This window comes from Carcharodon carcharias, chromosome 22 (assembly GCF_017639515.1).
Source record: "Carcharodon carcharias isolate sCarCar2 chromosome 22, sCarCar2.pri, whole genome shotgun sequence".
In the NCBI taxonomy this organism is placed as follows: domain Eukaryota; kingdom Metazoa; phylum Chordata; class Chondrichthyes; order Lamniformes; family Lamnidae; genus Carcharodon; species Carcharodon carcharias.
In genome coordinates, this window is record NC_054488.1 from 2355717 (window position 1) to 2599509 (window position 243793).

General features: G+C 50.7%; 2 protein-coding genes across 5 annotated transcripts in view; one reads left to right on the top strand and one right to left on the bottom strand.

Moving 5' to 3' along the window:
* The window catches only part of LOC121293846 (Na(+)/H(+) exchange regulatory cofactor NHE-RF1-like), a 112675-nt gene extending 48929 nt beyond the window's left edge, over positions 1–63746 (bottom strand). Inside the window, exon 1 of the mRNA XM_041217243.1 lies at positions 63300–63746. Within this exon, the coding sequence (XP_041073177.1) occupies positions 63300–63734 (435 nt within the window). The 5' untranslated portion in view covers positions 63735–63746. The remainder of the gene's footprint in view (positions 1–63299) is intronic.
* A 23686-nt stretch (positions 63747–87432) lies between these two features.
* Positions 87433–243089, top strand: gga3b (golgi associated, gamma adaptin ear containing, ARF binding protein 3b). Of its 4 annotated transcripts, XM_041217290.1 has the most exons (17): positions 87433–87495; positions 188858–188942; positions 189817–189892; positions 190424–190522; positions 191533–191656; positions 192348–192451; positions 192978–193058; positions 196378–196515; positions 200939–201020; positions 204755–204871; positions 206486–206704; positions 230182–230252; positions 230745–231109; positions 233895–234079; positions 239408–239577; positions 240666–240776; positions 241375–243089. In XM_041217290.1, exons 1-17 carry the CDS (start codon positions 87462–87464, stop codon positions 241483–241485), a joined length of 2172 nt encoding a protein of 723 aa, XP_041073224.1. In that variant the 5' UTR covers positions 87433–87461; the 3' UTR covers positions 241486–243089. The 4 variants fall into 4 exon arrangements, with proteins under 4 accessions (XP_041073224.1, XP_041073225.1, XP_041073226.1 ...); XM_041217291.1 differs by lacking the exon at positions 189817–189892 and having other exon boundaries at positions 87439–87495; XM_041217292.1 differs by lacking the exons at positions 87433–87495; positions 189817–189892; positions 190424–190522.
* The last annotated feature ends 704 nt before the right edge of the window (positions 243090–243793 follow it).

Below are 243793 nucleotides of genomic sequence, written 5' to 3' on the forward strand. Positions count from 1 at the left end.
GGTGGGGATGGAGGAGGGAGCTCAAGACCTAAAGTTGTTGAATTCAATATTCAGTCCGGAAGGCTGTAAAGTGCCTAGTCGGAAGATGAGGTGTTGTTCCTCCAGTTTGCGTTGAGCTTCACTGGAACAATGCAGCAGGCCAAGGACAGACATGTGGGCAAAAGAGCAGAGTGGAGTGTTGAAATGGCAAGCGACAGAGAGGTTTGGGTCATTCTTGCGGACAGACCGCAGGTGTTCTGCAAAGTGGTCGCCCAGTTTACGTTTGGTCTCTCCAACGTAGAGGAGACCGCATTGGGAGCAACGAATGCAGTAGACTAAGTTGGGGGAAATGCAAGTGAAATGTTGCTTCACTTGAAAGGAGTGTTTGGGCCCTTGGACGGTGAGGAGAGAGGAAGTGAAGGGGCTGGTGTTACATCTTTTGCGTGGGCATGGGGTGGTGCCATAGGAGGGGGTTGAGGAGTAGGGGGTGATGGAGGAGTGGACCAGGGTGTCCCGGAGGGAACGATCCCTACGGAATGCTGCAGGGGGTGAAGGGAAGATGTGTTTGGTAGTGGCATCATGCTGGAGTTGGCGGAAATGACGGAGAATGATCCTTTGAATGCGGAGGCTGGTGGGGTGATAAGTGAGGACAAGGAGGACCCTATCATGTTTCTGGGAGGGAGGAGAAGGCGTGAGGGCGGATGCACGGGAGATGGGCCGGACACGGTTGAGGGCTCTGTCAACGACCGTGGGTGGAAAACCTCGGTTAAGGAAGAAGGAGGACATGTCAGAGGAACTGTTTTTGAAGGTAGCATCATCGGAACAGATGCGACGGAGGCGAAGGAACTGAGAGAATGGGATGGAGTCCTTACAGGAAGTGGGGTGTGAGGAGCTGTAGTCGAGGTAGCTGTGGGAGTCGGTAGGTTTGTAATGGATATTGGTGGACAGTCTATCACCAGAGATTCTGTGACATCTTTTGGCTATCTCCAACCCCCCAAACCAGCTTATATTTTTCCTTAGTTCCGTTGAAGAGTCATTCGGACCCGAAACGTTAACTGTGTCCCTCTCCGCAGACGCTGTCAGACCTGAGATTTTCCAGGTATTTTTGTTTTTGTTTTGGATTTCCAGCATCCGCAGTTTTTTTGCTTTTATCTTAGGTTTTATAAATGTTTGTTATTTCCCCTCTCCTGCCTACGTTGATTAGTGCAATCCTTAGTCCATCCCAAGAGTGACAAATCAATGTGTCCCTCTGAGGCTAACTGAGCTGATCCCACTCCCAATGGGAATACTAGCCCGCGGATGGATTGGAAAGGCTGATTCAGATTCCCATTTCCCCATGACCTGCCAACACTCAGGGTCAACCAGCAAACATCAATCATAGGTGCATTTACACTGAGCTAGTAACAACCACATAAAAGAAAAGCTTGCAACGGAGTTTGCATCAGGTTTCCCAGACGTTACTCCTTCAAAGTATTTTGGTAATGAGAGAACTGGAACAAGGGAAACTGTCCTGCATCACATTCCAGCTAAACTTGGAATGATATCAAAGCCATGAAGAGCCATTTATTAAACACTTAACCTTCAGTCTAGTTAACAAGCTACAATTCCAACTAGCAAAATGCCCACTCTCATTAAACCACATGTGCAAGTGGGCTTGACTAAGACTGTCAGTTCAGTTGTTAAGGGTAAAGGGTAGTGGGCACAGAGACAGGAGACTCCAGCAGTGATTTCTGGTCAGCACTGAGGTCATGGATATTATCCAGTAACAGCCAATAGGTGAGAACAGTATCAGATATCAAACAGCTCAAAAAAAAACCTCACCATCATCTGGGTCCACACACCTTAGTGCAACAGTGGAAGGTGACTGATAATTGAACCAAGAAATGCTGCATTAGCATTGAGCTGCTTTAACTTCCTGTTTGACTGGCCTGCTCACATGCAAGAACATGCTATCTGTGTATTAAAAGTTTGATAGGTTCGGTATTCAAGAGGAATCTTTCCAGAATAGGAATCCAAATCTCCTGAGGGCCCAAGGGAAGGCTGACATAAAAATCCCTGTTTTCTAACTTCCATCTAGGAACAAAGAAACAAGAGGAGGCCATTCAGCCCCCAGCACCTATTCTGTCATTCAGTTAGATCATGGCCAGTCTGTGTCTCAATTGCATCCACCTATCTTGGTTCCATATCCCTTAATCCCCTTGCCTAAGGAACATCCATCAATCTCAGCCAGGAAACGTTCAACTGACTCGCAAAAATCCATCGTTTTTTGGGGGAGAGAGTTCCGGATTTCCACTCCCCTTTGCATGAAGAAGCACTTCCTGACGTCACCCCCAAATGGCCTCGCTCGAATAGGAAGGTTCTGCCCTTATGTTCTGGACTCACCCCAATGAGGAAATGGTTCCTCTCCACTGATCCTACTAAATCCTTTAAAATCTTAAACACCTCAATTAGATCAACATGGCCTTCAGTTTCCAGTCAGCCCAAACTGGTAGCAACAAGGAAGTCACTATCTACCTTGTAACCAGTGTATCACTTTGTCTCTTGGCAGGGATTCACAGATCCTAGCTTTGAAAGTAGTTTTAAGTTGAAGCCCAAAGGCTGTAACTCACCAATCAAGTGCCCTCGAAAACACAGGAAACCCCTTGAATTCTGAACCTATCAAACCTTTAATATACAGATAGCTTGTTCTTGCATGTGAGCAGGCCAGTCAAACAGGAAGTTAAAGCAGATCAATGCTAATGCAGCATTTCTTGGTTCAATTATGAGAGTATGAGATGGTCACCAGCTGCATATGCTTACCAATTCCTGGCCGGAGGGTAACAATTTAATTCTGGAATTCAGTACAGGGAAGGGGGAATGAAGATAGGGAACGGCCAAAAATAGACACAGGATAGAAAAAGTACTGCTGGTTAGATCAAATGATACACACAGGTTAATTAGTCCAGAGATTGTATTCATGCTAATCCTCCAATACGCCACATAACACATCATAAACGTCATTCAATTATAGTCGGCAACTTGTACCTGGACTTAATGTCTCTGTTAAGTTTCTGGGAGAGAATTAGCTTTGTTATGTAAACCTCCAGCATCCTGACTTCAACTCAGAGATGCTCTGGCCCAGGTACAGGAACCCTCAGTATCCAACCTAATATCAAACTACATACTGATCTAAAACAGAGGGCCTTCCAAATGAACTCAGGAGGTTGCAACACTGAGCCAAGGAAACCAAGCCTTTAAGTTGCTCATCTTGCAGCTGTTAAGATTTGTGCCTTCAAAGGGCATTTCAACTGATAGAGCCCAAAGTCTTGGCTGAAATTTTGTTGGGCATCTCCCTGTAAAGCCCTCAGCAATTCCATGGATGCAGACACAAAGTGAAGAATGTGACCTATGACCCCCTGTTGGGCTAGGTTCAGGCTCTTTGATGGGATTGACTCCATCACTGACAGTAACTCAGGCTGTGTGCCCGGGTACAGGCTTCAGCATTGGCAGGGAGATGGGTGCTGATTCACTGCCAAAACACACCATATTCACAAGATAGGTTTGGGTGCAAAAGGGGATAATATCTATTCTCCCAGAATCCTACTGTTTTTCCCCATCAAGCTATCAGCATTATAATGATTTTTAAAAGGCCAATATGAAGCCCTCAACGTTCATTCCTGACAGCCCCATGCACCTGCTTCATTCAGAAACCTCTGCCCGAGCCCTTTGGCCTGGCCCCTCCAATAACATCCAAAGCTGATGCTCCATATTTACTTGCGTTATCTGGCTAAGGGCTTTGGATAGCTTGACATCTATCCTTATGTGGTGGATCCTTCAAAGCTCATCATCAACGCCAAAGGTCAGACATGTTGCTCTCTGCTGTACCATCTCCAGGGCTTAATGACCCCTTTCTGTCATTGCAACCAGAGATGTAAACAGATCCAACAGTCTGGTTTAACCCAGCTCTCAGCACTTTCCAGTGACTTCCTGTTATCTCATATTACCCGGATACAGTAACCAAGTCTCAGTGTAGGTCTGCCCTGCTTTATCCCCCTGAGGGAGTACATACAGCTGGTATTTGTACTTCCAATATACACAGCGCCTTATATCTGTGGATTCTGAACACTGAGCTAGCCAAATAATAACATTCACAAATCCCCCTTTTCAACTCGAGGTCAGAGAGACTACAATCCAGGTCACTTATTCACACAAGGATCAGGGAGGAATCTCAAAACAGAGCTGGAGAGTAATTCTGACACTGATCTCCATTTCAATCTAACCACTTTCTACTTCCTTCCGTTAGCCAGTCACTCAATCTACCCGAATGTCGATAACCCTCGATACTCAGCAATTCTTGTTTGGGAAGGAAGGAGGCTTTTATATTCTGCATTCCTCTCACCACAGCACTCTGTGTTCAAAGCAAGGTCAGACCACTTCTGCTAATTATATATTCACCACACAGTTACAAACTGCTGCCATGACAGCAATGAATATCAGTTACTAAACCTGTATTACACTGCTGCTCTTGCCTTTCTCAGTGATGGAGGTCTATGGGGCAGTGAGGGGAGAAGGGCTTTCCAATAATTTCAGTGAATTGTTACAGTGCATCAAGGTGATGACTTCATTACAAGAACCCAAATTCTCTACATTTTTAAAAATTTTTTCAAGGGATTGGAGTATCACTGGCTAGGCCAGCATTTATTGCCCATCCCTAATTGCCCTGGAGAAGGTGGTGGTGAGCTGCCTTCTTGAACCGCTGCAGTCTGTGTGGTGTAGGTACACCCACAGTGCTGTTAGGGAGGGATATGTAGCAGTGAAGGAACGGATATATTTCGAAGTCAGGATGGTGAGTGACTTTGAGGGGAACTTCCAGGTGGTGGTGTTCCCATCTATCTGAAGCCCTTGTCCTTCTAGATGGTAGCAGTCTTGGGTTTCAAAGGTGCTAACTAAGGAGCTTTGGTTAGTTGCTACAATACACCTTGTAAATGGTATATACAGCTGCCACATGCATCGGTGGTGGAGGGAGTGAAAGTAGTGAATGGGGTACCAATCAAGCGGGCTGCTTTGTCCCAGATGGTATCCAGTTTCTTGTATGTTGTTGGAGCTGCACTCATCCAGGTAAGCGGAAAGTATTCCATCGGACACAAAAATAAAAATACCTGGAAAAACTCAGCAGGTCTGGCAGCATCTGCGGAGAGGAACACAGTTAACGTCTCAGGTCCGAATGACCCTTCAACAGAACTAAGTAAAAATAGAAGAGAGATGAAATATAAGCTGGTTTGAGGGGGGTGGGACAAGTAGAGCTGGATAGAGGGCCAGTGATAGGTGGAGATAACCAAAAGGTGTCATAGACAAAAGGACAAAGAGGTGTTGAAGGTGGTGATATTATCCACGGAAGGTGCTAATTAAGGGTAGAAAGCAGGACAAGCAAGGTACAGATAGCCCTAGTGGGGGTGGGGTGAAGGAATCAAAAAAGGCTTCCTTAGTCACCACCTTCAACACCTCTTTGTCCTTTTGTCTGTGACACCTTTTGGTTATCTCCACCTATCACTGGCCCCTTATCCAGCTCTACTTGTCCCACCCCCCCCCTCAAACCAGCTTATATTTCACCTCTCTTCTGTTTTTATTTAGTTCTGTTGAAGGGTCATTCGGACCCGAAACGTTAACTGTGTTCCTCTCCGCAGATGCTGTCAGACCTGCTGAGTTTTTCCAGGTATTTTTGTTTTTGTTTTGGATTTCCAGCATCCACAGTTTTTTGCTTTTATCTTAGTATTCCATCAGACTCCTAACTTCTGGCTTGTAGATGGTGGACAGGCTTTGGGGAGTCAGGAAGTGAGTTACTGGCCGAAGGATTCCCAGCCTGTTCTTGTAGCCACAGTATTTATATGGCTAGTCCAGTTCAGTTTCTAGTCAATGGTAACCCCCAGGATGTTGATAGTGGGGGATTCAGTGATGGTAATGCCATTGAATGCCAAGGGGAGATGGTTGAATTTTCTCGTGTTGGAGACGGCTATTGCCTGACACTTGTGTGGTGTGAATGTTACTTGCCACTTGTCAGTCCAAGCCTGGATATTGTCCTGGTCTTGCTGCATTTGGACATGGACTGCTTCAGTGTCGGAGGAGTTGTGAATGGTGAACATTGCGCAATCAGTGAACATCCCCACTTTTAACTTATGATGAAAGGAAGGTCATTGATGAAGCAGCTGAAGATGGTTGGGCTGAGGGCACTACGCTGAGGAACTCCTGCAGTGATGTCCCAGGGCTGAGGTAGCTGACATCTAACAAGCACAGCTACCTTCCTTTCTGTTAGGTATGATTCCAACCAGTGGAGAGTTTTCCCCTCTGATACCCATTGACTTCAATTTTGCTAGATTTCCTTGATGCCACACTTGATCAAGTGCTCACGATGTCAAGGGCAGTCACTCTCCCATGTCCCACCAGTTAACAGGTCCCAGTGCATACTATGCTCACCCACACCAGCATCCCAAAAAGTGCGCTCAGTGTAAAGAGCGAGAGCAGTCTGTGAATCACTGCAGTAAACACCACACCCAGTCTGATCCGATCAGTGCTGAATCAATGACTGACAATGAAGTTATTGTTAGAGTGCTGAATAGTATTTTAGGAAACATTAGTACAAATAATGAATACTTGCTCCCAAGTACAAGAACAAACCAACTGGTCAGATATTAAAGCTGGCAACTAGGTCATCAAAGCATCAAGATCTTCAATTTCTACTGGCCACATGTCCCACTGGTTCTCACCAAATCACCACTACAATTCAGCATCTGGTTAGCAGCAGGGGGAGCAGTTTACCCCAAGCCCTATAACTGCTGCCTAATACAGCATTTCCAAACTTTCAAACCACCCCAATCATCCAAAGACACAACCCTTGTTGGGGTATAGAGCCCAAGGCTCCTGCACAGAGTTCCTCCAGCTTAGCCAAGGAGATACTCCTGACATCAACACTGCAACTGGTCATTAGTATCAGACCATCAAATGGTGTTGGCCTCATATCAAGGCAAATTCGATCCCCACCCAATGTTCACCCACAGAGGGTCCAGCTGAGTGGAATCCAGGTTATTCCTATTTTTAACCAAGGGCTATGGGGCCAATGATCAGCTCCCAACTGTCACCTCAGCTAAATTGCACAGTGTGTAACAGTTCCCAGGTTCCTTTACAACAGGCCTGGGGCTGTAAACCAGTGCCACTTTGTGAATTTAAGCCATTAACATCAATGCCTATCCCATTGCCACTTAATAGTTTTAAAATCAGGCAGAACAAAGATGCTCAGCATTTACATGCATCAGTGAATTGTGTTTTGTCTTACAGAAAATTAAAATTAAAATTGGTTGTGACAAGTTGGATTTTTGTCCATGTTGATTCTTTTTGAAGCCACTGGAAACAGCGTGAAAGGGTTAACAACCAACCTCATTAGAAGTTAGCAACTCAGACCAGAGTCTCAGAGAAGGAGCTACACAATTGCAAGTTTGCCCTCGCCTATTTGATGGTAGACTGACGAGTTCACTGGTTAATCAACCCAGGCGGTCTCAATTTCCAGCTCCAAACATTCTACGCTGCTCAGAGAGCTAGCACACATTGTTCCACACAAGTACCATCAGGACATCTTGCTGTTTAAAGAGCTGCTCCATTCGATCTGCCCACTGAGCTGCATCACCAGACTGACTACAAGGCCCTTCCCCTCAGTCACAGCTCAAAGGGTTGGATCAACCTGGCACTGTGACTGACCAATGAAAAAAGGGCAGACTGTCTGGAACCATGACTGATAACCAGCCAGGAGGAAATCTCAGCTCAGTCACAACCTTCCAAACTCAATGACCAGATTCAAGAAGTGTTTTAAAACCATGTGCCACTTTGCTTGTTAAAGGAAAGGAATTCAAGGGCAGTTTGATTGAGGCATTTAAGATAATGAAGGAATTGGAGACAGTGGATAGAAGCAGATTTTTCCACTGGCTGACAGGATGTACATCCAAGTTTTAGAGCAGGTCAAAGTTTATTTCAGCACAGGAATTTTGAGAGGTTGTGGAATGCAATACCAGAGATGGTGACTGAAACAGAGACTACATCAACATTTAAGAATTGGTTGGATAGATTCTGGAAAGAAATAAAAAAGAATATGGGAACTCAAAACATAATCATCATTCCTTTATCACCGCTGGGTCAAAAGCCTTGACCTCTCTGCCACCCAACACTGTGGGAACACCGTCACTGTTTTAAGGTTACAGTAAATAAACATATGGCTAGGGACTGCATCCAGGAAGAGATGCTTGTTGCTTTTATGAAGATCAAGGATCAAAAGGTAAATCTCTCAAGCCTGTTAAGCTGTGGACTGAGCATTAAACAAAACCACGTCTCATGAGTTCTAGTGAAAGGTCATCGACCTGAAGCTTTAACACTGTTTTCTCTCCACAGATGCTGTCAGAACTGCTAAGTATTTCCAGCACTTTCTGTTTTTATTAATTAAACACACATAATTGGCTCAAGCTGGTGTCTTGATTTAACAAGATCACGTGGAAAGGAAATTCACATGCAGCTCAGTAACCACCCTGAGTGCTCCAACCCCATCACTCAACAAGATACAGGATAGGAAAAGGTACACTCCAGATTGAAAGGGACACAGGGGCCTTGTGACCAGCATCACTGAGTCCCAGGAGCATCAAAGGTTAAAAACCACAAAACACAGTTTGTCTGCAAATTCTACTAATGCACCCTTTAATAAAAACCAAGTGAACTGGTTTGTCAAAGTAAAGACGTCCACCACAATGCCCGCAACAATCCATCAACTTGGGATCCATTTGTCTAAAAATAAGCATCAACCATGCTTTGAAATATTTCTTGTGCACGGATTCATGCAGACTGTAGGAGCTCATCAGTCAGCTGTAGATAAAGGAATCTGTACTGAGCGGTGCAGTGGTTTGGCCATGATCTTTTACCTCAAAGATCTGGATTTAAATCCAGCTGTATACATAGGATCAAAGTCTCAGAGGCCTGTTTTACAAGGCTGCAATATAAAAGGATCGTAGTGTCAGCTGAGTTCTTATACCAACAACAGAAAGCTGCTAATTGGCAATAAATTGTGTCAGTGACATAGTCATGGCACAAATGGGTGATACAAAATTGGTACTTTGGAGCTGTGCCTAAAACACATTATTGGGTCATGTACACACTTTACCCTGAATCTAACCATTGCTGTAACCCAAAACTGATATCAGCCTGGATATCTGAAAGTGAACAAGTGCCGAAATTCTTCACCTCAATGAGGGCAAAATCTAAATTAAAAAACAAAACATTCTTGAATTGAACACAGACATCCTTCCACTTGTCAAGTCAGGAGTGTGATGGAATACTCCCCACTTGCCTGGATGAGTGCAGCCCCAACAACACTCAAGAAGCTCGACACCATCCAGGACAGAGCAGCTCCCTTGATTGGCACCCCTTTCACAAACATTCACTCCCTCCACCACCGACGAACAATGGCAGCAGTGTGTGTACCATCTACAGGATGCATTGCAGCAACTCACCAAGGCTCCTTCCAAACCCACGACCTCCATCACCTAGAAGGAGCAAGGGCAGCAGATGCATGGGAACACCACCAACTGCAAGTTCCCTTCCAAACCACCCACTATCCTGACTTGGAACTATATGGCCATTCCCTCAATGCCACTGGGTCAAAATCCCTAAATTGGGAGGAGTAGGCCATTCAGCCCCTTGAGCCTTTCCACCCTTCAATAAGATCTCATTGTGGCCTCAACTCCACATTCTGCCTACCCTCTTGACTCCTTTGTTTGTCAAGAATCCATCTACATCTGCCTTAAAATATTCTATGACCCTGCCTCCAACACTATCTAGGGAAGAGAGTTCCAAAGACTCACAACTCAGAGAAAAAAAATATTTTTATCTCCATCTTAAACAGGAGACTCCTGATTTTTAAACTGTGGCCTCAAGTTTTAGTCTCTCGCACAAGGGGAAACATCCTTTCAGCATCCACCCTGTCAAATCCCCTCAGGATCTTGTATGTTTCAGTAAGATCACCTCTCAATCTTCTAAACTCCAATGAATACAGGCCCAACCTGTCCAGCCTTTCCTCATTAGATGAACCCCCCCCAATCCCAGGAATCAGTACAGTGAGCTTTCTCTGAACTGCTTCTAATACATTTATATCCTTTCTTGAATAAGGAGGCCAAACCTGTACACAGTACTCTGGAACAAAAACAGAATTACCTGGAAAAACTCAGCAGGTCTGGCAGCATCGGCGGAGAAGAAAAGAGTTGACGTTTCGAGTCCTCATGACCCTTCGACAGAACTCTGGATATGGTTTCATTAGTGCCCTGTTCAACTGTAGCAAAACATCCCTACTTTTATATTCCGTTGCCCTTGCACTGAACAACAACATTCCATTTGTCTTCCTAATCACTCACTATACACGCATCCTAACCTGTACTGTGGGTGTCCCTGTACCACATCGACTGCAGCAGCTCACAAAGGCAGCCAGAGTGACTAACCATCCCAGACCGTCCCATACTTTGGCATTTTGTCCCACACATCAGGCCAGAGGTCCCCCACCACCAACTCCCCCATCCTGCCCCAGATGTTCAGCAGCACCCCTGCATAGTGAAGTGGCCCCTATTTTCTCTGAGCAGAGTTGGTCACCCTGAGGCTCACCACCACTTTCTTAAGGGTAATAAATGCTGGCTCAACCGGTGACATCCACATCCCAGGAAATAACTTTTAAAATGTCACAGTGAAGAGTGCTGGACCTTCATTCAGATCCTTGTGCAATCAGAACTATTCTCTTCTCCAAAATCACTGGGTTCCCACCCTCTGTGCAATCATTACAAAGGAACAGTTACAAACTTCAAAGTATCTGGAGTCAGGTTGCCAGGAATTGAATAATAATCTCCAGGACACTGCTCTGAGCATTCAGTAGAAGCATCCAAGGCAAAGTAAAAGCATGAGTTTCAGTCTTAAACAAAAATGTTCAAAGACAATTTTTGTGACAAAATTATTGGAAAAAAATTGACACAAGAACCATCCAATCGGATAACAAAGAGATCGCTTACTTAGCGAGTGCTGTGAGGAGGTGGGGCATCATGAGGATTGACATGGCTGTGGTGTAGGGGTGGGGCATTGGGAAGTCATGTGATGAAACCTCCCAATGTTTCTCCATCTGGAGTTGGCAACCCAAATCCGCAGTTTGGAGGAAGGCACAATAATCCGCCCTCCCCCACAGGAAGCAAGACGTGGGGAAGAATACTGGCACCTTCTCTCACCTCAGGGTTTGGAAACTTATGACACAGCCCAGTCCAGCACCAAGGAAACATCCCTCAAAACAACAACAGAACCCCCACCACCAACAGGATCCCCTCCCCTCACCAATGGCACCACCGACAGGACACCCCCTCCCCCACTGCAGTAAATACACCACTGACATAGCCCCTCCCCCCACTAATGACAGCATGAACAGGACCCCTCCCAAACCCCACACCCACAGCGACTGCACCAACAGGACCTCCTTCCCCTCGGCAGTAATTGCATCGCAAATATGATCCCCCCCCCTCCCCCCGCAGTAACAGCAGTGCTGACAGCAGAACCCTTCAGTAATTGTGTCAACAGCAAGATTCATAGCAAATGACACACAACACAATGGAGTGTGTTGTTAATGGAAACTCCCAAATGATGAAACCACCCAGTTAACTCTTCTAGACCAGCCAGCTGGATCTGACCAATATGCATGGGCAAGACTTGGTACTTAATGGTTTAATTTATCACCAAGTTGTCCATAATCTGTAACACATTAACCAGGTCCCTTCACCAACAGCAGATCATACCCCACTCTCCCACACCCGTCCCCAGATAGATGAGAGACCCACAATGAAGCAGAACAATAAGGTTTATATTTTATATCTTGGGAATTTTGCACCGTCTGCAAACCGTGACTGGGGAACAGGAGGGCACCACCACTGTCCACATTTCTGAGTCTTCACTCACTTTTTCACATTTAGTGAATTTGCAAAGCATTAACCCTTTAATGGGAGTAGACACCCCAAACCTCCCAGGATATGCTCATCCAAAATTGATATCATATCAAATTCCCATTCACCCATCACCCCAGTGCTGAATAACACTGACCCCATAGCCAACAAAAACAGTAATTTTAAAATTCTCCTCCTTGTTTTCAAATCCCTCCAGGGACTCGTACCACACCCCCCACCCATCTCTGTAATCCCCCCCCTCAGATCCACAGCCCTCAGAGGTATCAGCACTCCTCCAATTCTGACCCACTGAGTATCCCTGATTTCCACCGCTCCAACATCGGCAGCCACGTCTTCTGTTCCCTCGGTCCCAAGCTCCAGAATTCCCTCCCTAAACCTCTCCGTCTCTCTATTTCACTTTCCTCATTGAAGATACCCCTTAAAAACTACCTCTTTGGCCAAGCCTTTGGTCGCCTGCCCGGGTATCTCCTCACCTGGAAACATTGCTGAAAAGCAGCCTGGGATCCTTATGCTGCCAATAGCTCTGAATAAACTTGAGTTGTTGTACACAGGTCATTGGTGCAGTTTCCTCCTAGCACCACTGACAGGAGCTGTCGGAGGCGGAACCAAGCAAGCCTAGACAACAACTTACTTGTCCAAGCAAGGTATCCCACCAGAGCACATGGCACACCCACACACGGGGCCCAACCTAGTCTCCCAAATGTGAGAGTTCGCTCTTTCACACATGCACACGATAGACAGCACGTCTCCCTGAGGCTAAGTGCTGCCTCAGGGAGATCGCTGACACTTTTAAAAAGGTTAAAAACGGACAAAAAAACATTCCCTAACATGTCCCCCTCATGTGACAATGTCATGGGACATGTTCATAAGTTACACTATAACTTTATTAAATTGTTTAGAACCCTGCATGAAACTCCATCCCGCCGCTGGATGAGTTTTCACGTTTTCTCTATTTGCCGCCAGAGCTCCTGGCCGACCCACCAGCCTTAGGGTCGGACAGGCAGGTCCTTTAATTGTTTAAACAATCCGGTCAATGGCCTCAATTGACCATTGACAGGTCAGCAGGCACACAGACCCCGCCTCCCTGAAAATTTAAATGGGGTGGGGTGACGTCGGGAGTTCTGCATCATTTTATGCGTCGGCGAGCAGGCCCTGTCCCTGCCCAGTGACGGCAAAATTCTGCCCACGGTGTGGTCAAATACGGCACACCACCTAGGACCTGACGCCATCAAATACGGCACACTCAGCACCTGGCACCATCAAATATGGCACACCCAGCACCTGGCGCCGTCAAATACAGCAGAACTACACACAGCTCTTGGAAAGGGTTCGAGAACCTGAAAGGTAGAAACATGTTCAGTAGCCAGAACAAGTTACAGCGCTGCACCCAAATCTACAAATTAAACAGGGTTTCAATGTTTGATGGATATCGCTTATCCCCTTCCATATATCTGTAATAGCTACAGATTAACACTGCAAGCAAAGCTGCGATTTAAATTCTCCATACGTGAGTCACTGCTCACAGTTTGCTCGGCTTTTCTATTCAATTCAGCAGCACTCATTAGCTGGTCAAATTCCTCCTGAAAAGTAGCAGAATGTCTCCACACAAACTTTCCCATCATCACTTCTCATGACCTGAGCCCTGCTGCCCTCTTCCCCAACCCCAAGTCTCTCCCCCCGACACCCCGTTCTCCCCAGCTGTGCACCACTCCGGCTGGACTAACCGAACAGTCATTAGAGGAAGAATTTCTCTCCTCAGCCCAGGGGCCCTGAGGCCAACATGCCCCAGAGGAGTACAGTGCAAAGAGAGAAAAGACATTCATTTCTACAGCACCTTTCAAAACCTTGGAACACCTGAAAGCACTGTGCAGCCAATTAAGTAATTCTGAAGCGTAGTCACTACTGTAACGTTGGAGACAATGCAACACTATGGACAAGATCTCAAAATTAGATAAATGACCAGAGAATCTGTTTTAATGAGAGTGTTCGAGGGATAAACATTGCCAGGACACCAGGCAGAGTTTGCCTCTCCGAATAGTGCTATGGAATCTTTTACATCCACCAGAATGGGAAGCCTCGGGCAAGAATTCAATGAGGGTATTCGAGGCAGTTTCTGAGAACAATATGTTGTGGATCCAACCAGGGATCAGGTTATTTTGGATCTGGTAATGTGTAATGAGGCAGGTTTAATAAATGACCTCAGAGTAAAAGATCCCCTAGGAAACAGTGACCATAACATGGTAGAACTTAGCATTCAGTTTGAGATTGAGAAACTCGGGTTGAAAACAACTGTGCTAAACTTAAATAAGGGTAATTATAAAGGAATGAGGGCAGATTTGCCTGGAGTGAACTGGGAAAGGAGTTTAGCAGAAAAACAGTTGATGAACAAAGGCAGATGTTTAAGAAAATAGTTCATGACTCACAACAAAGATATATCCCAGTGAGGAAGAGGGATTCAAGAAAGAGGATAAATCAACCATGGTTAACAAAGGAAGTTAAGGATATTATCAAATTAAAAGGAAAGAAAAACAATATGGCAAAGATTAGTGGTAAACCAAGGGATTGGGAAAGTTTTAAAAACCAACAAAAGATGATCAAAAAAAGTAGAGGGAGAAAATAAACTGACGGTAAAATAGCAAGTAATATAAAAAAAACCAAACAGTAAGAGCTTCTTTAAATATATAAAAAGGAAAAGAGAGACCAAATTCAACATAGGCCCCTTACAGAATGAGGCTGGGGAAATAATAATGGGGAACCAGGAAATGGCAGAGGAGTGGAATAAATACTTTGCATCAGTCTTCACGGTAGAAGACACTAATAGCATTCCAATACTAAATAATCAAGGGGCAAAAGACGGGGGTGAAATAAATACAATAACTATCACTAGAGAAAATTTACTAGGGAAACAAATGGGGTTAAAGGCCGATAAGTCCCCTGGACCTGATGGGTTGCATCCTAGGATATTAAAGGAAGTAGCTACAGAGATAGTGGATGCACTGGTAGTAATCTTCCAAGAATACTTATATTCTGGAAAAGTCCCAGAGGATTGGAAAACTGCCAATGTAACACCCTTATTCAAAAAGGGAGGGAGACAAAAAATGGCAACTATAAGCCAGTTAGCTTAACATCTGTCATTGGGAAAATGTTAGAGTCTGTTATAAAGGATGTAATAGCAAAGCATTTAGCATAATCTAGTCTAGCAGGGTCAGCATGGCTTCATGAAGGGAAAATCACACCTGACAAATTTATTAGAATTCTTCGATGTGGCGGCAAGCAGGATAGATAAAGGGGAACCAGTAGATGTAATATATTTGGATTTTCAAAAGGTGTTTGATAAGGTACCGCACGTAAGGCTACTTAATAAGATAAGAGCCCGTAGTGTTGGGAGTTGTATATTAGCACGGATAAAGGATTGGCTAACTAATAGAAGATAGACTTGGGATAAGCGGGGGATTTTCAGGATGGCAACCTGTAACTAGGAGTGCCACAGGGATAAGTGCCGGGGCCACAATTGTTTACAATATATTAATGACTTAGATGAGGAAAGTGAATGCAAATTTTCTGATGATACAAAAATAGGAGGGAAGGCAAGTGGTGAGGATGACACAAGGTGTCAACAGAGGGATATCGACAGGTTAAGTGAGTGGGAAAAAAAGTGGCAGATGGAATATAATGTGGGAAAATGTGAGGTTATGCACTTTGGCAGAAAGAATAGAGGAGCTGAATATTAGTTAAGTGGAGAAAAACTGCAGAAAGCTGCAGCACAGAGAGATTTGGGGTCCTCGTGCATGAATCCCAAAAAGCTAACATACAAGTTCAACAGGTAACAGGGAAGGCAAATGGAATGTTGGCCTTTATTTCAAAGGGAATGGAATATAAAAATAGGGAAGTCTTGTTAAAACTATCAAAGGCATTAGTTAGACTACACTTAGAATACTGTGAACAGTTTTGGTTCCCTTATCCAAGGAAAGATATACTGGCATTGCAGGTAGACCAGAGGAGGTTCACTAGGTTGATCCTGGGTATGGAGGGATTTTCTTATGAGGAAAGGTTGAGTAGGTTGGGCCTGTACTCACTGGAGTTTAGAAGAATGAGGGTGACCTTATGTAAGATTCTCAGGGGGCTTGACGGGGTAGATGCTGAGAGGTTGTTTCCCCTTGTGAGAGAGTCTAGGACCAGAGGGCAAGATCTCAGAGTAAGGGGTCACCCATTTAAAACAGAGAAGAGGAGAAATTTCTTCTCTCAGAGGGTAGTGAATCTGTGGAATTCTTTACTGCAGAGGGCTGTAGAGGCTGGGTCGTTAAGTATATTCAAGGCAGAGATGGACAGATTTTTAATCAGTAAGAGAATCAAGGGTTATGGGTAAAAGGCAAGAAAGTGAAGTTGAGGATTATCAGATCACCCAAAGTTTCATTGAATGGCGGAGCAGACTCGATGGGCCAAATGGCCTACTTCTGCTCCTACATCTTATGGTCTTATTTGCCATCTCAACCAAAAGATAGCATCTCCAACAGTGCAACACTCCCTCAGTACTGCACTAGAATTGCCAGCCTGGATTTTGTGCTAACATCCTGGAGTGGGATCCAGATGAGAGTGAGAATCAGAGTATGCAAGCGGGGACCACACTAGGTTACATCCTATACACTACTAAGGTAGAGAGGGCAATAGAAAATTGGTGCTTCACAAAGTTGTCAATTTTACTGCAGACTGAACAATTCTGCATTAACTTATTGACAAATTAAGTTCAACATGGATAAATGTGACGTAGTACATTTTGGCAGGAAGAATAGGGAGATGACTTATTACTTGGAAGGTGTGAGTCTGGGTTGGGTACAGGAACAAAGGGACCTCAGAGTACAAATACATCAAACACTAAAAGTGATGCCACAGGTTAGCAAGGCCATACAAAACAAACCAAGCACTGAGCTTTATTTCTAAAGGATAGAATTGAAAAGTAGGGAAGTTATGCTAAACCTGGATCGAACTTTAGTTGGACCACACTGCGTTCAGTTCTGGTCACCATATTATAAAAAAGGTATAGAGACACTGGAGATGGTGCGGTGTTATGACCTGACAAATAACGTGTAGCAGACCAAATCCACGAGGGAAGCTTGGTCACGCTATCACGACAGTTCTGCAATTTGTTTTTATTTTGCGATGCGTGCACTGAATTCAGAAGTAACAAGTCCACCAAGACTGTTAGAGATTTTTTAAAATTAAATTAAAATATTAAAATAAAAGATTTCAAGCATATACATAAGACTAAAATTACCACTATAATAATTCCTAAAATTCCTAATTAACCTGACTCCCGGTTCCTGCCCCTTTAAGGAAACAGTCTAAAAATAGATTTTAGATTTTAAACAGGTCCAGCAAATTAATACAATACCCTGGACAATGGAATTCCAAATGGCATTTATTTAGTTTTGGCAGACAGCAGACGTTTACACAAATACTGGATGCTTCATTGTGGCTGTTTCACACACTTTTGTTAGATCTCACACGGCCTTCTCCTGACACATAGCCCCATTCTCCTTTATATATGTTTCTCACTTTTAATATGTAAATTCTATTGTTTCCTATGTCTTTAAAACTCTATCTTCCTCACAATATAAAAAACTTTCACGTTGCTACTATTTATTGTCAGTAATCTTTGGGAAAAATAAGCACATTCCTTAGTCTTGCTTATTTGGCTAGTTGTAAACAGACTAAAATTCCTTTGAAATCCAAATCTCCCCTCACCATCTAAAAATGCAAATTCCCTTCACACCTCACATGCTAAGCCAGCATCTATGTTTTTTCATTAGCATGTCAAGGACCTAAGCTTCTTTTGATGAGTTAAAGCATGCAGTCTTACTTGCCTCCAAATGTAATTCAATCACACACAGACAGACCCAACTATAATCACCCCCATAAACTTACTTCACAATAAACCAGAGAAATATTATGAAAATTATTATACTTTCATCAAATGCAGAGAAAATTGATAAGGAAGATACCAGAAATGTGTGGATATACATATCAGGAAAGGATTGATAGGCTCGGTCTCTTTACTCTTGAAAAAAGGCAGCTGAGGAGTGATCCGATAGAGATCTTTGAAATGATGAAAGGTTTTGATAGGGTGAATTGGGAGAGAATATTTCCTCCTGTGGAGAAGAGCATGGCTAGAGGCCATTGATATAAAATAGTCACCAAGAAATCCAATAGAGAATTCAGAAGAAACTTCTTTACCCAAAAAGAGCGGTGAGAACGTGAATTCACTGCCACAGGGAGGATTTTTTTAGTATTCCTTTATGGAATATGAACATCACTGGCTGGGCCAGCATTTATCACCCATCCCTAATTGCCCTTGAGAAGGTGGTGGTGAGCTGCCTTCTTGAACCGCTGCAGTCCATGTGGTGTAGGTACACCCACAGTGCTGTTAGGGAGGGGGGTTCTAGGATTTTGACCCAGTGACAATGAAGGAATGGTGATATATTTCTAAGTGGTGGTGTTTCCATGCATTTGCTGCCCTTGTCCTTCTAGGTGGTAGAGGTCACAATTTTGGAAGGTGTTGTTGAAAGAGCCATGGTGAGTTCCTGCGGTGTATCTTGTGGATGGTACACACTGCTGCTACTGTGCATTGGTGGTGAAGGGAGTGAATGTTTATGGAAGGGGCGCCAATCAAGTTGGCTGCTCTGTCCTGGAAGGCGTTCAGCTTCTTCAGTGTTGTGGGAGCTGCAATCATCCAGGCAAGTTGGGAGTATTCCATCATGCTCCTGACTTGTGCCTTGTAGATGGTGGGCAGGCTTTTGGGAGTCAGGAGGTGAGTTACTTGCCGTAGGATTCCTCTGACGTGCTCTTGTAGCCACAGTATTTATATGGTTGAAGTGAATAGTATAGATGTATTCAAGGAGAAGCTAGAAAACCATATGAGGGAGAAGGGAATACAGGGGTAAGACGATCGATTTAGATGAGGAAAGATGGGAGGAGGCTTGAGTGAAACATAAATACCAGCATGGATTGACTGGGCCGAATAGCCTGTCTCCATGTCATATATCCTGTGTAATACAACATTATTGATTTTGTCATAGCTTCATGATGATCAGTGAGCTTCCAAGAGCAGGAAGGTCCCTCATCTATGACCAGTTAGCGAGAGCAATAAGCCTGGTCTAAGCAGAGAAAAAGGTAAAAGGCAGGATTCTCGCCAGAGACAGGGCCGGGGGTTCCCGCTGGAGGCGGGGTCAGGGTCAGGGGTCAGGGGTGCTTGAAAATCGTTCCAATGTAATGTCCCATTTCACTATAGACTGTTTGCCAACAGTCTCCATTAACATAAACTGAAGCCAGTACCTTAATCTCTGCTGTAGAATCATAAAAGCACATGTCGCAGTCGGACATCATTTGGTCCATCAATTCCTGTACCCGTTCTTTGAAAGAACTACTCAATTCCGAAAGGATTGAAAAGCAGAAGTTATGTCAAGTTATTTATAAAACCTGGTTTAGACCACATTTAGAGAAGTGAGAACATTTTTGGTCTCTATATTGTTAAAAGGATATAAAGACCCAGGAGAAGATGCAAAAACAATTTACTAGAATTATACTGGGGATGAGAGGTTACACCCATCAGGATAGCTTCAACAGGCTGGAGCACTCTGCAAAAATGAGAAAGCTGATGGACGACCTGATTGAGGTTTTAAGATTACAAAGGGGTTTTGATAAGGTCAAGATAGAGATGTTTCAACAGAATCCCCATCCTCCACCTCCCCACCCCCCTCACTGGAATACAGCTCCATAGGTAATGGCCACCTTCCAGTATCCCATTAGCCCTCATGCAAGCCTAAATGGTGAGCAGCAACAGGCTATTCAACCACAGGAAGCAGCATCATTCTGTCTTCCTCCCAATCCCATACACAACTTTTCCAGCAGAAGTCAATGAAAGTACTGCACTCGACACTGCCAGACATGTACAGTCAGGGATCTTCAAGGTGACATAGTTCAGCTTTACTTTGCAGTTACCAACTGATCCACTGAAGAAGGCAATGTTCATTGAATCTGGCCAGTAAGCAGAAAAACTGCCAATCACTCAGGGTCATAACACCGAATTCTTCACTAGATTGCAGTAACAGCAATGTTATCTGTAGAGATAAAGGTGAAATGACACCTCCTCCCAGGAATTTGGGGATCAGTAAGTTCACTGATTAGGGAAGTAGGAGAGGGAGAAAAACAAAGACAGAAACTGCACAAAGCTGAGAAGCTCTCTCACAACCCCCACTCCACAGGAATTCTCCCTTAGCACCAAACCAAACACAACTGTGCTCATTCTGCTGGTTATAATCTAAGGCATCAGGTGCAGCTACTTATCTTGTTCCTACTTCTCTTCCACTGTCAGCCACGGCTCATTTCTGCCTCTCAGTCTAATGGTCACAGGTTCAAATCCAACTCCAGAGACTGGAACCCATAAACCAGGCTGACAATCCAGTGCAGTACTGAGAGAGTGCTGCACTGTCTGAGCTGCTGTTTTTCAGATGAAATGTTAAACTGAGGTTCCGTTTGCCTTCTCTGGTGGATGTAGAAGATCCCAGAGCACTTCTGGAAGAGGAGGGTGGTTCTGCCTGGTGCCCTGGACATATTTACCCCTTAACTAAAATCAAGTTAAGCAGGTTGTCTGGTCATGAGGACATTATTGTTTGTGGGAGATTGCTGTGTGCAAATTGGCTGCCATGTTTCCAACAATACAACAGTGACCACACTTTAAAAATACTTGGTCGCCTGTAAGGTGTTCTGTGATTCCCTGAGGTGGTGTGAGTCGAGATATATGATGTTATATGATATTTGATGTTCATTCTCCCCGCTTAGTCTGGTGCCAACACTCCATTCCACAAGCACTGACCAGCAGCATGCAAAGGAAATGGCCTCAATCATGGCCCTGGAAAGAGGAACAGTCTTTAACCCTCCTCCAGTACCCAGTCACAGAGCTGAAGACTAGCTGGACGGTGGAACTGGTGGAACCATTAAAAGGCCCAGCTAATAAATGAAAGGGTATTATTCACAGCAGCCATTCCACAATCAAACCTGATCTCAGGATTAACCTTGCCTCTCAAAACAACACATTTTGACATTTCAGAATTTCATAATTGAAGCCATTTGATAAATTTTGATTTGATTAAACAGTTTATCATTTACGCTGCTATTGGAATTCTCAATCCGGTTTTCCAAGATTAATACCAATAAAATAGAAAGAAGTTAACACTTCAGCTATTATCATACTCCCAATCCGCTACGTCAAAATTCCACCCAGCATGTACCCCAGTGTTATACATTGAGACCTGCCCCACCAGTGCTGTACCCCAGTGTTATACAGTGACAGACCTGTCCCCACCAGTACTGTAGCCCAGTGTTATACAGTGACAGACCTGTCCCCTCCAGTACTGTACCCCAGTGTTATACAGTGACAGACCTGTCCCCACCAGTACTGTACCCCAGTGTTATACAGTGACAGACCTGTCCCCACCAGTACTGTACCCGTGTTATACAGTGACAGACCCGTCCCCACCAGTACTGTACCCCAGTGTTATACAGTGACAGACCCGTCCCCACCAATACTGTACCCCAGTGTTATAGTGACAGACCTGCCCCACCAGTACTGTACCCCAGTGTTATACAGTGACAGACCCGTCCCCACCAATACTGTACCCCAGCGTTATACAGTGACAGACCCGTCCCCACCAATACTGTACCCCAGTGTTATAGTGACAGACCTGTCCCCACCAGTACTGTACCCCAGTGTTATACAGTGACAGACCTGTCCCCACCAGTACCGTACCCCAGCGTTATACAGTGACAGACCCGTCCCCACCAGTACTGTACCCCAGTGTTATAGTGACAGACCTGTCCCCACCAGTACTGTACCCCAGTGTTATACAGTGACAGACCTGTCCCCACCAGTACTGTACCCCAGTGTTATAGTTAATAAAGGAACGAGTAAGTAGTCAACAGCAAATGTCACAAGCATATTCTCATTTTAAGTTGTAAAGCACCCTCAGACACCTCAAGAGGTTCCGAAACAGACACCTCATTCAATGCAATGTGAAGTATAATTACACTGCATCCTATACTGCACTAGAACACAGCAGTGGGGAAAAGAGAATCCCAGGTTATGTCACAGCTTCCAGTTATTTATTTTCCTTGTTGCGTTCCAGTGTTTGCAGCCTTCATCCACTGGGCTATTGTTCCGTATTTAATTTTAAATCTCTGGCGTTTTGAAGGGGATATTTATTGTTAGAGATGAATGGAGTCCAGCAGCCACAGGAAGCTCCACACCCTGAATAAGGCTCCCCATGAGGGATCAGAGTGAGTTCACTTTCTCCTGTACAATGGTTAATGACTGAGGGGCCATCAGCACAGCAAAACAGTAAACCAGGATTCTGTGCCATGGGTCAGTGTGAGCTGCTCCCAAAAGCCTTTTCCTGTCTTTCCTGTACTTATCCTGCATCAAAGAGCTTATTTTCCAAGAAATGGGAAAAGATTGGATTAACCCCAAATGCTGGAAAACAAGACAGAGGACATTCAACATGGCCAGGAGAAAGCTTCCCAAATGGACCCGGGAGCTCAGGTCCCCTTCTCCCCCACCCCGGATTTTAATTGCCCCACCACTGGCGGCCGGCCATGCCTTCAGTTCTCGAGATCCTAAGCTTTGGAATTTTCTTTCGAAACCTCTCCACCTTTCAAACTTTCTCACATCAAACAGCATCTCTTAAGATCTTATCTCTTTGACAAGGGTTTTAATCACTCATCCCAATATCTCCTCGTATGACTCAGTGCCAAAGGTCTTGTTTTATATTGCTCGTGACTCTCCACAGGATGTTTTATTAAGTTAAAGGCACTATCTAAATATAACTTGTTTAACCATCCCCCAACTGCGCGTAAATATTTAACTGTCCATTCAGCAGCTTATCATCTCTCTCAAAGCACTTCTTGTACAATGAATTACTTTCAGTAACTGCTCTGTAGGCAAATGTGATCAAAGAATGTGAAACTTTAACTATTAGAGTGTCTTCCAACACTGAACCATTCGCTCAGAGCTGCATGTGTCAGCCTAGCTCATGTACTAAAGTGTCAGAATGGGGATGTAACCCACTATCTTCAGACTCAGAGACAAGATGTACTTTTAAGCCAGGCTGCCCACCCTCTCTGATGTATGGTTACTTTTCAGCTGATGTGACCAAGTCAATAGTGAGCAACACTGTCCTTTCCCCAGCACAGAGCTTGTGTATCAACAGAAGAACAGATTGCTGCAATCTCAGGGCTTGAGTGAGAGAGAGAAGGGTCTGTGTGTTGTAAAGATCCTGCACCATCGATCAGATTGTAAACCACTTCAGGTTTGTGTGTAAAATTGTTAAAGTGTGTAAGAAAAGGGGGCTGACAGCCCTAGAGTTCCTGCTGCACACTTTTCCAGAAATCAGAATTACCTGGAAAAACTCAGCAGGTCTGGCAGCATCGGCGGAGAAGAAAAGAGTTGACGTTTCGAGTCCTCATGACCCTTCGACAGAACTTGAGTTCGAGTCCAGGAAAGAGCTGAAATATAAGCTGGTTTAAGGTGTGTGTGTGGGGGGCGGAGAGATAGAGAGACAGAGAGGTGGAGGGGGTTGGTGTGGTTGTAGGGACAAACAAGCAGTGATAGAAGCAGATCATCAAAAGATGTCAACAACAATAGTACAATAGAACACATAGGTGTTAAAGTTAAAGTTGGTGATATTATCTAAACGAATGTGCTAATTAAGAATGGATGGTAGGGCACTCAAGGTATAGCTCTAGTGGGTTTTTTTTTATTTTTTATATAATGGAAATAGGTGGGAAAAGGAAAATCTTTATAATTTATTGGGAAAAAAAAAAGAAGGGGGAAACAGAAAGGGGGTGGGGATGGGGGAGGGGACTCACGACCTAAAGTTGTTGAATTCAATATTCAGTCCGGAAGGCTGTAAAGTCCCTAGTCGGAAGATGAGGTGTTGTTCCTCCAGTTTGCGTTGGGCTTCACTGGAACAATGCAGCAAGCCAAGGACAGACATGTGGGCAAGAGAGCAGGGTGGAGTGTTAAAATGGCAAGCGACAGGGAGGTTTGGGTCATTCTTGCGGACAGACCGCAGGTGTTCTGCAAAGCGGTCGCCCAGTTTACGTTTGGTCTCTCCAATGTAGAGGAGACCACATTGGGAGCAACGAATGCAGTAGACTAAGTTGGGGGAAATGCAAGTGAAATGCTGCTTCACTTGAAAGGAGTGTTTGGGTCCTTGGACGGTGAGGAGAGAGGAAGTGAAGGGGCAGGTGTTGCATCTTTTGCGTGGGCAAGGGGTTGTGCCATAGGAGGGGGTTGAGGAGTAGGGGGTGATGGAGGAGTGGACCAGGGTGTCCCGGAGGGAGCGATCCCTACGGAATGCCGATAAGGGGGGTGAAGGGAAGATGTGTTTGGTAGTGGCATCATGCTGGAGTTGGCGGAAATGGCGGAGGATGATCCTTTGAATGCGGAGGCTGGTGGGGTGATAAGTGAGGACAAGGGGGACCCTATCATGCTTCTGGGAGGGAGGAGAAGGAGTGAGGGCGGATGCGCGGGAGATGGGCCGGACACGGTTGAGGGCCCTGTCAACGACCGTGGGTGGAAAACCTCGGTTAAGGAAGAAGGAGGACATGTCAGAGGAACTGTTTTTGAATGTAGCATCATCGGAACAGATGCGACGGAGGCGAAGGAACTGAGAGAATGGGATGGAGTCCTTACAGGAAGTGGGGTGTGAGGAGCTGTAGTCGAGATAGCTGTGGGTGTCGGTGGGTTTGTAATGGATATTGGTGGACAGTCTATCACCAGAGATTGAGACAGAGAGGTCAAGGAAGGGAAGGGAAGTGTCAGAGATGGACCACGTGAAAATGATGGAGGGGTGGAGATTGGAAGCAAAATTAATAAATTTTTCCAAGTCCTGACGAGAGCATGAAGCAGCACCGAAATAATCATCGATGTACCGGAGAAAGAGTTGTGGAAGGGGGCCGGAGTAGGACTGCAACAAGGAATGTTCCACATACCCCATAAAGAGACAGGCATAGCTGGGGCCCATGCGGGTACCCATAGCCACACCTTTTATTTGGAGGAAGTGAGAGGAGTTGAAGGAGAAATTGTTCAGCGTGAGAACAAGTTCAGCCAGACGGAGGAGAGTAGTGGTGGATGGGGATTGTTCGGGCCTCTGTTCGAGGAAGAAGCTAAGGGCCCTCAGACCATCCTGGTGGGGGATGGAGGTGTAGAGGGATTGGACGTCCATGGTGAAGAGGAAGCGGTAGGGGCCAGGGAACTGGAAATTGTTGATGTGACGTAAGGTGTCAGAGGAATCACGGATGTAGGTGGGAAGGGACTGGACAAGGGGAGAGAGAAGGGAGTCAAGATAACGAGAAATGAGTTCTGTGGGGCAGGAGCAAGCTGAGACGATCGGTCTACCGGGGCAGTTCTGTTTGTGGATTTTGGGTAGGAGATAGAAGCGGGCCGTCCGAGGTTGGGCAACTATCAGGTTGGAAGCTGTGGGAGGGAGATCCCCAGAGGAGATGAGGTCAGTGACAGTCCTGGAAACAATGGCTTGATGTTCAGTGGTGGGGTCATGGTCCAGGGAGAGGTAGGAGGAAGTGTCTGCGAGTTGACGCTCAGCCTCCGCGTGGTAGAGGTCAGTGCGCCAGACAACAACAGCACCACCCTTGTCAGCGGGTTTGATGACAATGTCAGGGTTGGACCTGAGAGAATGGAGTGCAGTAAGTTCAGAGAGAGACAGGTTAGAATGGGTGAGAGGAGCAGAGAAATTGAGACGACTAATGTCGCGCCGACAGTTCTCAATGAAAAGATCGAGAGAAGGTAAGAATCCAGAGGGAGGGGTCCAGGTGGAGGGAGAATATTGAAAATGGGTAAAAGGATCCGTTGAACTGGGAGAGGACTCCTGCCCAAAGAAGTGAGCCCGGAGACGAAGACGGCGGAAGAAGAGTTCAGTATCATGCCGAGCCCGAAATTCATTGAGGTGAGGGCGTAAGGGTATGAAACTAAGTCCTTTGCTGAGCACTGAACGTTCAGCATCGGAGAGGGGAAGGTCAGGGGGTATAGTGAATACACGGCTGGGGTTGGGATTGGAAGATGGGGTGGGGACGGAGGGACGGGCAGGGGTGGAGGGTCCTAGATGGGTGTTGGTGTCGATGAGTTGTTGGAGCTTGCGTTCCTTAGCACTTGAAAGAAAGAGAAAAAGTTTCTTCTACCTCTCCCTGGACCATGACCCCACCACTGAACATCAAGCCATTGTTTCCAGGACTGTCACTGACCTCATCTCCTCTGGGGATCTCCCTCCCACAGCTTCCAACCTGATAGTTGCCCAACCTCGGACGGCCCGCTTCTATCTCCTACCCAAAATCCACAAACAGAACTGCCCCGGTAGACCGATCGTCTCAGCTGGCTCCTGCCCCACAGAACTCATTTCTCGTTATCTTGACTCCCTTCTCTCTCCCCTTGTCCAGTCCCTTCCCACCTACATCCGTGATTCCTCTGACACCTTACGTCACATCAACAATTTCCAGTTCCCTGGCCCCTACCGCTTCCTCTTCACCATGGACGTCCAATCCCTCTACACCTCCATCCCCCACCAGGATGGTCTGAGGGCCCTTAGCTTCTTCCTCGAACAGAGGCCCGAACAATCCCCATCCACCACTACTCTCCTCCGTCTGGCTGAACTTGTTCTCACGCTGAACAATTTCTCCTTCAACTCCTCTCACTTCCTCCAAATAAAAGGTGTGGCTATGGGTACCCGCATGGGCCCCAGCTATGCCTGTCTCTTTATGGGGTATGTGGAACATTCCTTGTTGCAGTCCTACTCCGGCCCCCTTCCACAACTCTTTCTCCGGTACATCGATGATTATTTCGGTGCTGCTTCATGCTCTCGTCAGGACTTGGAAAAATTTATTAATTTTGCTTCCAATCTCCACCCCTCCATCATTTTCACGTGGTCCATCTCTGACACTTCCCTTCCCTTCCTTGACCTCTCTGTCTCAATCTCTGGTGATAGACTGTCCACCAATATCCATTACAAACCCACCGACACCCACAGCTATCTCGACTACAGCTCCTCACACCCCACTTCCTGTAAGGACTCCATCCCATTCTCTCAGTTCCTTCGCCTCCGTCGCATCTGTTCCGATGATGCTACATTCAAAAACAGTTCCTCTGACATGTCCTCCTTCTTCCTTAACCGAGGTTTTCCACCCACGGTCGTTGACAGGGCCCTCAACCGTGTCCGGCCCATCTCCCGCGCATCCGCCCTCACGCCTTCTCCTCCCTCCCAGAAACATGATAGGGTCCCCCTTGTCCTCACTTATCACCCCACCAGCCTCCGCATTCAAAGGATCATCCTCCGCCATTTCCGCCAACTCCAGCATGATGCCACTACCAAACACATCTTCCCTTCACCCCCCTTATCGGCATTCCGTAGGGATCGCTCCCTCCGGGACACCCTGGTCCACTCCTCCATCACCCCCTACTCCTCAACCCCCTCCTATGGCACAACCCCTTGCCCACGCAAAAGATGCAACACCTGCCCCTTCACTTCCTCTCTCCTCACCGTCCAAGGACCCAAACACTCCTTTCAAGTGAAGCAGCATTTCACTTGCATTTCCCCCAACTTAGTCTACTGCATTCGTTGCTCCCAATGTGGTCTCCTCTACATTGGAGAGACCAAACGTAAACTGGGCGACCGCTTTGCAGAACACCTGCGGTCTGTCCGCAAGAATGACCCAAACCTCCCTGTCGCTTGCCATTTTAACACTCCACCCTGCTCTCTTGCCCACATGTCTGTCCTTGGCTTGCTGCATTGTTCCAGTGAAGCCCAACGCAAACTGGAGGAACAACACCTCATCTTCCGACTAGGGACTTTACAGCCTTCCGGACTGAATATTGAATTCAACAACTTTAGGTCGTGAGTCCCCTCCCCCATCCCCACCCCCTTTCTGTTTCCCCCTTCTTTTTTTTTTCCCAATAAATTATAAAGATTTTCCTTTTCCCACCTATTTCCATTATATAAAAAATAAAAAAAAAACCCACTAGAGCTATACCTTGAGTGCCCTACCATCCATTCTTAATTAGCACATTCGTTTAGATAATATCACCAACTTTAACTTTAACACCTATGTGTTCTATTGTACTATTGTTGTTGACATCTTTTGATGATCTGCTTCTATCACTGCTTGTTTGTCGCTACAACCACACCAACCCCCTCCACCTCTCTGTCTCTCTATCTCTCCGCCCCCCACACACACACCTTAAACCAGCTTATATTTCAGCTCTTTCCTGGACTCGAACTCAAGTTCTGTCGAAGGGTCATGAGGACTCGAAACGTCAACTCTTTTCTTCTCCGCCGATGCTGCCAGACCTGCTGAGTTTTTCCAGGTAATTCTGTTTTTGTTTTGGATTTCCAGCATCCGCAGTTTTTTTGTTTTTATCTCTGTGTTTAATTGACTGCCACTGCTCTTCAAGAAATGCCTACCTCCTTGAAGAAGTTCTGTTCCTCTCTGCGACAAGATTTCCGGATTTCTCTGTTGCCTTGTTCACCTTCATTGCTTTCCATTTCCCTCCTGGTGTTTGACAAGGTGTTTACTAAAACCCGCTTTCACAGCCATATCTCCTTTCTCAGTGACTGTCTCCGTCTCCGACTTACCCCACATGGATTTCAACTGAAATTCCACCCCTCATGTTTCGAACCCACCCAGGATTACAGGTATCTCCGGGACATAAAACGTTTCTCGGACTGCTGTTCCCGTCACATTCTGAAATCCACTCTCAGTGCCATGCGCCGCCATATGAACACACTCGACCTCTCCCTCCAGCAGCACCGCCGTACCCTTTTTCAAAGCTGCGCGTGCCCCCAGTTTCATTTTATCCTTCGGCTCATCCGACGCCTCAACAAGAAACTTTTTCTCTTTCTTTCAAGTGCTAAGGAACGCAAGCTGCAACAACTCATCGACACCAACACCCATCTAGGACCCTCCACCCCTGCCCGTCCCTCCGTCCCCACCCCATCTTCCAATCCCAACCCCAGCCGTGTATTCACTATACCCCCTGACCTTCCCCTCTCCGATGCTGAACGTTCAGTGCTCAGCAAAGGACTTAGTTTCATACCCTTACGCCCTCACCTCAATGAATTTCGGGCTCGGCATGATACTGAACTCTTCTTCCGCCGTCTTCGTCTCCGGGCTCACTTCTTTGGGCAGGAGTCCTCTCCCAGTTCAACGGATCCTTTTACCCATCTTCAATATTCTCCCTCCACCTGGACCCCTCCCTCTGGATTCTTACCTTCTCTCGATCTTTTCATTGAGAACTGTCGGCGCGACATTAGTCGTCTCAATTTCTCTGCTCCTCTCACCCATTCTAACCTGTCTCTCTCTGAACTTACTGCACTCCATTCTCTCAGGTCCAACCCTGACATTGTCATCAAACCCGCTGACAAGGGTGGTGCTGTTGTTGTCTGGCGCACTGACCTCTACCACGCGGAGGCTGAGCGTCAACTCGCAGACACTTCCTCCTACCTCTCCCTGGACCATGACCCCACCACTGAACATCAAGCCATTGTTTCCAGGACTGTCACTGACCTCATCTCCTCTGGGGATCTCCCTCCCACAGCTTCCAACCTGATAGTTGCCCAACCTCGGACGGCCCGCTTCTATCTCCTACCCAAAATCCACAAACAGAACTGCCCCGGTAGACCGATCGTCTCAGCTTGCTCCTGCCCCACAGAACTCATTTCTCGTTATCTTGACTCCCTTCTCTCTCCCCTTGTCCAGTCCCTTCCCACCTACATCCGTGATTCCTCTGGCACCTTACGTCACATCAACAATTTCCAGTTCCCTGGCCCCTACCGCTTCCTCTTCACCATGGACGTCCAATCCCTCTACACCTCCATCCCCCACCAGGATGGTCTGAGGGCCCTTAGCTTCTTCCTCGAACAGAGGCCCGAACAATCCCCATCCACCACTACTCTCCTCCGTCTGGCTGAACTTGTTCTCACGCTGAACAATTTCTCCTTCAACTCCTCTCACTTCCTCCAAATAAAAGGTGTGGCTATGGGTACCCGCATGGGCCCCAGCTATGCCTGTCTCTTTATGGGGTATGTGGAACATTCCTTGTTGCAGTCCTACTCCGGCCCCCTTCCACAACTCTTTCTCCGGTACATCGATGATTATTTCGGTGCTGCTTCATGCTCTCGTCAGGACTTGGAAAAATTTATTAATTTTGCTTCCAATCTCCACCCCTCCATCATTTTCACGTGGTCCATCTCTGACACTTCCCTTCCCTTCCTTGACCTCGCTGTCTCAATCTCTGGTGATAGACTGTCCACCAATATCCATTACAAACCCACCGACACCCACAGCTATCTCGACTACAGCTCCTCACACCCCACTTCCTGTAAGGACTCCATCCCATTCTCTCAGTTCCTTCGCCTCCGTCGCATCTGTTCCGATGATGCTACATTCAAAAACAGTTCCTCTGACATGTCCTCCTTCTTCCTTAACCGAGGTTTCCAACCCACGGTCGTTGACAGGGCCCTCAACCGTGTCCGGCCCATCTCCCGCGCATCTGCCCTCACTCCTTCTCCTCCCTCCCAGAAACATGATAGGGTCCCCCTTGTCCTCACTTATCACCCCACCAGCCTCCGCATTCAAAGGATCATCCTCCGCCATTTCCGCCAACTCCAGCATGATGCCACTACCAAACACATCTTCCCTTCACCCCCCTTATCGGCATTCCGTAGGGATCGCTCCCTCCGGGACACCCTGGTCCACTCCTCCATCACCCCCTACTCCTCAACCCCCTCCTATGGCACAACCCCTTGCCCACGCAAAAGATGCAACACCTGCCCCTTCACTTCCTCTCTCCTCACCGTCCAAGGACCCAAACACTCCTTTCAAGTGAAGCAGCATTTCACTTGCATTTCCCCCAACTTAGTCTACTGCATTCGTTGCTCCCAATGTGGTCTCCTCTACATTGGAGAGACCAAACGTAAACTGGGCGACCGCTTTGCAGAACACCTGCGGTCTGTCCGCAAGAATGACCCAAACCTCCCTGTCGCTTGCCATTTTAACACTCCACCCTGCTCTCTTGCCCACATGTCTGTCCTTGGCTTGCTGCATTGTTCCAGTGAAGCCCAACGCAAACTGGAGGAACAACACCTCATCTTCCGACTAGGGACTTTACAGCCTTCCGGACTGAATATTGAATTCAACAACTTTAGGTCGTGAGTCCCCTCCCCCATCCCCACCCCCTTTCTGTTTCCCCCTTCTTTTTTTTTCCCAATAAATTATAAAGATTTTCCTTTTCCCACCTATTTCCATTATATAAAAAATAAAAAAAAAACCCACTAGAGCTATACCTTGAGTGCCCTACCATCCATTCTTAATTAGCACATTCGTTTAGATAATATCACCAACTTTTAACTTTAACACCTATGTGTTCTATTGTACTATTGTTGTTGACATCTTTTGATGATCTGCTTCTATCACTGCTTGTTTGTCGCTACAACCACACCAACCCCCTCCACCTCTCTCTCTCTCTATCTCTCCGCCCCCCACACACACACCTTAAACCAGCTTATATTTCAGCTCTTTCCTGGACTCGAACTCAAGTTCTGTCGAAGGGTCATGAGGACTCGAAACGTCAACTCTTTTCTTCTCCGCCGATGCTGCCAGACCTGCTGAGTTTTTCCAGGTAATTCTGTTTTTGTTTTGGATTTCCAGCATCCGCAGTTTTTTTGTTTTTATTTCCAGAAATCAGTCTGGCAACTTAACAACAATGAAACTGAGACTTCCAAACAGGGGCTGGGGTCTGTTTCTCTGTAGGCTCGGACTCACTGCGATCTCTGGCCCTAAATCAAGCTGCCTCTTCTCAAACCCTCCCCTGCAATGATCTGTATTCCTGAGAGGTGCAAGCTTTATAAAGGAGAAGGCCAGGGAAACAATCCCTTGCTTTCCCAAGCTGGAAAAGTATTGACCAGATCCCAGGGGATCTGCAAACTGAGTCTCAACCTTCCTTGCCCCATCCACACCACATTAACAAAGGCCCAGGAGGATTGTATTCTCCAATTACACTCACATCTCATACCACACTGCAAGCTGGAGAGTCACTTCATAGGGAAACAGGCTCCACAACCAACAGTTAAGATCCAGTAAGGAACCAAACAGCTGGTTCTATCATATTGGTTAGAAATAAAGAGCCCAGATGATACAGTGCCAGCAGCAGACTCTTACTCAGACTGTATCATACTCCAAACACATTCAGTGACAGATCTGTACTCACTAGTACTATATCCCAGTGTTATACAGTGACAAACTTGTATCCACCAGTACAAGAGTGGGGGGGGGGGGAGAGAAGCGCAGGAGGGAGGAGGCAAACTGCCTCTGAGCCCCACTTTGGTATAAATTCCGCCAAGGCTAGCTCAGAGTGTGTGATACCAGAGGTCAGTGTTAGTTAAACCCAACTCCTTAGCTCAGCTCCGATCCCCTCCCCCTTCCAAGGTGATCAGAACTTGGGACCTTGTCTGTCTGTCTTTACCTCTGCTTCTTAAGCGAAAAGGTTTTTAATAGTTAGCTCTGCCGCTTGGCGCTTTTTAATGATCAGCTTTAAAAATTATTTACTTATTGCTTTGACACTGATTTTTTTTGGCTCAGTAAGTTGTTTATGTTTTCTTCATACCTCAGCTATTTTCGAAATTCATGTTTAACACCGTACTAAACTTCATCTTGCTGAGTTTACTCATTGCCCCCCACCGAGTGAGAAAAAATTGAAATGTGGCTCTTCATGTGAAAAAGTTACACACCCCTGGCACACACACCCCTGGCGCACACACCCCTGGCGCACACACCCCTGGCGCACACACCCCTGGCGCACACACCCCTGGCGCACACACCCCTGGCGCACACACCCCTGGCGCGCGCACACCCCTGGCGTACACACCCCTAGTGTACACACCCCTAGTGTACACACTCCTGGGTGTCACTGAGGATATTAAAGTCTGAGATCGATAGATTTCTAGATATTAAAGGGGATAGTGTGGAAAAAGTGTTGAGGTAGTTCAGAGGTGTTCTCGCTGAATGGCGAGCAGGCTCGAGGGGCCGAATGTCTACTCCTGCTCCTATTTCTTACATTCCTATGTATCCTAGTGTTATACAGTGACAGACTTGTACTATGCAGCCACAGTATTTTATAGAAATAAATGTGCAAGAGTGGGTTATGGACTGAGTGTATTGTTCTGCACACTGTCTTGTAATTGCTCTCTTGTATGACACTGATATTAATCATAACAATATAACTAGCAATTGCTTATTACATAAAAACACTCGATATTTTGAAATTGACACTGGAACCAGAAACTGAGCAGTGGAACCTCTCAGATCTTCCCCACCCTTTTATGTCTCACTCCAAACACACAGTCTGTTATCTGAAACATTGAAACCAAAGTTTAAACTGCTCAGACTCAAACAAGTTTAGAAAGTGTAAAAGATCTCAGGTAATTCAGGAATAAGAATGGAAAATGCTGGAAAAACTTAGCAGGTCTGGCAGCATCTGTGGAGAGAGAAACAGAGTTAACGTTTGGAGTTGGCATGAGTTTTCTTCACAATTAAAGAGAAGTAGAAATGTGATGGAATTTATATGCAGTATTTTGCTTTTATATCAGGTAATTCAGGAAGTAGTTGGCATGAAGTTAGGATTTTAAAAGCCTGTCAATTGCATAAAAGGAAGCTTGAGGTTTCTGTTCTGGGAAGAATGAGTTTGAGGAGGAGATGAATAGGTCCCAGGAGAACAGTGCACAGGAGTGCTGTGCGTGGGAACGCGCTCCTGCCAGTTTGATGTTAAGTCAGCTTTCTGTAGACTGCCTTACAAAATCAAAACATGTGAGGCTGTCACAATAAATGAATGTAAAGCAGTCCAGCTTCTCAAACTGGTCCTGCATCTGTACCATGGCTGGACAAGCCCTTCACCTCAACCTTTGGTGTTGAGCACCAACTCATTCTGTCAGAAGCATGATGTCCTGTAGAAATATATCGCCATTACAACACCAGCAGGCCCTATGGCCCATCAGTTCATCACAATGTTTACCCACCAGATCGGTAAATGCTCCAATCGCATTTACCCATGCTGTCTCCATGCTTCTTCAAGGCCTTTCCATCATCCACCTACCCAATCTATTCTTCAAGGTTGACTTAATTTATGCTTCAACACCCAACCCTTGTAATAAATTGACAATTCCATTCTCCTGTTCTCTTTTCAAAATCTCTGGCATTCCTCTATCTTATCTGAGATCCTCAGAAATTGTAAAAACTTTGCTTCTATGTCTCCTGCCTTAACCCTCCAACATCTGAAAAAAGAACCTGTGATGTTCCAATGAAAACAGCCAGTTTTTCAATTCTTCCTATTTTGCTGGGATGCTGCAAATCCAAACTAAAAACAGAAACTAATGGATATACTCAGCAGGTCACCAGCAGCTGCGGAGAGGAGGAGCACAGTTAACACTTCAAGTCCATATGACTCTTCAACACAAGTAAGTAAAAATAGAAAAGAGGTGAAATATAAGCTGGTCTAAGGGGGGAAGTAGAGCTAGATAGAGGGTCAGTGATAGGTGGAGATAGCCAAAAGATGTCTTAGACAAAAGGACAAAGAGGTGTTGAAGGTGGTGATATTATGTAAGGAATGTGCTAATTAAGGGTAGAAAGCAGGACAAGCAAGGTCCTCTCCAGTAGGTGTATGTACACACGTACACACACACACACGTACACACACGTACACACACACACACACACACACCTTAAAGCAGCTTATATGTCACCCCTTTCTTGGACTCACTCAAGTTCTGTCGAAGGGTGATAAGGACTGGAAACGTCAACTCTTTTCTTCTCCATCGATGCTGCCAGACCTGCTGAGTTTTTCCAGGTAATTCTGTTTTTGTCAAGCAAGGTACAGATAGCCCTAGTGGGAGTGGGGTGAAGGGAAGGGATCGAAAAAGGCTACAAGGTAAAGATAAAACAGTGGATGGAAATACATTTAAAAATAATGGAAATAGGTGGGAAAAGAAAAATCTATATAAATTATTGGAAAAAGTGGGGGGGATCGGAAAGGGGGTGGGGATGGAGGAGAGAGTTCATGATCTAAAATTGTTGAATTCAATATTCAGTCCGGAAGGCTGTAAAGTGCCTAGTTGGAAGATGAGGTGCTGTTCCTCCAGTTTGATTCTGAAGGATGCTCAAACCCAGAAAATGGTGTAATTGCTGAGTGGGTCAGGCAGTATCTGTGGTGAGAAATCTTTCCAGTAATATTTCATGTTGCCTGACTGGAAAGATTTCTCGCCACAGATACTGCCTGACCCACTCAGCACTTACACCATTTGCTGGGTTTGAGCGTCCTCCAGAATCATCTCCCTCCAATATTTATCTCTCATTTAACAGAAAAACAATTCATCTGGTTATTTACCACTTTGATGTTTGTGGGATCTTGCTGTGTGAAAAATGGTTGCTGCGTCTCTGACACTGCAGCAATGATTTCCCTTCCAAAGTACTTCATTGGCTAGAAAGTTCTTCGGGAGATTCTAAGTTATAAAAGGTATTATATATATCCAAATTTCTCTTTCTTTCTCTCTCCAAAGCCACAAGACTTCTCTGCAATGAAATCCAAATCTCCTTAACACTAGGCAAATGAGACACAGGCAGAATAATTCCTACTCTGCTGGGAAGATGCCTATATATACAGGCTCCCTCCTGCATGCACAAAGCTACACCTTGCATTTATTTCTTACATCTCTCCAAAGGCCCTCCTCCCCCAACAGACTTTTCACTGTGAACAGAGCAACATGCAGAATCCAAGGAGCCCACATCCCTGGCTCCCCAGCACCCATCACTCATGTGGCTCTATAGTGATCTGTAATCTAACTCAATCCTTGTGACAGGAAAGTAATGAAAACAGGAACCGATTCAGATGCCATCTGTCCTGATGAGACAGGGATATCGGAATCAGGTTCAGGCTGGTGTCCCCCCCCCACCCTTTCATGCTAGCCTAGCATTTATTGCCCCTCCCTAATTGCCCTTAAGAAGGTGTTCTGTAGAAATATGTTATCATTACAACACTAACTGGCCATTTGGTCTGTCAGTGCAATATATTTCCAAGCCAGGATGGTGGGTGGCTTGGAGGGGAACTTGCAGGTGGTAATGTTCCCATCTATCTGCTGCCCTTGTCCTTCTAGATGGTAGAGTTTACAGGTTTGGAAGGTGCTGTCAAAGGAGCCTTGGCTCCTTTGTATATCAGTAATTCCTGCCAATGCAAGATGCCGGTCTGCTCATGTGCATTGGCCCACGTGTGCGTGGAACACCAATGACATCATTCTGCTGTGCCCTGCCTGTATACCCCTGAGCATGTGCAAATAGTTCTGAAGCTCCAGAGCTGTTTGTACAAGGCTGTTCATCAATAAGAGGGGAAATCTCAGAGGGCAATTCAACTCCCACATTGCTTTACAAAATGTACTCAAACATGTTGGGTTTAGGAGGACAGGAAGAGAAAACAGAAGTTTTATTGGCTACGTTTTCTCTATCTATAAGCTGTTGCCACTTTGAGCCTGTTTTCAATATTCAGACATTATTGGGGCTCAGTGGCTGAACGCAAACTACCTTCGAGCCTCTCAAACATTAGTGAGAAAGTGTCCATCAAAGCGAGTGTCTATACTCTATCAATACATAACTTAATACCTTCTTCACAACACAATGGATGCTAGAAACACACATTGGTCAACCCAACAGCTTAGAATACTCCTAAAAATACAATTCTTCAGTAAAAGCAAATTATTGCTCTTCTCCATCCACAGAAGGGGAACTTAATATCCAGATAAAGTACAGTGAAATCCGGTCAGACACAAAAGATTAGACAAAAGTTATTAAGAAACTGATTTCTCGATGACAGGACTGATATATCATCACTGATCTGTTAAGGAGGTAAAATTGTGACTTGTATTAATGAACCTAGACAGTATCAGGAATGATTATTGTGGATTTGATTACTGTACTTATTGAACAGGTTTATTTCTATCGTCCCGACTTTCCCATAAAGTACTGAGGGCTCGACAGCACATTTTATTCTCTTCATTTCCTCACTACACATTTTAAAGGTCTTCATGTAAATATATGTTTACAGCCTGAGGATCTATCACCCTTTCTGTAACTAACGGAGGGTTAAGCAGTTCAGCATCAACACGAAAAGCAAGTCGACATCACGTCTGCAGTCTTACAATAGCTTTGAAAGGGGCGTTTTAAAATTCATAGGATAGTTAGAAATATAAGAGAGCAGCAACAAGTGATTAACAGGAGAACCAAGCTCCATTCTCCGCTCACACCTCGCAAACCATACACTGTTCCTCCAACCTGAAGGCCAGTGCTCACTTCACAGAGCTGGTGTACAGGTTTGTGAAATTCTCAAGATGACAATGTTAAAGAAATCCTGCTAATGGAAAGATTGATGGGCTGAGAAAACAACCAGCTACTCTGCTTATAAATATAACCATCGAAATGCAGACTCACAGTGACTTTCCTGCAATTTTTGGAGACGGCATTTGGAGTTATTTTATCTTCCAATTGCAATAAACTGTAAAATCAACAAATGTGACAAATCCAACTAATATTTCAAATCTAGATTGCAAAAACAATATTTGGCTGGAAGCTGTGAATGGAATCTTCAGAGAAACGCAAAACAGTTTTCTATAAATAACAAGTATTTTAACAAACAATAATATTTTAATATGCCACAGGATGCAAGTTATTACAACAATTACGTAAGCTCGGTACCCTTTCTGTTCTGGTATTTTCTCTCACTATCTTTGAATTGATTACAAGTATCTGCTAATTCTACAAAGACTGACAGAAATGAGTCCCAAACTATTAACAAACCTTAAAACTCATTTACATTACATTTTTTTTTAAATGTTGACAAGTAACACAATGCCTCGGGTCATTCCTATTTTGCCTGAGAAGTGGGAAAAGGTGGACTTGGCTTAAACATGCAAATTAAATGTAAAACTTGTTCAAGAGCAAATATGTTTGACTAATAGATGTTTATTATTAATTTGCAAATGCTAAAACCGACTCGTATTATTAAAATATATGAATCGCTAAAGCACTACTGTTTACTTATGTGACTATAACAAATTAAATTGACATGGGCAAGAATGATGAATGGGAATGCTGTCTTTAAATACGAAGTGCAGAAGAAGGAGTGAAAGTAATAGATGTGCCTGATAAATCAAAGCTACTGGATCACGGGGAGAAAACACAGCTCTGATTGTTTGAGTGACGCCATTTTTGATCCTGGCCGCTACCGACTCCATCGCTCTTCTACAATGTAACAGAGCAACAGAATTGACTGGGCATGCTCAGCACTGGCAGCAAATGCAGCCTTTGTATATAATACACACTGCTGCCACTGTGCATCGGTGGTGGAGGGAGTGAATATTTAAGCTGGTGGAGGGGTCTCTGCAATCGAATCAGCTGCCCAGAATCATCACCTCATCTCAGGCATGAAGAACTGCTGCCCATGTAACCATGGCACAGAGTCAAGAGAACAGAAAGGAAAAATCGGCAACAAAGGGAGGATTCAATTAAAAACAAGAGAAGCAAACTGGCCCCATTGATTCAATTCAATTCAGCGGCTCTGCCAAGTAAGCCAAGCTCTTCCAGAGCAGCAGTCATCCAACATTCATTTATCATTAAGTATCAGCTGTGGGAAGCACTCGCAACCAAATCAGATGGTCACAGGGTTCAGAGACTTCAGCACTATCTCAACTGACATTCCAGTCCAGTATTAACAGAGAGCTGCACTGTCAGAGATACCATCTTTCAGGTGGGATATCAAACCAAAGTCCTGTCTGCCATCTCAGGTGGGCATAAAAGATTCCATGGCACTATTGAAGAAAAGCAGGGGAGTTCTCTCTTGTGCCCTGGGCAATACTTATCCCTCACCCAACACCTAAAACAAATCATATCAATTGGTGTTTAATATATTATATATAGGAACTGGCTGAAAGAGGGGTTGTTGGCTGGAAGTGCATGACGTGTAATACATAGGTTAAAGTTTTGAAAGGCTCAGTTTGAGTATTTGAACATTCACAGCCTGGCTATCTTGGGACTAACAATCCGGTAAAATGTATTTCATTGTTATTGGTGAAACTCTGTTACTCACTAATTGTTGTGGGAAATATGCCAGCCAATGACTGCACATCAAATTAAAATACTACCAGAAGTCCTGACATTGTGAAAGATGCTTATAGAAACGAAAGTAAGTTCTCTTTATTTTCTTTTGAACTTCAGTTCTGAGCTAAGGATTAAAAAGCAGCCTCACACAGAGTCCCAACTCTGACTGTACAACTATCAGGATCAAACTGAGCTACGATGGTCCTGTAGACATAAAGCACAACAATAACTATCAGTTTAGTTCATAGAGAGCAGTGAGCTGGCTGAGATACACCAGCAACTTGCATTTATATAGCATTTTTAATGTAGTAACATTCAGACAAAAATTTGACATTGAACCACACAAGGACATTAGAACAGGTGACCAAAGCTTGGTCAAAGAGTTTGGGTTTAAGGAACATCTTAAAGGGGGAGTGAGAGAGGCAGAGAGCTTAGGGAGGGTGTTACAGAGCTTAGGGCCCAGGTAGCTGAAAGCACAGCCACCAATGGAGGAGCGATTAAAATCAGGGATTCTCAAAAGGACAGATAAGTGGAGTGCAGATATCTCAGAGGGCTGTTAAGGGGAAGTTACAGAGATAGAGAAGACACCAACAAGGGGTTATTAATAAGCCACTTCATCGCCCACACCCCCACACCCCCACCGTCTCCCTAGATTGCCCGCCTCCGAATACAGGAACCATTGCGTCCTGTGATTTGAATGAAGTTTAAAATGCTTATCACAAAAGGATTTCCTAATCACTTTCTGCACAAGAACTCCGGCCAAACAAATCAACCAAGTAACATCAAACAAACTAAATAAAATCTTTTGAAAATTTCTAAGTACACGTTGAACCAAGTGCCTTGGTTTATTGGGGCTAAAGGATCCAGGTTGCTCGCTTGTTTCAGGGTGACCGAGTAGGTACCAAGGCAGAGATCAGTAGACTGGTCTTAGAAGAAACACATTTTGTTTCTTTACAAAAGAAACTCAGCTACATTTGTGTGCTTACAACTCAAAGCTCTGCCTTTACTCTTCAGACTCTAACTCAAGACTACTAACTACAGAGGTAGTCCGTGCTAATCTGCTATTGGGTATCAAGAGCATGTGATCTTACAATACAACATTTGTCTTAAGGATATATTACACATCAGATTACTACAGTGCAGCAATTGAAAAAAATACACAACCTGGATCTGAGTTTCCAACAGCTCACGTGAAAGTACTCCCCCATCCGAACCCTAGACACAGTCATCAAGTGCTGACCCAGAGCAGAATGCCTGAATCATACAGACCTCAGATAAAACCCTTCCTCCTCTGATAGCCGGGACACACATCAGTCCACAGCTAGCCTAAGCCACTGAACATTGGGACACAACCCCAACAGTCAGCTATGGGTAACTGACCAAATGACAAGGCCTGGTAGTTGTCTTAGTGAGTCTTAGTAGACTGAGGATTCCCATAAACCAACCCAGCTCTGGCTAAATCTTGGCCTTTATATCTCAAGGGCTAGGATACAAGGGAGTGGAATTGATGACTCACCTATACAGAGCCTGGTTGGACCTCACCTGGGAGAACCATAAGCAGTTCTGGACACTACACCTTAGACAGGGTAAACTGGCCTAGGAGGGAGTGCAGCTATGATTTACCAGAGTGATACCTGCACTGCAAAGATTAAATTACAAGGAGATCTCATACAAACTAGAATTGTATTCCAGGGAATTTAGAAGGTTAAGGGGTGTTCTGATCAAAACTTTCAAGACATCAAGGGGAACAGAAAGGATTGAGAGAAAGAAGCGATTTCAGTTGTTTGGGGATTTTGGGCCTACGAGACAAAGCCTCAAAATCAAACCCAGAAACTTCGGAGTGTAAAATTAGGAAACATTTCTTCACACAAATTGGTGGAAGACATTTGGAACTCTTTTCTGCAAACAGCAATTGGCGCTTGGTTAATTGTTAATTTTAAATCTGAGGTTGATTAATTTTTTGTTATCCAGAGGTATTAAGGGATATGGCACAAAGGCGGGTATATGATGTTACTGGTCAGCATGATCTCACCGAATGGTGAAACAGGGACTAAATGACCACCGGTTCCTATTATCCAGCAATGTGAATTCTGAAAATAAACCCATGGAGGGATTTGGATTTAAGGCACAATGGCAAGCAGACTTGGTACATGTCCACCTACAGCTTAATGAGATCAGAGCAGTGACCAGCTTCAGAATGAGCAGATGTCAGGCAAATGAGTCCACCCTGCTCTCTTGCCCACATGTCTGTCCTTGGCCTGCTGCATTGTTTCACTGAAGCTCAACGCAAACTGGAGGAACAGCACCTCATCTTCCGACTAGGCACTTTACAGCCTTCCGGACTGAATATTGAATTCAACAATTATAGATCTTGAACTGTCTCCTCCATCCCCACCCCCTTTCCGTTTCTTCCCCCTCCTTTCTGTTTTTTCCAATAATTTATATAGATTTTTCTTTTCCCAACGATTTCCGTTATTTTTAAATGTATTTCCATCCATTGTTTTATCTCTACCTTTTAGCCTATTGTGGTTCCTTCACCCCACCCCACCCCCACTAGGGCTATCTGTACCTCTTTCGAGTACAAACCCGTTTCCATCTGTTTCAGATGAAGTTATATTGTTTCATAGTTTGCCATTGTGAGATCTGAACTCTTGATCTTGGGGTTACAAACCCAGTACCATAACCACTTGGCCATTTAGGCCAAGCTTAGGGCTATCTGTACCTTGCTTGTCTTGCTTTCTAACCTTAATTAGCACCTTCCTTAGATAATATCACCACCTTCAACACCTCTTTGTCCTTTTGTCTGTGACATCTTTTGGTTATCTCCACCTGTCACTGGCTTCTTGTCCCAACAACCCCACCCCCTCCTCCGTCCTTAAACCAGCTTATATTTCACCCCTTTCCTATTTTTACTTAGTTCTGTTGAAGGGTCATGAGGACTCGAAACGTCAACTGTGCTCTTCTCCACTGATGCTGCCAGACCTGCTGAGTTTTTCCAGGTATTTCTGTTTCTGTTTTTGTTTTGGATTTCCAGCATCCACAGTTCTTTGCTTTTATCTCTGAGTATACTGGGGTTCACTCACTGCCATTAACTTTTGGAAGATTCTTTTCAAACCAGATAACTTGTGCTTACAAGGAAGTATGAAAACAAAGGCAAACTGGGGCTTCATTAGAATCATGGAGATTTAGCCACAATATAACTGTTTCAAGTTAAGAAAGAATGGGAACAGGGTAAATAGAAGCAGAAACAAAAACAGAAAATTCTGGAAAAACTCAGCAGGTTGAACAGCATCTGTGCAGGGAAGAAACAGAGTTAATGTTTCGAGTCCTTATGCCTCTTCTTCAGAGCTCTAAAGTCACAAGGACTCGAAACGTTACCTCTGTTTCTTCTCTCCACAGACGCTGTTCGAGCTGCTGAGTTTTTCCAGCATTTTCTGCTTTTGTTTCAGATTTCTAGCATCCGCAGTATTTTGCTTTTAAACAGAAGCAGAGACTGTTTTCAGTAGCCGAGGGTCTACGACAAGGGGACACAGGGACAAGATTAAAAACGCCAGATTTAGAAGTGAACAGGAGAATCGTTTTCACATAGTGAACTGAGAGGCTGTGGAACTCGCTACTAGGGTTCAAGTTGAGGCAGAAATTATGTCAAAATGCAAGGTTCAATTAGATAGGAGCATGAAGGAAAAAGGGTCGACTGGATGTGGGAACAACGTCGGTAATTGTGACTAGAATAATTTGCTCATAGAGAGGGTTAATGCCCCTTTCAGTGCTGTAACTGCAATGTCTTTCCTCTGACCCACAGCACATGAAGCTCATTGTAGCTTCACAAATGCTACAAATGAACTGAATTATCACAACATTCAATTATAGGAATACACACTTCCTCAATTCAACTGAGTCCTTGGGTAGCAACTTCACCACATCCAACACCAACATGGCCCACAGTCGCCAGATGAATCTTCACAATCCAGGCCGCTTATTAAAGCTCAGTACCGCAATAAATTTGGCACTCTACACCACATACACTCCCCAAGCATGTACTACTCCCACAAACTAATTTATTTCAAATAACCACACTCTCAAATTCTCTTCACACGCAGCCTACCTCCCACACACTCACCAGCTCTTGTATAAAGCAATGTGGTTTAAATAGAAGTAGACTCTGACAGACAGGCAGGCCCAAGTGGTACTATATTCAACCTATACTCACGCAAACGGCCCAAGTACAAAGTGCCAGCCTTGGAGAAGGACAAGGTATCAGAGCCTGACCTGGACCCGACCCAACAGGCACCAGCACGAGGCTGGCAGGGGCCAAATACTGAGGGAGTGCTGCACTGTTGGTGATGCTGTCTTTCAGATGAGATATTATACTGAGGCCCTGTCTGCGCTCTCAGATGGACGTAAAAGATCCCAAGGCATTGTTTCAAAAAGAAGCAAAGGGAGCTCTCTCCAGTATCCTGGCCAGTTATTTACCTCTCCACCAATGTCACAAAAAATTCTCTGATCATGATCACATTGCTGTTTGTGGGACATTAGTGTCCCACAAACTAGCTGCCCCATTTCCCACATTATAACAGTGAATACACTATAAAAGTATTTCATTGGTTGTAAAATGTTTTGAGAGAAGTCCTGAAGCTGTGAAAGGCACTAGGTAAATATAAGTCTTTCTTTATTGTTAAACCTCGAATGTTTAGATTAATTTTGACAGAAGCAGGATGAAAGGGTTTTCTTTAATCCACACTAAAGCTGATTTCCATCACGTGCAGTGATGTGTGAAGTAAACAGTGGGGGTAGATTGGAAGGCACAGATGTCGAGAGTAATTCTGCAGCTTACAGTGTTGAAATGAAAGCTGCAAGAGTGAGGTTTCCGAGCGTGTTCTCTTCACAGCTCTGCTAATGTCCTGTGCAGTCACTGAGGAAGTCTCTTGCGGTTTCACTCACATTCTTCATGATCCTCGGTTGGCCCAATTGCAATTCTGGGGTCAGCTGACTCGCTTCATTAAACTTTGTGCCTCAGCCGCTTTATCGGAAACCACAAAGGGTTGCATAAATTCTCGACAGAGAAGTTCAAGTGTTTGCCACCGAGTGCTGCAGGATGTTTATCAAAGAGATAGAATAGGAATAAACCACAGGTGAACATATAATGCAGTAAAAGCCCAGCAGGCTCACTGAGCATGTCTGGTAACAAAATATTCACTGATACAGGGATAAAATTATAGTGAATAGACACAGGATTGTTAGCGAGGGACAGGACCGGATCTACTGGATCCCTCACAAGTATGCTAGCACCCATTGCACTCGCTCTGGGTGGGGTGACAATCTGTAGCTGGTGACACCCCTCTCCCAAATCCACCCTCCAACACTAGGGTGGTGCCTTCAGGTAAAGAGATGACAACAGTGTCCTATAGAGTAGGCAGAATCTCACAATCAACAGGGTAAAACAGCAGGAAATTCAGCATTTCCATTAATCAAGATTCATCAAATACTCAGCCACCAATAGTTGGATTCAGACAGGAATGGACATCTTCCTGTACACAGCAAGATTGGATCTGGACTGGACAGGTTTCAAGTATACCAACAAGAAGCTTTCGTCAAACTCTCATCTGGGAATGCCACAAACACTTCAAGAAACAGATGGGTGCCCAATCAATGAGGACACAGCATCCACTGCCTCTCAACATGCCCCCTCAGCAAGGGCACAGTGTCCACTACCCTTCACCCTCCTCCCTCAGCCAGGGTACAGACCATGTCAGATATTATGCATTAGGAATACACAATCAAGGACTGCAGGAACTCTCATTTTAAATTTAAAGGACAAAGGGTCAGCTGTGGTTTTACTCAGTAACAGCCTCCACTGCAAATTAGGTAATCATGGGTTCAAGTATCACTAGACACTTGAACCCATAATCTGGGTTGTCACTCCAGTGCAGTACTGAGAGAGTGCTGCACTGTCAGAGGCACCTCCTTTTGAATGAGACTGAAAACGGATATCCAATCTGCCCTCTCAGGCGGATGTAAAAGGTCCACAAGTATTATGTGAAGACGAGCAGGGGAGTTCTCCCCGGTGTGATCGCACACATTTATCCCTCAGTCAACAGCGGCAACGTTCTCCAGTCAGAGTAGGACTAGGATCCATAACTTTGTGACTCGGAGGGAATGGGAGAATTACTAACAGAGCCAAGTTAACAATTTATGAAAAAGTTTCTAAAACTTTGCCCAACAGTTTAAAAAAAAACCACATGGAAATTCCACAACACAACCCACAGTCAACAAGGGCCATTTGCTTCAGAATGTCACATCCAAAAGAAGCCGCCTGTCCAGAAGCAGGTGTCATCAGGATCATTTCAGCTGTTTGAGTCCAGATCCACCCTGTCCACACACAGTAATTCCTCCAAAATCTTCAAAACAATTACTCTGTCAATGTGCCAAAGGGAAGGTTTTTCACAGGTTTTATAATCTAGCAGCAGATCAGTGTAAATCTGGGGCTTTTCAACAACATGATAACCACCACTTGATAAACACACAGCATTAACTCTTACTCATCAACATTCAACATCATCATAGATTTCCATTCTATTAGCTAACATAAGCTGGGAACTTCTAACCCCGTGCTGTACCTGTCCTGGGAGTGTTTGATGTGGACAGTGTAGAGGGAGCTTTACTCTGTATCTAACCCCGTGCTGTACCTGTCCTGGGAGTGTTTGATGGGGACAGTGTAGAGGGAGCTTTACTCTGTATCTAACCCCGTGCTGTACCTGTCCTGGGAGTGTTTGACGGGGACAGTGTAGAGAAAGCCTTTATTCTGTATCTAACCCTGTGAAGCATATTATTTAAATAGTGAGAGACTGCAGCGCTCTGAGATTCAGAGAGATTTGGGTGTCCTAAGGCATGAATTCAGGTAGAACAAGTAATTAGGAAAGCTAACAGAATGTTACAATTTATTACAATGGGAATCAAATACAAATGTAGGGAGGTTATGTTTCAGTTATGCAATAACCTGCTCACTGATGCTCAGTTTGGATTCTGCCAGGGCCAATCAGCCTTGGTTCAAACATGGACCAAAGAGCTGAACTCCCTAGGTGAGGTGAGAATGACTGCCCTTGACATCAAGGCCGCATTTGACCGAGTGTGGTATCAAGGAGCCCTAGCAAAACTGGAGTCAATGGAAATCAGGGGGAAAACTCTCCGCTGCTTGGAGTCATACCTAGCACAAAGGAAGATGGTTGTGGTTGTTGGAGGTCAATTACCTCAGCTCCAGGACATCACTGTAGGAGTTCCTCAGGAGAGTGTCCTCAGCTTGATCAATGATCTTCCTTCCATCATAAGGTCAGAAGTGGGGATGTTCGCTGATGATTACACAATGTTCAGCACCATTCGCAACTCCTCAGATACCGAAGCAGCAAGACATGGACAATATCCAGGCTTGGGCTGACAAGTGGCAAGTAACATTCACACCACACAATAGCTAGGCAATGACCATCTCCAACAAGAGAGAATCCAACCATCGCCCCTTGATGTTTAATGGCATTACCATCACTGAATCCCCCACTATCAACATCCTGGGGGTTACCATTGAATAGAAACTGAACTGGACTAGCCAAGGCACAAGTCAGGAGTGTGATGGAATACTCCCCACTTACCTGGATGAGTGCAGCTCCCACAACACTCAAGAAGCTCAACACCGTCCAGGACAAAGCAGCCCCGCTTGATTGACACCACATCCACAAACACCGCACCTGGGGTACTGTGTACAGTTTTGATCCCCATATTTAAGAAAGAATATACTGGTATTGGAGGCAGTTCAAAAGAGATTCACTAGATTGATTCCTGGGATGAAGGGGTTGACTTACCAAGAATGGCTAAACAGGTTAGGCCTTTATTCATTAGAGTTTGGAAAAATGAGGGGTGATCTTATTGAAATGTACAAGATTCTGACAGGGTCGATGTAGAGATGTTTCCATTAGTGGGGGAATCTTGAACTAAGGGACATAATTACAGAATAAGGGGACACTTCATTTAAAACTGAGAAGCGAAGGAAATTCTTCTCTCAGAGGGTAGTGAATGTCTGGAATTCTCTATCTCAGACAGTTGTGGAGGCTAGATCATAAAGTATTTAAAGAGGAGGTTGACAGATTTTTAAAATATCAGGGAGGTGAGGGCTGTGAGGAGCTGGCATGGAAGAGGAGTTGAGGCTTGGGGCAGACCAGCATGATCTTATTGAATGGTAGGGCAGGCTTGAGGGTCCGAATGGCCTCTTCCTGCTTCTATTTCTTTTGTTATGTTCTTATGTATTCACTCCCTTCACCACCAACACACAATAGCTGCAGTGTGTACCATCCACAAGATGCACTGCAGGAATTCACCAAGGCTCCTTCAACAGCACCTTCCAAACCCATGACCACTACCATCTGGAAGGACAAGGGCAGCAGATAGATGGGAACACCACCGCCTGGAAGTTCCTCTCCAAGTCACTCACCATCCTGACTTGGAAATATATTACCATTCCTTCAATGTCGCTGGGTCAAAATCCTGGAACTCCCCCACTAACAGCACTGTGGGTGTACCTGCCTTCTCAAGGCAACTAGGGATGGGCAATAAATGCTGGCCTAGCCAGTGAAGCCCACATCCCATAAATGAATAAAAAGAAGTTATACAGGGCATTGGTGAGAGCACATCTGGAGGGTTGTGTAAGGTATCGATCTTATTTAAAGAAAAATGTAAATGCATTGGAAGCAGTTCAGAGAAGGTTTACCAGACTAATACCTGGAATGGGTGGGTTGTCTTATGAGGAAAGGTTGGACAGGTTAGGCTTGTATCTGCTGAAATTTAGAAGAGTAAGAGGCAACTTGATTGAAACATATAAGATTCTGAGGAGTCCTGATAACATGGATGTGAAGAGGATGTTTCCTCTTGTGGAAAAATCTAGAACCAGGGGTCACTTTAAAAATAAGAGGTCGCCCATTTAAGTCTTTGGAACTGTCTTCCTTAAAAAGATGGTGGAAACAGAGCCTTTGAACATTTTGAAGCCAGAGTCAGATAGATTCTTGATAAGCAAGGGGTTGAAAGGATAGTTGGGTAGGTTGGAATGTGGAGTTGAGGTTACAATAAGATCTTCAATGATCTTATCAAATGGCGGAGCAGGCTGGAGGGACCAAGTGGCCTATTCCCGCTCCTAATTCGTACGTTCATGTGTGTCAAGGCTGTCCTGGGAGTGTTTGATGGGGACAGTGTAGAGGGAGCTTTACTCTGTATCTAACCCCGTGCTGTACCTGACCTGGGAGTGTTTGATGGGGACAGTGTAGAGAGAGTTTTACTCTGTATCTAACCCCGTGCTGTACCTGTCCTGGGAGTGTTTGATGGGGACAGTGTAGAGGGAGCTTTACTCTGTATCTAACCCCGTGCTGTACCTGTCCTGGGAGTGTTTGACTGGGACAGTGTAGAGGGAGTTTTACTCTGTATCTAACCCCGTGCTGTACCTGTCCTGGGAGCGTTTGATGGGGACAGTGTAGAGAGAGTTTTACTCTGTATCTAACCCTGTGCTGTACCTGTCCTGGGAGCGTTTGATGGGGACAGTGTAGAGGGAGCTTTACTCTGTATCTAACCCCGTGCTGTACCTGTCCTGGGAGTGTTTGATGGGGACAGTGTAGAGGGAGCTTTACTCTGTATCTAACCCAGTGCTGTACCTGTCCTGGGAGTGTTTGATGGGGACAGTGTAGAGGGAGCTTTACTCTGTATCTAACCCCGTGCTGTACCTGTCCTGGGAGTGTTTGATGGGGACAGTGTAGAGGGAGCTTTACTCTGTATCTAACCCCGTGCTGTACCTGTCCTGGGAGTGTTTGATGGGGACAGTGTAGAGGGAGCTTTACTCTGTATCTAACCCCGTGCTGTACCTGTCCTGGGAGTGTTTGATGGGGACGGTGTAGAGGGAGCTTTACTCTGTATCTAACCCCATGCTGTACGTGTCCTGGGAGTGTTTGATGGGGACAGTGTAGAGGGAGCTTTACTCTGTATCTAACCCCGTGCTGTACCTGTCCTGGGAGTGTTTGATGGGGACAGTGTAGAGGTAGTTTTACTCTGTATCTAACCCCGTGCTGTACCTGTCCTGGGAGTGTTTGATGGGGACAGTGTAGAGGGAGCTTTACTCTGTATCTAACCCCGTGCTGTACCTGTCCTGGGAGTGTTTGATGGGGACAGTGTAGAGGGAGCTTTACTCTGTATCTAACCCCGTGCTGTACCTGTCCTGGGAGTGTTTGATGGGGACAGTGTAGAGGGAGCTTTACTCTGTATCTAACCCTGTGCTGTACCTGTCCTGGGAGTGTTTGATGGGGACAGTGTAGAGGGAGCTTTACTCTGTAACTAACCCTGTGCTGTACCTGTCCTGGGAGTGTTTGATGGGGACAGTGTAGAGGGAGCTTTACTCTGTATCTAACCCCGTGCTGTACCTGTCCTGGGAGTGTTTGATGGGGACAGTGTAGAGGGAGCTTTACTCTGTATCTAACCCCGTGTTGTACCTGTCCTGGGAGTGTTTGATGGGGACAGTGTAGAGGTAGTTTTACTCTATATCTAACCCCGTGCTGTACCTGTCCTGGGAGTGTTTGATGGGGACAGTGTAGAGGGAGCTTTACTCTGTATCTAACCCCGTGCTGTACCTGACCTGGGAGTGTTTGATGGGGACAGTGTAGAGGGAGCTTTACTCTGTATCTAACACCGTGCTGTACGTGTCCTGGGAGTGTTTGATGGGGACGGTGTAGAGAGAGTTTTACTCTGTATCTAACCCAGTGCTGTACCTGTCCTGGGAGTGTTTGATGGGGACAGTGTAGAGGGAGCTTTACTCTGTATCTAACCCAGTGCTGTACCTGTCCTGGGAGTGTTTGATGGGGACAGTGTAGAGGTAGTTTTACTCTGTATCTAACCCCGTGCCGTACCTGACCTGGGAGTGTTTGATGGGGATGGTGTAGAGGGAGCTTTACTCTGTATCTAACCCCGTGCTGTACCTGTCCTGGGAGTGTTTGATGGGGACAGTGTAGAGGTAGTTTTACTCTGTATCTAACCCCGTGCCGTACCTGACCTGGGAGTGTTTGATGGGGACGGTGTAAAGGAAGCTTTACTCTGTATCTAACCCCATGCTGTACCTGTCCTGGGAGTGTTTGACTGGGACAGTGTAGAGGGAGCTTTACTCTGTATCTAACTCCGTGCTGTACCTGTCCTGGGAGTGTTTGATGGGGACAGTGTAGAGGGAGCTTTACTCTGTATCTAACCCCGTGCTGTACCTGTCCTGGGAGTGTTTGATGGGGACAGTGTAGAGGGAGCTTTACTCTGTATCTAACTCCGTGCTGTACCTGTCCTGGGAGTGTTTGATGGGGACGGTGTAGAGGGAACTTTACTCTGTATCTAACCCCGTGCTGTACCTGTCCTGGGAGTGTTTGATGGGGACAGTGTAGAGGGAGCTTTACTCTGTATCTAATACCATGCTGTACCTGTCCTGGGAGTGTTTGGTGAAACACAAGAAGCATGAGATGCTTAGGGGTTCACAGTATGAACAACTGTAAGCTTAAGATGAAAAATATGAAAAATAACAAGAACCCAGGTTTCCCACACCCATTACACATTACCCATTCCCACACCCATACACCTTTCAAAATAAGTGCTTCTCACATAAACAATGTCAAAGTACACTGGATGCTGTTAATATTAAACAGTCGCAGAGACGGTCATGGGAAAAGTCCAGCATATATGGACCAGTTAATCAAAATTCTGTCAAAAATATGTCAGGGCACAAAAACTTTAACATCTCTGAATGTTATTACCAAGGATATTGATTATTACAAAGCAGAAGATCAAAGCCTAACATTGTAATTCAGCATAAAGACAGACCAAATTGTGGATTGACAGAGTTCTGAGGTTTTTTTTAATGCATTCATGGGATGTAGGTGTTGCTGGCTGGGCCAGCATTTAATGCTCATCTCTAATTGCCTTGAGAAGGTGGTGATGAGCTGCCTTCTTGAACTGCTGCAGGTACACCCACAGTGCTGTTAGGGAGGGAGTTCCAGGATTTTGACCCAGTGACATTGAAGGAAAGGCGATATATTTCCAAGTCAGGATGGTGAGTGGCTTTGAGGGGAACTTCCAGGTGGTGGTGTTCCCATGTATCTGCTGCCCTTGTCCTTCTAGATGGTAGTGGTCGTGGGTTTGGAAGGTGCTGCCTAAGGAGCCTTGGTGAGTTCCTGCAGTGCATCTTGTAGATGGTATACACACTGCAGATACTGTGTATCAGCGGTGGAGGAAGTGAATGTTTGTGGAAGGGGTGCCTATCAAGCAGGCTGCTTTGTACTGGATGGTGTTAAGTTTCTTGAATGTTGTGGGAGCTGCACTCATCCAGGCAAGTGTACAGTATTCCATCACACTCCTGACTTGTGCCTTGTCGATGGTGGACAGGCTTTGGGGAGTCAGGAGGTGAGTTACTTGCCACAGGATTCCTAGCCTCTAACCTGCTCTTGTAGCCACAGTATTTGTATACTAGTCCAGTTCAGTTTCTGGTCAATGATAACCCCCAGGATGCTGATAGTGGGGGTTTCATTGATGGTAATGCCATTGAATGTCAAGGGGTGATGGCTGGAATCTCTCTTGCTGGAGATGGTCATTGCCTGGCACTTGTGTGGTGTGAATGTTACTTGTCACTTATCAACCCAAGCCTGGATATTGTCCAGGTCTTGCTGCATTTGGACATGGACTGCTTCAGTATCTGAGGAGTTGTGAATGGTGCTGAACATTGTGCAACCATCAGCGAACATCCCCACTTCTGACCTTATGATGGAAGGAAGGTCATTGATGAAGCAGCTGAAAATGGTTGGGCCTAGGACACTACCCTGAGGAACTCCTGCAGAACTGAGATGATTGCCCTCCAACAACTACAACCAGCTTCCTTTATGCTAGGTATGATTCCAACAAATGGAGAGTTTTCCCCGATACCCATTGACACCAACCTTGCTAGGGCTCCTTGATGCCACACTCAGTCAAATACGGCCTTGATGTCAACGGCAGTCACTCTCACCTCACCTCTGGGGTTCAGCTCTTTTGTCCATGTTTAAATCAAGGCTGTAATGATGTCAGGAGCTGATCTCCACTCTGTAGTATGGAAACAGCTCTGAACTATGCCCCTAAAGGGTGTAGACAGATGAACAAGGCCAGGATCCCCAGACCTGCCACAGATCCAGAGTGAAGACTGGACCAACATCTGGTTCCACTATGAGGAGCTTCATGATTGAATACCCTGCTGACACATGGTATATAGGTTAATACAAGTGGATACAGGAGCTAGTGACGCTCGGACAGTAAGTTCACCACGAGACCCCACCTTCAGAAGGGAACCAGAACTTCAATTTCACATTTTTGTCACTTCCACTGTACCAACACTCAACAATAACCTGCATTTACATAACACCTGGAACATCCCAAGGGGTTTCACAGGTGCGTTATCAAACAAAAATCAACATCAAGCCAAAGGAGGAGATATTGGAATGGTGGCTTAAAACTTAGTTAAAGAGGTAGATTTTGAGAACAATATGAAAGGAGAGGGAGGCAGGGAGGGAATTCCAGAATACAAAACATGGAATGTGTTAGTTGGGATAGGAGGATGAACAAGAGGCCACAATTGGATGTTGTGAGGTTGGAGGGGATTACAGAGAAAGGCAGGGCTGAGGCCATGGAGGGATTTGAAAACAAGGATGAAAATTTTAAAATTGTGACAGTGTCAGAGCGGAGTAATAGGTACGAATTAGAAGATGGCAGCAAAGGTTTGGAAGAGCTAAAGTTTGCAGAGGGTGAATGAGGAAGGCCAGTCAGGAGAGGGTTTGAATAGATGAGTCTGCAAGTAACAAACCACTTCACACATCAAACCACCAATAACATGTGGCAACTTTTCCTTAAGGGGCTGAAAATCAGAATGCGTTGTGCAGCAAGTTATATAAAACCATGACTGCTGATGGTTCCTATTTAACATTGCACCTTTAATGAAAAGAATGGGAGCTCCCTTACTGGTTAATTCAGTAACCACAGGACCCAGTATGAGCCTAAGACCCACAAACTAAGTTCCAGGTTCAGAGATGTCATAGACAAAAGGACAAAGAGGTGCTGACGGTGGTGATATTAGCTAAGAAATGTGCTAATAGGTGACATTAAGGGTAGAAAGCAGGACGAGCAAGGTACAGATAGCCCTAGTGGGGGTGAGGTGGGGGGAAGGGATCGAAATAGGCTAAAAGGTAGAGATAAAACAATGGATGGAAATACATTTAAAAATAATGGGAAAAGGTGGGAAAAGAAAAATATATATAAATTATTGGAAAAAGGAGGATCGGAAAGGGGGTGGGGACGGAGGAGAGAGTTCATGATCTAAAGTTGTTGAACTCAATATTCAGTCCTGAAGGTTATAAAGTGCCTAATTGGAAGATGAGGTGCTGTTCCTCCAGTTTGTGTTGAGCTTCACTGGAACATTGCAGCAGGCCAAGGATGGACATGTGGGTATGAAAGCAGGGTGGAGTGTTGAAGTGGCAAGTGACAGGAAGGTCTGGGTAATGCTTGCAGACAGACCGAAGGTGTTCTACAAAGGAGTCACCCAGTCTGCATTTGGTCTCTCCAATGTAGAGGAAACCGCATTGGGAGCAACAAATGCAGTAGACTAAATTGAGGGAAGTGTAAGTGAAATGCTGCTGTACTTGAAAGGAGTGTTTGGGCCCTTGGACGGTGAGGAGAGGGGAAGTAAAGGGGCAGATGTTGCATCTTCTGCAGTTGCATGGGAAGGTGCCGTGTCTCCACCCATCACTGACCCTCTATCCAGCTCTACTTGTCCCACCCACCCCTTAAACCAGCTTATATTTCACCTCTTTTCTATTTTTCCTCAGTTCTGCTGAAGAGTCATACGGACTCGAAACGTTAACTGTGTTCCACTCCGCAGATGCTGTCAGACCTGCTGAGTTTTTCCAGGCATTTTTGTTTTTGTTTTGGATTTCCAGCATCCGCAGTTTTTTGCTTTTATCCAGGTTCAGTGTCCTATCCTGTGAGCTCAACTTGGGCAGAACATTAAAAAGGGTGGAGATCACCCAAGATCATCATAGTTAACTAACAATAGTGACATCTGGTCAGAGGGGCAAGTATGTGATGACAGCCAGGAATAGGACAGGGAGTATCAGCAATGCCCCCACCCCCTCATGAAATAGTCAGACTCACCACCTGAGCAGCAAAGCACTTGCCACCCATGCCCCCTCACATGTACTTCCCCCCTCCATATGCACTGCCCCCACACATTCCCCCCCCAAACACAGGATTCTGTATAAATATTAACATAGCAAAGAAACAAAAGATATATTTAAAATCAATATTTTCTCTGTGTATTAATGCTGAGATAACAAGCTTTGAAATTTGCTTAGTTCGATCTTTTGAAACATAGCCTCATGCAAACTCTTGGACTTTGAGTTATGCGTCAATCTGGGTAAACAACCTCCCAGCTTCATTTAATAGTTCAGCATATTGCACCACCCCCAACAGGAGGTGAAGTGCTGAAACAGGACAAAACACTTTCATATACAAAGCCAACTCCTCTTCACATATACTTGGCAACACTTTCTTAAAACACAAACTGTACAATCTTACAGCGCAGGACACCATTCAGCCCATCGTACCCCTGCTAGTGCTTTGAAAGAGCTCTCCGATTAATCCCATACCCACTGTTCTTTCCCCATAGTGTAAATCCTTTCAAGTGGCTACTGACCCTTCTGCCACCTCAAATAGTTTCTTTATTTACTGTCAAAATCCCTCTTGATTTTGAATATCTCTATTAAATCATCCCTTAAATTTCTCTGCTCAAGGAGAATATCCCAGCTTCTCCAATCTTTCCATATAACTGAATTCCCTCATAGAATCGGAGGAAGTTTATGGCTCAGAAAGAAGTCACTTGGCCCATCTGTGTCGGCCAAAATCAAACCACCCAGCCTCACGATACCATCCCAGTCAATCTCCTCGATACCCTCTCAAAGGCCTTGACATTATTTCTAAAGTGTAGCATTCAGAATTGAACACAATATCTCAGGCTAAGGCCAAAACAGTAAATTATAAAGGGTTAGCATAACTTACTTATTTTTCTACTCTAAGCATCTATTAATAAAGTCAAAGATCCCAAATGCTTTTTTAAAAAACAGCTTCCCAACTTGTCCTTCAAAGCTTTTGTGTATGTGAACCCCCAAGAATCTCTATTCCTGTAGCTCTTTAAAATGCAATACAGGAAACACTGCTGTTGCTGGGTGTTAATTTTTGTTTAATCCATTCATAGGATGTGGACATTGCTGGCAAGTACAACATTTGTTGCCCATCCCCAACTGTCCTCGAAAAGGTATTGAGTTGCCTTTCTGCTGTACTGCTGCAGTCCCTGTGGTGTAGGTACACCCATAGTGCTGTTAGGGAGGGAGCTCCAGGATTTTGACCCAACGACAGTGAAGGAACGGCGATATATTTCCAAGTCAGGATGATGAGTGACTTGGAGGGGAACTTGTAAGTGGTGGTGTTCCCATGTACCTGCTGCCCTTGTCCTTCTAGGTGGTAGCAGTTGTGGGTTTGGAAGGTGCTGTTGAAGGAGCCTTGGTAAGTTGCTGTGGTGGGAGCGAATGTTGAAGGTGGTGAATGGGGTTCCAGTCAAGCAGGCCCTGGATGGTGTTAAGCTTCCTGAGTGTTGTTGGAACCACACTCATCCAGATAATGTCATAGGTACCAGGTGTTCTAGGTGTTGGTTGAGAGCTAATGTTCACCAGGCCAGTGGGGGGAACTCATCTAAACAGGGATCTTTCACTGTCTGCTGCTATGGTCCACAACTCAATAGCTTGGGTCCACAGATATAGGTCCTCAAAAGGAAACCCAAGGTGCTCTCCCCATTTTATTGAAGCACTGCTCTCTATTGGAAGGGATAACAAAATTAACAAACCGAGCATGCCTCCACATTCCTTTCAGTCAGGTTCCACTGCAGTCAGAATCATGCATCTGCCTCCCTTTCACAATCACACATTGGCAAAAAATACACACAGCCTGCAGTCTGTAAAATATGCACCAAATGCTCAGTGACAGAAGGAAAACCAAGTCATTTGCTGTGCTCTAAGGAATCCAGGCTATTCACAAGTTCACTATGCAGAATGGGGTAAATCTAAAATAACTGCCGGCTCTGACTTTACTGTCAGGATACATTTTCTTTTACTTGATGTAGAAGAAGCTGACACAGGAAATCCAGGGGTTGGGTTGATCATGTTGGCCATGTGAATGGTGCCTGGATGGTGCGGAGGGATCCACACCAGCATCTAGAACTTAGTTCAGACTTTCCTAGTCTCGAGCACAAAATCCAGACAGACACTCTCAGCCAGTACTGAGGGCCCACCACCGATAACGTTATCACGTTGCCATTATAACCTTAGGTGTCATTAGTGCAGGTGCCACACCAATAGCAGCCTGTGGAGCATCACTTAAAAACCACACTGACACGCCAGGAAGTGAACAGCATCATTACTTGTCTGTTCAGTTTGCAGGTCCTAGCTAACCTCCTTACCCTGCCCCAAGTGTGTCTATCAAGAAGCTCTCAGTAAGGCTGTCCATGAGACAAACAGCAAACCCTGTCTGATAATTACTTGCACTTGCTGGACTTACCCTAACTTTCCATCAAGCCTCTCTCCAGTCTTCAAAGGCACAACATTTTATGGTTAAAACAAATCAAATGAATTTATTCAACTATAAGTGAACAAGCCCGTGCAGGACAGGCATATAATCTAATTGGACAGTCACCACTGACATCATTCTAATCACGGAGTGGACAAAATAATAAAAAGATCACAACCCAAAGAAACACATTCGTTCTGTTTCTTTTCTGATCAAACTAAACATTGGTGTTCAGGAATTTCAAACTCTGTGCTCTGAATGTTACAGGAACTTCCTAGATTTCCAACATTCCAACACACACATCTAAAAGGGGCCAGTCATGTACGAACAGAACCATGCACAGCATTGTTTAATTTTGAATTATAGCCTATAATCAACACACTGTGAAACTTGTGTCAATATTGTTAATAGTAATAAGAACTCAGGCAATTTTTAAACAGCTCATGTACAGTAAATGGATTTTAAAGGGATAGCTACAAAAAGCCAATGGGTCTCAATTATTCCACACTACCAGACCCAGCTCTCTATCCAGCACAACCCCAACATTACCAAAACCCTCAATAATCTAACAGTTAATTCAGCAGAAAGGTTTGCTTCAGACTGGTTATAATTATGCTGCAGCTAAAGGAAGCAGTATCATTCCACTTACCAAAACATTATCTGGGCAACTACCACCCATGGAAGTCAAACCTGCATTCCGAGCCTTTATTTGATTTCACTTAAATGAATTTCTAGAGTTAAAACGGACAGTGTCTTTGCACACTAATGAATACACCAGGCAGTTTAAAGGAAAAACTAAGTTCTAGTTACTTTGGTGGCAGAAATGCTGGATGTTAATCCATGCAAATTGATAGAGTGATGACACTCTATAAAGGGGCTGGGATGAGGCAGGCATTAAGCAAATTGTCTATTTATTACATCTCCCCAATGAAGGGATATTGGTTTACTGAGGCCTGTTTCATCCCCACAGCCAAAGTACATCAGGCAGAGCAGAGCTCCATGTGAAGAGGTCTGAACCAGTCTGCATTTGTGGATCTGATTAGCAGGGCTCACACATTCCCCAATTCAGGAATGCCTCAAACATAGAACTGAAGAGTTCCTCACTGTTGGAGGCAGTAACGACCACCAATTGGAGGGCTTTCTTTCCATCTGTTATTTATTACATCACCCATATTTAAATTATGGAGCTGTTTTAGGGTCTTTCTGCTTCAGTATATTATTTCAGCTAGAGATAAATCGGATTCATTGGTTTAGCCTGCAACTAGCTCTGGTAGTTATTTTCAGCCTTTGAAGGAGATGGAGAAGATGGCTGGCATCGTATATATTCACCAGTTAATGGGTTAGTTGTGAAATCTGGACACACTAACCAGAGACTGTATCGAATAAAAATGCAAACTTCAATTCATTGGAAATGGATTGCCTTTTTGCTATGAACAAGAGACCAAGCATTTGTAAAAAGCTTACAATTGTATCAGACTGCTGGCCAGAATTCAATCTGACTGGCTTCACTCCAGAATGGCATTTACATAATGTGTCAAACTACTGTGTAACTGCAGAATCCATCACCACTAGTCTCCCATTAGCACCAACAATAATTGACACAAACGGTTGTGGGTTCCTGCCTAACCAGGCACCAAGAAGGGTCACAACGTTGGAAGCACAACCTCCCAGAGATATCTCAACCAAGGTCACACTGCAGCTGGTCTAGCGAACATTGAGGATCCCGACAGCAAAACACAGATCATAGTTCACTGATGCCATTTGGGAGTTAATGGTAAGCTGACACGCCATTAAACTTTCCTGATTGAGAGACAGTACTTCTAGGAACTCGCTGTGAAAAATAGTGCAACAATTCAACAAAAGGTTCCACAAAAGTAAAAGCTCCAAAAAAATAAGTCCATGAAAACCATAATATGGCCATTGTGCAGTCTGTCCACTGGGCACCTGACTCTTCCAAGTTTCCTCATAGTCAGAAAGATTCATTTCTAGACTTTCTCCTCCTAAAATTGGGCTATGGTTGGAGAGCATTTTGATCAACACAAGATATACAGGTCTGTCACTGTATAACACTGGGGTACAGTACTAGTCGGGACAGGTCTGTCACTGTATAACACTGGGGTTCAGTACTAGTCGGGACAGGTCTGTCACTGTATAACACTGGGGTACAGTACTAGTCGGGACAGGTCTGTCACTGTATAACACTGGGGTACAGTACTAGTCGGGACAGGTCTGTCACTGTATAACACTGGGGTACAGTACTAGTCGGGACAGGTCTGTCACTGTATAACACTGGGGTTCAGTACTGGTGGGGACAGGTCTGTCACTGTATAACACTGGGGTACAGTACTGGTGGGGACAGGTCTGTCACTGTATAACACTGGGGTACAGTACTGGTGTAGACAGGTCTGTCACTGTATAACACTGGGGTACAGTACTGGTGGGGACAGGTCTGTCACTGTATAACACTGGGGTACAGTACTGGTGGGGACAGGTCTGTCACTGTATAACACTGGGGTACAGTACTGGTGGGGACAGGTCTGTCACTGTATAACACTGGGGTACAGTACTGGTGGGAATGGGTCTGTCACTGTATAACACTGGGGTACAGTACTGGTGGGGACAGGTCTGTCACTGTATAACACTGGGGTACAGTACTGGTGGAGACAGGTCAGGCACTGTATAACACTGGGGTACAGTACTGGTGGGGACAGGTCTGTCACTGTATAACACTGGGGTACAGTACTGGTGGGAATGGGTCTGTCACTGTATAACACTGGGGTACAGTACTGGTGGAGACAGGTCTGTCACTGTATAACACTGGGGTACAGTACTGGTGGAGACAGGTCTGTCACTGTATAACACTGGGGTACAGTACTGGTGTGGACAGGTCTGTCACTGTATAACACTGGGGTACAGTACTGGTGGGGGCAGGTCTGTCACTGTATAACACTGGGGTTCAGTACTGGTGGAGACAGGTCTGTCACTGTATAACACTGAGGTACAGTACTGGTGGGGACAGGTCTGTCAGTGTATAACACTGCGGTACAGTACTGGTGGGGACAGGTCTGTCACTGTATAACACTGGGGTACAGTACTGGTGGGGACAGGTCTGTCACTGTATAACACTGGGGTACAGTACTGGTGGGGACAGGTCTGTCACTGTATAACACTGGGGTACAGTACTGGTGGGGACAGGTCTGTCACTGTATAACACTGGGCTACAGGGACAGGCCTGTCACTGTATAACACTGGGCTACAGGGATAGGCCTGTTACTGTATAACACTGGGCTACAGGGACCGGTCTGTCAGTCTGTCATTTGAGGTGAAAGTAATTTAGGTGGAATTAATAATAGTGGAGCAGTAACTCAAGTGTGGTGGCTTTTGGTTTCCATCTATAACGTATTGATATTAATGCTTGGAGGACATAATTGTGACAGTAATGAGTTACAAATTTCAGAAAAAGAATGGTCCGCCCTTCAAGCTCAGCATCAAAGTTGATACTTAACCTCAACGCAGGAGAAACGCTGAGGCCTCGTACAGGGGTATTCCATATTCAAGTCCGACAAGTGAATGAAGTGAGCCATTTACGAGAACACAAACTCATGAATTTTCTATGCAAGTTTGAATGTCAATCCAGCATTTCCCCAAGTGATTCATTTGAAACATTAACTGAGCTCCTTCTTTCAGAAGCAAAAGTGACCAGATTGAACTCATATCGCTCACCTGTCAGTCTGAGGAGCCTCAGCACCCGAGGTTGGGGGGTGCGGGGGAGAAACATAGAAAATTTACACCACAGGACGTCACTCAGACCACCATGTCTATACCAGTTGAAAGAAGTTACCCAGTCTAATCCCACTTTCCAGTTCTTGGGCCATCACCCTGTAGGTTACAGAACCTCAAGGGCATATTCAGCTACTTTTTAAATGTAATGGTAAGCAGTGAGTTCCAGGTTATCACCACCCTCTGGGTCAAAAATCACTCCTCAAATCCTTCCACCAATTACTTCAAATTGATGCCCCTGTTTACTGACCCCTCTGTTAAGGAAACCTGTACCCAGGCCCCTCATAATTTTATACATCCCCTCAGCCTATTCTATCCCAAAGAATACAACCCTAGCCTCTCCAATCTTTCCTCATTGCTAAATTTCTCCAGCCTTAGCAACATCCTCATAAATTTCCTCTGCACCCTCTCTAGTGAGGTCACATCCTTCCTGTCATGTGGTGACCAGAACTGTATTCGATGCTCTGTGGTCTAACGAGTGTTTTACACCATTCTAGCAGAACCTCCCACTCTGCACACCTGGGCCTCAGTTAATAAAGGAAAATATCCCCATATGTCTTCTGAAGGAAATTTTTAAAAATTGTTCACTGTCTTCATCAGTTCTAGCAGGAAATCTCCTGCTCCCCAGCCAGGCTTTGGATCTCCGCTGGGCGAGGGGTGAAGACATCTCCACTACTGCCAGTCACAGTCAATTTGACGAACTGCACTGGCTCTCCAGGTGGAGGCAGTAAAAGAAAGAAGTTTTCTCTGTTCTACCCGATAATGGGGTCTCACTCCTAACTCACTACATCAATGTGATACTTTCCCCATTTCCCAATAGGAATCAAACCTGTGAACAATGAGTGAAAAGTAAATACAGTTTATGCTGTGAATCCAACATGGTAACTGTGCTGGCAATGCCCAGATATCTCTTACTGTTGAAATGTAAGAGCCACTTAGCATCCAATTAGATCCACAAACCAGAACATGGTAACAAGCAGATAATCTGTTTTAGTGGTGCTGGTTGAGGGATAAATATTGGTCAGGACACCAGGGAGAATTCCCTTATTCTTTAAATAATGCTGTGGAATGTTCCACATCCACCCAAGAGGATAGGCGTAACCTCAGTTTTACATTGCATTCAGAAGACAGCAGTTCTGCCAGTGCAGCACTCCCTCTGTACTGCACTGGAGCAGCAGCTTGTTTATTGTGCTCATGGCTCCAGAGGTGGATCCGTAAACTTTAAGTAACCACTTTCAAGTGACTCGTGCCAAAAATGCAAAACTTTTCCCTCCAAACTTAGACAAGAAAATACTGCAAGACATGGAGCTTCACACAATCATCAACTAACAAAGTCCTGTGGAGATCACCGACTGATACTCTTTCAGTGTAACAGCAGCTTTAGTGGGGCTGATCAGATTTGGGATCCCATTACTGTAAGCCTGCACCACACTCCGATTCATCCAATCGATGGCTTTAGCACTTGCTGTACACATGCTATCCTCAATGACTGGAGAAATGCCTGAGCTGTGAGCATCCAATACATACTCTGTATAATAAATACATGGGCTACTGACCAATCGTGTGAGTGTCCGCAAGTACGAAAGAAAGATCATTGTGCCCACACACCCCCACACCCCTGGGCAGTGCCCACACCCTGGGGCAGTGCCTACACCACCCCACACCCCTGGGCAGTGCCCACATCACCCCCACACCCCTGGGCAGTGCCCACATCACCCCCACACCCCTGGGCAGTGCCCACATCACCCCCACACCCCTGGGCAGTGCCTACACCACCCCACACCCCTGGAGAGTGCCCACCATCCCCACACCCCCGGGCAGTGCCCACACCACCCCCAGACCCCCAGGCAGTGCCCACACCACCCCCAGACCCCCAGGCAGTGCCCACACCCCTGGAGAGTGCCCACCACCCCCACACCCCCGGGCAGTGCCCACACCACCCCCAGACCCCCAGGCAGTGCCCACACCCCCGGGCAGTGCCCACACCACCCCCACACCCCTGGGCAGTGCCCACACCACCCCTAGACCCCCAGGCAGTGCCCACACCCCCAGGCAGTGCCCACACCACCCCCAGACCCCCAGGCAGTACCCACACCCCCGGGCAGTGCCCACACCCCCGGGCAGTGCCCACACCACCCCCACACCCCGGGCAGTGCCCACACCCCCGGGCAGTGCCCACACCCCCAGGCAGTGCCCACACCCCCAGGCAGTGCCCACACCACCCCCAGACCCCCAGGCAGTACCCACACCCCCAGGCAGTGCCCACACCACCCCCACACCCCCGGGCAGTGCCCACACCCCCGGGCAGTGCCCACACCACCCCCACACCCCTGGGCAGTGCCCACACCCTGGGGCAGTGCCTACACCACCCCACACCCCCGGGCAGTGCCCACACCACCCCCACACCCCCAGTCGGTGCCCACAGCCCCCCACTCCTCAGCCCCAGGCAGTGCCCACACCTCCCTCACACCCCTGGGCAGTGCCCACATCACCCCCACACCCCTGGGCAGTGCCCAGACACCCATCACACCCCCGGGCAGTGCCCACACCCCCGGGCAGTGCCCACACCCCCGGGCAGTGCCCCCTCGGGCCAGCCCAGCCCAGCTCCCTCCTCCTCACCTTCTCGCTGCTGCTCTGAGACACAGTATCGGCCGCTTTGGTCTCGGCTGCAGGGGTTTTCTCCTCGGGTTCCTCCTGCTGCTCCTCGCCCTGCTCCGTGTCGGGGATGCCGGCGATGTATTCCTCCTTACACACCAGCCCCCGGGCACTCAGCAGCTCGTCCGTCTCCCTGTCCACCACCAGCAGCCGGGTCTGCTCGGCAACCGCCTTGATCTTCTGCACCACTTGCTGGTGACTGTCCTGCTCCACATTGTCCCCGTTCACCTGAACCACTTTATCCCCGGGCCGCAGCCCCGCTCTCTCAGCCGGAGAGGCCGCTTCCACCAGGCGGATGAACTGGCCGGTCTTCCCCTTCTCCCCGTGCAGGTGGAAGCCGTATCCAGTCGGGCCTTTCTCGATGACACAGAGCCGGGGCCGGAGCTGCTCCTTGGTCATGGTGTGTCCGCGCCCCCCCCACCCACCACCACCACCCCCCCGCGCACCCGGGATTGCCCCTCACTCACTCGGGGATACTCGGTATCGGAGCCGGGGGCCGGGGATACTCGGTATCGGAGCCGGGGGCCGGGGATACGCTGTATCGGTGCCCGGAGCCGGGGATACTCTGTATCGGTGCCCGGAGCCGGGGGCCGGGGATACTCTGTATCGGTGCCCGGAGCCGGGAGCCGGGGATACTCTGTATCGGAGCCGGGAGCCGGGGATACTCTGTATCGGTGCCCGGAGCCGGGAGCCGGGGATACTCTGTATCGGAGCCGGAGGCCGGGGATACTCTGTATCGAGTCTCCGGGATACTTTGTCTCGGGGCCGGGACTTGACAAACTGCAACAAAGTATCCGCGCAGCCCAGGCAGCCTCCGCCCCGCCCCCCTCCTTGACTGACAGCTCAACCCTCCAATCACCGACAGTACCGCTCAGCGCGCCCCCCCCCACCCCAGCCAATAGGCGCTGTCGCCCTGGCTGGCCCCGCCTCTTCATTAATATTTATTCCACGTTGCCCTCAGGATTTGCTTCTTCTCTGACATGTGGAAAGTCAGAGATTTTTTTATGTTCGTCAATTCATTCAGCGCAGACAAAACGATGCAGAGAGGGGATAAATTCCACGTTACATATACTTTGCAAAAAGCCGAGGTTTAAATTTGCAAAAAGAGATTGCATTGCAAACTTTAAGAATATTGTCCAAGCCCAGCCATGGTCGCTCGGCAACCTGTTGATTGACAGGTCTGAGTGAGGCTGCAGAGTGAACTCCGCAAGTTGGGGGAAAGTTTAGAAAAAGGTGATCATGGCTCAGTAGTGAACTCTCCAATTCATACTGTATACACAATTATAAAACAATGCTGCAAAAATACAGGCAAGAACAAAACTTAGTCAATATATATATTTATATATAGTCAGATATTTTATCTCCCCTTTCATGCTGCAGATGCTGCCTCCTGCTGGTTAGAAAATGTACTTTGCAGAATTTACAAGATTTATTTCCAAGACTTGAGATGGTTTCGGGAAAGTTATGATTTTTGACCTTTTACTTAAAATAATTTCAAACACCTTTGACGTATCCGGACCCATTTGTGGAAATGTACTTCCTCTAGAAAAACAGAGGGCAACGGAGAGGGAGGGACCTAAAACAGTCACTATCATTGGAGAAAAGTACTAGGAAAACTAATAGGACTAAAGGCTGACAAGCCCCCTGGACCTGATGGCCTTCATCCTAGGGTCTTAGAAGAAATGGCTGCAGAGATAGTGGATGCATTGGCTGTAATCTTCCAAAATTTCCCCTCTCTTCAGGTACCAGGCCCTAAGAGGGTGTTGGCAGGGTGACCAACTGTCACATAGTTTAAGGTTTTGTGCTTTACTTTGACTTTTTGTCCCGTATTTCTACGACAGTCTATGGGAGGCTGAGCCAGGGAATGAGTATCAGTTGAGTGATTTGAGCAGGAATGCAAGTCTGTGAGTCAGCCAGCAGACTCTACAAGATAAATCATAACATTTAGTTACTTTCAAACCCCTCCCCACCCACTCTTATAGTCACCAGCAACCTCCACCCAGTCCCACAATTGAAGCGTCCATTATTTTCACAGAATAGCAGAATTGTTACAGCACATTTGGTCCATCATGTCTGCACTGGCCCTCTGAATGACCAGTTCATCTAGTGTCATTCCCCTGCCTTCTCCCTGTAACTCTGCACATTCTTCCTTTTCAGTTAACAGTCTAATTCACTTTTGAATGCCTTGACTGAACCTGCCTCCACCACACTCTCAGGCAGCGAATTCCAGACCTTAACCACTTGCTGCCTGAAATGTTTTTTTCTCATATTGCTTTTGCTTCTTTTGCCAATTACCTTAAATCTGTGCCCTCTCCTCGATCCTTTAACAAGTGGGCACAATTTATCCGTCTACTCTGTCTAGACCCCTCATGATTTTGAATGCCTCTATCAAATCTCCTCTCAACCTTCTCTTCTCCAAGGAAAACAGTCCCAACTTCTCTGATCTACCTTCATAACTGAGGTTCCAAATCCCTGGAATCATTCTTGTGAATCTTTACTGCACTTTCTCCAATGCCTTCCTTCCTGCCTGAACTGGATGCAATACTCTGGCTGAGGCTGAACTAGTGCCCTATACAAGTTCAACATAACATCCTTGCTCTTGTAGTCTATGCCCCTATTAATAAAGCCTAGGCCACTGTATGCTTTATTAACCACGCTCTCAGCCTGTCCTGCCGTCTTCAATGACTTATGTCCGTATATACTCAGGTCCCTCTACTCCTGCATCCCTTTTAGAATAGTACCCTTTATTTTATATTGTCTATGTTCTTCCTCAGAATGAATTACCTCAAGTTTCTCTGCAATGAACTTCATCTGTTATCTGTCTGCCCATTCCACCAACTTGCCTAAGTCCCTTTCAAGTTCTACACTATCCTCCTCACAGTTCACAATGCCTCCAAGTTTTTTATCATCCACAAATTTTGAAATTGTGCCCTGTACACCAAAGTCTAGGTCATTAATATATATCAGGAAGAGCAAGGGGCCAAATACTGACCCCTGGGGAACTCCATTACAAACCTTCCTCCAGCCTGAAAAACATCCATTAACCACTATTCTCTGCTTCATGTCACTCAGCCAATTACATATCCATGTTGCTGCTGTCCCTTTTATTCCATGGGCTGTAACTTTGCTCACAAGTTTGTTGTGTGGCACTGCATCAAATGCCTTTTGGAAGTCCATGTGCACCACACCAACAGCAATTCTCCAGCCCTCTGACAGCTCCCCTGAGTCTAAGGAAGACTGAAAAATTATGGCCAGCGTCTCTGCAATTTCCACTCTCGCTTCCCTCCGTATCCTTGGATGCATTTCATCTGGTCATGGTGCTTTGTCAACTTTCCAGATAACCTATCCAATGCCCCCTCCTTATCAATTTTAAACCCTTCTAGTGCCTGAATTACCTCCTCTGTCACCATGGCCTGAATAGCATCTTCTTCCTTGATAAAAACAGATGCACAGTATTCATTTAATACCTCAGCTATGCCCCCTACCTCCATGTGTAAATCCCTGGTCCCTAATGTTAGGCCCTACACCTCCTTTTGCCATCCTTTTACTACTTATATGCCTATAGAAGACTTTGGAATCCCCTTTTATGTTGGCTACCAGTCTCTTTTCATTCTCCTTTTGCTTCTCTTATTTTTTTTTGTCACCTCCCCTCTGAACCTTCTGTTTTCAGCTTTGTTCTCAATTGTAGTTGATACCTGACACCTGTCATAAGCACACTTTCTCTTCTTTATCTTAATTTCTTTCCCTTTTATTATCCAGGGAGCTCTGGATTTATTCGCCCTATCTTTACCTTTCAAGGGAATATACTTTGAATGTACCTGAACTACTACTTCTTTGAATTATTTGTTCAGCTACTGTTTTTCCTGCCAACCTGTGGCTCCAATTTATTCGGCCCAGATCCATTCCTACCCCACTGAAGTCAGCTTTCCCCCAGTTAATTATTATTACTCGGGATTGTTCTTTGCATTTTCCCATAGTCAGCCTCAACCTTATGATACAGTAACAACTGTCCTCTAAATCTTCTCCTACTGCTACTTGGCCCACCTCACTTCCAAGAATGAGGTCCAGCAGTACCTCCTTTCTCATTGGACTGGAAACATACTGCTCTAGAAAATTCTCCTGAACACACTGTAGGAACTCTTGCCCCTCTCTGCCCTTTACACTACCACTATCCCAGTCTATATTTGGATAGTTAAAGTCCCGCACTATAACTACTCTATAATTTTTGCAGTTCTCTGTAATTTCCTTGAAGATTTGTTTCCATGCATCCTTCCCACTAGTTCGTGGCCTGTTGACAATACCGAGCAATGTAATTACACCCTTTTTTGTTCCTTCGCTCTAGCCAAATAGATTCTGTCCTTGACCCCCTGGGATATCCTCTTTCTCCAGCCTTGCACTGTTAGATTCTGTCCTTGACCCCCTGGGACATACTCTTTCTCCAGCACTGCACTGTTTTCCTTAATCAATACTGCCACCCCTCCCCCTTTCCTTCCTTTCCTGAACACCTTGTATCCAGGAATATTTAATACCTAGTCCTGCCCATCTTTGAGTCAGGTCTCTGTTATAGTCACATCATATTTCCACATGGCAATCTGCCCCTGTATCTCTTATTTCCCCCACTCTGTGCATTCACATATATGCACTGTAACCCGGATTTAGATTTTATTACTTTTTCACTTATTCTGATCCCACCTGCTAACTTACTATTCCCATTCTAGTGCTATCTCTCTCTCCCAGTATTGTGTACACCTTGGTGTTCCTTTCTGATATTATCTCCTGGTTCCAACACCCTGCAAAGTTAGTTAAATCCCTCCCCAATAGCACTTGCAAAATGTCCCATAAGGAACTCAGTCCCAGCTCTATTTAGGTGCAACCTGTCCAGCCTGTACAGGTCCTATTTCCCCATGAGCTGGTCCCAATATCCCAAGAACCTAAAGCCCTCTCTCCTGCACCATCTTTCCAGCCATGCATTCATCTGCTTTATCCTCCTATTTCTATACTCACTTGCTCATGGCACTGGGAGTAATCCAGAGATTACTACTTTTGAGCTCGTGCCTGCTAATTCCTACCTAGCTCCCTAATTTATGTCTGCAGGACCACATCCCTCTTTCTACCTATGTCATTGATACTGATGTGGACCATGACTGCTGGCTGTTTACCCTCCTCTCTCAAGGTACTCTGCAGCTGTTCAGTGACATTCTTGACCCTGACATCAGGGAACATACCATCCCGGGTTAACATCTATGGCCCCAGAAACGCCTGCCTATTCCCCTATCGAATCACCAATCGCTATTGCTCTTCCAGTCTTCCTTGTACCCACCTGTACAGCTGAACCACCTGTAGTGCCATGGACTTGGTTCTGGCTGCACTCCCCAAATGCACCATCACTCTCATCAGTATTCAGAGCTGAATACCGATTGGAGAGTGAGATGCACTCAGGCATTCCTGCACTACCTGCCTGTTTGTTTTTGGCTGAATGGTGGTCACATATCCCCTCTGTCTTTGCAACGCTTAAGCTGTGGGGTGACTGTATCCACAAACATATTATCCACTAAGCTCTCAATTTCACAGATGCGCCACAGTGACACCAGCTGCTGCTCAAGTTCGGAAACCCAGAGCTCAAGCTGCTGCAACTGATGACACTTCCTGCACAAATGGTTATCCGTGACATGGGGAGCATCCTGGAGCTCCCACATAGCACAGCATGTGCACTCTTGAGGTTGGAGCAATCCTGCCATTTCTCTAACAAAAACAAAAATAGCTGGAAAAACTCAGCAGGTCTGACAGCATCTGCAGAGAGGAATACAGTTAAGGTTTCGAGTCTGTATGACTCTTCATCAGAACCATTTCTCTGTTAGTTAATAAACTTGCTACATCTAATCAATCTTACTACTGTGAATAAATCTTTTTCGATACTTATAAAGCTTACTAGTAATAAACTTTACCAATACTAATAAAGCTTATTAATACTTATAACACCTATTAATACTTAATACACCTTACCAGTAGTCTTACTTTGAAAAAAGGATCAGACTCACCAGTTTATTCCCTAGTTTAGGTAGGAAATACTCACTAGCCAATCACCTACCTGCTTCCTTGTGATGTCATACCTCAATTTTTCTTTCAAAACCCAGGCTCTGACTGGAAACTGGTTACAGCCTCAGGCTCTCACCTTTTCTCTCTGCTTTGTCTGTATCCCTGCCACTCTCAGACGCCACTCTCGCCTCCTCGCTCTGCACTGTCTATATCCCAGCTGCTCTTACTGTTTCTTGCCACTTGCACTGGAGACTTCATAAGAGTTGGTCATGCTGGGTGTTGGTGACTATGAACCTCCATGTTAATCTTACTTTGGAGGTGTGCACCATCTTCATTGATGGTACATCCATCCAGTTTGTGAGACTCTTTAAGAAGATCATTCTTTGTCTCCCTCGATCGCTTTTACCATTAATCTTCCCCATCAGCATCAGACTTTCTAAATCATGATTTCCTATTATGCGCCCAAGAAATTCCCTAGATTCTGGAAAGAACAGAAGAAAATCTAGGAATGAGATATTTAATAAATAGTCAGCATGGATTTCAAAAGGGAAATTCTTGCTTAACCAACCTTATTGAATTTTTTGAGGAGGTAACAAAGAGAGTAGACAATGGAAATGCAGTAGATATTATTTATTTGGATTTTCAAAAGGTCTTTAATAAGTTGATCATAGACCAATAAGGTCAGAGAATGTGGGGTCAGGGGACAAGTGGCAGAATGGATTGCTAGCTGGTTTCAAGATAGAAAGCAGAGAGTGGGAGTAAAGGCTAGTTATTCAGAGGGGTAGAAGGTAGGAAGTGGCGTTCTACAAAGATCAGCGCTGGGACCACTGCTGTTCATAATTTACATTAACCGTTTGAACTTTGGAATCAAAAACACAATTTCCACATTTGCAGATGACACCAAATTGATGGGAGGAATATTCATTACTGAGAAAGATGCAACAAATTACAGAAGGACACTGAGCAAAAAACTAGTAAATGAAGTTCAAAGCAGGTAAATGGGAGGTAGTGTATTTTGGGAGGTCAGTTATTTTACTTGGAAGGTGCAAGTCTCAGTGAGGTGGAGGAACAAAGGGATCTCAGCGTATAAATACACCAATAACTAAAAATTACACTACAGGTTAGTGAGGCATTAAATAAATAGCAAAACAAAAGCAAGCTTTATTTCTAGTGGGATAAAATTGAAAATTGCGCAAGGTATGCTAAACCTGTATTGAACATTGGTTAGTTGACACGTGCAGTATTGCACATAGTTCTGGCTGTCACATTATTAAAAGGATATAGAGGCACTGGAGAGGGTGCAGGGAAGATTTACAAGGATGATGCCAGAAATGTGTGGATATACATATCTGGAAAGGATTGATTAACTGGATCTCTTCTTGTGAAAAAAGGCAGAGGGGCGACCTGATAGAGATCTTTAAAATGATGAAAGGTTTTGATAGAGTGGATTGGGAGAGAATGTTTCCTCTTGTGGGGAAGAGCAGAACTAGAGGCCATCAATATAAGATAGTCACCAAGAAATCCAATCGGAAATTCAGAATAAACTTCTTTACCCAGAGAGTGGTGAGAATGAGGAACTCGCTACCACAGGGAGTGGTTGGAGAGAATAGTATAGATACACTTAAGGAGAAACCAGGCACACCAATGAGGGAGAAGGGAATAGAGGGTTACAATGGTAGGTTCAGGTGAGAAAGAATGGGGAGGAGTGTAGACCAAACACGAGAACTGGTTAGGTTGAATGGCTTGAGTCCATCATTAAGGATATAACCAGACATTTAGAGAATTATAATTTAATCAAACTGAGTCAACACAGTTTTATGAAAGGGAAATCATGTTTGACAAATTTACTGGCGTTTTTTGAGTATGTAACAAGCAGAGTGGATAAAGGGGAACCAGTAGATGTAGTGTATTTGGATTTCCAAAAGACATTTGATCAGGTGCCACACAAAAGTTTACAACAGCAACAACAACAACATATATTGATATAGCACCTGTAATTTAATGAAACATCCCAAGATGCTTCACAGGAGCATGATAAAACAAAGTATGACGCTGAGCCACATAATAAAATATGCAAAAAAATTTACCAGCCACCCTTAGGAGGGAGACAAGGGACGACCTGATAGAGATCTTTAAAATGATGAAAGATTTTGATAGAGTGGATTGGGAGAGAATGTTTCCTCTTGTGGGGAAGAGCAGAACTAGTGGCCATCAATATAAGATAGTTACCAAGAAATCCAATCGGAAATTCAGAATAAACTTCTTTACCCAGAGAGTGGTGAGAATGAGGAACTCGCTACCACAGGGAGTGGTTGGACAGAATAGTATAGATACACTTAAGGAGAATTTTACTGATGGCGGGAGCAGAATCGGGCGGCCAACTTGCATATTTAGAGGTTTTATTAAAAGCCATTTTACTGCGTCATTGGCATTTTGCTGAGGTCAGGTTGATGTCCCTCCTGCCTTATGAGGAGACCACAACTTGAAAGGAGACCACCTGCCCGCAACAGCCCAGGGTAGGAGGCATATATTTTTTATGCACAGAGAGGGCTGCAGGGAGAGAACGCAGCGCCTGTGATCCCAGCAATTTCTGTGCAGGGATTTCCAACCAGAACTTGACCCTTAATTTTTTTAAAGGTAATTTTTTTGCCTATTACATATAGGCTGCAGGGTCCCTACCTGCTTCAGTAATGGCGCCCCCCCCCCCACTCCTGGTGGTGCTGTTGAACCTTCTGATTTGGCCGGCAGCTCTCAGAGACAGGCAGTGATCATAAATAGGACGGAAACTCCATCCATCGGCTCCCGCCCCTAAAATTCAGGGGGAGGTCCCACCAGCCACCAGTGCGTGTCAGTAATACACATTTCCTCCCTCTGCCCAATCAGTAATATTCTGGCCATTTGGTCAGGTGATCAAAAGCTTGGTGAAAGAGAGAGACCTCTTATTTTTAAACTGTGGCCCCTAGTTCTAGTCCCTCCCACATGGGAGGTTTTAAGAGGTGTTCTAGAGGAGGAAAGTGAGGCAGAGAGGCAGAGAGGTGTGGGGAGGGAATTCAAAAGATTGGGGCACAGCAGCTGAAGCAAGAGTAGAATGCCACAAAGGTCATCACTGGGGCCTCTATATTGATAATGTGGATGACGTGATTGAATGCATGGTTTCTAGGTTTGCAGATGACACAAAGATAGGTAGGAAAGTAAGTTGTGACTAGGACATAAGGAGTTTGCAGAGGGATGTAGAGAGGTTAAGTGAGTGGGTAAAAAATTTGGCAGATGGAGTATAATGTGGGAAATTGGGAACTTGTCAACTTTGGCAGGAAGAATAAAAACGCAGCATATTATTTAACTGGAGAGAGATTGCAGAACACAGTTACAGAGGGATCTGGGTGTCCTATGAATCACAGAATGCAGGCACAGCAAGTGATTAGGAAGGCAAATGGAAATGAATTGGGTATATGTGAGAATACTTCCAGAGTTTTGTGTACAGTTTTGGTCTCCTTATTTAAGAAAGGACATAACTGCGTTAGAAGCAGTTGAGAGAAGATTCACTCGACTGATTCCTGGAATGAGGGGTATATCCTAACAGGAAAGGTTGGACAGGTTGGGCCTCTATCCATTGCAGTTGAGAAGAATAAGGTGATCTTATTGAAAAATATAAGATCCTGAGGGCGACTTGACAGGGTGGACACTGAAAAGATGTTTCCCCGTGTGGGATGGACTAAAACTAGGGGGCCATAGTTTAAAAATAAGGGGTCGCTTATTTAAGATGGAGATGAGGAGAATTTTTTTTCTCATAGGGTTGTGTGTGTCTTTGGTAGAGTCAATGAATATTTTTAAGGCTGAATTAGATAGATTCTTGATTGACAAGGGAGTCAAAGGATGCAGATGGTAGGAAGGAAAGTGGATTTCAGGCCACAATCAGATCAGCCATGATCTTAATAAACGGCAGAGCAGGCTCAAGGGGCCAAGTGACCTACTCCTGCTCCTAATTTGTACATTTATACGTTTGTTTGTTAGCCAAGATATCAAAGGCATGAATAAGCATTTCAGCAACAGATGTACTTTAAAATGCACATCACAGCAAATTGACTGACATTAAGCCCAACATGGGTTCCCATTACGACTCAGTGACTGTCCAGTGAGTAATTGAGCTAAACAAACTGGGAAAACCCCAATTCTTGCACACGAACAGAGGAGAGACCACATCTTGAGTGAGACACAGCCAGAGTGAGTGTGGGTATTGCCAATTTGGTGCACAGTGGGAATTCGGTGCAGAGGGGAAGAGATGCTCTTTGCATATTTTCTTTGCTATTCAACTTTTTAAACCTTCAGATAGTGTTCTTGCCCTGCTGCAGCAGTAGAGGCTGCAAGGGAGAGAAATGACGGGTAAGTAGTGGGTAAGGTCGGGTAAGTATTTACTACTTTTATCGCTTATAGTTTAAAGTCTTTTTTGTGGTTTATAGTTTGTATTTTCTGTAGTAACAAGGATCAGGAAAGAAGGGCCCTAGAGTAATTGATTTAAAAAGTTTAATTTAAAGGGATAAGTCATGTCAGGAGAGCTCAAAGCCGTGGTGTGCTCCTCGTGCCCCACGTGAGAAGCTGGGAACATTTCCAGTGCCCGGGACCAGCATGTGTGCAGGAAGTGTGTCCAGCTGCAGCTCCTGGAAGCTTGGGTTTCAGAGCTGGAATGGCGGATGGGGACACTGTGGAGCATCCGTGAGTCTGAGAGCATCGTGGATAGCACGTTTAGAGAGGTGGTCACACCGCAGCTGAAGGGGCTTGAGGAAGGAAGGGAATGGGTGACCACTAGGTAGTCCAAGAGAAACAGGCAGGTAGTTCAGGAGTCCCCTGGGGTCCCGCTCGCAAATCAGTATTCCATTTTGGAGGCTGATGAGGGTGCTGGTTCCTCCAGGGAGTGCAGACAGAGCCAAGCTTCTGTCACCATAAGCAGCCTGTCTGTACAGGAGGGGAGGAAGGGAGGAAAAGCAGTAATAATAGGGGATTCTATAGTCAGGGGAAAAGATAGGCACTATTGTGGCTATGTGACTCCAGGATGGTGTGTTGCCTCCCTGGTGCCAGGGTCCTGGATGTCACTGAATGACTGCAGGGCATTCTGAAGGGGGAGGGTGATAAGGCAGAGGTCATGGTACATGTTGGTACCATGACACAGGTAGAAAGAGGGATGAGGTCTTGCATCAAGAATTCAGGGAGCTAGGCAGTAGACTAAAAAGCAGGACCTCTCAGGTTGTAATCTCTGGATTATTCCCAGTGCCATGTACTAGCAAGCTCAGAAATAGGAGAATAGCGCAGATGGATATGTGGCTTAAGAGTTGGTGCAGGAGGGATGGTTTTAGATTCCTGGATCACTGGGACGGTTTGTGGGGAAGGTGGGACCTGTACAAACAGGACGGTCTACATCTGAACCAGAGCAGGACTAATCCTTGCAGGCGGGTTTGCTGGTGCTGTTGGGAGGAGTTTAAATTAATTCAGCCGGGGGAGGCAGACTGTTAGCAGAATAGGGACACATTACAATACAGTAAAACAATCAAGTCAGAGGGAGTACAGCTGCATTAAGTTTCAAGGGAGTAAGGCAAGGCTGGATGGCCTCTACTTTAATGCCAGGAGTATTACAGCTAAAACGGATGAGTTAAGGGTGAGGATTGACACGTGGAATTGTGATATTGTAGCCATCACTGAGACGTGGTTGAGGGAGGGGCAGGATTGGCAGCTCAACATTCCAGGATACAGAATCTTCTGGCGAGACAGGGGAGGGAGTATAAGAGGAGGAGGTATTGCATTATTAGTTAAGGAGTCAGTTACTGCAGTAAATAGAGATGATATCTTGGAGGGGGCATCGAATGAAAGTTTGTGGGTAGGGTTTAGGAATAAACAAAGGACAGCCACATTGTTTGGTGTTTATTATAGACCCCCAGAGAGTCAGCGGGAAATTGAGGAGCAAATATGTGCACAATTTGCTGAGGTGTTAAAAACAATAACAATAGGATAATTATATTAGGTGATTTCAACTTTCCCAATATTAATTAGGATAGTTGTACTGTTAAGGGCTTGAATGGAGTGGATTTCTTGAAATGTGTACAGGAGAACTTTTTAGGTCAATACATAGGATGTCCAACAAGGGAGGGCGCAGTGCTGGACCTAATTCTGGGGAATGAAGCCGGACAGGTGGCTGAGGTGGTGGTGGGGGAGCATTTTAGTGATAGTGACCACAACATGGTACAGTTTAAGTTTGTTATGGACAAAGAAATAGACAAGTTGCAAAAAAAGTTTTGGATTGGGGGAGAGTGGATTTTAGTAAAATAAGGCAGGGTCTGGCCAAGGTAAAGTGGGAACAGCTACTTGTGGGGAAATCTACAGAAGAGCAGTGGGGGGGTAGGTGTTCAAAAAGGAAATGGGGAGGGTACAGGCTCAACATGTTCCCTCTAGGGTGATAGGAAGGAGTAACAAGCCCAGAGAACCACGGATGATCAGAGATATTCAGGATACGATGAGAAGGAAAAGAGAGGCTTTTAGCAGATACAAGGGGAGCAAATCAGCAGAGGCATTAGTGGAGTGCAGACAGTGTAGGGTGGAGCTTAAGAAAGCAATTAGGAGAGCAAAGAGGGGATATGTGAAAGCTTTGGCTGGTAAAAGTAGGGAAAATCCCAAGATATTCTGTAAGTATATCAACGGGAAGAGGCTAACCAGGGAAAGAGTAGGGCCCATTAGGGACCAAGGGGGCAATCTATGGGTGGAGCCAGAGGACATCGCTAGAGTGTTGAATGAATACTTCACATCCATCTTCACCCAACAGAATGAGGATGAAGGTATGGAACTTGGGGAGAGAGACTGAGGTTCTTGAGCAAATTGCTATAGGAAGTTACAAGGTATTGGAGGTGCTGGCAGGCTTAAAAGTGGACAAATCTCCAGGTCCAGATGATTTGTGTCCCAGACTGCTGAGGGAGGCAAGGGAGGAGATTGCAGGGGTTCGGATCCAAATTTTTAATTCCTCTCTGGCCCTGGGGAAGGTGTCAGAGGACTGGAGAACAGCTAATGCGGTTCCGTTGTTCAAGAAGGGTTGTAGAGAGAAGCCAGGGAACTACAGGCCAGTGAGTCTCACGTCAGTGATAGGGAAACTATTGGAGAAAATTCTGAAGGAGAGAATCTATCTCCACTTAGAGAAGCAAGATTTGATCAAGGATAGTCAGCATGGCTTTGTCAGAGGGAGGTCATGCCTAACAAATTTGATTGAATCTTTTGAGGAGGTGACCAGGTGTGTAGATGAGGGTAGTGCAGTTGATGTAGTTTATATGGATTTCAGCACATGGGAGACTTATAAAGAAGGCAAATGCACATGGGATACAGGGTAATTTGATAAGGTGGATTCAAAATTGGCTTAGGAGACAGAGGGTGATGACAGAAGGAGGCTTTAGTGACTGGAAGCCAGTGTCCAGTGGCGTACCTCAGGGATCTGTGCTGGTCCCCTATGATTTGTCATTTATATAAACATAGATGACTATGTGGGGGGTAGGATTAGTAAGTTTGCGGATGACATAAAGATTGCCAGGTGATTAACAGTGATATTAAGTGTCTTGGGCTAAAGGAAGATATAGACGGGATGGTCAAATGGGCAGATAAGTGGCAGATGAAATTTAACCCTGAAAAGCGTGAGGTGATACGCTTTGGAAGGAGTAATTTGACAAGGAAATATTCAATGAATGGCAAGACACTAGGAAGTTCTGAGGAACAAAGGGACCTTGGCCTGTGTGTCCATAGATCTCTGAAGGCGGAGGGGCATGTTAGCAGGGTGGTGACATATTGCCTTTATCAATCGAGGCATTGATTACAGAAGTAGGGAGGTCATGTTGGAGTTATATAGAACCTTGGTGAGGCCACAGCTGGAGTACTGTGTGCAGTTCTGGTCGCCACATTATAGGAAGGATGTGATTGCACTGGAGGGGTTGCAGAGGAGATTCACCAGGATGTTGCCAGGGATGAAACATTTAAGTTATGAAGAGAGATTGGATAGACTTGGGTTGTTTTTGTTAGAGCAGAGAAGACTGAGGAGCGACCTGATCGAGGTGTACAAGATTATGAGGGGCATGGACAGGGTGGATAGGGAGCAGCTGTTCCCCTTAGTTGAAGGGTCAGTCACGAGGGGACATAAGTTCAAGGTGAGGGGCAGGAGGTTTAGGGGGATGTGAGGAAAAACTTTTTACCCAGAGGGTGATGACAGTCTGGAATGCGCTGCCTGGGAGGGTGGTGGAGGCGGGTTGCCTCACATCCTTTAAAAAGTACCTGGATGAGCACTTGGCACGTCATAACATTCAAGGCTACGGGCCAAGTGCTGGTAAATGGGGTTAGGTAGGTAGGTCAGGTGTTTCTCATGTGTCGGTGCAGATTCGATGGGCCAAATGGTCTCTTCTGCACTGTGATTCTGTGACTGATTTCAGACAGAGGCTGTAAATTGGCCACAGCAGCCTTTACAGGTAGGGGGAAGAAAAGGAAGCCTGGGTTTTAATGTTCAGTTCTGATCTGGTGCTTCCCAATGCCTCATCTCCACCATTGAGAGTTGAAGTATGTCATGTGAACGATTTGCATCTCACTAAGACTTGCTCGCTCACTTCCTGTCTGATCTAATGCCAAACAGCATACCCCTACAGGGTTAGTTTATAGCATCTGCAGCCTGTATTCTGTGACTGACCTCTCCAATCTCATAAACAAGTTACATTTTTATAGCGCTTTTAACTCTGTAAGACACTGGTGACACTTCACAGAAACATACTTAACAAAAAAATGAACAAAGCTTGGGTGAAGTCAGAGGATAACCAAAAGCTTAGTTGAAGAAATGGTTTTAAGGAGGATCTTAAGGGATCTCTTGTGCATCTCCAACTATAATTGTTCCACCATTGGCAGCTGTGCCTTCAGCTGACTGGGCCCCAAGCTCTGGAATTCCCTCCCGAAACCTCTCCAACTCACTCTCCTCCTTTAAGACAATCCTTAAAACCTACCTCTTTGACCAAGGGTTATGTCATTTGGCCTAATATAGCGTTACATGACTTGGTATCAAACTTTGTTTTATAACCCTCCTGGGAAGTGCCTTGGGATGTTTCATTACGTTAAAGGTGCTATATAAATGTAAGCTGTTGTTGTTGAAGAAAGGGAGGGGTTTAAGAACATCATTCCAGAGACCTAGACAAGAGGACAATGTTGCCAATGTTGGGGTAAAGAGAGGGATAAGAGGGGGAATGTAAAAAAGGCTTGAGTGAATGAAATGGAGAGTTCAGGACAGTTTATAAGGCTGCAGGATCTTAAAGAGGGAGATGGTGGCATAATGGTTATGTCACTGAACTAGTAATTCAGAGGCCCAGGCTAATGCTCTGGGGACATGGGTTCAAGCAGAATTTAAATTCAACTATTTGATTTGAATTAATTAATTCAATTAGTCTCAGTAATGATGACCATGACAGCGATCATCAGTTGTTGCAAAAATACATCTGTTCCACTTATGCCCTTTATGAAAGGAAATCTGCTGTCCTTACCCTGTCTGGCCTTACACATGACTCCAGACACACAGCACTGTGATTGACTCTTAACCTCCTTCTGAAATGGCTGAGCAAGCCACTCAGTTCAAGGGTAATTAGGAATGGGCAACAAATGCTGGCCTTGTTAGTGACACCCACACCTTGTGAAAGAATAGATTCGTGGAAAAACTATGAAGGAATTTTAAAAAAGAGGATAGGGATTTTAAATTTAAGATGTTACTGGACTGGGAGCTCTGAGCACAGGGGTGATGGGTGAATGGGCCTGGTGTGAGTTCAGTTATGGAGCAGTTTTGGATGACCTCAAGTAAACAGAGGAAGCAGCTAAAGTGTAGCAGCTGCTTCAAAACTTCTGATTGGACCAAGCAGGACATTGGGATTCCCCAGCTTCAGTAAACAAAAAAAGAAATCTAACAAAAGTACCCCTTCTTAGAGAGGCACAAACAGCAATAATATTGTCTCCAATATCCACTATACTCTTAAATCCCTGTCATCGGAGAAAACCTCAGTGTAACAGTAGTCTGCAAGCTCCTTCTCCAGGAACACTCTGGAATGGGTAGAGCTGTGGAAGAGGCAGTAGAGAGCAAAAGTCCCCCAGAGGCCACGTCCAGCCTGGATCTGTGATTGGCCAACATACCAGGCACAGGAGCAGAATCATGATGAGGCCCACCAACTTGCCACTCCCCTCCCTCTGCAGTGGGTGGCCAAAGATCAGGAGCCCAGGACTGAAATGCAGCTGGGGTAGAGGAGCAGACCCTTAAAATAGAGGAAGGGGGGGGTTAAAACCTCTCACTTTCCATGTACACATGGAGCACAGATTCACCAGGCTGCAGAAACTACAGGCGGTCTGCAGTGCATGAAGTAACTAAAGAACCTGTTAGACGGGACTCCTCTGTACTACGCTCACCATCCCAGATCTGCAATGGAACAGGAGAGGACTCCTGCACAGACAGCATTCCACTGGGAACCTCCCGCCCGCACTGAATGTAAAGATAGCCCAGACAGAAGGTGAGGCTGATGGAGTAGAGAGAAAACAAGAGCCGCAGCCATTTCTATGGGTAACATGGTAGCACCATAACTTCCCACCATGGCTGGCACTGTGACCACCTATACACCTCTGCTCACTATTTTGCTTTTGCTGTTTCCCAAACTGGGTAGGAAATATATTTTAAAATGCTTTTTATTTAAAATTAGATTCAATTTCTTTTGTTCCCATTGCTTATCTCATATTTAAGCCAATCATGACCATGGTTTCTTTTTAGTTTCTAGCAACAACCCCCACCCCGACTCATAAGGATGTCAGCTCTGCTGAGTCCTGAACCAGTTAAAGGTCCCACTCCCTATTCCAAATTCCACTTCAGACATCACACGGCAGAAATATTAGCTCCACCCAGTTCACTGTCCTGGACCCTGGGCAGGACATTCTCACAGCCTGACGCTGCTCCAGTGAGACTGCATCCACCCACCACCACCTCCAACCTCGCTGCAGCGTAAATCCGAATGCTGCTCATTAACAGTCAATACCCTAGCCCTTAATGTGCATTAATTAGATTAGCAGTGCTGGTCTATTATTTCTAACAGGTCAGCACTTCACTCATAGAATTTTCCAGCACAGGATGCAGGGTGATCAGTTCCCAGCCTAAAAGGGACACTTTGACATGGTGGTGTGACTGTAAGAGTGGGGAGGAGGGGGTGGTGCTTTTGCAGGATGCGATGCACACGCAGAAACAAGCTAAAACAGAAGACAAAATGCATCCCGGGAAAGCCTGACCCAGGACGCTAGACAAAAGCCCAGGTTACAGAACAACCCTGTAAAGTGCAGGGCAGTTGGTTACACTGGAAGGAGGGTTCTTGGCCCAGTGAGCTGGTTCTCTGAAAGCGATTTGTACTTGTGATATTTCACCCTGTGAATAATTCTAAAACAAGTAAAGACTGGTTTTGGATTCTTTCATCATCAAGTCCTGTCAGGAGTATAACAATCATTCCAGCAAAGGACAGACAGGCTCTGCCATGTGAAGCAGGCACATCTCACTGATAACTGCAAGTAAAAAAATTGTTTTATTAAAGCATCATTCAAACACACTTTACAAGCAGTATATACAGGACTGGCTGCGTACAGGACCAGCCACGTATGGGACTGGCTATGTACAGGACCGGCTATGTACTGGACCGCCCATGTACAGGACCGCCCATGTACTGGCCCAGCTATGTACAGGACCGGCTATTGACAGGACTGCCTATGGACAGGACTGCCTATGGACAGGACTGCCTATGGACAGGACTGCCTATGGACAGGACTGCCTATGGACAGGACTGCCTATGGACAGGACTGCCTATGGACAGGACTGCCTATGGACAGGACTGCCTATGGACAGGACTGCCTATGGACAGGACTGCCTATGGACAGGACTGCCTATGGACAGGACTGCCTATGTACAGGACTGTAATATAGGTGGGGGAAGAGGTGCAGAGCCTGGGATTTCAAATCCATTTCAAAAAGGATCGAGAAACCAAAACAAGTTTTGTGAACCAACAACACTGGCACTGACAACACACTCCACCGCAATGTCTCGTCTTTCCCCTCCACTCCCCAAACCCCCCTTATCCAGACCCCAAACACCTTCCCTTATCCCAGACCCCAAACACCTTCCCTTATCCCAGACCCCAAACACCTTCCCTTATCCCAGACCCCAAACACCTTCCCTTATCCCAGACCCCAAATACCTTCCCTTATCCCAGACCCCAAACACTTTCCCTTATCCCAGACCCCAAACACCTTCCCTTATCCAGACCCCAAACACCTTCCCTTATACCAGACCCCAAACACCTTCTTATCCCAGACCCCAAACAACCCCCTCTTATCCCAGACCCCAAACACCTTCCCTTATTCCAGACCCCAAACACCTTCCCTTATCCCAGACCCCAAACACCTACCCTTATCCCAGACCCCAAACACCTTCCCTTATCCCAGACCCCAAACACCTTCCCTTATCCCAGACCCCAAACAACCCCCTTATCCAGACCCCAAACCCCGTCTTATCCCAGACCCCAAACAACCCCCTTATCCAGACCCCAAACCCCGTCTTATCCCAGACCCCAAACACCCCCCCTTATCCAGACCCCAAACACCCACCTTATCCAGACCCCAAACACCCACCTTATCCAGACCCCAAACACCCCCCTTATCCAGACCCCAAACACCCCCCTTATCCAGACCCCAAACACCCCCCTTATCAAGACCCCAAACACCCCTTTTATTCCAGACCTTGAACCCCCTCTTATCTCAGACCCCAAACACCTTCCCTTATCCAGACCCCACAACAACCCCCTTATCCCAGACCCCAAACCCCCTCTTACCCTAGACCATAACATAAACAACCCCCTTATCCCAGACCACAAACTCCCCCTTATCACAGAATCACACAGTGCAGGAGAAGCCCTTCAGCCCATCGTGTCTGCACCAACACCTGACTACCTAATCCCATTTACCAGCACCTGGCCCATAGCCTTGAATGTTATGACGTGCCAAGTGCTCATCCAGGTACTTTTTAAAGGATGTGAGGCAACCCGCCTCCACCACCCTCCCAGGCAGCGCATTCCAGACCCTCACCACCCTCTGGGTAAACAAGTTTTTCCTCACATCCCCCTAAACCTCCTGCCCCTCACCTTGAACTTATGTCCCCTCGTGACTGACCCTCAACTAAGGGGAACAGCTGCTCCCTATCCACCCTGTCCATGCCCCTCATAATCTTGTACACCTCGATCAGGTCGCTCCTCAGTCTTCTCTGCTCCAACGAAAATAACCCAAGTCTATCCAACCTCTCTTCATAACTTAAATGTTTCATCCCAGGCATCATCTTGGTGAATCTCCTCTGCACCCTCTCCAGTGCAATCACATTCTTCCTATAATGGACTCCAGCTGTGGCCTCACCAAGGTTCTATGCAACTCCAACATGATCTCCCTACATTTGTAATCTATGTCTCGATTGATAAAGGCAATATGTCCTGTGTGCCTTTTTCACCACCCCACTAACATGCCCCTCCGCCTTCAGAGATCTATGGACACACACACCAAAGTTCCTTTGTTCCTCAGAACTTCCTAGTGTCTTGCCATTCATTGAACACTTCCTTGTCAAATTACTCCTTCCAAAGTATATCACCTCACACTTTTCAGGGTTAAATTCCATCTGCCACTTATCTGCCCATTTGACCATCCTGTCTATATCTTCCTGTAGTCCAAGACACTCAACGTCACTGTTAACCAACCGGCCAATCTATATGCCATCCGCAAACTTACTAATCTTAACCCTCACATAGTCACCTATGCCGTTTATATAAATGACAAATCATAGGGGATCCAACACAGATCCCTGTGATACACCACTGGACACTGGATACCAGTCACTAAAGCAACCTTCTGTCATCACCCTCTGTCACTGACAACTAAGCCAATTTTGAATCCACCTTATCAAATTACCCTGTATCCCATGTGCATTTGCCTTCTTTATAAGTCTCCCATGTGGGACCTTGTCAAAGGCTTTGCTGAAATCCATATCAACTACATCAACTGCACTACCCTCATCTACACACCTGGTCACCTCCTGAAAAAATTCAATCCAATTTGTTAGGCATGACCTCCCTCTGACAAAGCCATGCTGACTATCCCTGATCAAACCTTGCCTCTCCAAGTGGAGATAGATTCTCTCCTTCAAAATTTTCTCCAATAGTTTCCCTACCACTGACGTGAGACTCACTGGCCTGTAGTTCCCTGGCTTATCTCTACAACCCTTCTTAAATAGCGGAACCACCTTAGCTGTTCTCCAGTCCTCTGGCACCTCCCCCGTGGCCAGAGAGGAATTAAAAATTTGGGTCAGAGCCCCTGCGATCTCCTCCCTTGCCTCCCTCAGCAGTCTGGGACACAAATCATCCGGACCTGGGGATTTGTCCATTTTTAAGCCTGCCAACACCTCCAATACCTTGATAAAAGCAAACATTGCGGATGCTGGAAATCTAGAACAAAAGCAAAAATACCTGGAAAAACTCAGCAGGTCTGACAGCATCTGCGGAATGGGATACAGTTAACGTTTCGAGTCCAAATGACTCTTCATCAGAACTAAGGAAAAGTAGAAAAGAAGTGAAATATAAGCTGGTTTAAGAGTGGTTGGGACAGGTAGAGCTGGATAGAGGACCAGTGATAGGTGGAGATTGCCAAAAGATGTCATAGACAAAAGGATGAAGAGGTGTTGATAGAGGTGGACGGTCTCACTGAACAATTTCTCCTTAAACTCGTCTCACTTCCTTCAAATAAAAGATGTGGCTATGCGTACCCACATGAGCCCCAGCTATGCCTGTCTCTTTATGGGGTATGTGGAACATTCCTTGTTCCAGTCTTACTCAGGCCCTCTACCACAACTCTTTCTCCGGTACATCGATGACTGCTTCAGTGCTGCTTCATGCTCTCGTCTGGATCTGAATTTATTAATTTTGCTTCCAATTTCCACCTCTCCATCATTTTCTCGTGGTCCATCACTAACACTTCCCATCCCTTCCTTGACCTCTCAGTCTCAATTTCTGGTGATAGACTGTCCACCAATATCCATTACAAGCCTACCGACTCCCACAGCTACCTTGACTACAGCTCCTCACACCCACTTCCTGTAAGGACTCCATCCCATTCTCTCAGTTCCTTCGCCTCCATCACATCTATTCCAATGATGCCACTTTCAAAAACAGTTCCTCTGACATGTCCTCCTTCTTCCCTAACAGAGGTTTTCCACCCACGGTGGTTGACAGGGCCCTCAACCTTGTCCGGCCCATCTCCCACGCATCCGCCCTCACGCCTTCTCCCTCCCAGAAACATGATAGGGTCCCTCTTGTCCTCACTTATCACCCCACTAGCCTCCGCATTCAAAGGATCATCCTCCGCCATTTCTGCCAACTCCAGCATGATGCCACCACCAAACGCATCTTCCCTTCACCACCTCTGGCAACATTTCGCAAGGATTGTTCCCTCCGGGACACCCTGATCTACACCTCAACCCCCTCCCACGGCGCCTTCCCAGCAGAAGGTGCAACACCTGCCCCTTTACTTCCCCCCTCCTCACTGTCCAAGGGCCCATACACTCCTTTCAAGTGAAGCAGCACTTCACTTGCACTTCCCTCAATTTAGTCTACTGCATTTGCTGCTCCCAATGCGGTTTCCTCTACATTGGAGAGACCAAACGCAGACTGGGTGACTGCTTTGTGGAACACCTTCGGTCTGTCTGCAAGCGTCACCCAGACCTCCCTGTCGCTTGCCATTTCAACACTCCACCCTGCTCTCTTGCCCACATGTCCGTCCTTGGCCTGCTGCATTGTTCCAGTGAAGCTCAATGCAAACTGGAAGAACAGCACCTCATCTTCCGACTAGGCACTTTACAGCCTTCCGGACTGAATATTGAATTCAACAATTTTAGATCATGAACTCTCTCCTCCATCCCCACCCCCTTTCCAATCACCCCCTTTCCAATAATTTATATATATTTTTCTTTTCCCACCTATTTGCATTGTTTTTAAATACATTTCCATCCATTGTTTTATCTCTACCTTTTAACCTATTTCGATTCCCCCCATCCCACCCCCACTAGGGCTATCTGTCCCTTGCTCGTCCTACTTTCTACCCTTAATGTCCCCATTAGCACATTTCTTAGCTAATATCACCACCGTCAACACCTCTTTGTCCTTTTGTCTATGACATCTTTTGGCAATCTCCACCTATCACTGGCCCTCTATCCAGCTCTACCTGTCCCACCCCCCCCTTAAACCAGCTAAAATTCCACCTCTTTTCTATTTTCCCTTAGTTCTGATGGAGTGTCATTCGGACTTGAAACGTTAACTGTATTCCTCTCCGCAGATGCTGCCAGACCTGTTGAGTACCTCCAAAACCATGTCACTCCCTATATCAATTTGCTCAAGAATCCTCATTCTCTTGGGTGAAGACGGATGTGAAGTATTCATTCAACACTCTAGCTCTTGTCCTCTTGCTCCACCCATAGATTGCACCCTTGGTCCCTACTCTTTCCCTGGTTATCCTCTTTCCATTGATATACTTATAGAATATCTTGGGATTTTCCCTAATTTTACCAGCCAGAGCTTTCTCACATCCCCTCTTTGCTCTCCTAATTGCTTTCTTAAGCTCCACCCTGCACTGTCTGCACTCCACTAATGCCTCTGCTGATTTGCTTCCCTTGTACCTGCTAAAAGCCTCTCTTTTCCTTCTCATCGTATCCTGAATATCTCTGGTCATCCATGGTTCTCTGGGCTTGTTACTCCTTCCTATCACCCTAGAGTGAACATGTTGAGCCTGTACCCTCCCTATTTCCTTTCTGAACGCCCCCCACTGCTCCTCTGTGGATTTCCCCACAAGTAACTGTTCCCACTCTACCTTGGCCAGATCCTGCCTTATTTTACTAAAATCCGATCTCCCCCAATCCAAAACTTTTTTTGCAACTTGTCTATTTCTTTCTTCATAACAAACGTAAACTGCATCATGTTGTGGTCGCTATCACTAAAATGCTCCGCCACCACCACCTCAGCCACCTGTCCGGCTTCATTCCCCAGAATTAGGTCCAGCACTGCGCCGTCCATTTTTGGACCATCTATATATTGAACTAAAAATTTGTCCTGAACACATTTCAAGAAATCCACTCCATCCAAGCCCTTAACGCTATGTCTATCCCAATTAAAGTTGGGAAAGTTGAAATCACTTAATATAATTACCCGATTGTTATTGTTTTTACACATCTCCACAAATTGTGCACATATTTGTCCCAGACCCCAAAGACCCTCTAATCCCAACACATCCCCATCCCAGACCCCAAACTCCCCCTTATCCCAGACCCCCAAAACCCCCCCATCCCAGACCCCAAAACCCCCCCATCCCAGACCCCAAAACCGCCCCATCCCAGACCCCAAAACCCCCCAATCCCAGACCCCAAAACCCCTCACCATCCCAGACCCCAAACCCCAACCCATCCCAGACCCCAAACCCCAACCCATCCCAGACCCCAAAACCCCCACCCAGACCCCAAACTCCCCCTTATCCCAGACCCCAAAACCCCCCCCATCCCAGACCCCAAAACCCCCCCATCCCAGACCCCAAACCCCCCCCGCATCCTAGACACCAACCACCCCCCCATCCTAGACCCCAATACGCCCACATCCCAGACCCAAAACTCCCCCTTATCCCAGACCCCAAAACCCCCCCCGTCCCAGACCCAAACCCCCCCCAACCCAGACCCAAACCCCCCCCATACTAGACCCCAACCACCCCCCATCCTAGACCCCAAAACCGCCCCCATCCCAGACCCCAAACTCCCCCCATCATACAGCCCAATGCCCCCACTCCCAGGCCCCATCCCCAAAACCAGCTCGAAAGCCTCACTCCATTCGCTAAGATTTCACCCCGTGACCTTTAGGCTCTGACCTATACTGCAGCCCCGCCCCCTATCACCGCAGAAACCTCGCGATGTTTGCGTCCCTGCGTCAACCCGCGAGATTTCCCGAGATCTGAGTCAACATGGCGGAAGGAGAGACCCTGGAATCCTGGCTCAGTGAGTATGAGGCGGGATAGAACCGTCCAAATAACAGCAGAATGTCTAACACTGGGGTACAGTACTGGTGGGGACAGGTCTGTCACTGTATAACACTGGGGTACAGGACTGGTGGGGACAGGTCTGTCACTGTATAACACTGGGGTACAGTACTGGTGGGGACAGGTCTGTCACTGTATAACACTGGGGTACAGTACTGGTGGGGCAGGTCTGTCACTGTATAACACTGGGGTACAGTACTGGTGGGGACAGGTCTGTCACTGTATAACACTGGGGTACAGTACTGGTGGGGACAGGTCTGTCACTGTATAACACTGGGGTACAGTACTGGTGGGGACAGGTCTGTCACTGTATAACACTGGGGTACAGTACTGGTGGGGACAGGTCTGTCACTGTATAACACTGGGGTACAGTACTGGTGGGGGCAGGTCTGTCACTGTATAACACTGGGATACAGTACTGGTGGGGACAGGTCTGTCACTGTATAATACTGGGGTACAGTACTGGTGTGGACAGGTCTGTCACTGTATAACCCTGGGGTACAGTACTGGTGTGGACAGGTCTGTCACTGTATAACCCTGGGGTACAGTACTGGTGGGGACAGGTCTGTCACTGTATAACACTGGGGTACAGTACTGGTGGGGACAGGTCTGTCACTGTATAACCCTGGGGTACAGTACTGGTGGGGACAGGTCTGTCACTGTATAACACTGGGGTACAGTACTGGTGGGGCAGGTCTGTCACTGTATAACACTGGGGTACAGGACTGGTGGGGCAGGTCTGTCACTGTATAACACTGGGGTACAGTACAGGTGGGGCAGGTCTGTCACTGTATAACACTGGGGTACAGTACTGGTGTAGACAGGTCTGTCACTGTATAACACTGGGGTACAGTACTGGTGGGGCAGGTCTGTCACTATAACACTGGGGTACAGTACTGGTGGGGACAGGTCTGTCACTGTATAACACGGGTACAGTACTGGTGTAGACAGGTCTGTCACTGTATAACATGGGGTACAGTACTGGTGGGAATGGGTCTGTCACTGTATAACACTGGGGTACAGTACTGGTGGGGCAGGTCTGTCACTGTATAACACTGGGATACAGTACTGGTGGGGCAGGTCTGTCACTGTATAACACTGGGGTACAGTACTGGTGGGAATGGGTCTGTCACTGTATAACACTGGGGTACAGTACTGGTGGGGACAGGTCTGTCACTGTATAACACTGGGGTACATTACTGGTGGGGACAGGTCTGTCACTGTATAACACTGGGGTACAGTACTGGTGGGGCAGGTCTGTCACTGTATAACACTGGGGTACAGTACTGGTGGGGCAGGTCTGTCACTGTATAACACTGGGGTACAGTACTGGTGGGAATGGGTCTGTCACTGTATAACACTGGGGTACAGTACTGGTGGGGACAGGTCTGTCACTGTCTAACACTGGGGTCCAGTACTGGTGGGGACAGGTCTGTCACTGTATAACACTGGGGTACAGTACTGGTGGGGACAGGTCTGTCACTGTATAACACTGGGGTACAGTACTGGTGGGGACAGGTCTGTCACTGTATAACACTGGGGTACAGTACTGGTGGGACAGGTCTGTCACTGTATAACACTGGGGTACAGTACTGGTGGGGACAGGTCTGTCACTGTATAACACTGGGGTACAGTACTGGTGGGGACAGGTCTGTCACTGTATAACACTGGGGTACAGTACTGGTGGGGACAGGTCTGTCACTGTATAACACTGGGGTACAGTACTGGTGGGGACAGGTCTGTCACTGTATAACACAGGGTACAGTACTGGTGGGGACAGGTCTGTCACTGTATAACACTGGGGTACAGTACTGGTGGAGACAGGTCTGTCACTGTATAACACTGGGGTACAGTACTGGTGGGGACAGGTCTGTCACTGTATAACACTGGGGTACAGTACTGGTGGGGACAGGTCTGTCACTGTATAACACTGGGGTACAGTACTGGTGGGGACAGGTCTGTCACTGTATAACACTGGGTACAGTACTGGTGGGGACAGGTCTGTCACTGTATAACACTGGGGTACAGTACTGGTGGGGACAGGTCTGTCACTGTATAACACTGGGGTACAGTACTGGTGGGGACAGGTCTGTCACTGTATAACACTGGAGTACAGTACTGGTGGGGACAGGTCTGTCACTGTATAACACTGGGGTACAGTACTGGTGGGGACAGGTCTGTCACTGTATAACACTGGGGTACAGTACTGGTGGGGACAGGTCTGTCACTGTATAACACTGGGATACAGTACTGGTGTGGACAGGTCTGTCACTGTATAACACTGGGGTACAGTACTGGTGGGGACAGGTCTGTCACTGTATAACACTGGGTACAGTACTGGTGGGGACAGGTCTGTCACTGTATAACACTGGGATACAGTACTGGTGGGGACAGGTCTGTCACTGTATAACACTGGGGTACAGTACTGGTGGGGACAGGTCTGTCACTGTATAACACTGGGGTACAGTACTGGTGGGGACAGGTCTGTCACTGTATAACACTGGGGTACAGTACTGGTGGGGACAGGTCTGTCACTGTATAACACTGGGGTACAGTACTGGTGGGGACAGGTCTGTCACTGTATAACACTGGGGTACAGTACTGGTGGGGACAGGTCTGTCACTGTATAACACTGGGGTACAGTACTGGTGGGGACAGGTCTGTCACTGTATAACACTGGGGTACAGTACTGGTGGGGACAGGTCTGTCACTGTATAACACTGGGGTACAGTACTGGTGGGGACAGGTCTGTCACTGTATAACACTGGGGTACAGTACTGGTGGGGACAGGTCTGTCACTGTATAACACTGGGGTACAGTACTGGTGGGGACAGGTCTGTCACTGTATAACACTGGGGTACAGTACTGGTGGGGACAGGTCTGTCACTGTATAACACTGGGGTACAGTACTGGTGGGGACAGGTCTGTCACTGTATAACACTGGGGTACAGTACTGGTGGGGACAGGTCTGTCACTGTATAACACTGGGGTACAGTACTGGTGGGGACAGGTCTGTCACTGTATAACACTGGGGTACAGTACTGGTGTGGTCAGGTCTGTCACTGTATAACACTGGGGTACAGTACTGGTGGGGACAGGTCTGTCACTGTATAACACTGGGGTACAGTACTGGTGGGGACAGGTCTGTCACTGTATAACACTGGGGTACAGTACTGGTGGGGACAGGTCTGTCACTGTATAACACTGGGGTACAGTACTGGTGGGGACAGGTCTGTCACTGTATAACACTGGGGTACAGTACTGGTGGGGACAGGTCTGTCACTGTATAACACTGGGGTACAGTACTGGTGGGGACAGGTCTGTCACTGTATAACACTGGGGTACAGTACTGGTGGGGACAGGTCTGTCACTGTATAACACTGGGGTACAGTACTGGTGGGGACAGGTCTGTCACTGTATAACACTGGGGTACAGTACTGGTGGGGACAGGTCTGTCACTGTATAACACTGGGATACAGTACTGGTGGGGACAGGTCTGTCACTGTATAACACTGGGGTACAGTACTGGTGGGGACAGGTCTGTCACTGTATAACACTGGGGTACAGTACTGGTGGGGACAGGTCTGTCACTGTATACACTGGGGTACAGTACTGGTGGGGACAGGTCTGTCACTGTATAACACTGGGGTACAGTACTGGTGTGGACAGGTCTGTCACTGTATAACACTGGGTACACTATTGGTGGGGACAGGTCTGTCACTGTATAACACTGGGGTACAGTACTGGTGGGGACAGGTCTGTCACTGTATAACACTGGGGTACAGTACTGGTGTGGACAGGTCTGTCACTGTATAACACTGGGGTACAGTACTGGTGGGGACAGGTCTGTCACTGTATAACACTGGGGTACAGTACTGGTGTGGACAGGTCTGTCACTGTATAACACTAGGGTACAGTACTGGTGGGGACAGGTCTGTCACTGTATAACACTGGGGTACAGTACTGGTGGGGACAGGTCTGTCACTGTATAACACTGGGGTACAGTACTGGTGGGGACAGGTCTGTCACTGTATAACACTGGGGTACAGTACTGGTGGGGACAGGTCTGTCACTGTATAACACTGGGGTACAGTACTGGTGTGGACAGGTCTGTCACTGTATAACACTGGGGTACAGTACTGGTGGGGACAGGTCTGTCACTGTATAACACTGGGGTACAGTACTGGTGGGGACAGGTCTGTCACTGTATAACACTGGGTACAGTACTGGTGGGGACAGGTCTGTCACTGTATAACACTGGGGTACAGTACTGGTGGGGACAGGTCTGTCACTGTATAACACTGGGGTACAGTACTGGTGGGGACAGGTCTGTCACTGTATAACACTGGGCACAGTACTGGTGGGGACAGGTCTGTCACTGTATAACACTGGGGTACAGTACTGGTGGGGACAGGTCTGTCACTGTATAACACTGCGGTACAGTACTGGTGGGGACAGGTCTGTCACTGTATAACACTGGGATACAGTACTGGTGGGGACAGGTCTGTCACTGTATAACACTGGGGTACAGTACTGGTGGGGACAGGTCTGTCACTGTATAACACTGGGGTACAGTACTGGTGGGGACAGGTCTGTCACTGTATAACACTGGGGTACAGTACTGGTGGGGACAGGTCTGTCACTGTATAACACTGGGGTACAGTACTGGTGGGGACAGGTCTGTCACTGTATAACACTGGGGTACAGTACTGGTGGGGACAGGTCTGTCACTGTATAACACTGGGGTACAGTACTGGTGGGGACAGGTCTGTCACTGTATAACACTGGGGTACAGTACTGGTGGGGACAGGTCTGTCACTGTATAACACTGGGGTACAGTACTGGTGGGGACAGGTCTGTCACTGTATAACACTGGGGTACAGTACTGGTGGGGCAGGTCTGTCACTGTATAACACTGGGGTACAGTACTGGTGGGGACAGGTCTGTCACTGTATAACACTGGGGTACAGTACTGGTGGGGACAGGTCTGTCACTGTATAACACTGGGGTACAGTACTGGTGGGGACAGGTCTGTCACTGTATAACACTGGGGTACAGTACTGGTGGGGACAGGTCTGTCACTGTATAACACTGGGGTACAGTACTGGTGGGGACAGGTCTGTCACTGTATAACACTGGGGTACAGTACTGGTGGGGACAGGTCTGTCACTGTATAACACTGGGGTACAGTACTGGTGGGGACAGGTCTGTCACTGTATAACACTGGGGTACAGTACTGGTGTGGACAGGTCTGTCACTGTATAACACTGGGGTACAGTACTGGTGGGGACAGGTCTGTCACTGTATAACACTGGGGTACAGTACTGGTGGGGACAGGTCTGTCACTGTATAACACTGGGGTACAGTACTGGTGGGGACAGGTCTGTCACTGTATAACACTGGGGTACAGTACTGGTGGGGACAGGTCTGTCACTGTATAACACTGCAGTGCAGTACTGGTGGGGACAGGTCTGTCACTGTATAACACTGGGGTACAGTACTGGTGGGGACAGGTCTGTCACTGTATAACACTGGGGTACAGTACTGGTGGGGACAGGTCTGTCACTGTATAACACTGGGATACAGTACTGGTGGGGACAGGTCTGTCACTGTATAACACTGGGGTACAGTACTGGTGGGGACAGGTCTGTCACTGTATAACACTGGGGTACAGTACTGGTGGGGACAGGTCTGTCACTGTATAACACTGGGATACGGTACTGGTGGGGACAGGTCTGTCACTGTATAACACTGGGGTACAGTACTGATGGGGACAGGTCTGTCACTGTATAGCACTGGGGTACAGTACTGGTGGGGACAGGTCTGTCACTGCATGACACTGGGGTACAGTACTGGTGGGAACAAGTCTGTCACTGTATAACACTGGGGTACAGTACTGGTGTTGACAGGTCTGTCACTGTATAACACGAGTACAGTACTGGTGGGGACAGGTCTCTCTCTGTATAACACTGAGGTACAGTACTGGTGGGGACAAGTGTGTCACTGTATAACACTGGGGTACAGTACTGGTATGGACAGGTCTGTCACTGTATAACACTGGGGTACAGTACTGGTGGGGACAGGTCTGTCACTGTATAACACTGGGGTACATTACTGGTGTAGACAGGTCTGCCACTGTATAACACTAGGGTACAGTACTGGTGGGGACAGGTCTGTCACTGTATAACACTGGGGTACAGTACTAGTGGGGACAGGTCTGTCACTGTATAACACTGGGGTACAGTACTGGTGGGGACAGGTCTGTCACTGTATAACACTGGGGTACAGTACTGGTGGGGACTGGTCTGTCACTGTATAACACTGGGGTACAGTACTGGTGGGGACAGGTCTGTCACCGTATAGCACTGGGGTACAGTACTGGTGGGGACCGGTCTGTCACTGTATAACACTGGGGTACAGTACTGGTGGGGACAGGTCTGTCACTGTATAACCCTGGGGAACAGTACTGGTGGGGACAGGTCTGTCACTGTATAACACTGGGGTTATGTACTGGTTTGGACAGTTCTGTCACTGTATAACACTGGGGTACAGTACTGGTGGGGACAGGTCTGTCACTGTATAACCCTGGGGTACAGTACTGGTGGGGACAGGTCTGTCACTGTATAACACTGGGGTTATGTACTGGTTTGGACAGTTCTGTCACTGTATAACACTGGGGTACAATACTGGTGGGGACAGGTCTGTCACTGTATAACACTGGGGTACAGTACTGGTGGGGACAGGTCTGTCACTGTATAACACTGGGGTACAGTACTGGTGGGGACAGGTCTGTCACTGTATAACACTGGGGTACAGTACTGGTGGGGACGGGACAGTCACTGTATAACACTGGGGTACAGTACTGGTGGGGACAGGTCTGTCACTGTATAACACTGGGGTACAGTACTGGTGGGGACGGGACAGTCACTGTATAACACGGGGTACAGTACTGGTGGGGACAGGTCTGTCACTGTTTACCACTGGGGTGCAGTACTGGTAGGGATGGGTCTGTCACTGTATGACACTAGGGTACAGTACTGGTGAGAACGGGTCTGTCACTGTGTCACACTAGGGTACAGAACTGGTGGGGACAGGTCTGTCACTGTATAACATTGGGGTACAGTACTGGTGGAGACAGGTCTGTCACTGTATAACACTGGGGTACATTACTGGTGGGGACAGGACCGTCACTGTATCTCACTGGGGTACAGTACTGGTCGGGCAGGTCTGTCACTGTATAACACTGAGGTACTGTTCTGGAGGGGACAGGCCTGTCACTGTATAACACTGGGGTACAGTACTGGAGGGGACAGGTCTGTCACTGTATAACACTGGGGTACAGTACTGGTGGGGACAGGCCTGTCACTATATAACACTGGGGTACAGTACTGGTGGTGACAGGTCTGTCACTGTTTACCACTGGGGTGCAGTACTGGTAGGGATGGGTCTGTCTCTGTATAACACTGGGGTACAGTACTGGTGAGAACGGGTCTGTCACTGTATAACACTAGGGTACAGTACTGGTGGGGACAGGTCTGTCACTGTATAACATTGGGGTACAGTACTGGTGGAGACAGGTCTGTCACTGTATAACACTGGGGTACATTACTGGTGGGGACAGGACCGTCACTGTATCTCACTGGGGTACAGTACTGGTCGGGCAGGTCTGTCACTGTATAACACTGAGGTACAGTACTGGAGGGGACAGGTCTGTCACTGTATAACACTGGGGTACAGTACTGGTGGGGACAGGCCTGTCACTATATAACACTGGGGTACAGTACTGGTGGGGACGGGTCTGTCCCTGTATAACACTGGAGTACAGTAATGGTGGGGACAGGTCTGTCACTGTATAACCTCGGGATTATAGTATTGGTGGGGACGGGTCTGTCACTGTATAACACACGAGTACAGTACTGATGGGGACGGGCCTGTCACTGTATAACACTGGGGTACAGTACTGGTGGGGACAGGTCTGTCACTGTATAACACTGCGGTACTGTCACTGTATAACACTGGGGTATAGTACTGGTGTAGACAGGTCTGTCACTGTATAACACTGGGGTACAGTAGTGGTGGGACAGGTCTGTCACTGTATAACACTGGGATACAGTACTGGTGTGGACAGGTCTGTCACTGTATAACACTGGGGTATAGTGCTGGTGGGGACGGGTCTGTCACTGTATAATACTGGAGTACAGTACTGGTGGGGACAGGTCTGTCACTGTATAACACTGGGGTACATTACTGGTGTAGACAGGTCTGCCACTGTATAACACTAGGGTACAGTACTGATGGGGACAGGTCTGTCACTGTATAACAGGGTACAGTACTGATGGGGACAGGTCTGTCACTGTATAACACTGGGGTACAGTACTGGTGGGGACAGGTCTGTCACTGTATAACACTGGGGTACAGTACTGGTGGGGACCGGTCTGTCACTGTATAACACTGCAGTACAGTACTGGTGGGGACAGGTCATTCACTGTATAACACTGGGGTACAATACTGGTGGGGACAGGTCTGTCACTGTATAACCCTGGGGTACAGTACTGGTGGGGACAGGTCTGTCACTGTATAACACTGGGATACAGTACTGGTGTGGACAGGTCTGTCACTGTATAACCCTGGGGTACAGTACTGGTGGGGACAGGTCTGTCACTGTATAACACTGGGATACAGTACTGGTGTGGACAGGTCTGTCACTGTATAACACTGGGGTACAGTACTGGTGGGGACAGGTCTGTCACTGTATAACACTGGGGTACAGTACTGGTGGGGACGGGTCTGTCGCTGTATAACATTGGGGCAACGTACTGGTGGGAACAGGTCTGGCATTGTGTAACACTGGCGTATAGTGCTCGTTGGGCCTAGTCTGTAACTGTATAACACTAAGGTATGTTACTAGTGGGGACAGGTCTGTCACTGTATAGCACTGGGGCACAGTACTGGTGGGGTCAGGTCTGGCATTGTGTAATACTGGGGTACAGTAATGGTCGGACAGGTCTGTCACTGTATAACACTGGGGTACAGTGCTGCTGGGGACATGTCTGTCTGTATAACACTGGGGTACAGTACTCGTGGGGACTGGTCTGACACTGTATACACTAGGGTACATTACTGGTGGGGACAGGTTTGTCACTGTATAACACTGGGGTACAGTACTGGAGGGGACAGGTCTGTCACTGTATAACACTGTGGTACAGTACTGGTGGGGACAGGTCTGTCACTGTATAACACTGGGGTACAGTACTGGTGGGAACAAGTCTGTCACTGTATAAAACTGGTGTACAGTATTGGTGTGGACAGGTCTGTCACTGTATAACACTGGGGTACAGTACTGGTGTGGACAGGTCTGTCACTGTATAACACTGGGGTACAGTACTAGTGGAGACAGGTCTGTCACTGTATAACACTGATGTACAATACTGGTGGGGACAGGTCTGTCACTGTATAGCACTGGGGTACAGTTCTGGTGGGGACATTTCTGTCACTGTATAACACTGGGGTACAGTACTGGTGGGGACAGGTCTGTCACTGTAAAGCACTGGGGTACAGTACTGGTGGGAACAAGTCTGTCACTGTATAAAACTGGGGTACAGTACTGGTGTGGACAGGTCTGTCACTGTATAACACTGGGGTACAATACTGCTGTGGACAGGTCTGTCACTGTATAACACTGGGGTACAGTACTGGTGGGGACAGGTCTGTCACTGTATAACACTGGGGTACAGTACTCGTGTGGACAGGTCTGTCACTGTATAACACTGGGGTACAGTTCTGGAGGGGACAGGTCTGTCACTGTATAACACTGGGGTACAGTACTGGAGGGGACAGGCCTGTCACTTTATAACTCTATGGTACAGTACTGCATGGGACAGGTCTGTCACTGTGTAACACTGTGGTACAGTACTGGTGGGGACAGGTCTGTCACTGTATAACAATATTGTACAGTACTGGTGGGGACAGGTCTGTCACTGTATAACACTAGGGTACAGTACTGGTGGGGACAGGTCTGTCACTGTATAACATTGGGCTACAGTACTGGTGGGGACGGGTCTGTCGCTGTATAACACTGGGTTACATTACTGGTGGGGACAGGTCTATCCCTGTGTAACACTGGGTTACATTACTGGTGGTGCAGGTCTGTCACTTTATAACACTGGGGTACAGCACTGGTGAGGGCGGGTCTGTCACTGTATAACACTGGGGTACAGTACTGGTGGGGACAGGTCTGTCACTGTATAACACTGGGGTACAGTACTGGAGGGGACAGGCCTGTCACTGTATAACTCTAGGGTACAGTACTGGATGGGACAGGTCTGTCACTGTGTAACACTGTGGTACAGTACTGGTGGGGACAGGTCTGTCACTGTATAACAATAGGGTATAGTACTGGTGTAGACAGGTCTGTCACTGTATAACACTGGGGTACAGTAGTGGTGGGACAGGTCTGTCACTGTATAACACTGGGATACAGTACTGGTGTGGACAGGTCTGTCACTGTATAACACTGGGGTATAGTGCTGGTGGGGACGGGTCTGTCACTGTATAACACTGGGATACAGTACTGGTGTGGACAGGTCTGTCACTGTATAACACTGAGGTACAGTACTGGTGGGGACAGGTCTGTCACTGTATAACACTGGGGTACAGTACTGGTGGGGGACTGGTCTGTCACTGTATAACACTGGGGTACAGTACTGGTGGGGACAGGTCTGTCACTGTATAGCACTGGGGTACAGTACTGGTGGGGACAGGTCTGTCACTGTATAACACTGCAGTGCAGTACTGGTGGGGACAGGTCTGTCACTGTATAACACTGGGGTACAGTACTGGTGGGGTCAGGTCTGTCACTATAACACTGGGGTACAGTACTGGTGGGGACAGGTCTGTCACTGTATAACACTGGGATACGGTACTGGTGGGGACAGGTCTGTCACTGTATAACACTGGGGTACAGTACTGATGGGGACAGGTCTGTCACTGTATAGCACTGGGGTACAGTACTGGTGTGGACAGGTCTGTCACTGCATGACACTGGGGTACAGTACTGGTGGGAACAAGTCTGTCACTGTATAACACTGGGGTACAGTACTGGTGTTGACAGGTCTGTCACTGTATAACACGGGTACAGTACGGGTGTGGACAGGTCTGTCACTGTATAACACTGGGGTACAGTACTGGTGGGGACAGGTCTGTCACTGTATAACACTGGGGTACAGTACTGGTATGGACAGGTCTGTCACTGTATAACACTGGGGTACAGTACTGGTGTGGACAGGTCTGTCTCTGTATAACACTGGGGTACAGTACTGGTGGGGACAGGTCTGTCACTGCATAACACTGGGGTACATTACTGGTGTAGACAGGTCTGCCACTGTATAACACTAGGGTACAGTACTGGTGGGGACAGGTCTGTCACTGTATAGCACTGGGGTACAGTACTGGTGGGGACAGGTCTGTCACTGTATAACACTGCAGTGCAGTACTGGTGGGGACAGGTCTGTCACTGTATAACACTGGGGTACAGTACTGGTGGGGACAGGTCTGTCACTGTATAACACTGGGGTACAATACTGGTGGGGACAGGTCTGTCACTGTATAACACTGGGATACAGTACTGGTGGGGACAGGTCTGTCACTGTATAACACTGGGGTACAGTACTGGTGGGGACAGGTCTGTCACTGTATAACACTGGGGTACAGTACTGGTGGGGACAGGTCTGTCACTGTATAACACTGGGGTACAGTACTGGTGGGGACAGGTCTGTCACTGTATAACACTGGGGTACAGTACTGGTGGGGACAGGTCTGTCACTGTATAACACTGGGATACGGTACTGGTGGGGACAGGTCTGTCACTGTATAACACTGGGGTACAGTACTGATGGGGACAGGTCTGTCACTGTATAGCACTGGGGTACAGTACTGGTGGGGACAGGTCTGTCACTGCATGACACTGGGGTACAGTACTGGTGGGAACAAGTCTGTCACTGTATAACACTGGGGTACAGTACTGGTGTTGACAGGTCTGTCACTGTATAACACGGGTACAGTACGGGTGTGGACAGGTCTGTCACTGTATAACACTGGGGTACAGTACTGGTGGGGACAGGTCTGTCACTGTATAACACTGGGGTACAGTACTGGTATGGACAGGTCTGTCACTGTATAACACTGGGGTACAGTACTGGTGGGGACAGGTCTGTCACTGCATAACACTGGGGTACATTACTGGTGTAGACAGGTCTGCCACTGTATAACACTAGGGTACAGTACTGGTGGGGACAGGTCTGTCACTGTATAACACTGGGGTACAGTACTAGTGGGGACAGGTCTGTCACTGTATAACACTGGGGTACAGTACTGGTGGGGACAGGTCTGTCACTGTATAACACTGGGGTACAGTACTGGTGGGGACTGGTCTGTCACTGTATAACACTGGGGTACAGTACTGGTGTGGACAGGTCTGTCACTGTATAACACTGGGGTACAGTACTGGTGGGGACAGGTCTGTCACTGTATAGCACTGGGGTACAGTACTGGTGGGGACCGGTCTGTCACTGTATAACACTGCAGTACAGTACTGGTGGGGACAGGTCTGTCACTGTATAACACTGGGGTACAGTACTGGTGGGGACAGGTCTGTCACTGTATAACACTGGCGTACAGTACTGGTGGGGACAGGTCTGTCACTGTATAACACTGGGATACAGTACTGGTGTGGACAGGTCTGTCACTGTATAACACTGGGGTACAGTACTGGTGGGGACAGGTCTGTCACTGTATAACACTGCGGTACAGTACTGGTGGGGACAGGTCTGTCACTGTATAACACTGGGATACGGTACTGGTGGGGACAGGTCTGTCACTGTATAACACTGGGGTACAGTACTGGTGGGGACAGGTCTGTCACTGTATAACACTGGGGTACGGTACTGGTGGGGACAGGTCTGTCACTGTATAACACTGGGGTACAGTACTGGTGGGGCAGGTCTGTCACTGTATAACACTGGGGTACAGTACTGGTGGGGCAGGTCTGTCACTGTATAACACTGGGGTACAGTACTGGTGAGGCAGGTCTGTCACTGTATAACACTGGGGTACAGTACTGGTGGGAATGGGTCTGTCACTGTATAACACTGGGGTACAGTACTGGTGGGGACAGGTCTGTCACTGTATAACACTGGGGTACAGTACTAGTGGGGACAGGTCTGTCACTGTATAACACTGGGGTACAGTACTGGTGGGGCAGGTTTGTCACTGTATAACACTGGGGTACAGTACCGGTGGGGACAGGTCTGTCACTGTATAACACTGGGGTACAGTACTGGTGGGGATATTTCTGTCACTGTATAACACTGGGGTACAGTACTGGTGGGGACAGGTCTGTCACTGTATAACACTGGGGTAAAGTACTGGTGTGGACAGGTCTGTCACTGTATAACACTGGGATACAGTACTGGTGTGGACAGGTCTGTCACTGTATAACACTGAGGTACAGTACTGGTGGGGACAGGTCTGTCACTGTATAACACTGGGGTACAGTACTGGTGGGGGACTGGTCTGTCACTGTATAACACTGGGGTACAGTACTGGTGGGGACAGGTCTGTCACTGTATAGCACTGGGGTACAGTACTGGTGGGGACAGGTCTGTCACTGTATAACACTGCAGTGCAGTACTGGTGGGGACAGGTCTGTCACTGTATAACACTGGGGTACAGTACTGGTGGGGACAGGTCTGTCACTGTATAACACTGGGGTACAATACTGGTGGGGACAGGTCTGTCACTGTATAACACTGGGATACAGTACTGGTGGGGACAGGTCTGTCACTGTATAACACTGGGGTACAGTACTGGTGGGGACAGGTCTGTCACTGTATAACACTGGGGTACAGTACTGGTGGGGACAGGTCTGTCACTGTATAACACTGGGATACGGTACTGGTGGGGACAGGTCTGTCACTGTATAACACTGGGGTACAGTACTGATGGGGACAGGTCTGTCACTGTATAGCACTGGGGTACAGTACTGGTGGGGACAGGTCTGTCACTGCATGACACTGGGGTACAGTACTGGTGGGAACAAGTCTGTCACTGTATAACACTGGGGTACAGTACTGGTGTTGACAGGTCTGTCACTGTATAACACGGGTACAGTACGGGTGTGGACAGGTCTGTCACTGTATAACACTGGGGTACAGTACTGGTGGGGACAGGTCTGTCACTGTATAACACTGGGGTACAGTACTGGTATGGACAGGTCTGTCACTGTATAACACTGGGGTACAGTACTGGTGGGGACAGGTCTGTCACTGCATAACACTGGGGTACATTACTGGTGTAGACAGGTCTGCCACTGTATAACACTAGGGTACAGTACTGGTGGGGACAGGTCTGTCACTGTATAACACTGGGGTACAGTACTAGTGGGGACAGGTCTGTCACTGTATAACACTGGGGTACAGTACTGGTGGGGACAGGTCTGTCACTGTATAACACTGGGGTACAGTACTGGTGGGGACTGGTCTGTCACTGTATAACACTGGGGTACAGTACTGGTGGGGACAGGTCTGTCACCGTATAGCACTGGGGTACAGTACTGGTGGGGACCGGTCTGTCACTGTATAACACTGGGGTACAGTACTGGTGGGGACAGGTCTGTCACTGTATAACCCTGGGGAACAGTACTGGTGGGGACAGGTCTGTCACTGTATAACACTGGGGTTATGTACTGGTTTGGACAGTTCTGTCACTGTATAACACTGGGGTACAGTACTGGTGGGGACAGGTCTGTCACTGTATAACCCTGGGGTACAGTACTGGTGGGGACAGGTCTGTCACTGTATAACACTGGGGTTATGTACTGGTTTGGACAGTTCTGTCACTGTATAACACTGGGGTACAGTACTGGTGGGGACAGGTCTGTCACTGTATAACACTGGGGTACAGTACTGGTGGGGACAGGTCTGTCACTGTATAACACTGGGGTACAGTACTGGTGGGGACAGGTCTGTCACTGTATAACACTGGGGTACAGTACTGGTGGGGAAGGGACTGTCACTGTATAACACTGGGGTACAGTACTGGTGGGGACAGGTCTGTCACTGTATAACACTGGGGTACAGTACTGGTGGGGACGGGACTGTCACTGTATAACACCGGGGTATAGTACTGGTGGTGACAGGTCTGTCATTGTTTACCACTGGGGTACAGTACTGGTAGGGATGGGTCTGTCACTGTATGACACTAGGGTACAGTACTGGTGAGAACGGGTCTGTCCCTTTATAACACTAGGGTACAGTACTGGTGGGGACAGGTCTGTCACTGTATAACATTGGGGTACAGTACTGGTGGAGACAGGTCTGTCACTGTATAACACTGGGGTACATTACTGGTGGGGACAGGACTGTCACTGTATCTCACTGGGGTACAGTACTGGTCGGGCAGGTCTGTCACTGTATAACACTGAGGTACAGTTCTGGAGGGGACAGGCCTGTCACTGTATAACACTGGGGTACAGTACTGGTGGGGACAGGTCTGTCACTGTATAACACTGGGGTACAGTACTGGTGGGGACAGGTCTGTCACTGTATAACACTGGGGTACAGTACTGGTGGTGACAGGTCTGTCACTGTTTAACACTGGGGTGCAGTACTGGTAGGGACAGGTCTGTCACTGTATAACACTGGGGTACAGTACTGGTGGGGACGGGTCTGTCACTGTATAACACTGGGGTACAGTACTGGTGGGACAGGTCTGTCACTGTATAACACTGGGGTACAGTACTGGTGGGGACAGGTCTGTCACTGTATAACACTGGGGTACAGTACTGGTGGGGACAGGTCTGTCACTGTATAACACTGGGGTACAGTACTGGTGGGGACAGGTCTGTCACTGTATAACCCTGGGGTACAGTACTGGTGGGGACAGGTCTGTCACTGTATAACACTGGGGTACAGTACTGGTGGGGACAGGTCTGTCACTGTATAACACTGGGGTACAGTACTGGTGGGGACAGGTCTGTCACTGTATAACACTGGGGTACAGTACTGGTGGGGACAGGTCTGTCACTGTATAACACTGGGGTACAGTACTGGTGGGGACAGGTCTGTCACTGTATAACACTGGGGTACAGTACTGGTGGGGACAGGTCTGTCACTGTATAACACTGGGGTACAGTACTGGTGGGGACAGGTCTGTCACTGTATAACACTGGGGTACTGGTGGGGACAGGTCTGTCACTGTATAACACTGGGGTACAGTACTGGTGGGGACAGGTCTGTCACTGTATAACACTGGGGTACAGTACTGGTGGGGACAGGTCTGTCACTGTATAACACTGGGGTACAGTACTGGTGGGGACAGGTCTGTCACTGTATAACACTGGGGTACAGTACTGGTGGGGACAGGTCTGTCACTGTATAACACTGGGGTACAGTACTGGTGGGGACAGGTCTGTCACTGTATAACACTGGGGTACAGTACTGGTGGGGACAGGTCTGTCACTGTATAACACTGGGGTACAGTACTGGTGGGGACAGGTCTGTCACTGTATAACACTGGGTACAGTACTGGTGGGGACAGGTCTGTCACTGTATAACACTGGGGTACAGTACTGGTGGGGACAGGTCTGTCACTGTATAACACTGGGGTACAGTACTGGTGGGGACAGGTCTGTCACTGTATAACACTGGGGTACAGTACTGGTGGGGACAGGTCTGTCACTGTATAACACTGGGTACAGTACTGGTGGGGACAGGTCTGTCACTGTATAACACTGGGGTACAGTACTGGTGGGGACAGGTCTGTCACTGTATAACACTGGGGTACAGTACTGGTGGGGACAGGTCTGTCACTGTATAACACTGGGGTACAGTACTGGTGGGGACAGGTCTGTCACTGTATAACACTGGGGTACAGTACTGGTGGGGACAGGTCTGTCACTGTATAACACTGGGGTACAGTACTGGTGGGGACAGGTCTGTCACTGTATAACACTGGGGTACAGTACTGGTGGGGACAGGTCTGTCACTGTATAACACTGGGGTACAGTACTGGTGGGGACAGGTCTGTCACTGTATAACACTGGGGTACAGTACTGGTGGGGACAGGTCTGTCACTGTATAACACTGGGGTACAGTACTGGTGGGGACAGGTCTGTCACTGTATAACACTGGGGTACAGTACTGGTGGGGACAGGTCTGTCACTGTATAACACTGGGGTACAGTACTGGTGGGGACAGGTCTGTCACTGTATAACACTGGGGTACAGTACTGGTGGGGACAGGTCTGTCACTGTATAACACTGGGGTACAGTACTGGTGGGGACAGGTCTGTCACTGTATAACACTGGGGTACAGTACTGGTGGGGACAGGTCTGTCACTGTATAACACTGGGTACAGTACTGGTGGGGACAGGTCTGTCACTGTATAACACTGGGGTACAGTACTGGTGGGGACAGGTCTGTCACTGTATAACACTGGGGTACAGTACTGGTGGGGACAGGTCTGTCACTGTATAACACTGGGGTACAGTACTGGTGGGGACAGGTCTGTCACTGTATAACACTGGGGTACAGTACTGGTGGGGACAGGTCTGTCACTGTATAACACTGGGGTACAGTACTGGTGGGGACAGGTCTGTCACTGTATAACACTGGGGTACAGTACTGGTGGGGACAGGTCTGTCACTGTATAACACTGGGGTACAGTACTGGTGGGGACAGGTCTGTCACTGTATAACACTGGGGTACAGTACTGGTGGGGACAGGTCTGTCACTGTATAACACTGGGGTACAGTACTGGTGGGGACGGGTCTGTCACTGTATAACACTGGGTACAGTACTGGTGGGGACAGGTCTGTCACTGTATAACACTGGGGTACAGTACTGGTGGGACAGGTCTGTCACTGTATAACACTGGGGTACAGTACTGGTGGGGACAGGTCTGTCACTGTATAACACTGGGGTACAGTACTGGTGGGGACAGGTCTGTCACTGTATAACACTGGGGTACAGTACTGGTGGGGACAGGTCTGTCACTGTATAACACTGGGGTACAGTACTGGTGGGGACAGGTCTGTCACTGTATAACACTGGGGTACAGTACTGGTGGGGACAGGTCTGTCACTGTATAACACTGGGGTACAGTACTGGTGGGGACAGGTCTGTCACTGTATAACACTGGGGTACAGTACTGGTGGGGACAGGTCTGTCACTGTATAACACTGGGGTACAGTACTGGTGGGGACAGGTCTGTCACTGTATAACACTGGGGTACAGTACTGGTGGGGACAGGTCTGTCACTGTATAACACTGGGGTACAGTACTGGTGGGGACAGGTCTGTCACTGTATAACACTGGGGTACAGTACTGGTGGGGACAGGTCTGTCACTGTATAACACTGGGGTACAGTACTGGTGGGGACAGGTCTGTCACTGTATAACACTGGGGTACAGTACTGGGGGGACAGGTCTGTCACTGTATAACACTGGGGTACAGTACTGGTGGGGACAGGTCTGTCACTGTATAACACTGGGGTACAGTACTGGTGGGGACAGGTCTGTCACTGTATAACACTGGGGTACAGTACTGGTGGGGACAGGTCTGTCACTGTATAACACTGGAGTAAATCATTGGTGGGGACAGGTCTGTCACTGTATAACACTGGGGTACAGTACTGGTGGGGACGGGTCTGTCACTGTATAACACTGTGGTACAGTACTGGTGGGGACAGGTCTGTCACTGTACAACACTGGGGTACAGTACTGGTGGGGACAGGTCTGTCACTGTATAACACGGGTACTGTACTGGTGGGGACAGGTCTGTCACTGGATAACACTGGGGTACAGAACTGGTGGGGACAGGTCTGTCACTGTATAACACTGGGGTACAGTACTGGTGGGGACAGGTCTGTCACTGTATAACACTGGGGTACAGTACTGGTGGGGACAGGTCTGTCACTGTATAACACTGGGGTACAGTACTGGTGGGGACAGGTCTGTCACTGTATAACACTGGGGTACAGTACTGGTGGGGACAGGTCTGTCACTGTATAACACTGGGGTACAGTACTGGTGGGGACAGGTCTGTCACTGTATAACACTGGGGTACAGTACTGGTGGGGACAGGTCTGTCACTGTATAACACTGGGGTACAGTACTGGTGGGGACAGGTCTGTCACTGTATAACACTGGGGTACAGTACTGGTGGGGACAGGTCTGTCACTGTATAACACTGGGTACAGTACTGGTGGGGACAGGTCTGTCACTGTATAACACTGGGGTACAGTACTGGTGGGGACAGGTCTGTCACTGTATAACACTGGGGTACAGTACTGGTGGGGACAGGTCTGTCACTGTATAACACTGGGGTACAGTACTGGTGGGGACAGGTCTGTCACTGTATAACACTGGGGTACAGTACTGGTGGGGACAGGTCTGTCACTGTATAACACTGGGGTACAGTACTGGTGGGGACAGGTCTGTCACTGTATAACACTGGGGTACAGTACTGGTGGGGACAGGTCTGTCACTGTATAACACTGGGGTACAGTACTGGTGGGGACAGGTCTGTCACTGTATAACACTGGGGTACAGTACTGGTGGGGACAGGTCTGTCACTGTATAACACTGGGGTACAGTACTGGTGGGGACAGGTCTGTCACTGTATAACACTGGGTACAGTACTGGTGGGGACAGGTCTGTCACTGTATAACACTGGGGTACAGTACTGGTGGGGACAGGTCTGTCACTGTATAACACTGGGGTACAGTACTGGTGGGGACAGGTCTGTCACTGTATAACACTGGGGTACAGTACTGGTGGGGACAGGTCTGTCACTGTATAACACTGGGGTACAGTACTGGTGGGGACAGGTCTGTCACTGTATAACACTGGGGTACAGTACTGGTGGGGACAGGTCTGTCACTGTATAACACTGGGGTACAGTACTGGTGGGGACAGGTCTGTCACTGTATAACACTGGGGTACAGTACTGGTGGGGACAGGTCTGTCACTGTATAACACTGGGGTACAGTACTGGTGGGGACAGGTCTGTCACTGTATAACACTGGGGTACAGTACTGGTGGGGACAGGTCTGTCACTGTATAACACTGGGGTACAGTACTGGTGGGGACAGGTCTGTCACTGTATAACACTGGGGTACAGTACTGGTGGGGACAGGTCTGTCACTGTATAACACTGGGGTACAGTACTGGTGGGACAGGTCTGTCACTGTATAACACTGGGGTACAGTACTGGTGGGGACAGGTCTGTCACTGTATAACACTGGGGTACAGTACTGGTGGGGACAGGTCTGTCACTGTATAACACTGGGGTACAGTACTGGTGGGGACAGGTCTGTCACTGTATAACACTGGGGTACAGTACTGGTGGGGACAGGTCTGTCACTGTATAACACTGGGGTACAGTACTGGTGGGGACAGGTCTGTCACTGTATAACACTGGGGTACAGTACTGGTGGGGACAGGTCTGTCACTGTATAACACTGGGGTACAGTACTGGTGGGGACAGGTCTGTCACTGTATAACACTGGGGTACAGTACTGGTGGGGACAGGTCTGTCACTGTATAACACTGGGGTACAGTACTGGTGGGGACAGGTCTGTCACTGTATAACACTGGGGTACAGTACTGGTGGGGACAGGTCTGTCACTGTATAACACTGGGGTACAGTACTGGTGGGGACAGGTCTGTCACTGTATAACACTGGGGTACAGTACTGGTGGGGACAGGTCTGTCACTGTATAACACTGGGGTACAGTACTGGTGGGGACAGGTCTGTCACTGTATAACACTGGGGTACAGTACTGGTGGGGACAGGTCTGTCACTGTATAACACTGGGGTACAGTACTGGTGGGGACAGGTCTGTCACTGTATAACACTGGGGTACAGTACTGGTGGGGACAGGTCTGTCACTGTATAACACTGGGGTACAGTACTGGTGGGGACAGGTCTGTCACTGTATAACACTGGGGTACAGTACTGGTGGGGACAGGTCTGTCACTGTATAACACTGGGGTACAGTACTGGTGGGGACAGGTCTGTCACTGTATAACACTGGGGTACAGTACTGGTGGGGACAGGTCTGTCACTGTATAACACTGGGTACAGTACTGGTGGGGACAGGTCTGTCACTGTATAACACTGGGGTACAGTACTGGTGGGGACAGGTCTGTCACTGTATAACACTGGGGTACAGTACTGGTGGGGACAGGTCTGTCACTGTATAACACTGGGGTACAGTACTGGTGGGGACAGGTCTGTCACTGTATAACACTGGGGTACAGTACTGGTGGGGACAGGTCTGTCACTGTATAACACTGGGGTACAGTACTGGTGGGGACAGGTCTGTCACTGTATAACACTGGGGTACAGTACTGGTGGGGACAGGTCTGTCACTGTATAACACTGGGGTACAGTACTGGTGGGGACAGGTCTGTCACTGTATAACACTGGGGTACAGTACTGGTGGGGACAGGTCTGTCACTGTATAACACTGGGGTACAGTACTGGTGGGGACAGGTCTGTCACTGTATAACACTGGGGTACAGTACTGGTGGGGACAGGTCTGTCACTGTATAACACTGGGGTACAGTACTGGTGGGGACAGGTCTGTCACTGTATAACACTGGGGTACAGTACTGGTGGGGACAGGTCTGTCACTGTATAACACTGGGGTACAGTACTGGTGGGGACAGGTCTGTCACTGTATAACACTGGGGTACAGTACTGGTGGGGACAGGTCTGTCACTGTATAACACTGGGGTACAGTACTGGTGGGGACAGGTCTGTCACTGTATAACACTGGGGTACAGTACTGGTGGGGACAGGTCTGTCACTGTATAACACTGGGGTACAGTACTGGTGGGGACAGGTCTGTCACTGTATAACACTGGGGTACAGTACTGGTGGGGACAGGTCTGTCACTGTATAACACTGGGGTACAGTACTGGTGGGGACAGGTCTGTCACTGTATAACACTGGGGTACAGTACTGGTGGGGACAGGTCTGTCACTGTATAACACTGGGGTACAGTACTGGTGGGGACAGGTCTGTCACTGTATAACACTGGGGTACAGTACTGGTGGGGACAGGTCTGTCACTGTATAACACTGGGGTACAGTACTGGTGGGGACAGGTCTGTCACTGTATAACACTGGGGTACAGTACTGGTGGGGACAGGTCTGTCACTGTATAACACTGGGGTACAGTACTGGTGGGGACAGGTCTGTCACTGTATAACACTGGGGTACAGTACTGGTGGGGACAGGTCTGTCACTGTATAACACTGGGGTACAGTACTGGTGGGGACAGGTCTGTCACTGTATAACACTGGGGTACAGTACTGGTGGGGACAGGTCTGTCACTGTATAACACTGGGGTACAGTACTGGTGGGGACAGGTCTGTCACTGTATAACACTGGGGTACAGTACTGGTGGGGACAGGTCTGTCACTGTATAACACTGGGGTACAGTACTGGTGGGGACAGGTCTGTCACTGTATAACACTGGGGTACAGTACTGGTGGGGACAGGTCTGTCACTGTATAACACTGGGGTACAGTACTGGTGGGGACAGGTCTGTCACTGTATAACACTGGGGTACAGTACTGGTGGGGACAGGTCTGTCACTGTATAACACTGGGGTACAGTACTGGTGGGGACAGGTCTGTCACTGTATAACACTGGGGTACAGTACTGGTGGGGACAGGTCTGTCACTGTATAACACTGGGGTACAGTACTGGTGGGGACAGGTCTGTCACTGTATAACACTGGGGTACAGTACTGGTGGGGACAGGTCTGTCACTGTATAACACTGGGGTACAGTACTGGTGGGGACAGGTCTGTCACTGTATAACACTGGGGTACAGTACTGGTGGGGACAGGTCTGTCACTGTATAACACTGGGGTACAGTACTGGTGGGGACAGGTCTGTCACTGTATAACACACGGGTACAGTACTGGTGGGGACAGGTCTGTCACTGTATAACACTGGGGTACAGTACTGGTGGGGACAGGTCTGTCACTGTATAACACTGCGGTACTGTCACTGTATAACACTGGGGTACAGTACTGGTGGGGACAGGTCTGTCACTGTATAACACTGGGGTACAGTACTGGTGGGGACAGGTCTGTCAATGTATAACACTGGGGTACAGTACTGGTGGGGACAGGTCTGTCACTGTATAACACTGGGGTACAGTACTGGTGGGGACAGGTCTGTCACTGTATAACACTGGGGTACAGTACTGGTGGGGACAGGTCTGTCACTGTATAACACTGGGGTACAGTACTGGTGGGGACAGGTCTGTCACTGTATAACACTGGGGTACAGTACTGGTGGGGACAGGTCTGTCACTGTATAACACTGGGTACAGTACTGGTGGGGACAGGTCTGTCACTGTATAACACTGGGGTACAGTACTGGTGGGGACAGGTCTGTCACTGTATAACACTGGGGTACAGTACTGGTGGGGACAGGTCTGTCACTGTATAACACTGGGGTACAGTACTGGTGGGGACAGGTCTGTCACTGTATAACACTGGGGTACAGTACTGGTGGGGACAGGTCTGTCACTGTATAACACTGGGGTACAGTACTGGTGGGGACAGGTCTGTCACTGTATAACACTGGGTACAGTACTGGTGGGGACAGGTCTGTCACTGTATAACACTGGGGTACAGTACTGGTGGGGACAGGTCTGTCACTGTATAACACTGGGGTACAGTACTGGTGGGGACAGGTCTGTCACTGTATAACACTGGGGTACAGTACTGGTGGGGACAGGTCTGTCACTGTATAACACTGGGGTACAGTACTGGTGGGGACAGGTCTGTCACTGTATAACACTGGGGTACAGTACTGGTGGGGACAGGTCTGTCACTGTATAACACTGGGGTACAGTACTGGTGGGACAGGTCTGTCACTGTATAACACTGGGGTACAGTACTGGTGGGGACAGGTCTGTCACTGTATAACACTGGGGTACAGTACTGGTGGGGACAGGTCTGTCACTGTATAACACTGGGGTACAGTACTGGTGGGGACAGGTCTGTCACTGTATAACACTGGGGTACAGTACTGGTGGGGACAGGTCTGTCACTGTATAACACTGGGGTACAGTACTGGTGGGGACAGGTCTGTCACTGTATAACACTGGGGTACAGTACTGGTGGGACAGGTCTGTCACTGTATAACACTGGGGTACAGTACTGGTGGGGACAGGTCTGTCACTGTATAACACTGGGGTACAGTACTGGTGGGGACAGGTCTGTCACTGTATAACACTGGGGTACAGTACTGGTGGGGACAGGTCTGTCACTGTATAACACTGGGGTACAGTACTGGTGGGGACAGGTCTGTCACTGTATAACACTGGGGTACAGTACTGGTGGGGACAGGTCTGTCACTGTATAACACTGGGGTACAGTACTGGTGGGGACAGGTCTGTCACTGTATAACACTGGGGTACAGTACTGGTGGGGACAGGTCTGTCACTGTATAACACTGGGGTACAGTACTGGTGGGGACAGGTCTGTCACTGTATAACACTGGGGTACAGTACTGGTGGGGACAGGTCTGTCACTGTATAACACTGGGGTACAGTACTGGTGGGGACAGGTCTGTCACTGTATAACACTGGGGTACAGTACTGGTGGGGACAGGTCTGTCACTGTATAACACTGGGGTACAGTACTGGTGGGGACAGGTCTGTCACTGTATAACACTGGGGTACAGTACTGGTGGGGACAGGTCTGTCACTGTATAACACTGGGGTACAGTACTGGTGGGGACAGGTCTGTCACTGTATAACACTGGGGTACAGTACTGGTGGGGACAGGTCTGTCACTGTATAACACTGGGGTACAGTACTGGTGGGGACAGGTCTGTCACTGTATAACACTGGGGTACAGTACTGGTGGGGACAGGTCTGTCACTGTATAACACTGGGTACAGTACTGGTGGGGACAGGTCTGTCACTGTATAACACTGGGGTACAGTACTGGTGGGGACAGGTCTGTCACTGTATAACACTGGGGTACAGTACTGGTGGGGACAGGTCTGTCACTGTATAACACTGGGGTACAGTACTGGTGGGGACAGGTCTGTCACTGTATAACACTGGGGTACAGTACTGGTGGGGACAGGTCTGTCACTGTATAACACTGGGGTACAGTACTGGTGGGGACAGGTCTGTCACTGTATAACACTGGGGTACAGTACTGGTGGGGACAGGTCTGTCACTGTATAACACTGGGGTACAGTACTGGTGGGGACAGGTCTGTCACTGTATAACACTGGGGTACAGTACTGGTGGGGACAGGTCTGTCACTGTATAACACTGGGGTACAGTACTGGTGGGGACAGGTCTGTCACTGTATAACACTGGGGTACAGTACTGGTGGGGACAGGTCTGTCACTGTATAACACTGGGGTACAGTACTGGTGGGGACAGGTCTGTCACTGTATAACACTGGGGTACAGTACTGGTGGGGACAGGTCTGTCACTGTATAACACTGGGGTACAGTACTGGTGGGGACAGGTCTGTCACTGTATAACACTGGGGTACAGTACTGGTGGGGACAGGTCTGTCACTGTATAACACTGGGGTACAGTACTGGTGGGGACAGGTCTGTCACTGTATAACACTGGGGTACAGTACTGGTGGGGACAGGTCTGTCACTGTATAACACTGGGGTACAGTACTGGTGGGGACAGGTCTGTCACTGTATAACACTGGGGTACAGTACTGGTGGGGACAGGTCTGTCACTGTATAACACTGGGGTACAGTACTGGTGGGGACAGGTCTGTCACTGTATAACACTGGGGTACAGTACTGGTGGGGACAGGTCTGTCACTGTATAACACTGGGGTACAGTACTGGTGGGGACAGGTCTGTCACTGTATAACACTGGGGTACAGTACTGGTGGGGACAGGTCTGTCACTGTATAACACTGGGGTACAGTACTGGTGGGGACAGGTCTGTCACTGTATAACACTGGGGTACAGTACTGGTGGGGACAGGTCTGTCACTGTATAACACTGGGGTACAGTACTGGTGGGGACAGGTCTGTCACTGTATAACACTGGGGTACAGTACTGGTGGGGACAGGTCTGTCACTGTATAACACTGGGGTACAGTACTGGTGGGGACAGGTCTGTCACTGTATAACACTGGGGTACAGTACTGGTGGGGACAGGTCTGTCACTGTATAACACTGGGGTACAGTACTGGTGGGGACAGGTCTGTCACTGTATAACACTGGGGTACAGTACTGGTGGGGACAGGTCTGTCACTGTATAACACTGGGGTACAGTACTGGTGGGGACAGGTCTGTCACTGTATAACACTGGGGTACAGTACTGGTGGGGACAGGTCTGTCACTGTATAACACTGGGGTACAGTACTGGTGGGGACAGGTCTGTCACTGTATAACACTGGGGTACAGTACTGGTGGGGACAGGTCTGTCACTGTATAACACTGGGGTACAGTACTGGTGGGGACAGGTCTGTCACTGTATAACACTGGGGTACAGTACTGGTGGGGACAGGTCTGTCACTGTATAACACTGGGGTACAGTACTGGTGGGGACAGGTCTGTCACTGTATAACACTGGGGACAGTACTGGTGGGGACAGGTCTGTCACTGTATAACACTGGGGTACAGTACTGGTGGGGACAGGTCTGTCACTGTATAACACTGGGGTACAGTACTGGTGGGGACAGGTCTGTCACTGTATAACACTGGGGTACAGTACTGGTGGGGACGGGTCTGTCACTGTATAACACTGGGGTACAGTACTGGTGGGGACAGGTCTGTCACTGTATAACACTGGGGTTATAGTACTGGTGGGGACAGGTCTGTCACTGTATAACACTGGTGAACAGTACTGGTGGGGTCAGTTCTGTCACTGTACAACACTGGGGTACAGTACTAGTGCGGACGTGTCTGTCACTTTATAACAATGGGGTACAGTATTGGTGGGGACAGGTCTGTCACTGTTTTACTCTGTGGTATAGTACTCGTGGGGAGGTGTCTGTCACTGTATAAAACTGGGTACAGTACTGGTGGGGACAGGTCTGTCACTGTATAACACTGGGGTACAGTACTGGTGGGGACAGGTCTGTCACTGTATAACACTGGGGTACAGTACTGGTGAGACAGGTCTGTCACTGTATAACACTGGGGTACAGTACTGGTGGGGACAGGTCTGTCACTGTATAACACTGGGGTACAGTACTGGTGGAGACAGGTCTGTCACTGTATAACACTGGGGTACAGTACTGGTGGGGACAGGTCTGTCACTGTATAACACTGGGGTACAGTACTGGTGGGGACAGGTCTGTCACTGTATAACACTGGGGTACAGTACTGGTGGGGACAGGTCTGTCACTGTATAACACTGGGGTACAGTACTGGTGGGGACAGGTCTGTCACTGTATAACACTGGGGTACAGTACTGGTGGGGACAGGTCTGTCACTGTATAACACTGGGGTACAGTACTGGTGGGGACAGGTCTGTCACTGTATAACACTGGGGTACAGTACTGGTGGGGACGGGTCTGTCACTGTATAACACTGGGGTACAGTACTGGTGGGGACAGGTCTGTCACTGTATAACACTGGGGTACAGTACTGGTGGGGACAGGTCTGTCACTGTATAACACTGGGGTACAGTACTGGTGGGGACAGGTCTGTCACTGTATAACACTGGGGTACAGTACTGGTGGGGAGGTCTGTCACTGTATAACACTGGGGTACAGTACTGGTGGGGACAGGTCTGTCACTGTATAACACTGGGGTACAGTACTGGTGGGGACAGGTCTGTCACTGTATAACACTGGGGTACAGTACTGGTGGGGACAGGTCTGTCACTGTATAACACTGGGGTATAGTACTGGTGGGGACAGGTCTGTCACTGTATAACACTGGGGTACAGTACTGGTGGGGACAGGTCTGTCACTGTATAACCCTGGGGAACAGTACTGGTCGGGACAGGTCTGTCACTGTATAACACTGGGGTACTGTCACTGTATAACACTGGGGTACAGTACTGGTGGGGACAGGTCTGTCACTGTATAACACTGGGGTACAGTACTGGAAGGAGAGGCCTGTCACTGTATAACACTGGGGTACAGTACTGGTGGGGACAGGTCTGTCACTGTATAACACTGGGGTACAGTACTGGTGGGGATGGGTCTGTCACTGTATAACACTGGGGTACAGTACTGGTGGGGACAGGTCTGTCACTGTATAACACTGGGGTACAGTACTGGTGGGGACAGGTCTGTCACTGTATAACACTGGGTACAGTACTGGTGGGGACAGGTCTGTCACTGTATAACACTGGGTACAGTACTGGTGGGGACAGGTCTGTCACTGTATAACACTGGGGTACAGTACTGGTGGGGACAGGTCTGTCACTGTATAACACTGGGGTACAGTACTGGTGGGGACAGGTCTGTCACTGTATAACACTGGGGTACAGTACTGGTGGGGACAGGTCTGTCACTGTATAACACTGGGGTACAGTACTGGACGGACAGGCCTGTCACTGTATAGCAATGGGGTACAGAAGTGGTGGGGACAGGTCTGTCACTGTATAACACTGGGGTACAGTACTGGTGGGGACAGGTCTGTCACTGTATAACACTGGGGTACAGTACTGGTGGGGACAGGTCTGTCACTGTATAACACTGGGGTACAGTACTGGTGGGGACAGGTCTGTCACTGTATAACACTGGGGTACAGTACTGGTGGGGACAGGTCTGTCACTGTATTACACTGGGGTACAGTACTGGTGGGGACAGGTCTGTCACTGTATAACATTGGGGTACAGTACTGGTGGGGACAGGTCTGTCACTGTATAACACTCGGTTTCATTACTGTTGGGACAGGTCTGTCACTGTATAACACTGGGGTACAGTACTGGTGGGGACGAGTCTGTCTCTGTATAACACTGGGGTACAGTACTGGTGGGGACGGGTCTGTCACTGTATAACACTGGGGTACAGTACTGGTGGGACAGGTCTGTCACTGTATAACACTGGGGTACAGTACTGGTGGGGACAGGTCTGTCACTGTATAACACTGGGGTACAGTACTGGTGGGGACAGGTCTGTCACTGTATAACACTGGGGTACAGTACTGGTGGGGACAGGTCTGTCACTGTATAACACTGGGGTACAGTACTGGTGGGGACAGGTCTGTCACTGTATAACACTGGGGTACAGTACTGGTGGGGACAGGTCTGTCACTGTATAACACTGGGGTACAGTACTGGTGGGGACAGGTCTGTCACTGTATAACACTGGGGTACAGTACTGGTGGGGACAGGTCTGTCACTGTATAACACTGGGGTACAGTACTGGTGGGGACAGGTCTGTCACTGTATAACACTGGGGTACAGTACTGGTGGGGACAGGTCTGTCACTGTATAACACTGGGGTACAGTACTGGTGGGGACAGGTCTGTCACTGTATAACACTGGGGTACAGTACTGGTGGGGACAGGTCTGTCACTGTATAACACTGGGGTACAGTACTGGTGGGGACAGGTCTGTCACTGTATAACACTGGGGTACAGTACTGGTGGGGACAGGTCTGTCACTGTATAACACTGGGGTACAGTACTGGTGGGGACAGGTCTGTCACTGTATAACACTGGGGTACAGTACTGGTGGGGACAGGTCTGTCACTGTATAACACTGGGGTACAGTACTGGTGGGGACAGGTCTGTCACTGTATAACACTGGGGTACAGTACTGGTGGGGACAGGTCTGTCACTGTATAACACTGGGGTACAGTACTGGTGGGGACAGGTCTGTCACTGTATAACACTGGGGTACAGTACTGGTGGGGACAGGTCTGTCACTGTATAACACTGGGGTACAGTACTGGTGGGGACAGGTCTGTCACTGTATAACACTGGGGTACAGTACTGGTGGGGACGGGTCTGTCACTGTATAACACTGGGGTACAGTACTGGTGGGGACAGGTCTGTCACTGTATAACACTGGGTACAGTACTGGTGGGGACAGGTCTGTCACTGTATAACACTGGGGTACAGTACTGGTGGGGGGGTCTGTCACTGTATAACACTGGGGTACAGTACTGGTGGGGACAGGTCTGTCACTGTATAACACTGGGGTACAGTACTGGTGGGGACAGGTCTGTCACTGTATAACACTGGGGTACAGTACTGGTGGGGACAGGTCTGTCACTGTATAACACTGGGGTACAGTACTGGTGGGGACAGGTCTGTCACTGTATAACACTGGGGTACAGTACTGGTGGGGACAGGTCTGTCACTGTATAACACTGGGGTACAGTACTGGTGGGGACAGGTCTGTCACTGTATAACACTGGGGTACAGTACTGGTGGGGACAGGTCTGTCACTGTATAACACTGGGGTACAGTACTGGTGGGGACAGGTCTGTCACTGTATAACACTGGGGTACAGTACTGGTGGGGACAGGTCTGTCACTGTATAACACTGGGGTACAGTACTGGTGGGGACAGGTCTGTCACTGTATAACACTGGGGTACAGTACTGGTGGGGACAGGTCTGTCACTGTATAACACTGGGGTACAGTACTGGTGGGGACAGGTCTGTCACTGTATAACACTGGGGTACAGTACTGGTGGGGACAGGTCTGTCACTGTATAACACTGGGGTACAGTACTGGTGGGGACAGGTCTGTCACTGTATAACACTGGGGTACAGTACTGGTGGGGACAGGTCTGTCACTGTATAACACTGGGGTACAGTACTGGTGGGGACAGGTCTGTCACTGTATAACACTGGGGTACAGTACTGGTGGGGACAGGTCTGTCACTGTATAACACTGGGGTACAGTACTGGTGGGGACAGGTCTGTCACTGTATAACACTGGGGTACAGTACTGGTGGGGACAGGTCTGTCACTGTATAACACTGGGGTACAGTACTGGTGGGGACAGGTCTGTCACTGTATAACACTGGGGTACAGTACTGGTGGGGACAGGTCTGTCACTGTATAACACTGGGGTACAGTACTGGTGGGGACAGGTCTGTCACTGTATAACACTGGGGTACAGTACTGGTGGGGACAGGTCTGTCACTGTATAACACTGGGGTACAGTACTGGTGGGGACAGGTCTGTCACTGTATAACACTGGGGTACAGTACTGGTGGGGACAGGTCTGTCACTGTATAACACTGGGGTACAGTACTGGTGGGACAGGTCTGTCACTGTATAACACTGGGGTACAGTACTGGTGGGGACAGGTCTGTCACTGTATAACACTGGGGTACAGTACTGGTGGGGACAGGTCTGTCACTGTATAACACTGGGGTACAGTACTGGTGGGACAGGTCTGTCACTGTATAACACTGGGGTACAGTACTGGTGGGGACAGGTCTGTCACTGTATAACACTGGGGTACAGTACTGGTGGGGACAGGTCTGTCACTGTATAACACTGGGGTACAGTACTGGTGGGGACAGGTCTGTCACTGTATAACACTGGGGTACAGTACTGGTGGGGACAGGTCTGTCACTGTATAACACTGGGGTACAGTACTGGTGGGGACAGGTCTGTCACTGTATAACACTGGGGTACAGTACTGGTGGGGACAGGTCTGTCACTGTATAACACTGGGGTACAGTACTGGTGGGGACAGGTCTGTCACTGTATAACACTGGGGTACAGTACTGGTGGGGACAGGTCTGTCACTGTATAACACTGGGGTACAGTACTGGTGGGACAGGTCTGTCACTGTATAACACTGGGGTACAGTACTGGTGGGGACAGGTCTGTCACTGTATAACACTGGGGTACAGTACTGGTGGGGACAGGTCTGTCACTGTATAACACTGGGTACAGTACTGGTGGGGACAGGTCTGTCACTGTATAACACTGGGGTACAGTACTGGTGGGGACAGGTCTGTCACTGTATAACACTGGGGTACAGTACTGGTGGGGACAGGTCTGTCACTGTATAACACTGGGGTACAGTACTGGTGGGGACAGGTCTGTCACTGTATAACACTGGGGTACAGTACTGGTGGGGACAGGTCTGTCACTGTATAACACTGGGGTACAGTACTGGTGGGGACAGGTCTGTCACTGTATAACACTGGGTACAGTACTGGTGGGGACGGTCTGTCACTGTATAACACTGGGGTACAGTACTGGTGGGGACAGGTCTGTCACTGTATAACACTGGGGTACAGTACTGGTGGGGACAGGTCTGTCACTGTATAACACTGGGGTACAGTACTGGTGGGGACAGGTCTGTCACTGTATAACACTGGGGTACAGTACTGGTGGGGTCAGTCTGTCACTGTATAACACACAGTACTGGCATCTGTCACTGTATAACACTGGGGTACAGTACTGGTGGGGACAGGTCTGTCACTGTATAACACTGGGGTACAGTACTGGTGGGGACAGGTCTGTCACTGTATAACACTGGGGTACAGTACTGGTGGGGACAGGTCTGTCACTGTATAACACTGGGGTACAGTACTGGTGGGGACAGGTCTGTCACTGTATAACACTGGGGTACAGTACTGGTGGGGACAGGTCTGTCACTGTATAACACTGGGGTACAGTACTGGTGGGGACAGGTCTGTCACTGTATAACACTGGGGTACAGTACTGGTGGGGACAGGTCTGTCACTGTATAACACTGGGGTACAGTACTGGTGGGGACAGGTCTGTCACTGTATAACACTGGGGTACAGTACTGGTGGGGACAGGTCTGTCACTGTATAACACTGGGGTACAGTACTGGTGGGGACAGGTCTGTCACTGTATAACACTGGGGTACAGTACTGGTGGGGACAGGTCTGTCACTGTATAACACTGGGGTACAGTACTGGTGGGGACAGGTCTGTCACTGTATAACACTGGGGTACAGTACTGGTGGGGACAGGTCTGTCACTGTATAACACTGGGGTACAGTACTGGTGGGGACAGGTCTGTCACTGTATAACACTGGGGTACAGTACTGGTGGGGACAGGTCTGTCACTGTATAACACTGGGGTACAGTACTGGTGGGGACAGGTCTGTCACTGTATAACACTGGGGTATAGTGCTGTTGGGGACAGGTCTGTCACTGTATAACACTGGGGTACAGTACTGGTGGGGGACAGGTCTGTCACTGTATAACACTGGGGTACAGTACTGGTGGGACAGGTCTGTCACTGTATAACACTGGGGTACAGTACTGGTGGGGACAGGTCTGTCACTGTATAACAGTGCTGTACAGTACTGGTGGGGAGAGTTCTGTCACTGTATAACACTGGGGTTTAGTACTGGTTGGGACAGGTCTGTCACTGTGTAACACTGGGGTACAGTACTGGTGGGACAGGTCTGTCACTGTATAACACTGGGGTACAGTACTGGTGGGACAGGTCTGTCACTGTATAACACTGGGGTACAGTACTGGTGGGGACAGGTCTGTCACTGTATAACACTGGGGTACAGTACTGGTGGGGACAGGTCTGTCACTGTATAACACTGGGGTACAGTACTGGTGGGGACAGGTCTGTCACTGTATAACACTGGGGTACAGTACTGGTGGGGACAGTCTGTCACTGTATAACACTGGGGTACAGTACTGGTGGGGACAGGTCTGTCACTGTATAACACTGGGGTACAGTACTGGTGGGGACAGGTCTGTCACTGTATAACACTGGGGTACAGTACTGGTGGGGACAGGTCTGTCACTGTATAACACTGGGGTACAGTACTGGTGGGGACAGGTCTGTCACTGTATAACACTTAGGTTGGTGGGGACAGGTCTGTCACTGTATAACACTGGGTACAGTATTGGTGGGGACAGGTCTGTCACTGTATAACACTGGAGTACAGTACTGGTGGGGACAGGTCTGTCACTGTGTAACACTGGGCACAGTACTGGTGGGGCCAGGTCTGTCACTGTATTACGCTGGGGTACAGTACTGGTGGGGACAGGTCTGTCACTGTATAACACTGGGGTACAGTACTGGTGGGGACAGGTCTGTCACTGTATAACACTGGGGTACAGTACTGGTGGGGACAGGTCTGTCACTGTATAACACTGGGGTTCAGTACTGGTGGGGACAGGTCTGTCACTGTATAACACTGGGGTACAGTACTGGTGGGGACAGGTCTGTCTCTGTAGAACCCTGGGGTACAGTACTGGTGGGGACAAGTCTGTCACTGTATAACACTGGGGTACAGTACTGGAAGGAGAGGCCTGTCACAGTATAACACTGGGGTACAGTACTGGTGGGGACAGGTCTGTCACTGTATAACACTGGGGTACAGTACTGGTGGGGACAGGTCTGTCACTGTATAAAACTGGGGTACAGTACTGGTGGGGACAGGTCTGTCACTGTATAACACTGGGGTACAGTACTGGTGGGGACAGGTCTGTCACTGTATAACACTGGGGTACAGTACTGGTGGGGACAGGTCTGTCACTGTATAACACTGGGGTACAGTACTGGTGGGGACAGGTCTGTCACTGTATAACACTGGGGTACAGTACTGGTGGGGACAGGTCTGTCACTGTATAACACTGGGGTACAGTACTGGTGGGGACAGGTCTGTCACTGTATAACACTGGGGTACAGTACTGGTGGGGACAGGTCTGTCACTGTATAACACTGGGGTACAGTACTGGTGGGGACAGGTCTGTCACTGTATAACACTGGGGTACAGTACTGGTGGGGACAGGTCTGTCACTGTATAACACTGGGGTACAGTACTGGTGGGGACAGGTCTGTCACTGTATAACACTGGGGTACAGTACTGGTGGGACAGGTCTGTCACTGTATAACACTGGGGTACAGTACTGGTGGGGACAGGTCTGTCACTGTATAACACTGGGGTACAGTACTGGTGGGGACAGGTCTGTCACTGTATAACACTGGGGTACAGTACTGGTGGGGACAGGTCTGTCACTGTATAACACTGGGGTACAGTACTGGTGGGGACAGGTCTGTCACTGTATAACACTGGGGTACAGTACTGGTGGGGACAGGTCTGTCACTGTATAACACTGGGGTACAGTACTGGTGGGGACAGGTCTGTCACTGTATAACACTGGGGTACAGTACTGGTGGGGACAGGTCTGTCACTGTATAACACTGGGGTACAGTACTGGTGGGGACAGGTCTGTCACTGTATAACACTGGGGTACAGTACTGGTGGGGACAGGTCTGTCACTGTATAACACTGGGGTACAGTACTGGTGGGGACAGGTCTGTCACTGTATAACACTGGGGTACAGTACTGGTGGGGACAGGTCTGTCACTGTATAACACTGGGGTACAGTACTGGTGGGGACAGGTCTGTCACTGTATAACACTGGGGTACAGTACTGGTGGGGACAGGTCAGTCATTGTATAACACTGGGGTACAGTACTGGTGGGGACAGGTCTGTCACTGTATAACACTGGGGTACAGTACTGGTGGGGACAGGTCTGTCACTGTATAACACTGGGTACAGTACTGGTGGGGACAGGTCTGTCACTGTATAACACTGGGTTACTGCAGTGGTGGGAAAGGGTGCGTCCCTGTATAACACTGGGGTATAGTGGTGGTGCGTACATGTCTGTCACTGTATAAAACCGGGCTACAGTACTGGTGTGGACAGGTCTGTCACTGTATAACACTGGGGTACAGTACTGGTGGGACAGGTCTGTCTCTGTATAACACTGGGGTACAGTACTGTTGGGGAGAGGTCTGTATCTGTATAACACTGGGGTACAGTACTGTTGGGGACAGGTGTGTCACTGTATAACACTATACTACAGTACTGGTGGGACAGGTCTGTCACTGTATAACACTGGGGTACAGTACTGGTGGGACATGTCTGTCAGTATAACACTAGGGTACAGTACTGGTGGGGACAGGACTGTCCCTGTATAACACTGCGGTACTGTACTGGTGGGGGCAGTTCTGTCACTGTATATCACAAGCCTAAAGTACTGGTCGGGCAGTTCTGTCACTGTATAACACTGGGGTACAGTACTGGTGGGGACAGGTCTGTCACTGTATAACACTGGGGTACAGTACTGGTTGGGACAGGTCTGTCACTGTATAACACTGGGGTACAGTACTGGTGTGGACAGGTCTGTCACTGTATAACACTGGGGTACAGTACTGGTGTGGACAGGTCTGTCACTGTATAACACTGGGGTACAGTACTGGTGGGGACAGGTCTGTCACTGTATAACACTGGGGTACAGTACTGGTGGGGACAGGTCTGTCACTGTATAACACTGGGGTACAGTACTGGTGGGACAGGTCTGTCACTGTATAAAACTGGGGTACAGTACTGTTGGGGACAGGTCTGTCACTCTATATCACTGGGGTACAGTACTGGTGGGGACAGGTCTGTCACTGTATAACACTGGGGTATAGTGCTGGTGTGGACAGGTCTGTCACTGTATAACACTTGCGATACAGTACTGGTGGGGACAGGTCTGTCACTGTATAACACTGGGGTACAGTACTGGTGGGGACAGGTCTGTCACTGTATAACACTGGGGTACAGTACTGGTGGGGACAGGTCTGTCACTGTATAACACTGGGGTACAGTACTGGTGGGGACAGGTCTGTCACTGTATAAAACTGGGGTACAGTACTGGTGGGAAAGGTCTGTCACTGTATAACACTAGGGTACAGTACTGGTGGGGACAGGTCTGTCACTGTATAACACTGGGGTACAGTACTGGTGGGGACAGGTCTGTCACTGTATAACACTGGGGTACAGTACTGGTGGGGACGGGTCTGTCACTGTATAACACTGGGGTACAGTACTGGTGGGGACAGGTCTGTCACTGTATAACACTGGGGTACAGTACTGGTGGGGACAGGTCTGTCACTGTATAACACTGGGGTACAGTACTGGTGGGGACAGGTCTGTCACTGTATAACACTGGGGTACAGTACTGGTGGGTCAGGTCTGTCACTGTCATACACTGGGGTACAGTACTGGTGGGCACTGCTCTGTCACTGTATAACACTGGGGTACAGTACTAGTGGGGATGGGTCTGTCACTGTATAACACTGTGGTACAGTACTGGTGGGGACAGGTCTGTCACTGTATAACACTGGGATACAGTACTGGTGGGGACAGGTCTGTCATTGTATAACACTAGGGTACAATATTGGTGGATCAGGTCTGTCACTGTATAACACTGGCATACAGTACTGGTGGGGACAGGTCTGTCACTGTATAACACTAGGGTACAGTACTGGTGGGGACAGGTCTGTCACTGTATAACACTGGGGTACAGTACTGGTGAGGACAGGTCTGTCACTGTATAACACAGGGTACAGTACTGGAGGGGACAGGTCTGTCACGGTATAACACTGGGTACAGTACTGGTGGGGACAGGTCTGTCACTGTATAACACTAGGGTACAGTACTGGTGGGGACAGGTCTGTCACTGTATAACACTGGGTTACAGTACTGGTGGGGACAGGTCTGTCACTGTATAACACTGGGGTACAGTACTGGTGGGGACAGGTCTGTCACTGTATAACACTGGGGTACAGTACTGGTGGGGACAGGTCTGTCACTGTATAACTCTGGGGTACAGTACTGGATGGGACAGGTCTGTCACTGTATAACACTGGGGTACAGTACTGGTGGGGACAGGTCTGTCACTGTATAACACTGGGGTACAGTACTGGTGGGGACAGGTCTGTCACTGTATAACACTAGGGTACAGTACTGGTGGGGACAGGTCTGTCACTGTATAACACTGGGTACAGTACTGGTGGGGACAGGTCTGTCACTGTATAACACTGGGATACACTACTGGTGGGGACAGGTATGTCACTGTACAACACTGGGGCACAAAACTTGTTCGGACAGGTCTGTCACTGTATAAAACTGGGTTACATTACTGGTAGGGACAGGTCTGTCACTGTATAACACTGGGGTACAGTACTGGTGGGGACAGGTCTGTCACTCTATAACACTGGGGTACAGTACTGGTGGGACATGTCTGTCTCTATATTACCGTTGGATACAGTACTGGTGGGGACAGGTCTGTCACTGTATAACACCGTGGTACAGTACTGGTGGGGACAGGTCTGTCACTGTATAACACCGTGGTATAGTACTGGTGGGACAGGTCTGTCACTGTATAACACTGGGGTACAGTACTGGCGGGGACGGGTCTCTCACTGTATAACACTGGGTAACAATACTGGTGGGGACAGGTCTGTCACTGTATAACACTGGGGTACAGTACTGGTGGGGACAGGTCTGTCACTGTATAACACTGGGGTACAGTACTGGTGGGGACAGGTCTGTCACTGTATAACACTGGGGTACAGTACTGGTGGGGACAGGTCTGTCACTGTATAACACTGGGGTACAGTACTGGTGGGGACAGGTCTGGCACTGTATAACACTGGGGTACATTACTGGTGGGACAAGTCTGTCACTGTATAACACGGCTACAGTACAGGTGGGGACAGGTGTGTCACTGTATAACACTGGGGTACAGTACTGGTGGGGACAGGTCTGTCACTGTATAACACTAGGGTACAGTACAGGTGGGGACAGGTCTGTCACTGTATAACACTGGGGTACAGTACTGGTGGGGACAGGTCTGTCACTGTATAACACTGGGGTACAGTACTGGTGGGGACAGGTCTGTCACTGTATAACACTGGGGTACAGTACTGGTGGGGACGGGTCTGTCACTGTATAACACTGGGGTACAGTACTGGTGGGGACAGGTCTGTCACTGTATAACACTGGGGTACAGTACTGGTGGGGACAGGTCTGTCACTGTATAACACTGGGGTACAGTACTGGTGGGGACAGGTCTGTCACTGTATAACACTGGGGTACAGTACTGGTGGGGACAGGTCTGTCACTGTATAACACTGGGTTACATTACTGGTGGGGCATGTCTGTCACTGTATAACACTGTGGTACAGTACTGGTGGGGACAGGTCTGTCACTGTATAACACTAGGGGTACAGTACTGGTGGGGACAGGTCTGTCACCTTATAACACTGGGTTACATTACTGGTGGGGCATGTCTGTCACTGTATAACACTGGGGTACAGTACTGGTGGGGCCGGGTCTGTCACTGTATAACACTGGGGTACAATACTGGTGGGTCATGGTCTGTTATTGTATAACACTGGGGTACAGGACTGGTGTGGACAGGTGCTGTCAATGTATAACACTGGGGCACCGTGCTGGTGGGGACAGGTCTGGCATTGTGTAACAGTGGCGTATAGTGCTCTTTGGGCTAGTCTGTCACTGTATAACACTAGGGTACCATACTGGTGGGGACAGGTCTGTCACTGTATAACACTGGGGCACAGTACTGGTGGGGTCAGGTCTGGCATTGTGTAATACTGGGGTACAGTAATGGTCGGGACAGGTCTTTCACTGTATAACACTGGGGTTCAGTACTGGTGGGGACAGGTCTGTCACTGTATAACACTGGGGTACAGTACTGGTGGGGACAGGTCTGTCACTGTATAACACTAGGGTACAGTACTGGTGGGGACAGGGTCTGTCTCTGTATAACACTGGGGTACATTACTGGTGGGGACAGGTCTGTCACTGTATAACACTGGGGTACAGTACTGGTGGGGACAGGTCTGTCACTGTATAACACTGGGCTACAGTACTGATGGGACAGGTCTGTCACTGTATAACCCTGGGGTACAGTACTGATGGGACAGGTCGGTCACTGTATAACACTGGTGTACAGTACTGGTGGTGGACAGGTATATCACTGTATAACACTGGGGTACAGTACTGGTGGGGACAGGTCTGTCGCTGTATAACACTGGGTACAGTACTGGTGGGACAGGGTCTGACAGCTGTATAACACTGGGGTACAGTACTGGTGGGGACAGGTCTGTCACTGTATAACACTGGGGTACAGTACTGGTGGGGACAGGTCTGTCACTGTATAACACTGGGGTACAGTACTGGTGGGGACAGGTCTGTCACTGTATAACACTGGGGTACAGTACTGGTGGGGACAGGTCTGTCACTGTATAACACTGGGTACAGTACTGGTGGGGACAGGTCTGTCACTGTATAACACTGGGGTACAGTACTGGTGGGGACAGGTCTGTCACTGTATAACACTGGGGTACAGTACTGGTGGGACAGGTCTGTCACTGTATAACACTGGGGTACAGTACTGGTGGGGACAGGTCTGTCACTGTATAACACTGGGGTACAGTACTGGTGGGACAGGTCTGTCACTGTATAACACTGGGGTACAGTACTGGTGGGGACAGGTCTGTCACTGTATAACACTGGGGTACAGTACTGGTGGGGACAAGTCTGTCACTGTGTAACACTGGGGTACAGTACTGGTGGGGACAGGTCTGTCACTGTATAACACTGGGGTACAGTACTGGTGGGGACAGGTCTGTCACTGTATAACACTGGGTACAGTACTGGTGGGGACAGGTCTGTCACTGTATAACACTGGGTACAGTACTGGTGGGGACAGGTCTGTCACTGTATAACACTGGGGTACAGTACTGGTGGGGACAGGTCTGTCACTGTATAACACTGGGGTACAGTACTGGTGGGGACAGGTCTGTCACTGTATAACACTGGGGTACAGTACTGGTGGGGACAGGTCTGTCACTGTATAACACTGGGGTACAGTACTGGTGGGGACAGGTCTGTCACTGTATAACACTGGGGTACAGTACTGGTGGGGACAGGTCTGTCACTGTATAACACTGGGGTACAGTACTGGTGGGGACAGGTCTGTCACTGTATAACACTGGGGTACAGTACTGGTGGGGACAGGTCTGTCACTGTATAACACTGGGGTACAGTACTGGTGGGGACAGGTCTGTCACTGTATAACACTGGGGTACAGTACTGGTGGGGACAGGTCTGTCACTGTATAACACTGGGTACAGTACTGGTGGGGAACAGGTCTGTCACTATTAAACTGGGGTACAGTACTGGTGTGGACAGGTCTGCACTGTATAACACTGGGGTACAGTACTGGTGTGGACAGGTCTGTCACTGTATAACACTGGGGTACAGTACTGGTGGGGACAGGTCTGTCACTGTATAACACTGGGGTACAGTACTGGTGGGGAGAGGTCTGTCCTTGTGTAACACTGGGTTACAGTACTGGTGGGGACATGTCTGTCACTGTATAACACTGGGGTACAGTACTGGTGGGGACATGTCTGTCACTGTATAACACTGGTGAACAGTATTAGTGGTGTCAGGTCTGTCGCTGTATAACACTGGGGTACAGGACTGGTGCGGACAGGTCTGTCACTGTATAACACTGGGGTACAATAGTAGTGCGGTCAGGTCTGTCACTGTATAACACTGGAATATAGTACTGGTGGGGACAGGTCTGTCACTGTATAACACTGGTGTTCAGACTGCAGGGGACAGGTCTGTCACTGTATAACACTAGGGTACAGTACTGGTGGGGACAGGTCTGTCACTGTATAACACTGGGGTACAGTACTGGTGGGGACAGGTCTGTCACTGTATAACACTGGGTACAGTACTGGTGGGGACAGGTCTGTCACTGTATAACACTGGGGTACAGTACTGGTGGGGACAGGTCTGTCACTGTATAACACTGGGTACAGTACTGGTGGGGACAGGTCTGTCACTGTATAACACTGGGGTACAGTACTGGTGGGGACAGGTCTGTCACTGTATAACACTGGGTACAGTACTGGTGGGGACAGGTCTGTCACTGTATAACACTGGGGTACAGTACTGGTGGGGACAGGTCTGTCACTGTATAACACTGGGGTACAGTACTGGTGGGGACAGGTCTGTCACTGTATAACACTGGGGTACAGTACTGGTGGGGACAGGTCTGTCACTGTATAACACTGGGTACAGTACTGGTGGGGACAGGTCTGTCACTGTATAACACTGGGGTACAGTACTGGCGGGGACAGGTCTGTAACTGTATAACACTTAGGTGGGGACAGGTCTCTCGCTGTATAACACTGGGGTACAGTACTGGTGGGTATGGGCCTGTAACTGAATAACACTAGGGTACAGTACTGGTGGGGACAGGTCTGTCACTTTATAACACTGGGGTACATTACTGGTGGGGCAGGTCTGTCACTGTTTAACACTGGGGTACATTACTGGTGGGGCAGGTCTGTCACTGTATAACACTGGGGCAGAGTACTGGTGTGGTCAGGTCTGGCATTGTGTAATACTGGGGTACAGTAATGGTCGGGACAGGTCTGTCACTGTATAGCACTGGGGCACAGTACTGGTGGGGTCAGGTCTGGCATTGTGTAATACTGGGGTACAGTAATGGTCGGGACAGGTCTGTCACTGTATAACACTGGGGTACAGTGCTGGTGGGGACATGTCTGTCTGTATAACTCTGGGGTACAGTACTGGTGGGGACGGGTCTGATACTGTATAACACTGGGGTACAGTACTGGTGGGGACAGGTCTGTCGCTGTATAACAATGGGGTACAGTAATGGTGGGGACGGGTCTGATACTGTATAACACTGGGGTACAGTACTGGTGGGGACAGGTCTGTCACTGTATAACAATGTGGTACAGTACTGGTGGGGACAGGTCTGTCACTGTATAACACTGGGGTACAGTACTGGTGGGGACAGGTCTGTCACTGTATAACACTGGGGTACAGTACTGGTGGGGACAGGTCTGTCACTGTATAACACTGGGGTACAGTACTGGTGGGACAGGTCTGTCACTGTATAACACTGGGTACAGTACTGGTGGGGACAGGTCTGTCACTGTATAACACTGGGGTACAGTACTGGTGGGGACAGGTCTGTCACTGTATAACACTGGGGTACAGTACTGGTGGGGACAGGTCTGTCACTGTATAACACTGGGGTACAGTACTGGTGGGGACAGGTCTGTCACTGTATAACACTGGGGTACAGTACTGGTGGGGACAGGTCTGTCACTGTATAACACTGGGGTACAGTACTGGTGGGGACAGGTCTGTCACTGTATAACACTGGGGAACAGTACTGGTGGGAACAAGTCTGTCACTATTAAACTGGGGTACAGTATTGGTGTGGACAGGTCTGTCACTGTATAACACTGGGGTACAGTACTGGTGTGGACAGGTCTGTCACTGTATAACACTGTGGTACAGTACTGGTGGGGACAGGTCTGTCACTGTATAACACTAGGGTACAGTACTGGTGGGGACAGGTCTGTCACCTTATAACACTGGGTTACATTACTGGTGGGGCATGTCTGTCACTGTATAACACTGGGGTACAATACTGGTGGGTCATGTCTGTTATTGTATAACACTGGGGTACAGGACTGGTGCGGACAGGTGTGTCAATGTATAACACTGGGGTACAGTACTGGTGGGGACAGGTCTGTCACTGTATAACACTGGATTATAGTGCTGGTTGGGCCCAGTCTGTAACTGTATAACACTAAGGTACGTTACTGGTGGGGACAGGTCTGTCACTGTATAACACTGGGGCACAGTACTGGTGGGGTCAGGTCTGGCATTGTGTAATACTGGGGTACAGTAATGGTCGGGACAGGTCTGTCACTGTATAGCACTGGTTCACAGTACTGGTGGGGTCAGGTCTGGCATTGTGTAATACTGGGATACAGTAATGGTCGGACAGGTCTGTCACTGTATCACACTGGGGTACAGTGCTGCTGGGGACATGTCTGTCTGTATAACACTGGGGTACAGTACTCGTGGGGACTGGTCTGACACTGTATACACTAGGGTACATTACTGGTGGGCACAGGTCTGTCACTGTATAACACTGGGGTTCAGTACTGGTGGGGACAGTCTGTCACTGTATACCACTGGGGTGCAGTACTGGTGGGGACAGGTATGTCACCGTATAACACTGGGGTACACTACTGGTGGGGACAGGTCTGTCACTGTATAACACTAGGCTGAAGTAATGGTGGGGGCAGGTCTGTCACTGCATAACGCTGGGGTATAGTGCTAGCGGGGACAGGTCTGTAACTGTATAACACTTAGGTGGGGACAGGTCTCTCGCTGTATAACACTGGGGTACAGTACTGGTGGGTATGGGCCTGTAACTGAATAACACTAGGGTACAGTACTGGTGGGGACAGGTCAGTCACTTTATAACACTGGGGTACATTACTGGTGGGGCAGGTCTGTCACTGTTTAACACTGGGGTACATTACTGGTGGGGCAGGTCTGTCACTGTATAACACTGGGGCAGAGTACTGGTGTGGTCAGGTCTGGCATTGTGTAATACTGGGGTACAGTAATGGTCGGGACAGGTCTGTCACTGTATAGCACTGGGGCACAGTACTGGTGGGGTCAGGTCTGGCATTGTGTAATACTGGGGTACAGTAATGGTCGGACAGGTCTGTCACTGTATAACACTGGGGTACAGTGCTGGTGGGGACATGTCTGTCTGTATAACTCTGGGGTACAATACTGGTGGGGACGGGTCTGGTATTGTGTAACACTGGGGTACAGGACTGGTGGGGACAGGTGTGTCAATGTATAACACTGGGGTACAGGACTGGTGGGGACAGGTGTGTCAATGTATAACACTGGGGTACAGTGCTGCTGGGGACAGGTGTGTCAATGTATAACACTAGGGTACATTAGTGGTGTGGACAGGTCTGTCACTGTATATCACTAGGCTGCAGTAATGGTGGGGGCAGGTCTGGCACTGTATAACGCTGGGGTATACTGCTAGCGGGGACAGGTCTGTAACTGTATACCACAGAGGTGGGGCAGGTCTGTCACTGTTTAACACTGGGGTACAGTACTGGTGGGGCAGGTCTGTCACTGTATAACACTGGGGTACAGTACTGGTGGAGAAGGTCTGTCACTGTATAACACTAGGGTACAGTACTGGAGGGGACAGGTCTGTCACTGTATAACACTGGGGTACAGTACTAGTGGGGACAGGTCTGTCACTGTATAACACTGGGGTACAGTACTGGTGGGGACAGGTCTGTCACTGTATAACACTGGGGTACAGTACTGGTGGGGACAGGTCTGTCACTGTATAACACTGGGGAACAGTACTGGTGGGAACAGGTGTGTCAATGTATAACACTAGGGTACATTAGTGGTGTGGACAGGTCTGTCACTGTATAACACTAGAATGCAGTAATGGTGGGGGCAGGTCTGTCACTGTATAGCACTGGGGCACAGAACTGGTGGGGTCAGGTCTGTCACTGTGTAACACTGTGGTACAGTACTGGTGGGGACAGATCTGTCACTGTATAACAATAGGGTACAGTACTGGTGGGGACAGGTCTGTTACTGTATAACACTAGGGTACAGTACTGGTGGGGACAGGTCTGTCACTGTATAACACTGGGGTACAGTACTGGTGGGGACGGGTCTGTCGCTGTATAACACTGGGTTACATTACTGGTGAGGACAGGTCTGTCTCTGTATAACACTGGGTTACATTACAGGTGGGGCAGGTCTGTCACTGTATAACACTGGGGTACAGTACTGGTGGGGGCGTGTCATTCACTGTATAACACTGGGGTACAATACTGGTGGGGACAGGTCTGTTATTGTATAACACTGGGGTACAGTACTGGTGGGGACAGGTCTGTCACTGTATACCACTGGGGTACAGTACTGGTGGGTACGGATCTGTCACTGTATAACACTGGGTTACATTACTGGTGGGGCAGGTCTGTCACTGTTTAATACTGGGGTACAGTACTGGTGGGGCAGGTCTGTCACTGTATAAAACTGGGGTACAGTACTGTTGGGGACAGGTCTGTCGCTGCATAACACTGGGGTACTGTCCTGTTGGGAAGGTCTGTCACTGTATAACACTAGGGTACAGTACTGGTGGGGACAGGTCTGTCACCTTATAACACTGGGTTACATTACTGGTGGGGCATGTCTGTCACTGTATAACACTGGGGTACAGTACTGGTGGGGCCGGGTCTGTCACTGTATAACACTGGGGTACAATACTGGTGGGGACATGTCTGTTATTGTATAACACTGGGGTACAGGACTGGTGCGGACAGGTGTGTCAATGTATAACACTGGGGTACAGTACTGGTGGGGACAGGTGTGTCAATGTATAACACTAGGGTACATTAGTGGTGTGGACAGTTCTGTCACTGTATAACACTAGAATGCAGTAATGGTGGGGGCAGGTCTGTCACTGTATAACGCTGGGGTATAGTGCCAGCGGGGACAGGTCTGTAACTGTATAACACTGAGGTGGGGCCAGGTCTGTTGCTGTATAACACTGGGGTACAGTACTGGTGGGGACAGGTCTGTCACTGTATAACACTGGGGTACAGTACTGGTGGGGACAGGTCTGTCACTGTATAACACTAGGGTACATATCTGGTGGGGACAGGGCTGTCTCTGTTTAACACTGGGGTACAGTACTGGTGGGGACAGGTCTGTCACTGTCTAACACTGGCGTACTGCACTGGTAGCGACTGGTGTGTCACTGTATAACACTGGGGTCCAGCACTGGTGGGTACAGGTCTGTCACTGTATAACACTGGAGTATAGTACTGGTTGGGCCCAGTCTGTAACTGTATAACACTAAGGTACGTTACTGGTGGGGACAGGTCTGTCACTGTATAGCACTGGGGCACAGAACTGGTGGGGTCAGGTCTGGCCTTGTGTAATACTGGGGTACAGTAATGGTCGGACAGGTCTGTCACTGTATAACACTGGGGTACAGTGCTGCTGGGGGCATGTCTGTCTGTATAACACTGGGGTACAGTACTCGTGGGGACTGGTCTGACACTATGCACTAGGGTACATTACTGGTGGGCAGAGGTCTGTCACTCTATAATACTGGGGTGCAGTACTGGTGGGGACAGGTATGTCACCTAATAACACTGGGGTGCAGTACTGGTGGGGACAGGTCTGTCACTGTATAACACTGGGGTTCAGTACTGGTGGGGACAGTCTGTCACTGTATACCACTGGGGTGCAGTACTGGTGGGGACAGGTATGTCACCGTATAACACTGGGGTACAGTGCTGCTGGGGACATGTCTGTCTGTATAACACTGGGGTACAGTACTCGTGGGGACTGGTCTGACACTGTATACACTAGCGTACATTACTGGTGGGCACAGGTCTGTCACTGTATAACACTGGGGTACAGTACTAGTGGGGACAGGTCTGTCACTGTATAACACTGGGGTTCAGTACTGGTGGGGACAGGTCTGTCACTGTATAACACTGGGGTACAGGACTGGTGGGGACAGGTCTGTCACTGTATAACACTGGGGTACAGTACTGGTGTGGACAGGTCTGTCACTGTATAACACTGGGTTACAGTACTGGTGGGGACAGGTCTGTCACTGTATAACACTGGGGTACAGTATTGGAGGGGACAGGCCTGTCACTGTATAACTCTAGGGTACAGTACTGGATGGGACAGGTCTGTCACTGTGTAACACTGTGGTACAGTACTGGTGGGGACAGGTCTGTTACTGTATAACACTAGGGTACAGTACTGGTGGGGACAGGTCTGTCACTGTATAACACTGGGGTACAGTACTGGTGGGGACGGGTCTGTCGCTGTATAACACTGGGTTACATTACTGGTGGGGACAGGTCTGTCTCTGTATAACACTGGGTTACATTACTGGTGGGGCAGGTCTGTCACTGTATAACACTGGGGTACAGTACTGGTGGGGACAGGTCTGTCACTGTATACCACTGGGGTACAGTACTGGTGGGTACGGGTCTGTTACTGTATAACACTGGGTTACATTACTGGTGGGGCAGGTCTGTCACTGTTTAATACTGGGGTACAGTACTGGTGGGGCAGGTCTGTCACTGTATAAAACTGGGGTACAGTACTGGTGGGGACAGGTCTGTCGCTGCATAACACTGGGGTACTGTCCTGGTGGAGAAGGTCTGTCACTGTATAACACTAGGGTACAGTACTGGTGGGGACAGGTCTGTCACCTTATAACACTGGGTTACATTACTGGTGGGGCATGTCTGTCACTGTATAACACTGTGGTACAGTACTGGTGGGGACAGGTCTGTCACTGTATAACACTAGGGTACAGTACTGGTGGGGACAGGTCTGTCACCTTATAACACTGGGTTACATTACTGGTGGGGCATGTCTGTCACTGTATAACACTGGGGTACAGTACTGGTGGGGCCGGGTCTGTCACTGTATAACACTGGGGTACAATACTGGTGGGTCATGTCTGTTATTGTATAACACTGGGGTACAGGACTGGTGCGGACAGGTGTGTCAATGTATAACACTGGGGTACAGTACTGGTGGGGACAGGTGTGTCACTGTATAACACTGGCGTACTGCACTGGTAGCGACTGGTGTGTCACTGTATAACACTGGGGTTCCAGCACTGGTGGGGACAGGTCTGTCACTGTATAACACTGGATTATAGTGCTGGTTGGGCCCAGTCTGTAACTGTATAACACTAAGGTACGTTACTGGTGGGGACAGGTCTGTCACTGTATAACACTGGGGCACAGTACTGGTGGGGTCAGGTCTGGCATTGTGTAATACTGGGGTACAGTAATGGTCGGGACAGGTCTGTCACTGTATAGCACTGGTTCACAGTACTGGTGGGGTCAGGTCTGGCATTGTGTAATACTGGGATACAGTAATGGTCGGACAGGTCTGTCACTGTATCACACTGGGGGACAGTGCTGCTGGGGACATGTCTGTCTGTATAACACTGGGGTACAGTACTCGTGGGGACTGGTCTGACACTGTATACACTAGGGTACATTACTGGTGGGCACAGGTCTGTCACTGTATAACACTGGGGTTCAGTACTGGTGGGGACAGTCTGTCACTGTATACCACTGGGGTGCAGTACTGGTGGGGACAGGTCTGTCACTGTATAACACTAGGCTGAAGTAATGGTGGGGGCAGGTCTGTCACTGTATAAAACTGGGGTACAGTACTGGTGGGGCAGGTCTGTCACTGTATAAAACTGGGGTACAGTACTGGTGGGGACAGGTCTGTCGCTGCATAACACTGGGGTACTGTCCTGGTGGAGAAGGTCTGTCACTGTATAACACTAGGGTACAGTACTGGTGGGGACAGGTCTGTCACCTTATAACACTGGGTTACATTACTGGTGGGGCATGTCTGTCACTGTATAACACTGTGGTACAGTACTGGTGGGGACAGGTCTGTCACTGTATAACACTAGGGTACAGTACTGGTGGGGACAGGTCTGTCACCTTATAACACTGGGTTACATTACTGGTGGGGCATGTCTGTCACTGTATAACACTGGGGTACAGTACTGGTGGGGCCGGGTCTGTCACTGTATAACACTGGGGTACAATACTGGTGGGTCATGTCTGTTATTGTATAACACTGGGGTACAGGACTGGTGCGGACAGGTGTGTCAATGTATAACACTGGGGTACAGTACTGGTGGGGACAGGTCTGTCACTGTATAACACTGGATTATAGTGCTGGTTGGGCCCAGTCTGTAACTGTATAACACTAAGGTACGTTACTGGTGGGGACAGGTCTGTCACTGTATAACACTGGGGCACAGTACTGGTGGGGTCAGGTCTGGCATTGTGTAATACTGGGGTACAGTAATGGTCGGGACAGGTCTGTCACTGTATAGCACTGGTTCACAGTACTGGTGGGGTCAGGTCTGGCATTGTGTAATACTGGGATACAGTAATGGTCGGACAGGTCTGTCACTGTATCACACTGGGGTACAGTGCTGCTGGGGACATGTCTGTCTGTATAACACTGGGGTACAGTACTCGTGGGGACTGGTCTGACACTGTATACACTAGGGTACATTACTGGTGGGCACAGGTCTGTCACTGTATAACACTGGGGTTCAGTACTGGTGGGGACAGTCTGTCACTGTATACCACTGGGGTGCAGTACTGGTGGGGACAGGTATGTCACCGTATAACACTGGGGTACACTACTGGTGGGGACAGGTCTGTCACTGTATAACACTAGGCTGAAGTAATGGTGGGGGCAGGTCTGTCACTGCATAACGCTGGGGTATAGTGCTAGCGGGGACAGGTCTGTAACTGTATAACACTTAGGTGGGGACAGGTCTCTCGCTGTATAACACTGGGGTACAGTACTGGTGGGTATGGGCCTGTAACTGAATAACACTAGGGTACAGTACTGGTGGGGACAGGTCTGTCACTTTATAACACTGGGGTACATTACTGGTGGGGCAGGTCTGTCACTGTTTAACACTGGGGTACATTACTGGTGGGGCAGGTCTGTCACTGTATAACACTGGGGCAGAGTACTGGTGTGGTCAGGTCTGGCATTGTGTAATACTGGGGTACAGTAATGGTCGGGACAGGTCTGTCACTGTATAGCACTGGGGCACAGTACTGGTGGGGTCAGGTCTGGCATTGTGTAATACTGGGGTACAGTAATGGTCGGACAGGTCTGTCACTGTATAACACTGGGGTACAGTGCTGGTGGGGACATGTCTGTCTGTATAACTCTGGGGTACAATACTGGTGGGGACGGGTCTGGTATTGTGTAACACTGGGGTACAGGACTGGTGGGGACAGGTGTGTCAATGTATAACACTGGGGTACAGGACTGGTGGGGACAGGTGTGTCAATGTATAACACTGGGGTACAGTGCTGCTGGGGACAGGTGTGTCAATGTATAACACTAGGGTACATTAGTGGTGTGGACAGGTCTGTCACTGTATATCACTAGGCTGCAGTAATGGTGGGGGCAGGTCTGGCACTGTATAACGCTGGGGTATACTGCTAGCGGGGACAGGTCTGTAACTGTATACCACTGAGGTGGGGCAGGTCTGTCACTGTTTAACACTGGGGTACAGTACTGGTGGGGCAGGTCTGTCACTGTATAACACTGGGGTACAGTACTGGTGGAGAAGGTCTGTCACTGTATAACACTAGGGTACAGTACTGGAGGGGACAGGTCTGTCACTGTATAACACTGGGGTACAGTACTAGTGGGGACAGGTCTGTCACTGTATAACACTGGGGTACAGTACTGGTGGGGACAGGTCTGTCACTGTATAACACTGGGGTACAGTACTGGTGGGGACAGGTCTGTCACTGTATAACACTGGGGAACAGTACTGGTGGGAACAAGTCTGTCACTATTAAACTGGGGTACAGTATTGGTGTGGACAGGTCTGTCACTGTATAACACTGGGGTACAGTACTGGTGTGGACAGGTCTGTCACTGTATAACACTGGGGTACAGTACTAGTGGGGACAGGTCTGTCACTGTATAACACTGGGGTTCAGTACTGGTGGGGACAGGTCTGTCACTGTATAACACTGGGGTACAGGACTGGTGGGGACAGGTCTGTCACTGTATAACACTGGGGTACAGTACTGGTGTGGACAGGTCTGTCACTGTATAACACTGGGTTACAGTACTGGTGGGGACAGGTCTGTCACTGTATAACACTGGGGTACAGTATTGGAGGGGACAGGCCTGTCACTGTATAACTCTAGGGTACAGTACTGGATGGGACAGGTCTGTCACTGTGTAACACTGTGGTACAGTACTGGTGGGGACAGGTCTGTCACTGTATAACAATAGGGTACAGTACTGGTGGGGACAGGTCTGTTACTGTATAACACTAGGGTACAGTACTGGTGGGGACAGGTCTGTCACTGTATAACACTGGGGTACAGTACTGGTGGGGACGGGTCTGTCGCTGTATAACACTGGGTTACATTACTGGTGGGGACAGGTCTGTCTCTGTATAACACTGGGTTACATTACTGGTGGGGCAGGTCTGTCACTGTATAACACTGGGGTACAGTACTGGTGGGGGCGTGTCATTCACTGTATAACACTGGGGTACAATACTGGTGGGGACAGGTCTGTTATTGTATAACACTGGGGTACAGTACTGGTGGGGACAGGTCTGTCACTGTATACCACTGGGGTACAGTACTGGTGGGGCCGGGTCTGTCACTGTATAACACTGGGGTACAGTACTGGTGGGGCCGGGTCTGTCACTGTATAACACTGGGGTACAATACTGGTGGGGACATGTCTGTTATTGTATAACACTGGGGTACAGGACTGGTGCGGACAGGTGTGTCAATGTATAACACTGGGGTACAGTACTGGTGGGAACAGGTGTGTCAATGTATAACACTAGGGTACATTAGTGGTGTGGACAGGTCTGTCACTGTATAACACTAGAATGCAGTAATGGTGGGGGCAGGTCTGTCACTGTATAGCACTGGGGCACAGAACTGGTGGGGTCAGGTCTGTCACTGTGTAACACTGTGGTACAGTACTGGTGGGGACAGATCTGTCACTGTATAACAATAGGGTACAGTACTGGTGGGGACAGGTCTGTTACTGTATAACACTAGGGTACAGTACTGGTGGGGACAGGTCTGTCACTGTATAACACTGGGGTACAGTACTGGTGGGGACGGGTCTGTCGCTGTATAACACTGGGTTACATTACTGGTGGGGACAGGTCTGTCTCTGTATAACACTGGGTTACATTACAGGTGGGGCAGGTCTGTCACTGTATAACACTGGGGTACAGTACTGGTGGGGGCGTGTCATTCACTGTATAACACTGGGGTACAATACTGGTGGGGACAGGTCTGTTATTGTATAACACTGGGGTACAGTACTGGTGGGGACAGGTCTGTCACTGTATACCACTGGGGTACAGTACTGGTGGGTACGGGTCTGTCACTGTATAACACTGGGTTACATTACTGGTGGGGCAGGTCTGTCACTGTTTAATACTGGGGTACAGTACTGGTGGGGCAGGTCTGTCACTGTATAAAACTGGGGTACAGTACTGGTGGGGACAGGTCTGTCGCTGCATAACACTGGGGTACTGTCCTGGTGGAGAAGGTCTGTCACTGTATAACACTAGGGTACAGTACTGGTGGGGACAGGTCTGTCACCTTATAACACTGGGTTACATTACTGGTGGGGCATGTCTGTCACTGTATAACACTGGGGTACAGTACTGGTGGGGCCGGGTCTGTCACTGTATAACACTGGGGTACAATACTGGTGGGGACATGTCTGTTATTGTATAACACTGGGGTACAGGACTGGTGCGGACAGGTGTGTCAATGTATAACACTGGGGTACAGTACTGGTGGGGACAGGTGTGTCAATGTATAACACTAGGGTACATTAGTGGTGTGGACAGGTCTGTCACTGTATAACACTAGAATGCAGTAATGGTGGGGGCAGGTCTGTCACGGTATAACGCTGGGGTATAGTGCCAGCGGGGACAGGTCTGTAACTGTATAACACTGAGGTGGGGCCAGGTCTGTTGCTGTATAACACTGGGGCACGTTACTGGTGGGGACAGCTCTGTCACTGTATAACATTGGAGTACAGTACTGGTGGGGACAGGTCTGTCACTGTATAACACTAGCGTACATATCTGGTGGGGACAGGGCTGTCTCTGTTTAACACTGGGGTGCAGTACTGGTGGGTACAGGTCTGTCACTGTATAACACTGGAGTATAGTACTGGTTGGGCCCAGTCTGTAACTGTATAACACTAAGGTACGTTACTGGTGGGGACAGGTCTGTCACTGTATAGCACTGGGGCACAGAACTGGTGAGGTCAGGTCTGGCCTTGTGTAATACTGGGGTACAGTAATGGTCGGACAGGTCTGTCACTGTATAACACTGGGGTACAGTGCTGCTGGGGGCATGTCTGTCTGTATAACACTGGGGTACAGTACTCGTGGGGACTGGTCTGACACTATGCACTAGGGTACATTACTGGTGGGCACAGGTCTGTCACTGTATAATACTGGGGTGCAGTACTGGTGGGGACAGGTATGTCACCTAATAACACTGGGTTGCAGTACTGGTGGGGACAGGTCTGTCACTGTATAACACTGGGGTTCAGTACTGGTGGGGACAGTCTGTCACTGTATACCACTGGGGTGCAGTACTGGTGGGGACAGGTATGTCACCGTATAACACTGGGGTACAGTGCTGCTGGGGACATGTCTGTCTGTATAACACTGGGGTACAGTACTCGTGGGGACTGGTCTGACACTGTATACACTAGCGTACATTACTGGTGGGCACAGGTCTGTCACTGTATAACACTGGGGTTCAGTACTGGTGGGGACAGGTCTGTCACTATATAACACTGGGGTACAGGACTGGTGGGGACAGGTCTGTCACTGTATAACACTGGGGTACAGTACTGGTGTGGACAGGTCTGTCACTGTATAACACTGGGGTTCAGTACTGGTGGGGACAGGTCTGTCACTGTATAACACTGGGGTACAGGACTGGTGGGGACAGGTCTGTCACTGTATAACACTGGGGTACAGTACTGGTGTGGACAGGTCTGTCACTGTATAACACTGGGTTACAGTACTGGTGGGGACAGGTCTGTCACTGTATAACACTGGGGTACAGTATTGGAGGGGACAGGCCTGTCACTGTATAACTCTAGGGTACAGTACTGGATGGGACAGGTCTGTCACTGTGTAACACTGTGGTACAGTACTGGTGGGGACAGGTCTGTCACTGTATAACAATAGGGTACAGTACTGGTGGGGACAGGTCTGTTACTGTATAACACTAGGGTACAGTACTGGTGGGGACAGGTCTGTCACGGTATAACACGGGTACAGTACTGGTGGGTACGGGTCTGTCACTGTATAAGACTAGGGTACAGTACTGGTGGGGACAGGTCTGTCACCTTATAACACTGGGTTACATTACTGGTGGGGCAGGTCTGTCACTGTATAACACTGGGGTACAGTAGTGGTGGGGCCGGGTCTGTCACTGTATAACACTGGGGTACAATACTGGTGAGGACATGTCTGTTATTGTATAACACTGGGGTACAGGACTGGTGCGGACAGGTGTGTCACTGTATAACACTGGGGTACAGTACTGGTGGGGACAGGTGTGTCAATGTATGACACTAGGGTACATTAGTGGTGTGGACAGGTCTGTCACTGTATAACACTAGAATGCAGTAATGGTGGGGGCAGGTCTGTCACTGTATAACGCTGGGGTATAGTGCCAGCGGGGACAGGTCTGTAACTGCATAACACTGAGGTGGGGACAGGTCTGTTGCTGTATAACACTGGGGCACGTTACTGGTGGGGACAGCTCTGTCACTGTATAACATTGGAGTACAGTACTGGTGGGGACAGGTCTGTCACTGTATAACACTAGGGTACATATCTGGTGGGGACAGGCTTGTCTCTGTTTAACACTGGGGTACAGTACTGGTGGGGACAGGTCTGTCACTGTCTAACACTGGCGTACTACACTGGTAGCGACTGGTGTGTCACTGTATAACACTGGGGTCCAGCACTGGTGGGTACAGGTCTGTCACTGTATAACACTGGAGTATAGTGCTGGTTGGGCCCAGTCTGTAACTGTATAACACTAAGGTACGTTACTGGTGGGGACAGGTCTGTCACTGTATAGCACTGGGGCACAGAACTGGTGGGGTCAGGTCTGGCATTGTGTAATACTGGGGTACAGTAATGGTCGGACAGGTCTGTCACTGTATAACACTGGGGTACAGTGCTGCTGGGGACATGTCTGTCTGTATAACACTGGGGTACAGTACTCGTGGGGACTGGTCTGACACTGTATGCACTAGGGTACATTACTGGTGGGCACAGGTCTGTCACTGTATAATACTGGGGTGCAGTACTGGTGGGGACAGGTATGTCACCTAATAACACTGGGGTGCAGTACTGGTGGGGACAGGTCTGTCACTGTATAACACTGGGGTTCAGTACTGGTGGGGACAGTCTGTCACTGTATACCACTGGGGTGCAGTACTGGTGGGGACAGGTATGTCACCGTATAACACTGGGGTACAGTGCTGCTGGGGACATGTCTGTCTGTATAACACTGGGGTACAGTACTCGTGGGGACTGGTCTGACACTGTATACACTAGCGTACATTACTGGTGGGCACAGGTCTTTCACTGTATAACACTGCGGTACAGTACTGGTGGGGACAGGTCTGTCACTGTATAACACTGGGGTACAGTACTGGTGGGGACAGGTCTGTCACTGTATAACGCTGGGGAACAGTACTGGTGGGAACAAGTCTGTCACTGTATTAAACTGGGGTACAGTATTGGTGTGGACAGGTCTGTCACTGTATAACACTGGGGTACAGTACTGGTGTGGACAGGTCTGTCACTGTATAACACTGGGGTACAGTACTAGTGGGGACAGGTCTGTCACTGTATAACACTGGGGTTCAGTACTGGTGGGGACAGGTCTGTCACTGTATAACACTGGGGTACAGGACTGGTGGGGACAGGTCTGTCACTGTATAACACTGGGGTACAGTACTGGTGTGGACAGGTCTGTCACTGTATAACACTGGGTTACAGTACTGGTGGGGACAGGTCTGTCACTGTATAACACTGGGGTACAGTACTGGAGGGGACAGGCCTGTCACTGTATAACTCTAGGGTACAGTACTGGATGGGACAGGTCTGTCACTGTGTAACACTGTGGTACAGTACTGGTGGGGACAGGTCTGTCACTGTATAACAATAGGGTACAGTACTGGTGGGGACAGGTCTGTTACTGTATAACACTAGGGTACAGTACTGGTGGGGACAGGTCTGTCACTGTATAACACTGGGGTACAGTACTGGTGGGGACGGGTCTGTCGCTGTATAACACTGGGTTACATTACTGGTGGGGACAGGTCTGTCTCTGTATAACACTGGGTTACATTACTGGTGGGGCAGGTCTGTCACTGTATAACACTGGGGTACAGTTACTGGTGGTGGCGTGTCATTCACTGTATAACACTGGGGTACAATACTGGTGGGGACAGGTCTGTTATTGTATAACACTGGGGTACAGTACTGGTGGGGACAGGTCTGTCACTGTATACCACTGGGGTACAGTACTGGTGGGTACGGGTCTGTCACTGTATAACACTGGGTTACATTACTGTTGGTGCAGGTCTTTCACTGTTTAATACTGGGGTACAGTACTGGTGGGGCAGGTCTGTCACTGTATAAATCTGGGGTACAGTACTGGTGGGGACAGGTCTGTCGCTGCATAACACTGGGGTACTGTCCTGGTGGAGACGGTCTGTCACTGTATAACACTAGGGTACCGTACTGGAGGGGACTGGTCTGTCACTGTATAACACTGGGGTACAGTGCTGGAGGGGACAGGTCTGTCACTGTATAACACTAGGGTACCATACTGGAGGGGACAGGTCTGTCACTGTATAACACTGGGGTACAGTACTGGTGAGGACAGGTCTGTCACTGTATAAAATAGGGTATAGTACTGGTGGGGACAGGTCTGTCACTGTATAACACTAGGGTACCGTACTGGAGGGGACAGGTCTGTCACGGTATAACACGGGTACAGTACTGGTGGGTACGGGTCTGTCACTGTATAAGACTAGGGTACAGTACTGGTGGGGACAGGTCTGTCACCTTATAACACTGGGTTACATTACTGGTGGGGCAGGTCTGTCACTGTATAACACTGGGGTACAATACTGGTGAGGACATGTCTGTTATTGTATAACACTGGGGTACAGGACTGGTGCGGACAGGTGTGTCAATGTATAACACTGGGGTACAGTACTGGTGGGGACAGGTGTGTCAGTGTATAACATTAGGGTACATTAGTGGTGTGGACAGGTCAGTCACTGTATAACACTAGAATGCAGTAATGGTGGGGGCAGGTCTGTCACTGTATAACGCTGGGGTATAGTGCCAGCGGGGACAGGTTTGTAACTGTATAACACTGAGGTGGGGACAGGTCTGTTGCTGTATCACACTGGGGCACGTTACTGGTGGGGACAGCTCTGTCACTGTATAACATTGGAGTACAGTACTGGTGGGGACAGGTCTGTCACTGTATAACACTAGGGTACATAACTGGTGGGGACAGGGCTGTCTCTGTTTAACACTGGGGTACAGTACTGGTGGGGACAGGTCTGTCACTGCCTAACACTGGCGTACCGCACTGGTAGCGACTGGTGTGTCACTGTATAACACTGGGGTCCAGCACTGGTGGGTACAGGTCTGTCACTGTATAACACTGGAGTATAGTGCTGGTTGGGCCCAGTCTGTAACTGTATAACACTAAGGTACGTTACTGGTGGGGACAGGTCTGTCACTGTATAGCACTGGGGCACAGAACTGGTGGGGTCAGGTCTGGCATTGTGTAATACTGGGGTACAGTAATGGTCGGACAGGTCTGTCACTGTATAACACTGGGGTACAGTGCTGCTGGGGACATGTCTGTCTGTATAACACTGGGGTACAGTACTCGTGGGGACTGGTCTGACACTGTATGCACTAGGGTACATTACTGGTGGGCACAGGTCTGTCACTGTATAATACTGGGGTGCAGTACTGGTGGGGACAGGTCTGTCACTGTATAACACTGGGGTACAGTACTGGTGGGGACAGGTCTGTCACTGTATAGCACTGGGGCACAGAACTGGTGGGGTCAGGTCTGGCATTGTGTAATACTGGGGTACAGTAATGGTCGGACAGGTCTGTCACTGTATAACACTGGGGTACAGTGCTGCTGGGGACATGTCTGTCTGTATAACACTGGGGTACAGTACTCGTGGGGACTGGTCTGACACTGTATGCACTAGGGTACATTACTGGTGGGCACAGGTCTGTCACTGTATAATACTGGGGTGCAGTACTGGTGGGGACAGGTATGTCACCTAATAACACTGGGGTGCAGTACTGGTGGGGACAGGTCTGTCACTGTATAACACTGGGGTTCAGTACTGGTGGGGACAGTCTGTCACTGTATACCACCGGGGTGCAGTACTGGTGGGGACAGGTATGTCACCGTATAACACTGGGGTACAGTGCTGCTGGGGACATGTCTGTCTGTATAACACTGGGGTACAGTACTCGTGGGGACTGGTCTGACACTGTATGCACTAGCGTACATTACTGGTGGGCACAGGTCTGTCACTGTATAACACTGGGGTACAGTACTGGTGGGGACAGGTCTGTCACTGTATAACACTGGGGTACAGTACTGGTGGGGACAGGTCTGTCACTGTATACCACTGGGGTACAGTACTGGTGGGTACGGGTCTGTCACTGTATAACACTGGGTTACATTACTGGTGGGGCAGGTCTGTCACTGTTTAATACTGGGGTACAGTACTGGTGGGGCAGGTCTGTCACTGTATAAAACTGGGGTACAGTACTGGTGGGGACAGGTCTGTCGCTGCATAACACTGGGGTACTGTCCTGGTGGAGAAGGTCTGTCACTGTATAACACTAGGGTACAGTACTGGTGGGGACAGGTCTGTCACCTTATAACACTGGGTTACATTACTGGTGGGGCATGTCTGTCACTGTATAACACTGGGGTACAGTACTGGTGGGGCCGGGTCTGTCACTGTATAACACTGGGGTACAATACTGGTGGGGACATGTCTGTTATTGTATAACACTGGGGTACAGGACTGGTGCGGACAGGTGTGTCAATGTATAACACTGGGGTACAGTACTGGTGGGGACAGGTGTGTCAATGTATAACACTAGGGTACATTAGTGGTGTGGACAGTTCTGTCACTGTATAACACTAGAATGCAGTAATGGTGGGGGCAGGTCTGTCACTGTATAACGCTGGGGTATAGTGCCAGCGGGGACAGGTCTGTAACTGTATAACACTGAGGTGGGGCCAGGTCTGTTGCTGTATAACACTGGGGTACAGTACTGGTGGGGACAGGTCTGTCACTGTATAACACTGGGGTACAGTACTGGTGGGGACAGGTCTGTCACTGTATAACACTAGGGTACATATCTGGTGGGGACAGGGCTGTCTCTGTTTAACACTGGGGTACAGTACTGGTGGGGACAGGTCTGTCACTGTCTAACACTGGCGTACTGCACTGGTAGCGACTGGTGTGTCACTGTATAACACTGGGGTCCAGCACTGGTGGGTACAGGTCTGTCACTGTATAACACTGGAGTATAGTACTGGTTGGGCCCAGTCTGTAACTGTATAACACTAAGGTACGTTACTGGTGGGGACAGGTCTGTCACTGTATAGCACTGGGGCACAGAACTGGTGGGGTCAGGTCTGGCCTTGTGTAATACTGGGGTACAGTAATGGTCGGACAGGTCTGTCACTGTATAACACTGGGGTACAGTGCTGCTGGGGGCATGTCTGTCTGTATAACACTGGTGTACAGTACTCGTGGGGACTGGTCTGACACTATGCACTAGGGTACATTACTGGTGGGCACAGGTCTGTCACTGTATAATACTGGGGTGCAGTACTGGTGGGGACAGGTATGTCACCTAATAACACTGGGGTGCAGTACTGGTGGGGACAGGTCTGTCACTGTATAACACTGGGTTACAGTACTGGTGGGGCATGTCTGTCACTGTATAACACTGGGGTACAGTACTGGTGGGGACAGGTCTGTCACTGTATAACACTAGGGTACAGTACTGGTGGGGACAGGTCTGTCACCTTATAACACTGGGTTACATTACTGGTGGGGCATGTCTGTCACTGTATAACACTGGGGTACAGTACTGGTGGGGCCGGGTCTGTCACTGTATAACACTGGGGTACAATACTGGTGGGTCATGTCTGTTATTGTATAACACTGGGGTACAGGACTGGTGCGGACAGGTGTGTCAATGTATAACACTGGGGTACAGTACTGGTGGGGACAGGTCTGTCACTGTATAACACTGGATTATAGTGCTGGTTGGGCCCAGTCTGTAACTGTATAACACTAAGGTACGTTACTGGTGGGGACAGGTCTGTCACTGTATAACACTGGGGCACAGTACTGGTGGGGTCAGGTCTGGCATTGTGTAATACTGGGGTACAGTAATGGTCGGGACAGGTCTGTCACTGTATAGCACTGGTTCACAGTACTGGTGGGGTCAGGTCTGGCATTGTGTAATACTGGGATACAGTAATGGTCGGACAGGTCTGTTACTGTATCACACTGGGGTACAGTGCTGCTGGGGACATGTCTGTCTGTATAACACTGGGGTACAGTACTCGTGGGGACTGGTCTGACACTGTATACACTAGGGTACATTACTGGTGGGCACAGGTCTGTCACTGTATAACACTGGGGTTCAGTACTGGTGGGGACAGTCTGTCACTGTATACCACTGGGGTGCAGTACTGGTGGGGACAGGTATGTCACCGTATAACACTGGGGTACACTACTGGTGGGGACAAGTCTGTCACTGTATAACACTAGGCTGAAGTAATGGTGGGGGCAGGTCTGTCACTGCATAACGCTGGGGTATAGTGCTAGCGGGGACAGGTCTGTAACTGTATAACACTTAGGTGGGGACAGGTCTCTCGCTGTATAACACTGGGGTACAGTACTGGTGGGTATGGGCCTGTAACTGAATAACACTAGGGTACAGTACTGGTGGGGACAGGTCTGTCACTTTATAACACTGGGGTACATTACTGGTGGGGCAGGTCTGTCACTGTTTAACACTGGGGTACATTACTGGTGGGGCAGGTCTGTCACTGTATAACACTGGGGCAGAGTACTGGTGTGGTCAGGTCTGGCATTGTGTAATACTGGGGTACAGTAATGGTCGGGACAGGTCTGTCACTGTATAGCACTGGGGCACAGTACTGGTGGGGTCAGGTCTGGCATTGTGTAATACTGGGGTACAGTAATGGTCGGACAGGTCTGTCACTGTATAACACTGGGGTACAGTGCTGGTGGGGACATGTCTGTCTGTATAACTCTGGGGTACAATACTGGTGGGGACGGGTCTGGTATTGTGTAACACTGGGGTACAGGACTGGTGGGGACAGGTGTGTCAATGTATAACACTGGGGTACAGGACTGGTGGGGACAGGTGTGTCAATGTATAACACTGGGGTACAGTACTGGTGGGGACAGGTGTGTCAATGTATAACACTAGGGTACATTAGTGGTGTGGACAGGTCTGTCACTGTATATCACTAGGCTGCAGTAATGGTGGGGGCAGGTCTGGCACTGTATAACGCTGGGGTATACTGCTAGCGGGGACAGGTCTGTAACTGTATACCACTGAGGTGGGGCAGGTCTGTCACTGTTTAACACTGGGGTACAGTACTGGTGGGGCAGGTCTGTCACTGTATAACACTGGGGTACAGTACTGGTGGAGAAGGTCTGTCACTGTATAACACTAGGGTACAGTACTGGAGGGGACAGGTCTGTCACTGTATAACACTGGGCTACAATGCTTGAGGGGACAGGTCTGTCACTGTATAACACAGGGGGTACAGTACTGGTGAAGACAGGTCTGTCACTGTATAACAATAGGGTATAGTACTGGTGGGGACAGGTCTGTCACTGTATAACACGGGTACAGTACTGGTGAAAACAGATCTGTCACTGTATAACAATAGGGTATAGTACTGGTGGGGACAGGTCTGTCACTGTATAACACGGGTACAGTACTGGAGGGGACTGGTCTGTCACGGTATAACACTGGGGTACAGTACTGGTGGGGACAGGTCTGTCACTGTATAACACTAGGGTACAGTACTGGTGGGGACAGGTCTGTCACTGTATAACACTGGGTTACATTACTGGTGGGGACAGGTCTGTCTCTGTATAACACTGGGTTACATTACTGGTGGGGTAGGTCTGTCACTGTATAACACTGGGGTACAGTACTGGTGGGGACGGGTCTGTCACTGTATAACACTGGGGTACAATACTGGTGGGGACGGGTCTGGTATTGTGTAACACTGGGGTACAGGACTGGTGGGGACAGGTGTGTCAATGTATAACACTGGGGTACAGGACTGGTGGGGACAGGTGTGTCAATGTATAACACTGGGGTACAGTACTGGTGGGGACAGGTGTGTCAATGTATAACACTAGGGTACATTAGTGGTGTGGACAGGTCTGTCACTGTATATCACTAGGCTGCAGAAATGGTGGGGGCAGGTCTGGCACTGTATAACGCTGGGGTATACTGCTAGCGGGGACAGGTCTGTAACTGTATACCACCGAGGTGGGGACAGGTCTGTCGCTGTATAACACTGGGGCACGTTACTGGTGGGGACAGCTCTGTCACTGTATAACATTGGAGTACAGTACTGGTGGGGACAGGTCTGTCACTGTATAACACTAGGGTACATATCTGGTGGGGACAGGGCTGTCTCTGTTTAACACTGGGGTACAGTACTGGTGGGGACAGGTCTGTCACTGTATAACACTGGGGTACAGTACTGGTAGCGACAGGTGTGTCACTGTATAACGCTGGGGTACAGCACTGGTGGGTACAGGTCTGTCACTGTATAACACTGGGGTATAGTGCTGGTTGGGCCCGGTCTGTAACTGTATAACACTATGGTACGTTACTGGTGGGGACAGGTCTGTCACTGTATAACACTGGGGCACAGTACTGGTGGGGACAGGTCTGGCATTGTGTAACACTGGGGTACAGTAATGGTCGGACAGGTCTGTCGCTGAATAACACTGGGGTACAGTGCTGCTGGGGACATGTCTGTCTGTATAACACTGGGGTACAGTACTCGTGGGGACTGATCTGACACTGTATACACTAGGGTACATTACTGGTGGGCACAGGTCTGTCACTGTATAACACTGGGGTGCAGTACTGGTGGGGACAGGTATGTCACCATATAACACTGGGGTATAGTACTGGTGGGGACAGGTCTGTCATGTATACCACTGGGGTACAGTACTGGTGGGTACGGGCCTGTAACTGTATAACACTAGGGTACAGTATTGGTGGGGACAGGTCTGTCACTTTATAACACTGGGGTACATTACTGGTGGGGCAGGTCTGTCACTGTTTAACACTGGGGTACAGTACTGGTGGGGCAGGTCTGTCACTTCATAACACTGGGGTACAGTACTGGTGGGGACAGGTCTGTCACTGTATAAAACTGGGGTACAGTACTAGTGGGGACAGGTCTGTCACTGTATAAAACTGGGGTACAGTACTGGTCGAGAAGGTTTGTCACTGTATAACACTAGGGTACAGTACTGGTGGGGACGGGTCTGTCACTGTATAACACTGGGGTACAGTACTGGTGGGGACAGGTCTGTCACTGTATATCACTGGGGTACTGTCACTGTATAACACTGGGGTATAGTACTGGTGTAGCCAGGTCTGTCACTGTATAACAATGGGGTACAGTAGTGGTGGGACAGGTCTGTCACTGTATAACACTGGGATACAGTACTGGTGTGGACAGGTCTGTCACTGTATAACACTGGGTTATAGTACTGGTGGGGACGGGTCTGTCACTGTATAACACTGGGGTACAGTACTGGTGGGGACAGGTCTGTCACTGTATAACACTGGGGTACATTACTGGTGTAGACAGGTCTGCCACTGTATAACACTGGGGCACAGTACTGGTGGGGTCAGGTCTGGCATTGTGTAATACTGGGGTACAGTAATGGTCGGGACAGGTCTGTCACTGTATAGCACTGGGGCACAGTACTGGTGGGGTCAGGTCTGGCATTGTGTAATACTGGGGTACAGTAATGGTCGGACAGGTCTGTCACTTTATAACACTGGGGTACAGTGCTGCTGGGGACATGTCTGTCTGTATAACACTGGGGTACAGTACTCGTGGGGACTGGTCTGACACTGTATACACTAGGGTACATTACTGGTGGGCACAGGTCTGTCACTGTATAACACTGGGGTGCAGTACTGGTGGGGACAGGTATGTCACCGTATACCACTGGGGTTCAGTACTGGTGGGCACAGGTCTGTCACTGTATAACACTGGGGTACAGTACTCGTGGGGACTGGTCTGACACTGTATACACTAGGGTACATTACTGGTGGGCACAGGTCTGTCACTGTATAACACTGGGGTGCAGTACTGGTGGGGACAGATATGTCACCGTATACCACTGGGGTTCAGTACTGGTGGGCACAGGTCTGTCACTGTATAGCACTGGGGTTCAGTACTGGTTTGGACAGTCTGTCACTGTATACCACTGGGGTGCAGTACTGGTGGGGACAGGTATGTCACTGTATAACACTAGGGTACAGTACTGGTGGGGACAGGTCTGTCACTTTATAACACTGGGTTACATTTTGGAGGGGACAGGTCTCTCACTGCATAACACTAGGGTACAGTACTGGAGGGGACAGGTCTGTCACTTTATAACACTGGGGTACAGTACTGGTGGAGAAGGTCTGTCTCTGTATAACACTGGGGTACAGTACTGGTGGGGACAGGTGTGTCAATGTATAACACTAGGGTAAATTAGTGGTGTGGACAGTTCTGTCACTGTATATCACTAGGCTGCAGTAATGGTGGGGGCAGGTCTGGCACTGTATAACGCTGGGGTATACTGCTAGCGGGGACAGGTCTGTAACTGTATACCACTGAGGTGGGGCAGGTCTGTCACTGTTTAACACTGGGGTACAGTACTGGTGGCGCAGGTCTGTCACTGTATAACACTGGGGTACAGTACTGGTGGAGAAGGTCTGTCACTGTATAACACTAGGGTACAGTACTGGAGGGGACAGGTGTGTCTTTGTATAACACTAGGCTACAATGCTGGAGGGGACAGGTCTGGTATTGTGTAACACTGGGGTACAGGACTGGTGGGGACAGGTGTGTCAATGTATAACACTGGGGTACAGTACTGGTGGGGACAGGTGTGTCAATGTATAACACTGGGGTACAGTACTGGTGAAGACAGGTCTGTCACTGTATAACAATAGGGTATAGTACTGGTGGGGACAGGTCTGTCACTGTATAACACGGGTACAGTACTGGAGGGGACAGGTCTGTCACGGTATAACACTGGGGTACAGTACTGGTGGGGACAGGTCTGTCACTGTATAACACTAGGGTACAGTACTGGTGGGGACAGGTCTGTCACTGTATAACACTGGGTTACATTACTGGTGGGGACAGGTCTGTCTCTGTATAACACTGGGTTACATTACTGGTGGGGTAGGTCTGTCACTGTATAACACTGGGGTACAGTACTGGTGGGGACGGGTCTGTCACTGTATAACACTGGGGTACAATACTGGTGGGGACGGGTCTGGTATTGTGTAACACTGGGGTACAGGACTGGTGGGGACAGGTGTGTCAATGTATAACACTGGGGTACAGGACTGGTGGGGACAGGTGTGTCAATTTATAACACTGGGGTACAGTACTGGTGGGGACAGGTGTGTCAATGTATAACACTAGGGTACATTAGTGGTGTGGACAGGTCTGTCACTGTATATCACTAGGCTGCAGTAATGGTGGGGGCAGGTCTGTCACTGTATAACGCTGGGGTATACTGCTAGCGGGGACAGGTCTGTAACTGTATACCACCGAGGTGGGGACAGGTCTGTCGCTGTATAACACTGGGGCACGTTACTGGTGGGGACAGCTCTGTCACTGTATAACATTGGAGTACAGTACTGGTGGGGACAGGTCTGTCACTGTATAACACTAGGGTACATATCTGGTGGGGACAGGGCTGTCTCTGTTTAACACTGGGGTACAGTACTGGTGGGTACAGGTCTGTCACTGTATAACACTGGGGTACAGTACTGGTGTGGACAGTTCTGTCACTGTATAACACTGGGGTACAGCACTGGTGGGTACAGGTCTGTCACTGTATAACACTGGAGTATAGTGCTGGTTGGGCCCAGTCTGTAACTGTATAACACTAAGGTACGTTACTGGTGGGGACAGGTCTGTCACTGTATAACACTGGGGCACAGTACTGGTGGAGACAGGTCTGGCATTGTGTAACACTGGGGTACAGTAATGGTCGGACAGGTCTGTCACTGAATAACACTGGGGTACAGTGCTGCTGGGGACATGTCTGTCTGTATAACACTGGGGTACAGTACTCGTGGGGACTGATCTGACACTGTATACACTAGGGTACATTACTGGTGGGCACAGGTCTGTCACTGTATAACACTGGGGTGCAGTACTGTTGGGGACAGGTATGTCACCGTATAACACTGGGGTATAGTACTGGTGGGGACAGGTCTGTCATGTATACCACTGGGGTACAGTACTGGTGGGTACGGGCCTGTAACTGTATAACACTAGGGTACAGTACTGGTGGGGACAGGTCTGTCACTTTATAACACTGGGGTACATTACTGGTGGGGCAGGTCTGTCACTATTTAACACTGGGGTACAGTACTGGTGGGGCAGGCCTGTCACTTCATAACACTAGGGTACAGTACTGGTGGGGACAGGTCTGTCACTGTATAAAACTGGGGTACAGTACTAGTGGGGACAGGTCTGTCACTGTATAAAACTGGGGTACAGTACTGGTCGAGAAGGTTTGTCACTGTATAACATTAGGGTACAGTACTGTTGGGGACGGGTCTGTCACTGTATAACACTGGGGTACAGTACTGGTGGGGACAGGTCTGTCACTGTATATCACTGGGGTACTGTCACTGTATAACACTGGGGTATAGTACTGGTGTAGACAGGTCTGTCACTGTATAACACTGGGGTACAGTAGTCGTGGGACAGGTCTGTCACTGTATAACACTGGGATACATTACTGGTGTGGACAGGTCTGTCACTGTATAACACTGGGTTATAGTACTGGTGGGGACGGGTCTGTCACTGTATAACACTGGGGTACAGTACTGGTTGGGACAGGTCTGTCACTGTATAACACTGGGGTACATTACTGGTGTAGACAGGTCTGCCACTGTATAACACTGGGGCACAGTACTGGTGGGGTCAGGTCTGGCATTGTGTAATACTGGGGTACAGTAATGGTCGGGACAGGTCTGTCACTGTATAGCACTGGGGCACAGTACTGGTGGGGTCAGGTCTGGCATTGTGTAATACTGGGGTACAGTAATGGTCGGACAGGTCTGTCACTGTATAACACTGGGGTACAGTGCTGCTGGGGACATGTCTGTCTGTATAACACTGGGGTACAGTAATCGTGGGGACTGGTCTGACACTGTATACACTAGGGTACATTACTGGTGGGCACAGGTCTGTCACTGTATAACACTGGGGTGCAGTACTGCTGGGGACAGGTATGTCACCGTATAGCACTGGGGTTCAGTACTGGTGGGCACAGGTCTGTCACTGTATACCACTGGGGTACAGTACTGGTGGGTACGGGTCTGTCACTGTATAACACTAGGGTGCAGTACTGGTGGGGACAGGTCTGTCACTTTATAACACTGGGTTACATTACTGGAGGGGACAGGTCTCTCACTGCATAACACTAGGGTACAGTACTGGAGGGGACAGGTCTGTCACTTTATAACACTGGGGTACATTAATGGTGGAGACAGTTCTGTCACTGTATAACACTGGAGTACAGTAATGGTGGGGACTGGTCTTTCACTGTATACCACTGCGGTACAGTACTGGTGGGGACGGGTCTGTCCCTGTATAACACTGGGGTACAGTAATGGTGGGGACAGATCTGTCACTGTATAACCTCGGGGTTATAGTATTGGTGGGGACGCGTCTGTCACTGTATAACACACGAGTACAGTACTGGTGGGGACGGGTCTGTCACTGTATAACACTGGGGTGCAGTACTGGTGGGGACAGGTCTGTCACTGTATATCACTGGGGTACTGTCACTGTATAACACTGGGGTATAGTACTGGTGTAGACAGGTCTGTCACTGTATAACACTGGGGTACAGTAGTGGTGGGACAGGTCTGTCACTGTATAACACTGGGACACAGTACTGGTGTGGACAGGTCTGTCACTGTATAACACTGGGGTATAGCACTGGTGGGGACGGGTCTGTCACTGTATAACACTGGGGTACAGTACTGGTGGGGACAGGTCTGTCACTGTATAACACTGGGGTACATTACTGGTGTAGACAGGTCTGCCACTGTATAACACTGGGGCACAGTACTGGTGGGGTCAGGTCTGGCATTCTGTAATACTGGGGTACAGTAATGGTCGGGACGGGTCTGTCACTGTATAACACTGGGGCACAGTACTGGTGGGGTCAGGTTTGGCATTGTGTAATACTGGGGTACAGTAATGTCGGACAGGTCTGTCACTTTATAACACTGGGGTACAGTGCTGCTGGGGACATGTCTGTCTGTATAACACTGGGGTACAGTACTCGTGGGGACTGGTCTGACACTGTATACACTAGGGTACATTACTGGTGGGCACAGGTCTGTCACTGTATAACACTCGGGTGCAGTACTGGTGGGGACAGGTATGTCACCGTATAGCACTGGGGTTGAGTACTGGTGGGCACAGGTCTGTCACTGTATAACACTGGGGTGCAGTACTGGTGGGGACAGGTATGTCACCGTATAACACTGGGGTTCAGTACTGGTGGTGACAGTCTGTCACTGTATACCACTGGGGTGCAGTACTGGTGGGGCAGGTACGTCACCGTATAACACAGGGGTACAGTACTGGTGGGGACAGGTCTGTCACTGTATACCACGGGTACAGTACTGGTGGGTACGGGTCTGTCACTGTATAACACTAGGGTACAGTACTGGTGGGGACAGGTCTGTTACTTTATAACACTAGGTTACATTACTGGTGGGGCAGGTCTGTCACTGTTTAACACTGGGGTACAATACTGGTGGGGCAGGTCTGTCACTGTATAACACTGGGGTACAGTACTGGTGGAGAAGGTCTGTCACTGTATAACACTGGGGTACAGTCGTGGTGGGGACAGGTCTGTCACTGTATAACACTGGGTACAGTACTGGTGGGGACAGGCCTGTCACTGTATAACACTGGGGTACAGTACTGGTGGGGACAGGACAGTCACTGTATAACACTGGGGTACAGTACTGGTGGTGACAGGTCTGTCACTGTTTACCACTGGGGTACAGTACTGGTGGGGATGGGTCTGTCACTGTATGACACTAGGGTACAGTACTGGTGGGAACAGGTCTGTCACTGTATGCCACTGGGTTACAGTACTGGTGGGGCAGGTCTGTCACTGTATAACACTAGGGTACAGTACTGGTGGGGACAGGTCTGTCACTGTATAACATTGGGGTACAGTACTGGTGGAGACAGGTCTGTCACTGTATAACATTGGGGTACATTACTGGTGGGGATAGGACTGTCACTGTATCACACTGGGGTACAGTACTGGTGGGGACAGGACTGTCACTGTATCACACTGGGGTACAGTACTGGTCGGGCAGGTCTGTCACTGTATAACACTGGGGTACAGTTCTGGAGGGGACAGGCCTGTCACTGTATAACACTGGGGTACAGTACTGGTGGGGACAGTCCTGTCGCTGTATAACACTGGGGTACAGTTCTGGAGGGTACGGGTCTGTCACTGTATAACACTAGGGTACAGTACTGGTGGGGACAGGTCTGTCACTTTATAACACTGGGTTACATTACTGGTGGGGCAGGTCTGTCACTGTTTAACACTGGGGTACAATACTGGTGGGGCAGGTCTGTCACTGTATAACACTGGGGTACAGTACTGGTGGAGAAGGTCTGTCACTGTATCACACTGGCGTACAGAACTGGTGGGGACAGGACTGTCACTGTATCACACTGGGGTACAGTACTGGTCGGGCAGGTCTGTCACTGTATAACACTGGGGTACAGTTCTGGAGGGGACAGGTATGTCACCGTATAACACGGGTACAGTACTGGTGGGGACAGGTCTGTCACTGTATACCACTGGGGTACAGTACTGGTGGGTACGGGTCTGTCACTGTATAATACTAGGGTACAGTACTGGTGGGGACAGGTCTGTCACTTTATAACACTGGGTTACATTATTGGTGGGGCAGGTCTGTCACTGTTTAACACTGGGGTACAATAATGGTGGGGCAGGTCTGTCAGTGTATAACACTGGGGTACAGCACTGGTGGAGAAGGTCTGTCACTGTATAACACTGGGGTACAGTACTGGTGGGGACAGGCCTGTCACTGTCTAACACTGGGGTACAGTACTGGTGGGGACAGGTATGTCACTGTATAACACAGGGGTACAGTACTGGTGGGGACAGGTCTGTCACTGTATACCACTGGGGTACAGTACTGGTGGGTACAGGGTCTGTCACTGTATAACACTAGGGTACAGTACTGGTGGGGACAGGTCTGTCACTGTATAACACTGGGTTACAGTACTGGTGGGGCAGGTCTGTCACTGTATAACACTGGGGTACAGTACTGGTGGGGACAGGTCTGTCACTGTATAACACTGGGATACAGTACTGGTGGAGAAGGTCTGTCACTGTATAACACTGGGGTACAGTACTGGTGGGGACAGGTCTGTCACTGTATAACACTGGGGTACAGTACTGGTGGGGAAAGGTCTGTCACTGTATAACACTGGGGTACAGTACTGGTGGGGACAGGTCTGTCACTGTATAACACTGGGGTACAGTACAGTTGGGATCAGGTCTGTCACTGTATAACACTGTGGTACAGTACTGGTGGGGACAGGTCTGTCACTGTATAACACTGGGGTACAGTACTGGTGAGGACAGGTCTGTCACTGTATAACATTGGGGTACAGTACTGGTGGAGACATGTCTTTCACTGGATAACAATGGTTTAAATCATTGGTGCGGACAGGTCTGGCACTGTATAACACTGGGGTACAGTACTGGTGGGGACAGGTCTGTCACTGTGTAACACTGGGGTACAGTACTGGTCGGGCAGGTCTGTCACTGTATAACACTGGGGTACAGTTCTGGAGGGGACAGGCCTGTCACTGTATAACACTGGGGTACAGTACTGGTGTGGACAGGCCTGTCACTGTATAACACTGGGGTACAGTTCTGGAGGGGACAGGCCTGTCACTGTATAACACTAGGGTACAGTACTGGAGGGGACAGGTCTGTCACTGTATAAGACTGGGGTCCTGTACTGGTGGGGACAGGCCTGTCACTGTATAACACTGGGGTACAGTACTGGTGGGGGCAGGTTTGTCGCTGTTTAGCACTGGGGACAGGTCTGTCACTGTATAGCACTGGGGACAGGTCTGTCACTGTATAATATTGGGGTACAGTACTGAATGGGACAGGTCTGTCACTGTTTAACACTAGGGTACAGTACTGGCGGTGACAGGTATGTCACCGTATTACTCTGGCGTACTACTCTTTATGGCTCTGTTTTGCCCTGTTTGGCTCTGTTTTGCCCTGTTTGGCTCTGTTTTGCCCTGTTTTGCCCTGTTTTGCCCTGTTTTGCCCTGTTTTGCCCTGTTTTGCCCTGTTTGGCTCTGTTTGGCTCTGTTTGGCTCTGTTTGGCTCTGTTTGGCCCTGTTTGGCTCTGTTTTCCTCTCTTTTGTTCTGCTTGGTTCTGTTTGGTTTTGTTTGGCTCTTTTTTGTCTCTTTTTGACTCTGTTCTGCTCTCTATGACTCTGTTTGGCTCTTCCAATCTCCGTCTGGCGCTGTGTCTAGCTCCCTATGGCTCCCTATGAATCCGTTTGGCTCCCTATGGCTCCCTATGAATCCATTTGGCTCCCTATGGCTCCCTATGAATCTCTTTGCCTCTGCTTGGCTCTGTCTGGCTCTGTCTGGCTATGCTTGGTGCTTGGATTTGTCCGCCTCAGTCTGCCTTTGTTTACCTCTGTTCTCTCTATTGCTCTGTTCTTCTCTCTATGCCTCTGTTCTTCTCTCTATGGCTCTGTTCGGCTCTCTATTGCTCTGTTCGGCTCTCTATGGCTCTGTTCGGCTCTCTATGGCTCTGTTCGGCTCTCTATGGCTCTCTTCGGCTCTCTATGGCTCTGTTCGGCTCTCTATGGCTCTGTTCGGCTCTCTATGGCTCTGTTCGGCTCTCTATGGCTCTGTTCGGCTCTCTATGGCTCTGTTCGGCTCTCTATGGCTCTGTTTGGCTCTCTATGGCTCTGTTCGGCTCTCTATGGCTCTGTTCGGCTCTCTACGGCTCTGTTCGGCTCTCTACGGTTCTGTTCGGCTCTCTACGGTTCTGTTCGGCTCTCTACGGCTCTGTTCGGCTCTCTACGGCTCTGTTCGGCTCTCTACGGCTCTGTTCGGCTCTCTACGGCTCTGTTCGGCTCTCTACGGCTCTGTTCGGATCTCTACGGCTCTGTTCGGCTCTCTACGGCTCTGTTCGGCTCTCTACGGCTCTGTTTGGCTCTCTACGGCTCTGTTTGGCTCTCTACGGCTCTGTTCGGCTCTCTACGGCTCTGTTCGGCTCTCTACGGCTCTGCTCGACTCTGTTTGGCGCTGCTTAGCCCTGTTTCAATCTGGCTCTGTACAGTACTGGAGGGGACAGGTCTCTCACTGCATAACACTAGGGTACAGTACTGGCGGGGACAGGTCTGTCACTGTATAACACTGGGGTACATTAATGGTGGAGACGGGTCTGTCTCTGTATACCACTGGGGTACAGTACTGGTGGGGACGGCTCTGTCCCTGTATAACACTGGAGTACAGTAATGGTGGGGACTGGTCTGTCACTGTATACCACTGGGGTACAGTACTGGTGGGGACGGGTCTGTCCCTGTATAACACTGGGGTACAGTAATGGTGGGGACAGATCTGTCACTGTATAACCTCGGGGTTATAGTATTGGTGGGGACGGGTCTGTCACTGTATAACACACGAGTACAGTACTGGTGGGGACGGGTCTGTCACTGTATAACACTGGGGTACAGTACTGGGGGGGACAGGTCTGTCACTGTATAACACTGGGGTACAGTATTGGTGGGACAGGTCTGTCACTGTATAACACTGGGGTATAGTACTGGTGAGGACGGGTCTGTCACTGTATAACACTGGGGTACAGTACTGGTGGGGGACAGGTCTGTCACTGTATAACACTGGGGTACATTACTGGTGTAGACAGGTCTGCCACTGTATAACACTGGGGCACAGTACTGGTGGGGTCAGGTCTGGCATTGTGTAATACTGGGGTACAGTAATGGTCGGGACAGGTCTGTCACTGTATAGCACTGGGGCACAGTACTGGTGGGGTCAGGTCTGGCATTGTGTAATACTGGGGTACAGTAATGGTCGGACAGGTCTGTCACTTTATAACACTGGGGTACAGTGCTGCTGGGGACATGTCTGTCTGTATAACACTGGGGTACAGTACTCGTGGGGACTGGTCTTGACACTGTATACACTAGGGTACATTACTGGTGGGCACAGGTCTGTCACTGTATAACACTGGGGTGCAGTACTGGTGGGGACAGGTATGTCACCGTATAACACTGGGGTTCAGTACTGGTGGGGACAGTCTGTCACTGTATACCACTGGGGTGCAGTACTGGTGGGGACAGGTATGTCACCGTATAACACTGGGGTACAGTACTGGTGGGGACAGGTCTGTCACTGTATATCACTGGGGTACAGTACTGGTGGGTACGGGTCTGTCACTGTATAACACTAGGGTACAGTACTGGTGGGGACAGGTCTGTCACTGTATAACACTAGGGTACAGTACTGGTGGGGTCAGGTCTGGCATTGTGTAATACTGGGGTACAGTAATGGTCGGACAGGTCTGTCACTTTATAACACTGGGGTACAGTGCTGCTGGGGACATGTCTGTCTGTATAACACTGGGGTACAGTACTCGTGGGGACTGGTCTTGACACTGTATACACTAGGGTACATTACTGGTGGGCACAGGTCTGTCACTGTATAACACTGGGGTGCAGTACTGGTGGGGACAGGTATGTCACCGTATAACACTGGGGTTCAGTACTGGTGGGGACAGTCTGTCACTGTATACCACTGGGGTGCAGTACTGGTGGGGACAGGTATGTCACCGTATAACACTGGGGTACAGTACTGGTGGGGACAGGTCTGTCACTGTATATCACTGGGGTACAGTACTGGTGGGTACGGGTCTGTCACTGTATAACACTAGGGTACAGTACTGGTGGGGACAGGTCTGTCACTTTATAACACTGGGGTACAATACTGGTGGGGCAGGTCTGTCACTGTATAACACTGGGGTACAGTACTGGTGGAGAAGGTCTGTCACTGTATAACACTGGAGTACAGTGCTGGAGGGGACAGGTCTGTCACTGTATAACACTGGGGTACAGTACTGGTGAGGACAGGTCTGTCACTGTATAACAATAGGGTATAGTACTGGTGGGGACAGGTCTGTCACTGTATAACACTGGGGTACAGTACTGGAGGGGACAGGTCTGTCACGGTATAACACTGGGGTACAGTACTGGTGGGGACAGGTCTGTCACTGTATAACACTAGGGTACACTACTGGTGGGGACAGGTCTGTCACTGTATAACACTAGGGTACATTACTGTTGGGGACAGGTCTGTCGCTGTATAACACTGGGGTACAGTACTGGTGGGGACGGGTCTGTCGCTGTATAACACTGGGTTACATTACTGGTGGGGACAGGTCTGTCTCTGTATAACACTGGGTTACATTACTGGTGGGGTAGGTCTGTCACTGTATAACACTGGGGTACAATACTGGTGGGGACAGGTCTGGTATTGTATAACACTGGGGTACAGGACTGGTGGGGACAGGTGTGTCAATGTATAACACTGGGGTGCAGGACTGGTGGGGACAGGTGTGTCAATGTATAACACTGGGGTACAGTACTGGTGGGGACAGGTGTGTCAATGTATAACAGTAGGGTACATTAGTGGTGTGGACAGGTCTGTCACTGTATATCACTAGGCTGCAGTAATGGTGGGGGCAGGTCTGTCACTGTATAACGCTGGGGTATACTGCTAGCGGGGACAGGTCTGTAACTGTATAACACTGAGGTGGGGACAGGTCTGTCGCTGTATAACACTGGGGCACGTTACTGGTGGGGACAGCTCTCACTGTATAACTTTGGAGTACAGTACTGGTGGGGACAGGTCTGTCACTGTATAACACTGGGGTACAGTACTGGTAGCGACAGGTGTGTCACTGTATAACACTCGGGTACAGCACTGGTGGGTACAGGTCTGTCACTGTATAACACTAGGGTATATTGCTGGTTGGTCCCGGTCTGTAACTGTATAACACTAAGGTACATTACTGGTGGGGACAGGTCTGTCACTGTATAACACTGGGGTACAGTACTGGTGGGGACAGGTCTGTCACTGTATAACACTGGGGTACAGTAATGGTGGGGACAGGTCTGTCACTGTATAACACTGGGGTACAGTACTGGTGGGGACAGGTCTGTCACTGTATAACACTGGGGTACAGTACTGGTGGGGACAGGTCTGTCACTGTATAACACTAGGGTACAGTACTGGTGGGACAGGTCTGTCACTGTATAACACTGGGGTACAGTACTGGTGGGGACAGGTCTGTCACTGTATAACACTGGGGTACAGTACTGGTGGGGACAGGTCTGTCACTGTATAACACTGGGGTACAGTACTGGTGGGGACAGGTCTGTCACTGTATAACACTGGGGTACAGTACTGGTGGGGACAGGTCTGTCACTGTATAACACTGGGTACAGTACTGGTGGGGCAGGTCTGTCACTGTTTAACACTGGGGTACAGTACTGGCGGGGCAGGTCTGTCACTGTATAACACTAGGGTACAGTACTGGTGGGGACAGGTCTGTCACTGTATAAAACTGGGGTACAGTACTGGTGGGGACAGGTCTGTCACTGTATAACACTGGGGTACAGTACTGGTCGAGAAGGTCTGTCACTGTATAACACTAGGGTACAGTACTGATGGGGACAGGTCTGTCACTGTATAACACTGAGGTTCCATTACTGGTGGGGACAGGTCTGTCACTGTATAACACTGGGGTCCAGTACTGGTGGGGCAGGTCTGTCACTGTATAACACTAGGGTACAGTACTGGTGGGGACAGGTCTGTCACTGTATAACCCTGGGGTACAGTACTAGTTGGGACAGGTCTGTCACTGTATAACACTGGGGTACAGTACTGGTGTGGACAGGTCTGTCACTGTATAACACTGGGGTACAGTACTGGTGGGGACAGGTCTGTCACTGTATAACACTGGGGTACAGTACTGGTGGGGACAGGTCTGTCACTGTATAACACTGGGGTACAGTACTGGTTGGGACAGGACAGTCACTGTATAACACTGGGGTACATTACTGTTGGGGACAGGTCTGTCGCTGTATAACACTGGGGTACAGTACTGGTGGGGACGGGTCTGTCGCTGTATAACACTGGGTTACATTACTGGTGGGGACAGGTCTGTCTCTGTATAACACTGGGTTACATTACTGGTGGGGTAGGTCTGTCACTGTATAACACTGGGGTACAGTACTGGTGAGGACAGGTCTGTCACTGTATAACAATAGGGTATAGTACTGGTGGGGACAGGTCTGTCACTGTATAACACTGGGGTACAGTACTGGAGGGGACAGGTCTGTCACGGTATAACACTGGGGTACAGTACTGGTGGGGACAGGTCTGTCACTGTATAACACTAGGGTACACTACTGGTGGGGACAGGTCTGTCACTGTATAACACTAGGGTACATTACTGTTGGGGACAGGTCTGTCGCTGTATAACACTGGGGTACAGTACTGGTGGGGACGGGTCTGTCGCTGTATAACACTGGGTTACATTACTGGTGGGGACAGGTCTGTCTCTGTATAACACTGGGTTACATTACTGGTGGGGTAGGTCTGTCACTGTATAACACTGGGGTACAGTACTGGTGGGGACGGGTCTGTCACTGTGTAACACTGGGGTACAATACTGGTGGGGACAGGTCTGGTATTGTATAACACTGGGGTACAGGACTGGTGGGGACAGGTGTGTCAATGTATAACACTGGGGTGCAGGACTGGTGGGGACAGGTGTGTCAATGTATAACACTGGGGTACAGTACTGGTGGGGACAGGTGTGTCAATGTATAACAGTAGGGTACATTAGTGGTGTGGACAGGTCTGTCACTGTATATCACTAGGCTGCAGTAATGGTGGGGGCAGGTCTGTCACTGTATAACGCTGGGGTATACTGCTAGCGGGGACAGGTCTGTAACTGTATAACACTGAGGTGGGGACAGGTCTGTCGCTGTATAACACTGGGGCACGTTACTGGTGGGGACAGCTCTCACTGTATAACTTTGGAGTACAGTACTGGTGGGGACAGGTCTGTCACTGTATAACACTGGGGTACAGTACTGGTAGCGACAGGTGTGTCACTGTATAACACTCGGGTACAGCACTGGTGGGTACAGGTCTGTCACTGTATAACACTGGGGTATATTGCTGGTTGGTCCCGGTCTGTAACTGTATAACACTAAGGTACGTTACTGGTGGGGACAGGTCTGTCACTGTATAACACTGGGGCACAGTACTGGTGGGGACAGGTCTGGCATTGTATAGCACTGGGGTACAGTAATGGTTGGACAGGTCTGTCACTGAATAACACTGGGGTACAGTGCTGCTGGGGACATGTCTGTCTGTATAACACTGGGGTACAGTACTCGTGGGGACTGGTCTGTCACTGTATGCACTAGGGTACATTACTGGTGGGCACAGGTCTGTCACTGTATAACACTGGGGTGCAGTACTGGTGGGGACAGGTATGTCACCGTATAACACTGGGGTACAGTACTGGTGGGGACAGGTCTGTCACTGTATACCACTGGGGTACAGTACTGGTGGGTACGGGCCTGTAACTGTATAACACTAGGTTACAGTACTGGTGGGGACAGGTCTGTCAGTTTATAACACTGGGGTACATTACTGGTGGGGCAGGTCTGTCACTGTTTAACACTGGGGTACAGTACTGGTGGGGCAGGTCTGTCACTGTATAACACTAGGGTACAGTACTGGTGGGGACAGGTCTGTCACTGTATAAAACTGGGGTACAGTACTGGTGGGGACAGGTCTGTCACTGTATAACACTGGGGTACAGTACTGGTCGAGAAGGTCTGTCACTGTATAACACTAGGGTACAGTACTGATGGGGACAGGTCTGTCACTGTATAACACTGAGGTTCCATTACTGGTGGGGACAGGTCTGTCACTGTATAACACTGGGGTCCAGTACTGGTGGGGCAGGTCTGTCACTGTATAACACTAGGGTACAGTACTGGTGGGGACAGGTCTGTCACTGTATAACCCTGGGGTACAGTACTAGTTGGGACAGGTCTGTCACTGTATAACACTGGGGTACAGTACTGGTGTGGACAGGTCTGTCACTGTATAACACTGGGGTACAGTACTGGTGGGGACAGGTCTGTCACTGTATAACACTGGGGTACAGTACTGGTGGGGACAGGTCTGTCACTGTATAACACTCGGGTGCAGTACTGGTTGGGACAGGACAGTCACTGTATAACACTGGGGTACAGTACTGGTGGTGACAGGTCTGTCACTGTTTACCACTGGGGTACAGTACTGGTGGGGATGGGTCTGTCACTGTATGACACTAGGGTACAGTACTGGTGGGGACAGGTCTGTCACTGTATACCACTGGGTTACAGGACTGGTGGGGCAGGTCTGTCACTGTATAACACTAGGGTACAGTACTGGTGGGGACAGGTCTGTCACTGTATAACATTGGGGTACAGTACTGGTGAAGACAGGTCTGTCACTGTGTAACATTGGGGTACATTACTGGTGGGGATAGGACTGTCACTGTATCACACTGGGGTACAGTACTGGTGGGGACAGGTCTGTCACTGTATAACACTGGGGTACAGTTCTGGAGGGGACAGGCCTGTCACTGTATAACACTGGGGTACAGTACTGGTGGGGACGGGTCTGTCGCTGTATAACACTGGGTTACATTACTGGTGGGGACAGGTCTGTCTCTGTATAACACTGGGTTACATTACTGGTGGGGCAGGTCTGTCACTGTATAACACTGGGGTACAGTACTGGTGGGGACAGGCCTGTCACTGTATAACACTGGGGTCCAGTTCTGGAGGGCACAGGCCTGTCGCTGTATAACACTAAGGTACAGTACTGGTGGGGACAGGTATGTCACTGTATAACACTGGGGTACAGTACTGGTGGGGACAGGTATGTCACCGTATTACTCTGGCGTACTGCTCTTTATGGCTCTGTTTTGCCCTGTTTGGCTCTGTTTTGCCCTGTTTGGCTCTGTTTTGCCCTGTTTGGCTCTGTTTTGCCCTGTTTGGCTCTGTTTGGCCCTGTTTGGCTCTGTTTTCCTCTCTTTTGTTCTGCTTGGTTCTGTTTGGTTTTGTTTGGCTCTTTTTTGTCTCTTTTTGACTCTGTTCTGCTCTCTATGACTCTGTTTGGCTCTTCCAATCTCCGTCTGGCGCTGTGTCTAGCTCCCTATGGCTCCCTATGAATCCATTTGGCTCCCTATGGCTCCCTATGAATCCGTTTGGCTCCCTATGGCTCCCTATGAATCTCTTTGCCTCTGCTTGGCTCTGTCTGGCTCTGTCTGGCTATGCTTGGTGCTTGGATTTGTCCGCCTCAGTCTGCCTCTGTTTGCCTCTGTTCTCTCTATTGCTCTGTTCTTCTCTCTATGGCTCTGTTCTTCTCTCTATGGCTCTGTTCGGCTCTCTATTGCTCTGTTCGGCTCTCTATGGCTCTGTTCGGCTCTCTATGGCTCTGTTCGGCTCTCTATGGCTCTGTTCGGCTCTCTATGGCTCTGTTCGGCTCTCTATGGCTCTGTTCGACTCTGTTTGGCGCTGCTTGGCTCTGTTTCAATCTGGCTCTGTACAGTACTGGAGGGGCAGGTCTCTCACTGCATAACACTAGGGTACACTACTGGTGGGGACAGGTCTGTCACTGTATAACACTGGGGTACGTTAATGGTGGAGACAGGTCTGTCACTGTATACCACTGGGGCACAGTACAGGTTGGGACGGGTCTGTCTCTGTATAACACTGGAGTACAGTAATGGTGGGGACTGGTCTGTCACTGTATACCACTGGGGTACAGTACTGGTGTGGACGGGTCTGTCCCTGTATAACACTGGAGTACAGTAATGGTGGGGACAGGTCTGTCACTGTATAACCTGGGGGTTATAGTACTGGTGGGGACGGGTCTGTCACTGTATAACACACGAGTACAGTACTGGTGGGGACGGGTCTGTCACTGTATAACACTGGGGTATAGTGCTGGTTGGGCCCGGTCTGTAACTGTATAACACTAAGGTACGTTACTGGTGGGGACAGGTCTGTCACTGTATAACTCTAGGGTACAGTACTGGAGGGGACAGGTCTGTCACTGTATAACACTGGGGTACAGTAATGGAGGGGACAGGTCTGTCACTGTATAACACTGGGGTACAGTACTGGTGGGGACAGGTCTGTCATGGTATAACACGGGTACAGTACTGGTGGGGATAAGTCTCTCAATGTATAACACTGGGGCTCAGTACTGGTGGGGATAAGTCTCTCACTGTATAACACTGGGATACAGTACTGGTGGGGATAAGTCTCTCACTGTATAACACTGGGATACAGTACTGGTGGGGATAAGTCTCTCACTGTATAACACTGGGGTACAGTACTGGTGGGGACAAGTCTCTCACTGTATAACACTGGGGTACAGTACTGGTGGGGATAAGTCTCTCACTGTATAACACTGGGGTACAGTACCGGTGGGGACAAGTCTCTTACTGTATAACACTGGGGTACAGTACTGGTGGGGTCAAGTCTCTCACTGTATAACACTGGGGTCCAGTACTGGTGAGGACAGGACTGTCACTTTATAACACTGTGGCACAGTACTGGTGAGGACAGGTCTGTCACTGTATAACACCTGGGTACAGTACTGGTGGGGACAAGTCTGTCACTGAATAACGCTGTGGTACTGTATTGGTGGGGACATGTGTGTCACTGTATAACACTGGGGTACAGTACTTGGCGGGGACAGGTATGTCATGTATAACTCTGGCGTACTGCTCCTTATGGCTCTGTTTTGCCCTGTTTGGCTCTGTTTTGCCCTGTTTGGCTCCGTTTTGCCCTGTTTGGCTCCGTTTTGTCCTGTTTGGCTCCGTTTTGTCCTGTTTGGCTCCGTTTTGCCCTGTTGGGCTCCGTTTTGCCCTGTTGGGCTCCATTTTGCCCTGTTGGGCTCCGTTTTGCCCTGTTTGGCTCTGTTTTGCCCTGTTTGGCGCCGTTTTGCCCTGTTTTGCCCTGTTTAGCTCTGTTTTGCCCTGTTGGGCTCCGTTTTGCCCTGTTTGGCTCTGTTTTGCCCTGTTTGGCGCCGTTTTGCCCTGTTTTGCCCTGTTTAGCTCTGTTTTGCAACTGTTTGGCTCTGTTTTGCCCTGTTTTGCCCTGTTTAGCTCTGTTTTGCAACTGTTTTGCAACTGTTTGGCTCTGGCTCTGTTTTGCCCTGTTTTGCCCTGTTTTGCCCTGTTTTCTCCTGTTTTCTCCTGTTTTCTCCTGTTTTCTCCTGTTTTGCCCTGTTTTGCCCTGTTTTGCCCTGTTTTGCCCTGTTTTGCTCCGTTTTGCTCCATTTTGCTCCGTTTTGCTCCGTTTTGCTCCGTTTTGCCCTGCTTTGCCCCGTTTGGCTCTGTTTTGCCCTTTTTTGACCTGTTTTGCCCTGTTTGGCTCTGTTTTGCCCTGTTTGGCTCTGTTTTGCCCTGTTTGGCTCTGTTTTGCCCTGTTTGGCTCTGTTTTGCCCTGATTAGCTCTGTTTTGCCCTGTGTGGTTCTCTTTTGCCCTCTTTTGCCCTGTTTGGCCCTGTTTGGCTCCGTTTTGCCCTGTTTGGCTCTGTTTTGCCCTTTTATGTCCTTTTGTGCCCTGTTTGGCTCTGTTTGGCTCTGTTTGGCTCTGTTTGGCTCTGTTTGGCTCTGTTTGGCTCTGTTTTGCCCTGTTTTGCCCTGTTTTGCCCTGTTTTGCCCTGTTTTGCCCTATTTTGCCCTGTTTGGCTCTGTTTGGCTCTGTTTGGCTCTGTTTGGCTCTGTTTGGCTCTGTTTGGCTCTGTTTGGCTCTGTTTGGCTCTGTTTGGCTCTGTTTGGCTCTGTTTGGCTCCGTTTGGTCTCTATGGCTCTGTTTGGCTCCCTATGGCTCTATGAATCTGTTTGGCTCTGCTTGGCTCTGTCTGGCTCTACTTGGTGCTTGGCTCTGTCCACCTCTGTTTGCCTCTGTTCTGCTCTCCATGGCTCTATTCTGCTCTCCATGGCTCTGTTCTGCTCTCCATGGCTCTGTTCTGCTCTCCATGGCTCTGTTCTGCTCTCCATGGCTCTGTTCTGCTCTCCATGGCTCTGTTCTGCTCTCCATGGCTCTGTTCTGCTCTCCATGGCTCTGTTCTGCTCTCCATGGCTCTGTTCTGCTCTCCATGGCTCTGTTCTGCTCTCCATGGCTCTGTTCTGCTCTCCATGGCTCTGTTCTGCTCTCCATGGCTCTGTTCTGCTCTCCATGGCTCTTTCCTGCTCTCCATGGCTCTGTTTTGCTCTCCATGGCTCTGTTTTGCTCTCCATGGCTCTGTTTTGCTCTCCATGGCTCTGTTCTGCTCTGCCAGGCTCTCTTTGGCGCTGCTTGGCTCTCTTTGGCGCTGCTTGGCTCTCTTTGGCGCTGCTTGGCACTGCTTGGCTCTGTTTGGCGCTGCTTGGCTCTGTTTGAATCTAGCTCTGTACAGTACTGGTGGGGACAGGTCTGTCACTGTATAACAATGAGGTACAGTACTGGTGGGGACAGGTCTGTCACTGTATAACACTAGGGTACAGTACAGGTGGGGACAGGTCTGTCACTGTATAACACTGGGGTACAGTACTGGTGGGGACAGGCCTGTCACAATGTAACACTTGGGTACAGTACTGGTGGGGACAGGTTTGTCACTGTATAACACTAGGGTACAGTACTGGTGGGGACGGGTCTGTCACTGTATAACACTGGGGTACAGTACTGATGGGGATGGGTCTGTCACTTTATAACACTGGGGTACAGTACTGGTGGGGATGTGTCTCTCACTGTATAACACTGGGGTACAGCACTGGTGGGGACGTGTCTCTCACTGTATAACACTGGGGTACAGTACTGGTGGGGACAAGTCTCTCACTGTATAACACTGGTGTACGGTACTGGTGGGGACAAGTCTCTAACTGTATAACACTGGGGTACAGCACTGGTGGGGACGTGTCTGTCACTGTATAACACTGGGGTACATTACTGGTGAGGACAGGTCTGTCACTGTATAACATTGGGGTGCAGTACTGGTGGGGACAAGTCTCTCACTGTATAACGCTGAGGTACAGTACTGGTGGGGACAGGTCTGTCGCTGTATAACACTGGGGTACAGTACTGGTGGGGACAGGTATGTCACCGTATAACACAGGGGTACAGTACTGGTGGGGACAGGTCTGTCACTGTATACCACTGGGGTACAGTACTGGTGGGTACGGGTCTGTCATTGTATAACACTAGGGTACAGTACTGGTGGGGACAGGTCTGTCACTTTATAACACTGGGTTACATTACTGGTGGGGCAGGTCTGTCACTGTTTAACACTGGGGTACAATACTGGTGGGGCAGGTCTGTCACTGTATAACACGGGTACAGTACTGGTGGAGAAGGTCTGTCACTGTATAACACTGGGGTACAGTACTGGTGGGGACAGGTCTGTCACTGTATAACACTGGGGTACAGTACTGGTGGGGAAAGGTCTGTCACTGTTTACCACTGGGGTACAGTACTGGTGGGGACAGGTCTGTCACTGTATGACACTAGGGTACAGTACTGGTGGGAACAGGTCTGTCACTGTATACCACTGTGTTACAGTACTGGTGGGGCAGGTGTGTCACTGTATAACACTGGGGTACAGTACTGGTGAGGACAGGTCTGTCACTGTATAACATTGGGGTACAGTACTGGTGGAGACAGGTCTGTCACTGTATAACATTGGGGTACATTGCTGGTGGGGATAGGACTGTCACTGTATCACACTGGGGTACAGTACTGGTGGGGACAGGTCTGTCACTGTATCACACTGGGGTACAGTACTGGTCGGGCAGGTCTGTCACTGTATAACACTGGGGTACAGTTCTGGAGGGGACAGGCCTGTCACTGTATAACACTGGGGTACAGTACTGGTGTGGACAGGCCTGTCACTGTATAACACTGGGGTACAGTTCTGGAGGGGACAGGCCTGTCACTGTATAACACTAGGGTACAGTACTGGAGGGGACAGGTCTGTCACTGTATAAGACTGGGGTCCTGTACTGGTGGGGACAGGCCTGTCACTGTATAACACTGGGGTACAGTACTGGTGGGGGCAGGTTTGTCGCTGTTTAGCACTGGGGACAGGTCTGTCACTGTATAGCACTGGGGACAGGTCTGTCACTGTATAATATTGGGGTACAGTACTGAATGGGACAGGTCTGTCACTGTTTAACACTAGGGTACAGTACTGGCGGTGACAGGTATGTCACCGTATTACTCTGGCGTACTACTCTTTATGGCTCTGTTTTGCCCTGTTTGGCTCTGTTTTGCCCTGTTTGGCTCTGTTTTGCCCTGTTTTGCCCTGTTTTGCCCTGTTTTGCCCTGTTTTGCCCTGTTTTGCCCTGTTTGGCTCTGTTTGGCTCTGTTTGGCTCTGTTTGGCTCTGTTTGGCCCTGTTTGGCTCTGTTTTCCTCTCTTTTGTTCTGCTTGGTTCTGTTTGGTTTTGTTTGGCTCTTTTTTGTCTCTTTTTGACTCTGTTCTGCTCTCTATGACTCTGTTTGGCTCTTCCAATCTCCGTCTGGCGCTGTGTCTAGCTCCCTATGGCTCCCTATGAATCCGTTTGGCTCCCTATGGCTCCCTATGAATCCATTTGGCTCCCTATGGCTCCCTATGAATCTCTTTGCCTCTGCTTGGCTCTGTCTGGCTCTGTCTGGCTATGCTTGGTGCTTGGATTTGTCCGCCTCAGTCTGCCTTTGTTTACCTCTGTTCTCTCTATTGCTCTGTTCTTCTCTCTATGCCTCTGTTCTTCTCTCTATGGCTCTGTTCGGCTCTCTATTGCTCTGTTCGGCTCTCTATGGCTCTGTTCGGCTCTCTATGGCTCTGTTCGGCTCTCTATGGCTCTCTTCGGCTCTCTATGGCTCTGTTCGGCTCTCTATGGCTCTGTTCGGCTCTCTATGGCTCTGTTCGGCTCTCTATGGCTCTGTTCGGCTCTCTATGGCTCTGTTCGGCTCTCTATGGCTCTGTTTGGCTCTCTATGGCTCTGTTCGGCTCTCTATGGCTCTGTTCGGCTCTCTACGGCTCTGTTCGGCTCTCTACGGTTCTGTTCGGCTCTCTACGGTTCTGTTCGGCTCTCTACGGATCTGTTCGGCTCTCTACGGCTCTGTTCGGCTCTCTACGGCTCTGTTCGGCTCTCTACGGCTCTGTTCGGCTCTCTACGGCTCTGTTCGGATCTCTACGGCTCTGTTCGGCTCTCTACGGCTCTGTTCGGCTCTCTACGGCTCTGTTTGGCTCTCTACGGCTCTGTTTGGCTCTCTACGGCTCTGTTCGGCTCTCTACGGCTCTGTTCGGCTCTCTACGGCTCTGCTCGACTCTGTTTGGCGCTGCTTAGCCCTGTTTCAATCTGGCTCTGTACAGTACTGGAGGGGACAGGTCTCTCACTGCATAACACTAGGGTACAGTACTGGCGGGGACAGGTCTGTCACTGTATAACACTGGGGTACATTAATGGTGGAGACGGGTCTGTCTCTGTATACCACTGGGGTACAGTACTGGTGGGGACGGCTCTGTCCCTGTATAACACTGGAGTACAGTAATGGTGGGGACTGGTCTGTCACTGTATACCACTGGGGTACAGTACTGGTGGGGACGGGTCTGTCCCTGTATAACACTGGGGTACAGTAATGGTGGGGACAGATCTGTCACTGTATAACCTCGGGGTTATAGTATTGGTGGGGACGGGTCTGTCACTGTATAACACACGAGTACAGTACTGGTGGGGACGGGTCTGTCACTGTATAACACTGGGGTACAGTACTGGGGGGGACAGGTCTGTCACTGTATAACACTGGGGTACAGTATTGGTGGGACAGGTCTGTCACTGTATAACACTGGGGTATAGTACTGGTGAGGACGGGTCTGTCACTGTATAACACTGGGGTACAGTACTGGTGGGGGACAGGTCTGTCACTGTATAACACTGGGGTACATTACTGGTGTAGACAGGTCTGCCACTGTATAACACTGGGGCACAGTACTGGTGGGGTCAGGTCTGGCATTGTGTAATACTGGGGTACAGTAATGGTCGGGACAGGTCTGTCACTGTATAGCACTGGGGCACAGTACTGGTGGGGTCAGGTCTGGCATTGTGTAATACTGGGGTACAGTAATGGTCGGACAGGTCTGTCACTTTATAACACTGGGGTACAGTGCTGCTGGGGACATGTCTGTCTGTATAACACTGGGGTACAGTACTCGTGGGGACTGGTCTTGACACTGTATACACTAGGGTACATTACTGGTGGGCACAGGTCTGTCACTGTATAACACTGGGGTGCAGTACTGGTGGGGACAGGTATGTCACCGTATAACACTGGGGTTCAGTACTGGTGGGGACAGTCTGTCACTGTATACCACTGGGGTGCAGTACTGGTGGGGACAGGTATGTCACCGTATAACACTGGGGTACAGTACTGGTGGGGACAGGTCTGTCACTGTATATCACTGGGGTACAGTACTGGTGGGTACGGGTCTGTCACTGTATAACACTAGGGTACAGTACTGGTGGGGACAGGTCTGTCACTGTATAACACTAGGGTACAGTACTGGTGGGGTCAGGTCTGGCATTGTGTAATACTGGGGTACAGTAATGGTCGGACAGGTCTGTCACTTTATAACACTGGGGTACAGTGCTGCTGGGGACATGTCTGTCTGTATAACACTGGGGTACAGTACTCGTGGGGACTGGTCTTGACACTGTATACACTAGGGTACATTACTGGTGGGCACAGGTCTGTCACTGTATAACACTGGGGTGCAGTACTGGTGGGGACAGGTATGTCACCGTATAACACTGGGGTTCAGTACTGGTGGGGACAGTCTGTCACTGTATACCACTGGGGTGCAGTACTGGTGGGGACAGGTATGTCACCGTATAACACTGGGGTACAGTACTGGTGGGGACAGGTCTGTCACTGTATATCACTGGGGTACAGTACTGGTGGGTACGGGTCTGTCACTGTATAACACTAGGGTACAGTACTGGTGGGGACAGGTCTGTCACTTTATAACACTGGGGTACAATACTGGTGGGGCAGGTCTGTCACTGTATAACACTGGGGTACAGTACTGGTGGAGAAGGTCTGTCACTGTATAACACTGGAGTACAGTGCTGGAGGGGACAGGTCTGTCACTGTATAACACTGGGGTACAGTACTGGTGAGGACAGGTCTGTCACTGTATAACAATAGGGTATAGTACTGGTGGGGACAGGTCTGTCACTGTATAACACTGGGGTACAGTACTGGAGGGGACAGGTCTGTCACGGTATAACACTGGGGTACAGTACTGGTGGGGACAGGTCTGTCACTGTATAACACTAGGGTACACTACTGGTGGGGACAGGTCTGTCACTGTATAACACTAGGGTACATTACTGTTGGGGACAGGTCTGTCGCTGTATAACACTGGGGTACAGTACTGGTGGGGACGGGTCTGTCGCTGTATAACACTGGGTTACATTACTGGTGGGGACAGGTCTGTCTCTGTATAACACTGGGTTACATTACTGGTGGGGTAGGTCTGTCACTGTATAACACTGGGGTACAATACTGGTGGGGACAGGTCTGGTATTGTATAACACTGGGGTACAGGACTGGTGGGGACAGGTGTGTCAATGTATAACACTGGGGTGCAGGACTGGTGGGGACAGGTGTGTCAATGTATAACACTGGGGTACAGTACTGGTGGGGACAGGTGTGTCAATGTATAACAGTAGGGTACATTAGTGGTGTGGACAGGTCTGTCACTGTATATCACTAGGCTGCAGTAATGGTGGGGGCAGGTCTGTCACTGTATAACGCTGGGGTATACTGCTAGCGGGGACAGGTCTGTAACTGTATAACACTGAGGTGGGGACAGGTCTGTCGCTGTATAACACTGGGGCACGTTACTGGTGGGGACAGCTCTCACTGTATAACTTTGGAGTACAGTACTGGTGGGGACAGGTCTGTCACTGTATAACACTGGGGTACAGTACTGGTAGCGACAGGTGTGTCACTGTATAACACTCGGGTACAGCACTGGTGGGTACAGGTCTGTCACTGTATAACACTGGGGTATATTGCTGGTTGGTCCCGGTCTGTAACTGTATAACACTAAGGTACGTTACTGGTGGGGACAGGTCTGTCACTGTATAACACTGGGGCACAGTACTGGTGGGGACAGGTCTGGCATTGTATAGCACTGGGGTACAGTAATGGTTGGACAGGTCTGTCACTGAATAACACTGGGGTACAGTGCTGCTGGGGACATGTCTGTCTGTATAACACTGGGGTACAGTACTCGTGGGGACTGGTCTGTCACTGTATGCACTAGGGTACATTACTGGTGGGCACAGGTCTGTCACTGTATAACACTGGGGTGCAGTACTGGTGGGGACAGGTATGTCACCGTATAACACTGGGGTACAGTACTGGTGGGGACAGGTCTGTCACTGTATACCACTGGGGTACAGTACTGGTGGGTACGGGACTGTCACTGTATAACACTGGGGTACAGTACTGGTGGGGACAGGTCTGTCACTGTATAACACTGGGGTACATTACTGGTGGGCACAGGTCTGTCACTGTATAACACTGGGTAACAGTACTGGTGGGGACAGATCTGTCACAGTATAACACTAGGGTACAGTACTGGTGGGGACAGGTCTGTCACTGTATAAAACTGGGGTACAGTACTGGTGGGGACAGGTCTGTCACTGTATAACACTGGGGTACAGTACTGGTCGAGAAGGTCTGTCACTGTATAACACTAGGGTACAGTACTGATGGGGACAGGTCTGTCACTGTATAACACTGAGGTTCCATTACTGGTGGGGACAGGTCTGTCACTGTATAACACTGGGGTCCAGTACTGGTGGGGCAGGTCTGTCACTGTATAACACTAGGGTACAGTACTGGTGGGGACAGGTCTGTCACTGTATAACCCTGGGGTACAGTACTAGTTGGGACAGGTCTGTCACTGTATAACACTGGGGTACAGTACTGGTCTGGCAGTTCTGTCACTGTATAACACTGGGGTACAGTACTGGTCGGGCAGTTCTGTCACTGTATAACACTGGGGTACAGTACTGGTGGGGACAGGTCTGTCACTGTATAACACTGGGGTACAGTACTGGTTGGGACAGGACAGTCACTGTATAACACTGGGGTACATTACTGTTGGGGACAGGTCTGTCGCTGTATAACACTGGGGTACAGTACTGGTGGGGACGGGTCTGTCGCTGTATAACACTGGGTTACATTACTGGTGGGGACAGGTCTGTCTCTGTATAACACTGGGTTACATTACTGGTGGGGTAGGTCTGTCACTGTATAACACTGGGGTACAGTACTGGTGAGGACAGGTCTGTCACTGTATAACAATAGGGTATAGTACTGGTGGGGACAGGTCTGTCACTGTATAACACTGGGGTACAGTACTGGAGGGGACAGGTCTGTCACGGTATAACACTGGGGTACAGTACTGGTGGGGACAGGTCTGTCACTGTATAACACTAGGGTACACTACTGGTGGGGACAGGTCTGTCACTGTATAACACTAGGGTACATTACTGTTGGGGACAGGTCTGTCGCTGTATAACACTGGGGTACAGTACTGGTGGGGACGGGTCTGTCGCTGTATAACACTGGGTTACATTACTGGTGGGGACAGGTCTGTCTCTGTATAACACTGGGTTACATTACTGGTGGGGTAGGTCTGTCACTGTATAACACTGGGGTACAGTACTGGTGGGGACGGGTCTGTCACTGTGTAACACTGGGGTACAATACTGGTGGGGACAGGTCTGGTATTGTATAACACTGGGGTACAGGACTGGTGGGGACAGGTGTGTCAATGTATAACACTGGGGTGCAGGACTGGTGGGGACAGGTGTGTCAATGTATAACACTGGGGTACAGTACTGGTGGGGACAGGTGTGTCAATGTATAACAGTAGGGTACATTAGTGGTGTGGACAGGTCTGTCACTGTATATCACTAGGCTGCAGTAATGGTGGGGGCAGGTCTGTCACTGTATAACGCTGGGGTATACTGCTAGCGGGGACAGGTCTGTAACTGTATAACACTGAGGTGGGGACAGGTCTGTCGCTGTATAACACTGGGGCACGTTACTGGTGGGGACAGCTCTCACTGTATAACTTTGGAGTACAGTACTGGTGGGGACAGGTCTGTCACTGTATAACACTGGGGTACAGTACTGGTAGCGACAGGTGTGTCACTGTATAACACTCGGGTACAGCACTGGTGGGTACAGGTCTGTCACTGTATAACACTGGGGTATATTGCTGGTTGGTCCCGGTCTGTAACTGTATAACACTAAGGTACGTTACTGGTGGGGACAGGTCTGTCACTGTATAACACTGGGGCACAGTACTGGTGGGGACAGGTCTGGCATTGTATAGCACTGGGGTACAGTAATGGTTGGACAGGTCTGTCACTGAATAACACTGGGGTACAGTGCTGCTGGGGACATGTCTGTCTGTATAACACTGGGGTACAGTACTCGTGGGGACTGGTCTGTCACTGTATGCACTAGGGTACATTACTGGTGGGCACAGGTCTGTCACTGTATAACACTGGGGTGCAGTACTGGTGGGGACAGGTATGTCACCGTATAACACTGGGGTACAGTACTGGTGGGGACAGGTCTGTCACTGTATACCACTGGGGTACAGTACTGGTGGGTACGGGCCTGTAACTGTATAACACTAGGTTACAGTACTGGTGGGGACAGGTCTGTCAGTTTATAACACTGGGGTACATTACTGGTGGGGCAGGTCTGTCACTGTTTAACACTGGGGTACAGTACTGGTGGGGCAGGTCTGTCACTGTATAACACTAGGGTACAGTACTGGTGGGGACAGGTCTGTCACTGTATAAAACTGGGGTACAGTACTGGTGGGGACAGGTCTGTCACTGTATAACACTGGGGTACAGTACTGGTCGAGAAGGTCTGTCACTGTATAACACTAGGGTACAGTACTGATGGGGACAGGTCTGTCACTGTATAACACTGAGGTTCCATTACTGGTGGGGACAGGTCTGTCACTGTATAACACTGGGGTCCAGTACTGGTGGGGCAGGTCTGTCACTGTATAACACTAGGGTACAGTACTGGTGGGGACAGGTCTGTCACTGTATAACCCTGGGGTACAGTACTAGTTGGGACAGGTCTGTCACTGTATAACACTGGGGTACAGTACTGGTGTGGACAGGTCTGTCACTGTATAACACTGGGGTACAGTACTGGTGGGGACAGGTCTGTCACTGTATAACACTGGGGTACAGTACTGGTGGGGACAGGTCTGTCACTGTATAACACTCGGGTACAGTACTGGTTGGGACAGGACAGTCACTGTATAACACTGGGGTACAGTACTGGTGGTGACAGGTCTGTCACTGTTTACCACTGGGGTACAGTACTGGTGGGGATGGGTCTGTCACTGTATGACACTAGGGTACAGTACTGGTGGGGACAGGTCTGTCACTGTATACCACTGGGTTACAGGACTGGTGGGGCAGGTCTGTCACTGTATAACACTAGGGTACAGTACTGGTGGGGACAGGTCTGTCACTGTATAACATTGGGGTACAGTACTGGTGAAGACAGGTCTGTCACTGTGTAACATTGGGGTACATTACTGGTGGGGATAGGACTGTCACTGTATCACACTGGGGTACAGTACTGGTGGGGACAGGTCTGTCACTGTATAACACTGGGGTACAGTTCTGGAGGGGACAGGCCTGTCACTGTATAACACTGGGGTACAGTACTGGTGGGGACGGGTCTGTCGCTGTATAACACTGGGTTACATTACTGGTGGGGACAGGTCTGTCTCTGTATAACACTGGGTTACATTACTGGTGGGGCAGGTCTGTCACTGTATAACACTGGGGTACAGTACTGGTGGGGACAGGCCTGTCACTGTATAACACTGGGGTCCAGTTCTGGAGGGCACAGGCCTGTCGCTGTATAACACTAAGGTACAGTACTGGTGGGGACAGGTATGTCACTGTATAACACTGGGGTACAGTACTGGTGGGGACAGGTATGTCACCGTATTACTCTGGCGTACTGCTCTTTATGGCTCTGTTTTGCCCTGTTTGGCTCTGTTTTGCCCTGTTTGGCTCTGTTTTGCCCTGTTTGGCTCTGTTTTGCCCTGTTTGGCTCTGTTTGGCCCTGTTTGGCTCTGTTTTCCTCTCTTTTGTTCTGCTTGGTTCTGTTTGGTTTTGTTTGGCTCTTTTTTGTCTCTTTTTGACTCTGTTCTGCTCTCTATGACTCTGTTTGGCTCTTCCAATCTCCGTCTGGCGCTGTGTCTAGCTCCCTATGGCTCCCTATGAATCCATTTGGCTCCCTATGGCTCCCTATGAATCCGTTTGGCTCCCTATGGCTCCCTATGAATCTCTTTGCCTCTGCTTGGCTCTGTCTGGCTCTGTCTGGCTATGCTTGGTGCTTGGATTTGTCCGCCTCAGTCTGCCTCTGTTTGCCTCTGTTCTCTCTATTGCTCTGTTCTTCTCTCTATGGCTCTGTTCTTCTCTCTATGGCTCTGTTCGGCTCTCTATTGCTCTGTTCGGCTCTCTATGGCTCTGTTCGGCTCTCTATGGCTCTGTTCGGCTCTCTATGGCTCTGTTCGGCTCTCTATGGCTCTGTTCGGCTCTCTATGGCTCTGTTCGACTCTGTTTGGCGCTGCTTGGCTCTGTTTCAATCTGGCTCTGTACAGTACTGGAGGGGCAGGTCTCTCACTGCATAACACTAGGGTACACTACTGGTGGGGACAGGTCTGTCACTGTATAACACTGGGGTACGTTAATGGTGGAGACAGGTCTGTCACTGTATACCACTGGGGCACAGTACAGGTTGGGACGGGTCTGTCTCTGTATAACACTGGAGTACAGTAATGGTGGGGACTGGTCTGTCACTGTATACCACTGGGGTACAGTACTGGTGTGGACGGGTCTGTCCCTGTATAACACTGGAGTACAGTAATGGTGGGGACAGGTCTGTCACTGTATAACCTGGGGGTTATAGTACTGGTGGGGACGGGTCTGTCACTGTATAACACACGAGTACAGTACTGGTGGGGACGGGTCTGTCACTGTATAACACTGGGGTATAGTGCTGGTTGGGCCCGGTCTGTAACTGTATAACACTAAGGTACGTTACTGGTGGGGACAGGTCTGTCACTGTATAACTCTAGGGTACAGTACTGGAGGGGACAGGTCTGTCACTGTATAACACTGGGGTACAGTAATGGAGGGGACAGGTCTGTCACTGTATAACACTGGGGTACAGTACTGGTGGGGACAGGTCTGTCATGGTATAACACGGGTACAGTACTGGTGGGGATAAGTCTCTCAATGTATAACACTGGGGCTCAGTACTGGTGGGGATAAGTCTCTCACTGTATAACACTGGGATACAGTACTGGTGGGGATAAGTCTCTCACTGTATAACACTGGGATACAGTACTGGTGGGGATAAGTCTCTCACTGTATAACACTGGGGTACAGTACTGGTGGGGACAAGTCTCTCACTGTATAACACTGGGGTACAGTACTGGTGGGGATAAGTCTCTCACTGTATAACACTGGGGTACAGTACCGGTGGGGACAAGTCTCTTACTGTATAACACTGGGGTACAGTACTGGTGGGGTCAAGTCTCTCACTGTATAACACTGGGGTCCAGTACTGGTGAGGACAGGACTGTCACTTTATAACACTGTGGCACAGTACTGGTGAGGACAGGTCTGTCACTGTATAACACCTGGGTACAGTACTGGTGGGGACAAGTCTGTCACTGAATAACGCTGTGGTACTGTATTGGTGGGGACATGTGTGTCACTGTATAACACTGGGGTACAGTACTTGGCGGGGACAGGTATGTCATGTATAACTCTGGCGTACTGCTCCTTATGGCTCTGTTTTGCCCTGTTTGGCTCTGTTTTGCCCTGTTTGGCTCCGTTTTGCCCTGTTTGGCTCCGTTTTGTCCTGTTTGGCTCCGTTTTGTCCTGTTTGGCTCCGTTTTGCCCTGTTGGGCTCCGTTTTGCCCTGTTGGGCTCCATTTTGCCCTGTTGGGCTCCGTTTTGCCCTGTTTGGCTCTGTTTTGCCCTGTTTGGCGCCGTTTTGCCCTGTTTTGCCCTGTTTAGCTCTGTTTTGCCCTGTTGGGCTCCGTTTTGCCCTGTTTGGCTCTGTTTTGCCCTGTTTGGCGCCGTTTTGCCCTGTTTTGCCCTGTTTAGCTCTGTTTTGCAACTGTTTGGCTCTGTTTTGCCCTGTTTTGCCCTGTTTAGCTCTGTTTTGCAACTGTTTTGCAACTGTTTGGCTCTGGCTCTGTTTTGCCCTGTTTTGCCCTGTTTTGCCCTGTTTTCTCCTGTTTTCTCCTGTTTTCTCCTGTTTTCTCCTGTTTTGCCCTGTTTTGCCCTGTTTTGCCCTGTTTTGCCCTGTTTTGCCCTGTTTTGCTCCGTTTTGCTCCGTTTTGCTCCATTTTGCTCCGTTTTGCTCCGTTTTGCTCCGTTTTGCCCTGCTTTGCCCCGTTTGGCTCTGTTTTGCCCTTTTTTGACCTGTTTTGCCCTGTTTGGCTCTGTTTTGCCCTGTTTGGCTCTGTTTTGCCCTGTTTGGCTCTGTTTTGCCCTGATTAGCTCTGTTTTGCCCTGTGTGGTTCTCTTTTGCCCTCTTTTGCCCTGTTTGGCCCTGTTTGGCTCCGTTTTGCCCTGTTTGGCTCTGTTTTGCCCTTTTATGTCCTTTTGTGCCCTGTTTGGCTCTGTTTGGCTCTGTTTGGCTCTGTTTGGCTCTGTTTGGCTCTGTTTGGCTCTGTTTTGCCCTGTTTTGCCCTGTTTTGCCCTGTTTTGCCCTGTTTTGCCCTATTTTGCCCTATTTTGCCCTGTTTGGCTCTGTTTGGCTCTGTTTGGCTCTGTTTGGCTCTGTTTGGCTCTGTTTGGCTCTGTTTGGCTCTGTTTGGCTCTGTTTGGCTCTGTTTGGCTCCGTTTGGTCTCTATGGCTCTGTTTGGCTCCCTATGGCTCTATGAATCTGTTTGGCTCTGCTTGGCTCTGTCTGGCTCTACTTGGTGCTTGGCTCTGTCCACCTCTGTTTGCCTCTGTTCTGCTCTCCATGGCTCTATTCTGCTCTCCATGGCTCTGTTCTGCTCTCCATGGCTCTGTTCTGCTCTCCATGGCTCTGTTCTGCTCTCCATGGCTCTGTTCTGCTCTCCATGGCTCTGTTCTGCTCTCCATGGCTCTGTTCTGCTCTCCATGGCTCTGTTCTGCTCTCCATGGCTCTGTTCTGCTCTCCATGGCTCTGTTCTGCTCTCCATGGCTCTGTTCTGCTCTCCATGGCTCTGTTCTGCTCTCCATGGCTCTGTTCTGCTCTCCATGGCTCTTTCCTGCTCTCCATGGCTCTGTTTTGCTCTCCATGGCTCTGTTTTGCTCTCCATGGCTCTGTTTTGCTCTCCATGGCTCTGTTCTGCTCTGCCAGGCTCTCTTTGGCGCTGCTTGGCTCTCTTTGGCGCTGCTTGGCTCTCTTTGGCGCTGCTTGGCACTGCTTGGCTCTGTTTGGCGCTGCTTGGCTCTGTTTGAATCTAGCTCTGTACAGTACTGGTGGGGACAGGTCTGTCACTGTATAACAATGAGGTACAGTACTGGTGGGGACAGGTCTGTCACTGTATAACACTAGGGTACAGTACTGGTGGGGACAGGTCTGTCACTGTGTAACACTGGGGTACAGTACAGGTGGGGACAGGTCTGTCACTGTATAACACTGGGGTACAGTACTGGTGGGGACAGGCCTGTCACAATGTAACACTTGGGTACAGTACTGGTGGGGACAGGTTTGTCACTGTATAACACTAGGGTACAGTACTGGTGGGGACGGGTCTGTCACTTTATAACACTGGGGTACAGTACTGGTGGGGATGTGTCTCTCACTGTATAACACTGGGGTACAGCACTGGTGGGGACGTGTCTCTCACTGTATAACACTGGGGTACAGTACTGGTGGGGACAAGTCTCTCACTGTATAACACTGGTGTACGGTACTGGTGGGGACAAGTCTCTAACTGTATAACACTGGGGTACAGCACTGGTGGGGACGTGTCTGTCACTGTATAACACTGGGGTACATTACTGGTGAGGACAGGTCTGTCACTGTATAACATTGGGGTGCAGTACTGGTGGGGACAAGTCTCTCACTGTATAACGCTGAGGTACAGTACTGGTGGGGACAGGTCTGTCGCTGTATAACACTGGGGTACAGTACTGGTGGGGACAAGTCTCTCACTGTATAACATTGGGGTACAGTACTGGTGGGGACAAGTCTCTCACTGTATAACACTGGGGTACAGTACTGGTGGGGACAAGTCTCTCACTGTATAACACTGGGGTACAGTACTGGTGGGGACAAGTCTCTCACTGTATAACATTGGGGTACAGTACTGGTGGGGACAAGTCTCTCACTGTATAACACTGGGGTACAGTACTGGTGGGGATAAGTCTCTCACTGTATAACACTGGGGTACAGTACTGGTGGGGACAAGTCTCTTACTGTATAACACTGGGGTACAGTACTTGTGGGGACAAGTCTCTCACTGTATAACACTGGGGTACAGTACTGGTTGGGACAAGTCTCTCACTGTATAACACTGAGGTACAGTACTGGTGGGGACAAGTCTCTCACTTTGTAACACTAGGGCACAATGTGCTGTCAAAGGAGCCTTGATGAGTTTCTTCCGTGCATCTGAATACTTTGTTACAAGAGTTGCTGACTCAACTACTTTCTTTCCAGCAGTGAATTCCAGACTCCCATCACCCTCTGGGTCAATAGCTTTCTCCCCTCTTACCTTCTTTCTCTTACCTTTAATCTATACTTCCTGGTTATTTACACCTCTACTAATGGAAACAAGTGCCTTCTTGTCCACTCTATCTATGCCCTTCATAATCTCATACACCTCTACCTGGTCCCCTCTCAACCTTCGCTGCTCCAAGGAAAACTACCCCAGCCTATCCAACCTTTCCTCCTAGCTCAAACCCTCCAGCCCAGGCAGCATCCTGGTAAATCTCCTCTACACCCTCTCCAGTGCAATCCTTCATATAATGTGGTGACCAGAACTGCACACAGTACTCCAGTTGTAGCCTAACCAGCGTTTTATACAGTTCCAGCATAACCTCCCTGCTCTTGTATTCTATGCTTTGGCTAATAAAGGCAAGTATCCCATATGCCTTCTTAACCACCTTATTGACCTGCCCTGCTACCTTCAGGGATCTGTGGAAATGCACACCAAGGTCCCTCTGATCTTCCATACTTTCCAGGGTCCTACCATTCGGAGTGTAATTCCTTGCCTTGTCAGCCCTCCCCAAGTGCATTACCTCACAGGTGCTCTACCCACCTGACCAGTCCATTAATATCCTCCTGCAGTTTACAGCTATCCGCCTCACTATTTACCGCCCTACCAATTTTCGTGTCATCCGTGATCTCCTTGATCATACCCCCTACATTTAAGTCCAAATTGTTTATGTACACCATAAACAGCAAGGGCTCCAGCACACAACTCCACTGGAAACAGGCTCCCAGTCACAGAAACATCTCTCTACCATCACCCTCTGCTTCCTGCCTCTCAGCCAATTTTGGACCCAATGTGCCACTTTGCCTTGGAACACATGGGCTCTTACTTTCTTGGCCAGTCTGCCATGAGGGACCTTAGCAAAAGCCTTGCTAAAGTCCATGTACATCACATGAAATGCAATACCCTCACCAACACTCCTGCTTACCTCCTCAAAAAAGTCGATCAAATTTGTTAAACATGACCTTCCCTTAACAAGTCCATGCTAACTATCCCTGATTAATCTGTGCCTTTCCAAGCACAGATATATTCGGTCCCTCAGAATTCTTTCTAGTAACTTCCCCACCACTGAGGTTCGACTGACTGACCTGTAATTTCCTCCCTTTTTTAACAATGGGATAACGTTAGCAGTCCTCCAATCCTCTGGCACCTCACTTGTGGCCAGAGAGGCTTTGAAAGTTATTTCCAGGGCCCCTGATATCTCTTCCCTTGCCTCCCTCCACAGCCTGGGATTCATCTCTTCCTGGCCTGTGGATTTATCCACTTTTAAGGCCACTAAACCCGCTAGTACCTCCTTTCTCTCTATGTTAATTTCCTCTAATATTTCACAGTCCTCCACCCTGATGTCTATATTTGCGTCGTCCTTTTCCATTGTGAAGACCGATGCAAAGTATTCATTGAGGACTGTACCCACCTATTCTGGGTCCACACACGCATTCCCTCTATGGTCCCTAATTGGCCCTACTCTTTCCCTAGTTATTCTCTTGCTCTTTGTATATTTAAAAAAACCCTTTGAGTTTTCCTTTATACTACCCACCAATGCTTTTTCATGCACTCTTAGCTTTCCTAATTTCCTTTTTAAGTTTCCCTCTGCATTTTTTATACTTCTCTAGTGACTCTGCCATATTAAGCCCTCGATACCTGCCTTAAGCTTCTCTTTTTCTCTTAGACCTAACCTTTCTGTCTCTTGACAATCAGGATTCTCCGGACTTGGTACCCCCTTTGTCTTTATGGGAACATATTTTCCCTGTAGTCTCGCGATTTCCTCCTTGAAGGCCTCCCACTGTTCTGACACAGTTTTATCTGCAAGTAGCTGCTCCAAGTCCACTTGGGCCAAATCATATTTCACCTGAGTAAAATTAGCCTTTCCCCAGTTTAGAACTTTTATTCCCGGCCCAACCTTATCCCTTTGCATAACTATCCTAAATCTAACTGAGTTATGGTCACTATCTCCAAAATGCTCCCCTACTGATATGCCAGGGCTCATTTCCGAATATTAAGCCACAATATTTACATGGCTAGTCCAGCTCAGTTTCTGGTCATTGGTAACCCCCAGGATGTTGATAGTGGGGGAAACGACGATGATAATGCCATTGAATATCAAGGAGAGATGGTTAGATTCCCTCTTGTTGAGGTTGGTCATTGCATGGTGCAAGTGTGATGTGACTGTTGATTGCCAGTTATCAGCCCAAGCCTGGATGTTGTCCAGGTCTTGCTGTATATTGGCACAAACTGCTTCAGTATCTGAGGAGTCATGAATGGTGCTGAACATTGTGCAATCATCAGTGAACATCCCCACTTCTGACCTTATGATGGAAGGAAGGTCATTGATGAAGCAGCTGAAAATATTTGAGCCTAGCACACTACCCTGAGGAACTCCTGCAGTGATGCCCTGGGACTGGATTGATTGATCTCCAACAACCACAACTATCTTCCTTTGTGCTAGGTATGACTCCAGCCAATGGAGAGTTCTCCCCCCGATTCCCATTGACTCCAGCTTTGCTCGGGCTTCTTGATGCCACACTCGGTCAAATGCTGCCTTGATGTCAAGGGCAGTCACTCTCACCTCACCCCGGGAGCTCAGCTCTTTTGTCCATGTTTGGACCAAGGCTGTAATGAGGTCAGGAGCTGAGTGACCCTGGTGGAACCTAAACTGAGCATCAGTGAGCAGGTTATTGCCGAGTACATGCTACTTGATAGCACTGTCGATGACACCTTCCATCACTTTGCTGATGATTGATGATAGACTGATGGGGCAGTAATTGGTCACGTTGGATTTTTCCTGCTTTTGGTGGACAGGACACACCTGGGCAAGTTTCCACATAGCCGGGTAGATGCCAGCGTTGTAGCTGTACTGGAACAGCTTGGCTCGGGGTGCAGCTAGTTCTCGTGTACAAGTCTTCAGTACTATTGCCGGAATATTGTCAGGGCCCATTGCCTTTGCAGCATTCAGTGCCTTCAGCTGTTTCTTGATATCATGTTGAATGACTCGAATTGGCTGAAGACTGGCATCTGTGATGCTGGGGACCTCCGGAGGAGGCCGAGATGGATCATCCACTTGGCACTTCCGGCTGAAGATGGCTACAGCTGTCACTGATCCTGGGGTACGCACTCTCTCAGTTGCCTATGTTACTGTGGGATATGTGGGTATTAATTACAACATGTCTGACATTCAGGATTGAAGCCTGATGGGTGAAGGGTGGTTTATTTTGCTGTACTGAAGCAGTGTGAATAGTATGATGTCTGGTACAAAGACTGAAAATGTTGAAAATATTCAGCAGCTCAGGCAGCATCTGTGGAGGAAGTAGATGACAATGTTTTTGATATTGAGCCTCAAAATTGGGAAGTTTTAAATTTATTCGCACGCAAGTGATTATTTCTAGTCAGTTGCCCAGTTCTGGATGGTTAAGACACTCTCCAGTACCTGTCAGCTGAGCTCAGGTAACTCGGAGTGCAATTATTGATCGCACCTTCTTCCCTACAGATAAAGCCACTAATCCTGCAAATCGACAAGAGGATTGGGAGTACATCATCGGCTTCTGTGACCAGGTCAACAAGGAGCTGGAAGGGTGTGTATACCAAATTTTCAGTCTTGTACCCTATTTGTTAACAAGATTTTTGCAGGTTAAAAATGATTTGCCACCCTCTAGATTACAGGAGTGACTTAAACTCATGAAAGAACAAAGAAATCTCACGATGTGCAGTCTTGGCAAGAATCAGCTACAGGAATCTATTCACAGGAGCATGTTGCTGCTCTGTTTCTGAGAGAAATATTTGCCTTTACTGGAAGGACTGGTCTGTGCAGTGTAGCTGATGGTCAGTGCTGGTCAGTGCTGGTGATGGCGAATACAATGTAGCAGGTTTGTCTGTCCATTACCCAAATACTGACACTTAAACAGGTCAGCACCCCCCTACTGTTAATGTGCATTAGATAGTTGTTGGAAGGAGTGGGAAACGTGGCCCTGTTCCATCTGACCTGTTAAGACCAGCAGTGTACAGGTACTGAGCAATGTTCCTCCATTGCACTGTCTTGAGATCCCAGCATCAAATTAAATCCACCATTGCAGCCACCAATGCAGAGGGTGGGTATGTGCCCCCTCCACCCCCCCGCCTGTCCTAGGGCCGACCTCCCCCATCCCCCAAAGTCCTGCCCACCAGTCCCGTCCCAGAGCTGAAATCCCGCCCCCCCCAACCCCGGCCTGTCTCAGGTGGCAAAGGAGGAATCTCGGTGTATGTTGCAGGAGAGAGGGATCTCCCTGTCTGCCTGTCTCGGGGACGCACTCTATCTGACCCTGACTGGACATGTGCCTTGTGTTGGGGATAGATTTCCAGTATCGTCTCTGGGATGGACTCTCCTTGACTCCGGGGAAGAGTCATGCCCACAATCTAATAGTGAAAAGGTGGCAGTTTTGTGTTGTTTCAGCCTTTCATTTCTTTTCCCAGACCACAGATTGCTGTCAGGCTGCTGGCTCATAAAATCCAGTCTCCTCAGGAGTGGGAGGCGGTGCAAACCCTTACAGTGAGTATCGGATTCTACACCCAGTCTGCACTTCAATGTTCTGTAATGTTTTCACATTGCGTGTGAGTGAAGGAACAGGGTACTCACTGCTGGGAGCACACTCTCAGTACACTGCTATAATGTAGAGTCTGCGCCACAATTCAGGCCCCCAACCAAAAGGAATGAAAATGGCAGGCCTCAGTTTCACTGGACTTCCAGCAGGTCCAATTGCACTGCCATGCCAGAAGTGAATAGAGAAAACAGCCACAGCACCCTTGTTTGAGGGAGTACTCTGCTGTGGCTGGATGTCAACATAAGACTGCCCTTATATGGCTAACCCTCGGGTACACACTTCAGCGGGAGCTGTTGTCAAGCCGGTCTCTCGGTCGTGGGCCTGAGAAAGGTTCCTTGGAAAGTCAGGAGGTGTTACAGTCTCCACGTCCATACCTGAAAACATTGTCACCTTTTATTGTTGTGATGTTGAATCCTGTACAGCAGTTGATATGCAACCTGTATCCTGTGCAGTGATGCTACTATTTGGGTTGAACCTAGGTGTTAGAAGCTTGTATGAAGAACTGTGGGCGGAGGTTTCACAATGAAGTAGGAAAATTCCGATTCCTGAATGAATTAATCAAAGTGGTTTCTCCGAAGGTGAGTCTCCCAGCATCTGTGCGCAGCATTAAGATTCGAACAAACAACGAGCAGCAGAGTGTGTCACAGTTTCAGACAAATGGCTGGCACACACTCATCACTAAATACTTGCACCCAGTGGTAAAGCTCTCTGCAAAGACTTGTATTAATTGAAGATTCAATACTTACAGCCAGAAAGTGTTCTAGAAATTAAATGCATTACCGTCAGGAAAAAAAAGAAAGGCTGTATTGATTAAGGAGAACATTGCAGTGCTGGAGAAAGGGCATATCCCAGGGGGTCAAGGATAGAATCGATTTGGCAAGAGCTAAGGAACAAAAATGGTGCAATTACATTGATTGGTATAGTCTATAGGCCACCATCTAGTGAGAAGGAACAAATCTGCAAGAGAATTACAGAGAGGTGCAAAAGTTATAGAGTGGTTATAATGGGGGACTTTAATTGTCCGAATATAGGCTGGGATAGTAGTACTGTAAAAGGCAGAGAGGGGCAAGAGTTCCTAGAACATGTTCAGGAGAATTTTCTACAGCAGTATTTGTCCAGAGCTAGGAAAGCTGATATCCTCATGACATCCTCCATCCCCTACCCCTTGAATATAGGAGACTGAGGGCTGATCTAAATAGAGGTGTTTAAAATGTTCAATGGGTTCAATTGGATAGATACAAAAGAACAATTTCCTCTGGAGAAATCAAAACCAAGGAGGCACAGTCTTAAAATTAGAGCTGGACTATTTAGGGATGAATTTAGGAAGCATATCTTCATACAAAGGGGCAGTGGAAATCGGGACTCTGTTCCCCAAAAGGCTGTGGATTCTGGGGCTCAGATGGAGCTTTCAAGATTGATATTGATAAATTTTTGTTGGGTGAGAGTTTTAAGGGTTATGGAGCAGAGGCAGGTGAATCGGGTTAAGGTACAGATCGACCATGATCTAACAGAATGGTGGAACAGGCCTCAGAGGCTGATTAGCCCACATTTTGTTCCTGGTTTCATTTTAATTTCTTTCTTTTTCCAGTATTTAGGAGACAGAGTATCCGAAAAGGTCAAAGCAAAAGTAATTGAATTGCTGTATAGCTGGACAGTCGCTCTCCCGGAGGAAATCAAAATCAAAGACGCCTACCAGATGTTAAAGAAACAAGGTGTGAAGAGTTTGTCCTGAATCCTGCACCATTCTCCATGTTAGACAATAATCACCAAGTATACAGATTGGGCACTTGGTGAAAGTTTTGGCTGAGGTTTTGCTGTGCCAATCTGTAGGTGTGAAACCAGTGACTTGCTTTCCAGAGTAAGTGTCCCTTTCATCCAGCTTTATACCCAGTGTTGAGGCATCACATGCTACTGTGATTGGGATCCATGGCCAGAGTCAACCCTCTCCTAACTCGCCCAAGTAGCCAGTGTTCATACATGGTCCTTGATGGCATGTCAGTACCTGATCTAATTCTTATGCGCTCTCTCAGAAGTCACTGGATAATCATCAGACAGGACAACCTTGCTTAAGATTTTCCCTCCCTCAGCCCAGCACACTGAGACCAGTTACAGCTCAATCATACGCTGCTGTCACCAGTAGAGTCTGCCTCACCTGTTGGTTCTAAAGCAGCAGGTCTGTCAGCATCTGAAAGGAGAGGTCAATGTTTTGGGTGGGCTTTGTGGAGGCAGTCAGAATAAAGGGCCTCTGCCTGAGGGCTTTACCTGTGGGGGTCGGTCTCCTTCTTTACAATGTTGCATTGCTGTAGTATTTTCTGTCTGTGTTGCGCTGTTCATTGGTAAACCCTGACTGAATGCACTGATGAATAGTTTTGTGCTGTCTTATGTCTTGCATTTTTCTTTAAGGTATTTTGCAACATGATCCTCAGATCCCAGTTGATAAGACCCTGATTCCCTCACCCCCAACTCGCCCTAAAAACGCAGTATTTGAAGACAATGAAAAATCTAAGGTAGGAATAGATCATCATCCAACTGGTAACCAATTTTACATCAAATCCCATATAGTGACATCAACAAAAGGAAAAAGCCCAGAGGGACTGAGGGGGTACCCTCCCAGAGGGACTGAGGGGGTACCCTCCCAGAGGGACTGAGGGGGTACCCTCCCAGAGGGACTGAGGGGGTACCCTTCCAGAGGGACTGAGGGGGTACCCTCCCAGAGGGACTGAGCGAATACCCTCCCAGAGGGACTGAGGGGGTACCATCCGTACAGGTCCAACTGGGATTGAGGGGTACTGTCCCAGAGGAACTGAGGGGGTACTGACCCTACAGATCCCACAGGATGTGAGCCTTGGCTTCTTGACTCCAGCTGTTTGGTGGGTTGAATCAGTTCTACAACATGGAGTGCTCAGTGTTAACACTGGTCTGTGAATGAGAAATCCTGACTCTGGGAGTGGTTTGCTGCTATATGCAGTGCTCTTAGGTAATAGACTTTAATGTGAATTTAAAAGGAACTTGAGCATTTTTGTTTTATTACAGCTGTTAGCCAGATTACTGAAGAGCAAAAACCCAGAGGACCTACAAGAAGCCAACAAACTCATTAAGAATATGGTGAAAGAGGTAAGGAGGCAGAGAATTCTTCATCTAGTGTGCATGTGAGATGTGGAATATATTACTCAGAAAGGACATTGAAGTTGATGAGACAGAAGAGAGAATTACGTGTGCTGCCAGACAGAAAGGTTAAAGATGAGCAGATGGGGTTGGGGTTAAGACAAGAAAGTTAGTAGTTGGGGTTGGGGGATATAATGAGAATGTGGGTGGATGGGAATAACAATGAATTATACTTATATAGCACCTTTAGTGTTGCAAACTGTCCTGTGTTGGTTCCCGAGAATGTTATCAAACAAATTTGACACCAAGCCACCATAGAAGAAGATGATTGGTCAGATGAGAAAAAGCTTGGCCGAAGAGGCAGGTTTGAAGGAGTGTCTGAAAGGAGGAACGTGAGGTAGAGAGGTGGAGTGATTTAGGAACTTTGGACCCGGGCAACTGAAGGTGCTGCTGCCAAGGGTAGAATAATTAAATTGGGGGGTGCTCAAAGGCCTGAATTAGAGGAACGCAGATATCTCAGAGGGTTGTAGGGCTGGAGGAAATTACAGAGATGGGGGGGGGGTGAGACCGTGGAGGGATTTGAAAATGAGGATGAGAATTTTAACATCAAGATGTTGTTTAACCAGGAGCCGGTATAGATCAGCAAGCACAGGTGGTCAGGGAATTGGACATGGTATGAGTTGGGACATGGGCAGCAGAGTTTTGGGTGATCTTAAGTTTACAAAGGGTGGATACTGGGAAACCAATCAGCCGTGTTGGAATGGTTGAGAGGTAATGAAGGCAGGAAGTGTGTTTCAGCAGCAGATGAGCTGAAGCAGGGCAGAGTCAGATTTTTTTCTATTCGTTTATGGGATGTGGTCTTCACTGGCTGGGCCAGTATTTATTTCCCAGTCCTAGTTGCCCTTGTTGGTGAGCTGCCTTCTTGAACCGCAGCAGACCATGTGGTGTAGGTACACCCTCAGTGCTGTTAGGGAGGGAGTTCCAGGATTTTGACCCAGCGACAGTGAAGGAACGGTGATATATTTCCAAGTCAGGATGATGAGTGACTTGGAGAGGAAACTTCAGGTGGTGGTAGTGTTCCCATCTATCTGCTGCCCTTGTCCTTCTAGATGGTAGTGGTCGTGGGTTTGGAAGGTGCTGCCTAAGGAACCTTGGTGAATTCCTGCAGTGCATCTTGTAGATGGCACACACTGCTGCTACTGTACAACAGTAGCGGAGAGAGTGAATGTTTGTGGATGTGGTGCCAATGGGCTGCTTTGTCCTGGATGGTGTCAAACTTCTTGAATGTTATGGGAGCCGCACTCATCCAGGCAAGTGGGGAGTATTCCATCACATTCCTGATTTGTGCTTTGCAGATGGTGGACAGGCTTTGGGGAGTCAGGAGGTGAGTTACTCGTCACAGGATTCCTAGCCTCTGACCTGCTCTTGTAGCCACAGTATTTATATGGCTGGTCCAGTTCAGTTTCTGTTCAATGGTAACCCCCAGGATGTTGATAGTGGGGGGTTCAGTGATGGTAATGCCATTGAATGTCAAGAGGCGATGGTTGGATTCTCTCTTGTTGGAGATGGTCATTGCCTGGCTATTGTGTGACGTGAATGTTACTTGCCACTTGTCAAGCCAAGCCTGGATATTGTCCACATCTTGCTGCATTTGGACATGGACTGCTTCAGTATCTGAGGAGTCACGAATGGTTCTGAACATGTGCAATCATCAGCGAATATCCCCACTTCTGACCTTATGATGGAAGGAAGGTCATTGATGAAGCAGCTGAAGATGGTTGGGCCGAGGACACTACCCTGAGGAACTCCTGCAGTGATGTCCTGGAGCTGAGATGATTGACCCCCAACAACCACAGCCATCTTCCTTTGTGCTAGGTATGACTCCAAACAGCAGAGAATTTTCCCCTGATTCCCATTGACTCCAGTTTTGCTGGGGCTCCTTGATGCCACACTCGGTCAAATGCTGCCTGGATGACAAGGGCAGTCACTCTCACCTCACCTGTTCCAATGGTGGTGACAGGTGGGCTCATAGATGGAGTGGATATTGGGGCAGAAGCTCATCTCAGTATTAAACCAGACATCAAGATTGTTAACAGCCTGGTTCAACCACCGTTTCCAGCAATAGGGATGAAATCGATCGCTAAAGAGCAGAGCTTGTGGCATGATCTGAAGATATCGATTTCAATCCTCCCAATATTTAGTTGGAGGTAATTTTAGCTCATCCACTACTGGATGTTGGACAGACAGTCTGGAAATTTGGCAACAGTGAAGAGGTTGAGAAGTGGTGGTGAGGTAGCACTGGGTGTGGTCAGTGTAAATGTGGAACTTGATGTGCTTTGAGATAATGTCACTGAGGGACAGCATGTAGCTGAGAAACAGGAGGGGGCCAAGAATAGACCCTTAAAGGACACCAGAGGTAACGGTGTGGGAGCAGGAATTGAAGTCATTGCAAGTGAGTCTCTGACTGCAATTAGATAGATAAGAATGGAACCAGGAGAGAGCAGCCCCACCCAGCAGGACAACAGTGGAGAGGTGTTGGAGGAGGATGGTGTGGTCAACTGTGTCAAAATCTCAAGACAGGTTGAGAAGGATGAGGGGGGGGAAGTTTACCTTTGTCAAAGTCACATCAGATGTACTTTGTGACTCTGGGGGAAATGATGAGAAGGTGGATAGGTGACATAGAAGGAGTAGCTGTGGCTCAAAGTGGGGAAGAATGTGGGTCAGTACTCTGTATCTAACCCTGTCCTCCTCCTGTCCTGGGAGTGTTTGATGGGACAGTGTAAAGGGAACTTTACTCTGTATCTAACCCCGTGCTGTACCTGTCCTGGGAGTGTTTGATGGGGACAGTGTAGAGGGAGCTTTACTCTGCATTTAACCCTGTCCTACTCCTGTCCTGGGAGTATTTGATGGGGACGCTGTAGAGGGAGATTTACTCTGTATCTAACCCCGTGCTGTACCTGTCCTGGGGGTGTTTGATGGGGACAGTGTAGAGGGAGCTTTACTCTGTATCTAACCCCGTGCTGTACCTGTCCTGGGAGTGTTTGATGGGGACAGTTTAGAGGGAGCTTTACTCTGTATCTAACCCCGTGCTGTACCTGTCCTGGGAGTGTTTGATGGGGACAGTTTAGAGGGAGCTTTACTCTTCCCCAATAATCACAAAAATTCATTGTATTATTTGGACAATATGGATACTGTACAAACATCTTGTGATGGCCCTGGGTGATGTTTGGTCTTTGTTTTAAGCAGCATTGCTGAGTGTGTTTCCAGTACGGCAGTGTAGAGGCAAGCTCTGAATTCTCAGATCTTTCTGCTCCTGTACCTTTCACAGGATGAAGCCCGAATGCAGAAAATAACAAAGCGTTTGAACACTCTGGAGGAAGTGAACAATAATGTGCGTCTGTTGAATGAAATGTTGGCTCATTACAGCAAGGAGGAGTCGACAGAAGGGGACAAAGAGCTGATGACGGTAATCCTGAACCCTCCCCACCCCAAAATCTACTTGGTGCTTTATTTTTGATGTGCAAGGCTACAGTTTAATATGCTCACCCCACTGGGTACACACTCCTACCCTCTCACTCACACTCAAAAGATATTCTTAGACACACAAACGTGCGCACATGCATGTGCACATGCAGACAGGCGCACACAAACGCATACAGGCAGGCAAACAGACGGACAGGCGTAGACAGACATGCATGCGCAAATCAACACGTGCGCAGACCGACACACATGCACGCACATGCAGACCCGCACACACGCAGACACACGCGCAGACCCACACACCCAGACCCACACATACATACACACGCGCAGACCCGCACACTTGCAGACCCATGCATGCACACACGCATGCAGACTGACACACACATGCAGACTGACACACACGCGCAGACCCACTCCCCCCACACATACACACACACACACGCAGACCCACACACACGCAGACCCACATACACGCACGTAGACCCACACACACACGCAGACCGACACACACACGCAGACCGACACACACGCAGACCGACAGACCCCCACACACACGCAGACCCACACACACATGCAGACCCACACACACACACACACACACACGGACCGACATACACGTGCAGACACACACATGCAGAACCATGCACACAGACCCAGGCACATGTGCACACGCAGACCGACACGCGCACACACGCGCAGACCGACACATGTACGCAGAACCACACACTCATGCACGCAGACCCACGCGCACACACACAGGCAGACCCACACACACACACGCAGAACCACACACACGCAGACACACACACACACGCAGACACACACACACATGCAGACACACACACACGCAGACACACACACGCAGACACACACACACGCAGACACACACACACACGCAGACACACACACACACACACACGCAGACACACACACACGCAGACACACACACACGCAGACACACGCGCAGAAACACACACACGCAGACACACACACGCAGACACACACGCGCAGACACACACGCGCAGACACACACACGCAGACACACACACACGCACGCAGACACACACGCACGCAGACACACACGCACGCAGACACACGCACGCAGACACACACACGCACGCAAACACACACGCACGCAAACACACGCACGCAGACCGACACACGCACACGCACGCAGACCGACACACGCACGCAGACCGACACACGCACACGCACGCAGACCGACACATGCACACGCACGCAGACCGACACACGCACACGCATGCAGACCGACGCACACAGACTGACACACGCACACGGACGCAGACCGACACGCGCGCACACACGCAGACCGACACGCGCGCGCACACGCAGACCGACACGCGCGCACACACGCAGACCGACACGCGCGCACACACGCAGACCGACACGCGCGTACACACGCAGACCGACACGCGCGCACACACGCAGACCGACACGCGCGCACACACGCAGACCGACATGCGCACACGCAGACTGACATGCACACACATGCAGACCGACACGCAGACCGACACACGTACACGCGCACACAAGCAGACCGATACATGCGCACACACGCAGACCGACATGCAGACTGACATGCACACACACGCAGACTGTCACACGCAGACCTACACACACACACGCGCACAAACACACACTCAGACCGACGCGCGCGCACACGCAGACCCATGCGCGCGGACAGACCGACGCACGTGCGTGCACGCACACAAATGGACTGACAGAGACAAACGCACTCGCTCACACAGACACAGAGACAATCTGTCCTACTGTCTGTAAATCATTGGTGTTTTGTGTGAATAGCTGTTCCTCACGAGAGGCCTGAAAGAATGAATGTAACAGAAAGGGCAGCTGCAAGTAGGATCCTGCTTGCACCCTCCATCCACGGATACACTCTCCAGTCGGGGTGCATGATCAGAAGCAGGAACCATGGCTGATTTACGATGTTTTCAACTAGCAATTCTACTGCTGCCCTGGCTAATGTGAACAGACAGCAGAGGCTGGAACTTCAATCTTTGTTCTGTGCAGTGAGTTGTTTGTGTCATTAATATCCCAGACATGTAGATATGATGGGCTAAATGGCCTGTGTGTAAGTTGCTTTGACTCTTTCAGCCTGAGTACTCAGATTATAAAGCTCTTTTTTATTCATTCATGGGATGTGGATTTTGCTGACTGGGTCAGCATTTAGATGCCCTTGAGAAGGTGGTGGTGAGCTGCCTTCTTGAGCTGCTGCAGTCCATGTGGTGTAGGTACACCCAGTGTGCTATTAGGGAGGGAGTTCCAGGATTTTACCCAGCAACAGTGAAGGAACAGCGATATATTTCCAAGTCTGGATGTTGTGTGGCTTTGAGGGGAACTTCCAGGTGGTGATGTTCCCATGTGTCTGCTGCCCTTGTCCATCTAGATGGTAGTGGTCATGGGTTTGGAAGGTGCTGTCTAAGGAGTCTTGGTGAATTCCTGCAGTGCATCTTGTAGATGGTACACACTGCTGCTACTGTGCATCGGTAGTGGAGGGAGTGAACGTTTGTGGATGTGGTGCCAGTCAAGCAGGCTGCTTTGTCCTGGACGGTGTCCAGCTTTCCGATTAATTGTGGGAGCTGCACAATATTTCTGTGACCATGAATCTGTTCAGCTGTTCCTCACATCCCTTGTTCCCACAATATCCTCAATATCCATCCTCATTAAGACCCCGGTACAATCGCCAGCTCCAACCTTCAGTCCATCGAGCCCAAGGAGTGCAGATTTGAGAATATCTGGTGGATAACTGGTCTTGCCAGTCGTGGTTGGATTTTGTTGGACCCACGTCAATGTCCATTAATCGTCTCCTCTGCCAAACCCACACTCTGATCACCACTCAGGGATCATTTTGAATTCAAAGGCAACCCTGATTTCTTTACTGCACAACCAGTTGTTGTCTTCAACCCCTCTACCTTGCCCCCTCCACCCTCACCTCCAACAAGTGTGAGCAGCTTCTGGACTTGTTTGTCACTAAGATTGAGACCATCGTTCAGCTGCATCTCCTGCATTCCTCCCTTCTGTTTGAGCACCAGGCCAAGCCTCTCTCTGGGCTCCCCTCATCCCTCACGTTCCTCTCACTTTCTCGATGAGATCTGTCTTCTGCTGCTCCGACCTCATTCCCTCCAAACTGTTGACCACACAACCTCCTTTCCTGACACACGTTAACTGATATTGTGATATTCCCCTCCCCTTCAGATCTGAGACTCTGACCCCTCCGTCAAACTTCTGCCTCATTAACACCCATCCTTTCCTTTCCAAAATCCTTGAACATCATGTCACTTCCTAAATCAGTTCCTTTCAAGCCAACAAAAGTTGAACACATTAACCTCCTGCAACACCTCTCCACCATCGTCCAGCTATATGCTGACCGGAAGCAACATCATCCGAAAACACAGCAAGTTCTGCATGTACATTGATGGCATGCGGCTCCATTTCACTGCCACCACTCTCGATCCCTCCAATGCCTCTATGTTGTCAAACTGTTTATCCAACATCTACTACTGGATGAGCAGAAATTAAACATTGGGAAGGCTGTAACCATTGTCTGAAGCCTCCTCCATTGCCTACAACTCACTGACTCCATCCCTCTCCCTGGCCACCATCCGAGGCAGAATCAGACTATACACAGCCTTGGTGTCATATTCAAATGTGGGCTGAGCTTCTGACCCTATAATCCTCTTCACCAGCAAGATTGACCAATTCCACCTCCTTAACATGACCCAACCCAACCCTGCTGCAGCTCATCTGCTACTCAAACTCTCATTCATGTTTTTGTACCTTTAGACTTGACTATTCTAATACACTCCTGGCTGGCTTCCATTAACTTTAGCTGATCTGAAGCTCTACTGTCCATATCCTATCTCGCACCAAATCCTAGTCACCCACCACCCTCTGTCTCAGTCCCAGTCCCGGTCTCCAAATTAATTTGTGCTCCTCCATAATTAAATTGCTTCATGGCCTATTCTATCCTCTATATCCCTGTAACTTCCTCCAGCCCCTCTCAGCTCTCCATTCTTCTGATTCTGGTATTTTATGCATCTCTCGCTGGTTTTGCCCCACCATTAGCAATCATGTCTCAGCCTCTTATGATTACATCTGGAATTTCCCCCTTAACCCTCCCTCCCTCTCCTCCTTAAAACCTCCTCCTTTAATCAAGGCCTTTGGTCATCCCTCCTAATGTTTCTTTCTTAGGCTCCAGTCTACTTTTGTCTGAATATGCCTCTGTGAAGCAAATTGGGTTAGTTTTCAATGTTTAAAATATTATATTAATGCATGCTGTTGTACAGAGGGTGCAGTGAGATTCTGTCAAGGAAACTGACATTGGACTTGGTCTCTCGATGAATAACACAAACTCTGCTGCTTTTCAGGAGTTGTACGAGCGTTGTGAGAAGATGAGACGGACATTGTTCAAACTTGCAAGTGAAACCGAGGACAATGACAACAGCTTGGGTAGGTCAGGAAGTTTCCTCCTAAGACTGTAAACAGATGGGGTCTAGCCATCCCATACCACAGCTTAATTTCCCACCCTCCACCACTTAAGGTGTTTACTGTTACTAAAGTTCAGTTCCCCTGGTATATCCTGTACCTCGGCCAGACACCGTACTTCAGTTGACGTGTAAATGTCTTCAAGTTTCTGCATCATGTGGGGCATCACAACTGAGCCCAGTTTTATCATCATTTGATGGCTATGCACATTTTACGCTAGCGCACCACTGAATAACAAATCTCACCCCTCCCCCACCCCGTGCCCACGCCCACTTGTACACACGCGCACACACTCGCTCTCATGCACAAACACGCACGCGCACACACCCTCTGGCACATGCACGCAGACTCACTCTCACACCCAAACTCACTCTCACACACACACACGCACACACACACACACCTTGCACGCTCGCCCATGCACGCTCACTCGCTCTCACATGCACACACACACTCACACACACATGTGTGAACACTCCTGTCCATGCTCACACTTGTGCACTCCACCCAGGAACATTGAGGCAAATTGCAAAACTCATTCCACTGCTTTGATTGCAGTCAGCTCATCTCGGATCAACCTGGGTCGTTCTTGCCCAGTTACACAATGACTTCACAATCCAACTTTTCGGGAAGCCGGTGGGTTTGTTTGAGGTCTAAGGTTTGTGATCAAAGTAAATTCAGACATTATCGAAGGCACAATTTCATAGAAAGTATGGATGCTTGGAGGCATGAAACTTCATGCTGCACGTGAACGTGGACGGTTAAAAGGCCAGACTAGCCTATTGAGAGTCGACATGAAACATTTCCCTCCTGCCAATGGCACCAGCAGCCTCCAGCACTTACCCAGGCAGCTGTCATTGGTAAAAACAAAAAAACTGCGGATGCTGGAAATCCAAAACAAAAACAGAATTACCTGGAAAAACTCAGCAGGTCTGGCAGCATCGGTGGAGAAGAAAAGAGTTGACGTTTCGAGTCCTCATGACCCTTCGACAGAAGTTCTGTCGAAGGGTCATGAGGACTCGAAACGTCAACTCTTTTCTTCTCCACCGATGCTGCCAGACCTGCTGAGTTTTTCCAGGTAATTCTGTTTTTGTTTTGCTGTCATTGGTGTGTGGGCAGAGATAGTAATGGCACCTTCAAAAGAGTGCAAATAAATGTAGGGGGCTGGTGGGATGGGGAAGGATTGGGTGCGAGCAAGTTTTTATATTTCTCCCTATTTCCAGTGCACAGTGGGATTGTAATTAATGCCCAAAGGATAAATACTGAATCAGAAATAAAAATACACAAAAGTCCATCAGTACCTGTTGGAGAAAAGATCAGCTTCTGATTAAGATTCTACAGCTAAAGTGTTCATTTACTGACCGACTTGCTGCGTGTTTTCAACCCATTGGTATTTACAAGTGAGATTAACTTAATTTATTGTTTAGTTCACATTTTAGAATGTTCTGACTTTTTTTTGAAGAAAGAGGAGTTTTAAATGTGTTTTAAAACATAGTGCATCCACACAGATTAAAGGGGACTCTGAGATGGCAGGTGCTTACAATGCTACCTTTGATATTGTTTCCAACAATGACTCCAAAGTCATTAATCTGTCTCTATAGTTGAAAAACACGTGATGCCCATTATATTGAAAAGCCTTTGATTCCTTTCTGGCTGTGAGCTGGGCACAGATTGAAGCATCCGGACCTCCTGAAGGTTCCAGAGACAGTCAGGTTTCTTAAAGTAACATTTTTGACTGAAGCTAAAAGTTAAATACGGTGGTTAGATGTGAGGAAGCGCAGCAAGTTTTTTTCATTTTCAACTGATGTGTGAAAACTGCCTATTGCTTCGTATTTGCCTCATCTCAGTAAGTATTTGCTTGATTCACCTTGTCTGGGATTAAAGTCACACGTCGCACTGATAACAAAAGTAATGGGATCCAAGGCAAATTGGATCCAGAATTGGCTGAGTGGCAGGAAGCAGAGGTTGATGGTCGAGGGGTGTTTTTGTGACTGGATGCCTGTGTCCAGTGGGATTCCGCAGGGATCGGTGTTGGGTCCCTTGCTGTTTGTGGTATTTATAAACGAGTTAGACTTGAATGTAGGAGGGTTGATCAGTAAGTTCACGGATGACATGAAAATTGGTGGGGTGGTAAATAGTGAGGAGGATAGCCTTACATTACAGGAGAATATAGATGGGCTGGTCAGATGGGCTGATCAGTGGCAAATGGAATTTAATCCGGATAAGTGTGAGGTGATGCACTGGGGCAGGACAAACAAGGCACGGGAATACACGATGAATGGTATGACCCTGGGAAGTACCGAGGGTCAAAGGGACCTTGATGTGCATGTCCACCGGTCCCTTAAGTTAGTGGGACAAGTAGATAAGGTGGTTAAGAAGGCATATGGGATCCTTGCCTTTATTAGCCGAGGCATAGAATATAAGAGCAGGGAGGTTATGCTGGAACTGTATAAAATGCTGGTTAGGTCACAGCTAGAGTATTGTGTGCAGTTCTGGAATCCGCATTATAGGAAGGATGTGATTGCACTAGAGAGAGAGCAGAGGAGATTTACCAGGATGTTGCCTGGGCTGGAGAGTTTTAGTTATGAGGAGAGATTGGATAGACTGGGGTTATTTTCCCTGGAGCAGAGGGGATTGAGGGGGGACATGATTGAGGTGTATAAAATTATGAGGGGCATAGATCGGGTAGACAGGGAGGAACTTTTCCCCTTGGTGGAGGGATCAATAACCAGGGAGCATAGATTTAAGGTAAGGGGCAGGAGGTTTAGAGGGGATGTGAGGAAGAATTTTTTCACCCAGAGGGTGGTGGGAATCTGGAACTCACTGCCTGAAAGGGTGATAGAGGCAGAAACCCTCCTCACATTTAAGAAGTATTTGGATGTGCACTTGCGATGCCATGGCATATAAGACTATGGGCCTAGTGCCGGAAAATGGGGTTAGAATAGTTAGGCACTTGTTTGACCGGCGCAGACTCGATGGGCCGAAGGGCCTTTTTCTGTGCTGTACACTCTGACTGTATGAGCAAAAGAGACAAATATCTAGATCCTAAGGGGTAACTATGATAACACCCATCCAGTTACAGTAGCTACAGGACAGAGTGAGTCAACTCCCAGGAAGGTCAGGCAGTCAGAGGGCTGACAGGGATCGACAGCAGTGAGCTCAGGCAGTGACCCCACAGCTGACTGATTCCTAACACTTGGACGCAGATAAATTATGAAGTTTTGAAATTTATGGACAGTAAAGTTTCAGTGTTTAAAATTATGACTAGTTACAAAATCTTCAGTCTTAGGCAGGCCCCCGATTGGCCGCGCTGTCGATCAGCCAGGCCCCCGATTGGCCGCGCTGTCGATCAGCCAGGCCCCCGATTGGCCGCGCTGTCGATCAGCCAGGCCCCCGATTGGCCGCGCTGTCAATCAGCCAGGCCCCCGATTGGCCGCGCTGTCGATCAGCCAGGCCCCCGATTGGCCGCGCTGTCGATCAGCCAGGCCCCCGATTGGCCGCGCTGTCGATCAGCCAGGCCCCCGATTGGCCGCGCTGTCGATCAGCCAGGCCCCCGATTGGCCGCGCTGTCGATCAGCCAGGCCCCCGATTGGCCGCGCTGTCGATCAGCCAGGCCCCCGATTGTCCGTGCTGTTGATCAGCCAGGCCCCTGATTGGACACAGTGTTGATCTATAATGGTTTTGCCACTTTATTTCAGGTGAGATTTTACGAGCGAGCGATGACCTTTCACGTGCAATAAACTCCTACAAAAAGATAGTTCAAGGACAGGCTGTAAATGGGGAGCTGGACCTACCTGAACTTCCAAAGCCATCAGGTAACTTGTGTTATGGACAGGGGTGGGGTGGGGAGGGTTAATTTAAGCAGCACTAATCTCTCCTCTCACCACCCGTCCGTAAGCAGAAAGGTGTTTTGATTTGCTTCCCTCTTTATAAGCAGTGGCGTATTTCCCAGCCCCACGGCTTTGGTGTGACCCAATTTTCTATTAATAACCCCACAGAATTCTCGACATAGGATGAACTCACAGGGTTAGTTTATTTGCACACAAGCAAAATTCTAAAGGAGGGTCTCAACATTGCCTTCACACTCACACAGTGAAGAGAAGGATAGAGAAAAGAAAGTTTTACAGTACAGAGACCACAGAGAAAATAAATATTGGTTCACATGAGTTCCAGAGTCCAGAATCAAAGTCCAAAAAGATATTCCTTCACAGAGGTTGGTGGGTTGAAAACCAGTGTGGGACAATTCACTTTTCCAGTGGCGTTGCCTTCACATGATAAGATAGGCATGCAGAGATGAGTCAGTCTTGTAGGTGACGGTACAGAATTTGCAGCAGAAGCAGTGCAGCTGGGGGCCAGGTATTCCACCTGGACCAGAGCTCCTTGTCTGTGAGGCTGCTGGTTAGATGGTAAGCAGCAGTCTGAGCCTTTCAGTTCAGCAAGGCAATGTTACTTGTTCCACAACCCAGAGGCCCATGTCACATGACTCCAATCTCTCCACCATGTTTGACAAAGGATTGTGTCCATTGTCTGGATTCCAAAGACTAACATGTCTCCGCCATTAGGAGTGGAAAGGAAGGTTGTGGACCTTCGTCTTAGCAGACGATTCATCTCCTTCTGGCCAGACTGAGTTGTTAAATGCAGATGGCCTTGTATAGCCCTGTTTGAAGTTGGACTGTAGAGTCCACAAGTGGCCGTTAGTGGCTCCTCAGAGATAATAAGGTGCGAGTCTTCCAAAAACTGCCAAGTAGCTTCTTTTGTTCGGGAGTCACAGACAGACTTAGGTTCAGCCATTTTAAAGGTCTTTATTCAGTTTTAAAATTTTAGAAATAGCAATGCACATATGTATTTATATTTCAGAAAAATACACATTGTGAAGTCTTAGTCCCTGACACTTGTTTAATACCCAGTGAAGCTGATCTGAGGTCTCCTTCCTTACCTTCACCTGCTGCTTTTGGGTTGTGCAGACAGCACGCGGCACAGCTGATACTGCAGAGGAAGGAAGTACAGATAGTGAACTGGCAGAAACCACGGGCACCTTTTTATTATAGTGGGTCCCTTCATCAGGCCATATACTGAATAATGTTCTTTCATTAGTCTTGGACAGTAAATAACACCCTCACCTCTGAGTTAAAACGTTGTGGGTTCAAGTCCCAGTCCAGAGACTTGAGCCCAGAATCCAGGCATTATTCCAGTGCTGTTCTATGACTGGACAGTCCTGCCTTGGGTCTATTGAGAGGCAGCATTCTGTCTGTGCTTGGCCCTTCCCTCCCCGCATCCCTGTGAGCTGGGGGAAGGAGTGGGCAGGGGGACTGGCAAATTAACTTTTAAATTATTATTTTAACATTGAACAGATAGAGCAGCATTTTAAAGTTCAGGTGAGCTGTCTGTTGTGCTGGTTTGATAAACTGACCATGTGTTGTGTCTTGCAGTCAGCAGTGGAGCCAGTAACACAGAGACATTGATCGACTTGGCAGGGTTGGATGTCCCATCAGCAAAGGCTAATCCCACTGCAGCACCAGTATTCCCCATCATCCCTCCTCCTCCACACATCTCCAATGATCTCAGCTCCCGATCAGCCAGCCTGTCAAATGTGATCAAGCCACCTCCGAGTTCGGTTGGACTGCTGGATGTGGAGCTGCTTTCTCTGGGTAATGTGCAGTGTCTTGTAGTCCACACGGTCCTAGATGTCAGTGGATAGTAATCCTCAACCTGTTATAGTGCAGTATTGTTCTAGCCTCAGTAGCAAGGGTGAGCCTGAGAGCACAATAATCCTGTTATAATATCATCAGGAGGGTTTTTAAGTGGCAGCGCTGGGGCTGGATTGACTTAAGAAATGCAAAGGAACATACACTGTATTGAGAGTCTGATGCAGAGTAAATATCCCTTAACTCTGCCCCCTGCATAAGTCTGACAAATGCCCATTGGTGGGAGTGTAACCGTTTCCATATTGTGCAACTACTATGACACCACGCCCTCCATACTTGCGGGAACATGGCGTTCCAACCTGAAATTCAGGGAAGTTCCTGTCCCCTATGAGCACTGGCTGGACATCCACCAGTAGCTGGGCTAAAGCTATCACACTGATTACATTCAGCAGAGAGCAGACTCCAGCTGTCTGCCAGTGTGCCCTCAATTTGATCCTTTTCCTCAGAGCTGAAAGACCAATGTCTAACCCATTGCACCAGGCCATCAACCGCCCCCCCCCTGTAATTCCAGGCCATCAACCACCCCCCCCTGTAATTCCAGGCCATCAACCGCACCCCCCCCCTGTAATTCCAGGCCATCAACCACCCCCCCTGTAATTCCAGGCCATCAACCACCCCCCCCCCCTGTAATTCCAGGCCATCAACACCCCCCTGTAATTCCAGGCCATCAACACCCCCCCCCCTGTAATTCCAGGCCATCAACACCCCCCCCCTGTAATTCCAGGCCATCAACACCCCCCTGTAATTCCAGGCCATCAATACCCCCCTGTAATTCCAGGCCATCAACACCCCCCTGTAATTCCAGGCCATCAATACCCCCCCCCCTGTAATTCCAGGCCATCAATACCCCCCTGTAATTCCAGGCCATCAACACCCCCCTGTAATTCCAGGCCATCAACACCCCCCTGTAATTCCAGGCCATCAACACCCCCCTGTAATTCCAGGCCATCAACACCCCCCTGTAATTCCAGGCCATCAACACCCCCCTGTAATTCCAGGCCATCAACACCCCCCCCTGTAATTCCAGGCCATCAACACCCCCCTGTAATTCCAGGCCATCAACACCCCCCTGTAATTCCAGGCCATCAACACCCCCCTGTAATACCAGGCCATCACCCCCCCTGTAATTCCAGGCCATCAACCACCCCCCCCTGTAATTCCAGGCCATCACCCCCCCTGTAATTCCAGGCCATCAACCACCCCCCCCTGTAATTCCAGGCCATCAACCACCCCCCCCTGTAATTCCAGGCCATCAACCACCCCCCCCCTGTAATTCCAGGCCATCACCCCCCCTGTAATTCCAGGCCATCACCCCCCCTGTAATTCCAGGCCATCAACCACCCCCCCCTGTAATTCCAGGCCATCAACACCCCCCTGTAATTCCAGGCCATCACCCCCCCTGTAATTCCAGGCCATCAACCACCCCCCCCTGTAATTCCAGGCCATCAACCGCACCCCCCCCTGTAATTCCAGGCCATCACCCCCCCTGTAATTCCAGGCCATCAACACCCCCCCCCCTGTAATTCCAGGCCATCAACCGCACCCCCCCTGTAATTCCAGGCCATCAACCGCCCCCCCCCTGTAATTCCAGGCCATCAACCGCACCCCCCCTGTAATTCCAGGCCATCACCCCCCCTGTAATTCCAGGCAATCACCCCCCCTGTAATTCCAGGCCATCAACCGCACCCCCCCCTGTAATTCCAGGCCATCAACACCCCCCCCCCTGTAATTCCAGGCCATCAACCGCCCCCCCCTGTAATTCCAGGCCATCAACACCCGCCCCCCTGTAATTCCAGGCCATCAACACCCCCCTGTAATTCCAGGCCATCAACCACCCCCCCCTGTAATTCCAGGCCATCACCCCCCCTGTAATTCCAGGCCATCAACCACCCCCCCCTGTAATTCCAGGCCATCACCCCCCCTGTAATTCCAGGCCATCACCACCCCCCCCCCTGTAATTCCAGGCCATCAACCACCCCCCCCTGTAATTCCAGGCCATCACCACCCCTCCCCCTGTAATTCCAGGCCATCAACCACCCCCCCCTGTAATTCCAGGCCATCAACCACCCCCCCCTGTAATTCCAGGCCATCAACCACCCCCCCCTGTAATTCCAGGCCATCACCCCCCCTGTAATTCCAGGCCATCAACACCCCCCCCCTGTAATTCCAGGCCATCAACCACCCCCCCTGTAATTCCAGGCCATCACCACCCCCCCCCCTGTAATTCCAGGCCATCACCCCCCCTGTAATTCCAGGCCATCACCCCCCCTGTAATTCCAGGCCATCAACCACCCCCCCCTGTAATTCCAGGCCATCAACCACCCCCCCCTGTAATTCCAGGCCATCACCCCCCCCTGTAATTCCAGGCCATCACCCCCCCCTGTAATTCCAGGCCATGACCCCCCCTGTAATTCCAGGCCATCACCCCCCCCTGTAATTCCAGGCCATGACCCCCCCTGTAATTCCAGGCCATGACCCCCCCTGTAATTCCAGGCCATCACCCCCCCCTGTAATTCCAGGCCATCACCCCCCCCTGTAATTCCAGGCCATCACCCCCCCCTGTAATTCCAGGCCATCACCCCCCCCTGTAATTCCAGGCCATCACCCCCCCCTGTAATTCCAGGCCATCAACAGCCCCCCCCCTGTAATTCCAGGCCATCACCCCCCCCTGTAATTCCAGGCCATCAACCACCCCCCCCTGTAATTCCAGGCCATCAACCACCCCCCTGTAATTCCAGGCCATCAACCGCACCCCCCCCTGTAATTCCAGGCCATCAACACCCCCCCCCCTGTAATTCCAGGCCATCAACCGCCCCCCCCTGTAATTCCAGGCCATCAACACCCCCCCCCCTGTAATTCCAGGCCATCAACCGCCCCCCCCTGTAATTCCAGGCCATCAACCACCCCCCCTGTAATTCCAGGCCATCACCCCCCCTGTAATTCCAGGCCATCACCCCCCCCTGTAATTCCAGGCCATCACCCCCCCTGTAATTCCAGGCCATCACCCCCCCCTGTAATTCCAGGCCATCACCCCCCCTGTAATTCCAGGCCATCACCCCCCCTGTAATTCCAGGCCATCACCACCCCCTGTAATTCCAGGCCATCACCACCCCCTGTAATTCCAGGCCATCAACACCCCCCTGTAATTCCAGGCCATCAACACCCCCCTGTAATTCCAGGCCATCACCCCCCCTGTAATTCCAGGCCATCACCCCCCCTGTAATTCCAGGCCATCACCCCCCCTGTAATTCCAGGCCATCACCCCCCCTGTAATTCCAGGCCATCACCACCCCCCCCCCTGTAATTCCAGGCCATCACCCCCCCTGTAATTCCAGGCCATCAACACCCCCCCCCTGTAATTCCAGGCCATCACCCCCCCTGTAATTCCTGGCCATCACCACCCCCCCCCCTGTAATTCCAGGCCATCACCCCCCCCTGTAATTCCAGGCCATCACCCCCCCTGTAATTCCAGGCCATCACCCCCCCCTGTAATTCCAGGCCATCAACCACCCCCCCCTGTAATTCCAGGCCATCAACCACCCCCCCCTGTAATTCCAGGCCATCAACCACCCCCCCCTGTAATTCCAGGCCATCAACCACCCCCCCCTGTAATTCCAGGCCATCAACCACCCCCCCTGTAATTCCAGGCCATCACCCCCCCTGTAATTCCAGGCCATCACCCCCCCCTGTAATTCCAGGCCATCAACCACCCCCCCCTGTAATTCCAGGCCATCAACCACCCCCCCCTGTAATTCCAGGCCATCAACCACCCCCCCCTGTAATTCCAGGCCATCACCCCCCCTGTAATTCCAGGCCATCACCCCCCCCTGTAATTCCAGGCCATCAACCACCCCCCCCTGTAATTCCAGGCCATCAACCACCCCCCCCTGTAATTCCAGGCCATCAACCACCCCCCCCTGTAATTCCAGGCCATCAACCACCCCCCCCTGTAATTCCAGGCCATCAACCACCCCCCCCTGTAATTCCAGGCCATCAACACCCCCTGTAATTCCAGGCCATCACCCCCCCCTGTAATTCCAGGCCATCAACCACCCCCCCCTGTAATTCCAGGCCATCAACCACCCCCCCCTGTAATTCCAGGCCATCAACCACCCCCCCCTGTAATTCCAGGCCATCAACCACCCCCCCCTGTAATTCCAGGCCATCAACCACCCCCCCCTGTAATTCCAGGCCATCAACCACCCCCCCCTGTAATTCCAGGCCATCAACCACCCCCCCTGTAATTCCAGGCCATCAACACCCCCTGTAATTCCAGGCCATCACCCCCCCCTGTAATTCCAGGCCATCAACCACCCCCCCCTGTAATTCCAGGCCATCAACCACCCCCCCCTGTAATTCCAGGCCATCACCCCCCCCTGTAATTCCAGGCCATCAACACCCCCCCCCCTGTAATTCCAGGCCATCAACCGCACCCCCCCTGTAATTCCAGGCCATCACCCCCCCCTGTAATTCCAGGCCATCACCCCCCCTGTAATTCCAGGCCATCAACACCCCCCCCCCTGTAATTCCAGGCCATCACCCCCCCCTGTAATTCCAGGCCATCACCCCCCCTGTAATTCCAGGCCATCAACACCCCCCCCCCTGTAATTCCAGGCCATCAACACCCCCCCCCCTGTAATTCCAGGCCATCAACCGCACCCCCCCTGTAATTCCAGGCCATCACCCCCCCTGTAATTCCAGGCCATCACCCCCCCCTGTAATTCCAGGCCATCAACACCCCCCCCCCTGTAATTCCAGGCCATCAACCGCACCCCCCCTGTAATTCCAGGCCATCACCCCCCCCTGTAATTCCAGGCCATCACCCCCCCTGTAATTCCAGGCCATCACCCCCCCCTGTAATTCCAGGCCATCAACCACCCCCCCCTGTAATTCCAGGCCATCAACCACCCCCCCCTGTAATTCCAGGCCATCAACCACCCCCCCTGTAATTCCAGGCCATCACCCCCCCCTGTAATTCCAGGCCATCACCCCCCCTGTAATTCCAGGCCATCAACACCCCCCCCCCTGTAATTCCAGGCCATCAACCGCACCCCCCCTGTAATTCCAGGCCATCACCCCCCCCCTGTAATTCCAGGCCATCACCCCCCCTGTAATTCCAGGCCATCACCCCCCCCCTGTAATTCCAGGCCATCAACCACCCCCCCCTGTAATTCCAGGCCATCAACCACCCCCCCCTGTAATTCCAGGCCATCAACCACCCCCCCTGTAATTCCAGGCCATCAACCACCCCCCCCTGTAATTCCAGGCCATCACCCCCCCCTGTAATTCCAGGCCATCACCCCCCCCCTGTAATTCCAGGCCATCAACCACCCCCCCCTGTAATTCCAGGCCATCAACCACCCCCCCCTGTAATTCCAGGCCATCAACCACCCCCCCTGTAATTCCAGGCCATCACCGCCCCCCCCTGTAATTCCAGGCCATCAACCACCCCCCCCTGTAATTCCAGGCCATCACCGCCCCCTGTAATTCCAGGCCATCACCCCCCCCTGTAATTCCAGGCCATCACCCCCCCCTGTAATTCCAGGCCATCACCCCCCCCTGTAATTCCAGGCCATCACCCCCCCCTGTAATTCCAGGCCATCAACACCCCCCCCCTGTAATTCCAGGCCATCAACCACCCCCCCCTGTAATTCCAGGCCATCACCCCCCCCCTGTAATTCCAGGCCATCACCCCCCCCTGTAATTCCAGGCCATCACCCCCCCTGTAATTCCAGGCCATCACCCCCCCCTGTAATTCCAGGCCATCAACCACCCCCCCCTGTAATTCCAGGCCATCAACCACCCCCCCCTGTAATTCCAGGCCATCACCCCCCCCTGTAATTCCAGGCCATCAACCACCCCCCCCTGTAATTCCAGGCCATCAACCACCCCCCCCTGTAATTCCAGGCCATCACCCCCCCCTGTAATTCCAGGCCATCACCCCCCCCTGTAATTCCAGGCCATCAACCACCCCCCCCTGTAATTCCAGGCCATCACCCCCCCTGTAATTCCAGGCCATCACCCCCCCCTGTAATTCCAGGCCATCAACCACCCCCCCTGTAATTCCAGGCCATCACCCCCCCTGTAATTCCAGGCCATCAACCACCCCCCCCTGTAATTCCAGGCCATCACCCCCCCCTGTAATTCCAGGCCATCAACCACCCCCCCCTGTAATTCCAGGCCATCAACCACCCCCCCCTGTAATTCCAGGCCATCAACCACCCCCCCCTGTAATTCCAGGCCATCACCCCCCCCTGTAATTCCAGGCCATCACCCCCCCTGTAATTCCAGGCCATCACCCCCCCCTGTAATTCCAGGCCATCAACCACCCCCCCCTGTAATTCCAGGCCATCAACCACCCCCCCCTGTAATTCCAGGCCATCAACCACCCCCCCCTGTAATTCCAGGCCATCAACCACCCCCCCCTGTAATTCCAGGCCATCAACCACCCCCCCCTGTAATTCCAGGCCATCACCACACCCCCCCCTGTAATTCCAGGCCATCACCCCCCCCTGTAATTCCAGGCCATCACCCCCCCTGTAATTCCAGGCCATCACCACCCCCCCCCCTGTAATTCCAGGCCATCACCCCCCCCTGTAATTCCAGGCCATCACCCCCCCCTGTAATTCCAGGCCATCAACCGCACCCCCCTGTAATTCCAGGCCATCACCCCCCCCTGTAATTCCAGGCCATCACCCCCCTGTAATTCCAGGCCATCACCCCCCCTGTAATTCCAGGCCATCAACACCCCCCTGTAATTCCAGGCCAGTTTCTGCCCAAGCCTGGCAGCCTGAGACTGGATGAACCCCGGTGGTCTAAGGTCATCAGTCTGAGATGCTGCATTGAGCCCAGAGTCCAGTGAGCGACAGAGGGTCAGGCCTGATCGTCACCCAGTGACTGTGAGCTTCAGCAGGTCAGACCAGGCCTTAGTTGGGTCCTGGATCCTGCATTGACTGTGGGGCACATTGGAGAATCACAGCAACTCCAGCCTGGCCAGGAACGGGGCCGTCGCTCCGGGTGTGGGAATGGGAACGGGGCCGTCGCTCCGGGTGTGGGAACGGGGCCGTCGCTCCGGGTGTGGGAATGGGAACGGGGCCGTCGCTCCGGGTGTGGGAATGGGAACGGGGCCGTCGCTCCGGGTGTGGGAATGGGAACGGGGTCGTCGCTCTGGGTGTGGGAACGGGGCCGTCGCTCCGGGTGTGGGAACGGGGCCGTCGCTCCGGGTGTGGGAATGGGAACGGGGCCGTCGCTCCGGGTGTGGGAATGGGAACGGGGCCGTCGCTCCGGGTGTGGGAATGGGAACGGGGCCGTCGCTCCGGGTGTGGGAATGGGAACGGGGCCGTCGCTCCGGGTGTGGGAATGGGAACGGGGCCGTCGCTCCGGGTGTGGGAACGGGGCCGTCGCTCCGGGTCTGGGAACGGGGCCGTCGCTCCGGGTGTGGGAATGGGAACGGGGCCGTCGCTCCGGGTGTGGGAATGGGAACGGGGCCGTCGCTCCGGGTGTGGGAATGGGAACGGGGCCGTCGCTCTGGGTGTGGGAATGGGAACGGGGCTGTCGCTCCGGGTGTGGGAATGGGAACGGGGCCGTCGCTCCGGGTGTGGGAACGGGGCCATCGCTCCGGGTGTGGGAACGGGGCCGTCGCTCCGGGTGTGGGAACGGGGCCATCGCTCCGGGTGTGGGAACGGGGCCGTCGCTCCGGGTGTGGGAACGGGGCCGTCGCTCCGGGTGTGGGAATGGGAACGGGGCCGTCGCTCCGGGTGTGGGAACGGGGCCGTCGCTCCGGGTGTGGGAACGGGGCCGTCGCTCCGGGTGTGGGAACGGGGCCGTCGCTCCGGGTGTGGGAATGGGAACGGGGTCGTCGCTCCGGGTGTGGGAATGGGAACGGGGGCCATCGCTCCGGGTGTGGGAATGGGAACGGGGCCGTCGCTCCGGGTGTGGGAATGGGAACGGGGCCGTCGCTCCGGGTGTGGGAATGGGAACGGGGCCGTCGCTCCGGGTGTGGGAACGGGGCCGTCGCTCCGGGTGTGGGAATGGGAACGGGGCCGTCGCTCCGGGTGTGGGAACGGGGCCGTCGCTCCGGGTGTGGGAATGGGAACGGGGCCGTCGCTCCGGGTGTGGGAATGGGAACGGGGCCGTCGCTCCGGGTGTGGGAATGGGAACGGGGCCGTCGCTCCGGGTGTGGGAACGGGGCCGTCGCTCCGGGTGTGGGAATGGGAACGGGGCCGTCGCTCCGGGTGTGGGAATGGGAACGGGGCCGTCGCTCCGGGTGTGGGAACGGGGCTGTCGCTCCGGGTGTGGGAACGGGGCTGTCGCTCCGGGTGTGGGAACGGGGCCGTCGCTCCGGGTGTGGGAATGGGAACGGGGCCGTCGCTCCGGGTGTGGGAATGGGAACGGGGCCGTCGCTCCGGGTGTGGGAACGGGGCCGTCGCTCCGGGTGTGGGAACGGGGCCGTCGCTCCGGGTGTGGGAATGGGAACGGGGCCGTCGCTCCGGGTGTGGGAATGGGAACGGGGCCGTCGCTCCGGGTGTGGGAACGGGGCCGTCGCTCCGGGTGTGGGAACGGGGCCGTCGCTCCGGGTGTGGGAATGGGAACGGGGCCGTCGCTCCGGGTGTGGGAACGGGAACGGGGCCGTCGCTCCGGGTGTGGGAATGGGAACGGGGCCGTCGCTCCGGGTGTGGGAATGGGAACGGGGCCGTCGCTCCGGGTGTGGGAATGGGAACGGGGCCGTCGCTCCGGGTGTGGGAACGGGGCCGTCGCTCCGGGTGTGGGAACGGGGCTGTCGCTCCGGGTGTGGGAACGGGGCTGTCGCTCCGGGTGTGGGAACGGGGCCGTCGCTCCGGGTGTGGGAATGGGAACGGGGCCGTCGCTCCGGGTGTGGGTATGGGAACGGGGCCGTCGCTCCGGGTGTGGGAACGGGGCCGTCGCTCCGGGTGTGGGAACGGGGCCGTCGCTCCGGGTGTGGGAATGGGAACGGGGCCGTCGCTCCGGGTGTGGGAATGGGAACGGGGCCGTCGCTCCGGGTGTGGGAACGGGGCCGTCGCTCCGGGTGTGGGAACGGGGCCGTCGCTCTGGGTGTGGGAATGGGAACGGGGCCGTCGCTCCGGGTGTGGGAACGGGGCCGTCGCTCCGGGTGTGGGAATGGGAACGGGGCCGTCGCTCCGGGTGTGGGAATGGGAACGGGGCCGTCGCTCCGGGTGTGGGAATGGGAACGGGGCCGTCGCTCCGGGTGTGGGAACGGGAACGGGGCCGTCGCTCCGGGTGTGGGAATGGGAACGGGGCCGTCGCTCCGGGTGTGGGAACGGGAACGGGGCCGTCGCTCCGGGTGTGGGAATGGGAACGGGGCCGTCGCTCCGGGTGTGGGAATGGGAACGGGGCCGTCGCTCCGGGTGTGGGAATGGGAACGGGGCCGTCGCTCCGGGTGTGGGAATGGGAACGGGGCCGTCGCTCCGGGTGTGGGAACGGGGCCGTCGCTCCGGGTGTGGGAACGGGGTCGTTGCTCCGGGTGTGGGAATGGGAACGGGGCCGTCGCTCCGGGTGTGGGAACGGGGCCATCGCTCCGGGTGTGGGAACGGGGTCGTCGCTCCGGGTGTGGGAACGGGGCCGTCGCTCCGGGTGTGGGAACGGGGCCGTCGCTCCGGGTGTGGGAATGGGAACGGGGCCGTCGCTCCGGGTGTGGGAATGGGAACGGGGCCGTCGCTCCGGGTGTGGGAATGGGAACGGGGCCATCGCTCCGGGTGTGGGAACGGGGTCGTCGCTCCGGGTGTGGGAACGGGGTCGTCGCTCCGGGTGTGGGAATGGGAACGGGGCCGTCGCTCCGGGTGTGGGAACGGGGTCGTCGCTCCGGGTGTGGGAATGGGAATGGGGTCGTCGCTCCGGGTGTGGGAATGGGAACGGGGCCGTCGCTCCGGGTGTGGGAATGGGAACGGGGCCGTCGCTCCGGGTGTGGGAATGGGAACGGGGCCGTCGCTCCGGGTGTGGGAATGGGAACGGGGCCGTCGCTCCGGGTGTGGGAATGGGAACGGGGCCGTCGCTCCGGGTGTGGGAATGGGAACGGGGCTGTCGCTCCGGGTGTGGGAATGGGAACGGGGCTGTCGCTCCGGGTGTGGGAATGGGAACGGGGCCGTCGCTCCGGGTGTGGGAATGGGAACGGGGCCGTCGCTCCGGGTGTGGGAACGGGGTCGTCGCTCCGGGTGTGGGAATGGGAACGGGGTTGTCGCTCCAGGTGTGGGAACGGGGCCGTCGCTCCGGGTGTGGGAACGGGGCCGTCGCTCCGGGTGTGGGAATGGGGCCGTCGCTCCGGGTGTGGGAACGGGGTCGTCGCTCCGGGTGTGGGAACGGGGTCGTCGCTCCGGGTGTGGGAATGGGAACGGGGTCGTCGCTCCGGGTGTGGGAACGGGGCCGTCGCTCCGGGTGTGGGAATGGGAACGGGGTCGTCGCTCCGGGTGTGGGAATGGGAACGGGGTCGTCGCTCCGGGTGTGGGAACGGGGCCGTCGCTCCGGGTGTGGGAACGGGGCCGTCGCTCCGGGTGTGGGAATGGGAACGGGGCCGTCGCTCCGGGTGTGGGAATGGGAACGGGGCCGTCGCTCCGGGTGTGGGAATGGGGCCGTCGCTACGGGTGTGGGAACGGGGTCGTCGCTCCGGGTGTGGGAACGGGGTCGTCGCTCCGGGTGTGGGAATGGGGCCGTCGCTCCGGGTGTGGGAATGGGAACGGGGCCGTCGCTCCGGGTGTGGGAATGGGAACGGGGCCGTCGCTCCGGGTGTGGGAATGGGAACGGGGCCGTCGCTCCGGGTGTGGGAATGGGAACGGGGCCGTCGCTCCGGGTGTGGGAATGGGAACGGGGCCGTCGCTCCGGGTGTGGGAACGGGGCCGTCGCTCCGGGTGTGGGAACGGGGCCGTCGCTCCGGGTGTGGGAACGGGGCCGTCGCTCCGGGTGTGGGAATGGGAACGGGGCCATCGCTCCGGGTGTGGGAACGGGGTCGTCGCTCCGGGTGTGGGAATGGGAACGGGGCCATCGCTCCGGGTGTGGGAACGGGGTCGTCGCTCCGGGTGTGGGAATGGGAACGGGGCCGTCGCTCCGGGTGTGGGAATGGGAACGGGGCCGTCGCTCCGGGTGTGGGAACGGGGTCATCGCTCCGGGTGTGGGAATGGGAATGGGGTCGTCGCTCCGGGTGTGGGAATGGGAACGGGGCCGTCGCTCCGGGTGTGGGAACGGGGCCGTCGCTCCGGGTGTGGGAATGGGAACGGGGCCGTCGCTCCGGGTGTGGGAATGGGAACGGGGCCGTCGCTCCGGGTGTGGGAATGGGAACGGGGTCGTCGCTCCGGGTGTGGGAATGGGAACGGGGCCGTCGCTCCGGGTGTGGGAATGGGAACGGGGCCGTCGCTCCGGGTGTGGGAATGGGAACGGGGCCGTCGCTCCGGGTGTGGGAATGGGAACGGGGCCGTCGCTCTGGGTGTGGGAATGGGAACGGGGTCGTCGCTCCGGGTGTGGGAATGGGAACGGGGCCGTCGCTCCGGGTGTGGGAATGGGAACGGGGCCGTCGCTCCGGGTGTGGGAATGGGAACGGGGCCGTCGCTCCGGGTGTGGGAACGGGGCCGTCGCTCTGGGTGTGGGAATGGGAACGGGGTCGTCGCTCCGGGTGTGGGAATGGGAACGGGGCCGTCGCTCCGGGTGTGGGAATGGGAACGGGGTCGTCGCTCTGGGTGTGGGAATGGGAACGGGGTCGTCGCTCCGGGTGTGGGAATGGGAACGGGGCCATCACTCCGGGTGTGGGAATGGGAACGGGGTCGTCGCTCCGGGTGTGGGAACGGGGTCGTCGCTCCGGGTGTGGGAATGGGAACGGGGCCGTCGCTCCGGGTGTGGGAACGGGGTCGTCGCTCCGGGTGTGGGAACGGGGTCGTCGCTCCGGGTGTGGGAACGGGGTCGTCGCTCCGGGTGTGGGAACGGGGTCGTCGCTCCGGGTGTGGGAATGGGAACGGGGCCGTCGCTCCGGGTGTGGGAACGGGGCCGTCGCTCCGGGTGTGGGAATGGGAACGGGGCCGTCGCTCCGGGTGTGGGAATGGGAACGGGGCCATCGCTCCGGGTGTGGGAATGGGAACGGGGCCGTCGCTCCGGGTGTGGGAATGGGAACGGGGCCGTCGCTCCGGGTGTGGGAATGGGAACGGGGCCGTCGCTCCGGGTGTGGGAACGGGGCCGTCGCTCCGGGTGTGGGAATGGGAACGGGGCCGTCGCTCCGGGTGTGGGAACGGGGCCATCGCTCCGGGTGTGGGAACGGGGTCGTCGCTCCGGGTGTGGGAACGGGGTCGTCGCTCCGGGTGTGGGAACGGGGTCGTCGCTCCGGGTGTGGGAATGGGAACGGGGCCGTCGCTCCGGGTGTGGGAACGGGGCCGTCGCTCCGGGTGTGGGAATGGGAACGGGGCCGTCGCTCCGGGTGTGGGAACGGGGCCGTCGCTCCGGGTGTGGGAACGGGGCCGTCGCTCCAGGAATGGGAACGGGGCCGTCGCTCCGGGTGTGGGAACGGGGCCGTCGCTCCGGGTGTGGGAACGGGGCCGTCGCTCCGGGTGTGGGAATGGGAACGGGGCCGTCGCTCCGGGTGTGGGAATGGGAACGGGGCCGTCGCTCCGGGTGTGGGAATGGGAACGGGGCCGTCGCTCCGGGTGTGGGAATGGGAACGGGGCCATCGCTCCGGGTGTGGGAATGGGAACGGGGCCATCGCTCCGGGTGTGGGAACGGGGCCGTCGCTCCGGGTGTGGGAACGGGGCCGTCGCTCCGGGTGTGGGAATGGGAACGGGGCCGTCGCTCCGGGTGTGGGAATGGGAACGGGGCCGTCGCTCCGGGTGTGGGAATGGGAACGGGGCCGTCGCTCCGGGTGTGGGAATGGGAACGGGGCCGTCGCTCCGGGTGTGGGAATGGGAACAGGGCTGTCGCTCCGGGTGTGGGAATGGGAACAGGGCTGTCGCTCCGGGTGTGGGAATGGGGCCGTCGCTCCGGGTGTGGGAACGGGGCCGTCGCTCCGGGTGTGGGAATGGGAACGGGGCCATCGCTCCGGGTGTGGGAATGGGAACGGGGCCATCGCTCCGGGTGTGGGAACGGGGCTGTCGCTCCGGGTGTGGGAACGGGGCCGTCGCTCCGGGTGTGGGAATGGGAACGGGGCCGTCGCTCCGGGTGTGGGAATGGGAACGGGGCCGTCGCTCCGGGTGTGGGAACGGGGCCGTCGCTCCGGGTGTGGGAATGGGAACGGGGTCGTCGCTCCGGGTGTGGGAACGGGGCTGTCGCTCCGGGTGTGGGAACGGGGCCGTCGCTCCGGGTGTGGGAATGGGAACGGGGCCGTCGCTCCGGGTGTGGGAATGGGAACGGGGCCGTCGCTCCGGGTGTGGGAATGGGAACGGGGCCGTCGCTCCGGGTGTGGGAATGGGAACGGGGCCGTCGCTCCGGGTGTGGGAATGGGAACGGGGCCGTCGCTCCGGGTGTGGGAATGGGAACGGGGTCGTCGCTCCGGGTGTGGGAATGGGAACGGGGCCGTCGCTCCGGGTGTGGGAATGGGAACGGGGCCGTCGCTCCGGGTGTGGGAATGGGAACGGGGCCGTCGCTCCGGGTGTGGGAATGGGAACGGGGCCGTCGCTCCGGGTGTGGGAATGGGAACGGGGCCGTCGCTCCGGGTGTGGGAATGGGAACGGGGCCGTCGCTCCGGGTGTGGGAATGGGAACGGGGCTGTCGCTCTGGGTGTGGGAATGGGAACGGGGCCGTCGCTCCGGGTGTGGGAATGGGAACAGGGCTGTCGCTCCGGGTGTGGGAACGGGGCCGTCGCTCCGGGTGTGGGAATGGGAACGGGGTCGTCGCTCCGGGTGTGGGAATGGGAACGGGGCCGTCGCTCCGGGTGTGGGAATGGGAACGGGGGCCGTCGCTCCGGGTGTGGGAACGGGGCCGTCGCTCCGGGTGTGGGAATGGGAACGGGGTCGTCGCTCCGGGTGTGGGAATGGGAACGGGGCCGTCGCTCCGGGTGTGGGAATGGGAACGGGGCCGTCGCTCCGGGTGTGGGAACGGGGCCGTCGCTCCGGGTGTGGGAATGGGAACGGGGCCGTCGCTCTGGGTGTGGGAATGGGAACGGGGTCGTCGCTCCGGGTGTGGGAATGGGAACGGGGCCATCGCTCCGGGTGTGGGAATGGGAACGGGGTCGTCGCTCCGGGTGTGGGAACGGGGTCGTCGCTCCGGGTGTGGGAATGGGAACGGGGCCGTCGCTCCGGGTGTGGGAACGGGGTCGTCGCTCCGGGTGTGGGAACGGGGTCGTCGCTCCGGGTGTGGGAACGGGGTCGTTGCTCCGGGTGTGGGAACGGGGTCGTCGCTCCGGGTGTGGGAATGGGAACGGGGCCATCGCTCCGGGTGTGGGAATGGGAACGGGGCCGTCGCTCCGGGTGTGGGAACGGGGCCGTCGCTCCGGGTGTGGGAACGGGGCCGTCGCTCCGGGTGTGGGAACGGGGCCGTCGCTCCGGGTGTGGGAACGGGGCCGTCGCTCCGGGTGTGGGAACGGGGCCGTCGCTCCGGGTGTGGGAATGGGAACGGGGCCGTCGCTCCAGGTGTGGGAATGGGAACGGGGCCATCGCTCCGGGTGTGGGAACGGGGCCGTCGCTCCGGGTGTGGGAATGGGAACGGGGCCATCGCTCCGGGTGTGGGAACGGGGCCGTCGCTCCGGGTGTGGGAACGGGGCCATCGCTCCGGGTGTGGGAATGGGAACGGGGCCGTCGCTCCGGGTGTGGGAATGGGAACGGGGCCGTCGCTCCGGGTGTGGGAACGGGGCCGTCGCTCCGGGTGTGGGAATGGGAACGGGGCCGTCGCTCCGGGTGTGGGAACGGGGCCGTCGCTCCGGGTGTGGGAACGGGGCCGTCGCTCCAGGAATGGGAACGGGGCCGTCGCTCCGGGTGTGGGAACGGGGCCGTCGCTCCGGGTGTGGGAACGGGGCCGTCGCTCCGGGTGTGGGAATGGGAACGGGGCCGTCGCTCCGGCTGTGGGAATGGGAACGGGGCCGTCGCTCCGGGTGTGGGAATGGGAACGGGGCCGTCGCTCCGGGTGTGGGAATGGGAACGGGGCCATCGCTCCGGGTGTGGGAATGGGAACGGGGCCGTCGCTCCGGGTGTGGGAACGGGGCCGTCGCTCCGGGTGTGGGAACGGGGCCGTCGCTCCGGGTGTGGGAACGGGGCCGTCGCTCCGGGTGTGGGAATGGGAACGGGGCCGTCGCTCCGGGTGTGGGAATGGGAACGGGGCCGTCGCTCCGGGTGTGGGAATGGGAACGGGGCCGTCGCTCCGGGTGTGGGAATGGGAACGGGGCCGTCGCTCCGGGTGTGGGAATGGGAACGGGGCCGTCGCTCCGGGTGTGGGAATGGGAACGGGGCCGTCGCTCCGGGTGTGGGAATGGGAACGGGGCCGTCGCTCCGGGTGTGGGAATGGGAACGGGGCTGTCGCTCCGGGTGTGGGAATGGGAACAGGGCTGTCGCTCCGGGTGTGGGAATGGGGCCGTCGCTCCGGGTGTGGGAACGGGGCCGTCGCTCCGGGTGTGGGAACGGGGCCATCGCTCCGGGTGTGGGAATGGGAACGGGGCCGTCGCTCCGGGTGTGGGAACGGGGCCGTCGCTCCAGGAATGGGAACGGGGCCGTCGCTCCGGGTGTGGGAACGGGGCCGTCGCTCCGGGTGTGGGAACGGGGCTGTCGCTCCGGGTGTGGGAACGGGGCCGTCGCTCCGGGTGTGGGAATGGGAACGGGGCCGTCGCTCCGGGTGTGGGAATGGGAACGGGGCCGTCGCTCCGGGTGTGGGAATGGGAACGGGGCCGTCGCTCCGGGTGTGGGAACGGGGCCGTCGCTCCGGGTGTGGGAATGGGAACGGGGTCGTCGCTCCGGGTGTGGGAACGGGGCTGTCGCTCCGGGTGTGGGAACGGGGCCGTCGCTCCGGGTGTGGGAATGGGAACGGGGCCGTCGCTCCGGGTGTGGGAATGGGAACGGGGCCGTCGCTCCGGGTGTGGGAATGGGAACGGGGCCGTCGCTCCGGGTGTGGGAATGGGAACGGGGCCGTCGCTCCGGGTGTGGGAATGGGAACGGGGCCGTCGCTCCGGGTGTGGGAATGGGAACGGGGCCGTCGCTCCGGGTGTGGGAATGGGAACGGGGCCGTCGCTCCGGGTGTGGGAATGGGAACGGGGCCGTCGCTCCGGGTGTGGGAATGGGAACGGGGCCGTCGCTCCGGGTGTGGGAATGGGAACGGGGCCGTCGCTCCGGGTGTGGGAATGGGAACGGGGCCGTCGCTCCGGGTGTGGGAATGGGAACGGGGCCGTCGCTCCGGGTGTGGGAATGGGAACGGGGCCGTCGCTCTGGGTGTGGGAATGGGAACAGGGCCGTCGCTCCGGGTGTGGGAATGGGAACAGGGCTGTCGCTCCGGGTGTGGGAACGGGGCCGTCGCTCCGGGTGTGGGAATGGGAACGGGGTCGTCGCTCCGGGTGTGGGAATGGGAACGGGGGCCGTCGCTCCGGGTGTGGGAATGGGAACGGGGCCGTCGCTCCGGGTGTGGGAACGGGGCCGTCGCTCCGGGTGTGGGAATGGGAACGGGGTCGTCGCTCCGGGTGTGGGAATGGGAACGGGGCCGTCGCTCCGGGTGTGGGAATGGGAACGGGGCCGTCGCTCCGGGTGTGGGAACGGGGCCGTCGCTCCGGGTGTGGGAATGGGAACGGGGCCGTCGCTCCGGGTGTGGGAATGGGAACGGGGCCGTCGCTCCGGGTGTGGGAATGGGAACGGGGTCGTCGCTCCGGGTGTGGGAATGGGAACGGGGCCGTCGCTCCGGGTGTGGGAATGGGAACGGGGCCGTCGCTCCGGGTGTGGGAATGGGAACGGGGCCGTCGCTCCGGGTGTGGGAATGGGAACGGGGCCGTCGCTCCGGGTGTGGGAATGGGAACGGGGCCGTCGCTCCGGGTGTGGGAATGGGAACAGGGCTGTCGCTCCGGGTGTGGGAATGGGAACAGGGCTGTCGCTCCGGGTGTGGGAATGGGGCCGTCGCTCCGGGTGTGGGAACGGGGCCGTCGCTCCGGGTGTGGGAATGGGAACAGGGCCGTCGCTCCGGGTGTGGGAATGGGAACGGGGCTGTCGCTCCGGGTGTGGGAACGGGGCCGTCGCTCCGGATGTGGGAATGGGAACGGGGCCGTCGCTCCGGGTGTGGGAACGGGGCCGTCGCTCCGGGTGTGGGAATGGGAACGGGGTCGTCGCTCCGGGTGTGGGAATGGGGCTGTCGCTCCGGGTGTGGGAACGGGGCCGTCGCTCCGGGTGTGGGAATGGGAACGGGGATGTCGCTCCGGGTGTGGGAATGGGAACGGGGCCGTCGCTCCGGGTGTGGGAATGGGAACGGGGCCGTCGCTCCGGGTGTGGGAATGGGAACGGGGCCGTCGCTCCGGGTGTGGGAATGGGAACGGGGCCGTCGCTCCGGGTGTGGGAATGGGAACGGGGCCGTCGCTCCGGGTGTGGGAATGGGAACGGGGCCGTCGCTCCGGGTGTGGGAATGGGAACGGGGCCGTCGCTCCGGGTGTGGGAATGGGAACGGGGCCGTCGCTCCGGGTGTGGGAATGGGAACGGGGCCGTCGCTCCGGGTGTGGGAATGGGAACGGGGCCGTCGCTCCGGGTGTGGGAATGGGAACGGGGCCGTCGCTCCGGGTGTGGGAATGGGAACGGGGCCGTCGCTCCGGGTGTGGGAATGGGAACGGGGCCGTCGCTCCGGGTGTGGGAATGGGAACGGGGCCGTCGCTCCGGGTGTGGGAATGGGAACGGGGCCGTCGCTCCGGGTGTGGGAATGGGAACGGGGCTGTCGCTCTGGGTGTGGGAATGGGAACAGGGCCGTCGCTCCGGGTGTGGGAATGGGAACAGGGCTGTCGCTCCGGGTGTGGGAACGGGGCCGTCGCTCCGGGTGTTGGAATGGGAACGGGGTCGTCGCTCCGGGTGTGGGAATGGGAACGGGGCCGTCGCTCCGGGTGTGGGAATGGGAACGGGGCCGTCGCTCCGGGTGTGGGAACGGGGCCGTCGCTCCGGGTGTGGGAATGGGAACGGGGCCGTCGCTCCGCGTGTGGGAATGGGAACGGGGCCGTCGCTCCGGGTGTGGGAATGGGAACGGGGCCGTCGCTCCGGGTGTGGAAATGGGAACGGGGCCGTCGCTCCGGGTGTGGGAATGGGAACGGGGTCGTCGCTCCGGGTGTGGGAACGGGGCCGTCGCTCCGGGTGTGGGAACGGGGCCGTCGCTCCGGGTGTGGGAATGGGAACGGGGCCGTCGCTCCGGGTGTGGGAATGGGGTCGTCGCTCCGGGTGTGGGAATGGGAACGGGGCCGTCGCTCCGGGTGTGGGAATGGGAACGGGGCCGTCGCTCCGGGTGTGGGAATGGGAACGGGGTCGTCGCTCCGGGTGTGGGAACGGGGCCGTCGCTCCGGGTGTGGGAATGGGAACGGGGCCGTCGCTCCGGGTGTGGGAATGGGAACGGGGCCGTCGCTCCGGGTGTGGGAATGGGAATGGGGCCGTCGCTCCGGGTGTGGGAATGGGAACGGGGCCGTCGCTCCGGGTGTGGGAATGGGAACGGGGTCGTCGCTCTGGGTGTGGGAACGGGGCCGTCGCACCGGGTGTGGGAACGGGGCCGTCGCTCCGGGTGTGGGAATGGGAACGGGGCCGTCGCTCCGGGTGTGGGAATGGGAACGGGGCCGTCGCTCCGGGTGTGGGAATGGGAACGGGGCCGTCGCTCCGGGTGTGGGAATGGGAACGGGGCCGTCGCTCCGGGTGTGGGAATGGGAACGGGGTCGTCGCTCCGGGTGTGGGAACGGGGCCGTCGCTCCGGGTGTGGGAATGGGAACGGGGCCGTCGCTCCGGGTGTGGGAATGGGAACGGGGCCGTCGCTCTGGGTGTGGGAATGGGAACGGGGCCGTCGCTCCGGGTGTGGGAATGGGAACGGGGCCGTCGCTCCGGGTGTGGGAATGGGAACGGGGTCGTCGCTCCGGGTGTGGGAACGGGGCCGTCGCTCCGGGTGTGGGAACGGGGCCGTCGCTCCGGGTGTGGGAACGGGGCCGTCGCTCCGGGTGTGGGAATGGGAACGGGGCCGTCGCTCCGGGTGTGGGAATGGGAACGGGGCCGTCGCTCCGGGTGTGGGAATGGGAACGGGGTCGTCGCTCCGGGTGTGGGAATGGGAACGGGGCCGTCGCTCCGGGTGTGGGAATGGGAACGGGGTCGTCGCTCCGGGTGTGGGAACGGGGCCGTCGCTCCGGGTGTGGGAACGGGGCCGTCGCTCCGGGTGTGGGAATGGGAACGGGGCCGTCGCTCCGGGTGTGGGAATGGGAACGGGGCCGTCGCTCCGGGTGTGGGAATGGGAACGGGGTCGTCGCTCCGGGTGTGGGAATGGGAACGGGGTCGTCGCTCCGGGTGTGGGAACGGGGCCGTCGCTCCGGGTGTGGGAATGGGAACGGGGCCGTCGCTCCGGGTGTGGGAATGGGAACGGGGCCGTCGCTCCGGGTGTGGGAATGGGAACGGGGCCGTCGCTCCGGGTGTGGGAATGGGAACGTGGCCGTCGCTCCGGGTGTGGGAATGGGAACGGGGCCGTCGCTCCGGGTGTGGGAATGGGAACGGGGTCGTCGCTCCGGGTGTGGGAACGGGGCCGTCGCTCCGGGTGTGGGAACGGGGTCGTCGCTCCGGGTGTGGGAACGGGGCCGTCGCTCCGGGTGTGGGAACGGGGCCGTCGCTCCGGGTGTGGGAACGGGGCCGTCGCTCCGGGTGTGGGAATGGGAACGGGGCCATCGCTCCGGGTGTGGGAACGGGGCCGTCGCTCCGGGTGTGGGAACGGTGCCGTCTCTCCGGGTGTGGGAATGGGAACGGGGCCGTCGCTCCGGGTTTGGGAACGGGGCCGTCGCTCCGGGTGTGGGAATGGGAACGGGGCTGTCGCTCCGGGTGTGGGAACGGGGTCGTCGCTCCGGGTGTGGGAATGGGAACGGGGCCATCGCTCCGGGTGTGGGAATGGGAACGGGGTCGTCGCTCCGGGTGTGGGAACGGGGCCGTCGCTCCGGGTGTGGGAATGGGAACGGGGCCGTCGCTCCGGGTTTGGGAACGGGGCCGTCGCTCCGGGTGTGGGAACGGGGCCGTTGCTCCGGGTGTGGGAATGGGAACGGGGCCGTCGCTCCGGGTGTGGGAACGGGGCCGTCGCTCCGGGTGTGGGAATGGGAACGGGGCCGTCGCTCCGGGTGTGGGAATGGGAACGGGGCTGTCGCTCTGGGTGTGGGAACGGGGCCGTCGCTCCGGGTGTGGGAATGGGAACGGGGCCGTCGCTCCGGGTGTGGGAACGGGGCCGTCGCTCCGGGTGTGGGAATGGGAACGGGGCCGTCGCTCCGGGTGTGGGAACGGGGCCGTCGCTCCGGGTGTGGGAATGGGAACGGGGCCGTCGCTCTGGGTGTGGGAACGGGGCCGTCGCTCCGGGTGTGGGAACGGGGTCGTCGCTCCGGGTGTGGGAACGGGGCCGTCGCTCCGGGTGTGGGAACGGGGCCGTCGCTCCGGGTGTGGGAACGGGGCCGTCGCTCCGGGTGTGGGAACGGGGCCGTCGCTCCGGGTGTGGGAACGGGGCCGTCGCTCCGGGTGTGGGAATGGGAACGGGGCCGTCGCTCCGGGTTTGGGAACGGGGCCGTCGCTCCGGGTGTGGGAATGGGAACGGGGCTGTCGCTCCGGGTGTGGGAACGGGGTCGTCGCTCCGGGTGTGGGAATGGGAACGGGGCCATCGCTCCGGGTGTGGGAATGGGAACGGGGTCGTCGCTCCGGGTGTGGGAACGGGGCCGTCGCTCCGGGTGTGGGAACGGGGCCGTCGCTCCGGGTGTGGGAACGGGGCCGTCGCTCCGGGTGTGGGAATGGGAACGGGGTCGTTGCTCCGGGTGTGGGAACGGGGCCGTCGCTCCGGGTGTGGGAACGGGGCCGTCGCTCCGGGTGTGGGAATGGGAACGGGGCCGTCGCTCCGGGTTTGGGAACGGGGCCGTCGCTCCGGGTGTGGGAACGGGGCCGTCGCTCCGGGTGTGGGAACGGGGCCGTCGCTCCGGGTGTGGGAATGGGAACGGGGCCGTCGCTCCGGGTGTGGGAATGGGAACGGGGCCATCGCTCCGGGTGTGGGAACGGGGCCGTCGCTCCGGGTGTGGGAACGGGGCCGTCGCTCCGGGTGTGGGAATGGGAACGGGGCCGTCGCTCCGGGTGTGGGAACGGGGCCGTCGCTCCGGGTGTGGGAACGGGGCCATCGCTCCGGGTGTGGGAACGGGGCCGTCGCTCCGGGTGTGGGAACGGGGTCGTCGCTCCAGGTGTGGGAATGGGAACGGGGCCGTCGCTCCGGGTGTGGGAATGGGAACGGGGCCGTCGCTCCGGGTGTGGGAACGGGGCCGTCGCTCCGGGTGTGGGAACGGGGCCGTCGCTCCGGGTGTGGGAATGGGAACGGGGCCGTCGCTCCGGGTGTGGGAATGGGAACGGGGCCGTCGCTCCGGGTGTGGGAACGGGGCCGTCGCTCCGGGTGTGGGAACGGGGCCATCGCTCCGGGTGTGGGAACGGGGCCGTCGCTCCAGGTGTGGGAATGGGAACGGGGCCGTCGCTCCGGGTGTGGGAACGGGGCCGTCGCTCCGGGTGTGGGAACGGGGCCGTCGCTCCAGGTGTGGGAATGGGAACGGGGCCGTCGCTCCGGGTGTGGGAACGGGGCCGTCGCTCCGGGTGTGGGAACGGGGCCGTCGCTCCGGGTTTGGGAATGGGAACGGGGCCGTCGCTCTGGGTGTGGGAATGGGAACGGGGTCGTCGCTCCGGGTGTGGGAATGGGAACGGGGCCGTCGCTCCGGGTGTGGGAATGGGAACGGGGCCGTCGCTCCGGGTGTGGGAATGGGAACGGGGCCGTCGCTCCGGGTGTGGGAACGGGGCCGTCGCTCTGGGTGTGGGAATGGGAACGGGGCCGTCGCTCCGGGTGTGGGAATGGGAACGGGGCCGTCGCTCCGGGTGTGGGAACGGGGGCCGTCGCTCCGGGTGTGGGAACGGGGCCGTCGCTCCGGGTGTGGGAACGGGGCCGTCGCTCCGGGTGTGGGAATGGGAACGGGGCCGTCGCTCCGGGTGTGGGAACGGGGCCGTCGCTCTGGGTGTGGGAATGGGAACGGGGCCGTCGCTCCGGGTGTGGGAATGGGAACGGGGCCGTCGCTCCGGGTGTGGGAACGGGGCCGTCGCTCCGGGTGTGGGAATGGGAACGGGGCCGTCGCTCCGGGTGTGGGAATGGGAACGGGGCCGTCGCTCCGGGTGTGGGAATGGGAACGGGGCCGTCGCTCCGGGTGTGGGAATGGGGACGGGGCCGTCGCTCCGGGTGTGGGAATGGGAACGGGGCCGTCGCTCCGGGTGTGGGAATGGGAACGGGGCCGTCGCTCCGGGTGTGGGAATGGGAACGGGGCCGTCGCTCCGGGTGTGGGAATGGGAACGGGGCCGTCGCTCCGGGTGTGGGAATGGGAACGGGGCTGTCGCTCTGGGTGTGGGAACGGGGCCGTCGCTCCGGGTGTGGGAATGGGAACGGGGTCGTCGCTCCGGGTGTGGGAACGGGGCCGTCGCTCCGGGTGTGGGAATGGGAACGGGGCCGTCGCTCCGGGTGTGGGAACGGGGTCGTCGCTCCGGGTGTGGGAATGGGAACGGGGCCGTCGCTCCGGGTGTGGGAATGGGAACGGGGCCGTCGCTCCGGGTGTGGGAATGGGAACGGGGCCGTCGCTCCGGGTGTGGGAATGGGAACGGGGCCGTCGCTCCGGGTGTGGGAACGGGGCCGTCGCTCCGGGTGTGGGAACGGGGTCGTCGCTCCGGGTGTGGGAACGGGGCCGTCGCTCCGGGTGTGGGAACGGGGTCGTCGCTCCGGGTGTGGGAATGGGAACGGGGCCGTCGCTCCGGGTGTGGGAATGGGAACGGGGCCGTCGCTCCGGGTGTGGGAATGGGAACGGGGCCGTCGCTCCGGGTGTGGGAATGGGAACGGGGCCGTCGCTCCGGGTGTGGGAACGGGGCCGTCGCTCCGGGTGTGGGAATGGGAACGGGGCCGTCGCTCCGGGTGTGGGAACGGGGTCGTCGCTCCGGGTGTGGGAATGGGAACGGGGCCGTCGCTCCGGGTGTGGGAATGGGAACGGGGCCGTCGCTCCGGGTGTGGGAATGGGAACGGGGCCGTCGCTCCGGGTGTGGGAATGGGAACGGGGCCGTCGCTCCGGGTGTGGAAATGGGAACGGGGCCGTCGCTCCGGGTTTGGGAATGGGAACGGGGTCGTTGCTCTGGGAACGGGTGCAGGCCTCTCGCTTGGGGCAGGCTGTTGGGAATAGTGTGCGGGTTGGGGTTTGGATGTTGTCATGTTTGAGCAGCGTCTGCATTCAGGCCTCAGAATTAATCGTGTTTGTTCCTGTTCAGGACTGAATGATCCTCCATTGAGCTCCGAGATTGACAAAGACTCCAGAGGATCTCTGTGGAACGGTTTTCAGGTATGACAACTTGCTCTGCAAGACCCTCCCTAATTCCCCCCTCTCCCTCCCCCTCCTATTCCTAATCCCCCAATCCCCCCTCCTCTCCCCAATTCCCCCTCCTCTCCCCAATCCCCCCTCCTCTCCCCAATCCCCCCTCCTCTCCCCAATTCCCCCTCCTCTCCCCAATCCCCCCTCCTCTCCCCAATCCCCCCTCCTCTCCCCAAATCCCTAATTCCCCCATTCCTACCTTTCCCAATGCACACCCTTCTCCTCGATTCCCCTTCCCCTTCTCACTCTCCCTGACCCCACCCCTACTGTCCTCAGACTCTCCTCTTGCAGTCATGTCCCACCCCCCTCCCCGAGCCAAACCTCTCTTCCCCACTCTCCCCGTTCTTTGACTCTGGGATGTCCTGGTTATGTTCACCCCCTCCCCTGCCCCCCCAGGCCTGGTGTGTAACGCTGACTAATGTTTTGTTGCTGTGTCTCCATTAACCGGGTTTTCTGTTCCAGGTTGAAACCGCTGCTCTTAACCCCTTCGCTGGGCCACCAGCTGCCGATGGGCAGGTTCCCTCAATGACTCTTCTGGTGCAGTCGGTCCCTTGGACATTAAACCAGCCCTCAGCTCAGTCTCTCCTGTCATTCCCAGGGCTTTCCCTGGCTCCACACACACCGACCATTCCTCTGCTATTGAATGCAGCCTCCACCATTTCCAGCATGTCTCAGTCTAACTCAGCCTCGGCGGTCCAGCCACCTCTCCATGTCTCCAGGATTCCAGGTGCCCCGGTCCATTCCGATTCCTGCACCCAGCCGGCACTCAGCAGCAGCATGTGTGAGCTGGATGTGCTTGGTCAGAAGGTTCTAGAAGAGGTCAAAGGGTACGCCAGTGCTCACTGCTGTGGGGCAGTGTTTATTGTAGAAGGGGAAGGGGCTGAGTGGTGAGAAAGTAAGTGGGGGAAATGAGGGGGTTGAGGGGTGGAGTGAATGGGGAAGGGTTTGAGGGGCGGGGTGAATGAGGAGGGGGTTGAGGGGCAGGGTGAATGAGGAGGGGGTTGAGGGGCGGGGTGAATGAGGAGGGGGTTGAGGGGCAGGGTGAATGAGGAGGGGGTTGAGGGGCGGGGTGAATGAGGAGGGGGTTGAGGGGCGGGGTGAATGGGGAGGGAGTTGAGGGGCGGGGTGAATGGGGAGGGAGTTGAGGGGCGGGGTGAATGTGGAGGGGTTTGAGGGGCAGGGTGAATGGGGAGGGGGTTGAGGGGCGGGGTGAATGGGGAGGGGGTTGAGGGGCGGAGTGATTGTGGAGGGAGTTGAGGGGCGGGGTGAATGAGGAGGGAGTTGAGGGGCAGGGTGAATGTGGAGGGAGTTGAGGGGCGGGGTGAATGGGGAGGAGTTTGAGGGGCGGAGTGAATGGGGAGGGGGTTGAGGGGCGGGGTGAATGTGGAGGGAGTTGAGGGGCAGGGTGAATGGGGAGGAGTTTGAGGGGCGGGGTGAATGTGGAGGGGGTTGAGGGGCGGGGTGAATGGGGAGGGGGTTGAGGGGCGGGGTGAATGAGGAGGGAGTTGAGGGGCAGGGTGAATGTGGAGGGAGTTGAGGGGCAGGGTGATTGTGGAGGGAGTTGAGGGGCGGGGTGAATGGGGAGGGAGTTGAGGGGCGGGGTGAATGGGGAGGGGGTTGAGGGGCGGGGTGAATGTGGAGGGAGTTGAGGGGCAGGGTGAATGTGGAGGGAGTTGAGGGGCGGGGTGAATGGGGAGGGGGTTGAGGGGCGGGGTGAATGTGGAGGGAGTTGAGGGGCAGGGTGAATGGGGAGGGGGTTGAGGGGCGGGATGAATGGGGAGGGGGTTGAGGGGCGGGGTGAATGGGGAGGGGGTTGAGGGGCGGGGTGAATGGGGAAGGGTTTGAGGGGCGGGGTGAATGAGGAGGGGTTTGAGGGGCGGGGTGAATGGGGAGGGGGTTGAGGGGCGGGGTGAATGGGGAGGGGGTTGAGGGGCGGAGTGATTGTGGAGGGAGTTGAGGGGCGGGGTGAATGAGGAGGGAGTTGAGGGGCAGGGTGAATGTGGAGGGAGTTGAGGGGCGGGGTGAATGGGGAGGAGTTTGAGGGGCGGAGTGAATGGGGAGGGGGTTGAGGGGCGGGGTGAATGTGGAGGGAGTTGAGGGGCAGGGTGAATGGGGAGGAGTTTGAGGGGCGGGGTGAATGTGGAGGGGGTTGAGGGGCGGGGTGAATGGGGAGGGGGTTGAGGGGCGGGGTGAATGAGGAGGGAGTTGAGGGGCAGGGTGAATGTGGAGGGAGTTGAGGGGCAGGGTGATTGTGGAGGGAGTTGAGGGGCGGGGTGAATGGGGAGGGAGTTGAGGGGCGGGGTGAATGGGGAGGGGGTTGAGGGGCGGGGTGAATGTGGAGGGAGTTGAGGGGCAGGGTGAATGTGGAGGGAGTTGAGGGGCGGGGTGAATGGGGAGGGGGTTGAGGGGCGGGGTGAATGTGGAGGGAGTTGAGGGGCAGGGTGAATGGGGAGGGGGTTGAGGGGCGGGGTGAATGGGGAGGGGGTTGAGGGGTGGAGTGAATGGGGAGGGGGTTGAGGGGCGGGGTGAATGGGGAGGGGGTTGAGGGGCGGGGTGAATGGGGAGGGGGTTGAGGGGCGGGGTGAATGGGGAGGGGGTTGAGGGGCGGGGTGAATGGGGAGGGGGTTGAGGGGCGGGGTGAATGGGGAGGGGGTTGAGGGGCGGGGTGAATGGGGAGGGGGTTGAGGGGCGGGGTGAATGGGGAGGGGGTTGAGGGGCTGGGGGAAATGAGGGGGTTGAGGGCCAGGGGAGAATGGGGAGGGGGTTGAGGGGCGGGGTGAATGGGGAGGGGGTTGAGGGGCGGGGTGAATGGGGAGGGGGTTGAGGGGCGGGGTGAATGGGGAGGGGGTTGAGGGGCGGGGTGAATGGGGAGGGGGTTGAGGGGCTGGGGGAAATGAGGGGGTTGAGGGCCAGGGGAGAATGGGGAGGGGGGTGAGGGGAAATAGGGAGGGGGTTTGAGGGGCAGGATGAATAGGGAAGAAGTTGAGGGGCGGGGTGAATGTGGAGGGGGTTGAGGGGCGGGGTGAATGGGGAGGGAGTTGAGGGGCGGGGTGAATGGGGAGGGGGTTGAGGGGCGGAGTGAATGTGGAGGGGTTGAGGGGCGGAGTGATTGTGGAGGGGGTTGAGGGGTGGAGTGAATGGGGAAGGGTTTGAGGGGCGGGGTGAATGGGGAGGGGGTTGAGGGGCGGGGTGAATGGGGAGGGGGTTGAGGGGCGGGGTGAATGGGGAGGGGGTTGAGGGGCGGAGTGAATGTGGAGGGGTTGAGGGGCGGAGTGATTGTGGAGGGGGTTGAGGGGTGGAGTGAATGGGGAAGGGTTTGAGGGGCGGGGTGAATGGGGAGGGGGTTGAGGGGCGGGGTGAATGGGGAGGGGGTTGAGGGGCGGGGTGAATGGGGAGGGGGTTGAGGGGCAGGGTGAATGGGGAGGGGGTCGGATGAGGAAGGTGTGAGACTCGGGGAGCCAGGGTATCTTTAAATGCTCCTGACCACATTTTCCTTGGTTATCCTGCCTGGATAAGGTGGTATTTTGGGAAGATAATCCAGGTAAAGGCTGGAATGTGAGTTGAACATAACTGTTAAAAATTAAATAACCCTGTTTTTATTTCTGACCCTAGTGCTTCTGGTGTGATGGGCATTGTCTCTGGGTTACCAGCGGGCAGTGGGTACAGTACCCCCTCTGCAGCACCCGGCAGCCCCCTATTCCGCTCACTCTCCCCTCAGCCATCCAGTCCCCTTCGAAGTGTTATTCCAGACATGTCGCTTAGCAATGTGACAGTTCCTCTGGAAACGATTAAACCAAGTGAGTATCTTCAGCCTCTGTGTATGACGGGCTGGCTATTGGACAAATTGGACAATGTTCCCTCAATCTTCTGTGTAATGAACAGGTTAGAAAACCAGAGATCCCGTCTGCCCCGCGCTCACTTCTCCTCCAATCACAGATCCCTTTCCGCCCACACACTCTGCTCCTCCAATCACAGATCCCCTCTCTCCTGCACTTGCTGCTCCTCCAATCACAGATCCCCTCTCTCCCACACTCACCGCTCCTCCAATCACAGATCCCTTTCCGCCCACACACTCTGCTCCTCCAATCACAGATCCCTTTCTTCCCACACTTTCTGCTCCTCCAATCACAGATCCCCTCTCTCCTGCACTTGCTGCTCCTCCAATCACAGATCCCCTCTCTCCTGCACTTGCTGCTCCTCCAATCAAACTTTTTGTTTGTGTGAAACTTATAAGGAATGAAAAACTTTCTCTTTCGGCAACCACTGTTCCCATCAAACACTCCCAGGACAGGTACAGCACGGAGTTAGATACAGAGTAAAGCTCCCTCTACACTGTCCCCATCAAACACTCCCAGGACAGGTACAGCACGGGGTTAGATACAGAGTAAAGCTCCCTCTACACTGTCCCCATCAAACACTCCCAGGACAGCACGGGGTTAGATACAGAGTAAAGCTCCCTCTACACTGTCCCCATCAAACACTCCCAGGACAGGTACAGCACGGGGTTAGATACAGAGTAAAGTTCCCTCTACACTGTCCCCATCAAACGCTCCCAGGACAGGTACAGCACGGGGTTAGATACAGAGTAAAGCTCCCTCTACACTGTCCCCATCAAACACTCCCAGGACAGGTACAACACGGGGTTAGATACAGAGTAAAGCTCCCTCTACACTGTCCCCATCAAACACTCCCAGGGCAGGTACAGCACGGGGTTAGATAGAGAGTAAATCTCCCTCTACACTGTCCCCATCAAACACTCCCAGGACAGGTACAGCATGGGGTTAGATACAGAGTAAAGCTCCCTCTACACTGTCCCCATCAAACACTCCCAGGGCAGGTACAGCACGGGGTTAGATAGAGAGTAAATCTCCCTCTACACTGTCCCCATCAAACACTCCCAGGACAGGTACAGCATGGGGTTAGATACAGAGTAAAACTCCCTCTACACTGTCCCCATCAAACACTCCCAGGACAGGTACAGCACGGGGTTAGATACAGAGTAAAGCTCCCTCTACACTGTCCCCATCAAACACTCCCAGGACAGGTACAGCACGGGGTTAGATACAGAGTAAAACTCCCTCTACACTGTCCCCATCAAACACTCCCAGGACAGGTACAGTACGGGGTTAGATACAGAGTAAAGCTCCCTCTACACTGTCCCCATCAAACACTCCCAGGACAGGTACAGCACGGCGTTAGATACAGAGTAAAGTTCCCTCTACACTGTCCCCATCAAACACTCCCAGGACAGGTACAGCACGGTGTTAGATACAGAGTAAAACTCTCTCTACACCATCCCCATCAAACACTCCCAGGACAGGTACAGCACGGGGTTAGATACAGAGTAAAACTCTCTCTACACCGTCCCCATCAAACACTCCCAGGACAGGTACAGCACGGGGTTAGATACAGAGTAAAGCTCCCTCTACAGCGTCCCCATCAAACACTCCCAGGACAGGTACAGCACGGGGTTAGATACAGAGTAAAGCTCTCTCTACACTGTCCCCATCAAACACTCCCAGGACAGGTACAGCACGGGGTTAGATACAGAGTAAATCTGATTCTATACTTACATAGGAACAGGACTAGGGCATTCAGCCCGTTGAGCCTGCTCCACCATTCAGTTTGATCATGGTTGATCATCTCCCTCAATGCCACTTTCCCACACTATCTTCATATCCCTTTGATGTCATTGGTCTCCAGAAATCTATTGATTTCTGTCTGGAACATGCTCAATGATTGAGCTTCCACTGCCCTCTGGGGTAGAGAATTCCAAAGGTTCACCACCTACTGAGTGAAGAAATTCCTCCTCATCTCAGTCTTAAACAGCCGACACCTTATCCTGAGACACTGTCCCCTGGTTCTAGACTCACCAGCCAGGGGGGATCATCTAAATCCACCCTGTCATGCCCTGTAAGAATTTTATAAGTTTCAATGAGCTCACCTCTCATTCTTTGAAACTCTGGGGAATACAGACCCAGTCTCCCTAATCTCTCCTCATAAACAATCCCACCTTCCCAGGGATTAATCTGGTGAGCTTCCGTTGAGTTCCCTCTATGGCAAGTATATCCTTCCTTAGATGAGGAGACCAAAACTGTGTACAATACTCCAGGTGCAGTCTCCCCAAGGCTCTATACAGCTGCAGCAAGACATCTTTACTCCTGTACTTAAATCCTCTTGTGATGAAGGCCAACATACCATTTACCTTCCTAATCGCTGCTGCACCTGCATGCTGGCTCTCAGTGACTCGTGAACAAGGATACCCAGGTTCCTTTGGACACCCGCACTTCCCAACCTCTCACCGTTGAAGAAATGTTCTGCCTTTTGGTTTTTGCTGCCAAAGTGAGTAACTTCACACTTGCTCACATTATATTCCTTCTGCCATGTTCTACCCCATTCACTTAGCTTCCCATCAGAACAGCTCAGCAGCAAACCCAGAGTAATCCCTACTGTAACTATGAGAGATTTACTCTCAAAATCCATCCTGTGGCCTCTGAATGAAAAGACATATGGATGTTTATTGGAACAGGTTAGTGATATGAACCCTTGTGTTACAACCATAAACCAAGATAACCACAATGACCCCCAAACGAAGAAATTACCAGCAAGATTCCACTTCTTGTAGTTTTTACCCTAACACAAATCAGAACCAGTGCAAATTACACGTGAATTAACAATTAAACAATACTTCAAATAATAAGTACAACAATGATAAGTTTAGCTCAATCACAAGTACCCACATCACTCCCCACACAAATGTGGCACTTTGTGTACTCTCACAGCCTTTCCAACTCCGTCTCTGATATGTAGAAATCCTCACTTTCCCATTTTGATCCTTGATTTGTTTTCACCAGCAGCCGTGTTCCATCCGAAGTCCCTGGATCCTTTTAACGCCAACTAGGTGCACATATACAAACCCTGTCTCACGTGGGTCATGTCAGTCCTGCTGATGTAGCTTTCCAGAGTTCCTTTTCAACCAATCAATCGATAGTACACAGTTCACAATCTGATCCTCTAATACAAACTCTCAGCTCTTTCACAGGCATGATCTATTCCCACTGCTGTTAGGATTTGGTCTCCTTTAGCTCAGTCATACATCACTTATAAGAGTTCTTCTGGAACTCTATTTTTCTTATCATTAAACAGAAAACTGAACTTTTTGTAGAGAGCCTGGCTCTCTAAACACACCAGGAGTTTGATAACTCTGTCCTGCTGCAGCACTTCTTTGTGACTGCACCTGTGTGCTGATTGCCTTCTGCCTCCAGTCCTCCTTTGTGTCTGCACCTGTGTGCTGATTGCCTTCTGCCTCCAGTTCTCCTTTGTGTCTGCACCTTTGTGCTGATTGCCATCTGCCTCCAGTTCTCCTTTGTGTCTGCACCTGTGTGCTGATTGCCTTCTGCCTCCAGTTCTCTTGTGTCTGCACCTGTGTGCTGATTGCCTTCTGCCTCCAGTTCTCCTTTGTGTCTGCACCTGTGTGCTGATTGCCTTCTGCCTCCAGTTCTCCTTTGTGTCTGCACCTGTGTGCTGATTGCCTTCTGCCTCCAGTTCTCCTTTGTGTCTGCACCTGTGTGCTGATTGCCTTCTGCCTCCAGTTCTCCTTTGTGTCTGCACCTGTGTGCTGATTGCCGTCTGCCTCCATTTCTCCTTTGTGTCTGCACCTGTGTGCTGATTGCCTTCTGCCTCCAGTTATCCTTTGTGTCTGCACCTGTGTGCTGATTGCCATCTGCCTCCAGTTCTCCTTTGTGTCTGCACCTTTGTGCTGATTGCCTTCTGCCTCCAGTTCTCCTTTGTGTCTGCACCTGTGTGCTGATTGCCTTCTGCCTCCAGTTCTCCTTTGTGTCTGCACCTGTGTGCTGATTGCCTTCTGCCTCCAGTTCTCCTTTGTGTCTGCACCTGTGTGCTGATTGCCGTCTGCCTCCAGTTCTCCTTTGTGTCTGCACCTGTGTGCTGATTGCCATCTGCCTCCAGTTCTCCTTTGTGTCTGCACCTGTGTGCTGATTGCCTTCTGCCTCCAGTTCTCCTTTGTGTCTGCACCTGTGTGCTGATTGCCGTCTGCCTCCAGTTCTCCTTTGTGTCTGCACCTGTGTGCTGATTGCCATCTGCCTCCAGTTCTCCTTTGTGTCTGCACCTGTGTGCTGATTGCCGTCTGCCTCCAGTTCTCCTTTGTGTCTGCACCTGTGTGCTGATTGCCATCTGCCTCCAGTTCTCCTTTGTGTCTGCCAGCCACATAGCTTCAGGTCTTAACTTTCTTCCTGTTGGTACTGCTTGGAGGTCAAGGGTTGACTGGTGATGTAGTCCAGTATTTCTTATCATCCAAGAAAATTACAATTGATGCAAATGCTCAGAAGTCCTTTCAAACATTCTTTAAAACAATTACAGATTCCACAGGCATTTTAAAGAAATTACAAATTTTCCTTACTGTACTGTGTCCGGGTTATTTGTCACTTGCTTAAGACTGCCCATTCCCTGTAGCTAGGCCCCTTACAGAAGGAGAATGATCTTTACCTTTGAGTTGATCATTTTTCTCTACTTCCTCTTTGCCTAACTTGGTCTATACAGAATTAGTCTCACCCCAGGGCCTTTCACTCCAGCATTTCTCAGGAAAGAGGAATGTGCAGGCAGGGTTTCTGCTCCTGACCATTATCCAGGGTTCCCTGCCTGCCAGAATCAAGCTTGACTATGATGCCTTCTGTGGTTGAACAGTCTGCCAATATTTACAATGCTCATGTTAACAGGTGGCAAGGTATGAGAGGGTGAGGGGCTCCTATGTGACTGACAGTTTCAAGGTTGGGGGGCAATAATGAAGAGAAACTGTTTCCAGTGGCAGAAGGGGTAGTAACCAGAGGGACACAGATTGAGAGTTTACATGAGGAAACATTTTTACACTGAGTTGTTGTGATCTGGAAGGCGCTGCCTGAAAGGGCGGTGGATGCAGATTCAATGGGAAGTTTCAAAAGGAGGAAGTGGATGAATACTTGAAGGGGAAAATTTACAGGGCTTTGGAGGAAAGAGCAGGGGGATGGGATTAATTGGTTAACTCTTTCAAAGAGCCAGGACAGACATGATGGGCTGAATGGCCTCCTCTTGTACTATGTGATTTAGTGACTACAGCATGTATATTGCAGGTAGTATTCTCCCTGTGACTGCATATGACAAGAATGGTTTTAGGATCCTGCTGCACTTTGCGAAGGACTGCCCTCCCACAAGGCTGGACGTGCTTGTGATTGTCATCTCCATGATCAGCACCTCACCCCTGCCCATTACTAACGTGGTACTGCAGGCAGCTGTACCCAAGGTAGGAAACCAAAACTTTTAACCAATCTGTAACATTAACATACACAGAACATGTATTTATATAGTGACTTCCACATCCTCAGAACACCCCAAAGTTTCACAGCACATAATGGGCCTTTGAGAAGCCACTCTTTTCGAGAAATGCAGCATCTAATTTTCTCACAGCCGTCTGCTGCTGTTCCCTTTTTCCCTGCCTCATTCATTCTCTTCCCATTTGGCCCTCCCTACACCTCAGTGTCTCCCTCCCTTCCCCCTTGACTATATCTCTCCTATTGTCTCTCTTCCCCCCCAAGACACACACTCCTCCCCCCCACCCCCAAACGCTGGGCTGTGATGAGAGTTTCCCCTCATCAGGAAAGTCTGGACAGTTTCAATTGCCCAGAAATCTGAAGCCTGAGTGATGACCGATAAAGTCCTTTCAGATGTTGAACCTGTTTGATAGGTTATACGTTGAAAAGATGATTCCAGAACTAGAAGCCATAAATATAAGATAATCACAAAATCCACTAGTGAATTCAGGGGAAATGTCTTTACCCAGTCAGTGTTGGAATATGGAACTCACTACCACAGGGAGTGGTTGAGGTGGAGAGAATATTCAGGAGGAGCTGGATGAACACATGAGGGAGAAAGGATTAGAAGGAGGTGGTGATAGGGTGAGATGAGGGGAGGAATGGGAGAAGGCTCATGTAGAGCAGAAACTCCACCAGACATGTTGGTCCAAATGGGCTGCTCCCATCTTTAAAATTTACATGACCTCAAATAAAAACACAAGACTCCAAGTGGATTAAGAGTTGTCACTCTGTCCTTTAACTGACCTGCGCTCTGATCCCAGTCCTGTTTACACTTACACTTCTCATGAATGTGTTTAACACATTGGAATTTGTAAGGAGACAGACACTGGTTGGTATCAGCAAGCTCAGGACAGGTAAGAACTAATAAACACCAGGGCCTAAATAACAGACCCTGTCCCTGAGGCTCCTGGGTGCTGTCCATGCACCCCCCCCCCCCAATATTTCAGATATGCAGGAGCCCCTGAGGTTATCATGTTATCCACAACATGACCACTGACTGCATTCCGTTCATTCACAGACAATGAAAGTGAAGTTACAGCCTCCGTCGGGGACTGAACTGGCTCCATTCAATCCTGTCCTGCCTCCAGCCTCCATCACTCAAGTCATGTTACTGGCAAACCCTCTGAAGGTAAGGCATGGACTCAAAGCAGCATGTCTTCATGTGTGCATGAGTTTATGCACGTGTGTAAATGTGTGTGTCCATGTCTGCTCCCCTCACTTCTCCTGTTCTCTTTCCTTCTGATTCTCATAAATCCCCACCTTGTCCCACTCTATCCATCCACTGCTCCCTTTATCTAACCTTCTCTCTAAATCCCCCTCTCCCTCCCTGACTCTCTCCTCCCCCTCCCCACTTTCTCTCCCCCTCCCCCGCTCTCTTCTCCCCCTCCCCCACTCTCTTCTCCCCCTCCCCCACCCCTCTTCTCCCCCTCCCCCACCCCTCTGCTCCCCCACCCCTCTGCTCCCCCTCCCCCATTCTCTGCTCCCCCTCCCCCACTCCGACTCTCTCCCCCTCCCCGACTCTCTCTCCCCCTCCCCTCTTCTCCCCCTCCCCCACTCTCTCTCCCCCTCCCCCACTCTCTCTCCCCCTCCCCCACTCTCTCCCCCTCCCCCACTCTCTCTCTCTCCCCCTCTATTTCACCAGGTGCTGCTATGTTATATTTGGTTCTGCTTGCGGTAAACAGACCGTGTGGGTGACTTTCTCCTTGGCTCCTTTTGTGTGTTTGTAGGAGAAAGTCAGATTGAGATACAAGCTGACTTTTACAATGGGACAGCAGACATGCTCGGAGATGGCGGAGGTGGACCAGTTCCCCCCAGCTGAGAAATGGGGATATCTCTGACCCTCCACTGTCAGTCACAGCCTCGAGTACACCAACTGCCTCCACTCGGGTCGCCAGACTGAAGCACTGTGCGGTCTGTCTGTGTCTGGAATGGATGAAGGAACAAGCTGCAAGGTGGGGTCGAGGCTGGTGTCTGCAGCAGGGCTCAGAATCTGGCCTCTGATTTTGCGGGTTTTTTTTTCACAGTTGAAGGGGGCTACACCCTGTACTCAAAACCAACTCCAAAACCATTATCAGAGGCTCCTTGCATCAACATTGCTTTTGTGAAAGGATTAATTAGTGTTGAAATGATCAGCCAGAAATTTCATTGAGTGACTGGTTGAATTGTCCAGCCCAGCTTAACTCTTGGCTCTGGTTGAGTTTGCTGAACACTGATGGGTTCCCAGTTATAATCCTCATGCAGCCCAGGTTCCTTTTGCTGATCTCCACCCAGTGACTCTTGCTGCAAGTGTCCAGGCACCAGATGAGGACAGGGGTAGGACTTTGCTGTTGGGAGGCCAATGAAGATAAGCAGAACCCACGTCACAGTGAAATAAAATCAAAAAATGCTCGGAACACTGCAGGTCAGACAGCATCTGTGGCGAGAGAAACACACATTTTGGGTTGATAAGGTTGCATGAAAGCAAGAAAAAGTTCTAGATGTGAGCGTTTTTAAACTAGTTAAGAAGCAGGGAAAAGAGGAGAAAAGAGCAAAGGGAAGGTCTGTGATAGGGTGGAGGGCAGGAAAGATTAAATGACAAAGGGATGGTGGTGCAAGGCCAAAGGAGGGGGCGATGGGACAAGCAAAGAAAAAGAATCAGCACCAACAGCTGCTCCTGGAAAAATGGGTTATGATCTGAAATTGTTGAATGCAGTGTTGAATCCAGAAAGCGATAAAGTGCCTAATCAAAAGATATGAGGTGCCGTTCCTCGAGCTTCCGCCGAACATCATTGGAACAGGAGGCTGAGGTCAAAGCCACACAGCTAATTAAAATGACTAGTACTCAGGAGGTCAGGGTCACACTTGCAGACTGAGCAATGGTGTTCCACAGAGCAATCAAGCCTGCATTCAATCTCCCCAATGTAGAGGGGGCTGCAGTGTTGTCAGTGAGAAGTCCAAACTGCACAAGGAGCAAACATTGACAATGAAGAGAAACAACTCAGCAGAGCTGGTATAGTTCTGGACCTGGAATAGAGATGTGGGATTGCACCAGTGTTCTTCATCACTCTGAGCAGGAGCTGATACTGGCCAGGGATTGGGAAAGGAATGTGTCAACTTAAACCGCTTGTTCAAACCATTCCTATTACACCATCACTCTCCTCCTATAGAGGGAATATCACCTCTGATCTTTACTCTCCTTCCTGTTTTTATTGCTGATGTTCCAATGGCTTCATCTGAATGTTGATGAACTCTCTGCAGTTTGTTCACCATCATAGTCCATTGGTGACCCTTAAACATTTCAAAAGTCATCTTCCTTCAGTGGATATCACTAAATAAAGCTTTCATTTAATTTTGACCTTTACCCTTTGTTTCTCCATGATTGGCAATTGGGTCTATACAATGAACATCCAGCTGTGTTTAGCTGTTGCTTTAAGGAGGAGGGTCTGCCACCCCCATCTCCCCCCACCCCATCTCTGCCCCCCCCCCCCCCCCCCCCCCCCCCACCCGCCGGAGATTCCAGCCTGACTAGGTCTGCAGAAGTGACCTAGTCAGGAGCAAAGTCTGAGACTCAGACTCAGACTCAAGCCCTTGGGGAGCAGGACACTGTTGAACTAGCTGTGAGACTGATCCATTCTTAGGCAGCTTTCCATTGCTGCGCCTGTCTGTTTGTGGAGCCCCCAATGCTCATCTACCATTTGATGCAGCTTTTTAAACATTTTTATAAAGCTGCCATATTAATCCTTCTGATCTATTTACTTAGACTCAGTTTAAACTAATTACCTTCCCCTGGATGAGGGCACATTCCATGCGCTTCTCCACTGAATGCTTTCATTTTCTGAGCAGTTGGATACCTCACTGGCGTCAGTACTCAGTAATCCAGCTGTGATCAGACACTCACTGACCTACTGTGTCTCTTTACTATTCAGTCTCGTTCTTATAGGTGGTTTGTTGTCTGCCACCCTCGAGCTCATGTGCTGTCCAGCATTTCATTGTTGTTCAAGGAGAGAGTGTGCACTGTGAATACTTGTGCTTCAGTCTTCTCTTCCCCAGTCACTCCAATGCCCAGAGTCTAACACTCGGCACAAGTTGCCAGTTTTGCACAGCATTTGATCAATTAAGATGTGACTCTTTCCAGGTGCTGTCATGTGTTGTTGCTGCTGCTTTAAG

Bases quoted from the DNA above. Each gene is read 5' to 3' on its own strand.
- gga3b (XM_041217290.1), top strand. From the start codon at position 87,462: ATGGCGGAAGGAGAGACCCTGGAATCCTGGCTCA. The intron at 196,516-200,938 runs GTAATCCTGAAC...GCTGCTTTTCAG, and splicing joins GGGACAAAGAGCTGATGACG to GAGTTGTACGAGCGTTGTGA. The intron at 204,872-206,485 runs GTAACTTGTGTT...TGTGTCTTGCAG, and splicing joins TGAACTTCCAAAGCCATCAG to TCAGCAGTGGAGCCAGTAAC.